The 288,358-nt window shown below is 40.4% G+C and overlaps 10 protein-coding genes and 1 long non-coding RNA gene across 16 annotated transcripts; 8 read left to right on the top strand and 3 right to left on the bottom strand.

The window, feature by feature from the left end:
- Positions 1 to 2,495: 2,495 nt before the first annotated feature.
- Positions 2,496 to 3,081, bottom strand: LOC134214166 (uncharacterized). Its single transcript, XM_062693584.1, has 3 exons — positions 2,961 to 3,081; positions 2,748 to 2,898; positions 2,496 to 2,681 (listed from the first exon to the last, which is right to left on the bottom strand). Exons 1-3 carry the CDS (start codon positions 3,061 to 3,063, stop codon positions 2,549 to 2,551), a joined length of 387 nt encoding a protein of 128 aa, XP_062549568.1. The 5' UTR covers positions 3,064 to 3,081; the 3' UTR covers positions 2,496 to 2,548.
- Positions 3,082 to 21,252: 18,171 nt separating this feature from the next.
- Positions 21,253 to 22,351, bottom strand: LOC134218320 (uncharacterized). Its single transcript, XM_062697263.1, has 2 exons — positions 22,204 to 22,351; positions 21,253 to 22,124 (listed from the first exon to the last, which is right to left on the bottom strand). Exons 1-2 carry the CDS (start codon positions 22,349 to 22,351, stop codon positions 21,397 to 21,399), a joined length of 876 nt encoding a protein of 291 aa, XP_062553247.1. The 3' UTR covers positions 21,253 to 21,396.
- Positions 22,352 to 23,196, top strand: LOC134218318 (uncharacterized). Of its 2 annotated transcripts, none has more exons than XM_062697261.1 (3): positions 22,352 to 22,769; positions 22,835 to 23,015; positions 23,080 to 23,196. In XM_062697261.1, the coding sequence occupies exons 1-3, from the start codon at positions 22,586 to 22,588 to the stop codon at positions 23,114 to 23,116; spliced, it is 402 nt and encodes a 133-aa protein (XP_062553245.1). In that variant the 5' UTR covers positions 22,352 to 22,585; the 3' UTR covers positions 23,117 to 23,196. The 2 variants fall into 2 exon arrangements, with proteins under 2 accessions (XP_062553245.1, XP_062553246.1); XM_062697262.1 differs by having other exon boundaries at positions 23,083 to 23,138.
- An 8,688-nt stretch (positions 23,197 to 31,884) lies between these two features.
- LOC134214165 (uncharacterized) lies at positions 31,885 to 32,629 on the top strand. The gene is made up of 3 exons (XM_062693583.1): positions 31,885 to 32,120; positions 32,260 to 32,437; positions 32,511 to 32,629. The coding sequence occupies exons 1-3, from the start codon at positions 31,967 to 31,969 to the stop codon at positions 32,536 to 32,538; spliced, it is 360 nt and encodes a 119-aa protein (XP_062549567.1). The 5' UTR covers positions 31,885 to 31,966; the 3' UTR covers positions 32,539 to 32,629.
- Positions 32,630 to 42,473: 9,844 nt separating this feature from the next.
- Positions 42,474 to 43,230, top strand: LOC134208877 (uncharacterized). The gene is made up of 2 exons (XM_062684824.1): positions 42,474 to 42,630; positions 42,698 to 43,230. Exons 1-2 carry the CDS (start codon positions 42,474 to 42,476, stop codon positions 43,228 to 43,230), a joined length of 690 nt encoding a protein of 229 aa, XP_062540808.1.
- Positions 43,231 to 58,261: 15,031 nt separating this feature from the next.
- On the top strand, positions 58,262 to 76,770 carry LOC134214164 (uncharacterized). Its single transcript, XM_062693582.1, has 4 exons — positions 58,262 to 58,474; positions 58,537 to 58,975; positions 59,041 to 59,184; positions 76,233 to 76,770. Exons 1-4 carry the CDS (start codon positions 58,306 to 58,308, stop codon positions 76,606 to 76,608), a joined length of 1,128 nt encoding a protein of 375 aa, XP_062549566.1. The 5' UTR covers positions 58,262 to 58,305; the 3' UTR covers positions 76,609 to 76,770.
- A 19,174-nt stretch (positions 76,771 to 95,944) lies between these two features.
- LOC134218313 (uncharacterized) lies at positions 95,945 to 96,683 on the top strand. Its single transcript, XR_009981304.1, has 2 exons — positions 95,945 to 96,417; positions 96,478 to 96,683. It is a non-coding gene; the product is annotated as an uncharacterized LOC134218313 (long non-coding RNA).
- LOC134218312 (BOS complex subunit NOMO1) lies at positions 96,675 to 100,837 on the bottom strand. The gene is made up of 3 exons (XM_062697253.1): positions 100,559 to 100,837; positions 99,437 to 100,496; positions 96,675 to 99,236 (listed from the first exon to the last, which is right to left on the bottom strand). The coding sequence occupies exons 1-3, from the start codon at positions 100,702 to 100,704 to the stop codon at positions 96,846 to 96,848; spliced, it is 3,597 nt and encodes a 1,198-aa protein (XP_062553237.1). The 5' UTR covers positions 100,705 to 100,837; the 3' UTR covers positions 96,675 to 96,845.
- Positions 100,838 to 113,952: 13,115 nt separating this feature from the next.
- LOC134218310 (dolichyl-diphosphooligosaccharide--protein glycosyltransferase subunit 2) lies at positions 113,953 to 119,051 on the top strand. The gene is made up of 3 exons (XM_062697252.1): positions 113,953 to 114,114; positions 115,269 to 116,777; positions 118,288 to 119,051. Exons 1-3 carry the CDS (start codon positions 114,102 to 114,104, stop codon positions 118,641 to 118,643), a joined length of 1,878 nt encoding a protein of 625 aa, XP_062553236.1. The 5' UTR covers positions 113,953 to 114,101; the 3' UTR covers positions 118,644 to 119,051.
- Positions 119,052 to 129,991: 10,940 nt separating this feature from the next.
- On the top strand, positions 129,992 to 261,866 carry LOC134218309 (uncharacterized). 5 transcript variants are annotated; one of them, XM_062697248.1, is made up of 9 exons: positions 129,992 to 130,036; positions 142,852 to 143,639; positions 202,742 to 202,807; positions 242,378 to 243,689; positions 251,818 to 251,935; positions 252,002 to 252,283; positions 252,347 to 255,513; positions 255,587 to 255,819; positions 256,790 to 261,866. In XM_062697248.1, the coding sequence occupies exons 2-9, from the start codon at positions 143,609 to 143,611 to the stop codon at positions 259,135 to 259,137; spliced, it is 7,557 nt and encodes a 2,518-aa protein (XP_062553232.1). In that variant the 5' UTR covers positions 129,992 to 130,036; positions 142,852 to 143,608; the 3' UTR covers positions 259,138 to 261,866. The 5 variants fall into 5 exon arrangements, with proteins under 5 accessions (XP_062553232.1, XP_062553231.1, XP_062553233.1 ...); XM_062697247.1 differs by having other exon boundaries at positions 129,995 to 130,920; XM_062697249.1 differs by lacking the exons at positions 129,992 to 130,036; positions 142,852 to 143,639; positions 202,742 to 202,807 and adding an exon at positions 213,853 to 214,067.
- Positions 261,867 to 272,236: 10,370 nt separating this feature from the next.
- On the top strand, positions 272,237 to 273,439 carry LOC134214163 (uncharacterized). Its single transcript, XM_062693581.1, has 3 exons — positions 272,237 to 272,569; positions 272,631 to 272,757; positions 272,819 to 273,439. Exons 1-3 carry the CDS (start codon positions 272,469 to 272,471, stop codon positions 273,182 to 273,184), a joined length of 594 nt encoding a protein of 197 aa, XP_062549565.1. The 5' UTR covers positions 272,237 to 272,468; the 3' UTR covers positions 273,185 to 273,439.
- The last annotated feature ends 14,919 nt before the right edge of the window (positions 273,440 to 288,358 follow it).

The raw sequence follows: 288,358 nt of genomic DNA, 5'->3' as shown, positions 1-288,358 counted from the left end.
ATTTGATATGTTCCATTTGTTTCCGTGATTTATAATGGAGAAATGATAAAACAAGTTGAAATATTTTTTCGGGATGTACTAGAGCATCCAAACTGTTCTTGAGTCCAGAAAATGCGATCACCAGTTAAAATGTAACCTTTTTTCGTCACTCTAAGCTTGGATATGTATTCAACCATGTCCATAGTTTTGGGATATCCTGGATCATCCAATCCTGTCCTTGAGTATAGAATTTTGCGATATACACCCATGAAACTAGATTTTTTCGACACTAGAATTTTGGATATGTATTCAACCATGTCCAAAACATACTCCAGAAGATCATGAGACATGGTCAGATGGTTTTGGGATGTCCCGGGTCATCCAAACAGTTCATGAGTTCAGAGCTTGCGATCTACAGCCACCAAGCTTGTCGCTTCAAGCTTGGATATGTATTCAACTATATCCATAATATATTTGTGAAGATCAAGAGACATGGTTAGATGGTTTTAAGATATCCTGGGTCATCCAAACTATCCTTGAAGTCAGAACTTGCGATCTACAACCACCACTCTAACTTTTTTCGTCGCTCCAAGCTTGGATATATATTCAACTATATCCATAACATATTCCAGAAGAAGTTACTCTATGTATATGATTATTACAGTTGAATATATCAGCTCCAGCATTTCAAATAAAGTTTTGGCAGCTGTAGACCTCAAAGACAGTTTGGATTGTCCAGAATATCTCAAAATTGTTTTACGATGTTCGTTGACCTCCCGGGAAGTGTAAAGGATGTAATGGAATCCATATTGAGGCTTTAAATAACGAAAAGAACTTCTAAACAGCTGTAGATCTGAAATCCCGAACTCAAGGACAGTTGGATTGCCCAGAATATCTCAAAACTATCTTACGATATCCGTTGACCTCCCGGAAGGTGTAATGGATATAATTGAACGAATATTGAAGCTTTGAGTACCGAGAAGAGCTTCTAAGCAGCTGTAGATCTCAAGTCCCGAACTCAATGACAGTTTGGATTGCCCAGAATATCTCATAACTATCTTACCATATCCGTTGACCTCCCGGGAGGTGTAATGGATATAATTGAACGGATATTGAAGCTTTGAGTACCGAAAAGAGCTTCTAAGCAGCTGTAGATCTCAAGTCCCGAACTCAAGGATAGTTTGGATTGCCCAAAATATCTTAAAATTATCTTACGATATCCGTTGACCTCCCGGGAGGTGTAATGGATATAATTGAACGGATATTGAAGTTTTGCGTACGAATGAATGAAAAAATGAAATGAATGAACAGATATTGAAGTTTTGCGAACCGAAAATAGCTTCTAAGCTGTTGTAGATCTCAAGTCCCGAACTCTATGACGTTTTGGGTTGCCCAGAATATCTCAAAACCATCCTACGATATCCACTGTCCTTCCGGGAGGTGTAATGGATGTATTTGAATGCATATTGAACCTTTCAGTAATGAAAAGCGATTTTTTTTGGCAGCTGTAGATTTCAAGTCCTAAACTCAAGGAATGTTTGGATGGCCTAGGACGTTCAAGGAAGTTAAAAAATAGTTTATTGTACATCGCAGTAACTCTACGGATACTTGTCTTAAGACGAGTTTGTACAATCCCATTGAATTCCACCACTTAATTGTATCTTGACAGATACGGACCTCAACAGTAAGGCCGTCTTCAGTGTCTCGTACTTGTACAAAGTCGAGTCAAGTACGAGACACTGAAGACGGCCTTACTGTTGAGGTCGAAATACGTATCTGTCAAGATACAATTAAGTGGTGGAATTCAATGGGATTGTACAAACTCGTCTTAAGACAAGTGAAGACATTCCACTAAAAAGCTCAAAATAATTTTCTTAATCTACGGATACGTTTGAATAAAAATTTTATTTAGAAAACAATACAATCCGCTGCCAATATACCTAAAATTTTCTCTTTCGTAACTTCACCGTGTATATGACGTTCTAGGTTGTCGTAGCGCCTTGATCGCCCAAGCCTGATAATATAATTTGATAGGGGAGTTAATTTCAACCAATTTTGCTGAAGAGAGTGTTCATTTTTATCCATGGTGCGATTTTATACATCTATTTTTCTGTTGGGGTCATATATGATATGATATATATATATTACCCCGTGGGTCTGAAAGGGTTAATTTTTTTTTTTCAAAAAGAAAATCTGGAGCTCTGAAAGAATTGTTGATAGTTGAGAAAATTTTAATTAGGTTGAGATTTTTTTTATCCACAATATTTCTCCAACTTTTTACATAGAAAATACAGAATAAGTATATGGAATCTTTGAAAATTCTAATATTGCAATATTGAATGAAAATTTTCAAACTTAAAATGTGGTGAAAAATCGGCATAGAAAACAATCTTCCAAAACAAAATTCCAAAAAAAAAGGTAGAGCGGAAATGTTCATAATTGTGAATGTGAACTGATGGAATCTTTATCCTATTTCGTCCTCTGTTCCATTGTTATAATAGACAAATAACACAACATTGTATTTATGTCATTTATTAAAAATATTTACAGTCTTGAATTCAGCATTAACCTAATCGTTTGTCCGAATAAGATTATGAATGTCACGTATCCGATCGTCCCAGAATAATTGATAGCTTCTACCTTCGGTTTGTACGCTCGAATGATCGAATATGCCGTTTTCTGCTCCAAATGCTCTTTGATAGCTAAAAGATAATAAAATAACATTACATATCTATATTATAGGCAGATAAACAGTTCTTCATACTTACTCCAATGAACGCCGATTAAAAAATCCATCGTAATACGCTCCAGAGGTACCCCATCCTTTGCTAAAATAGAGCAAAACCAGAGCACCCAATATTAATCCCAGCATCGAGATGTACCAGACGTAACCTCCGACAGTCCATCCAACAGGGGCAACTAAAAATAAAGATTAGGCAATAATTATACGAAAATACACAGCTTTTGTACGTTCAACTTACAAATTCCATAGCTGTACTTGACATTATCAATTGTCACGTGTTTATCATGACCGTGACCAACCACGGAGTAAACGAGACTAATGAAAACCAGAATAGAAATCATTTCCAACTAAGAAAGTACGACACCCACAGCTGAACGTTCCGATGGATTGCCTCCAAATGTCCACCGATGTGTTGATCCGATTTTCTGATGCCCGAATGAAATTACATCATGGCCCAGGAAGACGCATTGTGTTGTGATACACTAAGTGGTGCTAATGAGATGGCGTCGTCGGCTGTTCCGTTACCGCATACCACGTTGTTGTGCTGGCGAATGACCTCGGATGTGACTCGTTACTTCCAGAAAATGGTAAACGTTTACCAAAGGAAAGTAAAAGTTGTCACTCGGAGGATACAAATGTGGTTCGGTAATATTCCAATAGATTACAAATCATTATTGTGTTGTAATACGGAAGCACGAATCAGTCGTATGTAGAGCATGGATCAAATAGAAATCGGAATCTGTTTGATTTTACGGTGAAAACTGACCTTACCCATTAAAAAGTCTTTTGACTCAATATATACCTACCCAGGTCAACACTTTTTAGAATAGTGCTGCAATCCAATTTAATTATAACGATTTTGGACCAGTTTTCTTTTTTCAGCAAATCTTCAGACCAAACTTAAGGAACCAATTGAATGGAACTTGGGTTTTAGCTATCATTCTCAATGTGCGAATTTCGTAAATTCATTGCATTTCACTAAGTCAATCGCGACGCCGGCCACGTCCTTACAATCATCAAAAAAATAAGGATTATTAGTTCAACTCTCGTTGTTACTAGAGACCGAGTATACCTCTGTATCTCCACGATCGTCTCAGGATAGGATAACTTGTTAGTATGAAGGGCTACATTATCTAGATCCACTTTGGTAAAAGTGATGCGATCTATGGGATGGGAATATGAATGAGAATTAGAAGTACTAGAGCAATGAGAAAGTATTACAGCAAACTCTAATGGGATGAAATTTTTACAATTAGAATTTGAATGCTATTAGATTCTAATACTAAACACACGTCTGCCACGCTACCCCACACTGGTTCAGAAGCCCCCAAAACGTGCGTTTTTTAGTTTTCGACCTGAAAACTACTTTTTAGAGTCATGATGTCTTCAGAAGAGTTGAAGAATATTTCTTGGGCTTTCTTTTGATAAGAAAATATCAATGATCTATCCACCTTGAAGGGCGGTATGGAATAAAAAATTTACGCAGATGTACAAAAGCAGTGGTTGTTCTCTGCAATGTTATAAAGAATGTGAATTGGAACATCTTTTCTGAAGACACAATATTGGACAAACGGTTTTGTAAGGAATTAGAGCACGTTTTGTATGAATGACCCCCAAAAATCATATTTTGAGCATAACTTTTTTGGAAATGATTTTAGCATTATGGTTTGTTCTAGAAAGTTGTGCATAATGACAAAAAACATGTTTATCTAGAAGACTACATTGATCTATCTTGAAACCTGTCAAAGTTATTAAGGAATCATTAGAAAAAATAGTCAATTTTCACATCAATACACCATGAAAAGCGGCAAGAGGCGGCAAGCCAAACAGTCACCATCTGATAGATTCGGTTTTAAGCTACCGAATGCACAATGTTTTGTTTTGTTCCGTCGTGTTCCACTATTGTTTTGAATCAACTTAAAATAGTCCTTAAGGCAACGCACAACTGTCATTTTTACCTTTTCACGCATGCTGCGACGCAGCAAAGCTGAATCAACAAAAATGACAGTTGTCCGCCGCCTCCGTATCGAGTGGTGTGCCCCCGAAAACGCGAACACTTTGAAACTTGGATTCTGTCAGGAGTGACCTTAATGTACGTTTTTCAGTACAACTGTTACGTAAACAATTAAAAAGTGGCTAACATGATTAGTTATTTATTGCATGGTTACAATTTCGACAAATGACAGCCATTCGTCTTAAATGTGGCTGTTTCGTCTTGATGGAGATTGTTACTATGCAATAAATAACCAATCATGTTAGCCACTTTCTAATTGTTTACATAACAGTTGTACTGAAAAACGTACATTAAGGACTATTTTAAGTTGATTCAAAACAATAGTGGAACACGATGGAACAAAACAAAACATTGTGCATTCGGTAGCTTAAAACCGAATCTATCAGATAGTGGCTGTTTGGCTTGCCGCCTCTTGCCGCTTTTCATGGTGTGTTGATGTGAAAATTGACTATTTTTTCTAAAGATTCCCTAATAACGTTGACAGGTTTCAAGATAGATCAAAGTAGTCTTCTAGACAAACATGTTTTTTGTCATTATGCACAACTTTCTAGAACAAACCATAGTGCTTAAATCATTTCCGAAAAAGTTAAGCTCAAAATATGATTTTTGGGGGTCATTCATACAAAACGTGCTCTCATTCCTTACAAAACCGTTTGTCCAATATTGTGTCTTCAGAAAAGATGTTCCAATTCACATTCTTTATAACACTGCAGAGAACAACCACTGCTTTTGTACATCTGCGTAAATTTTTTATTCCATACCGCCCTTCAAGGTGGATAGATCATTGATATTTTCTTATCAAAAGAAAGCCCAAGAAATATTCTTCAACTCTTCTGAAGACATCATGACTCTAAAATGTAGTTTTCAGGTCGAAAACTAAAAAACGCACGTTTTGGGGGCTTCTGAACCAGTGTGTACCCGTGCTACAACCTCAAACATTCATACTTGTATGAGACCTGCATGTGAATAGTGGCGGTATGTAGCATCCGTTATTTTTACATTTAATTTTAATGCTACTAAGTTACAAGGCAGCTTGTTATAGCAATTCTTATTGTAGAATTCTGCTTGCTAGCAATGGGAATTTGATTTGCAAAGAGATTGAGCAATATGATTAATGAAATTATCCAATATGAGATGGGAAAGAGCCAAGGATCGAAACCTTGATCTCCTTGACAGACTTATCTTATAAAGCAGAAGAAGTAACACAAGGCCATCAAGCACCTTATAGGGACATCAACAAACTTTCACCCCAAAAACCCAAGTAGCGGTGGTGAAGCCTGAAGATCATTTCATAAAAGTATTGAAAATACTTATTATGTCGAAAATATGGGAAGACGAGGAAATGCCTGCTAGCTGGTTGGACGGCCTCATTTGCCCTTTCTTTAAGAAAGGGCACAGACTGGAGTGCGCCAATTACCGAGGAATAACCCTCCTTAATTCGGCGTACAAAATTATGTCCTGTATTCTGTTGAACAGATTGAGACCGCTTGAAGAGTCCTTCGTCAGCGAATACCAAGCAGGTTTTCGTGAGGGCCGATCAACGACGGATCAAATGTTTACCCTGAGACAAATCCTTGATAAATTCCGGGAGTACAACTTGCAGACACATCAGACACATCATCTGTTTATTGATTTCAAATATGGCAAATTATGATTGAACATGGTTTTCCGGCGAAACTGATACGACTGATTCGTATAACTTCAAATCAAGCGTAAGGGTTGAGGGATGAAATATCGACGTCATTTGTTACCTTAGATGGATTAAAGCAGGGTGATGCACTCTCGAATCTACTGTTCAATATAGCGCTCGAGGGAGCGATTAGGAGAGCTGGTGTGCAAAGAAGCAGTACCATTATCACAAGATCGCATATGCTCCTGGGATTTGCGGACGATATCGATATTATCGGGATTGATCGCCGTGCCGTGGAAGAAGCTTTTGTGCCTTTCAAAAGGGAGACAGTGAGGATTGGACTTACGATCAATACCAGCAAAACGAAGTACATGGTCGCTGGCAATCAACGTGGGTTCATTAGTAGTGGTGGTAGCGAAATGGTACTGGATGGTGAAAAATTTGAAGTAATAGAAGAATTTGTGTATCTTGGAACATTAGTGACGTGCGATAATGATGTTACCCGCGAGGTGAAAAGGCGTATTGCAGCTGCAAATAGGGCTTATTACGGACTTCCCGTCCCGTAGTCCCGCAGTCTGCAAACGAAAACAAAACTCGCGCTGTATACTACTCTGAATCTTCCGGTGGCTTTATACGGCCATGAAACATGGACGTTAAGAAGGCTGATCGGAGAGCTTTCGGAGTGATTGAGCGTAAGGTGCTGCAGAAAATACTCGGCGGTAAACAGGAGTACGGTATCTGGCGGTGTCGCATGAGCCACGAATTGTATCAGGTGTATAAAGCAGGCTTGACAAAACTCCTCACACTCGCTAGAGTCAAATAAAATCATCATCAGCAAAATGGTGCCTTCGCATCCTCACAATTGAGTGGAAGCGTAAAGAAGCAGAGGTACAAAAAAGCAGAGTGAGGAAGTGCAAAATAAAAACACATGTGAGTGAGGCGTCGGGCGAAAGAGCACTCATTGACCCTCCGGAGCGACGCTTTGTGTGTGGAAAAAATCTTAGAGCCTGTTTTGAGTGTGAGTGTAAGTGAGTGACGCACCACAAGAACAAGATGAACAGACTCGCTCTTGTTTTGCGACGCACAAGCTCGGGTTTAATGATGCACAATGTTGTGAGTTTTGATGCTTATTTCTGCTCTTCAAATAAAACGCTTGCTCTTGCTCATTTTCTACTCGGCGAGGAGTTTTTGGCAAGCCTGGTATAAAGGGCTGAAGATTATTAAGCTTATACAACACGGCAGACTACGGTGGGCTGGTAACGTTGTTCGTATGCCGGCGAAGATAATATTTAGTAGACAACCCGGAAGAGGCCACAGGCTTCGGTGAAGGCCACGTACACGATGGCTTTTTGCAGTTGAAGAGGGCCTGAGGGCGCTTAATGTTCAGGGCGACTGGAAGCGATTGGCCCAGGATCGAGTCCAGCGAAGAAGGATACTCCATTCGGCGTAGGTTCATTGAAGAGCTGTAGCCCATCAAGTATCAAGTATCAAGTAAGTATTATTATTTATTTATTTAATCAGACTAAGGCCGAAGTGGCCTGTGCGGTATATAAGAGTCTTCTCCATTCGGCTCGGTCCATGGCTACACGTCGCCAACCACGCAGTCTACGGAGGGTCCGCAAGTCATCTTCCACCTGATCGATCCACCTTGCCCACTGCGCACCTCGCCTTCTTGTGCCCGTCGGATCGTTGTCGAGAACCATTTTCACCGGGTTACTGTCCGGCATTCTGGCTACGTGCCCGGCCCATCGCAGTCGTCCGATTTTCGCGGTGTGAACGATGGATGGTTCTCCCAACAGCTGATGCAATTCGTGGTTCATTCGCCTTCTCCACGTACCGTCCGCCATCTGCACCCCACCATAGATGGTACGCAGCACTTTCCTTTCGAAAACTCCAAGTGCGCGTTGGTCCTCCACAAGCATCGTCCAGGTCTCGTGTCCGTAGAGGACTACCGGTCTAATTAGCGTTTTGTAGATTGTCAGTTTGGTACGGCGGCGAACTCTATTCGATCGGAGCGTCTTGCGGAGTCCAAAGTACGTACGATTTCCAGCCACTATGCGTCTCCGAATTTCTCTGCTGGTGTCATTTTCGGCAGTCACCAGTGAGCCCAAGTACACAAATTCTTCTACCACCTCGATGCAAACTCGCGGTGGGTGGCTCACATTGTCTTCTCTTGAACCTCTTCCTATCATGTACTTCGTCTTCGACGTGTTGATGACTAGTCCGATCCGCTTAGCTTCCCTCTTCAGTCTGATGTAGGCTTCCTCCATCTTCTCAAAGTTACGTGCCATAATATCTATGTCGTCGGCGAAACCAAATAGCTGGACGGACTTATTGAAAATTGTACCACTCGTGTTAATCCCTGCTCTTCGTATTACCCCTTCCAAAGCGATGTTGAATAGCAAACACGAAAGATCATCACCTTGCCGTAACCCTCTGCGGGTTTCGAAGGGACTCGAGAATGCCCCTGAAACTCGAACTACGCACATCACCCGATCCATCGTCGCTTTGATCAACCGTGTCAGTTTATCCGGAAAACCGTGTTCGTGCATTAGCTGCCATAGCTGGTCCCGATCGATTGTATCATATGCGGCTTTGAAGTCGATGAATAGATGATGTGTGGGCACGTTGTATTCGCTGCATTTCTGCAGTACTTGGCGAATGGCGAACACCTGGTCCGTGGTGGAGCGTTCGCCCATAAAACCCGCCTGGTACTGCCCCACGAACTCCCTTGCAGTTGGTGCTAGTCGACGGCATATGTAAAATTTGGGAGAGTACCTTGTAGGCGGCGTTCAGCAATGTGATAGGGTAGTTGCTACAATCCAGCTTATCGCCCTTTTTGAAGATGGGATACACAACACCTTCCATCCACTCCTGCGGCATAACTTCCTCCTCCCAAATGATGGTAATGACCCAGTGCAGCGCTCTAGCCAGTGCCTCACCACCGTGTTTAAATAGCTCTCCTGGTAGTTGGTCAACCCCAGTGTTGTTCTTCAGCCGGCCAATCTCCTCCTGGATTTTCTGAAGATCCGGAGCCGGTAGAATTATGTCCTGCGCGCGTTCTCCCAAGTCCATCACCATACCGCCATCTTCGTCTGCCACATCGCCATTCAGGTGTTCTTCGTAGTGCTGCCGCCACCTTTGGATCACCTCACGCTCGTTTGTAAGAAGGTTCCCGTTTATGTCCTTACACATATCAGGCTGTGGCACGTGGCCCTTACGTGAACGGTTTAACTTCTCATAGAACTTTCGTGTATTATTAGCGCGGTACAGTTGCTCCGTTTCTTCACGGTCTCGATCTTCCTGCTGGCGCTTTTTCCTCCGGAAAATCGAGTTTTGTCTGTTCCGCGCCTGTTTATATCGTGCCTCGTTCGCCCTCGTGCGGTGTTGCAGCAATCTCGCCCATGCTGCATTCTTCTCTTCCACTAACTGCTCACATTCGCCGTCATACCAGTCGTTTCTCTGATCCGGGGCACCGTGCCAAGTGCAGCGGTTGCGGTGCTACCAATGGCGGATCGAATATCTCCAGCCATCTTCAAGAGACGCTGCGCCTAGCTGCTCTTCCGTTGGAAGTGCCACTTCCAGCTGCTGCGCGTATTCTTGGGCTAGTCTACCATCTTGTAGCCGCCCAATGTTAAGCCGCGGCGTCCGACTTCGACGCGTGTTGTACACCGTCGAGAGTTTTGAGCGCAGGCATACTGCAACGAGGTAGTGGTCGGATTCAATATTCGCACTGCGGTAAGTGCGGACGTTCGTGATGTCGGAGAAGAATTTACCGTCAATTAGAACGTGGTCGATTTGGTTTTCCGTTTCTTGGTTAGGTGATCTCCATGTGGCCTTGTGGATATTTTTGCGGGGAAAGAAGGTGCTTCGGACTACCATTCCGCGGGAGGCTGCGAAGTTTATGCATCGTTGGCCGTTGTCATTCGATACGGTGTGCAGACTATCCGGTCCGATGACCGGTCTATACATTCCTCCCTTCCTACCTGTGCGTTCATGTCACCGATGACGATTTTAACGTCCCGCAGTGGGCATCCATCGTATGTCTGCTCCAGCTGTGCGTAGAACGCTTCTTTCTCGTCGTCGGGTCTCCCTTCGTGTGGGCAGTGCACGTTGATGATGCTATAGTTGAAGAAACGGCCTTTAATCCTCAGCTTGCACATCCTTGCGTTGATTGGCTGCCACCCAATCACGCGTTGGCGCATCTTACCCAGCACTATGAAGCCGGTTCCCAGCTCGTTGGTGGTGCCACAGCTTTGGTAGAAGGTAGCCGCTCGATGCCCGCATTTCCACACTTTCTGTCCTGTCCAGCAAATCTCCTGCAGCGCCACGACGTCGAAGTTGCGGGGATGTAATTCATCGTAGATCATCCTGTCGCAACCTGCGAAACCTAGCGACTTGCAATTCCATGTTCCAAGCTTCCAATCGTGATCCTGTATTCGTTGCCTAGGTCTTTGCCGATTATATCGAGTCGCATTATCTCTTATATTGTTCGTAATGATTGGTTTTCTAGGCGGCTTATTGGGCCAGCGCAAACCTCCTGTCTCGTCGGAGGGCCGTCGTGTCAGGGCTGTTTAGCGTCCCACCTAACACCAGGACTTGGGCTTGTGCGCTTTGAGCGGCACACGGTCGCTTTGGTGGGGCCTACTTGCGGATACATGCAGCTTTTTATAGAGGTTTAACAGGGCCCACTGTCAAACCCCACCACATCCTAGGCAAGCCCCACAACTCGCAGATGGCCAAGTAAGTATACGCACAGCAATTAGAAAATTTCGCGTATTTTGAAGGAAAAATATTGAAAAATCTGAGGGCACCTTCCTAATTTTATCAAAGCAAGTTCTTGGAGAGGGATCAATTTCCCCCGAATATTTTAAAAGTCGATTTCTGACAGCACTCCAAAAAATCGATTGTGTATCAATAACAACAATAATTTAAGGACTGTCATACATCAGTAAAGTTAATTACTAGATTTCTCAGAGAGTCTGTGTGGAAATCGCGTATGTTTATTTATTTTTAGCTGTGATACATCGGAGATCAAAAAAGGGGATCAAGTCTCTCCAGTCTCCCCAGTTAAGTGTCTTCGAAGAGATCACTAAATCGTTTTGGCCATTACTGTTGATCCCATAGTCCGATATGGACAATTTTCAATAGAAAAAAAAGAGACAGGATTCCATCGGTTTAAGATAAGTGCCTGAAAATGGGCACATACACACACATCAGCTCAATTTGTCGAACTGAGTCGATTGCTATATAAGACTAGGGGTCTCATTGTCTGATTATTATAGACTCTCATGGCTTCCTATAAAAAAAAAGTGTGTTTTTGGGGCGAATAGTCTTTAGGGGAAGGGGGGGCAATATGCCCTAGCTAAGCAAACACTGCTCTATTGTCTTACTTGTAACGCTATTCATGGGTATTTTTACATTATGCATCAGTTAAACAAGATAGCTAGTTGATGCCATTCAAAAATTGTCAAAAATCTCAATCATATTGATAATATTCACATTTCAAAAAAGTGGTGATATTTTGTTGCCGGAAAACTCATGAGGCAAAACGCCTTTCAGCTGGCGGCTCCCAGGGAACAAAGTACCACGCGTCGGCGAATCAGCATTCTAGTATGGATAGTCCGTGGAGACGCAAGTACTTTGTAGGTTATTGCCACTAGGGCGTTTTGCCTCGCCAAAATGTTAGATGTTTCTTTAAAATGTGGAAATTTTCGGTTTTTCCGACCTTCCCATGCACTATTTTGAAACTTTCTTCGCCTATCCTACATAATTTTAGATCTAGTTTTGTTACGGACATATTAATGACGGTAAATATGAGGGAAACCACAAAAGGCGTTTTGCATCGGGGGGGCGTTTTGGGGCCTCTTCCCCTACTCGTACGTACGAGAATGGCAAAACAATGATTTCTAAATCATTCCGGCATGCAATTTTCAATATCGAATAATGGGACCAAAATATACATCGAATGCAACTTGCGGAAAAACGGCATGATAAGTTCCAACAAGTGCGCCCAACGAGCGAATTTTAATACAGTTCTGCAAAAGAACCTTACAGAAACTGTATCATGTTTTGGCATGAACAATTCTTTAGAATTTCATTACAACCATTGTATTGACATTTCACAATTTTGTATTATTTTAATACAGTGTCTGTATAAAAAGAGTTTTCAATTTTTAAATTAAAATCTTGCAGAATTGTATAATCCCAAGATTTTATACAATAAATAGTCGAACCTGCCCGATCTCGCTTGTGCTTTTTTCTATCTAACTGTTACTCGTTTGTTTAATTGCAACGTCGCACTCTAGATCGCTTTTTGAGGATTTGTTTTTTGGGTGTGTCAAAAAGTTTATACATTAATGTAGGCCACACTTTTACACATGCAAAAAATAAAAATATTTTTTTCGACGCTGATTCCCCCTGAAATTTTGAACTTTTTCTCCCACAAGCTAATGTGAAAATTTCAGCCAGATCCGTCAAGCCCAAGTGGCTGCTCAACGTGCATAAAATGTATATGAAAAAATCAACTAAATATATGGTAAAACAAAACCTAATCACTCTATGAGTATTCATCCCGAAGATCCTATAGAAATTCCGTCGGAAATTCTTTTAGTAATGTATGGTTTTACTAAAGGAATTTTCGTGGGGTTTCCAGGAGGAGCCTCTGAAGGATTTTTCGAAGAGATCACTAAATTGCCGCTAACCGTAAGTCAAGCACCAGGCTTCGGAATTCTCACTCATATGAATAAAAACCTGCGATTATTCCATTTAGAGGAGTGTGATTTTTCATGGTCCCCCTGTGAGGAAGTATTCTCACACAACATTTTCGCGAAACATGGGAAGAAGGATAACAATTTTACGAACCATCGCTTGTGCCGGAGTTTATCGCATTGTAATTTATCCGGATAAAATGCATGGTGGAGTGATCTGTTGTCGGGTGAGTGAGTGAGAAATCCGAACCCTGTCAAGCACATTTGTATATGGATGACAAAGAATTTTTTTCCTGGAGAAGATTCCCAGATGAGTTCCCGAACGAATTTCTGGATTTTTGAAATAAACTTCGAAGGCGATTGCAAGATAAATTCTCGAATAAAATCATTTCTTTGAAAAAATGTGAAGGGTTCGCTTACAAAATTTCCGAAAGAATTCGTTTAAAAAAAAAATCAGAAAAAAATCCTAGAGCAGCGGTTCTCAACCTGGGGTACATGTACCCCTAGGGGTACCTTCACTGGCCCCAGGTGGTACCTCTAACAAAAATGCGTAATGGCGGATACATTACAATTCCAATTAAAACTTAATAATAAATTAGTAATAAGCATGACGATTAGTAACTTGAAACCTAGTTAAGCCTACCAACCACAACCAGCACAATGTATGAAAAGCAGTGGGACAAAAGGCGAGAAGAACAAATCAACGAAGGAGCAAATTTTAAAAATCTAATGAAATATATCTGATTGAGACAAAAAATGTTGAATAATATGACTTTCAACTAAAATCTAAAGGTTTGCAAGACCCAAAAGGTTCGGAAGCCTCTTTTCAAGAAACTCGGAAACATCCTTTCAAGAAGCTCAGAGACCACTTTTCATACGGCTCGGAAGCATTCATGCAACAGGTTTGGAAGGCTAATTTCAAGAGGCTTCGATTCCTTCGTTCAAAAGGCTCGGAAGTCTCCTTTCAAGAAACTCAGAGACCACCATTCAAACTGCTCGGAAGCAGCCTTCCAACAGGCTCGGAATCCTTCTTTCAAAAGGCACGGAAGCCTTCATTCAAGAGGATCGGAAGCTTATGAAAATCCATAAAGTCTTGTAGGAAGCTTGACGTATAAACTGAATATGTAAGTATTGAATTGGAAAGCTTCCCGGAATAACAAAAATTTTAGACAATTTTTGGATAAAAACCATGTGAATAATGGAGAGCCATATATCCTGTTAGTCCTAAGGTCAGTTTTGAGTTACGCTTCGATGATAAAAATAGGGGGTACCTAAATTAATGCAAAAGTTGGAAGGGGCACCTCACAAGAAAAAGGTTGAGAACCCTGTCCTAAAGGAGTTTTCAAAGGATTTTCCAAATGGGTTTCCAACAAATTTCTTGAAGAAATTTTCAAAACAAATTCTAAGAAATTTTCAACAAACAAATTCTTTAAGCAATATTTGAAGAATTCTTCAACCCTCTTCCACTCATAGTATCTCTAGAGCGCTATCAAATTTTGCACCTTCTAACCTTCATCGAAATGTTTCAACAACAAAAAGCAATATTTGGAACATTTTTCTGGTTCCATAAGACTGCAAATATAATCAATTTTGAGAACGAATAGTTAAACTTAATAGGCACGGCAAATGCTGGGTAAAGCGTACCATTGGTACTTCGCGTACCTGAAGGAATAAAATAGACCCCATCTCGCGGTCCTTAGCCTCTTACCCAGCAACTCCTATCCCTACCTCCCCGCGGTGCTGGCCGGGATACGAGCAACCTTAGGGAAGATCGGGTAACCAACCCCGGTGGGAACTATGGTCGTATGCTGACAGGGAAGGGGGGGTTTGCTCCTCTCCGGAGGTGCAAATCTTATTGAGCGTCTGTTCTCCATGTCAGGATCGGCTCACAACAGCGTCTGTTCTCCATGTTAGGGGCGGCTGATCATCGTCCGAGTGCCAGCGAGGGACTCTAAGTGAAACTGTGCACCATGGTCCACCGGAAATAAGGAGGAATGGTCCTCCGGAAATGTAGGGGGTTTGGTGTCAGGCCCTGCAAGCCAGCCTTTAAAAAATCATAAGCAACGAACAATCAACAAGAGAGTACGGACCGGAACCATCGGCGAAGACCACTGCGACGAAAAGGGACTAGCGATTGGAAACTCGGTTCGTGGAACTGCAAATCTCTCAACTTCATCGGGAGCACACGCATACTCGCCGATGTGCTCAAGGACCGTGGATTCGGCATCGTAGCGCTGCAGGAGGTTTGTTGGAAGGGATCAATGGTGCGAACGTTTAGAGGTAATCATACCATCTACCAGAGCTGCGGCAGCACACACGAGCTGGGAACAGCTTTCATAGTGATGGGCGACATGCAAAGGCGCGTGATCGGGTGGTGGCCGATCAACGAGAGAATGTGCAGGTTGAGGATCAAAGGCCGGTTCTTCAACTTCAGCATAATCAACGTCCATAGCCCACACTCCGGAAGCACTGATGATGATAAGGACGCATTCTACGCGCAGCTGGAACGTGAGTACGACAGCTGCCCAAGCCACGACGTCAAAATCATCATAGGAGTTTTGAACGCTCAGGTTGGCCAAGAGGAGGAGTTTAGACCGACTATTGGAAAGTTCAGCGCTCACCGGCTGACGAACGAAAACGGCCTACGACTAATTGATTTCGCCGCCTCCAAGAATATGGTCATTCGCAGCACCTACTTCCAACACAGCCTCCCGTATCGGTACACCTGGAGATCGCCACTGCAGACAGAATCACAAATCGACCACGTTCTGATTGATGGACGGCACTTCTCCGACATTATCGACGTCAGGACATATCGTGGCGCTAACATCGACTCTGACCACTATCTGGTGATGGTTAAACTGCGCCCAAAACTATCCGTCATCAACAATGTTCGGTACCGACGACCGCCGCGGTACGACCTAGAGGGACTGAAGCAACCTGATGTCGCCACTGCATACGCGCAGCATCTCGAGGCAGCGTTGCCGGAAGAGGGTGAGCTCGATGGGGCCCCTCTTGAGGACTGCTGGAATACAGTCAAAGCGGAGAACAACGTCGGGTATATGGGTCGAAGTCGACGGAACGATTGGTTCGACGAAGAGTGCAGACAGATTCTGGAGGAGAAGGACGCAGCGCGGGCGGTCGCGCTGCAGCAAGGTACCCGGCAGAACGTGGAACGTTATAGACGGAAGCGGAGACAGCAGACCCGCCTTTTTCAGGAGAAGAAACGCCACCTGGAAGAAGCGGAGTGCGAGGAGATGGAACAGCTGTGCCGTTCTCAAGATACACGCAAGTTCTATCAGAAGCTCAACGCATCCCGCAAAGGCTTCGTGCCGCGAGCCGAAATGTGCCGGGATAAGGATGGGAGCATCTTGACGGACGAACGTGTGGTGATCGAAAGGTGGAAGCAGCACTACGAGGAACATCTGAATGGCACTGAGAGTACAGGCAATGAAAGTCAAGGCAGCGGAGGAGATGACTACGTCAGTTCAGCGGACGATGGAAGCCAACCAGCCCCCATCTTGAGCGAAGTTAAGAATGTCATTCAACAGCTAAAGACCAATAAAGCAGCTGGTAAGGATGGTATCGGAGCTGAGCTCATCAAGATAGCTCCGGAAAAGCTGGCCACTTGCCTGCACAAACTGATAGTCAGAATCTGGGAAACTGAACAGCTACCAGTCACCATTAGTGAACGAGTTCGTGGGAAGCTATCAAGCCGGCTTCGTTGACGGCCGCTCGACAACGGACCAGATCTTTACTGTACGGCAAATCCTTAAAAAATGCCGTGAATACCAGGTACCATCTGTTCGTTGATTTCAAGGCGGCATACGACAGTATAGACCGCGTAGAGCTATGGAAAATTATGGACGAGAACAGCTTCCCTGGGAAGCTTACCAGACTGATCAAAGCAACGGTGGATGGTGTGCAAAACTGTTTGAAGATTTCGGGCGAACACTCCAGTTCGTTCGAATCGCGCCGGCGACTAAGACAAGGCGATGGACTTTCGTGCCTGTTGTTCAGCATTGCGCTAGAAGGTGTCATGCGGAGAGCCGGGTGTAACAGCCGGGGTACGATTTTCAACAGATCCAGTCAATTTATTTGCTTCGCGGATGACATGGAACGAGCATAAAATGTATATGGAAAAATCAACTAAATATATGGGAAAACAAAACCCAATCACTCTATGAGTATTCATCCCGAAGGTCCTATAGAAATTCCGTTGGAAGTTCTTTTAGGAATGTATGGTTTTACTAAAGGAATTTTCGTGGGGTTTCCAGGAGGAGCCTCTGAAGGATTTTTCGAAGGGATCACTAAATTGCTGCTAACCGTAAGTCAAGCACAAACAAATGACAAAGAAATTCTTGGTGGAATCATCCAACTTTTTCCTGAAGAAGTTTTCCAGATGAGTTACCGAACGAATTTCTGGATTTTTTAAATAAATTTCGAAAACAATTGCAAGATAAATTCTCGAATAAACTCATTTCTTTGAATAAATGTGAAGGGTTCGCTTACGAAATTTCCGAAAGAATTCCTTTAAAAAAATCAGAAAGAATTCCTAGAGCAGCGGTTATCAACCTGGGGTACATGTTTCCTTAGGGGTACCTTCACTGGCCCCAGGGGGTACCTCTAACAAAAATGCGTAATGGCGGATACATTACAATTCCAATTAAAACTTATTTATAAATTAGTAATAAGCATGACGATTAGTAACTTGAAACCTAGTTAATCCTACCAACAACAACCAGCACAATGTATGAAAAGCAGTGGGACAAAAGGCGAGAAGAACAAATCAACGAAGGAGCAAATTTTGAAAATCTAATGAAATATATCAGATTGAGACAAAAAATGTTGAATAATATGATTTTCAACTAAAATCTAAAGGTCTGCAAGACCCAAAAGGTTCGGGAGCCTCTTTTCAAGAAACTCGAAAACATCCTTTCAAGAAGCTCAGAGACCACTTTTCATACGGCTCGGAAGCATATTTTCAACAGGCTCATTTCAAGAGACTCGGAAGCCTTCTTTGAAGCGGCTCGAATGCTTCCTTTCAAGAAGCTCAGAGACCACTTTTCATACGGCTCGGAAGCATTCATGCAACAGGTTTGGAAGGCTAATTTCAAGAGGCTCCGATTCCTTCGTTCAAAAGGCTCGGAAGTCTCCTTTCAAGAAGCTCAGAGACCACCATGCAAACTGCTCGGAAGCAGCCTTCCAACAGGCTCGGAATCCTTCTTTCAAAAGGCACGGAAGCCTTCATTCAAGAGGATCGGAAGCTTATGAAAATCCACAAAGTCTTGTAGGAAGCTTGACGTATAAACTGAATTGGTAAGTATTGAATTTGAAAGCTTCCGGAATAACAAAAAATTTAAACAATTTTTGGATAAAAACCATGTGAATAATGGAGAGCCACATATCCTGTTAGTCTTCGCTTCTGTGATAGTTACGCTTCTGTGATAAAAAAAATAGGGGCACCTAAATTAATGCAAAAGTTGGAAGGGGCACCTCACAAGAAAAAGTTTGAGAACCCTGTCCTAAAAGAGTTTTCAAAGGATTTTACAAATGGGTTTTCACCAAATTTCTTGAAGGATTTTTCAAAACAAATACTGAAGAAATTCTTGAACAAATTCTTTAAGCAATATTTGAAGAATTCTTCAACCCTCTTCCACCCATGATATCTGTAACCTTCTAACCTTCATCGAAATGTTTCAACAAAAAGCAATATTTGGCACATTTTTATGGTTCCATAAGACTGCAAATATAATCAATTTTGAGAACGAATAGTTAAACTATTGAAAACAATCAATTAACTATTGATAAACAATTCTTAAAGATTATTCCTTCCTATTGAAATCCTTGAAGTCGTGGGAGGGAAAGGGTTAAGGACATTTATGAAGAAATTTTCGAAAGAATCTCTGAATAGCTTCCCGAAAGAATTCATGAAGGAATTTTTTATGAAAATTTAAAAAAAAGAATTCCAAAGAAACTCCGAGAGGAATTTTTTGGAAGAATTACTAAACGAAATTCCCAAGGAAAGTATCAAGGAACTTCCATAGAAATGACTGGAGCAATTTCGTTAAGGAATACCCGAAATTATTTCCGAAGAAATTTCTGGAAGAATTCTATTTCCGATGGATTTTCCGAAGCAATAGGTAAAGGAATCCCTAAAGAAATGTTCAAATGAGTTCATAAAACACTCGAAGAAATTCTAAAATAAACTTCCTAGTAATTTCTAAAAGAATTTTTGATGGAGTGCCAATGGAAATTTACGGAGGATTTTCGAACGTATTTCCCAAGAAATCCCTATTGGTATTTCTGAACGAAAATCCCAAATAAATTTTCGGGACAATGTCTTAAGGAGCTGTAGAGTAATTTCTGGGAGAAATTTTCTAGAAATACTTGAGGGCAGGGTCAGCAGGATCCATGTCCAGAGGCTTGATGATCCCTCCCCAGTAGACCTATTCATGTTTTCAAAAAGTATCGAAAATTCAACCGGTCAGCCCAGAATAAACAGGAAGGTCAAGTTTACCCACCTTTTCCTAAATTCCCATCAACTGAAGTCTGTTTAAAAAAGTCGTTGATCAAAATATAGCTCAGAATACCACGAACAGGAGCTCAAATATCAAAAAGAAGGTCTACCGAAATGTGTATGATATTGCCTAGTCAAGTACGAGACACTGAAGACGGCCTTACTGTTGAGGTAGAAATACATATCTGTCAAAAGCACAATAAATAAGTGGAATTAAACGGAATAGCACACACTCGTCTTATGACAAGGTGATATTTCAATTTTCTCATTACAATTTCAACCTAAATCCATTTTTGTAATTTAGAAACTTCTTCAGTTAGAACAGCCATGTTTTGAGTTCCATAGAAAAGTTAACAATATGATATAGGATTTATGGCATATTTGGATCTGTTTCATCTGGGCTACCATGCGTCTCCATGGAAAACCAATTTACAGCTTTGACGAAGCTAGGCGCAATGCAAGGTTGGTTTTCACCATAAAGCAGACTTTATCACATGATACCAGATCTTTCCGAATGCATATTTGTTTTGGAGAAGCTTCGCATTTTTAGCTACAATTTGAAATTGAATACATGTATGTCGAATTGTTCTGTTTTTTCAGTCTGTGAGACCTAAAAAAAATGTTTAAAATAAAGTGGCCGGGCCACTGCTGCTGCATCTTCGTTGCGCTAAAACATATAATATATTATGCGATAAAAACGAGGTGACCAAAACATCCATTGAAATCACTTGTCATAAGACGAGTTTGTACAATCCAATTGAATTCCACCACTTAATTGTATCTTGACAGATACTCGACTAAGTCGAGTCAAGTACGAGACACTGAAGACGGCCTTACTGTTGAGGTCGAAATACGTATCTGTCAAGATACAATTAAGCGGTGGAATTCAATGGGATTGTACAAACTCGTCTTATGACAAGTGAAGACATTACACTAAAAAGCGCAAAATTATTTTTCTTAATCCATTGAAATGATTTTGACGACACACTACTCATTGAGTTACATATATACTTAAAAGTTTTTTTTATCGAATTTCTCAAAACAAAATAAAGACAAGTCAGCTAAAGCAAATACATTTTTTACCGATCTGCTAAAGCAAATACATTTTTTTCTTCTTCTTCTTATTGGCATTGCATCCCCACATTGGGACAGAGCCGCCTCGCAGCTTAGTGTTCATTAAGCACTTCCACAGTTATTAACTGCGAGGTTTCTAAGCCAGGTTACCATTTTTGCATTCGTATTATCATGAGGCTAGTACGATGATGCTTTTATGCCCAGGGAAGTCGAGACAATTTCCAATCCGAAAATTGCCTAGACCGGCACCGGGAATCGAACCCAGCCACCCTCAGCATGGTCTTGCTTTGTAGCCGTGCGTCTTAACGCAAGGCTAAGGAGGGCCCCTCCTTTTTTACAAGTCTGCAAATACATTTTTTACAAGTCTGCAAATGATGGAAACATGCAATCATGAGTTGTGTTGGTATCAAATAATTCATTATTTATTTTGTTATACACATAGTTGACCAATAAAAAAATAAACGAAGACTTTATATGAGAAATGAAATTTAAAAAATAGTCTCAATACTGGTGGCATGATTTTCGGATAAAAAAAATAGTTATTTCAAATATCATTCAGGTTTTTTAAATAAATAAGTTTATTTCATTTGTGTTTTTTACAAATCATTCACACGGTCATTCTTTAACCACACGTATCGATGCTTATACAGTAACAATTTCTTCGGAATCGCCACCTTTGGCATCAGTCTTTGGTACAACAACTTCTCTCTGCGTAGAAGCGACTGATTAGGCAGATTTGAAATACCGTTTTCGTTTATTGAAGCTTTTCCTTTTTGGTGGCTCTGTTGTGGTAGTTGTAGGTTCTTCAGTTGCTTCATCCAAGTCGTCCACATCGTGAGACGTTTCTTCGCTGGTCGGAGAATAATCGATCTGATCTCCGTCACCGGTGTCGAGGTCTTGTAGTAAATTTATCGGTTGGGTCAGAACGTTGAAAGAAATAGAAGGACCCCCGAGCTTACACTTCGAGTATAAATTGGAACAATCTTCAAACGTGGTGGCATTATTATTGTCGTTGGAACGATATCTTCTAAAGATATCCACTCCAAATACCGACGTTGCAAATTTCAGTATCGGATCATGTTTCTCCCGCACACTTACTTCACAAACAAATCGTTTTCTACAATCTTTTGAATGCACTCCCAGAAAACTCAATCCCATATCTGTGACCAAATCGGTCCAGTACAGTTCCGAGTCCATATAGTCCGGCGAGCGTTTGGATCTTGAGTACACAACCGAGTTGCGGTCCCAGGGATGATGGTGATGTTCATAGCTTGGCGGTGGCGATTCACGAATGATGATCGGAGCACAGCCTCCTCCATGTTTCTTTCCTCCGAATCCCTTGAAAAAGGCCCAGATGACGAACAAACCCAACAGGATGGAACCTTTGACGATCGCCAGCACATACGCTGCAATACCCCAACCCCATCCCCAGCCCCATCCACCATGTAACCAATCTGTAAAAGTAAAACAAATGATCATCAAGAAAAATATTTTAATTTATTCCAGCATAAACCAATTCATCGGACCACTCACATTTACTACCATCAACCTGACGACTTTGCTCCCGATCCGGCGATTCAGCTATCCGTGGTGACTCCACTGCAGTATCGGCCGTCACTACCGTGCACAATGCCACCATCACAACCACCAGCAGCGCAATCACTGTCCTTCGGTTAGCCATGCTGGCTGCTCCCTCCTGAATATTACACATCAACAAGCTGAACTGCACTAAATCGACAGGAAATAAACATTGGCAGTATTTATAGGTGGAAGTGGCGCAAAGGTTGACCCACGATTCCGCCATGCTAATTGGTACTAATCAACGAAACCATTTGACCAGTTGGTCGCATTATAAAACCAAATCTTGTGGTCAAAATTTGCTTTTAGTATAATTTCGTGATTCAGAGCAGTGACAATGATCAGGACCGTTAGGCTGTGCGTCGAGGTGAAGGCTATTCTGACCATTCTCGTTGTGTGCTACGTTACAGGTGTTGCCTACGGTTTCAGCAGGAAGGGAGACCGTGATCTATCTTCGGCCGATTTGAAGGAAGTAAGTGCTCGAGCTTCACAGGCTGTGGAAGCTTACTACGGGCAAATGTGTAAGTTGGCAAATTTCCACATAAAGTAAAGAAATGAACAGAATTATGTATCACTGGTACTGCAGGGTTTCGCTTGTGGCAAGGTCCGATGATAATGGTGCTTAAATATACAGCCATCTTGGGACTCTTGATGTTCACCTTCGGTACCACAGCAATTCAGGGAGCAGTTGTGTACAACAAGCAAACAAGCGAAAATGCCGCGAACCAAAAACCTGTTGTAATTGATGGTTATGTGGAAAGTTATGGGTAAGTTCATGGAAGTACAAAACAAGGGTATGTTTTTTTTTAATGTTTAATCTTTCAATTGCAGAAGTCCTTCACAACCACACAAACATTTCTGGGGATAGGAAAACTTGCGTCTAAAGCGAACTAATTTTAAAAATAAGACTGAATAAATATGTAACATAAATTATTTATTTATTAAACGAACAAATTGTTGAAATTTTAAAATAATTGTTTTATTTTCGTTTTAATATTGGCAAGCATTTTGATCAGTTATATTTGTTTAGTAGAGCGAACTATAATCGTGTTAATTAAATTAATGAAATTAAAGTAAATAATTGGAACGTGCTCATCAGATTAGTTCTTCAACAGATCCAGGTTTGAACAGAGCGTGGCAAGTATATCCAATAAGACATCAAAGTTACTTCTCATCCTGCTTTACTTCCATCGAAACTGTGGCCGCAATGCCCAACTGTTGCCATTTTGGGGACTGTGAAGATTCTCGTCGGATTCGTATCTGCGGTAGCTGTTATTGGCTGCTGCTCTTGCAGTTTAATTGGTACATCTATTAGCATTAGCATTAGCATTGAACATTTCGCACAAATTAGTAGGTGGTACAAGCCAAGACTATTGTATGAGATAGGATCACTTTCATCCGTTACCACAGATATTGATTTGGGACTAATCACTTATCTCTTAGATACAAGCAATGCACTCTCCAATAGTCAAGATTTGTCCTGGCCACGTCCTTGCGAATGCTGGGAAGGGGAAGGATGGTTAGTTGGACACCTACTTAAGAAAGATGCAAAGAACTCTATGACCTTTCATAGGTGCCACGGGAGGTTTTGGGATTGTGTGGGGGAGGTTATAACAGTAGGAAATTGTTTTGGTAGAACGTAAAAAACAGAAAAAAACTAAGACAGAAATACAAAGTAAGAAAAGGACGAGCCTGGAATTGAACTCACAACCTCCTGCTTATGAGGCAGAAGCGGTAGCCACTAGACCACCGAGCTCGTCTTGCAGTTTAATTGGTACATCGCAGCAAAAATTCCAGTGCGTTCACATTGAGTCCGGTATTATTATTTTACTAGGAAATGGTGTATAGTGTCTAAGGCAATTAAATTGAAAAAATGAAAAAATAATAAATATATTTTAACTAATAAATAAAAGTGTTCATCAAAAACAAAGCACACTGAGGCAAATGGACATAAGAATTATTCAAAAACTTTATGGAAATGTGCCACAATGCCCATCGACGCTTGAGAACTTCAGAGGCGTATTCACGTTCCGAGTCGTGGGTAGGACAATTAGGAACGGGCAATTTGGGCAAAAACTCTGATGATAACGTTAGCATTAAGCGATTCACATAAATTTGAAGGTGTTACAACCCTAGACTGTTGTAAGAGAGTAGCATCTCCACAGGAATCCGTTACCACAGTGGCACCAACAGTCCAACAGTCGAGATCTTGGCCACGTACTTGCGAATATTTTAGGAGAAAGACAACTATTGAAGAAATTCGCCGAAGAGAACTCTACGACGCCCCATAGGTGCTATTCACACCGCTGGGCGACAGTAGCCGGTGTCAGCATAATGGCCAAACCCTTCCTATTTAAGGAGTGTTTTAGGAAGAGGTCAAAGCATATCACGAGGAACATGTATGAAAGAAAAAGAAACAAAAAAAATCTCGATACTGTTGTATATTGCGCAACAATTATTATCAATCTTCGTGAAATTTAGTAGTGTTAGCAAAGCAAAAATTGTAGTTTAGTGAACTTAACTTTCAAAACAAATTGAATTACCTTTAAGTAAAAAATATATATAAAATAAGATGATGAATGACCTAGATTACATCTATCTAGTTTGTACCACACTCAACGCAAAGGCAGAACATAACAGTGCACTCAACCGTATACTGACGGTAGTTTATACGGCATAGTTGTAAGTACCTGAAATGAAAAATAGTAAAATCTTAATTAAAGAGTTGAATAAAATAGCAGGAGTAAAAAAATAGCGATGGAACGAACGGAAATAGGATCAGCAAGGATTCGGATTCGTAAGGAAGTGAGAAACTATTTGAGTGAGTAGGAATAATCATGTAACTTTAAAAACTGTGTAAAAAATGTAATTACTTCTTATAGTTTTTGAGCTACTCCGAAAAGTTGCTGCGAAATAAATAGCGTATCCAAACAGGTGCCACAAGGGTTTTACAATAAATTGTTAGGAAGGCATAGCAGTAGGAATCGTTTTGGTGGAATACGAAACACATGCAGAATAGGAAAGAGACGAACCTGCGATCGAGCCCACAACCTCCTGCTTATAGTGGGCTTCGTTGCCGTGCGGTTAGCGACCACCGAGCTTGTCTCCGATTTGGGCAACTGTTCTGGTGATGAGAAATCGATGCACATTCTACCTATACTGCCGATGAAAGCATAACCGTCCCATGTTGATAATAAATCCATTCCAATGTGGACCAGTTTGCTTGCGGTGGCATATAATCAATTCTAAAATATTTAATCAGGACTTGAAAAGTTCTTGTGGAGAATACTCACATAATATGAGATTTTTTTTCACTTTTCAGGACAAACATTACTTTTCCAAGATTATTAAGGCCTTCCAAGAAACTGACATTTGACAAATTTGTAAAAATTTCTCAATGGTTTCAATCAATTATTGCTAACTACTTGGATTTTATATCAACTTTCAGAAATGGTTATGCATCTATCGATTGAATGCAAACTGCCAAGAAATCACATGATTGTCAAATAATCTTTTTGGGAGCTCAGAATTCTCTATCGATCAGGTTTCAAGTGGGTTTTTGGATTTTTGTGGTTCCTCAGATTTCAATAAATCTTCTGAGGCTTGTATAAAACTTTTTTTCGTGGGCTTAATGGCTTCTAACATTCAAACAGCAACATGCGCTTAAACTCCGTTCTTAGTGAAATTCAAACAACTGGATCAAAGTAATTTTTCAAAGAGACATCGAGCTGGATGTGGATGAATTCGAAATATTCTGAATTATTCAGAAAGACTTTGAATGATTCTTAATGTTTCGAAATAATCAAACGATTGAAAAATATGTGGTAAAGCAGAATTAAAAAAATAGAATTAACCTTCTTTGCAAGATTTAAAAAAAATCGGAAAATGAACTAAATCGGGAAATTAGAATGTCTGTCCCTGCGCTTCGTTTTATTGAAGCGTAACCTGATTTTCAGATCATACTTATTTACCGAGTTACCGGTTTCGTTCAATTCACTAATGAAATTGGCCAAATTTTAATTCCATTTTGCAGCTCTTTGGCAGAATCAATGAAAAAATGGGACAAATTGAGGATTTTTTAGATTACGACGGGACAGCCCAATAAGGTCTAAAAAACGGGACTGTCCCGTTAAATACGGTACGTATGGTCAGCCTACCAGGTACCCATATAAGGTGTAAAGTATTAACTGAATTCAGTTCCTCAATTTGAGTTCGACATGCGATTACTAACTTCGACCTTAACCCAAGCAGCACGCGCAACATCTTTCAAATAGGTGTTTGTTCCTAATAAATTGCATTGAAGGCACTGGCAATACATCGAGTCACATTAAAGCCACTTCCCTGTTTCAGAAAATCACAATGTTTCATTTCCGTTAAGGTGGCGTCGCAATATTCTACCCATCTGACTTCTTGGGTGGTTTAAAATTCGATGTGTTTCATATCAGAAACAAAACAGATAAGTTGCAGAAAAAATAACACTTCGGTTTATTGCTGTTACGACAATGTTTCTGATATGTTGCAAAACACTTTGAGCTCAGCTGAGCAGTATTTTATTTTTGACAGTCCTCTGCATGTTCCGTATAAGGTACAATGAAGTTACAAATGACTTTGTTGTTTATGTAGCGCACTTGTAGCAGAATCTCCAAATAGAATTGTTGGTGTGATGGTTATAGTAGAAGGTTGCAAATCTCAAGGTCCATGGTTCGATTCCCGGTTGGTTTTTGTGTTTTTATTTTCATTGTAGCCGCAAGATGTTGCAAATAGACTCCACCTCTTGCGCTTTTTGCGTCACAAAGGAGTTCCAAATACGACGCGTTGTGCATAAGTCAGACCTTTAGTAAGTCACACCACAGTTGTTGTTACTCACTGAGAAACAAGAGGTGTTGCTTGGTTGACCGAGACGAGAGCTTTAATAGCTGCTTGGCTATCTGAACAGAAGTATATTACTTTGCCCATAATGCGTTGCTGCAGTACACACATGATGGCAAATATTTCTGCTTGAAAGACAGTGCAGTGTGTACCCAGTGAGTGTGACTGTTCCAATCTCAGCTCACGCGAATAGACGCCTGCACCTGCTCTGTTTTCGAGGAGGGAGCCGTCAGTGTAACAAACAATGCTGACCGACATACTTCTCTCCATATAGCCAGATGTCCACTCATCCCGCGAGGGGAATTGTGTTGAAAATATTGAAGGAATTGAAGGAAAACTACTAACGTGTGTGAGATCACTTGGAGCAAGGAAAATTTTGTCCCAATTAACCATAAGCGGTAACAACGAAGTGTGTGTTGAACTGCGGTTTACAGGATTCTCTTCCATAAAACCGAGACGGTAAGTACAAGAAAATACTCCTTGTTTGAGATGTATGTATAGTGGGGTCACGTCGAAGAGAACTTCGAGAGTAGCCGTGGGAGTTGAAGAGAACGCACCAGTCATTGCCATTAGGCACATCCTTTGAAGATGGCCTAATTTAGACTGAATTGTCCTCACTTCCCCCTTTTGCCACCACACAAGACATCCATAAGCCAAAATTGGTCGTAAAACTGTTATGTAAATCCATTTGATATATTTGGGTTTAAGACCCCAAGTTTTACCAAAGGTTCGTCGGCATTGGCCGAAAGCCATACACGCCTTTTTGATTCTGAACTCAATGTTAGGAGTCCAGGAATCCAAAATTAGACCCACATACTTTACTTGGTCAGTTACATTGATTTCAGAACCAAAAAGATGTAATGGACGAATACCATTACGGTTACGTTTTTCCGTGAAAAGAACAATAGATGTTTTATTCGGATTGACCGAAAGGCCATATTGGCGACACCAACTTTCAACTACCTGACGAGCGTTTTGCATCAGATCGAATAAGGTAGTAATGCACAAACCCACTATCAATGTTAGATAATCGTTGGCAAATCCATAGGTAGGAAAACCGCTATTATTGAGTAATCTCAATAGCTTATCTGCAACGATATTCCACAAAAGTGGAGATAATACTCCACCTTGAGGGCATCCGCAGACACTTAATTTCCTAATCGCTGCTTGACGTCATGTCGAGTAGAGATGTCGGTTTTTAAGAACCTGGTGAATTCATTTGGTAATTATATTAGGTAGCCCATGACAACGTACGGGTTATAATATTGCATCGAAAGACACGTTGTCGAAAGCACCTTCAATATCTAAGAAAGCACCCAAGCACGATTGCTTTTGAGCGAATGCTTTCTCGATATCGTACACAACCTTGTGTAGAAGAGTCACGGTGGACTTTCCAGATTGGTAAGCATGTTGATTAACATGAAGAGGCATGTTTGCCAAACAGTCATCACGAATGTGATGATCGATAATACGTTCTAAGCATTTCAGAAGAAATGAGGTCAGACTGATGGGTCTAAAACTCTTCGCTTCTTCATACGAAGCACGTCCTCCTTTTGGGATAAACTTTACAGTGACATCCCGCCAGGATATGGGAATATACTAAAAACTTTTTCAAAACATGTTTGATATGCTCAAAACCTCTCTGAAGTAGAACGGGATAAATCCCATCCTCCCCTGCAGATTTGTAGGGAGCAAAACTGTTAAGTGCCCATTGAATCGATTCAGTAGTTATGATTCTACGTGCTTGAGCCCAAGACCCATAGCTACATGAAAAGACATCAGGAACATCCGAAGATGTTAAATCGACACATCCAGGGAAGTGCGTATCAAATAAGTGCTCTAACGATTCTTCATCAGAAGAAGTGTAGTCGCCAATTGGCTTGCGAATTTCGCAAACTTGGAAATCTTTTTACCTCGCAAGAATTTTATTCAATCGACTGGCTTCACTCAAATTGGAAACATTTACACAAAGGTTTTTCCAGCCGGATCGTAGAGCCTTCTTGTAAGCTTTGCGAGCCAACTTGAAAGAATCCGTCCCTGCTGAATGGCGTCTGTTCCAACTCCTTCTGCACTGCTTCCTTAGCTTAGTCAAATCGGAACTCCACCAAGGGGTTCCTCTTGAGGTTTTTACAGAACGTAAAGGGCAAGCTTCTTCGAAAGCTTCCACGATGTGCAACGTTGTAGTATCAACTGCATCTGCGTCCAAGTCGGTAGGAGTTTCCATAGAAGGTAGATATCCATGAAATTTGGTAGAGAGCAACTCTGTGTAAAGATCCCAGTTTGTTGAACGAGGATTTCTAAAACGCAAGGTCTGCGAAGCACCATTCAAATGATCAAAGTAGATGTAGCGATGGTCAAAATTCAATACTGTAAAAAAAATATTTTTTTTATTTCAGAAAGCTTGTAATCTATAAAATAATAAATTCACAACCAAATTCAATCCAAACCTAATCAAAATCTCATTCAATTCCAATCAAAATTCACAAAAAAAAAACAATCCTATTCCTAATCCAATCGAAATCGAATCAAAATAAAATCTATATCCAGTAGGAATCCAAATATAATCGAAATTCAATTAAAATCGAACCGAAATGCAATACAAATCGAATCTCAATCAAATCCAAATCAAATGGAAATCAAATCCAAATCTAATCGGAATGCACTCCAAATCCAAAACCAATACAAATCAAATCCACATACAATCCGAACCCAATCCAAATTCAATTAAAATCCAATTCAAATTCAATCTAAATATAATTCAAATCCAAACAATTCAAATCCCATCGAAAAAACAATCCAAATCTAACCGAAATCCAATACAAATCAAATCAAAAACAAATGAATAAGTGTGCGATTGAACGTGTGCCTACATGAATACACATTTGTTAAAAAAAAAATTAAAAGAAAATTTGAAAAAAATCGTTCTGTGCATAATCTGTCCTGTGTTGTTGAAGCCTTAAAAATCTCCGTTTTTTAAGGGAACCGAGGGACAATTTTCTTCCCGATTTGTTGCGCGTACTTAAAGAACTTGATTGAATTTTCTCAATTCTTTCGATCCAGACGTTATGAACAAGAACCCATAGAGTATAGATCGAACTAAGCTAAAGTAGAGTGACCTCAGGCAGTATGAATCACGGAGCTCCGAAGAAATTCGGAAGATGAATCCTAAATTCCTCCTTAGCCGTGCGGTAAGACGCGCGGCTGCAAAGCAAGACCATGCTGAGGGTAGCTGGGTTCGATTCCCGGTGCCGGTCTAGGCAATTTTTGGATTGGAAATTGTCTCGACTTCCCTGGGCATAAAAGTATCATCGTGTTAGCCTCATGATATACGAATGCAAAAATGGTAACTTGGCTTAGAAACCTCGCAGTTAATAACTGTGGAAGTGCTTAATGAACACTAAGCTGCGAGGCGGCTCTGTCCCAGTGTGGGGATGTAATGCCAGTAAGAAGAAGAAGAAGATCCTAAATTCCAATTAGCTTTGTTGATGACGTGGCTGTAATGTTCACGAAAGTTTAATTTCAAATCTAGCATAGTTTTGTATATGATGCGAAACATTTGCAAAATTAGGGTTACTTTGTTCTGCTTTGGACGGTACGGAAGTAAAATAATGAATATATTTTAATAATGTTTCAGCATCTACTATTATTGACAAACGCTCTATATTGTCGAATGGAGTTCCCTATTATTCACCTTACCCACTAACACAAATTCCTTCCCGAGACATCTATGAAGGTAGTATGGGTTCCCTGCATCTTCACTAGTAGATGTTGAACTAACATTCCATTCCTAGGAAAAGATACTAATCCCAAGTACCAATTTGTTCGTCAAAAGACGAGTTCAAAATTGGCTTGTCATAAGACGAGTTTGTACTATTCCATTTAATTCCACCATTTTATTGTACCTTTGATAGATACGTATTTCGACCTCAACATGTCGAGGTCCTTCTTGAAGTCGAGTCAAGTATGAGACAATAAAAACAATAAAGTAGTGCAATCAAATGAAATAGTACAAACTCGTCTTATGACAAGTAAAAACATTCCACTAAAAGCTTAAAATAATTTTCGTTTCAAAATTGGTTTTCTTTTATTCAATTTCTGCTATAACATACAACTGAGGGCATATTTCAAAAATAATTTATTTCGTAGTAATTATCACAGCTCATATCATAAAAACAAAAACCAATTTTCTCACTTAAACTTCAATCCAAAATTCATTATTATGTCATCCAAATTAATATCATCCGACCGAAATTTCATTTTATATTGATAATTTTGTTTAGTACTGAAATGAAATAAAATGTCAAATATGTATATATTTGTTGCATTTTTGAACAACTTACTAATAACTTCCACTATCAAAATCTGACTCGTTTGTCCAGTGCCGATATACATATAGAGCGAGCAGTCCGGCAAAAATGTAACCAAGCTTGATGAACCCCCATACGTATGTGCTCCAACTCCACCAAAGGGGAACTATGATGTGCATAATCAAAATTAAGCTGCCAACTTGGTTGAATTTTAATAAATATCTTTTATGAAACACTTACAAAGTCCGTCACCGGTGTGGATTATCGTGCTCTGAGCGAGAGATTTTTCGGCTAACGCCAACAGTATTCCAGCTACTAAAATCGATTCAACAAGCTTCATCATGATGATGCTTCTCCCTCAAGTACCTCAAATGAACTGATCAAATGTTATGGCCCACTTTTGACCCGGCTTCTCACGTGCCATCATAACACAATTAACACCTGCACGATGTAGCAGCCACCTACTTTTATACGAAGGATGTTTCAGTTTGGCCAGTTTCCGATCAGTTCACATTCATCCCGGACCCGAGGACAGTTTAACAATGAATATCATCCATGTGGCTGTGGTCGTCTTTCTACTCCTAGTGAGCAGTGAAAATGCAGTGCTGGCGATAGTGGGCCACCGTGCCACTCCATCGAGTCCAACACAGGCCAGGGCCATAGGTGAACCACGCGGCGATTGGTACAATGAAATCGGTAAGTTTTTCAGCACGTTACAAATTTTGAGAAGAACGATGCTTCCTTCAATGGCATGTTTGTCTCAAATCTCAATATTCATATGAGACAAAAATACCATTGTTGGCAGAATATCAGGTAACTCCTTTTTTTTAAACAGGATACCCACAGCAGTTTTTCAGAGCACAATTGACATGGTTTAAAATAGGGTTTTACTACATGTTGGTGTTTCTGAAAATTTTCCTCCTGATGGGAATATGGCCAGAGTTCAGGGACAAGGAAGAAGATGTATCACCGTACAATTGCGAAGGATGTGGTCAAAATAAAGTTTATTACAGGTAAAATTGAATGGTAGTTCGATGATGCATAGACCAGAAAATGATGAGATAATTTGCTTTTCTTTCATTTCAGTTCTGGATCTTGGCCGAGCTATGGTTGACTAATGAATAATACATCTGCTATGATATACTGTGATACGAAATTAAACCATGTAGTTTATACTGATATAAAATATAAAATATTTATTTTTTGCATTTCTCGGGCATCAAAAAAGTGTATCAAAAAACTAAAATATCACTACCAAATCGTACTCCATTTCATTTCATCCGAACTATCTTTATTTTGCAATCATATACTAGAAACAAGTATTCGTTAATGCGGAATGGTAACAAAAATAGAGTGCAATCAAAATAGTTTCTCTCCTTATACCACCTGTGAGTTAGATGAAAACAGGTGAATATGATGCAAAATATTCAATGTCATCTTAAATAATTTCTGTTTCTGCTTATTATTTATGTGGCTTTCTGATATTAAAATAAGCTGCCGGGTTCCGGAATTTGACAAATTCCGGAATTCGCCGCCGTACCAAAACTAACTATCTACAAAACCCTTATTAGACCGGTAGTCCTCTACGGACACGAGACCTGGACGATGCTCGTGGAGGACCAACGCGCTCTGGTATATAAAATAAATATAACGTCACCACTTTCTTCGGTGCGGTTTGATCCCACGAAAAAAGTACGCTAGACAGATGCTTTCCCTACTAAGCTACGAAGGACCTCCGTCGTTCGCAGCTTCGCAGGTACTGATGAAACCAAATTCTCAGCACCTGGCACGTAACCGAACTCTCGGAATCTATTCTTCAGAACTAACTCAACTCTCTCACATGTATTTTTGTACAAATGCCAACCAAGTAGGACGAGTGTTTAGTATTGTCTGGCTCCTACACACTTGCTTCATCAGCAACTGCGCTCAATGAAGTAGGGTTGTGAGAGGTTGTGCCAGTTGGTCGTCAGTGGGAAAACAGTGAGCAGGTCTAGTACTTCTTCTTCTTCTTCTTATTGGCAATCCATCCCCACACTGGGACAGAGCCGCCTCGCAGCTTAGTGTTCATTAAGCACTTCCACAGTTATTAACTGCGAGGTTTCTAAGCCAAGTTACCATTTTTGCATTCGTATATCATGAGGCTAACACGATGATACTTTTATGCCCAGGGAAGTCGAGACAATTTCCACTCCGAAAATTGCCTAGACCGGCACCGGGAATCGAACCCAGCCACCCTCAGCATGGTCTTGCTTTGTAGCCGCGCGTCTTACCGCACGGCTAAGGAGGGCCCCTTTAGGTCTAGTACCCCATGCTTAAAAACCTACCCTTACCACAAAATCCTATTTCCAGATTTACCCACAAAGTCAAATGATCTGACCAAAACTTCCCGAAGAAGTGGCGGCGAAATCTCTCCATCCCAATCCAGAAAAACAGCGCCTTTTCCCGGGACGTTTCGAAATATCGGCCCATCGTGTCCAAGGTCGTTGAGAGCTTGGTGAACCGCCAACTACGGGTGAAACTCGAAACATACGGCAGGAGCCATCCTACAGGGCGTCTGCGTGGTGGGCAAACACGCTTATCTTCTTGAGGACTTTTAACTGGACATGGATGCCTTTTGTTCTCCAGCAGGTTAGTATGTAGGGATTTTCCGGTAACATTCTAGTTTTCGTCCGGAGTGTTCTTAGGGCTCGTCCCAAATGCTCACTGGAAATCAGGCTTCGAGAGCTTTTTTTGTATTTGAGTGACCCTCCGCTCTCCCCCACACCAAAAAGCTCGAATTGAGCCCCCTGGTAATGGACACTCAATTCTCAGCCACTGGCAACACATAAAAAAATAAAGAGGATACTTAACAAACTACTACGTGGCTAAGAATAAATAAGTAAATAAACAACAAATAAGGAGAAATACGAACAAGAAAAAATATCCTAGAAATGCTTCTAGTGGATAAAGCAGCATTTTTACTACTATTAATAATTAATAAATATGACTATAAAATCAAATTTAAATTAGGAACAAAAATATCTATTTGTTTGATGACGCTTTACGAAAAAGGAAGACAAAAAACATGCTGAAGATTAGATTAATGAATTTGAAATTTGGTGTTTTAAATAAGTTTTTGCTTTAGTTTTGAAAGAAGAACTGTGACGAAGTCGACGCAGTCGTCACTGGAGTTTCGGGTGTAAGAGCTACTTATTTCTCCGTGTGAGGAGACGTTTTTCGCAAATGCACGCCGGCTTGGTGATTCCTCGAAACTACTTGTTTCTCCTGTTAGGGAGACCTTTTCGATCCAAGGAACCGGGTTGTGACGACCTCGCTGGACTGTCACTAATTTTCTGGGTACAGGAGCTTCTTCTTTCTCCGGTTAGGGAGATGTCCTTTCACAAATAAACACCACGAAGTTACTTTTCCTAGGAACTACTTGTTACTCCTGTTACAGAGCAACTTGTTTCGATCCAAGGAACCAAACCATCTAAGACTTGTTTCTCCTTTACGGAGAGACGTTTTCGAGTCAAGCAGGGAAGTTGAAGACCGGAGTTTCGAAATTCTAATTAAAGAATCAGGAGTAAAACATCGAACTTAATTTTATTTGAAACATTCACAGGGGTAAGGGTCTTACTTCTACATGATACATTAGTGATTTACAATTTAGAAATATTTGGGTCACATTTTTGCTCTCTTTTGGGCATTAGTGATTAATCTACGAATATTTTCTATTTCACTCATTACAACTATTCTTCAATGTGTGGTGATCTTCCACGTTGCGCCTAATGTAACTCTTGAATGTGTGGTGATCTACCACTTGTATAATAGTATTGAGCTTATTAACTAACGCTCATCCAGATCTGGTAATTATCCTTAATCGATTCTATTTCGCTTGCTCTTACGGCCAGATCGGGAAGGGCTCACAATTTAAGGCGCGGCTTATCTTCTTTGATTGCATAACATTAGCTTCTTAGGATTGAAAAACATTTGTATCGTTCCTGCCAAAGGACTGCATTCTGGCAGGACGAAAGAGAAAGGAAAAATGTTTATTGCCACATGCGCCTACGCGTGGGCGTGTTTATCGCCTAATCTGTGTGCGATATTCGTTCCTAGTTGTCCTTATGTAAATTAGTTATGCCTTTTTCCGTTCTACTTATCACTTACAGTTTCTTAATATGACATCAACATCGGTATGGCTTAGACCAACGCGTTGCAATGCTGGGTGCAACGGCGTGATTGATTTTATGATGAACTAATTTTGTTCGCGCAGCGACATGAACAGTTTGTTACTTCCTGAAGATTTCTAGGGAGAATATTAAATCTGGCAGGTTTAATGAAGGAAAAACGTTTTTGCCCAAAATTAGAATACGCACGAGGTTGTGTGAGATGAAAAGCCTGTCTAGTGATATAAGACCTAGGTTCTGTACTAAGAATGATATTATGTAGTGCAGTAGGATTATGTAAGATATTGTGAACCATGTGCAAGGTTTGCTGTTCACACAACCCTAATATTGGTAACACAATATCAGGAGGAAACTGGCGTACACCAAAGTTGATAGTTACGATCTTCCCTGTCACTATTAATGGTATGTTTGGCCTCCTATGACCATGACCGCCACTAAATATGACCGCGGGCATGTTTGCAGGGGGAGACATCAACTATCTAGTTCGAGCATAAAGTTGGAGTCCGAGTTTTTTGCCGCATTTTCGTAGAGTCAAGGTGAGCTGCAAAACTAGACTGAATCATGTCCAAACCACACAGGGCCAACAACAGAGCGCTCTGGCTACGAATTGGTCAGGCTACATTGATAGTTGCCTTCTATACAGCCTGGAACTCACCCACCGTAACTTCTTCGATGCTCTGTCGTCAACGTCCAGTCTGTTTGTGCCGAGACAGGCATCTTGCCATTACTTGCTGGTGCTGGTGGCTATCTACAGCAAAGCCGTCTCATTCGCCACAACAACATCCGGAGGTCATAGTTCAAAGGGATTGGATGCTACGCACGATGGGCAGTGTCGGTCTCCCCTTAGTGGCACGAGTCCACTGTTATGGAGCGAGGAACTGGCACTCATCTACAGCCACAATATACAGCTCCATAGCTCACAATTTCCGCAGAGGGCCGCAGAGAGAACGTCAGTGGCCGAGCTTTTACACGGAGAATTCAGAAACTACGAACCACGAATATATGGATGGGTTGGTTTCAGGTCATGAACTTGGTATCGGGGTCATAGGGAGAAACCTGATGATTTCGGATAGCCTCCCGGACATCTCAGCATTTTTCCTGCCGGAGCAACTACGGTCTTCAACGCTGCTACTTATCCATCAAGAAAAACGATCTTTCTTGACCGATTCAGTCAGATGATGCACAGCATTGTTGCAAATATGCAGCAGAACACGACATTTGGTAAAGAAACCCGGGCCACTGTGGAATGTCTGGCAACGCCACGACGGATCTGCTTGCTGATACCACGGCCAGCGTTTTGCATCGTCTGTCTTACTGGCGTATAGTAAAACGTCCATAAGGAAAACATTGGAACCGCAACATTAGGGTGCGGCTTATTTTTCGAATGTTTCCGAAACCTAGAATTCGTGTACTTAAACGCTTTTTTATGGCAAAAAAAAAAGTAGCCTCAGAATTTCAGGCCAAAAAATTGATGTTTAGATGTCGCGCAAAGGCCTTTAAGTTGATTTTTTGTTGATGGTCACTGGCAGTGTTGTGCTGAATCATTCTCAGGCGATAATGATTGCAGTTGTCACGTGAAAAATTTTCAGATGAAAACAGTAGGCGAGTTGTCGCCGGTGATATCTTCTCAAATGAGGGTATCAAACGATAATAAACATAGAATTATCATTCAAATTTAAACCTTATTAATACTAGATAAATGTCAACAGTCTCGTTAAATCTTCTGTTTGGCTTTGTGGTTTAGTGTTAGAAAGAAAAATGCGTTCAAAAAGTAACGGTAAATGTTTCAAATTAAGATACGATTTTCAAACGATTCACACTCGCTGGCGAGTTTTTATCAACTGATAATTTAAATGTGTTATCGCGTGTGAGTGCTCATCACCCTCGATTTTTTGAAAATTTGATTTTTCCCTTCTCTGGTCACTGGTCGATGGTCATGGTCATGGATGGTCATGGTTGAGGCTTCCATAAAAATAATCATAACTTTGGCAATTTTCATCCGATTTACAATTTTTGTAATTAATCTCTTCAGTATTAAATTTATGAAAACTTCGTGGAACATCATATTTCTTGAAATCAGCTCCAAATATTGGTAATATGCAGATTTTGATGAAAATTTCTTCTTTTTTAGTGAAAATCAGTTTTATGAACGTTCTAACTTTGTCAAATATCAGCCGAATCCGGATATTTTTATATGAAATCAAAGAGAAATTTGTATTCTAATTTTCCATAGAACAAGCTGAGTTTCTAAAAACATTATTTGGCAATGTTTTAGACCAAATACTGCAAACCAATTTTTTTATTGAACACTGACGCCCCATAGTAGGTCATAATTTTATTGTTTTTATAGCACATTTTAGTTTCAGCAAATTTTATAGTTTCTTTTCATATGAAATTATACCATTGTCGTATAAAACTGTTTTAGCATAGTAAATTTACTAGAAAACTGCATTACCTGTAAGAATTTCATTATGTTTTATTGTTTGACGTATTAACAATGTTATGCCATAATGAAAGCTTTTTTAGAAAGAGAGCTTACCCGCATAATAATTTACCGTTCTTCAATCAGTTAAAAATTAGTAGACCTGTGTAATATTTTCAAGTATTCCAGATTCGAAGTGTCACCCCTACATTTTAATGGGCAGCTTGAAAGAAATCTCGGGGACAATTTTAGCCAATTCCATGAAGATTTAAAGGTGCATTAAATGAGATTTGTGGTTTCTTAGACTTTTAAGTTCTTCGAACACCTACATGTTTCAGCGATTACATTTACATTATTAAATGAGGATAACTCATTATTAACGGTCTACGTACCACAATCAATTTTAAATTGATAGAATTCTTCCTATAAAATATATGTCAAAATTACTTTTTCAAACGGAGAACATTCTTAACAAACCGTTGCTCATAATAGTCTATTAAAATCGTAGTCACTGATCAAAACATTGCCGAACTACATTGTAGATCAGTAAAATTTTTTGATTAAGGTACAACTATTATGAATCTACTGTCCCGAATTTACCATGAGTAAATCGAGCCTTCCAGCATAATTATTTACTGTTCTTCGTACAGCTACAAATAGAACGTGGATATGATTGATACCGTTACCTATTAACACTAAGTTCTTCAAACAAAACAAATTTATGGAAAACTCATGCATTAATCTAAACCAATGACGTTTACGGTCTTCGCAACATAATCAATATGATACTAAAATCCATCTTCCAAAAATGTATAAAGAAAATCAGACTACAGCGTGATTATAATTCAAATATTTATAATTACAATTAACCCGTTTCAAAATTACACTCGTGCTATAATCATCATTGTAAACAACATTTCATTATATCATATAACATTGTAAAAACTTCAAAACAGTAAAGCATATTGAAATTCCTACAGAAAATCCAGTTTTCTGCTAATTTACTGTACTTAATCAGTTTTTTTTTGTCTTTATTATCGAGACTTTCAGATTTACTTAATCAGTTCTATACGACTACGGTATAATTCCATATGAGAAGGAACTATTATATTCAAATTGTACTATAAAAATAATAAAATTATGAAGAAATAATTAATATTGAGCGTCTTAGGAGAAAATGTTTACAAGGTTAAAATACTTCGAATTTCCATTTACTTCCGCTATATTCACTTATGTATCATCAGATACGTATTTCGTTTTTATTTGAAAGAAGTTTTCAAGTAGAAAACGAAATACGTATCTGATGATACATAAGTGAATATATAGCGGAAGTAAATTGAAATTCGAAGCATTTTAACTTTATAATAAAATTATGGCCTACTATGTGACGTCCTTGTTTAATAGAAAAATTGGTCTAAAACATTGACAAATAATGGTTTTAAAAACTTGTTTGTTCCAAGAAAATTTTAGAAATTATAATACAAATTTCTCTTTGATTCTATATAAAAATATCCGGATTCGGCTGATATTTGACAAAGTTAGAGCGTTTGTAAAACTGATTTTCCTGAAAAAAGAAGAATTTTTTATCAAAATTATATTACCAACATTTTGAGCTGATTTCAAGGAATATCATATTCCACAAAGTTTTCATAAATTTAATACTGAAGAGATTAATCATAATAGATTGTAAATCGGATGAAAATTGCCAAAGTTATGATTATTTTTATGAAAGTCTAAACTTGATGGTCAAAAAATCACCTTAAAGGCCTTTGCGCGACCTCTAAACTTCAATATTTTGGCCTGAAATTCTGAGGCTACTCTTTTTTGCCATAAAAAAGCGTTTGGGCACACGAATTCCAGGTTTCGGAAACATTCGAAAAGTTAGCCGCACCCTACGCAACATACATGGCTTTCACACAAACTTGGTGGTAGCCAGTTCCGGGCACTTTGCGAAGTATGTAGTGTTTACAACTCGGTTGAACTATGAACACTTCTGTGCCAGTGTCCCAGGGAAACGTATGAGATCCGATAAGAAAATTATTTTGAGCTTTTTAGTGGAATGTTTTCACCTGTCATAAGACGAGTTTAAACAATCCCATTGAATTCCACCACTTAATTGTATCTTGACAGATACGTATTTCGACCTCAACAGTAAGGCCGTCTCCAGTGTCTCGTACTTGACTCGACTTGAAGAAAATGATCGCAACTTACACTATTTATACTATGCGTAGGTATAATAATTTATCTAGGTACTTATCTAGTTACATTTCGTACGGTGCTTACTTCTACTCGCTTGTTGCGCTTAATGCTTAGGTATAAACTTGAAGAGCCAGGAGCTACCATTTCCTTGATCTTTATTCAACAACCGCGTTTGTACCTGTCGGTAGATTTTCAAGCTCTCAGCAACATCAAGTTTCCACGGAGAAGAGACATTTCTTAAAATTTTAATGTTTGATGTCGTAATTGAATGATTTCCCTGATATACATGTTCAGCTACCTTAGACCTAAACTCATAATTTAATCCCTTATCAGTTTCCCTCTTAGCCTTACTTACTTCTGCAATATGTTCTTTGAACCTTACATCTAACGATCCACTGGTGGGGAGATGCCTTACGGATGATACCCCTACCATTACCGCTTTCATCTGTTTAAAGGATTCGTCGCATCTAAATACAACTCCGAGAATAAGGCCCACAATCCGAGGTACTCGGATTTTCCATGCTTTCATCCAAGATTGTAATTCCTAACCCCCCCTACCTCCATTCCCTCCACTGACCCGGCAGCCTGGGTACACCAACTCGGGATTCGGGTCTCTTTCCTCTGCTCAAACACTATAGAATTTAAAAAAATCAGCTGAGGGGTTCTTATCCTTCCTATTTTACTACCGTTACTACTATCAATCCCTTTTCTAACGATTTCAAAGCCCAGTAGTCTAGCAAAACCTGTTAAGGTCACTCCTGACAGAATCCAAGTTTCAAAGTGCTCGCGTTTTCGGGGGCACACCACTCGATACGGAAGCAACGCACAACTGTCATGCTGCGACGCATGAGAGTTGTCCGCCGCCTCCGTATCGAGTGGTGTGCCCCCGAAAACGTGAGCACTTTGAAACTTGGATTCTATCAGGAGTGACCTTAAGCACTGGAATAATTAAAAAGCTTTGTCGCTAATCATCTGTCGCTAAACAGCTTTTAAATAGCTGCTTGTTCATGTGTATTGCATTAAAAGCTCTGGCAATAGTCTTGTTAAAGCCACTCTCCAGTTTCAGAAACACAGAATGTTTCATTTCCGGTCCACTGACGTCGCAAACTGACTCGCAACTGATTTCTTGATTGATCATGAGTTAAATAAGTTGCATATCAAAAACAAAACAGATAATTTGTACAAATAATAACTCTTTGGTTCATCGTTACACACAAATTTATTGTTTATGTAATGCACTTGTAGGCAGAATCTCCAAAAACAATAAGACTTATACACTTAGTGTTGTGTTCGATGTACTAGAAAAGGCTGCCAATATTAAGAGAGAAGGATTTATGCATGACTCCAAACCATACAAAATTCACGCAGTCCATTTTTTGATGTTTTTTTCAACTCTATGTTCGTCCAGTGGTATGAAACCAGCTGGATGCAGCTGATTCATTATGTATGAATTTTAAATGTTTTCCCAACTTTTGCAGAAATATGTTACCCGTTTAGTATCGCGTAACGATGATTTGCCTATATTACGTTATTTTATATCAACAGACGTAAGATGATGTTATATTTCATCAGCATCATACAATAAAAAAGCTGCTTGTAATGATTCACATAACCGACGCTTGCTGTGAATTTTTCATCTCAAATCCACATCCGTAACAAACATCACACTTCCTTCCGCCCTGATTCGGAAGGTATCATCGGTAGCATATGATGCAAGTCAACAACCTCTAATTGACTTCGCTAATACCCCAGAGCATCTTCTCGTCTTAGGCCATACCACCGCACGACCTGCCAATCAAAAAAATCATGTCATACCTATCGATAGACTATAGACGAGTTATGCAAAGAAAACGAAAGTGTTATCGTTCACGCAACGGAAGAACGGAAGTGTTAATTGCTGTCGTAGCCAGTCGTGTAGGTCGTCATCGTTGTCGGATGTCCGAGGACCGCAAGATGCTCGCCTTGCCCAAGCGTTGAGACATAAATAAAATGACGACGTAAACAACAACCGAGTTGGGGATTTAAAGCCCATTTCCGCTCCAGTGAGATATTGTGTCATATCTCGAAAGATCGAAATCGGAGCAGTTCGCCGGGTGTTGATGAAGCATTCCGCATATTACGTGAACTGGCATTTGTTTATGTGCGCTGTTGATTAACACATTTCAGGAAGAGGAAGCAAACGAGGTGACTAAAATGTTAGTTCAACGTGCTTTTACCGGCGAAGCATCGGCGGAGATTCAGTTTAGCTGCACCTTGCCCAAGATGACCACCTACAGAAAATTGGCAGCAGCGTTGATAGCTTTTGTTCTGATTAGCACCGGAAGTGCGAAGAATCTAACGAAAAATGCTAATGAACTGGTGCAATTTGAAGGCAGACTACAGTCAGCAGAATCCTATTGGTACAACGACGTCTATTACTGTGAGTTAGCGCATATGTTTATCCTGAGTCGTATAGATTTTAATCTCTTCCATTCATCAACTTCCAGGGTGGCCTTGGTTCAGCGACGTTGCAACGGTGATCATGATAAAGCTCAAAATCGCCATTGGAATGGCAGCTGTTTACGCGTTCGGAGATGGCTACTATTGGAAGAAGAAGAAAGATGCAGGTAAAGAAGTTGCACCCGATTATCTAGAGCAGAAATACGATTACGACTGCCACGATTCTAAGCCTTGGTACAAGTTTTGGGATCGTCACAAACGAGACTTGAGCGGAAACTACGAACACAAAGAACACGACCGAAGCTACGTTGAGTTTGCTTTTGATTTGTTCGACGTCAAGAACGAAGATTGTCGGCGATTGGTAATTTGCGAGATGGATTTCGATACTGCAGCGAGAACTAAAACGAAAATCGGAACAAACTACAAACACGACTTGTTCAGGAAATATCGTGGAAAGGTTCCCAAGCGAAGAAGTGAATGCAAGAAAATGTACAGCAAATGTACGCTGCCTTCGAGTGGAGCCGATAGCGAGACTGTGATAAAAGCAAGCAAGCTGATTCCAACAGACCCCAAGCGATAATAATTGATTATTGTTTTTGTTTAACTAAGAAAATCATAATTCATCAAGCTGTAAATATAATTTTTTAAATAAATTATTTATTATTTCCTAATTATCTTGTCCATCATAATATTACTATGCATAAATGTTTAACCTTCTGTCTGTGCTCAAAAAAAACTTACGTTGTCTGGGGTCATCTTATTCTTCTTCTTCATTGGCATTACATCCCCCACTGGGACTTTGCCGCCTCGCAGCTTAGTGTTCATAAGCACTTCCACAGTTATTAACTGCGAGGTTTCTAAGCCAAGTTACCATTTCTGCATTCGTATATCATGAGGCTAACACGATGATACTGTTCTGCCCAGGGAAGTCGAGACAATTTCCAATCCGAAAATTGTCTAGACCGGCACCGGGAATCGAACCCAGCCACCCTCAGCATGGTCTTGCTTTGTAGCCACGCGTCTTACCGCACGGCTAAGGAGGGCCTCTGGGCTCTGAGGTCATATTGAACTCAAATTGAAATTGCTATAAGTTTTTTATTGTTTGGCCAACAACAACATTCATGTTTGCCAAAAATACTACGCATCAAAATTCATCAGATCTCACATGGAACAATATACTCAAATATAACTGCTCACTAGCGTCACCTATTGGAAGAGATGCTTATTGCACTGAGTCCTTTGTAGTCCTAGACATTCTGAAAAATTTTGCCGAATTTTTTGAAAAATATGACCCCAGAGCACAGACAACGTAAGTTTTTTAATAAAAGTAAACTCCTGCACTTATTTTGGAGATTTTTCGAGAACCTAGAGGACACCTAGGGAACAGATCTTGGCGAGTTTTACCAATCTACCAAAAATTAGGAGAATCGGTTGAAAACTAAAAAAATGGCAGCCTCTCAAAACTAAAAAAATGGCAGCCACGTTAGGCATAAGTACGTTAGGCATAATCGACTTTAGACATAAAATAACCTAAAGAACAGCCCATGACATAAAGAAGGCAGGATTATGCCTAGCGTCCATTATGCCTAACGTACTTATGCCTAACGTCGCGGACCCACCCCAGAGCGCAGACAAAAGGTTAAGTAAAAGCACAGATAACAGATATTTAAGCTAGAACAAATTTTATTGAAAATCCTGTGTAAACTTTTGAATTGATATACGTTGGCCCACTACTGCCATCTATTCAACTGATTGCAGCAGTACATACGAACGCAGCTGATTAACAACCGTCGAACGCAGCCAATGGATTTGACAGCCGCATTCGGGCTGCGTATTCAATAACAACGATCCTTGCGCCATCTCCAATCGATTGCTAAACGCGGTCCAAATTTAAAATACATTTGAATTAACGGTTGCCGATGTTTACACACGTTTCGGATGCCAGCCTCAATATCTGTTATCTGTGGTAAAAGGTTTTGGGTTTGTTTTGGCTTTTCGTTTTAGCATGATTAAACAACGATATTTACAATGATATGGAAATGCTAATATCATCTTCCAAACTTGGACGTACATGTTCATGATAGCATTAGAGGCGAAAGTATAGAATTGATAGTTCCGTTAGGATACGGCAGGCATGAAGAATGTTTTTATAGAAGTCGATTTGAAAGCGAGCGGAGGCAATATTTGTGATGGCACATATCCGACCTTCCTTCATGCCTCCCGTATCCTAAGGCGGAGGAAGAATATCAATTTATACCGCCTCTAATGCTATCATGAACATGTACGTCCAAGTTTGGAAGATGATATTAGCATTTCCATATCATTGTAAATCGTTTAACTTCACGTAGAAGTAACACACACGAAATCATTAATTTAACGATATTTACTTTTGTAAAGTCGTTCAAAAATATACAGAAATACAGGATTAATATCTTTAGAAAAAAGACAAAAAGTAATTAAAAGAATACAGGAAACATAAAGCGATAAGATTTAAAAGAGTTGGTAAGGGGAGGTTAAATTTTAAAATTTATTTATTTATTTATTACCAGACTAAGGCCGGACTGGCCTGTGCTGTACATAAAAGTATTCTCCATTCAGCTCGGCTGCACGTTGCCAACCACGCAGTCTGCGGTCCGTCATCTGCACCCCACCATAGATGGTACGCAGCACTTCCCTTTCGAAAATTTCCAGTGCGCGTTAGTCTTCCACGAGCATCGTCCAGGTCTCGTGACCGTAGAGGACTACCGGTCTAATAATCGTTTTGTAGATAGTCAGTTTGGTACGGCGGCGAACTCTATTCGATCGGAGCGTTTTGCGGAGTCCAAAGAACGTACGATTCCCTGCCATGATGCGTCTCCGAATTTCTGGTATCGTTATCGAAGGTCACCAGTGAGCCCAAGTACACGAATTCTTCAACCACCTCGATTTCGTTACCACCAATACAAACTCGTGGTGGGTGGCTTACGTTGTCCTCTCTCGAGCGTCTTCCTATCATGTACTTCGTCTTCAACATGTTGATGACTAGTCCAATCCGTTTAGCTTCGCTTTTCAGTCAGATGTAGGCTTCTTCCATCCTCTCAAAGTTACCTGCCATAATATCAATGTCGTCGGCGAAACCAAATAACTGGACAGACTTCGTGAAAATCGTACCACTCGTGTCAATCCCTGCCCTCCGTATTACTCCCTCCAAAGCGATGTTGAATAGCAGATACGAAAGACCATCACCTTGCCGTAACCCTCTGCGCGTTTCGAAGGGACTCGAGAATGCCTCTGAAACTCGAACTACGCACATCACCCGATCCATCCGTTCCGAAATCCGTTTTCGTGCATTAGCTGCCATAGCTGGTCCCGATCGATTGTATCATATACGGCTTCAAAGTCGATAAATAGATTATGTGCAGGCAGAGAGTAGTTCAAATTTCAAAATCCCATATTCCAACTCCCATATGTCTATCAGCTTCTTTTTGATGATTTTGGAGTCCTGGCAAATTTCAGGCAATTTGGAGGTGATTTAGGGGTGGCGGCAAGACAATTTTTTTATTCCATTCTTTATTTGTTAGGCACTCTGTGTTACTTAACCGCTACTGTGCCGAGATTTACTGTGATATTCTGCTGTACAGAATTCACACAGAATCTATTTTTAGATTTCCATTACTCATTATTGTTGTCAATGCCAGTCCATCCTCATCGTGAGTCCATTGTTGCATTGTTCGGTTGCCTTTATCCGGGTAACGTTGAAGGAATGCCTCCGAGAAGAACAAGTTCTCAGTCGTCATCAGGCAGCCCTGACGGTAAGACGTGTATCCCAGAACGCCACCGTATGGGCTGCGGATCCGGCGACTGACGAGGGTTTGGTGAAGGGAATCGAACCCATGACCGTCCGCTTGTAAGGTGAACGTGTAACCAACTACGCTACGGGACCCCCCTAATGGAAATTGGAATTTTCAATCATTTCTGAAAAGTGAAGCGCGGCATTTCTGCAATACCTGACGTACGGCGAACACCTGATCTGTGGTAGAGCGTTGACCCATAAATCCCGCCAGGTACTGCCCCACGAACACTCTTGCCATTGGTGTTAGTCGGCGACATAATGTGATTGCGCGGTAGTTGCTACAATTCAGCTTATCGCTCTTTTTGTAGATGGGACACACGACACCTTCCATCCTCCATCCATCCTCATCCTCCATCCATCCTCATCCTCCCAAACCTTGGTAATTACTATAGATAGTAGAATCTATAGATGAGTGAAAGCATGGCTGAGTCGATTTTTTTGCCCGTGCACACGCGCATATGACGTCACAGCCCTTAACGTTTCCATTGAAATCGTGACGTCATGCTCGTTTGGAGACACGTTTGACAGTTCGTTTGGAGACAGGGGATTTATCTTCGCTCATCTATATATTCCACTATCTATAGTAATTACCCAGTGCAGCGCTCTAGTCAGTGCCTCGCCACCATGTTCAAACAGATCTCCTGGTAGTTGGTCAACTCCAGGGGCTTTGTTATTTTTCAGCCGGCCGATCTCCTTCTGGATTTCCTGGAGTTTCGGAGCCGGAAGTCGTATGTCCTGCGTGCGTGCTCCCAGCTTCATTACCATACTGCCACCGTTGTCTACAACATCGCCATTCAGGTGCTCTTCGTAGTGCTGCTGTCACTATTGGATTACCTCACGCTCGTTCGTAAGAAGGTTCCCATTTGTGTCCTAAGACATATTGGGCTGTGGCACGTGGCCCTTACGTGAACAGTCTAACTTCTCATAGAACATTCGTGCGTTATTAGCGCGAAACAGTTGCACCGTCTCATCACGGTCTCGATCTTCCTGCTGGCGCTTTTTCCTCCGAAAAATCGAGTTTTGTCTGTTCCGCGCCCGTTTATATCGTGCCTCGTTCACCCTCATGCGGTATTGCAGCAATCTCTGCTCACATTCGCCGTCATACCAGTCGTTTCCCATGGCGGATCGAATATCTCTCCAGCCATCTTCAAGAGACGCTGCGCCTAGCTGCTCTTCCGTTGGGAGTGCCACTTTCATCTGCTGCGCGTACTCTTGGGCTAGTCTACCGTCTTGTAGCCGCATCTTGTACACCACCGACTCCGACGCATCTTGTACACCGTCGAGAGTTTTGAGCGCAGACATACTGCAACGAGGTAGTGGTCGGATTCAATATTCGCACTGCGGTAAGTGCGGACGTTCGTGATGTCGGAGAAGAATTTACCGTCGATTAGAACGTGGTCGATTTGGTTTTCCGTTTCTTAGTTAGGTGGTCTCCATGTGGCCTTGTGGATATTTTTGCGGGGATAGAAGGCGCTTCGGACTACCATTCCGCGGGAGGCTGCAAAGTTTATGCGTCATTGGCCGTTGTAGTTTGATGCGATATGCAGACTATCCGGTCCTATGACCGGTCTATACATTTCCTCCCTTCCTACCTGAGCGTTCATGTCGCCGATGACGATTTTGACGTCCCGCAATGGAGTATGTTTGCTCCAGCTCACATTGGAACAACTCAGAAAAAAGACGGTCAAAACCTCATTGTGGCGTTTAATACAGATTTAGATCCATGATTTTTCCATAGAATGTGTTCAAAAAGCTGCCCGACAAAATCTAGAGCGTGAAATCCACTATTATGTTTTAATGCGATACCCGAGCAAAAAAAGAATTTTTTTCTACTATTGTTTTTTGTTCAGGTTTTTGACAATATTTTAGAATATTGTGTTCTGAGAAATTTTGCTAAAGATACTGTATGTTTTCTTTCTAATTTTAAAGGTTGAATCGTTGTTTTTCGATACTGCTGTCCAAAACTCCTATTAAAATTAGATTTTCAGTATTTTTAAAATAAATATACAACATATCAATACGTTTTATATCACAAAATCAAAAATGGCACTAATATACGATCGTTTTCAGATAATATGGTCTTTCTGTTTGGAATTTCAGTCAAATAGAACGGTTTTATCGAAAAAATAGGCTAATTTCTTGATTAAATATCAGCCTTATAGTCACATTTTTGCAGCTAGAATTCCGTTATTCTAAAAGCTGATTTTGTATAAAAGAAGCCAGTGGCCAAAGCTCAGTTGGGTCTGATGAGGCTCACTGATTTTAGTTCTAATTTTTATAGTGTAGTTTTCGATAAATATTTCTCTTTCTCATTATATACTCATTTCATCGGCCTAATTGTGGATCTATTTATTATTTCTATAAGTAGGGTGAGCGTACTCTTTGTTAATAATTCAGTGCCTAATTTAGCCAACTTTTAAAAAACATTGTTTTCAAACAAAATCGATCGGTTTTAGAAGTAAATTTGGCTAAATAATAAGTGTATCTTTATGAGAGCTAAAACCTCGCCAAAACTTCGAAAATATTTTTAATAAATGCTCGAATATAGAGATATAGCCGAAATTCGGTACTGTGTCCGTATAATACCTTATTGGTTTAGATACTTGCACCTTACCGTTAATCGATAATGCGGAAATAACTGCTTAATAATCAATTAAAGTCAAATTAAATTGAAACAAGAAAATCAGTTTACTTATATTTTACTTACTTATCATGTTTGAGCGCATATTTCTATCTAACATATCTTAAGGGAAGGAGAATGCTCTTTGTGAGCGGGAGCTATAGCATTTTTAGTACTAATTTTAGTACAAACTGGATACAGGTGAAACACAGCCTATTTTTTTTTCGAAAATAACACTTTAAAAAATTGGTACAAAAATCAATGAGCATTCAGACCCAACTGAGCTTTAGCCACTGGCTTCTTCTATATAAAATTAGCTTTCTGAATAACGTAAATCTAGCTGCCAAAATGTGCCAATAAGGGTGATATTTTTTTCATGAAATTGACCTATTTTTCCGATAAATGTGTTCCATTTGATAGAAATGTCAACAAAAAAGGCCATATTATCTTGAGATTAGCGTTTGTCAGTTCTGTTTAATGTTTTGTGATACAAAACGCGTTAAAACGTTGTATATTTAGTTTCGAAATATTGAAACCCGATTTTTATATTAGTTTAAGACTGCAATATCGAAGAAAACGATTCAACACTTCAGACCGCATCGTGCTTTCGTGCTGTGCGGTTCTTTCTCTCTTTGCGGAAGGAAGTTTTTAATACTACCCGAAGCTATTTTAATTTCAACGGTGCTTCTTAGCGCTATTTGTACCCACTGATCCCGTTACGATCTTTGCAAGGACCCGTGCCTTCGTTTTACGTTGGACCCGTTTGCGGAAGTAAAATTCCGTCAAGCGGTGGTAATCCTGCAGGGACACCGTTCTGGGAAAAAACCTCTTAGAAGGTCACGTCTCCACGCTCAGCAATGAGTATTAACAAAAACAAGAGGAAGGGGGAGTCTCTGAATTCTCCACTTCCTTCAAAGAAACAAGGTTTCAAGACCGTCCTGCCCAAGCGCGGAAAAAATAGAAGGAAGCTGGAGAATTCAGATATTCCTTCTAACTCTAATATCGGAAATAATTCTTCTCCAATCGAACTGAGCAATCAGTTCGATTTGATTAATGAAAATTATGAAATTGAGCAAATCGAATCTACCTCTAGCCCAGGTGATTCGATTCATGCGAAAAAGCAAAGGATTCCGCCAATTGTGGTATCTGTTGCCGAGTTTTCTGGCTTCCGGAATGAGATTTTGAGTAACCTTCAGGGGATCAAGGTTTCATTTCAGATTGCTAGGAAGGGTGACTGCCGCGTTTTGCCGGGATCCTTTGACGATCGCAAACGTCTTCTTCACTATTTAACTGAGAAGCGCCATAAATTCTTCACATACGACGACAAAACTGAGCGATTGTTCAAAGTCGTCTTGAAAGGTCTCCCCAGTGATGACAAATCACTGGATGAGATTAAAATTGAAATTTCTCAATTACTTGGATTTTCACCAGTCCAAGTAATTAAGATGAAAAAGAAATCCCACTCTGGTACTTCCCACTATTTCTCATGAATTTTATTGTTAATGTTAACTAAATAATATGAAAAGTTTGGAAAAGGCCTGTATTATGTCCCATGTCCGTGTTACATGGGAACATTTCCGCAGGCCTGGGGGAAATTTCCAAAACCCCACCCAGTGCCGTAAGTGCCAAAAGTGGGGTCATGGAACCAAACATTGTCACATGGATGCTAAATGCATGATTTGTGGTGGAACCTCTCACGCCAAGGACGCATGTCCTGTGAGAGAAGATTCCAATAAATTTAAGTGCGCAAACTGTGGGGGCAATCATAAATCCAATTTCTGGGAATGCCCTTCACGCAAAAGTTTTGAATTCCCGTGCAAAATTGATGACGGGAAATTCCAATCGGATCCCAGATTCGACGGGTAGAAATTTTTCAAACGCTCAAATTTCTAAACCGGTTACCGGTCGAGCAATTCATACCCACCACAATTCACAAACAAATTTTGCCGCTCGTCAACGGGTAGCAAGCACTTCAGTAAATTCCAATTTTTCCAATGTACCTACGTATGCAAACATCGCTGCTGGTAGACCAAATTTCTCTTCTCAAAATGAGGTTTATACCCATGTCCCAACGCAAAATAACGGTAATGTTGCCGATTCAGGTAGCATGACTGCTTCCGATTTTGATTTTTTAACTGAACAATTGCATCACATGATTGATGCAATGTTCAAAGCAAATACCATTCCTGAAGCTGTTCAGGTTGGTATAAAGTACACACAAAAATTGTTATCGGACTCCGTTTCAATGGATCCAAATAATTGTGTGAAAGTTCTAAATTGGAATGCCCGCTCTCTAAAGGGTAAGGAAGATGAATTATTCAACTTCCTTTCAGTTCATAATGTGCATATTGCCATTATAACTGAAACGTATTTAAAACCAGGACTCTCCATTAAAAGAGATCCAAACTATTTTATCTACAGAAATGATCGTCTTGACAGCGCCTGTGGTGGGGTCGCCATTGTCATTAATAGACGTATCAAACATAAATTATTTTCTTCGTTTGAAACCAAAGTTTTTGAAACCTTGGGAGTTTCTGTTGAAATAAATTTTGGAAAATTTTCCCTCATTGCAGCCTACTTGCCTTTTCAATGCAATGGGCAGCAAAAGAATTTGTTGAAAGCTGATCTTCAAATTCTGACTCGCAACAAATCAAAATTCTTCGTAATTGGTGACTTCAATGCCAAACACCGTTCATGGAATAATGCTCAAAGCAATTCCAATGGTAAAATTTTATTTGAAGATTGTTCTGCGGGATATTATACTATTCAATATCCCAATGGACCAACTTGTTTTTCTTCCAGTCGAAATCCTTCTACAATTGATTTAGTTTTAACGGATTCAAGTCAGCTGTGTGGCCAATTGGTAACTCATGCTGACTTTGACTCTGATCACCTTCCTGTGACATTTGAAATCTCACAAGAAGCCATTTATAATCCAATCAGCTCTACTTTTAATTATCATAGAGCTGATTGGGATTTATATAAAACGTATATCGATAGGAATTTTGATGTTGATATTCCTCTCGATACCAAAAGTGATATTGATAATGCTCTCGTATCTTTGACAAATTTAATTGTCGAAGCCAGAGGCATTGCAATTCCTAAATGTGAAATTAAATTCAACTCCATTATTATTGACGACGATCTTCAGCTACTGATCCGTCTTAAAAATGTGAGAAGAAGGCAATACCAAAGAACTCGCGATCCCGCGTTGAAAGTTATTTGGCGAGATTTGCAAAATGAAATTAAAAAACGTTTCGCTATTCTGAGAAATACCAACTTTGAGAATAATGTCTCGAAGTTGGATCCCAGTTCGAAACCCTTTTGGAAATTAACAAAATTCTTAAAAACCTCAAAAGCCAATTCCAGCGCTTAAAGAGGGAAATAAAATTTTATTAACAAATGGCGAAAAGGCTCAAAAACTTGCTCAGCAGTTCGAGAGTGCCCATAATTTTAGTCTAGGTCTCACTAGTCCAATTGAGGATCAGGTTACACGGAGCTTCGAAGACATTCTCAATCAAGAGATTGTTTTTGACCCTTCGTTGGGAACCAATTTGGATGAAGTGAGATCTATTACTAGAAAATTTAAAAATATGAAAGCCCCGGGTGATGATGGTATTTTCTACATACTTATCAAAAAACTTCCTGAGAGCTCTTTATCATTTTGGTTAATTTATTTAACAAATGTTTTCAATTGGCATATTTCCCAGATAAATGGAAAAACGCCAAAGTTGTTCAAATTTTGAAGCCGGACAAAATCCAGCTGAGGCTTCTAGTTATTGCCCAATCAGTTTGCTTTCTTCAATAAGCAAACTGTTTGAAAAGATTATTTTAAATAGAATGATGGTTCATATTAATGACAATTCTATTTTTGCTGATGAGCAATTTGGTTTTCGCCATGGGCATTCAACCACTCATCAGTTATTAAGAGTTACGAACTTAATTCGGCTCAACAAATCTGAAGGATATTCGACTGGAGTTGCTCTTCTTGATATAGAGAAAGCATTTGACAGTGTTTGGCATGAAGGTTTGATTGTAAAATTGATGAATTTTAATTTTCCTCTGTACATCATTAAACTGATCCAAAATTATTTATCAGATCGCTCACTGCAGGTAAACTATCAGAATACTAAATCTGATAGATTACCTGTAAGGGCTAGTGTCCCCAAGGCAGCATACTGGGGCCCATATTGTATAACATTTTTACTTCTGACTTACCTGATTTACCACCAGGGTGTCAAAAATCTTTGTTTGCAGATGACACGGGCCTTTCAGCCAAAGGGCGAAGCCTTCGTGTCATTTGTAGTAGATTGCAAAAAAGTTTGGATATTTTCTCCACTTACTTGCAAAAATGGAAAATTTCCCCGAATGCTTCCAAAACTCAGCTTATAATTTTCCCACATAAGCCGAGAGCTTCGTATTTGAAACCTTCTAGCAGACATATTGTCACTATGAATGGTGTTCCAATTAATTGGTCCAGCGAAGCTAAATATTTAGGACTTCTGCTAGATCAAAAATTAACTTTTAAAATCACATTGAAGGCCTTCAAGCCAAATGTAACAAATATATTAAGTGCCTATATCCACTTATAAACAGAAAATCAAAACTTTGTCTTAAGAACAAACTTTTGATTTACAAACAAATTTTAGACCTGCCATGTTGTATGCTGTGCCAATATGGACTAGTTGCTGCAATACCAGAAAGAAGGCACTCCAGAGGATTCAAAATAAAATTTTGAAAATGATTCTGAAGTTGCCTCCGTGGTATAGTACCAATGAACTTCATAGAATTTCTAATATTGAGACATTGCAACAAATGTCCAACAAAATAATTTCCAATTTTAGACAAAAATCGTTGCAATCTTCTATTGCAACGATTAACTCCTTGTACCCTTAGTATAAAATAGGTTAAGTCTAAAACTTGATTATGCATATGTACAACATGTGATAGATTTAGTTCGGAAAAGGTATTGGAGGGTAACCGCCCCTTCGGTGGGGTTTGATCCCACGACCCCAGTTCGCATGACAGGTGCTTTCCCTACTAAGCTACGAAGGACCTCCGTCGTCCACCGCAGCTTAGCGGGTACTGATGAAACCAAATTCCCAGCACCAGGTACCAGCCGATCTCTCGCAATACATTTTCAGAACTAACTCTCTCAAATGTATTTTTGTACACATCATGTCAACCAAGTAGGATGAGTATTTAATATTGTCCGGCTCCTACACACTTGCTTCATCAGCAACGGCGCTCAATGAAGTAGGGTTGTGTGAGGTTGTGCCAGTTTGGTCGTCAGATCCCAACACGACCACACAAGCGAAGAGAGATCGCCACTCGAGATCAGTACATTCAAAGTTAATTGCCTATATGCCGGGTATTAAGCCACCGGAGTGGAAATTAATTACTATGTCTGAAACTTGATTATGCATATGTACAACATGTGATAGATTTAGTTCGGAAAAGGTATTGGAGGGTAACCGCCCCTTCGGTGGGGTTTGATCCCACGACCCCAGTTCGCATGACAGGTGCTTTCCCTACTAAGCTACGAAGGACCTCCGTCGTCCACCGCAGCTTAGCGGGTACTGATGAAACCAAATTCCCAGCACCAGGTACCAGCCGATCTCTCACATTTTCAGAACTAACTCTCTCAAATGTATTTTTGTACACATCATGTCAACCAAGTAGGATGAGTATTTAATATTGTCCGGCTCCTACACACTTGCTTCATCATCCAATACCTTTTCCGAACTAAATCTATCACATGTTGTACATATGCATAATCAAGTTTCAGACATAGTAATTAATTTCCACTCCGGGTGGCTTAATACCCGGCATATAGGCAATTAACTTTGAATGTACTGATCTCGAGTGGCGATCTCTCTTCGCTTGTGTGGTCGTGTTGGGATCTGACGACCAAACTGGCACAACCTCACACAACCCTACTTCATTGAGCGCCGTTGCTGATGAAGCAAGTGTGTAGGAGCCGGACAATATTAAATACTCATCCTACTTGGTTGACATGATGTGTACAAAAATACATTTGAGAGAGTTAGTTCTGAAAAATGTATTGCGAGAGATCGGCTGGTACCTGGTGCTGGGAATTTGGTTTCATCAGTACCCGCTAAGCTGCGGTGGACGACGGAGGTCCTTCGTAGCTTAGTAGGGAAAGCACCTGTCATGCGAACTGGGGTCGTGGGATCAAACCCCACCGAAGGGGCGGTTACCCTCCAATACCTTTTCCGAACTAAATCTATCACATGTTGTACATATGCATAATCAAGTTTCAGACATAGTAATTAATTTCCACTCCGGGTGGCTTAATACCCGGCATATAGGCAATTAACTTTGAATGTACTGAGGTTAAGTTTAGTTTAAGTAGAAAACATTGTAATTCCTACATGGTTCAATTCAACCAGAGGAACTGCTAGAGGCAATTGAAATGTATTAATAATAACTAAAAGCGTAACATAGCAAATAAGGATGATAGTGTTAAGAAAACACGGAACACCTAGTCTAAGAGATGAATGCATGTATTAGATAATTAGCAAATAAAATTAGTCAAAAAAAAAAAAAAAAAAACGGGTCAACACTTAAAATTAGGAGAAAAACATACAGTATCTTCAACAAAATATCTCAAAACACAATATTCTAAAACATTATCAAAAACCCGAACAAAGACAATATTGTAGAAAAAATTTGTTTTGCTCGGGTATCGCATTAAAACATAATAGTGGATTTCACGCTCTAGATTTTGTCGGTCAGCTTTTTGAACACATTCTTTGAAAAAATCATGGATCTAAATCTGTATTAAACGCCACAATGAGGTTTTGACCGTCTTTTTTCTGAGTTGTTCCAATGTGAGCTGTGCGTAGAACGCTTCTTTCTTGTTGTCGATTCTCCCTTCGTGTGGGCAGTGCACGTTAATGATGCTATAGTTGAAGAAACGGCCTTTTTTCCTCAGCTTGCACATCCTTGCATTGATTGGCTGCCACCCAATCACGCGTTGGCGCATCTTGCCCAGCAATATGAAGCCGGTTCCCAGCTTGTTGGTGCCACAGCTTTGGTAGAAGGTAGTCGTTCGATGCCTGCTTTCCACACTTTCTTTCCACACTATCAGAAATCAAGAAGTGGAGTGGTCCTTGATTCCAATCTTAAACAATAAAAACAAAAGCATGAGGATTACTACTCCTGACCACGCCCATCTTCACCGTAACTAGGGAGAGGAAGGAAGTGTTGAAGTGGTACTTACTTAACGAGAGGCCATCGACTTAGCGACACCCTCATAAGTACCACGAAGTGCGATAATAAGGAAGGTATTCGTTGGGTCAGGATTTGCCTGTAGCTGGCAATGTAACCGTGGTAGATCATACCCCGTAATACACCACCTCAAGGTGTCTACCCAGCGTTACGGGTCAGCATAAAATCAAAATGTTACTAGGGCAGGAGCTCTGAGGACTTCCCTTCAGGAATTATGGATATTTCTTCCTCAAAAAATTCTAGAGAACCCAACCTAACATCCCCCCTCTCTTCTAAGGAATTCTTTGTACTGAACTTCTGCGGCGTTCCATTGTCAAAAATTTCAATGAAACTTTTATTCGAGAATTCTGAGGAGATTCTTCTTCCACATTTTCGGGGAATTTTTGGAATTTCCTAATCCAGGAGTTCTGAGAAATGAATAAGACATTTCCCGAAATTTCTGGATGAGAAATTCCGTTGAGTTAGTTTCACAGTTATTGACTACGAGATTTTTCAGCTTATTCACCAGTTTTGCATTCCTTTGTCATAAGACTAGCTCGATGATGCCCAGATGCATAGGAAAGTCCAAAAACTTCCAAGTGCTATAAATTGAACCCACAGTATGATTTTGCTTTAAGACCCGATTTTTATTTCCATACTGAGGAAGGCATAATGCAGCCTTTTGTGCTAAGTATTTTTACTAGGAATTACACAGGACTTCCCGGACAAAATATTAATTTCTGAATAAAATTAATTTCTGAATAAAATCAAGAATAGACGTTTGGTGACATTTATCATGGTAGTCCTGAAGGAAATCTTGGAGAAATTAATTAGATATTCTAGAAGAAGTTTCTGGAGAATTCTTGGAGCAATTTTTGAAAAGAGTCCTACAGAATTCCTGGAATAAATATCAAGAATTTGCAAAGAAGTTATAGACGATTTTCGAAGTAGTGGTATAGAAAATCTAGAGAAATCAACCCAAGATTTACAAATTTTGCTGAATTCCCAGATTTTTTTAGAATTCCCAGAGTGATTCTTCTTTCCAAAGTAATGTAGGATCTCCAGATAATCTTCTTGATCAATCAACTTAAACCCGAAATTTGCGAGGCAACGAGGAAAGAAAAGAAATGTTAGGCGGGTTACGATACCACATATATTTCATCCGTTACCACTATTATTGATTTGGGACTAATCACTGTCGCTTAGATGGAAGCAATGCACCCTCCAATAGTCGAGTTCTGTCCTGGCCACGTCCTTGCGAATGCTGAGGAAGGTAACGGATGGTTAGTTGGACACCTACTTAAGAGAGATGCAGAGAACTTTACAACCTCTCATAGATTCCACGGGAGGTTTTTTGGAATAGTTAGTGTGAGGTTATAACAATAGGAATCGATTCTGTAGAACGTGAAACACAGAAGATAGAAATACAAAGTAGGAAAGGGATGAGCCTCGAATTGAACCCACGACCACCTCCTCCTGGTAGAAGTGGTAGCCACTAGACCACCCAGCTCGTAGGTGCATAGGACAAATGGTAGATTAAGCAGTTTTACAACAAATCTAGTGGCCGCAATTGAGCGCAATAGGTTGCAAATAATATAATCATCCAAAGCTTCCATTTTCCATTACGTAAATCTTTCGATCGTAGTCGATTTGCGAATGTTCTAAAGAACATACTTTGAGGTCGCTCACCCAGATTTATGCCCGATGTATTCGAACCGCTCAATTCCGCTTTCGTTGCCACAATGACCAGCAAATCGTCATGGTCACCACAATCGGCGTCTACGTTATGTCTGATAATATCTGGTTATCACCCTGAATTAGCACCTCTCCTTCCTCGGGTTTTGTCAACGGTTAGGAGACCAGTCAACATATAAAACGATATACCCAGCGAGAGCTCCCATTCAGTGCTGTGTTTTGTGCTTTTTCCGAAAGAGGTGTGTCAAGGACTGTGTGTAACAGTTATAGTGAAAATGATTCCCACGTGGAAGAGGGTGACGCTGATTCTAATGTTGAGTGCGATGGTGGTGACTGCCGAAGTGGCACAAGAAGAAAATGCTACACTAAATGAAAAGGCTTTAACTGCTGATGTGGAAGAGGGCCGTACTCGAAAACGTTTTTATAAATTCCTAATCAAAGCATGTGAGAAATTATCAAACATTTTCAGAAAAGAACTGTGCTAAACATATTTGTTTCTTTTTTAGTGGCTCCCTTGCTTTCTAACGTTTTGTCCACAATAGTAATGTTTAACACCAAGGTTGTGGTGTTGGCAATTTTTTTAGCTGGAATTTACTTCTTTGGACACAAAATCTGGCCCGGTGGCTTTTGTGGGCACTCGATCGTATCTGATAGCCCACCGCCGTTCTTTGGTGATTATTCCGGTGATATTACCGATTACCACGGATCAGGACCAGACATAATCTCCAGCTATCCCGGACCGGAACCAATTAGTTACTCGTCTCCGTCCTTCTCGTATCCACCAATCGAGAGCATTTCAAACTCGTATCTTCCACCAAGCATATCCTCTTCGTCATCGGGCTCTGCGCCTCCACCCGCTCCGTCGTCCAATGCATACCTTCCACCAAATCGACGAGGAAAGCGTGACGTCGGCGTACCGGATGATGAAGAATTGCTGAACAATGAGTAAGAGTTGAAATTCATTCGTTCTAATCAACACATTAACAGTGGCCATTTCACCCCTCCGATAGAGTTTACTGGACCGATCAGCTCACCGATATGGCATTCCGCTTCCTCGGAGTGACATCCAGAGCATGCCGTAAGCGATTCGTTTGCGAGTTTGATTTCCACGCCCGCAAAAATCCGTTCATTCTGTTCGCCACCCGAGCGATGGGGTAAGTAACTTCAATGCCACAATAAGACTCGAACCTTGCGAACGATTGTTTTTAACGATTAGATCCCCCTGCGTAGCGTAGCTTTTTCGATTCAGAAAGTTAAGTCTTGTGATTTGGCAGTAAACTAGACTGCTTAAAATCGCGATTGTTCTTAAGGCAAAAGGCGATTTTATGTTTTCAACGTATTTAGTACTGCTCATGATTCCATAGTTGACGTAACAACCATTGCACTTTCGCGTGCATTTTGGATGATTGAGCGACAAACAGCGCAAATCTGCAACATTTTAACCCGTAGACACTTAAATGAGGTTTGAAACATGCATTGTATCGATATTACAGCAGTTGAATTACCCAAGTAAACGTCAAGTCAAGTCAAATTCGCTGAAATTTTGAATGGTTATTACGTCAACTATGAGATCATGGGCAGAGTAGCCTAATTCTCAATAAGTTCAAATAGAACTAAAATAAAATTTTCTCCTTTCTTATGTGTTTTGAAAAACTTTTATCAAAACATTAAAAAGAATCACTTTAAGGCTTCCCCAAACCTAAGCGATTTCATCGCCGTGACGGCGACAACTAGTCGCAGCAATTTTATCGTTTGGTCGCTGCAGGCAAAGTTCTATTTACGCTTCCATACCAACGGCGACAGAATCGCAGTCGTCCAGCAATAGATTCGTATCGCGATTGTCGCATCGCGTGTGTTTGGAGGAACCTTTAAACTTTAAACAGAATTCAAACATTTTGAAGTTGTTTATAATTCTAGCTTCAATGAAAATTAGTAGAGACAAGGAGGACAGGGGAACTGGTCTCGTTTTCATCTCACGGTAACATTTTTTTTGTTAACATGCATGCTCAATGCTAAAAAATAGCAAAATTTTTAAAAATCTTTGCTTTGTTTTTGATAAGATGAATGTAGGGGCGAAGAGATAAAAAACAGTTACTCTACATATCCCGGAAATATATCAACAACATCCATATTTCTAATCTAAATGTTTTGAGAAATTACAATCAGGTTTATGATAATTACCAATTGAATTATAAATCATGGCTTCTTGTGAGAATTCTAAAATTTACACATTAATCTCCAAAAGTAAGCTACAGACAACAGCGAAAAGTAATTTTTCAAATTTGCTTCGCTGTAACGTTTCCTGAAAAAATAATTTTCAGATTTTCAAAATTGACTTTGGTACTATTAAAAACGCAACATGAATGCTAAGATAACTATTCTGACCGCATTTTTAGACTCACGGCACAGATTTGATTGAGATGGATAAATCGATTCCTTTAGAAACGTCTACTGGAATCCATGTTTAATCTTAATTTTGTTCACATTGAAGGATTTCAAAACGTGTGTAAAAAAAATCATTAAAATACAATTTTGGATTAGCTGTTGAGGAAAACAAAACAAACAAACGGAAATTGATGTAGAGTGCGGGCAAAGCTGGGTTTCTTTCGCAAGTTTTCGAATTAAAATATTCAAAAAAATCCAAATTGAGTCCTAAGATGAAAAAAATCGATTTTTTAAATTAAAAGTCAATAAAAAAAAAACGCTAATTAAGCTAATTAAGTCAATTAAAAAAAACGCTACTTAAGTTCCCGATCAACCGTCCATACATCGCAAGCTGGGCAAAAAAAAATTTTCTTTTCATCCAAAATTAGACCAGGGAAAGCAATAATCATCTCAGAACCCAGAAAAATTAAATTTGTTATGAAATTTTACCTAATTTGGCAAATCTATGTACCTTTTCAATCAAGAGAAACAATTGAAAAGGGTAAACTTTAAAAAATATATATTACTCCTTAAATAACCTTTATTCGTTTCGAGCAAACATGCAATATCCATGAAAATGTTAATGCAATAATAAGAGTTCCAAAATTGTGTAACAAAAGCACAAAGTAACAGAAAATACTCTTTGTACCTAGTAGAATTAATAGAACAACTGATTGCTTTTTCAATGTTTGTGCAAATTGTGCTTTATATATAAACATAGCGAAAACAAACTCGTAATACTAATACAAAGATAAAGATACAAAGACGATGACTGTTAAAGTACACTAATCGCTGTAATTTGAAAATCATTATTTAGCCTGTTGATAAATTTGTTCCGTAATTCGTCGTTGACAAACTTATAACTAAGAGGAGTTTAATACTCAACTTTCGTAGCATAGTACTGAAATACAGTCAAACTCCAATGAGTCGATATTGTAGGGGCCATCGACTCCTGGAAATTTTGAGAAACCCCTTGGAAAGCTGTTTGAAAGAACCATCACAGTAACCCAGAAAATATGTTGTAATATGGCATAATTTGCTTCCATGAGTCGATATCGAGTCATAGAACATCCACTCATGGAGGTTTGACTGTAATATTAAGCTCGCAGTATGACACCTGAAGACATTCTACTAAAAGAGCCTACTTTTTTAACTCATGACTTTATTTGTATAGAATAGTAATCCTTTCGCAGTGATAAACTTAATATTAAATTTTAAAAAAAGCATTAGAGGAGGACAAAATTCTTACAATTTGTGTTTTTTTCTGAAAATTATTCATTTTTTATTCAAAACACAATGCTCAACTACACTATAAGAAAGACAATAGAATTGCAAATGATAGCTTCATTATCATATCAGTAGTAAGGACTTACGAAACAGTTGCAGTTCAGCTGGTCATCTAAGAACTCATGTTTTTTATGATATTTCCTATGCCCTGTACAAAAGCTAATTTTGCTACAGCTTATGAAAATGCCTTAAAAACCCTTGAAAGTAATTTAACAGAGAAAAAATATCACGGAATTACATTTGTGATACATATCCATTGAACTGTCTTGCTAAATGTCAGTAAAAAGAAAAACTCGAAGAACTATATAGAGCAGTGGTTCTCAACCTGGAGTACATGTACCCCTGGGGGTACCTTCGCTGGCCCTAGTGGGTACCTCGGATAAAAATGCATAATGGCGGACGTACAGGGGTTAGACAAAAAGGTTGAGGTAGGCAAAATTTAATCAAAGTTCAAATCAGCATAACTTCCATCGGACGCGGAAACACTTCAAGTATACTATCCTCATCTCCTCAAAATCTGAGATAGGTCCTTGGCCACCGGAGATGTTCTGGGTTTTCCGAGAGTATGTTACAAATGCATTTTTTTCTTCTGTTTGTCATTTTATTGGACGTTTACTGCCATCTTGTTTTATATTTTCCCAGAAACTAGAACTAATATGCTGACCAATGCTGGCTGCAGATTCAAAATCCTTTACGCAGAGATATGACCATTTTCGTGAAAACGGTACCGGATTGGCCATACACCCTGAATAAATGTCACTTTCGCAGAACATCCGGAACCTGTTACAAATTGGCCAGAGAGTCTAATAGTCCTCAAAATATATCTTTAGTGAAGATCCTATATTCATCGTCTTGGGAAAACATGTATTTTGAAACCCATATATGCATGGTTCCAGATGATGCCAAAACCAGCTCCTCCTGAAAGGCCCTTGGAACCTGCTATAAGGGTGGCAGTGGACACTATCATTTTGGAAATGTTTCTGTAATCATCGTCTCGCAAAGCCATGAAATTAGATACTCATATTTGCATTATTCCGATCTGTTATCATTTCTTCATGTTACCGGGACCTTTTTTACGGAAATGGCCATATCTCTGCGTAGTTTTCATGGATTATCGATCTACAGCCACCATTGGTCGGCATATAAGTTCTAGTCTGGACAAAGCATAAAACATGATGAAAATAAACGTCCAATAAAATAACAAGCAGTGGAAAAATGCATCTTAAACGTACCTTAAGAAACCCCGAAACATCTGCGGTGGCCAAGAACCAATCTCAGGTTTTGCAAAGGGATAGTATACTAGAAGAGTTTCCGCGTCCGATGGTCTAAATTTTATCAAAATCGGATCATTCTACGCAAAGTTGTGCTGACTTGAACTTCGAGAAAATTTTGCCTATCTCAACCTTTTTGTCTAACCCCTGTATTACAATTCTAATCGGAGCTTATTGATAAAGTTTTGATAATTGTGATTTTTTTATTTCAAAATTTTGTCTCCTCAACTAGAACAGAATAGGAAGGGCTGCGGAACAATACATCAAATGGATAAATGTTGAACGAGAAAATTTAAAAAATCTTTTATGTAATCTATCTGATCTAAACAAAATGTTGAATAATATGTTAGAAACATGTTTTTAAACAGAAATTTAGAATCTAAAGGTTTGGGAGCCTCCGTTTGAGAGGCATGTAGGCTTTTTTTTTCAAAAAAGTTTAGTTGCTTCGTTGCATGAGGTTTAGAAGCATCTTTCTACGCTTAACGGAAGTTGTGTTCAAAGCAGCACGAATGCCTCCTTTCAAGATGTTCAGAAGCCTTCTTTCGAAAGGTTCGAAAGCTTCCTTTCAAGAGACCTGTGTCTCCTTGCAAGAGGCCCGGATGCCTCGTTTTAAGAGGCTCGGAAGCCTTCTTTCAAGATGCTTGGAAGCCTCCTTTCAAGAGGCTCGGAAGCCTCCTTTCAAGAGACCCGGAGGCCTCCTTTCAAGAGGCTCGGAAGTCTCCTTTCAAGAGGCACGGAAGCCTCCTTTCAAGAGGCTCGGAAGCCTCCTTTCAAGAGGCTCGGAAGCCTCCTTTCAAGAGGCTCGCAAGCCTCCTTTCAAGAGGCTTGGAAGCCTCCTTTCAAGAGGCTCGGAAACCTCCTTCCAAGAGGTTCAGAAGCACCCTTTAAAGATGCAAAGGAAGCCTTCTTTTAAGTAGCTCCAAAGCCACCGTTCAAGAGGCTCGGAAGCCTCTCTACAAGAGGCTCAGAAGCCTTTCATCAAAAGGTGTGGAAGCATATTTTCGAGAGATTCAGAAGCTTCTTTCAAGAGGCTCAGAAGCCTCCTTTTAAGAGGAGCAGCAGCCTTCTTTCAAAATGCTCGGGAAACTCATTTAATAAGGCTCGAAAGCCTTCTTTCAAGAAGATCTCAATTCTTCTTTAACCTTCTGTCTGTGCTCAAAAAAACTTACGTTGTCTGTGCTCTGGGGTCAAATTGACCCCAAATTGAAATTGCTATAACTTTTTTATTGTTTGGGCGATTTTGGATTTTTGGGGCTGTTTCGAAAGATAATTTAATCATCTTTCAGGTCGTAACTAAAGATTGACTATTGGTGGGCGGGTACATTGCGGGGACGGGAGTTAGTGAACAAGGGTACAAAACAGTGATTTTTCATGATTGTTTTACTTATATCTGAAAATCCTACCCATTTTTAACTGCACCTTTTTTAAAAAAGGTTATGCAGGAAGGCGTGTACTTTGGCATGAGCCGTTGATAAGTTTAAAACTTGGCCGCCAGGTGGCGGTATATTTGAATTCATTATTTTAGACTACTCAAGATATTCCGATATATAGAATTCTCCTCAGTGTAAATATCCTTATCCCACAAATTTAAAATTTGTTAAAATGGCGTCAAACATTAAAAAAGTTATAGCAATTTCAATTTGGGGTCAATTTGTCCCCAGAGCACAGACAACGTAAGTTTTTTGAAAAAAGTACACTGTAGCGCAAATTTTCAAGATTTTTCAAGCGAATTTGCACCTAAGAGACAGATCTCGGCGAGTTTTACCAAACTACCAAAAATTAGGAGAATCGGTTGAAAACTAAAAAAATGGCACCCACTCAAAGTGGCCTGGGGTCATATTGACCCCAGAGCACAGACAAAAGGTTAAAAAGGCTCAGTAGCATCCTCATCCTCAGAAGCAAGAGATTCAGAAGCTTCTTTTAAGAGGCTCGGAAGCCTCCCTTGTAAGGGCTCGGAATTATTCCTTCAAAAGACTTGAAGCCTACTTTCAAGAGGGGGTACCTCAATTAATGCAAAAGTTTGAAGGGGTACCTCTCTAGAAAACGGTTGAGAACCGCTGATATAGAGCAACATTAACAGAGCATTATGGCTCATACTCATTAAAAAAATATTCCATACAAAAAACGGTACGAGAAGAGTGGATATTGAAAATTTTCAATTTTAGCATTACGAAATTTTCGAGTGAACCATAATAACATCACAAGAAAATCGTACACTCATAAGTTCCTCAGTTGCATTTTCCTGATGATTAAGTTGAGGCAAAATAGAATTCCTATTCAAGAACTAAACCAATTTTTTTTATATTGATCGGACAAAATATAAATTAGAATGGGGGGGGTGGCTTAACCCTTCCTAGAAAAAAAAGAGCCCCCTAGGATTGAAAAGTTATTTAGGAGTGATATCAATTTTTTACATATAGCATAATGAATTACTGAAAAAGTTTGAAGACAAAAGTGTTATCTCCCATACCCTATCATAATGAAATGAGTGGAAGGCAAATGAGCTTGTTTTATTATTTGGTCGGGGTGCTGTCAAAACACACCAATCGCCAACAAAAAATCACCTATCTTTCTGCCGAAGCTTTCGTTTAGTGGGTTTAATTGATCGCAAATCGTATCAAATATCCCCCAACCCCATAACTGAGGATATCATACATCAAGTATACGTATGAATTGATATGAAAGGATTCCCGTGTTTCTTGTGCGAACAAAATATTACAAGTCAGTCAAAAAGTCGCTTGGTGCGGTTTGGCTGAACCACGACCATTTATGACGATGAATATGAAAAGGCAATATCTAATTGATATGAAAGCATCAAAGTAAGCTTGACACGAACAACAACAGTCGTGGTACTTCGCCAGCAGTCAAAGACATGTGGTGACGATTGGTTTCAGACGGCTGGCTCGTTGAATTGCTTCGGAACCATTCGACGATTCGCTTCGGAATACATCGACGGTTAGCTTCGGAATCCCTCAACGATTTGCTTCAACATCCCTGGAAGATTGATTCAAAGTCCCTCCCAACGATTTACTTGTGGTTCATCCTATGCCGTCACACACCGTTTTCTTGCACACCACTAAATATGTCCTAAACACCCGTCTCTCGAATACTCCGATGCTAGTCCTTCTCAAGCCTGGTCCAAGTTTCATATCCGTAGAGGACTACCGGTTTTATGCGCGTTTTTCCTGGAATATTCCCGTCGAAATTCCTGGAAGATTTCCGTCGACATCCCGGGAGGATTTGGAATCCCTGGAATATTTCCTTCGGACTCCCTGGAACATTCCTGCGGAATCCGTGGTGGATTGCCTTCAGAATCCCTGGTGATTCCCTTCGGTATGCTTAGAGGATTCCTTAGAGGAACATTTCCGTGGGAATCACAAAAGGATACTCATTGGAATCCTTGGAGGAATGTTACATTTTTTTCATTCGAGATAGATAGAATGTTTATGGAATATGCAAAAATATCCACTTATTACCGGTGGGAACCTAACGGGGCGATCCGTCACATATTGTCCTCTGAGTGTTCGGGACAAAGCCGAGTGCTACTACACTACACGCAATAGCCAACACACTCCGACCCTGAGGGCTATAAGAGAAAAGAGAATAAATATGGATCAGTGTGATTGATCCGCAATTGCCTTAGGTGGCTGGAGTGTATTTATCATATTATAACTAAAATAACTCAATGAGGTGGTAGAATGTTCGAGAATTTTTGATAGGAAGCTCAAAATAAAGCTGCTATAGCCAAACCCCCAACCCCCCCCAGCCCCAACCCAAGGCATCAGGGCTAGTTACGCCAATGTTAGAATGTGCCGAATTAGCGATTTAATCGCCACAACAGGGCTTTTATTTATTAAACAATAAAAAAAAAATGCTGTTCTTGAAAAAAAATGACATTTTTTACTTGATTTTCGGCAAATTAGTCGATGATTTTCAGCAACTTTGACAGAAATCTTGGCAAAAAACATGTTTGAACGCTGAAATAAACTGCGCACACTTGCCCCAGCAGAATTTTTTGTATTAAATCAATATTTACAAAAATTTATTGATTTTGTCAAAAATCGATACCCGAGCAGGAGAATAACTCAATAATCTTCTTCTTCTATTTTCTTCAATGGCTCTATATTCCAACTGGAACTGGGCCTGCTTTTCAACTTAGTATTCTATTAGCGTTTCCTCAAGCTTTTCTATGCCTGCCATTGCATGATTATGTATCTTGTGTGGCAAGTACAATGGATACACTATGTCGATAATGTTTCCAACCTGAAAACATCCTAGACCGGACAGAGAACCGAACTCGCCATCTCCGGATTGGCAATCCTACGCCTTTGCTCGCAAGGCTACTGGAGACCCCAACTCAATAATACCTATACCAAAAGTTAATATGTCAAATACTTCAGGCATAACATACTCAGTTATACGAAATGCATAACATTATTATTCAGTTGATATTAAAATGCATACCTAAGCATGTTATGCCGACAGTATGTTGCATACTAGTTTTTGGTATTATACTTTTTATGCAAGCCAAGTTCATACTTACTTCTGTTATCGAGGACGGCTTTCCTGCTCAGGTACTAGTATTTTAATTATTATTTAAAGAATCAGCAATAGTTTTCAAAACGGCGATTCTTTAAAGTAATTAAATCGTAACAACAATGTATACAATGTATATACAAAAGCTACATCCAAACTGCTAAAAATACAATACAATACTCATAGGGACACGGCAGGTATTTTCGTCCATCGTTGTAGGGACCAAAACGAACGAAAGCAACGTCCATTAGCTAGAACTCCACTATAGCAGAACGTTTTTCCTGAGCTTACGATTTGGTACGGATGAGTTTGGGAAAAAGTGTCTCTTATATTGGTTTTCAAGCCCAAGTCCTGGTGTTAGGTGGGACGCTAAACAGCCCTGACACGATGGCCCTCCGGTGAGACAGGAGGTTTGCGCAGGCCCAATAAGCCGCCTTTAAAAACAACTATTACGAACGACATAGAAGATAATACGACTCGATACAATCGGCAACGACCTAGGCGACGAATAAAGGATCACGATTGGAAGCTTGGAACATGGAACTGCAAGTCGCTAGGCTTCGCCGGTTGCGATAGGATAATCTACGATGAATTACATCCCCGCAACTTCGATGTCGTAGCGCTGCAGGAAATCTGCTGGACAGGACAGAAAGTGTGGAAAAGCGGGCATCGAGCGGCTACCTTCTACCAAAGCTGTGGCACCACCAACGAGCTGGGAACCGGCTTCATAGTGCTGGGAAAGATGCGCCAACGCGTGATTGGGTGGCAGCCAATCAACGCAAGGATGTGCAAGCTGAGGATAAAAGGCCGTTTCTTCAACTATAGCATCATCAACGTGCACTGCCCACACGAAGGGAGATCCGACGACGAGAAAGAAGCGTTCTATGCGCAGCTGGAGCAGACATACGATGGATGCCCACTGCGGGACGTCAAAATCGTCATCGGTGACATGAACGCTCAGGTAGGAAGGAGGAAATGTATAGACCGGTCATCGGACCGGATAGTCTGCATACCGTATCGAACGACAACGGCCAACGATGCATAAACTTTGCAGCCTCCCGCGGAATGGTAGTCCGAAGCACTTTCTTCCCCGTAAGAATATCCACAAGGCCACATGGAAATCACCTAATCAAGTAACGGAAAACCAAATCGACCACGTTCTAATCGACGGTAAATTCTTCTCCGACATCACGAACGTACGCACTTACCGCAGTGCGAATATTGAATCCGACCACTACCTCGTCGCAGTATGTCTGCGCTCAAAACTCTCGACGGTGATCAACACGCGTCGGAGTCGTCCGCCGCGGCTTAACATTGGGCGGCTACAAGACGGTAGACTAGCCCAAGACTACGCGCAGCAGCTGGAAGTGGCACTCCCAACGGAAGAGCAGCTAGGCGCAGCATCTCTTGAAGATGGCTGGAGAGATATTCGATCCGCCATTGAAGCACCGCAACCGCTGCACTAGGCACGGTGGCTCCGGATCAGAGAAACGACTGGTATGACGGCGAATGTGAGCAGTTAGTTGAGGAGAAGAATGCAGCATGGGCGAGATTGCTGCAACACCGCACGAGGGCGAACGAGGCACGATACAAACGGGCGCGGAACAGACAAAACTCGATTTTCCGGAGGAAAAAGCGCCAGCAGGAAGATCGAGACCGTGAAGAGACGGAGGAACTGTACCGCGCTAATAACGCACGAAAGTTCTATGAGAAGTTGAACCGTTCACGTAAGGGCCACGTGCCACAGCCCGATATGTGTAAGGACATAAACGGGAACCTTCTTACGAACGAGCGTGAGGTGATTCAAAGGTGGCAGCAGCACTACGAAGAGCACCTGAATGGCGATATGGCAGACAACGGTGGCGGTATGGTAATGAACCTAGGAGCACGCGCGCAGGACATGCGACTTCCGGCTCCGAATCTCCAGGAAATCCAGGAGGAGATCGGCCGGCTGAAAAACAACAAAGCCCCTGGAGTTGACCAACTACCAGGAGAGCTGTTTAAACACGGTGGTGAAGCACTGGCTAGAGCGCTGCATTGGGTGATTACAAAGGTTTGGGAGGATGAGGTTCTGCCGCAGGAGTGGATGGAAGGTGTCGTGTGTCCCATCTACAAAAAGGGCGATAAGCTGGATTGTAGCAACTACCGCGCAATCACATTGCTGAACGCCGCCTACAAGGTACTCTCCCAAATTTTATGCCCTCGACTAACACCAATTGCAAGAGAGTTCGTGGGGCAGTACCAGGCGGGATTTATGGGTGAACGCTCTACCACAGACCAGGTGTTCGCCATACGTCAGGTATTGCAGAAATGCCGCGAATACAACGTGCCCACACATCATCTATTTATCGACTTCAAAGCCGCATATGATACAATCGATCGGGACCAGCTATGGCAGCTAATGCACGAAAACGGATTTCCGGATAAACTGATACGGTTGATCAAGGCGACGATGGATCGGGTGATGTGCGTAGTTCGAGTTTCAGGGGCATTCTCGAGTCCCTTCGAAACCCGTAGAGGGTTACGGCAAGGTGATGGTCTTTCGTGTCTGCTATTCAACATCGCTTTGGAGGAGTAATACGAAGGGCAGGGATTGACACGAGTGGTACGATTTTCACGAAGTCCGTCCAGTTATTTGGTTTCGCCGACGACATTGATATCATGGCACGTAACTTTGAGAGGATGGAGGAAGCCTACATCAGACTGAAAAGCGAAGCTAAACGGATTGGACTAGTCATCAACACGTCGAAGACGAAGTACATGATAGGAAGAGGCTCAAGAGAGGTCAATCAGAGCCACCCACCACGAGTTTCTATCGGTGGTGACGAAATCGAGGTGGTTGAAGAATTCGTGTACTTGGGCTCACTGGTGACCGCCGATAACGATACCAGCAGAGAAATTCGGAGACGCATAGTGGCTGGAAATCGTACGTACTTTGGACTCCGCAAGACGCTTCGATCGAATAGAGTTCGCCGCCGTACCAAACTGACAATCTACAAAACGCTTATAAGACCGGTAGTTCTCTACGGACACGAGACCTGGACGATGCTCGTGGAGGACCAACGCGCACTGGGAGTTTTCGAAAGGAAAGTGTTGCGTACCATCTATGGTGGGTTGCAGATGGCGGACGGTACGTGGAGGAGGCGAATGAACCACGAGTTGCATCAGCTGTTGGGAGAACCATCCATCGTTCACACCGCGAAAATCGGAAGACTGCGGTGGGCCGGGCACGTAGCCAGAATGTCGGACAGTAATCCGGTGAAAATGGTTCTCGACAACGATCCGACGGGAACAAGAAGGCGAGGTGCACAGCGGGCAAGGTGGATCGATCAGGTGGAGGACGACTTGCGGACCCTCCGCAGACTGCGTGGTTGGCGAAGTGCAGCCATGAACCGAGCTGAATGGAGAAGTCTTTTATGTGCAGCACAGGCCACTCCGGCCTTAGTCTGATGATAAATAAATATTGGTTTTCAAGACTATGACGAAAAGACGAAAATGCCTGCATTAAACCTATCTCTACGAAACAACAACGAACATGTTTATGTTTCATATACGCTCCGGTGGCCCAATGATATGTCGAAAACAACTCTGAAGACGGCCTCTGCTGAAGAAAAGCATTTGTATTTAAAAAAATAAATTGATCCTTCCAGCTGTGGTGATACTTTTCTCGTGCTTTATAGAATGATTGAAAAAAAAAACACTAGATAGGTCAAAACAGCACTTTAGCTAATGCTAAAGGAAAGTCGAGACAGTTTCCAATCCGAAAATTGTCTAGACTGGCACCATAAATCGAACCCAGCCACCCTCAGCATGGTTTTGCTTTGAAGCCGTGCATCTTACCACACGGCTAAGGAGGGCCCCTTTAAGCATTAAAAGCTGCGAAAAAAATGATAAAATAATGGACTAAATCAACCTCCTGAATCGAAATCTGCAAATGGCACTTGAAACTCTGCGTTTCCTCTCATTTTAATATGCAAAAAGCTTAACCCTCTACAACCCAAATTTTTGTTTTCGCTCAAAATCACTATTTTGCTTTCTAAAATCGATCTAAATACGGTTTGGGCAATAAAAAATGTTAATTCTCGATTTCATCAATTTTACACTTTCAGAATTTTGTTTTTCAAGTTTTTCATCGAATCAAATGGTTTCTTGAATCTATTGATCTTTTTTGATTTTGCAACATATTTAGAGTTTGAAAATTCCTATCCAATGCTGACTTATTGCAATTTTTAAATTCTCAGAGTTAATTTTTTATTTTCCGTTTTATATTTTAGAGCGTAACATTCACCACTATAACCTTCTATTGAATGAGGTTGATTGTCGAAAAATACTAAACTACAAATATTTCACTCTTCAAAGGTACACGAGCGAAAACACTGAAGAACAAAGTATTACTCAATTTTCAATATTTTTTTATAAATGTGTAGAACTTTGAAAATTGACTTTAAACCACATTCAAACATGCATTGAAGTTTAAATTATTGATCAACACCAACAACGTTTGAAATCTGATCAATTGAAATTTACAAAAAAAAATAATCAAAATACCCCGTCTAAAGGCGGTCTTAGGCACTAGAGGGTTAATGACAAGCATATGAACAGAATAAGATAAAATATTTATAAATGAACTACCCTAAGCTCCCTTCAATGTAGGTATTGATATCTCATACACTGCCCATGATCGCATATTTGTAACACTCGCATTTTTGTTCATTTTGTAAAAAGCCTGTGAATCGTTCAGAAAGCTCAATTTACTGCATCTAATTCCACAACAGTAAAATAGGCTTTACTATCTTGCTTATCTGTGGTAAGCTGGAATTGGAAATGATTGAGTTTGTGGGGAGGATTGAATAACGATTTACAAAATCAACCAAAATGCAAATGTTACAAATATGCGAACATGGGCAGTACAGTGGATGGACTTCGGTGCTGTACGGATTTCGGTCCCCCACGGTAATATATTTCAAGTCATGCCCCATAAAAACCTCCGAAGTGAAAAATATGCTTGTAGGCTCGCATGAACTTCAAACATGCTTGTACGCTTCAAGCAACTTCAAACTCTAATCTTCTCGCGGTTTTCAGCATAACATTCTGTATTTAATTCTACAAGAACTGAATTAGTACCATAGTTCTTCATCGTAAATTGTATCGTCCAACTGCAAATCACTGTTTTTCGATTTTTCTGCATACATTTTCCCATATAAACTTCCAACGAGTTTAGCACCGTCAAAACGTTGGCCGATTTGGTTGAAATTTGGTCCAGAGCATCAGGACATCAAATAGAACCGAATAAGAGGTCGGCCCATCAAAAAATTTGAAAAAGTGTTTTTTGAGCCACCTTAATGCACATTCATATCCAGACCATCTCAAGCCCCAATATGGAAAGCAATGAGGCTTATGTAATTTGAGCACGAAACACGTATAATATTACTATAATTAAAACATATGTGTGTATGTGTGTGTGTGTGTGTGTGTGTACAAACTAACCCCCACTGTCTGGCAGTGATGTTATGGAGGAAAGCTGTCTGTTAAAACAGTCAGATTTAATCCGGGAGTTAGAAAGTGTTAGCTCTACTGCAGCTCCAGTGACCCATTTCAGAGTGCCTGGTATTTCATGTCCACTCCGAGGTCACTATCACTAACAATAAGCCCCGCCTGATTATGCTACCGTTTATCAAATGGATGAAGGTATCATAATCAAACTTCCGAATTCAAAACATATATAATATAGTTTGAATCCAGCGCGCATTTAGTTGAATTCATTATACATATATTTTTGAATAGATATGCAACGTATTTACGCTTCCTGGATTTAAAATGTATATCAATGATATTCATCGTGGATATATATCTTTGATCCTAGCGCGTATTTAGTAAAATCAGTTTCATGTAATACTATTATGGAACGGACTCACCAGATCCGCAGCTTGAACGATTGGCCATTCCGCCCCGCAAATGCCGTCTATCAGTAATTCCATCGTATACAAGGGTTCCAACCTCTTACAAATCCAACAGAATGCAGTGCACGTGTTTTACTGTTGATACCGCTGCAATTCTATAGAATTCTTGAGAATACATCCTAGAAATTCTTGAAATCGAGTCTTCATTATATCCTGAGCTGTAACTTTCCCGAAAATCTTTTCACATTTAGATTTCTGTAAAAATATTTGGAAAAGAAAATTTTAACACGACACTGCTACGATTAATAACAGTATGTAAATACGATTAATGTCTAAGCATTTGATTTGACAAAAACAGATTTGTAGCATTTATTTGAACTAATAAAACAAACACTGAAATATGAAAATATTTGGAATTCCTTCTGGAGAAATTTTTAATAGTTTTATATTCGAAAATACATAAGAATTATGTAATTCAGATTACATTCGAAAAGATTTTCATGTATATATGGTCTGATGTTCAGGAGAACATAAAAAGTGTAATCAATAAAATCCATTTGAACTTATCGTATTCAAATCATCCTGAGTGCATGAGTTAGGATTATAGGAATTATTATTAAAATTTTATGATCTATGGGAACAGGGGAACCTCAAAAAAAAAATTCATTGCAAATCGGAAAAAAAATAATATGGCAATTATGAAGAATTTTCCATCGATATTGATAAGATCTTCTCGTAACAATTCAGAACAAATATCCGTGGAAATTCAGAAGGGTTGCGCATAGTGTTTCGGAAGAATTTCCCGTGAAAGTGCGGATGAATAATGAAAATTTGGACGAAATTTTAAAAATATCCTCTTACAAATAATTTAAGCTACCTTAGCTAAATTTTTAGCTGAAGAAGACTTTTTTTTATGAACAATCGATACACTTGCTGACAACAGTTTTCCCGATTAGTATAACGAAACACTGCTGGTTACATGTCAATTCCATATTGGCGTAGAGTCTCGGCAGAACACCCATTGTGTTCCAAGCCATCGTAAAATAAAAATATTGTTGTATGGAAAATGTAAAATGAATTAAAGGAAATTATCATCTGAGCCGAGGAAAAAGTCGAAAAACATCTTCACTGCTGGTTATAAAATGAGTCAGAACCATCCCATTCTATTCCATCAGTCGATTGCAGCCCTCCAGATACAAACCCTGATCTCAACAATAACGCCATCTGCAGTGCTTTGCAAGTACGAGACATTGAAGGCGACCTCGTCGCTAAGGCCAAAGCACGCATATACAAAGACGCAATCATATTTTGAAAACAAATCAGATGATATGAACTCATCTTATGACCAGGACTATTTAGAAGAAGCTCTGCCTTTCGAATCTTTGAATCACTGTAAACCAAATAGTTGACCAGGACTCAAAACTTTTGATTACAATTGCATCTGAACTGTATACTACCATCCCTACAAAAGTATGTGCAAAAAGTACAAATAAAATTATACTTAAGGATTTGAGCGAAAGTCCGAACACTTGAACAAACACAACGGAAAGCCTCAGAAGATACATCAACTGCAACTGCACGAGTCTTGATTCCAATCTTGAGAATACTTGTTGAATTGGCTTCATATCTACAGGTCCACACGCAAGCTTGGGAGGCATTTTTTCATCGGAAAGCTGGCAATGATTCCGAAAATCTTCTTCCAGGATAGTGCTTGTGAAATTTCTTATTGCTTGATTAGGTTTGCATACGCAAAAGACAAATTTCCCCAGAGCATTTTCTTCGTATGAAAAACTATCATAAATCACACTAAACGAAAAATTAAAAGAGAAGAGAAACATCTTTGACAGAAAAAATGCGTCCACTTTCGATCACAGCCAACTTCGCTTCTTCTACTTTAATTAAAACATATGATGACCAAAATTCGTCCCAATATCATCGCAAGGAGAGAGACAATCTGGGGATTTTTTTTACTCATCAAAAACAGGTTTCAAAAAAATGAAAAAATGAAAGAAACAAAATATATTTTGCTATTAGCAGTAATTCGTAAAGCTCATCAGAATCTCAAAATCCTTAAGATGTCCTAATAAGCCAGATCTGAATTGCGAGGTTTTCTTACTTAACCGTAAATTATTTAGAATACTAAAAAATAAATAGGGGAAATGACGGCTTTAGCAGGTTTTGTTCTATTATTGTCAGGGGGGTTTTTGTTGACCAAATTTCATGAAATTTGGCCACAATATTCTTTGATATGCAAAGATTATTAATTTTATCATTATTCTTAATTTCGGTTCAAATTATTATAGATCCATCGCAGATCAGAGTTATAGCACACACAACTTGTTATTTGTGGTTTGTCACCTCAAAATGTTTACGGCGATAAAATATCTCTTTGTTGTAAGAATCATTTCGCCTTACGCCTATAGAGCGATAGGTACATGATTTTTAGCGATTCACACGTGAATAATATATTGTCCAACAGTACGCTCTAAATTTCAGTCACGTGTTATTTGACATGCATTTTGCCTAAACTTGCCGATTCAAAGCTATGGCCTATCAAACAATGTTATAGGATCATGTCCACTAGAAGTATGTCAGAAGAAGTATGTCACTAGAAGTACATGAATTAAAATTTATCTTCTGAAAAAGTTCGCGGAAAACTTGTTAAATGAATGCGAATGACATTTTGCAATATTGATCCCCAGTATAACAATTCCAAAGACAATTCACCTAATCACGTACTATCAAACTATGTTTCTTCCATGCGCCTTCCCCCTCTTGTTTCAGACGCGACGTTTTCCACAACTATCGAGAGGAAAACGATGAACATCCCAAGAGCTATCAGGACTGCGGTCGTATCTACGCACAATGCGGTGTCCCGAAGGTAACTTCTTCCAACAATGTACACCGTCGACGTCGCCCGCTGCCCACAACAACCACCGCCGCTCCTACTACTGCGGAACTTCCGAACGAGGACGATGAGCTGTCGAACGACATCGATAGTGAAATTGAGCACAGTGCCGAAACCGGGAGTGAAACTGCGGAAGACAACACCGAGCGCAGCTTCGACACGGGACCGCAGAACGACTGGCAGCCAATGAGGATGGATCCGTTGAAGAGGTTGTTCATTCCTCTGCTCTCGCCGGGCCGGCAGACGAATTAAGTCTAAGCGTGCGTGCGAAGTGTGAACGGTGCGACAGTCAATGAGATTAACAGTGCGTGTATATATTGAATGGATGTCTATTTAAATTAGATTAATAAGGTCTATTTATTGAAAACCGACTTGTGTGTACTTCCTCGTTATTGTTAGGAAAGGTCATCTCAAACCGGAATAAAAATGAATGTGCGAAATGGATATGTTTTTATTACTCGTCAGCCAGTCGGGATGGGAGTTCGTTTAATTGTTTTATTTCTATGGTGCAATCTTTGGTCGTGCTTTGCTTATCGAGTTTTGTGTAAGAATCATAGTTTTGCACAATTAGATGTGCTGAATCCGAACTTTGACCTTGCATTTAAGATTTGTAAGTATTTGAGACAGAATTTGTATCAATCGTATTATAATATTTCAACCCTTTCCCGCGCACTGTATCTATAGTAGAGTATGTACTATCGAATTTGATGCCTTCCAACCTTCGTCGAAATATTCCATTATTACGGAAATTGCAAATTTATTTTCAAATGAGTCGCAACAGGAACAATGCACCAAACCAGCGGAGTTAAGATTTTCTTAATCATAAAGAAAAGCTTGCAAAATTGTGAGGCCTCAGGTACTCACTTGATACTTGATGGGCTACAGCTCTTCGATGAACCTACGCCGAATGAAGTATCCTTCTCCACTGGACTCGATCCTGGGCCAATTGCTTCCAGTCGGCCTGAACGTTGAGCGCCCTCAGGTCCTCTTCAACTGCAAAAAGCCATAGTGTACGCGGCCTTCTACGAACCAATTCCGGGTTCTCTACTAAATATTATCTTCGCTTGACGTTCTTCCGGCATACTGCCATGTTGTACAAGCTTAACAATATCCATCTCTTTATACACCTTGATCGTGTGGAGTCATTCATGTGACACTCGTGATTAATCCGACGCCGCCAGATACCGTTCTCTTGTTTACCGCCGAGTATTGTCCGCAGCACCTTACGCTCAAACACTCCGAAAGCTCTCCGATCAGCCTCCTTTAACATCTATGTTTCATTGCCGTATAAAGCCACCGGAAAAATCAGAGTAGGGGTACCTGGGCACCCTCCTCATTAATTGTCCCTTACCGCGTCATGCTGGGCTCTGGGGTGGTGGACCTCTTTTCCCGAGCAACTCGTGGGATCAAAATGGAAAACCAAGTCAATTCTTCTTCAATTAGTGGTAGTAGTGTAGGCGACAACCCCTTCGCAAGAGGTGGGTTTTTCAGGTCTCCGCCTAGGAGGCCAAAGGCAATAGTCGGCAGCTCAGTGCGCAGCGCCAGCGTGGGTCACTTAACCTTCTCCTTCTTATGGGCGGCCCATGGCTTGTGAGGGCGAAGAACCGCAAACGCGATGGGATTTCGGCCTTCGAGGTGGCGACGGAACAGCTGAACGCTATCATCGACTTTGCGTCATCGAAGCATAATATCAGCAAGGACTTCAAGGGGAGCTTGCTGAAACTTCGAAAGTCGATTGTTGGACGCCAAGCTGGAGAAGGCGGTCGGGACGGCCAAGTGCAAATCCGTAAATTCCGTGGAGTCGAAGTCTACCTAGACTGAGGCTCAAGGATTCGCGGACTCGGGCAAGGTCGAATCGACCGAGGGCGTGCCAGTGAAGACTGTTGTGCCAAAGTCTACCCAGATTGAGGCTCAGACCTGTGCGCCGGTCATATAATCGGCGGCGGCGGCGTAGTGGTCACTTTTGCCCCGGCGGCGGCGGCGTCACGGCTTTTATCGGCGGCGGCGGCGGCGGCGTGAACCGGCGTGAATGAAAAAATCATTGGCTAAAATTTTTTTGGATTTTTGAATTCACGTGGATTTGATTCACACGGTAGGAATCGCCCGTATAAAAGTCGACTTCAGTGGATTAAATTTGTAATATTCTATGTTTGTCAATCATCAGACAGCACATTCCATAGTAAATTACCAGCGAAACTAATAAGTACCTGATCTCAAAATGTTATTTAAATTAAAACTATTTTATTTTTCTCTGATTTTGATGAATCAAAATTTAAAAACGAATCCTGCTTCACTTTTCGTAACCCTTGAGCAGTATTGAAAATGAGACTTCGGTGGCTACGGTTCTAACTACACTGGGGTCTCTTTTTACTCGTTTTTTTTACGCGACTTTTTTTACGCGGATTTTGGTATTTACGCGTTTTTTTTACGCGGTTTTTGGGATTTACGCGATTTTTCGAAAAAGTCTTGAAATCACGTGAAAATTGTAAAAAGTTGATTTTTTATCGATTTTTGCAAAAGTCGTTTTTCCGCGGATTTCGGATTTTACGAGGTTTTCATAAAAATATTCTTTCAAGGGAAAATACTTAGAATATTTAATGGAGGTACGATGCTGGGTCATTAGAGCGAAGGCCGTCAGTCCCGAAGGTCATTTGGCCACAGCCGTTAGGCCGAATAAGAAGTGAGAAGGGAGAAGTGAGAAGTGAGAAATGAGAAAAAAAGGTGTAATATGTGAGAAGTGAGTAACAACTCCCTTCTTGTGAGAAGTAAGATGTAAGAAGCGAGAAGTGTGAAGTGTGAAGTGAGAAGGGAGAAGGGAGAAGTGAGAATTGAGGAAGTGAGAAGTTAGAAGTAATAAGTGAGAAGCGAGAAGTGAATAGTGAGACGTGAGATGTGACAGGTGACAAATAAGAATTGAGAAGTGATATGTGAGAAATGAGAAGTGAGAAATAATTTGTGAGATGTGAGAAGTGATAAGTGAGAAATGAGAAATAATTTGTGAGAAATGAGAATCAAGGAGGGAGAAGTTAGAAGAGTGAAGTGAGAAAGCGAGAAGTGAGAAATAAGAAGGAAGAAATGAGTAGTGACAAGTGAGAGAAGAGAAGTGAATAGTGAGAAGTGAGTAATGAGATAAATATGTGAGATGTGAGAAGGGAAAACTGAGAAGCGGTAAGTAAAAAGAGGAGAGTGAGAAGTGACAAGTGAGAAGTGACAAATGAGAAATTAGATACGATAAGTGAGATTTAGGATAGAAAAAGTGAGAAGCGAGAAGAGAGAATTAGGAAGTACGTAGTGAAAAATGAGAAGTGCGAAGAAAGTAGTGTAAAGTGAGAAGTGAGGAGTAAGAAGTGAATAGTGAGAAGTAAGAAACGAGTGGTGTGACGCGAGAAGCAAAAAATGAGAAGCGAGAAGGAATAAGTAAAAACTGCATGAGAAGTGAGATGTGCGAAGTGAGAAGTGAGAAATAGGAAGGGAGAAATGATAAGTAAGAAAACGGTAGCGAGTAGTGAAATGTGAGATTTGGAAAGTGTGAAGTAATGATATGCGAGTAGTGAGAAGTAAAAGGTGAGCAGTGGAAAATTATTTTTTAAAAGTGAGAAGTATATAGTGAGAAGTGAGATGTGGGAAATCAGAAGTGAGAAAGGAGAAGTGAGAAGTAATATGTAAGATGTAAGAAGTGAGAAACAAGAAGGGAGAAGTGGGAAGGCAGAAATGAGAAATTAGAAGTGAGAAGTAAGAAGTGGGGAGCGAGAAGTGAGAAGTGAAAAGTGAGACGCGGGAAGTCAGAAGTGAGAGGCGAGAAGTGAATAGTGTGAAGTGAGAAATGAGATGAATATGTGATATTTGAAAAATAAGATAGGCCATTGTCACCCCCGATGGCGGTATTTGATTTCAGTTGAGCCATGCGCGACGTGACTGTCGCACTCTATGAGCAACTGTCTTCGCAATGTCGCTGCATGCAGTGTTTCACACACTATTCCAATTTGAAACGGAGCGATTTTGTAACGCTTAGAGCACCAATACCACCTAACAAAAAAACTACTACTACTAAAAGTACTATTCTTTCAGTTACATATACAATTGGGCAATGTTTAAGCGGCTGCATATCTAGTATATTTAGAGAATTTGCAGTTTGTTCACCTGCTATGACTCTTGGATCCTGGAAGGACATTCACGATGGAATCCACTTATTACAACCACAATGAACAGTTTACTCCCCACCTTGTGTTCTTGTATGCACAAATCTCAATAGATAAACATAAATAAAATGAGTGAGGGTGCGGCACGATAACCAACCAAATTGAATATTTTTCTCAAAAGTTGGTAAAATATGACAAAAAAGTTCTTGGTGGGATTTCCTGAAGGGATTGACGTTTCTTTAGAAATTCTTTTGTAAAACCCTATGGAAACTGCGGGAACTCATATAGGCATTTTTCCAAAAACCATTAAGATGCTCTTTGGGAAATTCTTCTAGTAAAACCACAGGTAAAACCATACAATATTCTTTTAGGATTTCATTAGGAAATTTATTAAGGAATGAAATAGTTTCCGAAAGAATTCCTAAAACAATTTCCGGAAAAAAATGCTTAAAATATCTTTGAAAGGGTTCAGAAAGGACTCTCCGAGGAAATAACAAAAAGAGTTTATTGAGACATTTCTTTCAAAATTTTTGAAGGATTTTTTGAAAGAACTTAGTGTAAAAATACTTCGTCCGAACTTGACCAACTTCACTATTGATTCCACAACTGACTTCCCACAAATCACACCAAGGAAATACATAACCAAACTGGCTTGTTTGCTTGCATGCTAAATGTAGACTCGTTTATTCGTCTTAATGAACAAAGATTTGGGCACACAGGCCTTGCTTATTATGTGTATAGGTATTTTATAATTTTTCCCGGTAGCACCGACTTCAAAAATAGTTTAGGGAACCGAAGGAATTCCCGCAGAAAAATTAAAAAGAATCTTTTCAGTAAATTTCGAAAAAAAATCCGTAGAAATTCCTAAGCAAACTACCAAAGACTAAACATATTTTCAAAGGAATCTATAAATGAATTGCTGAAGGATTTTATGAAGCAATTCCTAAAGCAATTTCCTACGAAATTTCCAAAACAACGGACCTTAACGAATTTCCTAAGGTTTTTTTTAAACAAAGGAATACGTGGAGGAAATTCTGACGTAATTCCTGAGGTAAATTTTAAGGAATATCCAAAAGAATTTCCGAAGAACTTTCTGGAATTCGTTTTTGTAGAACTTTTTGAAACAATTTCCTAAGGAATACCTTAACGAATCTTCAAAGGAATCTCTGGAGGAAATTGCGAATAAATTACTGGGAAAAAATCCAAAGAAACCTAGGAATTACATCAGAAATACCAATAGGCATTTTCTTTAAAATCCTATCAGGAATTTCTTCGTAATTTTCTTTGAGAATTCATTGGGGAATTCTATCATAAAATCCTTCAAAAATACCTTTGTGGATTCCTCTGGAAATTCCTTAAAGAATTCTTTAGGGAGGTATTTAACCTTCAAAAACTCTTTTAGAAGTTCCTTTAGAATTATTTTCGAAAATGCATTCAGGAAATTCCTGCACTAAACCCAAATTTCTTCAAAATCGCCTCCAAAAATGTATTTGGGAATCAAAAAAATACCGCCCGGAATTCCATCGGATATTCTTCCAGGGACTTCTTTAAAAGATTATTCGAAAAACCTCCGAGATTTCCTTTGAAGATTTCTCCAGTTTTTTTTTTCGAGAGATCTTCCAGGAAATTTATTGAAAATGAAGTTGTTTGCGATGTAGTTACTTATTGAATGTTCGAAATAAAAAAATTCACAAATAAAAGCAACCACTAAAACTCTTTCGGAAAGATGGAGGCATTTTTAAAGAAATTCCTGCAAGAAGTTCCGGAAGAATTTCCGGAGAATGTTTTGAAGTAATTGCTATTTTGCGAGTCACCTACAAATTTAGGTACCCGACTGAATGAGGCCATGACTTAACGCATTCTAAAGATCAGTTTTACATTTTTTTGTATTATTATGCTAGATAAAGCCTCATTCAAACTCTCAAACTTATCAACCAACCTATTAATTAACCAATGTATTACACTACACCGACTTACAGACACCATCGCTTGAGGTAGATTTGAAATTGAATTTTGACGAGATCCACCTTAACAACATTTATGAACTGTCATAAGACTAGTTTAGTACTATTCCAATTAACTCCACCACGCTGTATTTCTACACAGATAAGTATTTCGACTTTAATTATTAGGTTGTTTTCAGTGTCTCGTGCTTAAGTTAATTGATTTTTTTTATTGCGATTAGTCATCGGCGTGGCAAAATTATGATTGGCGGCGCGCCGACCCAAAATCGTCGGCGGCGGCGGCGCGAGTAAAACCACCGGCGGCGGCGGCGTGGCGCGGCGGCGCACAGGTCTAGGCTCAAGGCTAGGCTTGTGACTGCTCCAACGGAGCAGACACAAAAACGGGGGAGACAGTCTCCAGGGGATGAGCTCCCTGGGGGCTGCTCCAAAACGCGGAGGGTGACTACCCCGAACAAGCGTAGTGGGGCTGGGAAGCTGAACCCCGGTCAGGTACATCCATAACCGGAGGAGGAAGGACCTGGAAATGTCCGTCCACCCAGGAAAGACGATGGTAAGGGGTTACGGCAGGCTGAGAGCTCTCAGCCGCCCCAGACCAGGGAAATAGAGGGGGATGACGGCTCCTGGACCCTGGTCAAGAACCAGAGGAAACCGAAGACGTCAAGGGCCGAAAAGAAGGCCCAGGCGAATGCGGGTAGCAAGAAGTCTAGGGTAGGCGCCAATCGCTCCAAGGGCGATGCCCTAGTCATCAAGACGGCCGAGGCTAAGTACTCGGACGTCTTGAAGGCGATGAGGAGTGACGTCAAGCTCGGTGAACTCGGCGCCGACGTACGTCGAATAAGACGTACCCGAACGGGCAAGATGATCCTCGAGCTAAAAACCATACGATTATGAAGTTTTGTACTCGGGTTTCCTGTTACTTGATTGCACCATACCGGAAAAAAATGTGAGTTGTCAAAACGTTGAACGATGCTAAATTAAACATGAGGACACACTCAACTTATCTGCAACCTAATTTAAACAAACACATAAATTTTGAAAGACACATTGAAGTTACATGGTAACAAATATGCAACTTGATGATTTTGTTTCGTGTTTGCAACATAAAGTGCAGTATTCTTTGGTTGTTTGTTTCCAAATGTCAAACACGTACTGCATGGCAATGTTAATGAAACATTGATCACAACTCGAACGTTTTTGACATCTTGATGCAACTTTTTTGTGCTTTAATGTTTATCCAATGCCTTTAATGAAACTGAATAGAAACATGGTGCTTTTTGGAAGATGTTGCGTGTGCTACTTGGGCGGAGGTGAATCTAAGGGTTAAAGACCTGGACGAGATCACCGAAGTCTGCGGCACTGCGGCGACAGTGTGAAGTGGAGACGCTCACCCGCGGATTGGAGGAACATAAGGCACAATGCTGCACGAACCCTCCCAATTGTGTGATTTGTTCCAGCAAAGCTGCGAACAGCAAGCACCCCATAGGGGGTTCGTAGTGCCCGACGTTAAAGCGTGCTGCAAAATCACAGTGCAGGTAACGCAGCTAAACCTGAACCACTGTGATGCAGCCCAGCAACTGCTGTGGCAGATAGTTGCTGAATGGGGGACGGATATCGCCATCATAACGGATCCTTACCGGGTACCCTCCAGGAACGCTAATTGGGTCACCAATGGCTCTAAAATGGCGGCGATATGGACAACGGGGAAATACCCAGTCCAAGAGTTGGTGTCTTCGACACACGAGGGCTTCGTCATTGCCAAAGTCAACGGGGTCTTTTTCTGCAGCTGCTATACGCCTCCTCGATGGTCGATCGAGCAGTTCAGTCGTATGCTGGATTGTTTGACGACTAACTTGATGGGGCGTAGGCCGGTGGTGATAGCGGGGGACTTCAACGCTTGAACCGTGGAATGGGGAAGCCGTTCCACGAATCAACGGAGACAGATCCTGCTGGAATCACTGGCCATGTTGGATGTGGACTTGGCCAATGTGGGTACCAAAAGTACCTACAGCTGGAACGGGGCCGAGTCGATTATCAACGTTACGTTCTGGAGCCCTGGCCAAACGAGTAGTTCGAACTGGAGGGTAGATGATGACTACACTCACAGCGACCATCTGGTGGTTCGCTACAGTATCGACTATACGACCAGCATTCAGCGGGCGGAAGAAGGGGCGAGGCCTAGCCCTCGTATGTGGAAGACATCGTACTTCGACGACGAGGTGTTTGAGGAAGCGCTCCGCCGCGAGCACAATACTCTCGGTCTGCGCGGCGAGCAGCTGGTAACAGTACTCTCGCGTGCATGCGATGCCACCATGCCTAGGAAAGTCCACCCTAGGAATGGGAGGCCACCGGCTTACTGGTGGACTCAAGCAATTGCGAACCTGCGCCGCGCCTGCCTACGGGCACGGAGGCGGATGCAACAAGCACGCACAGAAGAGGAGCGTGTTGAACGACGGGTTGCGTTCGTGGCTGCTAGAGCCGCTCTGAAGACTGAGATTAGATCAAGCAAAAAAAGCCTGCTTCGAGGGCCTGTGTCAAAGTGCCAACGTGAATTCATGGGGTGACGGCTATAGGGTCGTAATGGCCAAGACACGTGGGGCGATGGCCCCTACAGAGCGGTCTCCAGAGATGCTGGAGAGGATCATCGCGGGGCTCTTCCCACGTCATGACCCAAGTCCCTGGCCTCACTTTGTGGAGCTGCCAGGGGCCAGGGTGGCCGACGAGGGAAGAGTAACTGTGGCGGAACTTGCGGGGATTGCACAGTCCCTTAGTGTAGGTAAGGCGCCAGGACCGGATGGTATTCCGAACCTGGCCATCAAAGCGGCCATTGCTGAGGCTCCCGAGATGTTCAGATCTGTCATGCAGAGATGCCTGGACGAGGGAGTCTTCCCTGAAGCATGGAAAAGGCAGAGCTTGGTCCTATTGCCAAAGGCGGGAAAACCACCGGGGGATCCGTCGGCATATAGACCAATATGTCTGCTTGATACGGCGGGGAAGGTGCTCGAGAAGATCATCCTCAACAGGTTGTTGATACGCACGGAGGGTGCGGATGATCTATCGAGTAACCAGTTTGGCTACCGAAAGTGTAAGTCGACCGTAGACGCTATCTTGTCGGTTACCAAATCCGCGGAGATAGCTATCCAGCGTAAGAGGAGGGGAGTTCGCTATTGTGCAGTAGTGACTCTCGACGTGAACAATGCTTTCAATAGTGCCAGTTGGGCAGCTATTGCAGATGCGCTCCTGCGTCTTGAAATTCCCGAGTACCTGTACAAGATTCTCGGAAGCTACTTCCAGAATAGAGTACTGGTATACGACACGGAGGCGGGTCGGAAGTGCGTTGACATAACCTCAGGGGTTCCGCAAGGTTCCATACTGGGTCCAGTGTCATGTACGACGGTGTCTTGAGGTTGAAGTTCCCGGTGGGCGTGGTAATCGTCGGCTTCGCTGACGATATTACGCTGGAGGTCTACGGCGAATCGATCGAAGAGGTGGAGTTGACTGCAGCCCACTCGATCGCAATTGTGGAGGAGTGGATGAGTTCCAGGAAGTTAGAACTGGCTCACCCCAAGACTGAGGTGGTTGTTGTTAACAACCGAAAGTCGGAGCAACAAGCGGTGATAAGGGCAGGCAACTGCACGGTCACCTCTGAACGCTCCATCAAACTCTTGGGGGTAATGATCGACGATAAGCTCACCTTTGGTAGCCACGTCAATTACGCCTGCAAGTGTGCCTCCACAGCTATAGTGGCGTTGTCCCGGATGATGTGAAATAGCTCTGCAGTTTATGCCAGCAAGCGTAAGCTTCTGGCTAGCGTCGCTCTGTCCATACTGAGGTATGGGGGGCCTGCGTATTAACTGCTACAGAACGAAGTTAGAAAGTACATATAGGCTCATGTGCCTAAGAGTTGCGAGCGCGTACCGTACCGTGTCGCACGATGCACTTTGCGTCATCACCGGTATGATGCCTATTAGGGTGACTCAAATTAGTACGGGAAAAACTTTTTTCAATTTTTTTATTGGGCCGCCCTCTTATTCGATTCTATTTGATGCCTTGATGCTCTGAACAAAATTTCAGCCAAATCGGTCAACGTTTGGGCGGTGCTAAGCTCGCTGGAAGTTTATATGCAAAAATGTATGCAGAAACATCCAAAAGCAGTGAATTGCAATTAATTGCATATTATTCGGCAACTCGGCCGTACGAAAACCATTTTTTTGTTAAATATCTTGGCTGTGCATATGCACAGCATATGTTTCGAAATGGACAAATTGATATGAAATTTGCGAAAAGAATCCACGTGTCTTGGAGGACTCGAACCCTCAACCTCCTACTCTCTAGATAGGCGTGATAACCCCTACACAACAAGACCACTTAAAGGTCACGTTTGCGGAAAAGCCATCAGAATCCGAGTACCAACCTCCACCGCGGTTAGCTCTCTTTTTGCAAATTGAATATCTTTCGGATGCTTGATTTGCCCAATCTCCACATTTGCTTTACTGTTGTATATCCACAGCCAAGCGAGTGCACATTGTTTATTAAACGAGAGGATCGCACTCCATGCCCCCAGCAACGGACTGGGCGGGACGGTATAGAATGCGAATTCAATCGCACTCTGCTGTGCCAAAGGCTTGCTTGGCTAAAGCATTTGATGAGTTTGATTGCCTTTACGTAAACGGTCGCGTGTACTCAGACGACTAATGACGGTGAAAGACCGACACTTGATTACAATTAATTGCATATTATTCGGCAACTCGGCCGTACGAGCTAACCGCGGTGGAGGTTGGTACTCGGATTCTGATGGCTTTTCCGCAAACGTGACCTTTAAGTGGTCTTGTTGTGTAGGGGTTATCACGCCTATCTAGAGAGTAGGAGGTTGAGGGTTCGAGTCCCTCCAAGACACGTGGATTCTTTTTCGCAAATTTCATATCAATTTGTCCATTTCGAAACATATGCTGTGCATATGCACAGCCAAGATATTTAACAAAAAAATGGTTTTCGTACGGCCGAGTTGCCGAATAATATGCAATTAATTGTAATCAAGTGTCGGTCTTTCACCGTCATTAGTCGTCTGAGTACACGCGACCGTTTACGTAAAGGCAATCAAACTCATCAAATGCTTTAGCCAAGCAAGCCTTTGGCACAGCAGAGTGCGATTGAATTCGCATTCTATACCGTCCCGCCCAGTCCGTTGCTGGGGGCATGGAGTGCGATCCTCTCGTTTAATAAACAATGTGCACTCGCTTGGCTGTGGATATACAACAGTAAAGCAAATGTGGAGATTGGGCAAATCAAGCATCCGAAAGATATTCAATTTGCAAAAAGAGAGCTAACCGCGGTGGAGGTTGGTACTCGGATTCTGATGGCTTTTCCGCAAACGTGACCTTTAAGTGGTCTTGTTGTGTAGGGGTTATCACGCCTATCTAGAGAGTAGGAGGTTGAGGTTCTGAGTCCCTCCAAGACACGTGGATTCTTTTTCGCAAATTTCATATCAATTTGTCCATTTCGAAACATATGCTGTGCATATGCACAGCCAAGATATTTAACAAAAAAAGTGAATTGCAGTTGGATGGCACAACTTACAGTGAAGAACTATGATACTCATTCATATCTTGAAGAATTTAATACAGAATGTTATGCAGAAAACCGCGAGAAGGGCGGTTCCTAAAAGCCAGACTGAGGGTTGTTCGGTTGCATCTTGCGTACATGAAAGACCAGCCCCCAAATGTATGCATCGATGGAATGTCGCCAACCAGCATCAAGATGCTTCTTGCATCTGAAGGACTACTATCGTCTCCTGAACACCTTTATCGCATATTCGCCGAAGTACATCGGGAATATGGAGTTGGGCCAGTTGAAGCCGCAGCAGACCTGCAGTCTTATCGCCAATACCTTTCGAGTGCACGGACCAGGGCTGACAATAGTCATTCTCGTCGCATGAAGAAAGCGAAAAAAAATTAGTCTTCGTCATAACATTGCACGACGCAACACCTATTCGTTTTCTTCGCGCCGCATGCGTACCACGACGATAGTCGCGCACCCAAAAGTTATGACGATTTTCGTCGTCACTTCTTCACACAATTGATTGCACGTCATTATAGACGGACTGGTTAAAAACATAATAACGTCTCAAATAAACAAATAGTAGGAACTTTGGTAACATAAATGTATCGATAACATCCATAACGCTGTCAAACGTTGCTTCAAATTAATTATTACAAAGGATTAGTAAAAATCTTCGCATGGCAGCTGCCGCTTGAAGAATAACGGTATGAAGACTTCGTTCTTCGATTTCGTCATGACGATTTGGTTACACGACGAAAGCTAACGTCGTGCGCGTCATTGACGATGTGTAGAGTAGTAATGAAGGCACTGCAACTCGTCGCTACTGTGGCATTTCGTGCTATGACGATGACGATTGTCAGCCCTGGCACGGACACATCGCTTGCAACAGCTAAGAGAGAGCTCAACCAGGTTCCACACTCCTTCCCCCAGAAATTTTCGCAAGTAAGGACGCCTTCTTCGCCTGAAGTAAGTAGCACTATTTCTTTCACCGACGGGCAGCCAAAAACTTCTTCAGAATTTAAACAGAATGTGACTGAAGTTTCGATTCGAAGTCAAAATTTCAATCGCATGAAAAGTCCAGCTAAAATGAAGGAAATTTATAAAAACATTTTGAGCACGTCTTTTTCGGCCATTTTGGCTACCGAAACTAGCTGGGACGAAAGCGTAAAAAGTGAAGAAGTTTTTGGAAGCGGCTTTAATGTATTTCGAAACGACAGAAATTTTTATGAGTCCAATAGAAAATCAGGTGGGGGAGTTCTTGTAGCTATTTCGACTACCTTTAATTCAGAAAGATTCCTACATCTAAATTTAAAGAATTTGAGCATGTTTGAGTGAAATCATACATCGCAGGTGAAACAGACGTGTTTGCCTCTCATCTATGGTGACTTTAACCAACGCAATGCCGATTTCATTCTGGACTCTGAAAATGAAAGTATTCTACTCCCAGTCTTTGGGGACAATGAAACATTGCAATTTATTTTCGATTCAACCTCTAAATTTGGGCTTAATCAAATTAACCATATAAAAAACAGACAGCAATGCTATTTGGACGGATGCTATTTGGATTTATATACGTTTTATTAACTAACGTATATGAAGATTTCTGTGTGACTGAATCATTAAATCCATTGTGAAAAACAGCAATCGAATATTCTTTAATAAATAATTCTTTAATCATTCACGCCCACCAAAGACCCAACGACTATGGGTACGAGGAAGTCTTCGAATACCATTCAGCAGACTATGAAAGAATTAAACAAAAATTAAATAGTATTAATTGGCAGTCAATTATAAGGAATGAGGGAAACATCAATACTGCTGCATACACTTTTAACGAAATTTTGCAGCAAATAATTAAACAAGAAATTCCACTTAAGAAAAAACGACGACAAAGAAATACAAAAAGTCCAATCTGGTACAACAGTCAAATAAAAAATTTGGAAAATCGCAAACAAGAAGCACATAAAATCTACAAGAAAGAAGAGAGTGATCGAAACTTAGCGAAATATTTGGAAATCTGCAACCAACTGAATCTAGCCATCAGTAATGCACTTGAAAAATATAATTCAAAAACTGAGCTTGAAATAAAGTCCTGTCCAAAGAACTTTTTTGATTACGTAAAAACAAAATTAAAATCAGACAATTTTCCATCTGTAATGCACCTCGACGAAAATGTTGGCGATAGCTCGAAAAAAAAACTGTAATTTATTTGCCAATTTTTTCCAAGACATCTATACTACATTTTCGGAAGAAGATCGTGATCGCGATTATTTTGCGTTTTATCCAGAATTTTTCAGAGATGTTGGTGTAAATCAAATTCAAGTCCAGGAAATTTTTGACGCTCTAATGAACTTGGATGCTTCGAAGGGACCTGGCCCGGAAACGATTCCACCAGTATTTATTAAAAAATTAGCCATCAATTAGCGATCGCATTGAACCACGACTTCTGAAATGGCTTGAATCATACCTGACTGACCGCCAACAAATTATCAAATTTAATGGACACAAATCAAAACCAATTCAAGTCACTTCGGGAGTCCCTCAAGGCTCTCATTTGGGCCCTCTTCTTTTTATCTTGTATGTAAACGACATTTCCTTCATTCAGAAAAACATTCATGAAATGAAGTCGACATCAATGTATTCCGCAATGAAATAGACAAATTCTACATATGGTGCAAGAAAACCCAATTAGAACTGAATGTAAAGAAATGCAACTTAATATCACTATTTAATCTCTAGTTAATTTTTATTATAAATATATGTTAAACATTTCACAATTTATGTATATTAGCATTAAGAAATGAAAAATTATGTATATTTCTATGTACTAATCTACGACGGTTGACGAAATTAAAAAAATAAACTAAGGGTAGATGGACACATAGGTTGATACCGGAGATAGGTACGTGGGTCAAGAGACGCCATGGGGAAATCACTTTCCACCTGACCCAGGTCCTTACAGGCCATGGTTGCTTCAGACAGTATCTACACCGGTTCGGACACTCGGTCTCGCCCGAGTGTCCGGTGTGCGCAGGTTTAGAGGAAACGGCGGAGCATGTGTTGTTCGTGTGTCCACCTTTTCGCACAATCCGTGACCACATGCTTGCCACATGTGGTCTGGACACTACCCCGGACAACCTAGTCCAGAGGATGTGTAAAGATGAAGTTGGCTGGAACGCCGTTTTATCGGCTATCGTCCAAATCGTCTCGGAGCTACACAGAAGGTGGCGCGTGGACTCGAGGAACGGCCAATTTTAGGCGCAAATAAGAAGTGGTCCAAGAGTTCGGAACTCGAAACCTTTTATCGAACAAGTGGTCGCGCGAAGAACAACATGATATCGTCCTCGGAGACGAGCGAGCCTCGGGCTGCAAGTCTCTTAAATAAAGACAAAAAAAACATGATATCGTCGCTTTCGCGGCGTCGGTCAACCGGGCGGATTCCGAGGACGGAAAGAGGTCCTCGTCAAGGCTGAGGCAGGCGTAGATACCGCGTCGGCAAGTCTCTCTTTGTGTTGGCGAACAAGCCCTATCGCAGAGAGGTCAATTTGGGGTGCACGCGGCATCATTTCATTTCATTTATTCAGACTAAAGCCGAAGTGGCCTGTGCGGTATATAAGAGTCTTCTCCATTCGGCTCGGTCCATGGCTACACGTCGCCAACCACGCAGTCTACGGAGGGTCTGCAAGTCATCTACCACCTTGCGATCAACCGTGCCCGCTGGGCACCTCGCCTACTTGTGCCCGTCGGATCGTTGTCGAGAACCATTTTCACCGGTTTACTGTCCGAAATTCTGGCTACGTGCCCGGCCCACCGCAGTCGTCCGATTTTCGCAGTGTGAACGATGGATGGTTCTCCCAACAGCTGATGCAACTCGTGGTTCATTCGCCTCCTCCACGTACCGTCCGCCATCTGCATCCCACCATAGATGGTACGCAGCACTTTTCTTTCGAAAATTCCAAGTGCGCGTTGGTCCTCCACGAGCATCGTCCAGGTCTCGTGTCCGTAGAGGACTACCGGTCTAATGAGCGTTTTGTAAATTGTCAGTTTGGTACGGCGGCGAACTCTTTTCGATCGAAGCGTCTTGTGGAGTCCAAAGTATGTACGATTTCCAGCCACTAAGCGTCTCCGAATTTCTCTGCTGGTATCATTTTCGGCGGTCACCAGTGAGCCCAAGTACACTAATTCTTCTACCACCTCGATTTCGTCACCACCGATGCAAACTCGCGGTGGGTGGCTCACATTGTCTTCTCTTGAACCTCTTCCTATCATGTACTTCGTCTTCGACGTGTTGATGACTAGTCCGATCATCATTCTTGATACCAGTCGTGCAGAGGGAAGCAGGGGCGAAGTCGACCCTTCCCACCTTCCGAGGACATAGGCGTGGTGAGGCCAACTGGAAAGCCGGCAATGCGCTGGCACGATACCATGGTGTTCTTTTAAAAAGCGAGTCACGATGTTCGATGCTGCAAGCAGGCTTGTAAAATGTCATCTGCATGTCATTTGACTAATTTGTTAATAATTTTCTTCAGAAGTAAAATTCACATCATAATTTTAGATGTACTCATAAAGCTTGAGTAGGGCTATTTTTTTGTTCAAGGGTACATTGCTCTAAATATAACATCTAAGGCTGGAGAGTGAAAAATGTCACGTGTCATTTGACATAATGTCTTTTGAATGACATTTTGCCTCCCACGCCCCAGATTACATATTTACAGCAATGTCTTGTTAGACAAAGTTTTAGCCACATTTAAGCGCTACAAGTTCGTCATACATCAAGAATTAATAGCTAACTTCTGAAAAAAAAGTTCTGAAAAAATTATACAAACGAATGCAAATGACATTTTACAACACTGGCTGCAAGGACACGCAGCTAACCTCGAGGGTGCGTTGTGCACTGGCCCCCCTTTGAAACATTACTTTCTGATTGTACCGAAGGGACGATGGGCTTGGCGGAAATGGAAAACGGTTTAGCGGGTCGGGGATGTAGTCCTGCCTCCCTCATTTGCTATTGGAGGTGGTCCCAAATCCCGCACTTTCTTGACAACCCAGGATGTCTGTTGATGAGATTCCCCCTCCATTGCTTAGGAAGAAAAAAAAATAACACACACACACAGTCTGAGTCGACTGGTATATAACACTATGGCGGAGACCCTCCTATAGGCCTCCTATAAAAAGTTCGTTTTTGGAACGAACATATAGCCTTTACGTATACTTTTTTTTATTCATTCTGTTTATTTAAGGCTCACTCGTCGCATCCAGCTTTACCGCGCCGATAACACTTAATTCTACTTAGTACTAAACCCCTTTCCATTTTTATTTCCAAAATTTGTTTTCACTTTCACGACTATTTCAATTTGATCCACGTTGAGGAAACACTGATCCGTACACGTTTTTGACGTAGAACTACGTCTGTCTTTTCTATATTGGGGTACACTTTACGATTGCAAAACATCGAAAAACGTCACGAAAATATGATAGACTTTGACCGATAATATCTCAGCCGTTTCTTGATGGATTTTCAATTTTCTTGGACCATTCGATCAAGGAAGAGTCAACGCTTCATACCTGAAGTACACTGAAGTCTTTTTTCACGCGTTTTTTTACACGAATTGATATTCGTGCGGTTTTTTTTCCCTCGAATTTCGGGATTTCCGCGGTTTAATCAGATATATTTTGGGATTTACGAGTTTTTTACGTTATTTTAATTCACGCGGCCTTTATCCTTCGCGTAAAAACTGACTCTAGTGTGTTATAATACTGTATGATAATATTTACCATTGCAAACTTGCGAACAGTTGAGCAATCGGTTTCGGTGAATCAGTCATTCTCGTATGTGCATCGCAAGATTTTTCGTCCAAAGCACTACATTCCAACTGGAACTTGGCCTGCTTTTCAACTTAGTAATCTATTAAATTTTCTTTGGTTATCAATTGAAAGCTTTCTAAACACATTGCATTAGTATGTATCTTGTGTCGAGTTTTCCACCCGAAAACATCCTAAATCGGATTGATAATTGATCTTGCCATCTCCGGATTCTGCGCATTTGTTCGAAAGGCTAACTGGAGACCTCAATCCAGCATAGACGTCAAATTAGTGCAACTTACAGGCATTTTGCTGGTGCAGTTCGTTTCTCCTAATTAAGATCGTTGCTGCAGTGGATGTGTTCTGGGAAACTTTGTTCGGCTCGTTTTTTGCTGATTCCTGATTACTCTGTCGGAGTAAACGCAAAGTCTGGCGTAACTCACGTGAAGGAATAATAATTATTATCAATAAACTGTCAAACTTTTTTGTCGCGTCTACTCTGACTTCCTCCAAAGGATGTCCACCAAACTCCGTTGACAGCCCAGCTTTCACGATGGGCTTTTCTCTAATAAGCCACCGGTGGCTTAGACTGACTTAGTGGCGGGTGCTAAGTCTCTGTTCCAGTTTGCGTCGGTGATGGTTGCAGCGGTACACTATCAGCCAGGATTGTACTGAATCATTCTCATGCGATAATTATTGAAATTATCATTTGATAACTTCTCAAGTGTGGAAAGTGCGCGAGTTGTGATTGGCGATAGCTTTTAAAATTTTGGAATCGAATAATAATAAACGCAAGATTATTATTTAAATGTAAACCTAAATGATACCAATTTAATTAAGAAAATTATTTTGAGCTTTTTAGTTGAATGTCTTCACTTGTCATAAGACGAGTTTGTACAATCCCATTGAATTCCACCACTTAATTGTATCTTGACAGATACGTATTTCGACCTCAACAGTAGACTTAAGTCGAGTCAAGTACGAGACACTGAAGACGGACTTACTGTTGAGGTCGAAATACGTATCTGTCAAGATACAATTAAGTGGTGGAATTCAATGGGATTGTACAAACTCGTCTTATGACAAGTGACCAATTTAATGTCAATAATGAAGTTCAATCGTATTTTTGGCATTGTGTTTTGGTATTATGTGGGAAAATAATTTCAAAAGTAGTTTTTACCAATGCTTTAAATCGAGCTACAATTAACGAACAATTCTCACTCTCTCGCGAGTGTTTATCAATGATAATTTGGATATGTGGTCGCTTGAAAGTGTTGTTCATCCTCGATTAGGTATTATGTAAATTTTATTTTTATCATCCTTTTCAAATGTTGTTCTAAAAATTATATATACATCACCAGGGTTCGTAATGATCACTCAATCTCAGGAGCACATGATAAACAATGAAAACAGATTCACCCTGGGCTTGAAAAACTCTTGTTTTGGTCTCATTGAACAGAAAAGTCGAACACCTGTACATTACATACAGCTACGTAGTTCAACGTCTCCTTTGCGTACAACCCGATTGGGCTGCACTTTTGAGTTTTTTCGCTTCCATCGTTCTACTTCGCTTTGATCGCCGGCGTTTGTGCGTTACCTCATTGAACTCGGACGATGAATAGAATGCGTTGTCTTCGACGTCGGTCCACTCGTCATCATTTTGTGATCGTTGTTCTCCTGAGGTTTCATTTGTAGCTGGAGGCGATGATACTTTTCATTATTGTTTATCGGTGGGAAGTCGGCCTGACTGAACAACTCGTCCGACTGAACAACTTCTCCGTACTTGAGCATATACTCATGTACGGCACTGTGGCTCACCGTCGGGGGTAGATCGTGAACCCTAACGACTACCGCCTCGCTATCCACGTAAACCGGAATCTGATATTGCTTTTCTTTGCACACGATAGTGCGCTTGCAATTATGCTCTGATTGCTAGCGCAAAGCGACTTCTTTGTCTATCAGCCCTATCAGATCACAATTGCGGGTGTTATGCAACTGAATGCTTTTAACATTCGCATACTTGATATTTATTTGATCATCCAAGAAATGCTTGACTTTCCCAACATCGGGACGAATTGGGAAGAAACTAAAATCGACCACAAGTGTAGTTTCCCGCGCATTTCCCATTGTGTTTAATGGTTGTGAATTGTGTTTAACAAAAGCGCGAGAGAGAACAAGAACGCGTCCGCCGTTTGCGATGGCAAAATATGAACTGTTTACGTATACTTTGTATAATACGAGAAAGGCAAAAAAGAAAAACTATTTTTCTATTCCAATTAAACTTGTTTCCGATTTCAATTGCAGGGACCCATATTACGGCCGCATTTGCTCCCGTCATCACTATTAAGGTCACAACTTTCGCCTTTGGATTGGCTTTTGTTGGAATCTATCTCTATCTGAACCGAATCGTTCCCGGACTAGGGGAAGGGCTGGCCGATCCAGCACCTTATGCCGCTCCTAATACTAAGCAGCCAGCAGAGGCGTCATGATAGTGGAATCGTTTCCTTTGTTTACAGGATTATTTGTACTCATCCATGGCGTAGTAATGATTGAAGGAATGGAAAAAGAATCGAAAGCAATCTCGCGATATTCACTAACTGGTAAGAGATACATATTTTTCGATATTTTGTCGCACTTATTTGAGCTTTTATATATTTCAGCAACATCGATCCTTTCAACTTTGTCGGGTTTCCAGCTACTACAACTGAAGATAGCAATAGTGAGTTTAATCCTTGCTGGAGTGTATGTATTCTGGTACAAACTTTTTCCAGAGGAGTTGATCAGAATGGAGGACCCTAACTACGATTACAACAATTCCACATTTCAAGGACTTCTCTGAAATAAACCACATTAAGAATTTTCTCGACTGGATCTTCGATTTATTTTGTATCGAATTCATTCACCACATCTCTTATAAATTACGGCTTTCTAACTCAACCTTCGATACTCGTACCAAATAAAAATAAACCACTTACCTTTTCTACGGTTCTACTACCTCAACTTGACTAATGTGAGCTGCACACGTTTACTAGTTCGCTTTCTTCACCTTCTTCTTCTTGATTGCATTGATGCTGGAAGCGAGCTTGTCAATCTCCCTCTCGTCGAACGTCGCCGGTTCGTACTTCGGTTCCTTTGGTTTGGATTTAGTTATCAGATCCCCGACGGCGCTACCCAGTTTATTCCACGCTAAGCCGAGTAGCTCCAGCGCCAGGTCCTGCTTGAAGAAGACGAATCCAACGAGTAGAATCAGCACGATGGCTGACAGCGAGTTTTGGTTGAGATCACTTTCGGCGGTCCGCAACTCCGGTTCGAAGTGCAACTCGCTGAAGAAGGTGCTGCGGTTGGCCGTGAATTCGACCATTGGGAGGGAGAATTTGTAGTTTTTCTCCGAGAGGGTGGAGGTCAGTTCGATGTAGTAGGATTTGCCATCGAACGGAATTCGCGGGAAGAACACCATAATTCCGGGGTTGATCTTGCTTTTGGGGTTCAGTGGGGATTCGACACGCTGCGAATGAACTGGCGAATCGCTACCTTTTTTGTAGAGGAATACCTTGAGGGACTTGTAGTAGTCGTTCTCCGAGGCTAGCACTCGGATGGTGACATCGACGAAGGAAATAGGACTAATGGCGATCATGTTGACATCACGAACGTCGCCCTTCGCGATGTTGATGATCTTTTCTGTGGGAATCGAACGGTCGACATTTGAGGAAGGACCATCCGTTCGAACACGAATAGTGTATTGACAGCCCGGGTGGAGACCTCGAATGCGGTATTGGCCGTTGGGTTCGCTGGTACTCTCTTCAAGATGGTTTCCACATCGCTCATCTGTTACCGCTTCGACAGTAACCTTCGGGAATGGCTCTCCGTTTAGGGAGGTAATGGAACCAAATATCGAGAAAGCGGTACGCGTACCTCGTAGTTCCTCGTTCACCGTGGCACCATCCTTCACTTGAATCAACTTAGAATTTGGCTTAAATTCGTACTCTTTCATCATCGCTCGAAGATAATATTCGCTGGGTGAAAGCGAATGGAACTTGATTGTACCATCTTCACCGGTGACTAGATTTTTGCGATAGCTCTCTGCACCGGATAAGGACAGCAAAACTCCGGGCAATCTATTTCCTGCGTCATCTTTCACGGTTACGATAATCTCACACAGCTTGTGTCCGCTGAACGAATTGGTGGCCTTATCGAATGTCGAGAACACATATGATTCCTTTTCAGCGGATAGCTCCACTGCCACGCTGGAATCAATGGGACCGAAGCGGAACCCACCGTTGTCATTAGTCAGAGCTACTAGCGGAGACAGTTCCGGATTGTTTGGGAAGAGCAGAGTAATTTTTGCATCTTTGATCGGTGGTGAGGTTTTTCCATTGATTAGTAAACCCTTCCGAGCTATTATCTTAGTGGGAACTTCGGTGCAATCCGACGCTCCGACGACTTCCAGTGCAGTCGGAGTGAATAACATAATTTCGCTAACTGGGACTAAAGTGATTTGTTCTCCTTGTTTCAGGAAGAAATCATGTTCATAAACATTGGAATTCTCAAATCGTTTGTCGCTTGCTTTGAATTCGATTGTTTCCGTTCCGGATTTGGAAGTGACTAAAGTCTTGTAGGTGTCTTTCTCTTCAGCCAGAATTTTAACAGTGTGACGATGGCTCAAAGCAGAAATACTAACTGGCGCTACATCGGAAGTTGAAAAAACTTTTGGCACATCTGCACCATATCGATGACATCCCGAGAGATTGATTTCATAGCTTCCCGCTTTCTGTACGCAGAACATGTTCATTCCGGAAGTGAGTAACATTTCTTCCTGTTTGGCACCTTCGACACCTTTTAGTTTGTAGGTCATCTTAACAGCGTGACTTGATACAATTGAAACCATGTATCCACTTTGAACCAGCGTAGGAACAGTTTCCTGGGCGGTCTTCACATTGAACTTGACCGTGTTCGATTGCCAGCAAAGTTTACCTTTCGGGACGCTCACTTCGTAACTACCAGGAAGGACATTTGCAAACGAATATTTGCCACCTTGTAGTTCAGCGTTGGACACCTGGCCAGTTGGGTTGCCATTGACATCTAACGGAGTCAGTGTGACAGAGACATCTTTCAAGCAAGCATTTCCAGCATCCGGCAGGCAACGAACCTCTCCAGTAACAGTGGCTCTCAACTGAGAGAAGATAATACCACTTTGAGGCGATCGGTCGACATGAATCGACTGTGTCAAAGGGAAGAACTGGATTCCAGCGGAGTGTTCTTGTTCGCTAGTTAGAACTTTGACGGTGTAATGACCATTTTCCAAAAATGTGCACCACTCGCCTGCGGTGTTTTCCTTCGTTGTCACTTCAACTGTAGTCGAGGATGCTTTTTTCGTAATGGCCACTCGGTAGGACTTTTTGGAGATCACTTGACCGCATACCTGAAAAAAATGTCATAATACTGTAAGGTAATCGCTAATTCATTTCAACAAACATCTCATTATATTTGTTGAAGGAAAAATCGAACAAAATATGATGTTTATCCTTTGCAGGTAGGAACAAGGACAATATCGCTAGCCGCTTTTTTGAATTTTAGGCGAAATTGGTGATTGAAAACAAATATAATCAAAAGTTTACTCACTTTAAATCCAGATACAATAACATCTGGAAGCGCTGGATCACTTAACGAGATTTTTACAATCCGGTCCTTGAAATGCAAATCGTCAGCGGTAACTTGTATGGTATAAGTGCCTGCCTGAATATTATTCAACGTGTACTTTCCTTCGTTATCAGTCGTGGCCACTTCCTTTCCGTTCAGTTTAACTTTGGCACTACGTACGCCTGATCCATTCTCAACTTGCAACACCTTTCCACTGACGCTGAATCCGGTTACCTCGAAGCTCTCCGACAAGCGCAAACCATCGCGCCCCACTGAGAATTCGATTGCTTCCGGTCGAAGGTGGAACTTGATAGCCTTGTTGTTGAACACCGGTACCACGCGATACTTCCCGGATGACACTCCCGCAAACGTGAACGTTCCTGTTGCCTTGTTTGCTTCTACAAAGCAATGTGCAGTTTCACTGTAGTTAGGATTCGTTCCGCTCACAGCTGGGACATTATCCGAGGCGCACTTCAACAACACCTCGGCTCCCTTCTCTGGATACAGCACAAATCCTACATTGACAAAAGGCTGCCCATCGCTATGAATCCGTCCTTCCACGTCGAAACCCGACACGACCAGTGATTTTGCAGGAATCTCCGTATTTCCAGTTGTCACCGTTACCGTGTATTCCGCCTTCACAAAGTGCCACTTATCGTGTTTTACTTTAATTACGTATCTACCTGACTTGATGGGTGTGAACGAAAAAATCCCATTACTATCCGTAAAAGTTTGTCCGATTTTTGTGTTGCTCTCCGAGCGCAGCTCCACTTGCACGCCTTTCGCTCCTACATCGTGTCCATAGATCTCCACCTTTCCAGTAATACCAAATCCCTTAAAAAGGAAATTTACGTCCTTTCCTTGGCTGCACACATCCGTTGCACCATCAAACTTGATTGGAACCTGCTCCGGTTCGAAGCTCCAACCGGGTGGAGGAATAACCTTTAAAACGTACTCTCCCTTATCGTACAGCGGTATGAAGTAGTACCCATTTGACGGCGAACAGTCTGTCTTGATCTTCAAACTGCCCTGTGGATTGTACCTGGAATCAATAGCAAATAGTTACAAATCTTCTCCTTTCCCATTAATTCAATTAACACTTACAGGCCGACCTCCACCTTGCTGAAATCCAGATCGGAGTTCGCATTTTTGATGAAACCGCCGCAACCAAAAACATCGTTTGCCACGGCAAATCTTGATGCCAGAAGGAAGCACGCCGTCAATAGTACCGTAAAACCGGCACGGGTCATTTTTCTATCGGAAATTTCGGACAAAAAGTGTCCAACTTTTCAATTGTGGACCGAATCACGAGAAAAATTAATTTACATGCGAACAAATCCGTGCCGAAACGAGAAAAAAGTGAGCCCACTGAATCTAATGACGGTGATGACTGAGCATGACATTTCTCAGCTGTCAGATATTATGCAGGGGTGTTTTATAGGCCAGTACAAAAAGTAAAAATGAAACGCGATGCAGGCAAGCAACAGACTGCTCGAATTGTCGCCAACACTATAACTTTAAATTCGGAAGTCGGGACTTCCGTACTGAACTTTCTTCCGAAGTTTTATCTGTCAAACTAACTGATGCGTTGTTTAGTGCATCTTTAGGCGTATCCAGCGCACAACTTCCGAAATTGGGAAAATTGCTTGTATATGGAGAAAAATCCAACCTCGGTATAAAAGCCGTTCTAGCTCTGTTCCGGATAGGCAATATGCACAGGGGACTTAAGAGTAAACTCGTTTACTCATCATTTATTCAATAAGCCATTTTATAGAAAGCTCAAATGACAGGAGACCTAACACTAATATTTACATTTTACAAGGAACATTTGCGAAAATGGAATGAAATGATGATGATGATGACGAAATGATGCACTACTAAAAATCCACACATATTTATTGGCAAAAATCCATAGATTTAACTTATGATGTATATCAGCGCACACATAACCATTCTCCACGCGAACTACTAATAAAATATATATCCAAATAAACTTTATGTGTGGTCTCGAATTAGCAATTATTTAATTTATGTGTGGTTCTATATCGATTATATTAGGGTGGACCCGGATAAAAATGTACTATTGGTTCAATAGTGTAAACAATTGAATTACCATAAAATGTACGGTATACAATAGGATACATTGTTTCTTGATGGTTGCACAGATTGTATCAACACTGAGGATACAATACATCAACATATTTCTCTAATGTAACTATACTTGCAATTGTTTTTGGAACGTTTTCGTACATAAGTTTCATACATTGATAGTTTTCGAAACGTTTCTTTACATTGGATATAAACTATATAACAATATTTGCCTCATAGCGCCAAATATGCATTTTTTCCCTTTAAATTGCATTGTTGAACAGTAAACCTGCCACAACTGAGAAATTTAAAATCGTATTGTTTTACTATATAAATACAATACAATCCATTGTATTTTGAACAGTTTTGTTCGGATATTTCAACAATATATTAACCATACACTCTATTGTGTGACGAAAAAAATGTATGGAAAAATCTCAGATTTTGTATAGTTACGATACTTAACAACCCGTACATTCTATTGCGAAAACTTCATTTACATTTCAGTAAATGGTTCATAACAATGCATTCTAATGTATTTCTATGGTTTCATTTACAATATAATCTATTGCCAATTTAATGTTATGAATAGTACACTGAACCAACGAGCCACGTTAAATTTACCTGAAAAATCACGTAGATCCTGGAGAATATAAATACAATAAGATTCATGTTACCCACATACAATTGACCAATATGGTGGTGAAATTCACTAAGAAGTCAGGTACTATCTACGTGAATTTCAAGTAACTTTCACCGAACAGTGTGGTAAGAAAATTTGAGCAAATTCAACATGGCGCAACCGGTGGACGCACAACTGTTGTTCCGTGAATGTAGTTTTATTTTAACCTCGATTTTAACTTGGAATATTAGTAATTCTTTTCTGTTTTAGTCTGAATTGTTGTTCCATGATATTAAATACGCCTAAGGTAAGTTCGAATAATGAATTATTCAAGTGGGCATTATAAGCACAAGCTTAGTAATAAATACCAATTAATGTGTGGTGTATTATTTTCTAATGTCTAATTACAGATTGACAATATATGGAAAATCCCGAGGAAAATCCGCCCCCTCGTATGAAAAGTTGCTTTTCAGGCTATTGCGAGCACGAATCCAACAAACCCACAATCTGGATTTCACCCCTTCGAACCACTACAGGTGCCTAAAATAACACAAATCTTCAGAGCAGCGCAAGCAATTAAGTGTATTTCTTTTTTTACGTTGATCAAATAAAGATTATGTTATATACAGAACGGCATGATTTTTTTCTAAGAAAATCTGATACTGGATAAAGAGAAATTAATTATAACTCTCTTGTAAGACAGTGATTTAGAGATCCATTTATATTCACCTGAATATCACGTAACTTCTATGTGAATGGCTAACCTAAACATCCAGTAAAAGTTACGTGAATTTCAGGTGACTTTTACATGCCACACATGGATCAAAATTGTCAATCCGATTCACGTAGATTTCACCTGAAAAGTATGGTGGAAAAAATCTACGTACATTTTCAGGTAAACATTAAGTGAATTATTTTTGCAGTGTAGTGTTACAATAAATTGTATTGTTATTCTAATGTATTTTTTATTCGGGGAGCTATTGCAAAAATCTATAACGGCGACACATATATCTTATATAGATATTTTTGGCAGTGTGATGGTTTGCATGCAGATTTACCAAAACAAAGACCGGGCCCTCCACTCAAACTTTCGATCAGCTGTTCGAATCTGTCTCATAAAATGGCTTATACTGGCATATACAGTATCCCCCCGCTTATCCGGACTTCGCTAATCCGACGACTCGTTAGTCCGGATCTCGCTAATTCGGAATTTTCCGGATCAAAAAGTACACAGAAAGAACAAATACTATTTTATCAAATATATTGTACTTTACTTCTAAGAAGTGATATTTTTTCCTTAAAATAAAAGTGAAAACTTTAGAATTGAAAGTCATGTATTTAATTCAATCATATTTTTCGTCAGGTCTGAGTATCAATTTTGAAATTCATGTTATGAACATAAAAGTGTTTGAACTTTTATTTTCAAAACACTCAATGTGAAAAAAATCACCGTGACAGATGACTCGAAAAAAAGTGTGTTCTGAAGTGCTCGCACGCTTGAGAAATATGTGTATATTTTCTTCCAATAAAATGTAGAATAGAAACCGCAAACTCCCTAAAAACGTTTGGAGTTCCAGTAACTTAGATGTGTACCACAGAAAAACAGACATAACACATTGAACATTTACTTATCAAATTCATCGTCATTCAAACAGTAACGACATCTGTTGATTTCAGTTAGCTGGGCAAATCACGAACCAGATGGCGGTAGTGAGCAAACGTCAAACTCGAGCAAAAACGATGCGCGCGCCACGAGTGATCGATTGGCCAACTAATGATTATTTGAATTGACCAGTAAATCAGCAAACGATGGAAATTTGACGAGTGTTATGTCTGTTTGTCTGTGTGTGTACATAATTGGTATATGATGGTGAGGTAAGTAACACTTGTAAATATCATTTAACGTTCGCAAAGTCAATTGTTATTTCTTCGTCAAATTTAGTATGCTTTATTCTTTATTGCAACTTTTTTATTTCAGTTCCCCAGATGTCGAGCCGGAACATAACCAAGCATGGAGCTATTAAAACCACACGGTTCTGATGTCGACAAACTAATCGAAACTACAGCAAAGATGACAACTCGGTAGACTCGCCCATGTTGTTGGCCGCACAAATCTTCGAATCAACACAATATTTATTATAGGCAATTTATGTGGCCGACGCAAGTCATAGATAACATTGGGCATGAGTACTCTGAGAAATTAGTAAGAAAATCATTTGCATTAAGAAAAAAATATAAAAATAAAGTGTAGTGAAACAATATTACCCAAATTTGATTGTCAAAATAATTGAGACATAATTTTTGTAAAGATCGTAAGGCATACAAAAAGATGGAGAAATTGCCGGTTTGGACTTACGATCATTCCAAAATTTGTGCTTGATTGAATTATTTTTATGCGAAAACTTTCTCCAAAAACATCAATAGAAGCACCATTCAATATAAAATCATTTACTTTCACTTCCCACAGTAAATACAATCTGATTAATCTGACAGTTGTACAATATATTATCAAAAGTTCAAACTTTCGATTCTAGAGCAGCAAATAACAATTAATCTCTTGATTAAATAAAAAGTTTACGAACTTTTATTCCGAAAATGCACGACTCTCTACGAAAAAGAACCAATGAAACTTTTTATTTTAAGCAACGGTTTTTCATTATTATTAATGGATTTTCTTTCTGTGTATCAACACCCATTTAAACACATTATGCTGTCAGTTATCAAATTTGTGCCGTAATTTTATTTTGATTCATTTGTATGGATTTGACAGTCGGTTTAATGAGAGGAACCCCGATAGTCCGGCCATACATTTGTCGGATCAGCGGGGGTATACTTTACTTGATTTGCTTGTCAAACTGAAGCCAAAACGGCCTTTTGTGCCACCCATATTTATTGGAAAAAATCCGTAGATTTAACTTATGATGTGTATCAGCGCACACATAACCATTCTCCACGCGAACTACTAATAAAATGTATATCCAAATAAACTTTATGTGTGGAAATACATAAAAATCAGGTAGCAATGCGGCCCATTTCCTCAAACATTTGCACTCCTATGGAAAAAATACAGCTTAGTTGGTGGACGAATTGAGGAAATACCCGATAACTCAAGGTTTAAGCGTTAAAAATTCCGTAGAGCTAGTAGAAAAGCTGAAGAATATCGAAATGCAATGAGGGGAAATAATGGTTTCGTTTGATGTCACTGGGCTGTTCCCAACCGTACCAACCGTAAGTTTTATAAACAAACATTTGGTCTCAGTATGGGCAGCAAGCTTTCACCACTTTTGCCTGATGCGTTCATGAGCAATTTTGAAATAGAACTGGAAAGAGAACAATTTGCCCCCCTCCCCTTTCTGAATCTGGAGACGTTATGTGGATAACATCTTCGCAATAGTAAAAGGGCGCTACCAGGGGCGCTACCTCCACAGACACTCGATTTGTTGAATTGCAAACACACAACAATCAAGTTCACTGTTGAGAAGAAACATGAACGAAATCTTCCTTTTCTGGATCTTTTAATAAACCATAACCCACATCTACCGATCGGAAGATCGTATCGGAATCAAACCTTTTTGATGCACGAAAACAAGCCGCTTTTCACTCGATGACGCACTGGTTGTTCAGCATACCAATGGAGAAGATGGATTTCGAAGCGGGGAAAAAGAAGATCCACGAAACAGCTAGGTTGAATGCACGCAAAAAAATATTGCAGTCGAAACTACCATTCCGAGGGTTATTTGAAGAATATGCACCGACTATTTTCAGCAGATAACAAACCCGTTTGATTTTACCACAGACAAACAGACATAACACTCGACAAATCTCCATCGTTCACTGATTTACTGGTCAATTCAAACTATCATTAGTTGGCCAATCGATCACTCGTGGCGCGCGCATCGGATTTGTTCGAGTTTGACGTTTGCACACTACCACCATCTGGTTCGTGGTTTGCCAAACTAACTAAAATCAACAGATGTCGTTAGTGTTTGAACAGCGATGAATTTGATGAGTGACTGTTCAATGTGTTATGTCTGTTTGTCTGTGACTTTACCATGCGCGCATTAAAAATCAACTGTTGCCCATACGGAATGTTATCACATGAACTGAAACAGTGGTGAATTTCTCTGAGACCATGGTAAAATTTACTGAAATTTCATGGTTGTTTTAAAAACAGAGCGTAGTCTACAAAATAGTAGTTTTTACCACGGATTTTTTTTCTGTTTGTACGATGACGAATTCGTTTGTAAAATCCTCAAAAAAAAAACGAAAGGAAAAAGCACCGACAGAACGCCACTTAACTTCAGCCCGGAAAGGTTAGAAGAATTAGCTTACCCTTCTACCCGAAGGTGGCAAACGCTGTTCAGGCTACCCTAAGGCAGCATGGTTTCCAGGCAGTCTATAAAAGTGGGAACACTTTGAAGGAACGTTTATGTGCTTTAAAAGATACGATTCCGAGGGAAGAAATGTTTGGCATATACGAAATCCCATGCCAAGACTACCCTGCAGTAGAGGCCTGAATAAGAGAAACGCGGATAGAAAATATGACTCTGCCAACACTGCATTCAATCTTCTCCATCAAAGAACAACACATGAAAAGGAAGAAATGGTTTATGATGATAAAATCTCACAATCCGCTATTTTATGTGTCCACATCACATAACAATAGAATCCAATAAACAATGGTATTTCATTTCATAATCTATAAATGACTTGCATATATTATTGCAAACTAATGTAAAATACATTAAATTTTATTTATTTAAAAATGGCATTTAGCCGTTTTTAGTATTTGAGCCAACATTTTGGCTGCTTGACAGGTCTCCTGCTCGATTGGCTGCTGTTTTTTGACGGTTCGATTGGCGGCACATACCTATCCGCGTTTCTCTTATTCAGGCCTCTACCCTGCAGTGTATATTGGTCAAACAGGACGAAAACTGAAGGTTCGTTTAAAAGAACATAAAAACGCAGTTCAATCAACGGTAATTGCCTATTTCCGGGGATTAAACCACCCGACTTGGACGTTAATTTACAATGTTATGAAAACTCATATGTGAATATGTACGTTATGTGCAGTGGCGCCGGGAGTGGGTGGGACAAGTAGGACATGTCCTACGCATGAATTTTCATGGGTAGGACAGTCAAAGCATTGTCCTACCCATGAAAATGGTAAGATGAAGTCATTGGCTGGCAGGAATCTGTGGAGATTTCAAAGAGATTTCTTGGATCAAGAATGTTTTCGTTCATTTAGTAATTTGGGCTCGATCATTTTGTAGTATGTCAATAACTCACTTCAGAGGTTAAATTTTAAAATGTGTTGAATGGTGGACTTCTAGAGTAAAGGTTTTTTCTACAACTCCGCCAAACAAACCGTTGTTTGAAGTGGTGAACTTTATGTCTCTTTGAAAAATCACTTTGATCAAGTTGTTTGAATTTCACTAAAAAATGAGTTTAAGCGCATGTTGCTGTTTGAATGTTAGAAGCCATTAAGCCCACGTAAAAAAGTTTTATACAAGCCTCAGAAGATTTATTGAAATCTGAGGAACCACAAAAATCCAAAAACCCACTTGAAACCTGATCGGTAGAGAATTCTGAGCTCCCAAAAAGATTATTTGACAATCATGTGATTTCTTGGCAGTTTGCATTCAATCGATAGATGCATAACCATTTCTGAAAGTTGATATAAAATCCAAGTAGTTAGCAATAATTGATTGAAACCATTGAGAAATTTTTACAAATTTGTCAAATGTCAGTTCAGTCAGTGGAAGCCCTTAATAATCTTGGAAAAGCGATGTTTGTCCTGAAAATTGGAAAAAAAAATCCCAAATTATGGGAATATTCTCCGCAAGCACTTTTCAAGTCCTGATTCAATATTTAAGAATTGATTATATGCCACCGCAAGCAAACTGGTCCACATTGAAATGGATTTCATATCATCATGGGACGGTTATGCTTTCCTCGGCAGTATAGGTAGAATGTGCATTAATTTCTCATCACCAAAACAGTTGCCCAAATTGGAGACAAGCTCGGTGGTCGCTAACCGCACGGTCACGAAGCCCACTATAAGCAGGAGGTTGTGGGCTCGATCGCAGGTTCGTCTCTTTCCTATTCTGCATGTGTTACGGCAAAACGATTCCTACTGCTATGCCTTCCTAACAATTGTAAAACCCTTGTGGCACCTGTTTGGATACACTATTTATTTCGCAGCAACTATTCGGAGTAGCTCAAAAACTATAAGAAGTAATTACATTTTTTACACAGTTTTTAAAGTTACATGATTATTCCTACTCACTCAAATAGTTTCTCACTTCCTTACGAATCCGAATTCTTGCTGATCCTATTTCCGTTCGTTCCATCGCTATTTCTTTACTCCTGCTATTTTATTCAACTCTTTAATTAAGATTTTACTATTTTTCATTTCAGGTACTTGCAACTATGCCGTATAAACTACCGTCAGTATACGGTTGAGTGCACTGTTATGTTCTGCCTTCGCGTTGAGTATGGTACAAACTAGATAGATGTAATCTAGGTCATTCATCATCTTGATTTATATATATTTTTTACTTACAGGTAATTCAACTTGATTTGAAAGTAAAGTTCACTAAACTACAACTTTTGCTTTGCTAACACTACTAAATTTCACGAAGATTGATAATAAACTTTAGAGCAATATACAACAGTATCGAGATTTGTTTTTGTTTCTTTTTCTTTCATACATGTTCCTCGTGGTATGCTTTGACCTCTTCCTAAAACACTCCTTAAATAGAAAGGGTTTGGCCATTATGCCGACACCGGCTACTGTCGCCCAGCGGTGTGAACAGCACCTATGGGGCGTCGTAGAGTTCTCTTCGGCGAATTTCTTCAATAGTTGTCTTTCTCCTAAAATATTCGCAAGTACGTGGCCAAGATCTCGACTGTTGGACTGTTGGTGCCTCTGTGGTAACGGATTCCTGTGGAGATGCTACTCTCTTACAACACTCTACACTGAAAGAAGCGGCATGGTAATATTGACCAAATCGAGGGTAAAATTAAAAACATTTTACCACTTGATTTGTGCAGACTACACATAACGTTTGAATCAACCATAACTGCAGTTGATTTTACTATGAAGCCTTTTTTGACATTCCGTCGGGTTGACTGCATATTGTTGTTAAATATACGATGTGCAGCTGTAAACATTGTAGTAGATGTTACTATGCGCATTGAATGACCGTGGTAATATTAACAACAAATATTTTTATTTCGGCTCAGAGTAAATGATTTATGGGGATTTATGTTTGTTTTATTTTATTTTTTCATTCTCTCTGGTTGAATATTTTATATTTCACATTAAATTTGAATATTTCATTGCTATGGAGGAAAGGCTATAGAGTACATTTAAAATCTACATAATCACAGAATTTAATTTCTATTTGATGCGGATCTTTTCAAAATTGCTGCTCCTCTGCGGGAAAGTTTCTCGAACCAGAAGAAGATATCGCAAAGATTAAAGCATCCGCCAGGTCATTTCCGAGCATGAATTCCAAATGGCCATTCCGATGCTCGTTGAAATCGAGGTGGAGATTGCAGGTACAAAATCTTTCTGTAGACGTCTGCTTCCAAATGCTGAGGGAACCTTTGAAAATGTTATAAAAATTCGCTTGTCTTTTTAGAAGTACACAATCTACTTACCTTGCAAACCAGGAAGACGTTTTCATGTTTCACAAATTAATTGAAAATCTCTCTGAAAACCGAATCAAACAAGTTTAAAATGGAGACATTTCTACAGAATGATCCAAAGAGTTAACTACCGTACCGAGGACTGTCGAAAATACTATTTTATTTTTGACATTTCATAGTAAAATCAAAAATTTTTTAGTTAAAATAAGAATCACTATAGTTAATATAACTATGTTCTGATATAGTAGAATTAAACATATTTGCGCTGTTAATTTTACTACAAGATTATTTTCAGTGTAGGGTTGTAACACCTTCAAATTTATGTAAATCGCTTAATGCTAACGTTATCATCAGAGTTTTTGCCCAAATTGGCCGTTCCTAATTGTCCTACCCACGACTCGGAACGTGAATACGCCTCTGGTTATGTGGAAGATATTGATTTGGAAAATGTATTGGAGGTAACCACTTTCCCTTCGATTCTCGAACCCATGACCCTACTTTCGGACTCGAACCCATGACCCTACAGTACTGACGAAGATGAAGCGCCAATATAATCAACAATCAATATGAAACTGGCGAATATTTTATGGTGCCAGTTTCATAGACTATGGGCAATCCTCGGTACCCAATACGTAATTTATTGATACCCCCTTAGTACACGGTTTAGAACTGTTGTCATAGCAACGAATTTTTCACCAAACAAAAACAATATTTTAAAATGAAAACCTTTAGAAGTGGTTGTTAGTTAAAATCTACGCCGTTTATAAATATTTCCCAATTACTTTTATTAAACCATTATTATTTTTTTCAGCTCAACTTCGACCTGAAAAATTGTACTCAAGCATGATATAAGAAACCAAATGATAATGAAACTTTAATTTTATGGCCCCGGGACTGCACAGATCTAGCCGCAGCCGCCCGGGGCGGACGCAGAAGGCCTCTTTTGCTCCGTATCTCCGGATGTTAGGTATGGGGAGGTTTCGTGGATGATCAAATTTTGTAGATTTCCAGTGAATTTAGGAGTTTAATTTTGAAACACTTACAGGGAGATGCGATAGCTGGCCATTCGTTAGTCTGGCCGATGGGTGGTTGTGCAATGTTGCTGCCGACGAGTATGTTACGAGTAGGAAACGGTTAGCAACCGACGGGTGGTCAAACGGTGAATCGGCTAGCGAACTATGGAGCGAAAAGGTCGGCGTCGGTCTAATGGCGGCTGGATGGTAAAGCGGTCGGTGTTTAGCCGGTCAGTGATGCAGCTAACGGGTTACGGTGCAAACAGTCGATCGGAGATATGCCGGATGATAATGTGGACAGCGGCCAAGCGTCAGCGACAGCGGCGAAAACTGGGATCGGGGCTTCACGCTTCAATTTATTTAATTGGATAAACATAATTCACAAGAGTTTTTCTTAATCTTTTTACAGGAACTCCCCCGTAGATTCTTCCAGAAAAATAATTCAGAAATACCAATAATTCTTTCGAAAAAATCCGGATATTTCCATCAAAATTCTCTAAAATTCCGAGGGGAATGAAACACTTTTTTCCAGTCCACAAAGTTTCTCGAAGGCGGCATTTCCCGCAAAACAGGCGAAATCGGATGTGCGGTCTTTTTCGGGATATTTTGGCTTGGATAAACCTTTTTCATTACGGACTTATTTTTTTCACTGAGATCTCAGCATTTTTTGTTAATTTTCCCGAGGTGGGCACCGCCGATTTCCAGCAAACATGGTTTTTGCCGAGATCTCAGTAAAAGTGACGTTACAGTTGCTGAGATACGGTAAATATGTTGTTGAAAATCAGTAATAAACCAATTTTTCTGCCGAATTTCACTTTTGAAGTTTACTGAAGTACTACAGTGATGCCCGATTTTACCGAGCTCGAGAAAGAAAAACTCGTACCCTCGGAAAATTTACCCATGAAATTTCCTGACAGAAATTCCTCCAGAAAATCCAAACTCGTCCGGAAATTACCCCAGGAATTAATCGGTTAACTCCTCCATGAATACTTCCCAATTCCTCTGGAAATTCTTTTGGTTATATCTCCGATGTTCTACCATGAATTGCACAATAAATTCCCTTCAGAAATCCCCAGAACTCCCCCTAAAAAATCCACCGAGAATTCCTCCCGATATTTTGACCAAAGATTCGAGAAATATGCGAATCAGTCTGTAATCTTCGGGATTAATCTGAACTTTAGAAGTCTGAACGATCCGTAACACCAATTTGTATAGCAATTTTGCCCCATATTGTGAGATATGGTTTGCGGCTGGTTAGATAAAACTATGTAGAAACGTGGTAAAATATACAGCTTGTTCTGAGGGAACTCTTAGACAAACTGTTTTTATGAGAAGTTTTAGTCACAAGACTCCCAGGCATCGAGGTTATCAGCTATTATGCTTATAAAGCATTCTCAATGAATGCTGTCAGCGGGTACCTTTTGTTTATTCTTATCTAATAAAATCAAGCGTGAAGACAAGTGGCTGAATTTTTCAAAGGGCGAATTTGAATCTATGCTTTACACATGGATTAAACGCAAACCAGACAATGAGCGAACTCAGCCACTGCGAATAAATGTTAAAAGGAAAAAATATCGAACGCTCGCTTTCCCTGAGAAGATGAGTGCCGAAACCATGAGTTTAGTGAACGAAGCAATACAATCTGTGCACATCGTGTCTTGTATTCGGCAACCCGGAAGCGCTATCTTGCTTCGACAGCCGTGGGCACTAGCCCAGCCAAACGATCGACCACGCTGTTTTACCGTAGACCGTTGGCTGCGTCGTGGTCCACCCTCCAGTCGGGAGTAAAAAGTCACGCGGCTTTTTAGCCGTACCACCATCCGCCTCTGGCCGGTTACGATCTGCAATGTCCGATTGTCCTTTTCGTGCGGCATTGCGTTTGATTTCAATCCACCTTGGCGCAGGTTGGCTGCCCGTCACCCGACCAGCCGTCAACCACCCGTTTGTAGCTCGTTTTCGTGAATGAATTTTGAATAAAAGGGCATTCAAAATTAAATTCCATGCTCAAGCCCTTCACGTCTTTTAAAACCTACACACCAACATCCTAAGAATCGAGGCAGAAAAAGACTTTCCGTTCTTGCCTAAAAAGCTGTCGTGACTAGACCACTTGCTAGTTGTTTGCTAGGATGTTGTTTGGACCTATATCGGAATTAAGCGGTACCGGGGACATAAAATTTGAGTCATTTAAACCTAAAATAATAGAAAATATACAATTATTACATTACAAATGAAACTAATAAACAGATGATTTCACGAATTCACCGACTCCCTGAGGAAAATCATAAACAAACAAGTATCATGATACCAATGGCGACGGTGAACAATTAGAACAAATTCAAATTTACATCAAAGTTTGCTTAGTTTCACTGGGTACCGCTGGGTACCAGAGAGCTTAGTACACTGGAACCATGAAATGAGTACTAATTTGCTCTGACCCCAACATCTTGATAATTATATCTATGATATAATCTTCACATATCCACTTGACGAAGCAAAAAATAATGTGAATGCCATCTTTTTTTGACGTTTATGTACTGTGCCGAGTACAAAAGTGTAATCGTCGTCATTTGTAACCAGTTGGACCACGTCCTGTAGATGGGCAACATCGAGCCTTGGCCCATGAAATTTAAAAAAATCCTTTTTCGTTTGTAAGAACCATAAGTGTTGTGTCCAGCGTCGCGTCGCGTTTTGTGTGTGATAAACAAAATATGGCTTAAGGTAGCCTCACACCTCGGGAATTTGGTCCGCGGATTTTTTCCCCATGTATTTTTGCATATGCGATGTTTTCGGGATTTGAGCACGGAAAATCAAAATCCCGGCCCCATTTAAAATGCACGGGGACCAAAATCCGGCGGAAAATTTTCCCGAGGTGTAAAGTAGCCTTTAAGAATGAATTTCAATCTATTTAGCTTTTTTTATTTCTATCTGTGTACAGAGTACATAACATGTTATTCAAATTATCGACAGGAGGAATTTCATCAAGATAGACCGAATTATTTTGAAGTTTGTCGTCTGAACAAAGTATAAAACTGCTCGAAAGTTGTAAGCCCACCCCTGTGAAGGTAAACAATATCCTCTGCCACTGCCACAGCTTCAAAATGTCATCATCATCGATCGACGTTCGGGGATCGTCACCGATTTGCTTCTGACGTGGTAACCCGTCTCCTTGTTTTGCGGTTTGTTCACACCGGGGACAAACTATTTTCCGTGGAAAAAGTGATTTTTCTGGTGGATTTGAGTGAAAATTCGAATCGGTTTCGGTGTGAAAATGAAGTTATTCGGTAAGTACTTAAGAAATTATCAGAATGGATAGATTTCGTGGGTGGGAAATGATGGAAATTCAGTGCCGGTCGTGGAACGCTTCTCTATGGCTGCTGGCATCCGATGTAGGAAAATCGAAAATTAGTAAATGTTTTTCAGCAAAAATATGCATGAAAATAATATTTTTGGCTTTTTGCCTTTCTCGTATTTTAGTTCGAAATCAAATCAGCTCGAACCCCGACTCAGCACATTAAATTTCTTTATTTTTCCATAATTTCATGCAAGACTAGCGCATCAACAGGGCTGTTATCGATCCTTGAATTCAACATTAATTGTAATTGGTTTTATAGATCAACATCAACGGTAGCCTGCCAATTATTAAACTTTAGATCAGGTCAAATAAATACGCGTTGTGGGGTTTATTGTTGTATATATTAACTCAAATTGATACGTTTGTGTGTTCTAATATTACTGGTATTATAGAAATCGTCAGTTTTCAAAAATCACGGTGATTAATATGAATTGTTAAGAGATCCTCTACGCAACGGATTTGGAATTGTTTGATGCAAATTGAGATCCTCATTGTTTTATATTTTAAAAAATCGGTAAATATTTAGGCAATAACTAAAAAGTCATTAATAAATAAAATGCGAAGCCATCTAATCATTTAAACATCAACCAGCAAAATATTATTTAATACTGAATTAATAATTTACATATCAGTTAGTTCTGTAGTCAACAAAAAAATGATTTACGTTTGCTGGTCTGTTAGACCTTTGTAAACAATGACTCGCCTGCATTGAGCGAGCTTACAGCGGCATGTCGGCCCTATCAATTATTAAATGTTAACCTGTCATATGAATTAAAAAATGATCGGGGTTAACCATTCCAACTGGAATTTAGTCTGCTTTTGAACTTGTGTCATAAATATGCATCTCCACCAATTTTATTTTGCATGTATGGTTATAAGTTACTTACATACCTACTCAGCAAATAGTTTAGTTGCAGTAATTAAAATTGTATTTGCTACCAACCCTGTTTAATATTCTTGGCATCATAATGATGGCATGAATGCCAATATTGTTAATCTGGAGTAACTTCTAATTATTTATAAAAACGTGCTTTTGCTGAAACTAAATACATATTACATACATATATTTTTTCCAATTATTAGGTTTGCTGATACTGCTGGGCAGTTGCCTGGTGTCGTCGGTTTGGACTTCGCGAACTGTGTCGAAATTTATCACTCCAGTGGATCAGGACCGCTATCAAAAAATATTTGTCGAAGGTCTCGCGTCATCGGACTTGCAGTCGGTATACTTTTCATCGGTGAACGTGGCTGAAAAATCCCCGGACGCATGTACCCGGCTGGAGAAGGTGTATGCCGAGTCCAAGTACAATGACTTTGAGAAAAACTATTACTTTGCGGGCGCATGGAAGAATTTCGGATGTAAAACAAATCCAGGCAAGGTTAAACAGTCTGTGGAAGCAGCCCTGCAGAAAGATTCCAATTCTGCACAGGAAGTGTACTTCAACTTAAATTCGGCGAGCTTCTTAGGTGCAACAGTAGAACAGACCACGAAGGCACGCGTGGCCAAAAATTTGCAAGCGATTCTGAAGAAAGATGATTCTCTGAACAGTCTGGGACATGCGTTCGCTGTGGCAGCCGAGTTAGGCACTAGCGGTGCCTTTGCCTATGACCGCGTAGAAGAAGCTTTCGTTCAAGCCGATGAAGTGGACGGAAAAATGCTACAGTTTGAGGGTGGTTTGAGCATCACTGCTCTGATTGTGAACAGCGCTTTCAAGTTGTCCACCAGTCTGAACAAACCAGTTCCGATCAACGCTGAGCAGGCTGTCAAGTTCGCCGCTTATTTCTTGTCACGTTCTTCAGTACAAACTCCAAAGGGGGTGAGCATTCTGTTGGAGGCATTGAACACTCTTTCGGCTCAAAAAACTATTGCACCGATTTGCGTGAAGTTGTCAGGAAATGGTCAGCTACTGCCAGAATCCCCTGTGCTGCAGGTTAAAGTAAGTGATCTGCTGGGTAAACCATTAAGTCCCGCTCTGGCCGTTGTCAGCACTACGGTCACTTCTAAGACAACGAATCAAGCAATCGTTAGCAAGGTTAATCTTGTCCCAAGTAATAGCGACGCGAGTGTCTTCACCTATAACTTGAAATCTGCTAACCCTCCCCGCGGACAGTACAAAGTAGATGTCGAAGCTGGTGGCTATAAGCAAACACTGAAAATCAATGTCCTCGGCAAAGTTAAAGTTAGTTCTTTGGAAATTGGAGTAGGAGACTCGGACAGCACATCGGCGGTCAAGAAGCACACTGTCAGCTATGCCAACAAACTGGATACCGAACTTGCGGCTGATTCCCAGCAGAAAATTGTGCTGAAGGCAGTCCTTGTTGATGAGTCCAGTGGAAAGCCGATCAACGTGCATCAGGCCTTTGTCCTACTTCGCAATAAGGCTACTAAGGAGGAAATTGTTTTCGTTGCCGAGGCGGACTCGAGCAAGGCGTACAAGTTCGAAATGGACGTTGGAGCCAGAAGCAATGATTTCGGACACAAGAGTGGATTGTACTCGGTCGAATTGATTGTCGGTGATTCGTTGATTTCCAACTCTTTCAAGTGGTTGGTGGCCGATGTGAGCCTCAAGTTCTCAGCGGATATTTCTAAAGGTAAGCAATGGGGAATTCTATAATTGATATTTCATTCGAGTAATTATTTGGCAAATGTTTTACAGTTTATACAGCAATACTACAGTCCCTTCCTGTTTTTGGCAACCCTTGATTTTATCCTATTTCTATTTTCTAAAAATTCAAGACTCTTACTATGTTTGGAAAACTCGATAAACATGTGCACAGTTTGTGAAACATGTACTACCGTCCCAAGCATAGTCGTCCCATGTCGATTTTAGTTCATGGCCTTTTTGCTGCCCTGGTGGCCAACAAAAGATTCCATCAAAGGATTTAAGAACTAGAAAGGATTGCTGGCAAGCCTAGCCAATAGCCATGATGTCTGATAGAGAAAAAACTTGTCTAGGAAAATACGACACCGCCAGCTCAGTGGTAATGGCATCGTAAAAAACGGCATAGGATAACTATGCTTGGCACGGCAATGTATTGTTTCTGGTTTGAACAGGTCTGGTCCTGCGATATTCAAAACACTAGACCTCCGACGGCCTTCGCAACCCATATTCATAACATCGGACACATGATCCAATACTCAATCTATTTTCTAAATTAACTTCCCTTTACGTAATATTTGTAAACATCCAAATCGAGTGAGAGTGGGTTTTTATTTTTGTCTGTTAGATCGTATGTTCGTTGTTGAGAATTTGGGATTTGGGCTAAGCGAAGTAAAGTGGTTACTTCCGACTCGATAAATTTTACATGCTGTGCATTGCACATGCACATTAAGTTATCGAACATTGTAATTAATGTCCGTTACTTTTTTTTAAGAAATTAAAGTCAGTAAAACCATATATTGCTAAAAGCTGGCTAACTAAGCCTAATCCCTTACTAAAATCCCTAAATTGTATATTTTTGTTTTTTCCATGTTAAGAGTGAAATCAGCAGTGATTCAAATTGTTCGGGGCTGTCAGTTTGAAGATGAATCTGAATCATTCATTTTCCCAGCAGTGGCTCAAGATTCATTTTTTATAACAGTCCAGATTCAAAAGCTTGAAACTGTTATACCGCTCAGTTCTATTTTCTGCAGATTTGAACCACGAATGAATCACGAGATTCAAATATTTTTCAATTGTTTTGGTGCATGAAAGCGTCATTTTATGTAAGGATCAATCCACTTTACATTTACGGCGCCTTCCTCAGTAGCAACATAATCATTTCATCTAATGAAAAAAAAATCAAACATGAATAGAACACTGCTAAGGAAGAGTGTGAGTTTGTTCTATTTTGGCTCATATTCAAACTAGAATAGTGTTCGAAAATTTGCAACCAAACTGAATCACTACTGATTTCACTCTAAACACCATAATGTTTCGCGAATCTTAAATCGATTGTCACTCAGACCTGTTGAAGAGCGGCATTCGTCTAGGCTGCTGTCTCAGTCATGTTAGCAAATGGTTGCTGTGTACCTTCTTTTAATGTTTTATTGTGTTTAATTGTCCGTCAAATTATTCACAGTGCTTATAAAGCTAATAAAATATTTATTTTTATCTTCCAGACAACGCCCATGCTGCCCGTCAACCCTTGCCAGAGATCATCCATCAATTCCGCGCTCCGGAGAAGCGCCCTCCCCGAGTGGTGTCGGATCTGTTCACTGGTCTGTGCATCGCGCCACTCGTTCTGTTGTTCCTTCTGTGGGGCAAGCTTCGGGTGAATATCAGCAATTTCCCCTTCTCGCTCGGCGCCATCGGATTCCATTTGGGTCTGGGGGCCATCCTTGCCCTGTTCGGCGTGTTCTGGCTGAAGCTGAACATGTTCGATACCATCCGGTATCTCATTCCGCTGGCACTGTTTACCTTCCTGTGCGGTCATCGACTGCTCAGGTCTATTGCCGGTCGAAGCTCGGAGAAGTGAGCGTGTGATCTCCTCCAATCTCTCTTTTTTCTAATACATTCGTCAACTGTCTTAACCCTAACTGCGATGCACCACTAACCTTACCCTAATTGAACGCTTACCGAGTTCAAACCATTCCCTTGAATAAGGCAGGTCCAACCAAATGGGACGAGCAGCACTTCACATTCGTTCGAAGGGTATTTTCAGTTTTAGTGGAAATATGTCGCGTGCATTCGTGGAATTAGTCTGATAACAAAAAGAAGAAAGCAGTAAAAAATAACTAATCTAAGTTGATCCGTCGAGAAACAGTATCTTGTTCCTGGTCGCACTAGTCTCTAAAGCGGGAAACTAATTTACGAATGACAAGATGTACCAATCTGATAGAAGTGCGAATGAGTAAAAAGTAAAATAAAAAGCGACAAACAATAATCCTGAGCATGTTTACTAGATGACAAATCCGCTCAATAACGTAGTTGATGACGATGTCACATTCTTATTACCGTGGAAGCACCATATTTGACGCAGTTAAGAAAATTTTAAAAACAATCATTATTTAAAAAAATAATTCCAATATGGATTCGCTTAATATTCTGCATAACGAGCTTACTACTATTATAGAATGTGTAGAAATAATGAAACTTCGAAATATAAGTTTATTTCTTAGTTTTTTAATCTGTTTTTATGTAGTACTTGAGGTGCCCAACTTGACGCACTAATTTTACTATGTTCCTTATTTGACGCAAAGTTGTTCCTAATTTGACGCACTTTAAAACTATGTTAAAACTCAATCAATTCAATGCCTTATTTTTTATTATATAAAGACAGTAACAGACAGTGTAATACAACTTGGTACGATATAAAATAAAAAGTTTATTAATTATACAAAGAGGCATTTTTTTTAATTGTTCAGTTGTTCTGCAAGTTATATGCTCTGTGGCATGTAAGTGTTTTGTTAGTTTCATGAACCCTGCACATCATTCAAAATGCTTCTTATTTAGGTGTCAGAATCATGTCAAAATATATATTTACGGGAAAATTAACTTTAACATTTCATTACATAACCAGCCTACCATGGTCTGTTGTATTTGTAATAAAAACATAACTTTCTTTGGTAATCTGCAATTTTGAATCAATAAACTATTAACATAAACTGAAGCTTATATGAGAAAGGCAGCCATATTTTTGTTTGATTTCATATTCAGGGTTGCACGACTAGTAGCGACAGGAAAGCGACAGAGTAACAAATTGAAAATGTGTTCATTGTTTTGGTTTGTTAGAATTTCGTACAAAGAAAGTAAATTGAATTATATGATACTAATTTATATTAAAATATTGTTTTCTCGCAAGAATTCTAGCACTAGCATATAAAAACAGCATAATTACCAAATACCTGTAAGAAACGCGTCAAATAAACGCATCAAAATCGAAGGCAGCATAAGGCATACTATCATGGGCTGGACACTTAGTGGAATGATCCAATGTTGACTAATATTTAAAGTAGTTGAGAGTTAGTTAAAACTTAATGAATACATATTGCTTTTCCTAATACTATTATTGAGGTTTATTAGCACTGCCTTGTCTATTCGTATGATAAGATTAATTAGGAACACCACAATGCATTGTGAGCCTAATTTGACGCAGAACATTTTGGGTTGAAAAATGCGTTCGAATGTTGCAATGTTCAACGTAAAAGGTAAAGCTTACTCATAATGCTCAGCTGTTTGTAGGTAGGGGTAAAAGATTCTCACAAAAGTTATTTTGCGTGAAAAAAATGATCATTCGATCCTTAGCATTGTGGCTAAGAAAGAAAAAAAAGTGACGCATTATGAGTATGACTTCCATATATTTCATTCGGGTACGTTGATTCTTCATCAATAATATGCTTTTTATGCCATATATGCAAAGAAGAAGAGCAAATAAAGCCATCTAGCTTGATTCGTTGATATATTTTTGGCGAAAATAGGTTTTCTGCATCATTTGATTTGAGAGTGCGCCAAGTTTGGACCTGCGTCAAATATGGTGCTTCCACGGTACTGCGAAAAATGAAACTCCTAGACTTACTTACAGTTTACAATTTCATGGATCCCGGTGGACGCAACTCTCTACATCTCGATGTTCTATATCTCGATATCTCTCCCTATGTCAGTGGTTTCCTCGGTCTCGTCTATCTACATACATTTGGGCTTTCCAAATTTCGATAACCTTCCTATCTCGATGTGTTCTGGTCATATTTTGATCAGGATTCTCTCTTCAAACCATTTTTGGACAATAACAAACACATCAACAACAATAGATGACATTTGTTTTGTTGTCGTTTTTCATAGCAACGAGCTTTTTTCGAGCTAGTAGGTACCCATTTCAATTTTGCTTCCATTACTTGATCTCTTCTTATCTCGATGGTCCCTCCAATATCCAGATGTGGAGAGGCGACTATTATTTATTTATTCAGTCTAAGTCCTGTGCATTTATTTATTCAGACTAAGGCCGGATCGTTGTCGAGAACCATTTTCACCGGGTTACTGTCCGACATTCTGGCTACGTGCTCGGCCCACCGCAGTCGTCCGATTCTCGCGGTGTGATCGTTTGATGGTTCTCCAGCACATGCAATTCCTTCTAAAGCGATGTTCAATAGCAGACACAAAAGACCATCACCTTGCCGTAACCCTCTGCGCATTTCAAAGGGACCCTGAAACTCGAACTACGCACATCACCCGATCCATCGTCGACTGATCAACCGTGTCAGTTTATCCGAAAATCTGTTTTCGTGCATTAGCTGCCATAGCTGGTCCCGATCGATTGTATCATATGTGGCTTTGAAGTTGATAAATAGATGATGTACACGTTGTATTCGCGGCATTTCTGAAATACCTGACGTACGGCGAACACCTGGTCCGTGGCAGAGCATTCGCTCATGAATCCCGCTTGGTACTGCTCCACGAACTCTTTTGCGATTGGTGTCAGTCGGTGGCATAAAATTTGGGAGAGTACCTGTCGGCGGCGTTCAGCAATGTGATTGCGCGGTCGCACTTTTTGTAGATGGGACAGACGACGCCTTCCATCCACTCCTGCAGCAAAACTTCCTCCTCCCAAATGTTGGTAATGACCCAGTGCTCTTGCCAGTGCCTCACCACCGTGTTTAAATAGCTCTCCTGGTAGTTGGTCAACCCCAGGAGCTTTGTTGTTCTTCAGCCGGCCAATCTCCTCCTGCATTTCCTGGAGATCCGGTGCCGGTAAAATTATGTCCTGCGCGCATTCTCCCAGGTCCATTACCATACCGCCATCTTCGTCTGCCACATCGCCATTCAGGTGTTCTTCGTAGGATCACCTCACGCTCGTTCGTAAGAAGGTTCCCGTTTATGTCCTTACACATATCAGGCTGTGGCACGTGCCCCTTACGTGAACGGTTTAACTTCTCATAGAACTTTCGTGTGTTATTAGCGCGGTACAGTTGCTCCATCTCTTCACGGTCTCGATCTTCCTGCTGGCGCTTTTTCCTCCGGAAAATCGAGTTTTGTCTGTTCCGCGCCCGTTTATATCGTGCCTCGTTCGCCCTCGTGCGGTGTTGCAGCAATCTCGCCCATGCTGCATTCTTCTCTTCAACTAATTGCTCACATTCGCCATCATACCAGTCGTTTCTCTGATTCGGGGCCATCGTGCCTAGTGCAGCGGTTGCGGTGCTTCCAATGGCGGATAGAATATCTCTCCAGCCATCTTTAAGAGACGCTGCGCCTAGCTGCTCTTCCGTTGGGAGTGCCACTTCCAGTTGCTACGCGTATTCTTGAGCTAGTCTCCCGTCTTGTAGCCGCCCAATGCAATGTTAAGCCGGGGCGTCCGACTTCGACGCGTGTTGTACACCGTCGAGAGTTTTGAGCGCAGGCATACTGCAACGAGGTAGTGGTCGGATTCAATATTCGCACTGCGGTAAGTGCGGACGTTCGTGATGTCGGAGAAGAATTTACCGTCGATTAGAACATGGTCGATATGGTTTTCCGTTTCTTGGTTAGGTGATCTCCATGTGGCCTTGTGGATATTTTTAACTGGGAAAGAAGGTGCTTCGAACTACCATTCCGCGGGAGGCTGCGAAGTTTATGCATCGTTGGCCGTTGTCATTTGATACGGTGTGCAGACTATCCGGTCCGATGACCGGTCTATACATTTCCTCCTTTCCTACAAGTGCGTTCATGTCACCGATGACGATTTTGATGTCCCGCAATGGGCATCCATCGTATGTCTGCTCCAGCTGTGCGTAGAACGCTTCTTTCTCGTCGTCGGGTCTCCCTTCGTGTGGGCAGTGCACGTTGATGATGCTATAGTTGAAGAAACTGCCTTTTATCCTCAGCTTGCACATCCTTGCGTTGATTGGCTGCCACCCAATCACGCGTTGGCGCATCTTGCCCAGCACTATGAAGCCGGTTCCCAGCTTGTTGGTGGTGTTACTGCTTTGGAAGGTAGGTAGAAGGTAGCCGCTCGATGCCCGCTTTTCCACACTTTCTGTTCTGTCCAGCAAATCTTCTGCAGCGCTACGACGTCGAAGTTGCGTGGATGTTTTTTTCATCGTAGATTATCCTGTCGCAACCTGCGAAGCCTAGCGACTTGCAGTTCCATGTCCCAAGCTTTCAATCGTGATCCTTTAGGTCGTCGCCTAGGTCGTTGTCGATTGTATCGAGTCGTATTATCTTCTATGTCGTTCGTAATGGTTGTTTTTAAAGGCGGCTTATTGAGCCTGCGCAAGCCTCCTGTCTCGTCGGAGGGCCGTCTTGTCAGGTCCGTTCAGCGTTTAACCTAACATCAGGACTTGGGCTTGTGCACTTTGAGCGGCACACGGTCGCTTTGGCGGAGCCTACTTGCGGATGCATCCAGCTTTTTATAGAAGTTTAACAGAGCCCACTGTCAAACCCCACCACACCTTAGACAGGCACCACAACTCGTATATTTCCTGGAGAGGGATCGTCAAGCCCTTGGACAAAGTCCCTGCTGCCTACAACGCAATGCCTTAAATTGACAGAGTATGACTATTACATCTAAGTGTAGTAGCGATCGGCTTTCTCCCACACACTCAAAGGACAATATGTGACGGATTGTCGTCAGGTACCCGCCGGTAGGCAGTGGATATTTTTCCATCTTCTATCTATATAATAAAAATTAGTTGAGATTTCCTTCCTGACGATTTAACTCGCGAACGGGTTGACTTATTTACAATGTTTTTTCCTAATAGATTCGTTTTGGGACCCGCAAGGTTTGTATATACAAAAAATGGGTGAATTTAACGAGGACATGTAAAAAATCATTAGAATACAGTTTTGGGTCAACTGTTGAGGAAAACAAAGCAAACGCACGGAAATAGATCTAGAGTGCGGTGCTGCAAATAGTTCATTGTGACATTTGCTACACCCGGGCAAAGCTGGGTTTCTTTCGCTAGTATTTTATAAATATTCTATTTTCTTCTTCTTCTTCTTCTTATTGGCATTACATCCCCACACTGGGACAGAGCCGCCTCGCAGCTTAGTGTTCACTTAAGCACTTCCACAGTTACTAACTGCGAGGTCACTAAGTCAAGTCACAATTTTTGCATTCGTATATCATGAGGCTAACACGATGATACTTTTATGCCCAGGGAAATCGAAACAATTTCCAAACCTAAAATTGCCTAGACCGGCACCGGGAATTGAACCCAGCCACCCTCAGCATGGTCTTGCTTTTTAGCCACGCGTCTTACCGCACGGCTAAGGAGGGCCCACAAATATTCTATCTATCTCTAATAAAAAATACAACATTCCTTTAGGGATTCCAAAGAGAATTTTCTATAGGGATCCTCCATACTCCACGAATTCCTAGACGAATATTCCAGGAATTTGGACGAGAATGTTCCAGGGATTCCAGGGAGTTATTGTCTATTGGACATTTGCATACATGTAATGGTTACTAAGTCTTCATCTTCGTACGGTGTAGGCGGCGACGTCATAGAACCATGCGGGAAAAGACCGTCCACGATGATCTTCAACTTATGCGGACACATTTCCGCTGGCTTCACTGAACCGCTGATCTTCGATATTACTACTCGATAAGCGCTGCCCCAAGGATTAGCGTCAGCTTCTCGGCACAATTTCTTTGAGCAGTTGGAATTTCTGACTTTAATCGTTGATTCGAAACACGCTCTAGCATCACGGAAAATTATCTAACCTAATTTCAGACCCGCTAGAAGCGTCTTCTTGTTCTGAGACAGGCAATAATTTGGCCGCTGGCTGTTCATTGGCTCCAATTTTTCGACATCGTCGCATCGCAAGCCCTAGTTAGCGTTTCAATCAGTTACGGCGGGTAATGTATGACAAGGTGCTAACACTGAATTTGCTCAAAAGCGTAAAAATCTTCGGATTTGTGGATTATGTTGTCCTTAGGATAATCGGTGTGTTACTGAAAGAAATGCTGGTGGTGGAGACGATCGACGCAGTTGGAACCTGGATGAATGGATTCAAGCTGTAGCTGGCTCACTACAAAGCGAAAGCAACTGCAAAATAATCCTTGATACTAACATCATTGAGACTAAGGTAAGGAGTACCAACCTGGAGAGTTGCGCCCAAGATGAAACGTAACCGCAGGGGGTTGAACAGCGTATTTCGTATAATGGCCATTTATGAGTCGCGAGTGGGTACAGAACCATTTCGTTGAAGGCAGCTTGCGTTATCGCCGGGATGATTCCAATCTGCATAACCCCGGCAGAAAATATTTAGAGCTACCAATGGAAAGGAACCAAATGGCAGCAGGAGTGGGACTATGCGGAGAATGGAAGGTGGACCCACCGACTCACCCATTCCGTCTGGCGTGTGTTCACGTAGAGGAGGCTTCAGAGCAAGTAATATTCGAGGAAGACACGTAGAATGCGATAAGCAGAAGCGTGACCCAAATAATGTCGGAGCTGCAGCGTAGACGGAGGACGGATTAGAGAATAAGTGTCAATGCGAGGGAATATTCTGTGGAGTGAGGAGTGTTTGGCTTCGGGTCGTCAAGGTGCCAATGAACCGACAGTATTCTGCCAACCGGACCGGCCTCGGCACTCGAACAACCAACCTTCTGAAGAAAGAAGAAGGAAGCGCTTCGGATATGTGGGGCATCGCCAGTGCGGACATCAACCAGCACCGAATCTTTCGGACCACCACTGGTGACTGTTATTAAGCAGTCATTTATTACGTAACAGAATGTAATTTTACTTAATTGGAAAGAAGTCGATAAAGTGAGTGGTCCGATGAAGAGTGCAGAAAGATGGGCGGTCGAGCTGCAGCAAAAAAAGGCAGAACGTGGACACTGTTACGTCGTGGTATCGAATTACTAGCTTACTTTCGGGTGAATATTCAGATAACGCGGATTTGGGAATAAAAAAAAATTATTGGAACAAGGAAAAGCACGGTATACAACTCCAGAATTTTAATATCACAGAATGAGAGTGGCCAGTCTAGACTGCTACCTGGAAAAGTTCAAAGAAGAGATCAAAGGGATCTCTGACGAAAAAGCTGATAACGCAATAATTTGCTAACAACCAAATATTGGAAATTGCGTTCTTATCCGTGGTTTTCAAACGAGTAGGAGATAGATTCTAATTCATGATATTCTAACAAAAGTATTTGCTGAATTACAATAGACATCATATGCATAGACGAAAACAGAGACAGCAGATGCGCTTCTTTCACGAGAAAAAATGCCGCCTGAAAGACGCGGAGTTACAGAAGACGAAACAACTGTGCCATAAGCAAAAAACACGCGGGTTTTATCAGAAACTCAACACATCCCGCAAAGGTTTCGCGACGTGAGCCGAGACTCTACGATCTATTAAGTGTCACGAGAGGTTTTGATGTTGGTACTATGAAAGGTATTACAAAATGATGCAAAATAGTGAGTTGACATCAAGGAAGGAGCGCCCAACAGAGCTCTGGTCGCCACAAGTTCCTATCTGACGCTTCCACGGGTCGTCCGATGATAAAATACCGCCAGCTAAGGGTTGTGTACTTAGCTGGCAGTGCAGCCTGGGCACTGTTGTCCTTCTGACATCAGCTAGAGTGAGAAGATACACCTCGAGAGCCTGTTCACCAAAAGGTGCGGCTCAAACAGCGTCTGCCTGGTAACCAGCGGCTGATGCGTTACAATATCCAGCGATTGTCGGCGGAAGGAGTATCGGCTGAGTACCGCCAGAAGCTCGACGAACGGATAAGTGCAATCAACGTTAGTGACAACATCAACGATCTATGGGAGTCGATCCATGGAGCGGTGAGCACAACAGCACGAGAAGTGGTAGGCAATGCACAGAAGCGACCGAGGGCGGATTGGTTCGATGTGGAGTGTCAGAGAGTGACAGACGAGAAAACCGTTGCCAGATGCCGGATGTTGGTGTCGGGTACCCGATCGAATAGAGATTGGTACAAGAAAGCAAGTGCAGCCGAAAAACGAATCCACCGCATGAAGAAGAAATAATATGAAGAACAAGTGATTAGCGAGGCGCAGGAAAAAAATGGAGCAGAATGATAAGCGTAGGGATCCTACATTCAGAGATATGCAAAAGCGGCCATCTTGAGCTAATCGAGCATTGAGAACTGTCAGAATCTGAGCCAAATGAACATTGTTATTGTTGCGGATTTAGAGGTATTGCGATTGTAATGAAAAAAAAAAATACGAAAAGTTTTGTCGAATAAACAATTTGTTTTACATTGGCAAGTCAAAGTAGTCTAGTTTGTGCATGGTACTTTGTTCATTTGTATTGCAATATTATTTTAGTGATAATGCACTGTTGGACGTTAGACAACGAAATCTGAAAATGCCATTATGCGCAAAGTCATGTTCGAGCTCCAACATTTTGCGCCACGGCAAGTGCTGGCAGCGTTTGTTTACGAAAGTAACAGCGTTGCTAAATCGTCTGGAAGAGTATTCGCACATCTCTTAATATAGGATCCCTAGATAAGCGGAGGTTTTATGAGTCTGTCAATGGCGTGCGGAGAAAGACAGCGCCATCTCCCGTCATGTGCAAAGACCTACAATGGAATTTGCTGACAGATAAAACCGAAGTGGCTGCCAGATGGAAGTAACACTTCGAGACATTGTTGAATAGTGGAAGTGACGGTGCATCGGTGAACAGAATAAATATTAGCGACGATGGACAAGCTGTGCCTATACTAGACGAGGTTAGAAAAAAAAAAATGAAAAACAGTAAGGCTGCAGGGAAGGATCAGCTCCTGGCTGAACTTCTCAAACATGGCAGTGAGCGGCGTACAAAATTAAGTCCCGTATTCTGTTCAACAGATTGAGACCCCTTGAAGAGTCCTTCATCGGCAAATACCAAGCAGGTATTCGTGAGGGCCGATCAACGATGGATCAAATGTTTACCCTGAGACAAATACTTGATAAATTCCGGGAGTACAACTTGCAGACACATCATCTGTTTATTGATTTCAAGGCGGCGTACGATTCAGTCAAACGGAATGAATTATGGCAATTTATGCTAGAACATGGTTTTCAGGCGAAGCTTATACGGCTGATTCGTACAACATTGGACGGGTCGAAATCAAGCGTAAGAGTTGTGGATGAAATATCGACATCAATTGTTACCTTCGATGGATTGAAGCACGGTGATGCACTCTCGAATCTACTGTTCAATATAGCGCTCGAGGGAGCGATTAGGAGAGCTGGTGTGCAAAGAAGCGGTACCATTATCACAAGATCGCATATGCTCCTGGGATTTGCGGACGATATCGATATTATCGGTATTGATCGCTGTACCGTGGAAGAGGCTCCCTTTTTAAAAGGGAGACAGCGAGGATTGAACTCACGATCAATACCAGCAAAACGAAGTACACTGGCAATCAACGTGGGTTCATTAGAGGTGGTGGTACTAAAATGGTGCTGGATGGTGAAAAATTTGAAGTGATAGAAGAATTTGTGTATCTTGGAACATTAGTGACGTGCGATAATGATGTTACCCGCGAGGTGAAAAGGCGTATTGCAGCTGAAAATAGGGCTTATTACGGACTTCGTAACCAGCTTAACTTCCGTAGTCTGCAAACGAAGACAAAATTCGCTCTGTATACTACTCTGATTCTTCCGGTGGCTTTATACGGCCATGAAACATGGACCTTAAAGGAGGCTGATCGGAGAGCTTTCGGAGTGTTTGAGCGTAAGATGCTGCGGATACTCGGCGGTAAACAGGAGAACGGTATCTGGCGGCGTCGCATGAATCACGAGTTGTACCAGGTGTATAAAGGGCTGGATATTATTAAGCGTATACATCACGGCAGACTACGGTGGGCTGGACACGTTGTTCGTATGCCGGAAGAACGTCAAGCGAAGATAATATATAGTAGAGAACCAGGAAGAGGCCGCAGGCTTCGTGGAAGGTGGCGTACACGATGGCTTTTTGCAGTTGAAGAGGACCTAAGGGCGCTCAATGTTCAGGGCGACTGGAAGCTATTAACCCAGGTTCGAGTCCAGTGGAGAAGGATACTTCATTCGGCGTAGGTTCATCGAAGAAGTGTATCCCATCAAGTATCAAGTAAGTATTATGAAAGGTATTACAAAGCAGGAAGGGAACGAGCCTAGCATTGAACCTATGACTTCTTGTTCATACGGCAGATGCAGTAGTAATTAACCCACCGATTATGTTAGCCCCTTTAAAAATACATGGGACCAAAACCCATTAGAAAAGATTGGAGGTATGAGGCTACCTTTACCATGGTGATTTTCTGGTTCCATTCCGTAGGCGTGAGGATGAGTTTACATACGTTTTGATCACTTTGAACTAGGCGCTGTCTTATTTCATGAAAGAATCTAGAATTGCAGTGCTCGATGGCTTACGACGCTTGAACAGTGTGATAAAATTCTTATCTAAGAACCATTTCTCACCTCGAGCATGGGTCTGCATGCAAATCGCTTGCATGATTGATAAATAATGTTTATGTTGGTCTTCCGTACTTCGCTCGGTCAGCATAAGTCGTGCTTCTACGCCCCGCTCTGCAACACTTCAGTGGATTATCATCACCGTCGCCGTCGTGGCCGTCCAGTTCGGTGCATACCGCTACTCGCAGCGTCGCTGGTCTACATGGCATCGCCTTCCGCTCTCTCATCAACTTAGGACCAGGAGATAGCTGGAGGTAGCGCTTTGAATGTGTTTTCAGTATTATTCGATGGTCTTTTCGTTATTTTCTTTTGAATAGTGATGACGATGACCGAAGACGATGAGCAGAAGAGAGAGAGTGATTCATTCAAGCATTCGCTCTTACACTTGCGCTGCGGCGGCTTTCCTCGTCCTCCGGTGAGTTTTGGGTGTTTGGCTCGTTTCGTCCGCTCGGTGCAATCCAACCAAGCGTCGTCGTTCGCTCGACTCATTCAAGGTTTGCCATTCGAAGAGAGCGGTCCGGATTTTTTGCAGCGCGCGACAGGTCCATAGTATTTTCCTTTTTCTGTGTACATTCACAACCACAACAGTCATCAATTTATTATTATCATCATTATCGTTCGACGGTTGTTGATGTTGTTTTCACGCTCATTCAATCATCATCAGCATCAGTAGTAGCAGCAGGCAGTGTGTAGCGGCAATAGCAACAATCCAGTCGCCAACCAGCTAATAGCGCTTTGCTCTTGTTGCATACTCACAGACTGCCTGAATGAGGAGGCACTTGTGCATGAGGCCGCCCCGCTTGGCTATAGTTTTGATTCCGCGGCGGCGGAGCTCACTTGATATCAACGCGCGAGAGAGATAGAAACAACGGAGGGAATTCCGTGAGTGTCGTCCTTTGCTGCTTCGCGTAATTTTCTCCCGTCGTGTCAATTGTGCTTGCGTGCGTGTCCCAAAGTTTTTTCTTCTTTGAGTTGCCGCTTCCTCTTTGTGTGATTCCGGTAGCGGGTGGGTGGTGAAGTTAGTGGTGTGGGACACTCCTCCAGGAAGGACCTAGTAGGAAAAAGTTGATTACAGAGACAAAGGACATTGAGTGCTTGAGCAGTGTGAAGGGATGCGTCGCTTATGCAAATGGGAGCAAGGAATTTCTGCTCGAGCGTGAAAATCCAAATTTATATGAAGTGTAAAAACAAGTGAGTTGGCGCGCAGTTTGGGGAGGTTGTGCAGAAGGTGAAAGGCGAAGCAGAATCATTTAGCTGAAGCATTCGCAGCCGTCGCCGTCTTGGTCGTCATCGCAACAACATCGAGCTGACTTTGTCGTCAGTCAGTGGGGCGGGCGGTGTGCGAATTTGGGTGACGACGAAGAGCAACAGAGCGCCAACCAAGTGGAGAAGAATGGTGACCGTCTGCTGCCGCCGCTGCCTTTCTGTAAGTGTTGTGTCCACCGCAGCGTAAACGGTGCGTGTATGTGTGCTGGGGGTGAGGGGTGGTGGTCTTTCGAAAGCTACGGGCAGCGTAGCCACCGCCAAAGTCATCATCAAGCTGCATGCTTAATCTGCCAACGACTAGACTTGACCACCTTCGATAACTTTGCACATGTCTTTGATTTACATGATTATGTATTTTTGCTTGATGATTTCTTATGCTTTAGATTGCATTCATTGCCGTGATTTGCTGTTTGAATTTGGATTTTTTTTTCCGTTTTTAGTTAAGTTTGTTGTTTCTGATATAAAAATAACTCCATAACTGTTAAATATATTTCACAATAACCTATGATATTACTTTAAAAGATACCTAACTATAGTCACCCGTCATCTTCATCAAGAACGAATACAAAACAAAACGACTTTTCATTAATCATTATCGATTATTTCTTATTTTGTTTTGAAATATCTAATTAACATAAAAAGTCTATCGAAACTTTATTGGTAGAATGTTTTACCAAAAATATCAAAGAAGAATAAGTATTAACTGATCGTCTTCAGTATTTCGAATTTAGAAACATGAAAAGTCAAGCGCGAGTCAAATCGAAACAAGAACATTTTCATGTTTTAGATTCGTAAGAATGTCAATGGATTGATCATTTGAGCAAATAATCCTCAGCATTTTGGGCGTTTTTTACTCTAATATGCTTTTTACTCCATAAAAATAAGCTTTCATCCTAACGGTTAGTACTTGGACGAAAGCTTATAAATATTTCTATCAGCTAAGGGTGTTAAAACTCTTATTGCATCTCATTGCAAAACAAAGAAATACAGCACCAATTTTGGCAATTTTGTCGCTTCTTTTTGTAAACAAGCTGGAAAAAATCACAAAAATAAGAAACTAATCAAATTGCTTTCCATTGCTTTGTTTTTGATGGGATGAACATCGGAGCCGTGAGGTGAATTCCAGGAGCAGTTCCTCTATTAGCTTTCGTGCAAATACTAACTTGTACGATGAAAGCTTATTTTTATTAAGTGAGAAAAGGAAAAAAAGTCACCCAAAATGCTGGGAATTACTTATTTACGCAGTTGTTTAAACTGTGATAAGCTTTTGTTACAACCTGTAAGCCTTTATTAAGGCATTTATAAGAGCTCTACTTATTATTTCCCATGTAGTGTCTATATTTGCTACCTAGTAACACCTCAGACGAATTTGAGTAATAAAAAATTGAAATATCAATTTGAGAACAGTTTTTTATGAACAGATCGTTTCAAACAGTTTCGAGTGGAAGAAGAATTTTCAGTTATGATTCGTTAAAAAACGACAAAGATATGTTATTTTTCCGTTGGTATTAATTATTTTGAATCTCTCTTAGATTATGGCGTGATTAGCGTGAAAAAGGCATTGCCTTTTTGTATATTTGTTTTTTGGATTTTTGACGAAATTGTGTTTTTTTTTCCAAGGCTCCCCCTTGGGTAGAGGTGTGCGCCGGTCCAATATTCGTCGGCGGCGGCGTTTGTCAGAATTTTGGTCGGCGGCGGCGGCGTTTTCGGCGTCACGCCGAAAGCCATTTTACCCGGCGGCGGCGGCGGCGTGAATCGGCGTGGCGATTTTTTCATTACGTTTTTCTAAGATTTTTTTTGCATTTTTTCGGCATATTTTCAAGACATTAAAAGAAGATTTTTTTGATTTTCGCATGAAAAATCTTATGAACTTCTCCAGAAATATCTGGAGAAAAACCAAAATTTGAAAAATATTTTAGGATTGTTTGAAGTTTTGAGAAATTTTTGGAATTACCAAGAGAAGCTCTTTTGAATTCCCAAATAAAATTGTTTGAAATTTCAGCAGAAAATTTGTCGCAATTTACATAAGAAATTTCAGAATTTTCACAAAAAAATGTTCTTAACTTCTACAGGAAAAACTTCGGAAATTTATGAAAAGTTCTTGTTGAGTTTCTGTTGAGTATTCTCCCAAATTTGCACAGAACCTTATTGATAATTGTAGGCTAGTTGGCTAGGCTAGTCGAGTCAAGTACGAGACACTGAAGACGACCACACAGTTGTTGTCGAAATACGTATATGCAAAGATATCGAAATAATTGGTGGAATCAAATGGAATTACTTAACTCGTCTTAGACGGTTGAATACATTCCACTAAAAAGAGCTTAAAATATGTTTTCTTGTTGAATGGTTTTTTTACCGTTGGCTTTCGCAGTCTATAATAAAAGAGGCGGCTAGTTTGGCGTGGCCAACAATAAAACAGTAAATTCTTAAGAATTTCCGCGGGAGACTCTAAGGAGTTTTCGAGAAGAATTCTCTGGATTGTGAAAATTCTCCATAAGTTTAACGGAAACTTCTTTAGAATTTCCGCGGCGGATTGTTCAAAATGATTCAACTTCAACGAAAAATTGTTCGAAATTATTGGAATTCTACGGGAAATTCTTTGTACAGTAGACGTTCGATAGCTGAAAGTCATTTAACTACAATGCTTTCAACTGCATTTCGAAAGTTACATCAGTTTTGAAGTTATCGAACAGCTGAGCTACAAAATTATGTCAAAGTCGATGATAGCTGCATAGCGGTGAACAATCAGATGCACTTCTATTTTGACGACGTCTGACAATTGTTTGACGTCTAGAGTGCGTCATGTTGCAGTTATCGAACGACTAGTGTATTGTCCGTAAGAAATTCTTGGGAAATTCCATTGGCTGAAAGCCGTATGTCCGAACTGGTAATTTGGCTGAAAAAGTCGTTTTCCCTAACAGGTCGTTTGGCCGTTTGGTCCAAAAATGCCGTTTGGCCGATATGGTCGTTTGGCAGAATGGGTCATTTGTCCGAAAATATCGTTTAGACCAACAAGTCATACGGCCAAATGTCAACAACTGAATGGATAATTTAGTCCAAAATATCCATCCGTTTGGCCTAATGACATTTACGATGAAAACCTTTGGAGGACCTTTAAGGGCCAAATGGCTCTTTCTGTCAAATGCATTTTTTTACCAAACGTCATTTTTGGTATGATGATGATGTGTATTCGGTCAAACGACTTTTTCACCCGAACGGCATTTTCAGCCAAATGACTTGTTAGGGTAAACAACTTTTTGCAAGTCGGTCCAAATTTTCCTTTTGGCTGTACATCGCTTTCGGCCAACCTACATTTTCGTTCAAACCAGTTTTGATCTGATAACAGTTTCCGTGAATCGTTTTGGTACCTGGCTAGATGTCTTTTAGCCTAAAGTCCAGTATCGACTTAAAAATACAGAGGCCACGGAATTTTGTTCAATGGTCAATTGACAAAAATACCATTTCGCCAAACAAGTGGCCATTTCTGACCATATTACCCGTTCAGTACGAGGTTCAGTCATTGAAATTTGGCCGTATGACCCCGTTAGACCAAATGACATTTTTGGCCAAATGGCCCATTCTATCAAAAACTATTTCTGCTAAATTGGCATTTTTAGGCAACGATGGTTTCGGCCAGACAACCTGTTAGGGCAAACGGCTTTTTCGGCTAAATTACCAGCTTGGCCGTCTTTCTTATTGGAATGGGATGGAATTTACCAATCAGAATTTTCTGAAGAAATCCAAAAACAATCCTCAAAAATTCCGAGCATTTTTCCGATGTTTTAAAGTTGGCTATGCCAAACTAGCCGTTTAATGATGAACTTCTCCCTGCGAAAAAAATCACTCTAATAAAGGATAAAAAACTAACCGTCTTGATTAATTTAGATTGGGGAAGTCAACGTTAAAGCATCTCTTTCACTAGTCATAATTTTTTGTGTGAATTTTAAAGAATACTCAAAATAGACTCAATAGGAACTTTCCGTGAATATTTCGAATATTTTCCTGTAGAAATTTGGAACAACTTCCCGTAAAAACTCTGTAGAGATTGTCATTATCTGCGAGGTTTCTAAGCCAGGTTACCATTTTTGCATTCGTATTATCAGGAGGATTGCACGATGATACTTTTATGCCCAGAGAAGTCGAGACAATTTCCAATCCGAAAATTGCCTAGACCGGCATCGGAAATCGAACCCAGCCACATGATGATTTATACAGATTACCCTCAGCATGGTCTTGCTTTGTAGTTGCGCGTCTTACCGCCTGGCTAAGGATTCTCCCGTTATTGTCGTGAAAATATCAAAAATGACCAATTCAGCCGAACGACACTTTCGACCGAATGTCCTTTCGATTAAATTGTCCATTCGACCAAACGACTATTTCGGCCGAAGGACGAGTTCACGATTTTTTGAACCAAAGTAACTGTTCGACCAAATGACATTCTCGGCCAAATATCTGTAGGCTAGATATCCTACCAAAGTCTGAAAACATAATAAGAGCATATAGAATATTTTGATTTTGACTTGATTCATAATTGTTTTCAAATATGTATAAATCATCATGATTGATTACAAATTTTGATCTCTAAATTACTAAATTGAATGATATGACATCACACTGTGTGCTTATTTTGCTATCGGAAACCAATATCAAATTTAGTTTTCGATTTGCTCTCATCGACAGCAGAAATAGTTTTTGATTTTATGTCACAGTACGATAGCAAGATGAACCGTTTAAACAATCGAAAAGATATCAAATTAAGTAAACATAATCGATGATTTCACAACATTAAAACAAGTTATCGATTTGCTCTTAAGATTTGCTCGGTTAGGCTACTACCAAATAGTCTTTTCGGTTAAACCAGAGGTTCCCAAACTGTGGGTTGCGACCCCCAGGGGGGTCGTGAGCTGTTCAGTGGTGGGTCGCGAAAGACAAATCTTAATTCATAATTTTGTTACTATTTTGTCCCACAAATCCATTCCATATTTTTAATTAGGATCTAAGTAATGATTGGATGAAGAAAGAACAACAAACCTGACGAGGTCAACGGCCTTTTTTTGTTATACGATATTTGGGCACGGAGTGGCAACCATTGATATGTACAGTCAGTCTAAGCTAAGCTAAGCTACGATATTTGGGCAAGTAGAAAGAATTCCTATACAATTTTAATCTAAGCCCCGACCCAATCCAAAACCAATCCTAATCTAATTCGAGTCCAATCTAAATCAAATCCAAATCTATTTAAATTCCAATCCAAATCTAATTCAAATCCAATCCTAATTAATTGAATTGGATTTCGACCAATTCAAATCCAATCTGAATAAATTTCAAATCCAATCCAAATCCAACCCAAATCTAATTCAAATCCCATCCAAATCCAATCTACATTCAATCTAAAAAATTGACGAAATTTTGACAAATACAACGATGGGATAAAAAGCAATTTATTATGATTTGTTCAATCTAACGCGAACTCATTTTTATCTAATTTCACAAAATCAATGCATTTGGTACCTGGTGGGTCGCAAGCAATATGGGATTCTGCTAGGTGGGTCGCATATCCAAAAGTTTGGGAACCTCTGGGTTAAACGATTCGGCCAAACAACTTTCAACCTTGTGACTTTCTGCCGAACAACACTTTTCTGTTCAAAAATTAAATTTCAAACAGATTTTTTTTATTTCAACTGGAACTCCTTCGCAATTTTCACGCTCAGCTTTTACGGAGAGCTCTTCGAAATTTTAACAAGATGTTGTATGGATTTTTAATGGAAATAATTGTTATCTTCACGAAAAATTCTCTGGAGTTTCAACGTAATGTTGTAGAGATCTATCAGGAAATTATACGGAAAATCCAATGAATCTTAGGAGTTTCCACTGAAAATTTTTAACGGCGTGGAAAATTATAGATCAGCGGCGTGACAAATTTTAAACGGCGGCGCGCCGATGCAAAAATGTCGGCGGCGGCGGCGTGCCAAAAACTGTCGGCGGCGGCGGCGTGGCGCGGCGGCGCACACCTCTACCCTTGGGAACAAAAGCACATTTTTTTTTTCACTTATAATACGGTTTCCGACTAGGATTCTTCACTAAAAAATGTAACGTGCCTTGATTTGACTGGTTTTACCTAAAACCTATTTTTTAAAAATCTTTTATTTATTTTTGTTGTTGCCTGTTTTTCCGCTTGCAATGCAGTGGCAAATATATTGCCACGAATGTAATTCGTTCGAATCGTTTCCTCATTTGATTTTGCTCGTGTAAACTAGAATGCGCATCGGCTTTCGTTCGAAAGCGCGTTCGTACGTAAACAAGAATAAGGGTGATTGCCACCAATGTTGTCCCGCTTGCCGGGCAGTGGCAGGCAACTATATTGCCACCAATTTTTCAATGTTTCTGAACTGTTTAATGTATAACAAACATACATTTGAGTTTAATACCATGTCAACATTGTGTCCTATTTTGTTTTTGTCAATTTATTGTTTAGATTCGTCTGCCATATGAAGGGGTAATAATATGACACTACATATTACCTACAGTAGATATTAGGGTGCCAATGGAATGTATGGGAAAAATTGCCATCGAATTTCAAAAAACGACATTGCTCACAAGTTTCATTACCCCAAAATAAGATCCCATGAGTTCAATCGGACATGATTTAGGGGTGCTTAAAATTCATCAAAGTTTTGAAATTATTGCCCATGAAAATTTTCCCAAGGAAGGACCAAAGGAAAAGTAGAAAATCAAATTTTTGTTTTTGATGCCAAATTACTTAAAAATGCATGAAACGTCGAAATTTGATGTTATTTAAAAAAAAAAAATTTTTTTGATTTAAATTGATTTTCTTTCTTATAACATTTTTGGGAAATTTTTTCAGATGATGAAAATTTTTTCGTCGAATTTAAACGTTTCTTAGTTAAAAATATCCTCCTATGCAAAATTTGAGCTAAATCGGGCATGATTTAGGGGTGCTCAAAATTAATAAAAAAAACAAAACTTTCTCTCACAAGAAGAATTTTTGACGTAGGACTTACGTCTCTCTTTACTATACCGGGTGTCATTCCAAAATGTTCAAATCGACCGCGTTACGCTGTGTTGAAAGATTTTAAACGGTAACAGCTTTTACCCTAGTGAACAGATTTCTGCAGTTAACCCCTCAATCGACAGCTTTCAAATATGCCTTTCATATTAATGCTTGATAATATCCGAAAACTTGTTTCAATAGGCCTAAAACTGTTTTCAAAGCAAAACATTGAATTCACGAAAACCTATAAATATGGGTACCGCATTATTCTTGCATCATTCCATTACCACGTTCTGATTGGTGCAGACGTCAACGAATGAGCTCACGCTAGGTCTGCTAAGAAGGCATAAAATAGCACAGCGCGAATTTTTCCTCTCAATCTGACCGAAACAGGCAAAGCAATAACAGCATCGCATCGTCGGAATTTTTGAACGGTTGCATCATCGTGTCGCCACGCATTCGCAAACCTAAAGCCTTTTTAAGAGCAAGGCAGAATCGTCACACGACAGAATCGTCACGACAACACTACTGATCAAGTTTTCTCGGCCGATGGCAGCAGCGGTTAAGCGTTTGGTATTCCTGCAGACATCGATTCATAATGTTTTAAACAATCATAAACTCCCAGTTGAACCGCTCAAGAGGAAATTTACATCTAACATTGTGAATGGATCTTTTCAGAACCACTAATATACTTACTAAAGTGTTTTTCGCAATAGAATCATTTTGAAAATGTAGTACAATCAACTAATTAGAGAGCGTTTGCGTGACAATTTTATTAATTTGCGTTCCTGGCGATGAATTGTTACAAAATTCTGTCTTCCTCGCTCACGACAAAAGAAAATGCGTTTCTTATTCTAAGATTTCAACGAAAATTTTTGAAATTTCTCCATTAGGATTCCAAAAATTGTCACTGTTTTGAGTCTAAATATTTCAATTTAAAATTTGATTTATTTGTTGATGTGAATAGGCAAATAGCAACTGAATTTTGTGTAACTTTCAAACGTTGGTATAAAGCTTTTGAATATTCTTGGTTAACGTGATTTTGTATTTCAGCAAGTATACTCTATTACCACTATTACCAATGTCCCATATATAATTATTTTGATAGTGAATTCTTTTATTCATTAGTTATTATTTAGAAAATAATAATTTTGAAATGTTTTGTCACTTTAATTACCCACGACTAGCAGTGAGCAAACGATGTCTTATGGTCTTATTCATCAAAGGGGCGGAGCTTCGGCTAGAGTTCTGATATAATGATAAAATCATGGCTCACGCGAGTTTAGTTCCTGCTCAAATTTTATCTTGAGCGGTCGGTAGAGAACCAACATCCAGCGACAGGGACAGGCCTGACAATAGTCATCGTCGCAGCAAGAAAAACCGCAGTAGCGACGAGATTTATCATGATCAAGCCAAGTCCTACGTCCGCTTCGCGGTTATGTCACAGACATTACCCACTGTTAGTTTTTTAAATCGACTGTTTTGGGACTTCGAAATAATTTCTTATGTAGCTCAAATTTTGCATAGGCGCATATTATAGGCCTTAGGAAATGTTTGGGTAACGTCTGGTTTTTAAATTCGATGAAAAATTGTTTTCGCCATAATAATTTATAAAAAAAAGTCCCAAAACAGTCGATTTTTTTCTAAAAATTAATTCTCAAAATTTCATGCATTTTGAGGCATTAAAAAAAACAAAAACAAATTTCCCCCTTGTGAGAAAAAAAGAAGAAGTTTTGGTTTATTTTGAGCACCTCTAAATAATGTCAGATTTAGCCCAAATTTTACAAAGGGGGATATTTTTGGATACGAAAACGTTTACGTAGAGAGTGAGTGCTAGTAATGGACCCCTTAAGGACGGAAATTTATTCAATCGCTTCGCTAGAGTCAGACTCATGACATACATTGCCGTTCTGTAGCACCAGATGACAAGTAAAAGTTAACAGCAATGCGTTTCGTACATAAAACATGCTAAAACATTAATTTTTACTACTAAAATAAGTATTTTAAAATAATGTTGCCAGATTGCCTATTATTGTCACCCCCGGGACCATAATACGCATCATAGAGTTTGTTTACATACGTATGGTGGTCCCCCCCATTTGATTTTCATGTTCCATTTCCACATGTTCCTGTTGCCCATTATGGACCCCCCCCTTGTGTACTAGTAATGGACCCTCTGACGTATTTACTTTTACAAATTAGTTAATATAACTTAATTTTAGTATCCCAAGTCAAAACAATTGCATGGAACAACTACCCTGATAGGTGAAGCAACTTTATCCAATGGAAATTTGCAGGAAATCATTGATTCCAGCGTTAACTTTTGGGTTTTTTTCAGGGGGTCCATTATACGCACGGGGTTCATTACTAGCACTCACTCCCTATCCTTCGGTTTTAAAATTCGATGAAAAAAATGTTCATCATCTGAAAAAAATTCCAAGCTCCAAAAATGTTTTAAAATTATTTTTTTTATTTTGAATGACATCAAATCTCGACGTTTCATGCATTTTAAAGTCATTTGGCATCAAAAACAAAAATTCGATTTTCGACTTTTCCTTTTAAAACTTTGATGAATTTTAGGCACTCTTAAATCATGTCTGATTGAGCTCAAATTTTGCATGGGGCCATATTTTGATGTAATGAAACTTGTGAGCAATCATTTTCATTGGCACCCTAGTAGATATGTTATAAAAAGCTGAAATCTCGCTTAACTTTTCAAAAGGACCTAAGTAACATTATTTTCATGATTTAAATTGAATAGTACAATCAACAGACTAATATGGAAGTTTTTGATTCCGGTACTCAAATTAATTCATGAAAAAAATGTTACTTAGGTCCTTTTGAAAAGTTAAGCGAGAAATCCTTTCTTTTTTAGTTACCGAAATAATTTGTTTTGTGTAGGACTTTCATTTTCGTAACTACAAATGCTATATGTGGCTACGAGATTACTTCTTCGTTTTCTCTTGTAAGAGATTACTAGAGAGGCTAATTTACAATTGTAGAGACTCAGAAATTTGAGAGTAAAAAGTAATTACGATTGTCGCGTTTATCGCGAATTTGTAGCGGATTGTCTCTTCCAGTAGCGGTTCCTTAAAATGATGTCGTCAAAATCGCGGATTTACATTCACGCACTTACATCGAGAATTTCTTTAACAATTCTTTGAGAAATTCTTCCTAAGAAATTGCCGAACGAATTATTAAAATGATTGACGGAGGAATTCCTGAATGAATTTGCGATGAAACTCCTGAAGAAATTTCCGACTTTCTTAAACTTCTCCAAGAATTCCTTTGGACATTCCTCAAAATTTCTTCAGGGATTCTTTTGGGAATTCCTTCACGAGATCCTTTGGAAATCCCTTTGTTTACTAAAATATTTCTGCAGTATTAATTGCTTCGGAAATTCCTTTGCAAATTCATTCAGGGACTACTTCGAAAATTTCTTTGGAAATTCCTTCGAAAATATCTTTAGGAACTCCTTCGAAAATTCAATATATTCGGAAATTTCTTTGAGAAATCCTTTGGGATTTTTTTTGGGAATTCTTTTGGATTTTTTTTTTCAGATGTTCCTTTGGAATTTATTTCAAGACATCCTAAAGAAGATTCCTCCAGGTATTCCTTTGCAAATTTCTTCTGTACGTAAATTCCTTCAGGCATTTCATCAAAAATTTCTTTACAACGTTTATATAAATTTCTTTCGGAATTCCTTGGGGATTCAAATAAGAAATTCATTCGAAAATGCCTTTTGGAACACCTTCGGGCAGGGTGTGAATCCAAAGGAGAATGAGAAAATCTCTCACTTGTCATTTGAAAAAATTATGGTCCCCAACATAAAATTTTATCAAACGCGTTGTTCTCGCTCATTTTATGTTGGGGACCAACAACTTGTATACAAGTCCGATAGTTTTGTTCTCATGGCTTGTTATGATTCGAAGAGGTTTTTGCCTCTCTTTTGTCGTTGTTCGTTATCTATTGAGAGCGATTTCTGCAAACCCTGCCTTCGGGAATTAGATATTCCTTTAGAAATTATTGTAGGAATTCTCTTAATAATTTCTAAAAAATATCTTTAGAAATCCCTTGGAAATTCCATCAAGAGTTCTTCTTCAAAAATGCATTAACGAGTTCTTTCGAAAATTCCTTCAGGAATTTCAATCGGAAATGCTTTCCGTAATTCCGTAAGAAATTTTTACGGCAATTACTCCAGCAATTCTTACGGGAAGTCCTTTACGATTTTCCCCAGAAACTATTTTATTCTTTAAAATCATAAAATTTTGAGAGAACTGCCTCAGCAATTTTAGAAAGAATTCCTTTAAACAATGCGTATGGTTTAAATAAGGTAACTTCTGAAGCAATTCCTGCAGAGGTTTTCTAAAAATTGCCAGAGAATTTTTCGAATGATTTTCCGAAGAAATCTCTGAAGAAATATCCGATGAAAATCTTCCCAATTTGTTGTTACGATTGGGTCCGAAATATCTCGTTTTTTCGTTTGCTTATGCCTATTAAGTCACTACAGCAGTTGGGACTCCATGAGAAACCACTGTTGGTGGCACATTCAATAATGTACTGCTCTTGATGTGATAGATGGGTTTGTTCATTAGGCCACGGAATCACGCAGCGCTTGCATACTTTTCTGCTCTAATATTGCCCAATTTGCCCAAAATTACATTATAGACCTTTCAGTCAACACAGTTTTAGATTACAGATGTTGGCGACTAGGATTGGGATTGGGATTGGCGCGTTTTATTACCAATACGTCAACTATGCCATTGTGTATAGTACAGCAGTTTTTCTATAATCTATTCAATATGTCGTTAATGTCGATAGATTAAAAGTAAATGTATTGAAGTTTCGGATTGAAATGTGTTTTTAAGTAATTTGGCCACTAATCATGCTGGTTGCGGTTTTGTTTTTGCAGTCGCGGATTTCGCGTATTGAAATTTGCTCAGTTTGTAACAGCTCCGTAAAATGCCTATTGTATAAAATATAAAATCTACTCTGTACTGAAACTGATGACATGTGCAAAGATTCTGCTAGATTCCAAAATTCGTAAGGGTCATGTTTGATTTTGGTTGTATTTTTCAGATCTACCCTGGAAGTGTTCATCAGCAACAGCCCCACAGACTGGCCCGGCAGTGCTGTAATTTAAAACCAGTGCAAAAAAGGCTCAGTTTGTGCAAACGAAGGGGAGATACGGCCAAGTAGGAAGGTGGACGAGGCAACGCTAAGCAGCAGTACGTGAGGTGGATTTTCTTGCCTTCGCTCCGGCAGCAGTGCTTCCAATATCAACAGACAACACGCATCGCTTGCGCTTCGTCATAATTCAGAGTAGTGCTTGCACGCGCGTATGTTTTGAAGGAACTCTCGTTCGGTGCTGTTATGTGCCGCGCGGCGGACGGAGGTGGTTGGGGGGCCACACACTTGTTTACTAGCTGGGTTCCTGCCAACGAACGCCTGACGTAGTCGTCGTGGTAGCGCAGCCCCAAAGAAGAGCCAAAAGAATGTTTCATTTTGTTGGTTGGCTGAAGAGTGTTCGGTGGGCATAGACCGTAGACTACGAGCTGTGAAGAAGGCCATATGTGTCGATTTAACAGAAGGGGCAAGGCGTAGTGGGTAAACGAAAGAGAGTGCGACGGTTGAGCAGATTACTGGAAATTGCGCACCTACCGGCAAACGGATAGAAAAAAAATTAACCGGAAGAAGAAAAACATATCGTTTTGTGAGTGTGTGATTAGCGTTGTTATATCGGTAGATCGGCAGAAAACGCAGTGAGAGATTGATCTAAAATACTTTGGACGACCAACGGATGTGGGAGCAGAGCAAAGAATAGATTTCAACAAGCATGGCGCGCAAGAAGGGAGCTACCAAAACAAGTAAGTGTTTCGTTGTTTATATTATTTATTATCATTCTCAAAAGTGCTAACAAATTTTGATAGTGCGATTTTGAATTTATATTGTTTTGAGAGTAGGTCAAACGCTTGTTAGATATTTTTCGGCTCGAATGAAAATCATTTATTTTCTGGCTTCATTATGACAATTCTCAAGACCATTGGACACATAATGTTCAAAGCACGCAACATATTTCTTAGCAACCAGTATCCAACGATTCGTCTAAAAAAACTTTTAATTTAATGTTTTTAGTTCAATCCCAGTTTGCATATAATATATTGCGTACTTTTATACAGAATAGTTGACCCGGCAGACGTTGTCCTGCATAGTAGGCGAAAATGAAAGTTGAGAACTGCCTATGCGAGATTCCCATACCAATCTTTATTTTAGTATTTCCTGATTTACTCAACTTTACTAATGATTTTAGACTGAGGAAATATCATATAAACCCGTTGGAAACTATAACGAATATTTCTGCTGAAGAAATGAAAAAAAATCCATCCAGCCATTTTCGAGTTATGCGGATACGAACACAGACCATTTCATTTTTATATATAAGATTTGTTAAAAAATAACTGGCATTCGTTCTAAGTGCGCAGAAATGTACTTGTCCAACATTATTCGGTCAGATCCCTTTTCATGAACCATCTACACTTTCACTATTACGATTCGCAAGGATAAAAGCAAACGAAATAACGCCTCGTAAATCCGAAAAGGAGGGTCAAATGACTTTTACCTTCGCTCTTGTTCTGTTCGATTCAGGCATAGATACTCGCAGCACAGCTCCCCGTAGGCATTCTCCCTCCCGTTGATGACTACGGGATTCTAACTTCCCCCTGCATACCCCAACCAGTTTATTCCAGGTACCAGACCGTAGTCCTACAGTAATTTTAATTCCAGGGTGCCATGCATCCACCATAAAAGATCGAGCGTTTGGCCCACTCTTCTCGGTGGTTTGGTTTTGTTCGGTCTCAATCCAGGGTAGAAAAAGCGATGATGCTTCTCCTCCCTTTATTCCTGACATCGTAAAATTCCGCCTCACTCCCGGTTCAACCTGCTTCCCCCGTGACCATACTTTCGGTCTCTGGGTGTTGGGAATCCCCTTACGTAATGAAAGAAAAGCGGTTATTCTCTTTTTATATTCTGTGTAGCACAAGCGGCTCTTCATTGCCTTCGTCGTCGTCGGTTCGTTCGCCCGTGCAGCTTTCTGCAAGTGTAGGTCGTTCGTTCGCGGTGGCGGTATCTACCAGCGAGCAAGTTTTCAGCAAATTTTCATACGACACAGTCACGTTCCGTTGTATTGCTGTTGCCGTTGTCGCGACTGCCTTATAGATACGAGTTTCGCCAATTCGTTCGTCCGTGTGCGACGGAATTCCTCATGTATTCAGCAGCAGATGTAGGGTGCCTTTGCCAACACATTCGTATACTCCCACATGTGCCGGGCATGCATACACGACACGACACATGAACTTGCGCTAACCACTGGGTGCGCTGGCAGAACAGATGATGGCATTTTGTTTTTATGCTGCGGTGCAGTGCGTTTGTGTTATTGACTGACATTTCGATTGGATTCATAACTTTGAAATCTTGGCCTTGGTTTACTAGCGTCGTCAGACTTGGGGGAAAATTCTGATTTTTCGACAATTATACGTAAGTTTAATTCGATTGATATTTCGAAAATTACATTTTTTCGAGTCGTTATTGAGAATGCTGATTCATTCGACTTAATTCAGCAAATCTCTATCTTGAAGAAAAATGCCCGGTTAACAGCACCATTTTGTTTTTGATTCATAATTTTGATTAATAGTTTTGCAAAAAAAAATGGGGATAATTGCATACAATTGGATATCTAGATATCTTAGCTAATAGCTTGGGAAGCTTTTACTAAATATTCGGTGATATGCTGTTTTTATACTTGCCATTAAAAAAGTGAATTCGGTTGTCGACTACCTTTTGTTTAAAGTCGTAGCTCATTTATTTAGTTTACATCTAAACAGATAACACTGAATCAACAATTTGACGCCATAATACACGGTTTGAGGCCACATCTCTCCATCCTCGGATACGCCCCACGCTCGCCAAGTCGTTTTGCACCTGGTCTGCCCATCTCGCTCGCTGCGCTCCACGCCGTCTCGTACCTTCCGGATCGGAAGCGAACACCATCTTTGCAGGGTTGCTGTCCGGCATTCTTGCAACATGTCCTGCACATCGTACCCTTCCGGCTTTTGCTACCTTCTGGATACTGGGTTCGCCGTAGAGTTGGGCGAGCTCATGGTTCATACTTCGCCGCCACATACCGCCTTCTTGCACACCGCCAAAGATGGTCCTAAGCATCCGTCTCTCGAATACTCCGAGTGCTTGCAAGTCCTCCTCGAGCATTCTCCATGTTTCATGTCCGTAGAGGACAACCGGTCTTATAAGCGTCTTGTACATGACACATTTGGTGCGGTGGCGAATCTTTTCGACCGCAGTTTCTTCTGGAGCCCGCGGTAGGCCCGACTTCCAGAGATGATGCGCCTTCGTATTCCACGACTAACGTTGTTGTCAGCCGTTAGCAAGGATCCGAGGTAGACGAATTCCTCGACCACCTCGAAGGTATCCCCGTCTATCGTAACACTGCTTCCCAGGCGGGCCCTGTTGCGCTCGGTTCCGCCCACAACATGTACTTTGTCTTTGGCGCATTCACCACCAGTCCAACTTTTGTTGCTTCACGTTTCAGGCGGGTGTACAGTTCTGCCACCTTTGCAAATGTTCGGCCGACGATGTCCATGTCATTCGCGAAGCAAATAAATTGACTGGATCTGTTGAAAATCGTACCCCGGCTGTTACACCTGGCTCTCCGCATGACACCTTCTAGCGCAATGTTGAACAACAGGCACGAAAGACCATCACCTTGTTTTAGTCCCCCGCGCGATTCGAACGAACTGGAGTGTTCGCCCGAAATCTTCACACAGTTTTGCACACCATCCACCGTTGCTTTGATCAGTCTGGTAAGCTGTTCAGGATGCTGCTCTCGTCCATAATTTTCCATAGCTCTACGCGGTCTATACTGTCGTATGCCGCCTTGAAATCAACGAACAAATGGTGCGTTGGGACCTGGTATTCACGGCATTTTTTAAGGATTTGCCGTACAGTAAAGATCTGATCCGTTGTCGAGTGGCCGGCTTGATAACTTCCTACGAACTCATTCACTAATGGTGACAGACGACAGATGATCTGGGATATCACTTTGTAGGCGGCATTAAGGATGGTGATCGCTCGAAAGTTCTCACACTCCAGCTTGTCGCCTTTCTTGTAGATGGGGCATATAACCCCTTCCTTCCACTCCTCCGGTAGCTGTTCAGTTTCCCAGATTCTGACTATCAATTTGTACAGGCAAGTGGCCAGCTTTTCCGGGCCCATCTTGATGAGCTCAGCTCCGATACCATCCTTACCAGCTGCTTTATTGGTCTTTAGCTGTTGAATGGCATCCTTAACTTCCCTCAAGGTGGGGGCTGGTTGGCTTCCATCGTCCGCTGAACTGACGTAGTCATGCCTTGACTTTCACTGCCTGTACTCTCAGTGCCATTCAAATGTTCCTCGTAGTGCTGCTTCCACCTTTCGATCACCACACGTTCGTCCGTCAAGATGCATCCCGGCATATTTCGGCTCGCGGCACGAAGCCTTTGCGGGATGCATTGAGCTTCTGATAGAACTTGCGTGTTTCTTGAGAATGGCACAGCTGTCCCATCTCTTCGCACTCCGCTTCTTCCAGGCGGCGTTTCTTCTCCTGAAAAAGGCGGGTCTGCTTTTTCCGCTTCCGTCTATAAAGGGGGAAACGCAATGGAGTGCGGCAGCTGTCACTTTTGAATACACGGCAGTATATGGAACGGTACGCAATGGTGCGGAACGGCAGATGCGGAATGTATTAAAACCGCATATTTTTTGAAAATTTTCAAAAAATGCGGCAGCGGTATTGCGGAAAGATTTGTTTACTTTTAGCATGAAGTGATTTTATTCAAATTTGTATTATTTCCAGTAGCAGAGAACTGCAGAGAAAACACAAAGAAAGCATAATCAGGACCACTTGATTAAACTGGGTTGCTGAAAACAAATAAAATTATTTAAAACTTTGAAGAAACATTAATGAATAATGATTATATTATTAATCATAAAATCGTTGTTCTACTTGTCTTTGTCCAACAAGTAAATCCAATTTCAAGAGAACATCCACTGTTCATCCAAATAAAAACCCAAGAATTTTGAAGTAATATTTCTTGAATTTCCAAGGGAAAATAAACTGAATTTTCAAAGCACATTTCCAAGAATTTGAAAGGGAAATTCATCTGAATTTTCAAAATAAAAATAAACATTGAGGTCCCAGACCTCTTGTAGGTATTTCCGAGAAAAATTCCATGTAAAATTTTCTCTAAATTTACCATGAAAATTAACTTGATTTTGTTAGATACATATTCTGAATTTGCAAAGGAATTCCACTCATTTTTAATGAAAAATTCCTATGAAATTTCAAACAAAATACCAAGAGAATTCCTCGCAAATATCAAGAGAAAACCTCCTGAAACTCCGAAGGAAATTCCTCTGCATGGAAATGAAAATCCAAAATTAAAACAAAAAAATCGGAAAAAAAAGTTTCTAATAAATTAGGTAGTTCCACTATGAATTCCCACTTCCTTCGAGAGCTCCTCCAGGAATTCCTTCGGAAATTCCTACAGAATTTCTTTCGAAAGTTCCCCCAGGAATTCCTTCGTAAGTTCCTCCAGGAATTCCTCCGGAAGTTCCTCCAGGAATTCCTCCGGAAGTTCCTCCAGGAATTCCTCCGGAAGTTCCTCCAGGAATTCCTCCGGAAGTTCCTCCAGGAATTCCTCCGGAAGTTCCTCCAGGAATTCCTCCGGAAGTTCCTCCAGGAATTCCTCCGGAAGTTCCTCCAGGAATTCCTCCGGAAGTTCCTCCAGGAATTCCTCCGGAAGTTCCTCCAGGAATTCCTCCGGAAGTTCCTCCAGGAATTCCTCCGGAAGTTCCTCCAGGAATTCCTCCGGAAGTTCCTCCAGGAATTCCTCCGGAAGTTCCTCCAGGAATTCCTCCGGAAGTTCCTCCAGGAATTCCTCCGGAAGTTCCTCCAGGAATTCCTCCGGAAGTTCCTCCAGGAATTCCTCCGGAAGTTCCTCCAGGAATTCCTCCGGAAGTTCCTCCAGGAATTCCTCCGGAAGTTCCTCCAGGAATTCCTCCGGGAGTCCCTCCAGGAATTCCTCCGGAAGTTTCTCCGGAAGTTCCTCCAGGGTTTTATCCGGAAGTTCCTCCAGGAATTCTTCTCGAAGTTCCTCCATTAATTCCAAGCAGAACTTCCGTTCCAAAGACATACAGGAGGAGTTTCCGGGGGAATATCGAGAGGTCCTTCCAGGTTAAATCCTGGAGGAACTTTCGGAGGAATTCCTGGAGGAACTTCCAGGAGAATTCCTGGAGGAACTTCCGGGGGAATTCTTGGAGGAACTTCCGTGGGATTTCCTGAAGGAACTTCCGAGGGATTTCCTGAAGGAACTTCCGGGGGAATTCCTGGAGCGACTTCTGGAGGAATTCCTGGAGGAACTTCCGGAGGAATTCCTGGAGGAACTTCCGGAGGAATTCCTGGAGGAACTTCCGGAGGAATCCCTGGAGGGACTTCCAGAGGAATTCCTGGAGGAACTTTCGGTGGAAATCCAGGAGGAAATTCCGGGGGAATTCGTGGAGGAACTTCCGGGGGAATACCTGGAGGAACTTCCGGTGGAATTCCTGGAGGAACTTCCGGAGGAATTCCAGGAGGAACTTCCGGAGGAATTCCTGGAGGAACTTCCGGAGGAATTCCTGGAGGAACTTCCGGAGGAATTCCTGGAGGAACTTCCGGAGGAATTCCTGGAGGAACTTCCGGAGGAATTCCTGGAGGAACTTCCGGAGGAATTCCTGGAGGAACTTCCGGAGGAATTCCTGGAGGAACTTCCGGAGGAATTCCTGGAGGAACTTCCGGAGGAATTCCTGGAGGAACTTCCGAAGGAATTCCTGGAGGAACTTCCGAAGGAATTCCAGGAGAACCTTTCGGAAGAATACCTGGAGGAACATTCGGAGGAACTCTTGGGGGAACTTACCGAGGAACCCCCGAAAAAAAATTCGCAGGAACTTCTGAAAAATTTCCTGAAGGAACTTCTTAAGGAACTCTTGAACTTCCGATAGAATCTAGAGGAACTTCCGGAGGAATTTCTGGAGGATTTTTTGGAAGAACTTGTGTAGGAATTTCCGGAGGAACTCTTGGAGGAATTACTGCAGGAACTTCCGAAGAAATCTTGAGGAACTTGCGGAGAAATTTATATAGGATTTGTATAGGAGTATTCGGAAGAATTTCTGATGGAACTCCATTAGGAATTTCTTTAGGAACTTTTGAAGGAACATCCAGAGGAACTCTTGGAACAATTTTCGAAGGAACTCTTGGGGAAACTTACGAAGGAACTTCCGAATGAATTTTCGCAGGAACTTCTGAAGGAACTTCTTAAGGAACTCCTGAAGGAACTTCCGAAGAAATTACTGGAGGAACTTCCGAAGAAATTACTGGAGGAACTTCCGAAGAATTTACTCGAGGAACTTTCGAATGAATGTCCGATGGAATTACTGATGGAACTTCCGAAGGAATCTTGAGGAGCTTGCGGAGGAATTCCTGGAGGAATTCGTGGAGAATCATTGGGAGGAATTGTTAGAGGAACTTTCGGAGGATCTTTTGGAGGAACTTTCTAAGGAAGTCTTGGAAAAACTTGCGGAACTTTCGAAGGAATTTTTGCAGGAATTTTCGGAGAAATTCCTGGAGGAATTTCCGGATGAACTGCTGGAGGAACTTCCGGAAGAACTTTTGTAGGAATTTCCGGAGGAACTCTTGGAGGAATTTCCGAAGGAATTAGAGGAGAAACTTTCGAAAGAATCTTGAGGAACATCCGGTGGAATTCCTGGAGGAATTCGTGGAGAAGCTTTTGGAGGAATTCCTGGTGGAACTCCATGCGGAATTTCTTGATTCGTGGAGGAACTTCCTGGATTCTAAAGGAATTTGTAAAGGAACTTCTTAATGAATTCCTGGAGGATTTTCCGAAGGAAGAAACTTCCGAAGGAATCTTGAAGAACTTCTGGAGGAATTCGTGGAGGATCTTCCGGAAAAATTCAGAGGAATTTTTGGAAGAACTTACGGAGGAATTTCTGGAGGAACTTCCGCAGGAATTCCTGGAACAATTTCAGGAGCCACTTCCGAAGAAACTTCCGAAAGAAGCGCTGGAGGAACTTCGAAGGAATTTGTGAAGGAACTTTCGAAGGAATTGCTGGAGAAACTTTCAAATTATTCCTGGAGGAACCTTCTGTAGAATATGGAGTACCTTCCGGAGTACTTTAATTAGTGTTTTATCATCGCAATTAAGTACAACAAAACGGAGCTTCCTGAGAACTTTTTGGAGGATTTTCCGGAGGAATTCCTAGACAAATTTCCTGGGGAATTCTTAAAGGAACTTCCGAAGAAATTTCTGGAGAATCTTCATGTAGGAACTTCCGAAGGAATTCCTGGAGGTTTCTCCAGATGAACATCCGGAGAGATTTCAGCAAAACCCGAAACAATTTCTTGATGAACTTCTGGTGCAATTCCTGAAGGAACTTTTGAAGGGATTTGTGGTGGATCTTCTGGAGTAATTGGTGATGGAGCTTCCTGGAATTATGTACAACACTTCTGAGCCTCTGCATTTCCTGCAGTAACTTCCGGCAGACATCAAAAAATAGTATTCCTACTGTTGTGATTGAGGCTCTGATATATTTAAAGCAGTCACTGAATCAACTAGAATTAATTTATAAGTTTATTTAAATAATTGAAATTAAATCGTCTCTAGAAATAATCAAAATCATCTTTTAAAAAATAAGAATTTCTTCAAAACTTGAAACGTCATATGAAACCTGTCCGGCAAATCCGCATGCATTGCGTTTTGCAACTGCGGCAATGATGCGGAATTTTTTAGTACAAACCGTCGACAAACCGCTTGTCGTTGCCGTTCCGTTGCCGCACTCCATTGCGTTTCCCCCTTAACATTCCACGTTCTGCCGGGTACCTTACTGTAGCGCGACCGCCCGCGTTGGGTCCTTCTCCTCCAGAATCTGTCTGCACTCTTCGTCGAACCAATCGTTCCGTCGACTGCGCCCCATATACCCGACGTTGTTTCCCCCTTAACATTCCACGTTCTGTCGGGTACCTTACTGTAGCGCGACCGCCCGCGTTGGGTCCTTCTCCTCCAGAATCTGTCTGCACTCTTCGTCGAACCAATCGTTCCGTCGACTGCGCCCCATATACCCGACGTTGTTCTCCGCTGCGTCGTTAATGGCTGCTTTGACTGTATTCCAGTAGTCCTCAAGAGGTGATCAGTCGCCCCTAACATGGAGAACAGACGCTGTTGTGAGCCGATCTTGACATGGAGACAGACGCTCAGTAAGATTTGCACCTCCGGAGAGGAGCAATCACCTCTTCCCTGTCAGCATACGAACATAGTTCCCACCGGGGTTGGTTACCCAATCTTCCTTAAGGTCACTCCTGACAGAATCCAAGTTTCAAAGTGCTCGCGTTTTCGGGGGTACACCACTCGATACGGAAGCAACGCACAACTGTCATTTTTATTTTTTCACGCATGCTGCGACGCAGCAAAGCTGAATCAACAAAATGACAGTTGTCCGCCGCCCCCGTATCGAGTGGTGTGCCCTAAAACGCGAGCACTTTGAAACAGATTCTGTCAGAGTGACCTTAAATTTCTCGTATCCCAGCCAGCACCACGGGTAGGTATGGATAGGAGTTGCTGGGTAAGATGCTAAGGACCGCAAGATGGGGTCTATTTAATTCCTTCAGGTACGCGAAGTACCAATTGTACGGGTAGGTATGTACGGGTGGTACGGCTTTACCCAGCATTTGCCGTCACTCAATTGAAAAGCTGCCCAATATACAGCTGGAATGTAGGGCCATTGAAGAAGAAGATAAATTCTTAGGAATATCCTTTGTTTTTTTTTCCAATTTCCGGTAAAAATTCTTTTTTTCTAAACTCTGTTAGAAATTCTTCGAAATTCTGGAATTTTCACCAGATTTTCCGTTGGAATTTCTTTTCAATTTCCACCTCAAATTCTTCAAAGTTCTCACTGCAAATTCTTCGGAATTTTGACGCATTTTTTTCTCTTTATTTATACGAGCAATTCTTCGAAAATTCTACGTGAATTTGTTTAGAATTTTCAACATTTTTTTTTGCGAATTCCCATGTGGATTTCTTGGGAATTTGTTCGGAAAATTCTTTCAAATAATTCAAATAGATTCGTGAGATTTCTGCTATTGGTTACAGGTTGATAATTAATACAAAGTATTACGTACCTGTTCCGTTGAACAGCCACCCACACAGCCCTTTGATGGGCTCTAATAGTAAACAAAAACAATACTGATTATTCCCCATGGTTTATGGGTCACCCTGTACCATCAACCAGACATGCCTCACACATGCATATTGCATATCAGCCAGAAACCAAAGACTGACTTTGGTCGTCCTAACCGTAGACAGCCTGCTATTGACGAGGAAAAACGATGAGTCTTCATCGCAGCCATAGTCTCATATCTCACAAACTGCACACGGACTGCGCTGCATCTAAATAAATACACCCGTGCACGTATCTCTGTAGACCGAACTCTATAGTCGGGTAGGTAGATAAAGCTACAAATAGCGATCACTCGCGCCATCCGCCGTTCGACTTGTTACACCCACAAGCGCATACCTACCAATGGTTCTCGATAAAAATAAATCATGACACGCCGATTCGGTGGTGGGTACCGAGTATTCTGATTTGCTTTCCCTGTAAAGCATAGACAGATAGGTGGGTACGGCATGCACTCCACATACCGAGCCGAGTCAACCTACCTACATATCTACCAGTGCCAGAGTGCTGGTACTTTGGTAGGTCGTGTTGCTGAAGCTCTATAGGTGGGAAGGAGGGGACATTGGGGCTACGGGAAGGTAAATTGCGCTATTTGCAAAAAAATATATTACGAGCGCAAGTGCGATGTGTTGGGGGCTACGATGAGGATACAACAGACGGAGCGAGTACCAAGGAAAGCATGCTTTGGGGAATTGCAGCTTGACGGAATTCCTGGTAGACATTGTCAATGGGTGCAAAAATTGAGTTGGCGAGGTGTTGTTTGGTTGCTGCTGGTACCATTTGCAGGAATTTGAATAAGTTCTCGTTTAAGGGGAAACATCCAGCGGCGTCGTTCATTGATATGATAAGGTTGTTGTCACTGGGGTTGCTTTTCAACCGAATGGATTTTATTAATTTCCACAACTTTTAAATACCACTGGACTTTTTGTGAATTTTAGCAGAAGGTCAAAAATAAACCACGTAATAAACAACCCCAGTTTATACGATTATGTATTTCTATCCTTGTTAGAGGGTTTTGTTATGTTTCTGTTTTATCGTGACTACAGAAACCTCCACTTGGTTTTCTCGTAAGCATTTTCTCGGTTATTAATTGATGGCTTGCCTACGATTGCATAAATTAATATCTTGTGTGGGCAGCACAATATTTAGGATATAATCGAATAATCTCATCCGAATAGATTCTACATCGATAATCGGGCTCGTATCTCCTAATTTTCAATGGAAACATATTGGTTTTGATTGTGGCAAAATATTACTTCTTTGTCTATAATAAGAAAACTGTGATTTGCGTCGCTTCATGTGGCGTTCTTGTGAAGCGTGTGAAATGCATTACACATTGCACAAACTTATAAAAGTTGTGCATGGAACTCTTTTGTTATTCACAAAAACTTCATTTGCTTATTCAAATTTTTCATCTTTCAACGAGCTAATATCTCCCATGCCATGTTGAGAACAGCCGTCCCAAATGACGTGCTTTTTTTAGGCGCTTACAAGAGTACTTTCTTTGTCCTCTCATCGATACCTGCTGCGTTCGGGTGTTCCTTTCGACACCCTATTCGTGTACAGGCCGGTGCCTCTTAGCGCATGGGATATCCCAAGTTTCTTCCTCACATTTCATATCAAGTGCATTTTCGGCCATTGTACCCATAGAGGATCTATCCTCGGCGTTACACACTCACCGAAAACCTTTTTCACAGTTTATTTACCACTATTTATAGCCTGACGATGCTGTGTCGCTTTCGAGTTATTGTCTTATTCTCGTTCGTTACATTCCGAGAAGGCAAATCGGACAAGTGCTCCGACGACTCAGCATTATCCTCACTTGTTCTTCTGTGGGATCCAGTTTTCTTCCCTTCTCAATTCCAGCCTCCAAGTGCGGAAGAGTGTTAACCCGTTAATAACCCCCGTAGGAGTGGAGGTACCTGCATTTCTCTACACTCATGGTTTCAATTTTGTTGTCAAAAGAGGGTGGAAAATCACCCGGCAGAATCGTAATCTACCCGACACATTCCGCTCCGGAGGAGAACGGAACGGAACAAAGAAAATCAAAACACAACCTACGCTTCTGCGCTTGGCTTTCGGTGGCCTCCCTGTCTGTTCGTTTACTCACATCAAGTCGCAGTCGGACTTTAGAACGGCCCTGCGAAGCGACGCGGCGCGGCATTACACGAGCAGTGGGTGGTATTGGCATTGAACGAGGGGAGAAAATATGCAAACAACACCCGCGCGTCATCCCGGTCGGTGTGTGGTTCAGAGCAGAGATGTTGAGGCAAAGCCCCGGGGCAGCACCGCTCCGCAACGAAGAAATATTGCGCAATTAGGTATTTCTGATCGGACCAAAGAGAGAGGAAGTTTTGGTTCGTCGTGGATCCTGGATGTGTCTAAGTGGGTTTAATGGTTTTGATTTAAGACATAGAACAACTGAACAACATTCCTCATTGAGCGCTTTTATTTAAAACGATAATAGAACTAGCACTTTTCCATATAACGTATAGCCAATTGCTTTCAATAACCAATGGAAAATATTCGAGTTCACGTGTTTCTGAATCATAAACAAGCAAACGTTTTCTTGGGGAACAATATTCTCCAATCGATTTATCAAAAGAAGTCCAACAAAGTTTGTTTAGTGTTTATTAATACATTTCATTTGTCTTTGACAGTCAGGATTTTTTTCTGGTTGAATTGAACCATGTAGGAACTACCTCATTTCATTCATTTATTTAGTTAACATCTAAACAGATAACACTGAATCAACAATTTGACGCCACAATGCACGGTTCGAGGCCGCATCTCTCCATCCTCGGATACGCCCCACGCTCGCCAAGTCGTTCTGCACCTGGTCTGCCCATCTCGCTCGCTGCGCTCCACGCCGTCTCGTACCTGCCGGATCGGAAGCGAACACCATCTTTGCAGGGTTGCTGTCCGGCATTCTTGCAACATGTCCTGCCCATCGTACCCTTCCGGCTTTAGCTACCTTCTGGATACTGGGTTCGCCGTAGAGTTGGGCGAGCTCATGGTTCATTCTTCGCCGCCACACACCGTCTTCTTGCACACCGCCAAAGATGGTCCTAAGCACCCGTCTCTCGAATACTCCGAGTGCTTGCAAGTCCTCCTCGAGCATTGTCCATGTTTCATGTCCGTAGAGGACTACCGGTCTTATTAACGTCTTGTACATGACACATTTGGTGCGGTGGCGAATCTTTTTCGACCGCAGTTTCTTCTGGAGCCCGTAGTAGGCCCGACTTCCACAGATGATGCGCCTTCGTATTTCACGACTAACGTTGTTGTCAGCCGTTAGCAAGGATCCGAGGTAGACGAATTCCTCGACCACCTCGAAGGTATCCCCGTCTATCGTAACACTGCTTCCCAGGCGGGCCCTGTCGCGCTCGGTTCCGCCCACAAGCATGTACTTTGTCTTTGACGCATTCACCACCAGTCCAACTTTTGTTGCTTCACGTTTCAGGCGGGTGTATAGTTCTGCCACCTTTGCAAATGTTCGGCCGACAATGTCCATGTCATCCGCGAAGCAAATAAATTGACTGGATCTGTTGAAAATCGTCCCCGGCTGTTACACCCGGCTCTCCACGTGACACCTTCTAGCGCAATGTTGAACAACAGGCACGAAAGTCCATCACCTTGTCTTAGTCCCCGGCGCGATTCGAACGAACTGGAGTGTTCGCCCGAAATCTTCACACAGTTTTGCACACCATCCACCGTTGCTTTGATCAGTCTGGTAAGCTTCCCAGGGAAGCTGTTCTCGTCCATAATTTTCCATAGCTCTACGCGGTCTATACTGTCGTATGCCGCCTTGAAATCAACGAACAGATGGTGCGTTGGGACCTGGTATTCACGGCATTTTGAAGGATTTGCCGTACAGTAAAGATCTGGTCCGTTGTCGAGCGGCCGTCAACGAAGCCGGCTTGATAACTTCCCACGAACTCGTTCACTAATGGTGACAGACGACGGAAGATGATCTGGGATATCACTTTGTAGGCGGCATTAAGGATGGTGATCGCTCGAAAGTTCTCACACTCCAGTTTGTCGCCTTTCTTGTAGATGGGGCATATAACCCCTTCCTTCCACTCCTCCGGTAGCTGTTCGGTTTCCCAGATTCTGACTATCAGTTTGTGCAGGCAAGTGGCCAGCTTTTCCGGGCCCATCTTGATGAGCTCAGCTCCGATACCATCCTTACCAGCTGCTTTATTGGTCTTTAGCTGTTGAATGGCATCCTTAACTTCTCTCAAGGTGGGGGCTGGTTGGCTTCCATCGTCCGCTGAACTGACGTAGTCATCTCCTCCGCTGCCTTGACTTTCACTGCCTGTACTCTCAGCGCCATTCAGATGTTCCTCGTAGTGCTGCTTCCACCTTTCGATCACCACACGTTCGTCCGTCAAGATGCTCCCATCCTTATCCCGGCACATTTCGGCTCGCGGCACGAAGCCTTTGCGGGATGCGTTGAGCTTCTGATAGAACTTGCGTGTATCTTGAGAACGGCACAGCTGTTCCATCTCCTCGCACTCCGCTTCTTCCAGGCGGCGTTTCTTCTCCTGAAAAAGGCGGGTCTGCTGTCTCCGCTTCCGTCTATAACGTTCCACGTTCTGCCGGGTACCTTGCTGCAGCGCGACCGCCCGCGCTGCGTCCTTCTCCTCCAGAATCTGTCTGCACTCTTCGTCGAACCAATCGTTCCGTCGACTTCGACCCATATACCCGACGTTGTTCTCCGCTGCGTCGTTAATGGCTGCTTTGACTGTACTCCAGCAGCCTTCAAGAGGGGCCCTATCGAGCTCACCCTCTTCCGGCAACGCTGCCTCGAGATGCTGCGCGTATGCAGTGGCGACATCAGGTTGCTTCAGTCGCTCTAGGTCGTACCGCGGCGGTCGTCGGTACCGAACATTGTTGATGACGGATAGTTTTGGGCGCAGTTTAACCATCACCAGATAGTGGTCAGAGTCGATGTTAGCGCCACGATATGTCCTGACGTCGATAATGTCGGAGAAGTGCCGTCCATCAATCAGAACGTGGTCGATTTGTGATTCTGTCTGCAGTGGTGATCTCCAGGTGTACCGATACGGGAGGCTGTGTTGGAAGTAGGTGCTACGAATGGCCATATTCTTGGAGGCGGCGAAATCAATTAGGAACAATTAGGAACTACCTACAATGTTTTAAACTTAAGTGTACTTTTCATTTTCAAAATTTTATTTTGAATCCTCTGAAGTGCCTTCTTTCTGGTATTGCAGCAACTAGTCCATATTGGCACAGCATACAACATGGCTGGTCTAAAAATTTGTTTGGAGATTAAAACTTTGTTCTTAGGACAACATTTGGCTTGATTTGTTGAGTCGAATGAAATTCGTAACTCTTAATAACTGATGAGTGGTTGAATGCCCATGACAAAAACCAAATTACTCATCAGCAAAAATAGAATTGTCATTAAAAGGGACCATCATTCTCTTTCAAATAATCGTTTTCAAACAGTTTGCTTACTGAAGAGAGCAAAATGATTGGGCGATGACTAGAAGCCTCAGCTTGATTTTTGTCTGACTTCAAAATTGGAACAACTTTGGCGTTTTTCCATTTATCAGGGAAGTATGCCAATTGAAAACATTTTAATCAAATTAATCAAAAAGGATAGGAAGTTTTTTGATAAGTATGTAGAAAATACCATCATCATGGGCTTTCATGTTTTTAAATTTTCTAGTAATAGACCTCACTTCATCCAAATTAGTTCCCAACGAAGGGTTAAAAACAATCTCTTGATTGAGAATGATTTCGAACCTCTGCGTGATCTGATCCTCAATAGAAATAGTGACGCCTAGCCTAAAGTTATGGGCACCCTTAAACTGCTGAGCAAGTTTTTGATCTTTTGAACCATGTTTAATAACATTTTATTTCTTTCTTTAAGCGCTGGAATTAGCTTTTGAGTTTTTTAAAAGAATTTTCGTTAATTTCCAAAAGGGTTTCGAACTGGGATCTTACTTTGAAACATTATTCTCAAAGTTGGTATCTCTCAGAATAGCGAAACGTTTTTAAATTTTATTTTGAAAATCTCACCAATTAACTTTCAAAGCGGTATCGCGAGTTCTTCGCCTCACATTTTTAATACGGATCAGAATTGATTGTGGTGGGTATGAATTACTCGTCCGGCAAATGATAGCGTATTTTAAGCGTTTGTAATATTTTTAGGACAGGCGACCTTAGCGTGAGAGGCTCCACCACAAATCATGCATTTAGCATCCATGTGGCAATGTTTAGTTCCATGACCCACATTTGGCACTTACGGCACTGAGTGGAGTTTTGGAAGTCTCCCCCAGGCTTGCGGAAATGGGACATAATACAGGCCTTTTCCAAACTTTTCATATTATTTAATTCACTTTTGTTGAAGTGAACTAATTAAATTTCTTGAAAAATACCCCTCTGAGAAGTACCAGAGTCAAGAATGAGACTGAAAAGGAAAAAACTGAAAAAGGAAAGGTATTTTCGGTAAATGTTATTTGCGAATAAATATCACTTCTAAGAAATGTAATTTTCGGGCAAATATTGTTTTCCAGGAAATATTAGAAAAATCCGATTTTTTGAGGAAACGTTATTTTTGCGAAATGAAAATTTCAAGGAAATGTTGTTTTTGGGGTAATTTTCAATCCCAAAGGACCTCGTATGATGTAAAAAATGGGGAAACTCAATAATGCCTGATTTATCGTACTTATGCCTAAAGAGTTGCCACAATACGGCGTCATAGTCGACATCAACTTTAGCGTCTGGCGGTACCATACACATTGGAATCGAAGCTGGCAATGACGGAAAGAAGGGAAAGAATGAACCTGGGATTGAACCCACGACCTCCTTCTTATAAGGCAGAAGAGACAGAAGCGATTGGCAAAAATTAGGCTGATGTCAAGAGAAATTAGTATTGCAGCACTTTTTAAATTTATGGGTCTCGTCAAAAGATAAGAGTTCTTCGAGAATCAGTATACTGAAGCTAAATAAGTGAAAGGTTGACAGAAATAGCGCTACTAATTGAGTTCAGTAGCGCCTGTAGATGTTGTGAGGGTGAGATATATTAGAAATTGGGCAATCCGCTCGCAGCGTGCATTGTTGACAGATATGCAAATATTGACTAGTGAATAGCAGGCCATGACTTTGTCTATTTTCCTCGTCGGGCACGTACGGCTCGTTTTGCGGAATTGAGCCGCACATTTGACGATCCTGCCAGGTTGTTCCAGGTTGGAAATTATTGTTTTGTAAGTATCCTGTGGGCCTGATTGGGATATTTTTTCTTCGGTTTTAACTCATGATTTCGAAGCGGAGAGCTCCGGAATAAATGATTTGTTTTCTCAACGGTTTTGACTGGTGATATCGAAGACGCTCTGGAGGAGCGTTGGATTGAATGATTTTCTCATCGGTTTCGACATGGGATGTCGAAGACGCTCTGGAAAAGTGTCGGATTGAATGATTTGCTCATGGTTTTCGACTTGTAGTATCGAAGATGCTCTGAAAGAGCGTCGCATTGAATGATTTGTCCATCGGTTTCGACATCTGATTTCGAAGACGATCTGGAAAAGCGTCGGATAAAATGGTTTGCCAATCGGTTTCGACTTGAGATGTCGATGACGCTTTGGAAAAGCGTCGGATTGAATGATTTTTTCATCGGTTTCTACTTGTGATGTCGGAAATGCTCTGGAAGAGCGTCGGAAATAAATGATTTGCTCATCTGTTTCGACTGGTGATGTCGAAGACGCTCTGGAAGAGCGTTGGATTTTGGATTGAATGATTTTCTCATCGGTTTAGACTTGGGATGTCAAAGACGCTCTGGAAAAGCGTCGAATTGAATGATTTTCTTATCGGTTTCGACTTGGGATGTTGAAGACGCTCTGGAAAAGCGTCAGATTGAAGGATTTGCTCATCGGTTTTGGTTTGTGATGTCGAAGGCAATCTGGAAGAGTGCTGAAGAGACGCTCTGAAAGAGCGTCGCATTGAATGATCGGTTTCGACTTGTGATGTCGAAGACGCTCTGGAGGAGCGTTGGATTGAATGATTTTCTCATCGGTTTCGACATGGGATGTCGAAGACGCTCTGGAAAAGTGTCGGATTGAAGAGACGCTCTGAAAGAGCGTCGCACTGAATGATCGGTTTCGACTTGTAGTATCGAAGATGCTCTGAAAGAGTGTCGGATTGAATGATTTGTCTATCGGTTTCGACTTCTGATTTCGAAGACGCTCTGGAAAAGCGTCGGATAAAATGGTTTGCCAATCGGTTTCGACTTGGGAGGCTCTGGAAAAGCGTAATATTGAATGATTTTCTCATCGGTCTTGACTTGGGATGTCGAAGACGCTCTGGAAAAGCGTCGAATTGGATGATTTTCTTATCGGTTTCGACTTGGGATGTTGAAGACGCTCTGGAAAAGCGTCAGATTGAATGATTTGCTCATCGGTTTTGGTTTGTGATGTCGAAGGCAATCTGGAAGAGTGCTGGATTGGAAAATGTGTCGTTTCTCAACGGTTGCGACTTAAAAAGTTGTCATAGGGTAATCGGTTTCTCCTCGAAGGTGCTCTGGAAGAGTATCGGATTGTTGCAGCTTTTGATGGTGAAGGTTGTGTAGAAGAGGGGCAGATTGTTCGCGTCTAAAAAACGTTTATGCAATGAACCAGCAGAACGCAACGATTCAAATTTGAATTTCAAAGGTGTTGTGTGAGAGTACCGGACTGATCGGCTAAGGCTCGAAGGACCAATACAGAGTATGTTTGGAGAGCCACTGATATTGTTTTGACTTTTCCCGTTGGAAGGCCATCAAATTGTATTGGATACGGTCTGCCGGATCGAATTCTATTGCTTTTGGATTGCAATGCTGCAATATTTGCAAAACAAAAAAAAAATAAAAAGGAATACAGCTGGAGGATCATGAACATAAGACAGTTCAGAAGGCTCAGAAAAAAAGCTGGATGATTTATTTAGTAAATATGCGCTTGCGTATTTGTATGCGGATTTTGAATTGAAAAATTTAATTTGGATTGTTTTTTATATTTTGGGATTAAATGAAACATTTGATTTTGATAATGGGTGAAGTAACAAGATTATTAGATTTTAAAATTGGAATATGCTTGGTTGCAAATATTGAAATCAATACAAGATTAGAATAGACTTTTGGTTACAAGCTAGAGATTGTATTTGAAAGATGGACTTGGATTAGAATATTAGAAAATTGAACATAAAAAAAACTGATTCAAGATACACAATCATACAATGGCAGGCATGAATAAAACTTTGAATTAATTACTGTGAAAATTCTATACAACACGTAAATAGTAGACCAAAAACCAGTTGCAATACAGAGCCGTTGAAGACGAAGAGATTGTAGAAAAACTTGAGTATTTTATATGAATGTTTGATTTTGGTATTCCATTATGAAAACGTTCCAATGTTGGTTTGGGATTAAAACTTTGTTCATAAAATAGGAATATTGGATTTATATTTCGGGCTCATACATTGGATTTGAGTATCGGATTGGAAAATCGTATTAATCGTAGGATTGAAATATTTGAATTAGGATGATTTTGAATATGGGGATTGAAACTGAATTGTGAATATGGATATTGGATACTGAATTGTTAAATTAGACTTGGCTGTAATTTAAAAAATGCGTGGATAAATGATGTAAATAGTTGCTTAAGAAAATCCCAAGCCAATGTTTTTTTTCCCTTTTTCAGTTAGAGAAGAAGGGGAATGTGAGGGTGAGATATATTAGAAATTGGGCAATCCGCTTCCAGCGTGCATTGATGACAGATATGCAAATACCATTCGTTTAACGGTTCGGTTGCCAGCATTGACTAGTGAATAGCAGGCCATGACTTCGCCTCTTTTCCTCGTCGGGCACGTACGGAGTTGCACACTCGACAAGACAGTACACAATCGATCAAATCAAGGGATAGCTCGTTCTGTGGAATTAAGCTGCACAGATGTCGTGATCATTGTATTGCTTGTATGTATGAGTGTATGAAAATAAGCAATAAATGTGGCAATTGATATTGAATTTGTCTCTATCTGAAGAGGACAAAGACAATATTGCATTTATTTATATTCACAACAATTGAATGATCCCGTCAACAATTTGATCTCGTTTTATTGTCTCAGTCAATTCTTTTACTTATTTCAAGCCAACTTTTCCTTAAGAACCTATATTCTTCGAAGCTCGGAAATACTTCATAAATCAAAAACAAATACTGAAAAAATGGCCTAATGATGGTTAAAAATTGGACAAACTTTAAAAAACAACACTATCGATTTCTTGTTTTTTTTTAATGGTAGTAGGGGACAATCGACATGGGTTTTATGGAACTATTGGCTTCAATTAAATTAAAGAATCGATTAAGCAAATAAAAAGTGACATAAAATAGTAGTTTGTGCAACAAGTTGCAAAAAGATGATTTTTTCAGCACGAGTTGTACATTTATCCAACGAGGCTTGCCGAGTTGGATAAATACTACGAGTGCTGAAAAAATCGAGTTTTGCAACGAGTTGCACACGCTATTTTTTGCAATGACGAAAAATAGACTTTAATTTTATAAATCTGTTCCAAAATTGTAGTCTAATTTTCTCCACATGATTATTCTTGCCAATAAATTATGTTGCTGCGGAGAAGAATCAGATTCCATGTTACCGTGCCACATTGCAAAGTTCAATGAGCCGTGAAGCGATAGATGTACTTGCCTTTGGAAATTTTGGATGTCATGACCGCCAAACTATTTAATTTATTACGGGGCGCATCTTCTTCTTCTTCTTATTGGCATTACATCCCACACTGGGACAGAGCCGCCTTGCAGCTTAGTGTTCATTAAGCACTTCTTCCACAGTTATTAACTGCGAGGTTTCTAAGCCAAGTTACCATTTTTGCATTTGTATATCATGAGGCTAATACGATGATATTTTTATGCCCAGGGAAGTCGAGACAATTTCCAACTCGAAAATTGCTTAGACCGGCACCGGGAATCGAACCCAGCCACCCTCAGCATGGTCTTGCTTTGTAGCCGCGCGTCTTACCGCACGGCTAAGGAGGGCCCCTCCGCACGGGGCGCATAGAATACACTATTTGAGCACTTACCCAAGCTAATTTAGGAAAATGTAGTCACATAACGACTGTTCTGGTGCTGGTTTTTCATTATAGCACCCAAATGAGTATTATAATGAATATTATGCAACCCATTTGAGTTGCATAATATTCATTAAAGCATCCATTTCGTTGGTATGGAAAAGTAGGCCGTTTTATCACTCCAAGACGAACTGTAAACCAGATATTATGATCAGGAATTGCAAAAAAGAATTAAAATGAACGGCTAAACTGAAATCATCACAACAGATATCTGATTTTTTAACTAAACTTTGCCAGCTAGTTGATTTTTATCGATAAACACTTAGCAGATAATCATTATCCTTTTTTTCCCCAAGATTGATACACTCCCTTGTCATAAATTGAATTATGCTGACATCAACAACAGATATCAAACGAGTTGTCATTGACATTAGTTCAGTTTCCAATTCACTGTTCGTGATAAGTGAGACCTAAGAATTTCATCGAAACCTCGAGTGCTCAATTAGATTCGAAATGCCTTATGAAATTTTAAAATATCGATTCTGATGGCAATCGAAAGATTTTTTTCTGATCTAAACTTTTTATATATTTAATATAATAAATTGTTAGAAAAACTGCACATTTTTAAGCTAACAGCATATTTAATGCTACATGCTACTGTAATTTGAGCAGAGGTGCTGCGTAGGCACTACACGAGCAGTTTGCATTTTGCAAACCTAAGAAAACCCCTGTTATGAAAGCAGCTCATATTTTCAATCCAAAAAGATACATCATCAAAGTAGCACAAATCGCAAAACGGCTCTAATTGACTTCATTTTCCTCGCATCATCTCGGCCAGCATCTCCTTCGTACGCAGATTTATATACCTTCTGCTATGTATGCAAATTTTGAGGAATGTTACACACCGGCAAACAGTTGGAGCGTTGGCGCGCTCTTGTTTGTATACACTCGAATTTCTGTTGATATTTTTGTTCGAGAATCTAATTATAGCCCCCCCCCTGTCTCCCTTTAGCTGTTGTTGCCTTTCGATCGGGAAGCGCGCAATGAGAGTGGAAAACTTTTGGCACTTTTCGACGCTGCTGGTGACGGTGGTGGACCGGCTCCTCTTCGGTCGACCCATAGCCATCGGCGCGGCGGTGTTGCTATTTTGCTTTTCCCAGCAAGCGGCGAAAGCGGGAAAGTTGCGAGTTGCGATTGCGAATACCGAACTCGGGCGGGGTGAGATGGAGGTGTGAGTGGGGTGGGTTTGGGGTGTTTATTTTTGGCGCCGGAAATAGCTCGGGGTCGATGGTGTGGTCAATCGGTCAAGTGATTTGCATTGCGGCTGCCATCATTGGGAGTGAATGGTTTCAAAATGAGGGATTCGGCGGTTAGACCAATCGTCTCGGGTTTCTTTGTCTCAGCCGGAATGTTGCTCCTGTCGAGATAATTCGGTGATGATGAACAACTAACAATCGTGTTGCTGATAGGGGAGAATTATTTGCAAAAAATAACTCGGCTTATCAAGAAGATGACTCATGTAGTCAATTGTTATCAATAAAGCTACGCCAAGTAATGGATTACAAAAAAATCTCAGGTTGTCATCTGTATCAGTTAGATTGAGTTGAAAAAGTAGAATAAATTACTTCACTCTGATTGGTCTTGAATTTTAATTTTGATAGAGTATTATTTGAAGAAAATACTGATCGCTGTATTGTCTTTTGATTAAACTGTAGAGTTAACTGCTATTAATCAGCCCAACGCGAGTATTGTAATCTCACTGATTTGGTTGCAGGAACCAATTTATAACACTGTTATGGAAACTCATCTATGGTAGTAGGGTGGTTCAAAAATCGATTTTGTTCACAGCGCTCATCTGATTCCATGTTCTGAGTGTTCTCTGAAAATTTGAGCTTCATTTGATTAAAATTGATTTAGCACAGTTGTTTCAAGTTTGCATGCAAATTGGTATGGGAGATTTATTTTTTCATTATACTGACGCTTAATAGCGCAGGTTAAAAGAAAACCTACATAGCTAAAAGGAATACTCAAGAGCTTTCACTCAGCAAAAACCGCATCTTAATTAATCGTTCCAATAATTAGTAAACGAATTTAATCTATACCGTGACAACAGGCAACATTGCTGCTCGTGGCGCGAAAGATAGCACACACACAAATTCAGGCTACTATGTTGCACTGCACATTTCAGTGATGCCCTCAAAGAAGCTTAACAATCTTGACTAAAGATTCGCAACCTGTCTTGAAATCGATTACTAATTATTGGGGCAATTAATCAACATGCGGTTTTCGTTAGGTGAAAGCTGTTGAGTATTCCTTCTAGCTATGTAGGTTTTCTTTTAACCTGCGCTTAATGAGGAAGGGTCATTAACAGTATAATGAAAAAATAAATTTCCTCATACTAATTTGCATGCAAACTTGAAACGGCTTGTGCTAAATCAGTATTAATCCAAATGAGCTCAAATTTTCAGAGGACACTCAGAACATGATAAAGAATCAGATGGGCGCTGTGGAGCAAAATCGATTTTTTGAACCACCCTAATGAGTAGTGTACTGATTGATAAACATTCGATAAAGATAGGTTTAATAAAAAAACAAAGCATTTGGTTTTCCCAATTCGTTTCAAATCTTTACTGAGGAAAGTTCATACATTGTACTATATCAAATATTATTTTATTGTGTCTGAAGAACGATTAATTTAATTCATAATATTACGATGAATACTTCAAATTTATTTTTGAGTGGGTAGGTATAATCAAATCTATCAGAATCATTGATTACTTTATCATCCAATAGGAAATTAAATGTCCTTACGAACGAGACTCCTAATTATAGATCAGCTGACAACATTAGATACTGCAGATATGCAATGAATACTAATTTTTACCAATGTTTCATTTTGTTGAGCAAAGTCGGTGTCGATCTGACAGCTCTTAATATAATATGAAAATATGCAGAATGATGTATTTGATAGGATGATCAGGATCACTTATGAAACCACTCTTTGAATATGTGCAAGAGCATTAGTTTTAACATTAGGGCCTTAAGAACAAAAGGCCCCACGCATGCTGTGACGCAGCAAAGCTGGAATAATAAAAATGACAGTTGTGCGTGGCTTCCGTTTTGAATGGGGTGCCCTTGAAAACGCGAGTACATTTAGTTTTGAATTCCGTGAGGATTGTCCTTAATGCTCTACTTGATTTATTTTAAATGTAATGAACATTTGCAATGAATAAAAAGTAGTACATTTCAGCTAAAGTCTGATGTTTCAAAGGTTACACAGAAATTCTTCCCAACAACATTTTGATTGCAATCTTTGATGCATATAATGCATTGAAGTGCATCAAAAAGAAAACGATCCAAACGGAGTCACTGCTCGAAGAACAACTAGTTGCTGCTTTGAACCTTTTTCGGAGATTTTCAATCTCGCAAGCCAAACACGCGCTCGAAAAAAGTTCTTAAACGTCGAACAACACCAGCAAAAACCCGTTGCTTATGCACGGCCGAAGTACGAACGAACGATGGCTGGCTGACTGGCTGGCACCGGAAAGGTGGCGACGTCCACATCCAAAGCGCAGACACACCGTGGCGTGGAGTGATGATGGCGGCTGGTGGTTTGCCGCGCGCGGGGTTGGGAGGGAATCTCCCAACCGAAACGACCGAGAAAAGAATACAAACGAGATCAGAAACAAGAAATGTTTAACAACAACAGCAGCAGCAAACGCAGTAGGCAGTTAGGCACGTTGAGATTGAGGGGCCAGCAGGAAAGACTGATTTGCCTCTCTGCTGCTTCGTTGAGAAATGAACCCCAGGCTAGACTGGGGCAAACCGGCCTGGCCACTTCAAAGCGCGTTCGAACGTGGTTGTCGGCTTGGGGCAACCGGCACCGACGACGAACGGTGGACCCAGACCCAGTGTTGTTATTCGAAGAGGGGGAAAATATGTTGAATCCTCCGCTCTCTAACCTCTCTGGTGGATACGAAGCCGTGTGTCGGTCGGTGATGGTGATTCCGTCCTACTGAGCCATAAGAAGGTGGCGGCGGCGGCGACCGTCCAAAACGGCGACGACGATGATGATCATCATGGCGACGACGAGAATGATTTCAGACGCTGTCGGTGTGCTCGCGCTGTGGAGTGTCGACGATAATTATGTGGAGACGCAGCGAGCCACAAGGAAAAGACAGGAATTGGACCTTTTAGCATGGGAGCAGCGCACGAACCCGACACGCAACGCTCGGAAGAAAGACCGCCATGCATCATCAGGGAGGAGTCCCTCCTCAGGAGAGTGAGATGGACGTGATTCTCCATTTGAATTAATAACAACAGAAACAGGTTATGGGACTTGGATGACCGAATCAATGGGCTTCGGCGGCAGTACCCGTTGGAGCAGTGGCAGAACGAATCAAATGCAACGATTGAACCGATTATGCAGTCGAAGTTTGCAAATAACTCATTTCAAGGAATTTCAGTAGCAGAATCATTTATTGAACATTCCTTGTCCTATCTATCCTTAATAACGTATCTACTCAGTGGTTGAGTAAAGACGTATTGCCCTCTCTTCATTTTCCATGGAAATATTACTCAATTTCCGTCAAAAGCAGGACTACTCAAAACTATGAGTAATCCTGCTTTTGACGGGAATCGAGTAAAATTTCCGAGAGAAAAAAAAACGGCTATACAATTTTACTCAGTCACTGAGTAGATGAAAGTTAGAGTGTACTTCGTAACTCATTAAAATATTAAACTGAATTTGTCGCTTGACTCAGTTCGGTTACAAACAGGTCATATTGACGCAGGCTTTTTCTTCAGCTGCTTCTTACTTAGCTTCCTCGTGTACGAAACTCTTCGGGCTTGCCTCAGCGGTCATTCTCGGTATCGGAACACACCGGAATAATAACAACAGAATCAACAAGAAAAGAGCATGGGTGTTACTGACTCATGCTTATGGGTGCTCGAGAGGGAGCTGAGCTGTTATTTTTCCTCTATAAGTTTGCCTTTTTGCCATCGTCGTCGTCGTTCGGTCGGTCGGTCGGTCGTTTGGTTCTCTCCAGTTCGTCCATCACGATATTATACGCGCCTTTTGACTGACCGAATAAAAAAATAAATATTGAAACTCGTTTTCCCTGCCCCGTAATTCCTTCCACTTCGTCTGTGAGGTCCAGCACTGTTTTAGACTGACCCAGCTATGATGATGCTAATTGATATTTGTCACGGGGTTTCCCTCCGATTTATGATCGTAGGTGATAAAAGATAAGAATTAAGATAATTTTTAATGCTGTTGACACATTTGAGCTTGAAACTTTTAAATCAATCAATATATTCTGATTGTCTATGAGGGGTTTCCCCATGAAAATATCAGTTCTCATTTTTGCGTCCGTCTACTGGGCATCCTGCCTTCTTTCTTCTATTCCCTTCCGGGCGGTAATCCACCGCCAACCAAAGTACCGAAGGAAACCTGATGGCGCGCCTGCTGGTGGCAAAATATGCGAGTCTGTGTCATGATCTAAAACACTTTACCCCCCCTGAGCAATGCGCCCAACGGATGATTCACGGATGTAAAAAGACTCTATGTCGTTTTTTTTACTGCTTAATGTGTTCGACGAATTGAGCAAGGGGAATTTCTCCGGATCATCATCACCACCACCATCAGTATAGTATTGTGGGTGCCGGTAATGGTAAACAAGTTGCGTCGACGAATTGTTGGACAGAATCTGCGCTGCTGTTTTGTAACTGTTGATTAGTGGCAATTGGCTGGGAAGTGGCAAATTGGGGAGCTGCCCTTCGCCGAGTTTCCGTGTGGACGCGTTGTTTATGGTTCTGTTGCGATAAAGTGTATATTTTTGAAGCGAATCTAATCACTCTGGATGTAACGATGTACACAATACAGCAGCACGTTCTTTTGTGGGCTGTGGGTTGATTAGGTACACCCAACCAGCGGATGGCAGATTTTAATACAGTTCTGCATAAGAACCTTACAGATAATAATTTGGCATTTACAGTTTGGGAAGATTTTATTACAATCAACTATTGAAATCTTACAATTTTGTATTATGCCAAGATCTTATACAATTATTGTTAGTTTTATTTTATTGTTAGTACCATGTGACATACCATTACCATGTGAAGGAGACGTAACTACATAGACTGAATTCAAGTAATCACTGTTGGTTTCTGTTGATCACATAATAGGATCAACCAGGCGTTACTTAGTCAACTATTGAAAGCATCATAACTAAAAGTTATCGTTTGTTCATAAATTCTTAGGGATTTTTATCCACTTGTTCCAAGCGAATTACAGTAAAATTGTTTTGTTCATTCATATGGCAGTCTATGATAATTTTACTGGTAGTAAAAGTAAAACTGGTAGTAAAAATGTCCGGATGGTCATGCGTTGCAATGGCAGAAAACAACCAAAAGGTTCATCTGGTGACTGTCGTTTGTTGAACTGATAAAATTTCGAGATTATTTGGTCAAATTTTTCCCATTAACGTACTTCAATTGCATTTTATGTGATGTAGAATGCAAATTGGTTGCGATAAACTGATATCTTCTTCTATCTATATAATAAAAATGAAATGGTCTGTGTTTGTATCCGCATAACTCAAAAACGGCTGGATGGATTTTCTTCATTCCTTCAGCAGTTACGTTCAATATAGTTTTCGACGGGTTTATATCATATTTCCTTATGTAAAAATTACGAGTAAGGTTAAGTAAATCATGAATAACTAAAATTCAGATTCATATGGGAATTTCGCATAGGCAGTTCACAACGCACATTTTCGCCTACTATGCAGGACAACGTCTGCTGGGTCAACTAGTGTTTTTATATTTCCAGCGAAGCAGAGGACTCAGGAGCAGGATAAGTAGGGTTTAGAGGTGTGCGTCGGTCTAAAAATCATCGGCGAAGGCGTTTGTTTTTTTTTTGCACGACAACGGCGAAGTGAATCGACGTGGTTGTCTAGAATTTAAAAAAAAGATTTTACAAAAATTTCAGGAAGATTATCTTTGGTAAATTATCGGCATTTTTTTACGTAATTTCATCGGTAAAAGATTTGGATTTTCCTTGGAATATTTATTGGAAGCTCCTCAGCAATCGGAATTTAATCAATAAATTCTTGAGGATTTCCTGTTTCTATGAATTTACTCATTTTTTTTTGGAATTCACCTGAAAATTCTTAATAAAAGTTAATCGGGATTTCCTCAGCAAATTCTTCGTAATTTCATCGGCAAATGCTTCGGAGTTTTGGGAAGTTTCGGAATTTCCTCGGAAAACTCCTCGGGACTAGTTTTTAAGGATTTACTCGGCAAATTTTTTGATATTTGCTCGGAAAATTCTTCTATATTTCCCCGGAAAATTCTTTCGGCAAAATGTCATCGACAATTAGTTTGGCAAATTTTTCGGGATTTCCTCGGATTGTTCACTAAAATTTCGTCGGCAATTGCTTCAGAAGAGCTTTCTCAGTAAATTCTTTAAAATTTCATTGAGAAATTATTCAGAAACTCTTCAAAACTTTTTCCGGAAATTGTTCGAGATATCCTCGGAATATCCTTCAGAAATTCTTTGAAATCTGGTTGAGACATTTTTCGAAATTTCCTCGACAAATTATTGAGTTTCCTCAAAAAAATGTTCGGAATTTCCTAGGTGAATTTTTTTTTCAATATTTCCCCAAAAATTGTATGCAATTTATTCGGAATTTTCTTCTATATTTTGTCAGGAAATTCTTTGAAATTTCCTTGGAAAAATTTTCCGAAACATCCTCGGTAGATTCCTACGAAATTTTCTCTGATATTTCCTCGGGAAATTCCTTAAAAATCACTCATTGTTCTATTTTTTGAGAAATTTTGTGGTGAAATATTCTTTGGATTTATTTTTTCGTTTTCTTCGAAATTTCCACGCATGATTCTTCGTTTTTTCTCTGACATAAGGTTTTTTTAAATGTACACTTCAAAAAAACTTCAACCGGTATTGGAGATCAACGTCCTTACAAATTTTGAGCAGCGAAATGAAGGAATTAGGTATTTAAGGAATAAGGGAGTTGAGGAATAAGGGCTTTAAGGAACTTGGGAATGCTTTGGAATTTTGGAATTTTGGAAAATCAAAATTTTAGGGGGAAAGACAGCTTTGGCAGGTTTTGTTCTATTATTGGCAGGGGGGTTTTTGTCAACCAAATTTTATGAAATTTGGCCACAATATTCTTTGATATGCAAAGAATGTTTAGGCCAAATTTGAGCCTAGCCAGTCATAAAAAACCCCCCTGCCAATAATAGAACAAAACCTGCCAAAGCCGTCATTACCCCTATTTTTTTGTAATTAAAAAGTTTTATCACACTTAATTTGTTTTACCGGGATCTCAGCAAAACGCTGAACTTTTACCGAGATTCGCACAGCCGTGCCCCAGCAAACATGATTTTTGCCGAGATTTCTGTCAAAATTGCTGAAAATCAGCAAATATTTTGCCGAAAATCAGCTAACAAACGCCATTTTTGCTGAAATATCAGTTTTTTGTTTTGCTGGCGCACGGCTGTGCGGATTTTTGCCGAGCTGCAGAAATAAAAACTAAGTGTGATACTTCTAAAATTCTGAATTTTAAAGTTTTTAAAGTTACGAATTTTAATTTTTGGTACTTTAAAGCATTGAGTTTTTAGGATTTCGTTTATAGTTCCGTTTTTTTTAAGATTGAAAATTGAAATGTTCTAAAAAATTTTTAACTGCATTTTTTTTCAAAATTGTGTTGTTTGAGATTCCAAGATCTTAAAATTTTAAAATATTCAAATTACAAAATTCCAGATTTAAAAAAAAAATCCAAAGAAAATAGAAAAATTTCAATATTTTCAGATTTCAATTTTTTTAATTTTTATTTTCAAAGTATAAAAATAATAAAATCTCAAAAAATTTAAATTTTGAAGGTTCAAAAAGTTTAAAATTCCATAGTTTTGAAATTGCCCATAATTTCTGAGCCTATAGTCCGATCCGTCCAATTTTCAACAGGAAACGATGGGACTGGATTCTGCATCGAATGCAACTTCTTGCGAAGGGTTCATATGTGACTAAAATGAGTGAGATTTTGAAAAATGTATTTTGGCCATAACTCCGAATCCCATAGTCCGATTCCGCCAATTTTCAATACGAAACAATGGGACAAGATTCCGCGTCGAATGCAACTTGTTGCGAAAAAATCCGTTAAAGATAAGTGCCTGAAAAATGAGTGAGAATTTTGCACGTGTTTCTTATGTAAAAAAATGAATTTTAGCCATAACTTCGAGACCCACAGACCGATCTGTCCAATTTTCAATACGAAATAGTTGGGCAAGATTTTACGTCGAATGAATGTTGTTGCGAGTAAATCAGCTAATAGTAAGTGCCTAAAAAGTGAGTGAGAATTTTTCTTATAAAAAATATATTTTGGCCATAATTCCGAAGCCCATAGTCCGATTGGGCCAATTTCCAATACGAAATAATGGGACAAGATTCCGTGTCGAATGCAACTTGTTGCGAGCAAATCGGTTGAGGATAAGTGCCTGAAAAATGAGTGAGATTATTTTGCGCACACACATACACACACACACACATACACACACACGCACACACAGACATCACCTCAATTCGTCGAGCTGAGTCGATCGGTATATAACACTATGGGTCTCCGGGACTCCTATCAAAAGTTCGTTTTTAGAGCGAACATATAGCCTTTACGTATACTTTGTATACGAGAAAGGCAAAAATTCCCAAAATTTAAAAAAATTGAAATTTTTAAAGTTCAAGGTTTCCTAATTTATTTATTTTTTAATTATAATAATCAACTTTTGACAAAAAAAAATAAAGATTTATTTTGAAGGAGTCAAAATTTTCAAATTTATGATTTCAAAATTTTAAAACATTCAAAGCTCAAGAAACTTTGGGCGATGTGAAGAGCTTTCTGAATGAAAAATTGTGATTTTTGTAGCGCAACAAGGAGAAATACCACAAACAGCGGATTTATGTAGTGGTGTGATGCCAAGCTGTCAATCCTTAAATTTCTAAATTTTCAATATCAAGATTTCATAATTTTAAAACATTAGAATTTGAAAATTTCAAATCTGAAATTTGAATATTTCAAAACATCGGGACTTTTAAATTTCAATGTTTTTAAAGTTTAAAATTACATAATTTTCAAAATTCAAAAGTTTAAAAAAATGTATTAAAACTTTAAAATATTCCTAAATTTCTTAATTTCCTAATTCCTGAATCTCCAATTCCTAAATTCTGAAACCTTGATTTTTTTTAATTCGAAATTTCGAAATCTATCGGTTTTGATGTTGAGAATTTAGATTTTGTAAATTGAAAATTTTGGCTGAGGAGGCCCATTACACTATAAGCAAATAAAATATATTAACCAATTCAATGTATTCAATATAAATTCATGGACAACGACAACCGTAAAATTTCACATTTGTGATAAAATTATCTAGAAATTTGTTCAATCGTACAACAAATGTCTGTTACCGGTCGAATTCTGTGATCGTGAACTTCCATTGCAACACATGAATACCCCGACATTATGTTTTTTTTTTAATCATTTATTAGCTGATTTTAAAAACAATATTCGATTTTTTTAGCATCAACGAATTGTTCAATTGACTTAAATAAAGAATTCCAAAATTTAGCATCAGTTAATTTGTAAATTTATTCTTGTTTCTTATTCTTGTATACAACATAAACGTAGAAATAGAGCTGTTTGCAAAAAGTATGAGGATTATGTGCGAAATGAAACACACATTTGACATTGGTCATTGGTTTCCTTGAATCACAGCTATTTATTTTGAAAAACCTCCAATATCCGCATTTGAAAAATCCTTCCAAACTTGTCGTCACAGCGCCTGCAAAAAAAATAAAGTGAATAAAATCTCCAACTCAAGCCCCACAAAAAAGAGACCCAAACAGGTTTCGAAAGGTGTTCGCCAACCGGGCGGTAAGGTGATCAATCCGGTCCATACATCTTTTACTGGTGCTGTTGGTGTTGTTGTTGCTCTATTCATATGTTTTCCATTCCATTCGCCAAACTCATTGTGTGCGCCCGATCGCGATCACTACCTGATGCGTACGAGGCCAAGATACCGCAGATATGGGGCGGGGAGAGCCTCCAACCGAGCGGCCAAAGAGGAGGCAATCGACCGGCTGCTGAACGGTTCTTTTTTTTTCGCATTGACCCCTCACCGCCGCGCCGGTTTCGCGCACCGCCTTTCCCTATACCCATCCATCCGGCATAATTTGGCACTTCTTATGCCTGGCTCATTTTTCGCAAGCCAAGCTTTCCGGTTCGCCGAAATGAAATAAGTGCGCTCGCATAATAATCGACTCCAATCCAATCGGCCGAAAGTTGAAATCAATCGCACTCGTTGCGGTACGATAGCAGCAGCGGCAGAAAGCTCCCCGCCTGCAGCTCCCATCATCGCCTCGCTTCAACCTGTCTTACTTTCATTGGCGTAGCTGGGTGTAGTCCATGTGTATTAACAAAGTATTTCTATCTCTAGCTGTGGGATTCCCGAAAAATAGAGAAAAAAACTTCTTATTTGTGCTTTATTTCTTTTCACTCAATAAATTATCTTAGTTAATCTACGAATAACCTATCAACGAAACAGACATACTGTCTAATGTTTTCGCTCATGACTAAAGGTAGTCCTTCTACAGGATTACAGAAGTCAGATTCCAAAATATTTGGGAAATTTTTCCCCGTTGAAATATTGTAGGAGATAAAACAAATGTTACTTCTTGACAATTTTCCTAACTACTTCAATGTTTATTTCCAGCCAATACACGAGTTTGGCTCCGCAAGCGCGCCGCCGATGGCTCATATGTTTACTTTTTCAGTCTCCAATCATACTTTTTCGTCGTCGTCGTCGTTTCATCGTTGTCGTGGCCGCGACGTCGCCATCAGTCCTAGGGGTTCGCCTTACAACAGTTAGCTATCGTATATACATGCGGGGCCATACACCCCAGCCCTGCAACGCTGCCCGAGCCCCGAGCGCACACCAACTCAACAGGTTCCAGTGATTTCTGTGGACTTTATTATGCATTATTGGCCCTGCTCCGTCTGCTGTACGGTTCGCTCACTCACGCGCGCCGAAAAACGACAACGAAATACACATCGCACAACACACTGAACCACAGCTTTACAACTTGCTTGCTTTACTCGGTCGGTTGCTCAGCAGGTTCACGTTCAACGGCAGGCTGCTGGCTGGCTCGAGCGAGAGAGATCAATTTCAACGGCGGAACGCGACGATGACGGCGACTACTGGCGACGACGACGTAAGCAGCAGTATAACATCATACACAACACTTAATTGACTATTGGTGGGTGACGGACGATAGCGGATTGCGGCACTGCTGCGGTGGAGCACGCTGACGGCCTTCGGTTTCAGAACCCCAAACACGTCACCACTACTCCGGTTGTTGAATCGAATCGGTTTCCGTTTATTAGTTTTTTTTTCGAGCGGTTATTAATTTGATGTTGTGAATTTCTTTGGCTACTCAATGCGACGTCAAAGCGAGAGTCGCCCACGGTCCTGTCCAGAAAATTTGCATTTCCGAAGAATCATGGGTTTCTAGTGAAAATATGGCGTTTTTATGTAATTCTTTCAATTTAATACTTTTCTTTATTTAAAAACTTTTTCCAACCAATTTCTTATTTCAATACTTTTTCTATTTCGATTTTCCAATTCTACATTTCCAATGATAACAGCTTATATAACATTCGAACATAGATTTCAGAAATGTTCAGTTCGTATCTAAAGTGCAACAACAATGACGTTAGCTAGCTGAACCTCATTTAAATATTTTTTGTACCAGCTTTACGAAAAATGCCAGAAAAATGAAGAAAAAAAAATCTTCAATATTTTTTTACAATTTTAAAGCTTAATTTGAAGTTTAAGCTTAAGAAATACTTAGCGGAGACTAGGGAGACTTGAACCCCTTTTCTTTTTTCCGATGTAACACAGCCAAAAAAGAAAAAATTTACGAGGTTTTCTCACAGATAAAAAAAACATATAATTTAACTCTACTAATGTGCGACAGTGGGGTCTCTAGTAGCCTTGAGAGCAAAGGCGTAGGATTGCCAATCAGGAGGTGGTGAGTTCGATTCTCGGTCCGGTCTAGGATGTTTTCGGGTTGGAAACATTCTCGACTCCCTGGGCATAGGGTATCCATTGTACTTGCCACACAAAATACATAATCATGGAATGGCGGGCATAGAAAAGCTTTCAATTAATAACTGAGGAAATTAAATTGAATACTAAGTTGAAAAGCAGGCCAGGTTCCAGTTGGAATGTAGAGCCATTGACGAAAAAGAAGATGTGCGACAGTCTGTAAATTGTTGTTGTTATTGATACACAATCGATTTTTTGGAGTGCTGTCAAAAATAGGGGGGAATTGATTCCTCTACAAAAACTTGCTTTGATAAACGGAGAAAGGTGCTCTCAGATGTTCTAAATATTTCTCCTCCAAAATACGTATTCTGACTTGCTGTGCGTATTCATGAACAAGTTTTGATATGAAATTCGACAGCGCATGCAATCTTACAATATGGCTAAAATTGTGATCGAATGTTGACATTTTTACCAGTACAGATAATTTAGCATTTTCAGAAAATTATATTAAGCTCTTTTAATGGAATGTATTCAACCGTCTAAGACGAATTAAGTACCCTCCATTTAATTCCACCAATTATTCCAAATAATTGGTGGAGTTAAATGGAGAGTACTTAATTCGTCTTAGACGGTTTAATCTTCTCTTATATATAAAAATGAAATGGTCTGTGTTCGTATCCGCATAACTCGAAAACGGCTGAATGGATTTTCAGTTTCAGTTTCAGGCAGTTCACAACCCGCATTTTCGCCTACTATGCAGGACAACTGCCGGGTTGACTAGTTTAGCATATTTATGGCTTTGTGCTGTGAAAAAAATATAGCATTTGGTCATTGTTAGGAGAAGTTGTTTAAATTTTGCGTGGCCTCTAAAAAGTTCTCTAGGGAGTGTAGTGTATAAGATCAAGATTATAAGCTATCCCTTTTTTTTGCTGTCGGAATATCGATGTCATTAGAATCAGGTGAAGTAGGTGATAGCAAATAATTGGAAGAGTGCAAAAAAGGAGGCACGATGAGAACTGAAAAAGAATGCTAGCGTCCCCCGGTAGGCTCCCTGACGGAAGGGCAGAGGAGTAGGCCGGGTGACAGAATAAAAGTAGTACCGTTTCGACTCAATAGTCCTTTTTATGACTCATAGCCCGTACACTCGTTTTTGAATTGTCATTTTGGCTTTATTCGTTTATTCTACATAGATGGACCGATGGAATTTTTGATTTAAGGGTGCCAAAACGCCAGTGTTCGGAATATGAGTCATGTTCGGGATTTAAGCCAAAACGGTACAAAACAAAAAAAAACTCGAGAAAAAAAATTGCAAAGGTGCCCGTGAGATTGAATATATTTGGAATTGCTTAAAATAATACATCGATTTGGAAACTGATTTGGATGATTTAGCTTAATTTGGAAGCTTGATACATAAAAAAATGGTGGGTAGTAGTTTCTCCACATCTCGATATTAAAGGGACCATCGAGATAGGGAGAGATCGAGGAATGGAAGGAAACTTAAAATGGGTACTAGATCCAAAAAAGATCGTTGCTATGAAAAACTACAACAAAACAAATGTCAATTCCTGTTGTTGATGTGTTCGTTTTTGTCCAAAGATGGTCTAGTAGCCTAAAAATTTTAATATATCGACATAAGGAGAGTGATTCCTGAACAAAATATGATCAGAACCCATCGAGATAGGGAGGTTATCGAGATGTAGAAAGCCCAAATGTATTTAGATTGAAGGGACTAAGGAAACCATCGACATAGGGAGAGATATCGAGATATAGAACATCGAGATGTAGAGAGTCGACTGCAATAGATGTGCAGATTGGTGTGGTTTTTTGAAAATAATTGGAGTTGAGAAATAACTTTGAAGATTGCATTTGGATATTGGAAGAAATTATCGGAAAAGATATTGAATTTAAAAATTGTTTGAAGATTGAGTAAGAGGTAATTGAATTTTAAAATTTGTTTAAAAAGGAAGGACATGTAAAATGTTTCTGGATGTTTGATTATAACGGGTGGTCACTAAAAAACGGTAATTTCAATACTTCAATACTTTTCTATGAGAACATTAATGCTTTCAGAGAAATATTTCCTTATGTGAATCAGTCCTAAGAATATTCTGAAAATGTTGCCCACTCACTTTTACTCCAACATGTTCACGATGTCTCTATGGGGAAATATTATTTTCCCAAAACCAGTATCTCTGAAACACACACTACACGAAGGTATATGCTCTCCTCTTCCATATAGTGGATAAATTAAAATGTTCTATCGGGGGATCTAGAACAATTTTATTTTTTTCAATATTCTGGTATAAAATCCAAAGAAATCTCAAAATTTATTTTACCCCCCACCCCCCCTCGAAACTGCATGGAAAAATGCACCTATGTGAAAGAGGAAAACCCATACTTTAGTGTAGTGGGTGTTTAGAGATACTTATTTATTTTTTTTGAAAATTAGCCTCTTTGGACAAAGACACCGTGTGTTCTGTTGTGTAAAATATGTTGTCAAAACATGAAGTACTGTGGCCCGCATTGTACAATAATTCCAAGCGAACAAAGATCATGGTAATAGTACACGGTGGACAATTTTAAGCGTGAAAATGAAAATTTCTAGATAAGGTTTATGAATTCAATTTGAAATATTAATTTGGATATTGGCTGGATTTAATTTGAATTTGGATTGTATTTGAATCAGATTTGGTTTTGATTCAGATTTGATTTGAATTGAATTTTGATTAGGATTCAGATTGGATTTAGATTAGATTTGGATTGTTTTTATATTGGACTTGAATTGGATTTGGATTGGATTGCATTTAGATTAGACTTGGATTTGAATTAGATTCTTAACTCTGGATAAATTTGGATTGTTTTTATATTGTACTAGGATTGGATGAATTTTGATTGAATTCGACCTAGAATTTAACTGCTTTTTTGTTGGATTTGGATTGAGTTTAGATTAGGCTTCTGATGGATTTGGATAGTATTGGAGATTGTTTTTATATTGGATTTGGATTTTGGATGGATTTTGATTGGATTCGCCTTAGATTTGAACTGCATTTGTCTTGGATTTGGATTGGATTCTGAATTCTGATTAATTTTGGATTGTATTTGGGTTAAATTAGAGTTGAGTTTGATCTGGATTTGGATTGGATTTATATTAGACTTGGTTGGGATTTGGACTTCTGATGGATTTGGATTGAATTCGGATTAGATTCGTATTAGATTTGAAATGGATTTTTGTTGGAATCGGATTAGATTTAGAAAAACTCGTCTATGACAAGCATGTTGCTAGGAATATGTGTTCAGATTAAGGACAATCATGGCGGAGTCCAAAAATGGCTGTCCCAGCCCTCGAGTCGCGATTTTCCTCTCACGAATGTAAATTTAGAGGCGATTAAATCATCTTAAAACGATTTTTTCGTGATTTAGAATGTATTTGATTTGGATTCGAATCGGATTCAGATTTTATTTGTGTTGTATTTTATTGGATTCACATTCCGGATTTCTCTAGCAGCAGTTTACATTGATTCGGTTGCAGTTACTCATATATGACCAAATTTGGTCCCATATGAGTATCAGAAACTGATTTACAACAATTATTTGGATTAGATTTAGATTGAATTTGGATTGGATTTGAATCGAATTTTGATTAAATTTGGATTAGGCCAATACAAATATTTTGAAACTATTTTGTCTCCCCCCCCCGGCTAAAAAATAATATTTTGAGGGGACAACAAAATAATATTCGGATAATTTTGTTTGAGGATTTTCAAAACATTCTTTGACAAATCCGAGGAGTTTATTTTTTATTTTTTTTCATTTTAATATTTATTTTTTATTCTCCCTCTCTCCTCCCTTGACCTTTCCGAGATCAGTGTTAATTAAATATTTGTAACGGCCTTAGGTTTAAATAACATTTTGATTGGATTCGAATGAGATTTGAATTGTATTCAGAATGGATTAGAATTTTATTTAAATTTGTATTGCATTTGATTTGATTTGTTTGAATTGGATTTGATATAGTAATAGTAGTAGTGGGACTCTACTATCTATCTATCTACTCATCTGTAGAAACGAAATTCCCTGATTGAAGTTTTTTTCAGGTGCTCTACATTTATTTTTAAATTTAAAAAAAAGTTCAGATTTTTGCAGCAAAATAATCAATTCAAACAAGTAAACATTGCGAAAGACGTTTCTCAAAAAAAAAATATTGGCGGTCTTACAACATTTTTCCTCGTCCTCTTTTTCTTCTTATTGGCAACATTACATCTCCCACATAGGACATTGCCGCCTCGCAGCTTAGTGTTCATTAAGAACTTCCACAGTTGTTAACTCCGAGGTTACCATTTTTGCATTCGTATATCATGAAGCTAACACGATGATACATTCATATGCCCAGGGAAGTCCAAAATAATTTCCAACATTCCCCAAAAAAATTCCTAGACCTGATCGGGAATCGAACCCAGCCACCTTCTGCATGGTCTTGCTTTATAGCCCTGACTCGTAAATTACTTAAAACCTTCTTTAGGAAATCCCTCCAAGAATTCTATCGCAAGTTCATCCAGAAATTGCTTCAATCAAAAATTCCTTCAGGTATTCCTTCTAAAATTCCTCCAGGAAATGAATTCGGAAATACCTTCAAAGGTATTCTGAGAATTGCTCCGTAATTTCCCTTAGGAATTCCTTCGGAACTTCCTCCAGAATTTCATTAAGGAATTCCTGTCGGGTCTTCTTCGTAAAGTACTATGGAGATTTCTTCAGATATTCCTTTAAAATTTCTTCAAAAATTCGACGATTTTAATTCCTTATTTTCTTTAAAAAATAACTTTAGAAAACTTTTTAAAGAATTGTTCTGGATTTTTTTTGGACTTTCTTTGGGAATTCCTTCAGAACTTCGTACGAATATTTCTTCAGAAAATCATTTCACGATTCCTTTGTAAAAGTTTCTTTAGAACATTCCTCGAAGTGTTTTAAGGAATTCTTTTAGAAAGTCGTTGGGAGTATTTCCCAACATATTTCCCAAGTTGATGCAAAAGTATGAAACTGATGTCGCTCCAGTTTGTGTGACCAACATCTAGTGTCATCAAACGTAGCAGTGATCATTGAAGCAAAATAGTTTTAAATGGCAAAATAATTGTAATGGTTACAGCACCAATAGCGTTTTAGTACTTATGCTCTACTGGAAATACATTCAGAAAATGCTTCGGATTTCTTTTAATTCCTTAGGGATTTTTCAGAAATTCATTCGAAAATTTATTTACGAAAACTTTAGAAAACACTATTGTTCTGGATATTCCTACGAAAATTCCTGAGATTCCTTTACGATCTTTTGGAAATTTTAAAAATTTCTTCGTGAATTCATATGGAAATCAATGCTGGAATTCCTAGAGGAGATTATTTCCAGTATTTGTTGGGGAAATTCTTCCAGAAACTTCTCCGAATTTTTTTTCGGACATTTCTAGTGAGTTTCTTTTAGCATCTCTTCTACAAATTCCTTTGAACCTTTGGAAAATTGTTCAAAATTTCCATAGTAATTGATTTCGAAATTCGTTCGGGAGTCTATTCATAAATTCATTTTGGAATCCTTCTTTGAAAATTTAGATTCTTTGAAAATTCTTTTAGGAATTCGTTCGAGAATACCTTTAAAAATTCCTTTGAAAAATCCATTCGAAATTCAATCGAATATTCCTTGAACAAAAATCCTTCACAATTTCCGTAAGTTTTTTTTTTTTTGAAAATCCCTTCATGTTTTCCTGCGGGAATTCCTTAAAGAATCATTTCGGAAACTCCTCCTGGATTACCTTTAGAAATTCCTCCATGAATTCTTTCGGGACTCATCTAGAAAATTCCCCCAGAAATAATTTAGAAAATTACGCTAATGATTCTTATGAACACGCCTTGAGTGATTCTTTTGGAAAACAAATTCATCTGAAAAATGATCCAGAAATTTCTCCGAAAAGAACTGGAACTGCCTTGAAATCCCTAATTATTTTGTATTTTTTTAATACATTTCTGAAAAATTTCCGAGGGAATTCTCAAAAGAGTCCACAAAGCAATTCCTAATTGATTTCCCGAATAAATTCTTTGCTTTATTTAGGAATTGCTTCGGGAATTATTCAGGAATTCCTTGGAAGCTGGTTAAACTTTTTTTATTGGTCCATGGTTCTGAACAACGACGTGTTCAATTATTAAATTGTTTGATTTTTTCATGTTTTCATTTCCCTGATTGTGTCAGAAATTATCTGATAATTCCAGAATTTTTCCATGTTTTCCAGGTAGTAGTCACCCTGTGGAAATTCCGGAAAATTCTTTTTAAAAATTCCGAAGAATTTTCCTTGGTATTAAAAAAAATCCGGTGCCAATTAGAATGAATTTCCTATGGAAACTACTAATAATTTCCATTGAAATCCAAAAAAAGGTCCTTATTTGAAAAATCTAGCGCGGAAAATTTCTGGTGAAAATTCCAGCGAGTTTCCCGTAAAAACTCCTCAGAGTCTTCCGCGGATATTCCGAAAAATGTTCAGTGTAAATTTCACAATGCTCAACAAAAACTCAACAGGAACATTCCGATAATTTGCTAAACAATTTCCTGTACAAAATTTGGAACAATTCTGAAAAGTTTCTCATGTAAATTCCGAATAATTTTCCGCTGAAATTCCAAACAATTTGTCATGGGAATTACAAAAAGCTTCAAAGTAGTTCCTGTGGAAAATTCGAAAACAGTTTTCAATAAGGCCGATACAAATATTAAAAATCTATTTTGTCTCCCTCCCCCTCGGTTTTTTTTTTTAAATAATATTTTGAGGGGGCAACAAATTTTCAAATCATTCTTTAACAAATCCGAGGAGTTTTTTGATTTTTTTCATTTTAATATTTATTTATTATTATCGGTGCACGGTAGATCTACCGCTATCGGTTTCTTGTTACAACATTACACATTTTAATTGCATAATTTACTTTTCAATCCCGAGAAAAGCCGGGTACATAAAGCTAGTATAATATATTATAGCTATCTTGTCATTCTATGTTCATAACAAACCTTTATAGATGAGGAGGGGAAGAATGTAGTGTATAAGATCAAGATTATAAACTACTTTCGTTCTCGGTAAAACAGGTGGATCAAGTTTCCCCACCTTTCCCTAAAGTCTGGACTAAATTATTGGGAAGTGACAGTGGCGTAGCCAGAAAATTGGTCTGGGGGGGGTTTTCCGAACATTTTTTTTTTCTCGGAAAAAAAATTTCTTCTAAAAATGATGTCTCTGGGGGGGGTTTTATGCCCAAAACCACCCCCCTGGCTACGCCACTGGGAAGTGAATAAGGCTTACCAAAACAGTTTTTTTTTGTGTCTTTATTAAGGAGACTTTCAGCCCTAGGCAATCACAACTTGTAAGTGGCTAGACGCGTGGTCTATCGGTTATCGCGCAGCTACAAACCAAGAAGACCATTCTAAGGGTGTCTGCTTTTGATTGCGATTTGCGATTTTTTTTTGTAGAAAATTGTCACGATTTCCCTGGACCTGAAAGTATCATCGTGCTAGCCCCATGTAGATATACGATTGCAAAAATGGTAACCTTGACTTAGAAAATCTGCAGTTAATAATTGTGGCAGTGCTGCTGCGAGGCCGTATTGTTGCTGTGGGGAATGTAATGCCTACAAAGAAAAAAACTCAAAGGTGCAGCCCAATCGGGTTGTACGCAAAGGTGACGTAGGACTACGTATCTATTTGAAATTGATGGTATTTGCCATAATAATTTGTGTCGTTTTATTTACATTGAGCAAACTGCTCCGAGGCCAACTGAACCAAGAAGTCGAATAGTTGTTCCCAGATGGATGGACTTTGAGTCTCTAACCGTGGAATTAACATGACTCATCGGCCGCTGAAGCCACTCGACTGGCTTTCAGTCGGGGACATCACAATCCTTACTCTGCCACGTACGCTTACATCGCGGGCGAAAACCAAACGTTGCAAATAAATATATTTGCGTTTGGTTTCACGCCACTTCTGATTCTGCTTATTTATCCTTTATTTCGGCCATTTTTGAGGGTGGCGTCTTCCAAAAAGGTCTTTATACAAAAGAAGGTTGATCCGATAATCCGATATAAACTTTCTTCAAAGTGCAAAACTCAATCGTAACTAGCAAATTTGATAGCGCGGCGGTGGGAGAAACAATCCATTTTCGCAATTAACTCTTTCTTACTATAAAATGCTGGTCCTGAGAAGAACCAATTTTCTTTTCCCAATGCGTCTTTCCAATAACTAACTGTATCCAAACGTTTGTCAGCACCTTACATTGAAATTGTCCGACCGCCACTTGATGGTTTTTCGCTAAGTTTCCATAATTTTGAAATTTAATTTTCAGCATTGCCACTGCTATCCACGCCTTCGTGTTGCTGTGTCCGCTCCGCTGCATCAAATTTTGTCGAACCGCTCATTCCGCTCTTTCCGCGGAATCCCGAACAAAATGGCTCGCGCGCGCCGGAAAGCAGCTTTCTTGTATTCAATAAATTAAGCCCGTTAGCCCCGCCCTTTTGTGAGCTGATATGGGTGTGAATATAATGTGCACTCATAACGATTAATGAAGGGGCGGTGCTAATGGAATTACTTCATTAGATATAAGAAAACTGCTGCTCAATCGTAAATAGCGAATTTGATAGCGCGTCGGAGGGAGATGATGAAGTGAATTTGAATGGATGGAATCACTAACAGCATCCAAGCTACCACACCAAAACCGATGCCACCGAAACAGTCCATTTTCGCAATTAACTCTTTCTTTTCATAAAATGTTGGACCTGAGAAGAACCAGTTTTCTTTTCCCAATGCTCCTTTCCAACTGACTGACACCACAATTTGTAATGAATTTTCAGCATCGGTACTGGCGGTGCGGGATCGCCACAGTGCTATTTCTATGGTCAACCCTTTCTTCATATGAAATGCTGGTTCGTTGAGGTTGAATGATCTGCAGCAACACATCGAGCACCACCACCAATGCGATGGATTTTCTTTAAAAATGTTATTAGCGCCTCCGTGATGCTATGTCCGCTCTGCAGCGATCGCTTTGATGCGTCTGCTCTGCGTGAAATCTTGTTCTAACTGAAGATTAGATCCAAACCCGCAAGTGATTGATTTTTGATGTCTGTGCTAGTGATGCATGTTCGTGATTGGTTAGTTTACCTATTTCTAAACTTTTTATCAATTATCTATACTAAATAGTTAAAAATAGTATTTTCATATAAATGCAAAGAAGCGTTGACTCATCCTTGATCGAATGGTCCAAAAAATTGAAAATCCATCGAGAAACAGCTGAGATATTAAAGTTTAAAGTCTATCATATTTTCGTGACGGTCCCCGATTTTCGCAATCGTAAAGTGTACCCCAATATAGAAAACACAGACGTAGTCTTACGTCAAAAAATAGCCAAACATTTTCCTAGTCTCAAGTGTCTACCACGGCCAATCACATTCAACGCATCATCAGGTTACAGTTCATCAATTGTGTGGCATTTAAAAACAAGCCCACTGAACTGGAACCGTATCCTCGCCGTATACGAATAACGGACCAAAAAGAGGATGCCCAAATACAAAATCCCACGAGAAGGAATCCCGCGAATTGGCGACCAACGGCGACCACGGCAGCGTGTAGCGCGCATTCGGAATCATCAACAAGAGCAATTTATTTTGATATGCTGGCTGGCTACTTTTGGTTGTTCGTTCACTAACAACTGGTCATGTATTTTTAATCAACCGAAGTCATTTTCCTCGGACGGAAGACTATGCGTTCGGCCAAAAATGTGATGAAGCGAAACGTTCGAAGAAAACAAAAAAGAATCTCTTCAGAATTCAGATGCTAAACGCTTTGTGCCGATGTGATGCGATGGTGGGCTCCGAAAAACAAAAAAAATACAACGGGCAAGGTGTCCAAAAGCTCGTGAGCAGACGAGGCAGCATATGCTCGAGGGCAACGTCGTCGTCGCAGCAGGCATGTAATCAACGTACGCGCGAGTACGAATGAATGTGACTGATACGAGGCAGCCACTGATGATGATAATGATAATGATGATGATGAAAATGATGGTTGGAAATGATGATGACGGAAGCCCCCGAATCGGTTGTGTGTAGGTGTGAAACGAGCGCTAGACAGCGAGAAAGATACTACGCAACAAACTGTGAGATATTTTATCTGCGTTTTGTCATGTCGTCTAGCTCTCTTCTGGGATTGTTCGGTTGACGTGGTAAGGCCTTATCAGACAGGGGGTTAAATGCTTTGAGGAAGATGCATTACCATGCATTACCTGATGAGTCATATAAATTTCACAGAGTGTGCTTTTCAAACTAGAGTACATAAAATTTTTAGTATATATTTTTCTATGTTAAAATTAAATGAAGATAAGTCTTCAAACGCCTCTGTCATCGAGTAACTTGGAGCTGTTGCTTTCCTATCTTAAGTCTGCAGCTTCGCACACTGAGAAAGAACGAACGGTGGCGGGACATGCAGTGCTGCAGACTCTCTCTTGCTCAATCTGTGTGGAAGTCGAGTCGCAGGCCAGCTGTAGTTGGTAGCACTATATGACTGACTGCCTGCCTACCTCCACTCTGTCACGGTGGACCATGCTGTTATTAAGCCTGTGCTGCGAGCGTTAATGTGTGTATAAGAGTCCCATCGAGTTTTACGGCCCCAGCCAGCCAGCCAGAGGAGATCCCTTCTCGCTCGCTCGAGTCGACTGATTGCGAATGAAGCTGATCGTCAGGTTGGCGCCAAACAAATAATCTCAAATTCTCAAACCGCTGCTGAACTGAACTCACTCGCTCATGAAACTCGAGCTCGAAGGCGAGGAATCAAACAAATACCGGACTACAGCTACCAACGCGTTGCCTCCCCGCTGCTGTTGCTTGTTGCTTTTTGCAAGCTTGGTTTATGTGATAATGGATAAAATACAAGGATGACGAAAATTGGGCAAGTCTTTTAAAATTTAGCAATTCGGGCTTTGCTCGTTCAGTCTCTATATAATATCAATGGTTGTTGTTTTACGAAATTGTTTATTATTTTAACTTGCAGATTTAAACTTGTCTTGCATTACGTTCGTGTACGCTGAAGCATTTAAACTTGTCTCCGTAAAGAGCGAATTTGATCAAGTTTTTAAATTAATTCAGAACATATAGATCAAAGAATTTGAAATTCAGACAAAGACGTCTAATTTCCAAAACGACAAGTTCAATTCTTTCCGATTTTATTTGTGAGAAAATAAACGAATCCTTACGACGCTAGACGTAAAGAATCTCTTGATAACTATAAAATAGAAACCAGGTTTTATTTAGAAAGTAGTTCTATAAAACGAGGGAATCAAAGGAATGTTCGTCGCTGTTAGAACCAGATGTAAAAATTTGTTGAATCCGAAAATTAACATTTTTGATAGAAAATTAGCGCCTTGGACATAATATTTTCAACAAACTGCCCCTGCATGTAGCTTTGTTTTCTTTTTGCCATTTATTATAGAATAAATGAACAGATTCGTTTATAATATCATTTAGATAAATGGTCGTAATCGCAGCATTACATTCAATATTATTATTATCTATGATGTAATTTATCTCGCATCATTCATTTCGAATAGATACAACTACATATTCTGTAAACGTTCTGCTATGGTATCAAAATCAAGATTGCAACAACGGTTGATAAAGAGTTAACAGCTGTTGGTAGTTATGCCCTCACCTCTGCCCATAACATCCGATCCACTGAACCCTGCTGAATAGACAAAGTCCGCGAGCAAAAACTTTCCAGAAGCAGATTATAACAACACCAGAATCCAACAAGTGGCTTATAGCTCGCGCCTTATCGCGACGCCAAACATTGATCCGTGGTGCAAACATTCACAGCAAGCGACGGAGACGCACAGTGGGACAAATTCGTATAATGAGAACCGAAACCCATTTTCCAGCTGTTGTATTAGTTTGTCAATTTTTTACTCTCATCAGACTAATCAACTTAAAAACCGCATTTGTCGGTGCTTTGCATAGTGCTTGTATAATTGATCTTTTCCGTTTTTTTAATTCGCCCCTCTGTGCGACGTTGAAAAAATACAATCAATACATGACTAATTCGAGAAATCGTGAAACAAGTTTATCAGCTAGCTTCCCCACACTGCTACGCTGATACGACAAACCGCGACAAAGGCGAGATGGTGCTCGTCAGCAAAAAATATGTATATTGCTCCGGTGAAATAATAAAAGCTGACGACGACACGAGCGCTTGATTAACTATTCTTCTATTTTAACTTTTAATTAATATTTTTCCACAATCACTGTGTGATAGTGATAACTAAGTTTTAATGAGCATAGGCATCATGGGCGTTCCATTTGTATTTGCTACTTCGTAATTGACTAGAACTAAATAAATTGTACAGAGAATAAAATGAATGGGGGTTGGGATTGACTATCCATTCACAATATGTATACACAATTGGAAAGCACCGGCAATGGTACCGGCGTGCCAGTCACGTTCTTACGGTGGTATACTGCCGTTATACGCATAACTGTCCCATGTATATAGGGAATCCCAGCAAACACTAATATGCGTATGACGGCAGTATAGGAAGTGAAGGATTGCTAAAGGTTGACTCACTCAAAATCTAGACGTACTGCGTTTTTACAAAGATTCTAGTGATTGATTCTCAATTTTTTTGACAGCAAATTGTTTAGAAAGCTCTCCTCTTTCAGTGGTGAACATTTTGATACGATCTGTTAAAGTTCAATCTATTATGGAAGCGGAAAGATAGTATAAAAGTATGGACATCCGCGTAAGAAAAACGCAAGTATTGAATTTGCCATGAATTTGGTAGAAGATTGTGTGCCCATGTCACCGGAAAATGTTTCTGAAAGATTGAAATTTGTGATTGCTGATAAATTTGCCAAAAAACGATGATTTGGACAGCTGCAGACAAAAACGGCTAATTTGCTTGACAAATATACTTAAAGTTCTGTATAGAAAAGTAGCTGAAAATGTAATCTACCCTTCCTCAAAGTATAAAGTGGCCATCAAAGTTTTGACCAATCGATCTCCGAATAGGGTCCTCCAGTCAGCCTTGCGAGCAAAGGCGTATGATGTTTTTGAGTGGGAAACATTATCGACACCCTGCACTCATTAAATGGCGGCCATGTACAAGCTTTCAATCAATAATTGAGGAAATGCTAGTAGAATAGTTGGAAAGTTGAAAAGCAGGCCAAGTTCCAGTTGGAATGTAGAATCATAGAAGAAGAAGACGATGAAGAAGTCCAACCGAGAGACGTCTTAGTGGTACCGTTACAATAGGGTGGAATTAATCGAAAAAGACCTTAACCCAATGAGCTAGACTTTACCACGCTGATCTGCGCCACCTTAGTAAAGTCTAGCTCCTTGACCTTAACTCACCACAGTGCCAGTGTCTTAAAATTCTTCCGATCTGGAAATATTGGCAATTGGGCGCGCGGTAGACTGGAAAAGTAATCGTGCTGAAATGAAGAAATGGTCGTATTAAATGAGATCACCTTTACGTATAAATGATTGCCTTAGTTGTTTTAGTTATAGTTTTATTTTTCCTATTTTCAAATTTTAAATCATTAATTTTGTCTTGATGTGAATCAGCTGAGGTGAACCCAGGAGGGTGAAACGCCTGTCATCCGCGGTACAATGGCACTCTACCCAACATTGTTTTTGGTACTGCTGTTTTTGGTACCCAGTTTCTGGGTGGTATACCCGAATTCAGCTGCTCATTTTGGGTGATTGGTTCGTACGCAGCTAGTGCTAATTATCGGCAATTAACTTTTCCTGGCGAAAACTTGCAATTAGTTGAGGTTTATCGAACCTTTTGTGTTTGTATGGCTTTATTATGTCGAAAAATAGCCCGTCGATACTTCCGTAGCTTTGTTATCATGAATTAAACGAGATTAAAACAAAAACATTGTACGCCATATTGAACGAATGGTGGGTAGGCGTATTAGCCTTCTCTTCAGTCCCCTGGGTGAACCAGCCCAGGGCTAAAAACCTCATAAAGAAATAAAGAAAAAAAAATCACTAATTTGATTAATGTCTAAATTTTTAAATCTCCAAATTTATGAATTTTCAAATTCCTAAATTTATTTTTTTTTCAATATAAAAATTTTTTAGTTTCTAAATTTTCAAGTATTTCAGTTTTTAAATTTTTGTTTTTTAACTCCTAAATTTTTAGATTTTCACATTTTTTAAATATTTTAATTTGAAATGTAGGGGGAAGACGGCTTTGGCAGGTTTTGTTCTATTATTGGCAGGGGGTTTTTGTCGACCAAATTTTATAAAATTTGGTCACAATATTCTTTGATATGCAAAGAATGTTTGGGCCAAATTTGAGCCTAGTCAGTCATAAAAAACCCCCCTGCCAATAATAAAACAAAATCTGCCAAAGCCGTCATTCCCCCTATTTGATTTTTTTTAAGTTTTCAAAGCTTAAATTTTTAAATTTTGGAATCTTCAAATTATTTTTTTGCATATTCAGGTATAAATCTTTAAATTTTTAAATCTTAAAATTTTCCAATTTCTCAATTTTATATTTTTTTATTTTTAAACCCCATTTTTTTATTTAAATTTTCAAAAATGTAGTCAAAATACAAAAATAAATAATTTTCAAAGTTTTTATTTTGAAATTTTTTAGCTTTAAGTTTTAAAATTTTGGAATTCTTAAGTATGGAATTTTTTAAATTTCCACGTTCTCGAAAATTGAATTTATTTTCAATTTAAAATTTAAGAAATAAATTTTTGGGTGTTAAAAAAATATATATTATTTTAAAAATTTAATAAAATGTGTAGGAATTTATATTATTTTATATTGAAATGTTTTAATTTTTAAATCTTTTGAAAATTGACGTTTGGAATTTCATTTTTCCTCTTTGAAATATTTAAATCTGGGGATTTTTAATTTTAATTTTTTATTTTTGTTTTCAAATTCCAAAAACTTAAGCTTAGCTTCTCTTAGACTAAGCTTAAACTGACTGTACATATTAATGGTTGCTACTCCGTGATGTTTTCGAATTCCAGAAACTTAAAAGTAAAAAAAAAATCATTTAATTTTTTATTTTTTGATAAATCTTTGAATTTTTTAGTTGAGGTCAATTTTTGTTTATGTTTTGTAGTTTGCAATTTGTTAAAATTTTCAAATAAAAAAAATCATATTTGTTTCAATTTAAAAAAGTTTTAAACAATTAGCCAGGCTAGGGTTGCAAGTCTCTTTGAAAATGATTTAATTTTTTTTTGGGTAGTTGAATTTTGAATTCTCTAATTCGTTAATTTTTTTTTCAATTCGAATATTTTTTTAAGTTTTCCGTTATTTTTTTTTTGTTTCCCCAAATTTGTGTTTTTTTTTAATTTTTTCATTTTTTTAATGAATAATAAAACACGCTTTGGCAGGTTTTGTTCTATTATTGTCAGGGGGGTTTTTCCAAAAATAAATTGTGCTCAAATTTGGCCTAAACATAAAACCCCCTGACAATAATAGAAAAAAACTGCCAAAGCCGTCATTTCCCCTATATAAAATATTATTTGATATCTGTATTTTATTAGTTTTTGAAATCATTGATTTTTTTAATTTTTACGTTCTTGTATTTCTTTTTTTTAATCTATTGTTTATTTGAAAGGCTCATTTGCCGTGAAGCGTTGCGGAGCCGGAATCATGTTTTTAAAAATACAGTTTATTATGATTCTTATACACTAATGTTAGTTTTGGGGAACCGTAAGACTCGCGGTTTGGTCGAGGTTAGGGAATACAATAATATTGAAGGAAAGGAAGGGAATTTAGGGTGCTTAAATTCTTGTATTTCTTGTAGAAAAAACTTTAATTCACCAAGTTTTGAAAAAGGATCATTTTTTTTCATTTTTCAAATGTTGCAATTTTTTATGAAATCCTTAAATGCAATGTTGAAATCTTGATTTTTTTTTTAGTTTTTATAATTTCTAAATTTATAATTACTTTTTAAAAAAATTTCAAATACATTATTTTAAATTTTGAGCCTTTAAATTTTTAGTTTTTTTAAATTTTTTTTCCAATTTCCGAATTTTTAGAATTTAATTTTTTTAATTTTTCAACTTTATTATTTGTTTAATATGGGGAATGACGGCTTTGGCAGGTTTTGTTCTATTATTGGCAGGGGGGTTTTTATGACTGACTATGCTCAAATTTGGCCTAAACATTCTTTGCATATCAAATAATATTGTGGCCAAATTTCATAAAATTTGGTCGACGAAAACCCCCCTGACGATAATAGAACAAAACCTGCCAAAGCCGTCTTTCCCCTTAATAAAATTCTTAAGTTTTTTATTTTAAAATTTTTATTCTTTTTTTAAGTTTTAATTTTTTTAATTCTAAATTTTCAAATATATTTACCTTAATTTTTTAAATATTTTTAATTGTTTTAAATTTTTAATTTTTTTAAATTTTTAATTTTTTTTATTTTTTTTTTTAATTTTTAATTTTTTTGTTAAATTGGTAAATTTTAAAAGTTTTACATTTTTAAATATTTATTTTAGTTTTTTTTTCATTTTTAAATTTGGACATTTGTTTTTAAATTCCTAATTCAAAATTAATTTCTAAAAATTCTTAAATTTTTAAATTGTCATATATTAAATTTTTCATTTAAACTTTTAAAAATTTTGATTTTTTTTTATTTTAACCAACATTTTTTTTATTTAAATTTTTTTCAATCCGCAAAAAAATAAATTTTTGGGTTTTCAAGAAATAAGTTTTTTTATTTTTAGACCTGAAATTAAAAAAAAAAAAAATCAATAGTAATTTATATTATTTTAAATTCAAGAATTCTTATTATCAATGCATATTTTTCAAATCCTTTGAAAACTATTAAATTTTAATATTGTAAATTTGTAAATTTCTAATTTTAGTTTTTTTTAAACGCAAAATTTAATATTTTCAAATTTTTGGATTTATTTTTATCTAATTTTAAGGTTTTATATTTGTATGTTTTTTATTCCAAAACTTCCTTCGAACATTTTAATTTTTAAGTTGCAATCCAGCTTTCCACGCTCGCCATAATGGCGGATGCTATAAAAAGTTTGACATTAACTGCTTCCAGACACTGAACTGAAATCATCGTCTAAGCAGGCGTTGATGCTCTTCGTCGTCAACGACAACCCAACATTTGTTATTTTTTCGACAACAATCTACTCGAGTATCCAACTTCAACATTTTTACATTTTTTCATATGAGTACATTTAATTTTTAATTCTTTATTTCAGAAATCTTAGTTTGGACATGAAAGCAATAGCAGTTCGAGGTTATTCTTAAAATTACTTACGGATTCCCTTGCCCGTCAAGCTCGCCTATAAGTGGTGGTCAGAAAAAGTTTTCTACATCCGTTCTCACTATCGCACGACCAAGATGAATACACAGCTAGGTGTTGCAGTCTGCCCAATTTATGGACGAGAAGAAGGCGGGGGTGAAAAATTCATTTTCGGTGCAAAACATAAACAAACCGGCTGGCTCTCCCATACTAAAATCCAAGATGGCTGAATCGTGAATTTGGCAGATTGGAACACCTAGTGGTGTATTCATCTTGCGCACGACAGCTTACCATTGAAGTAAAGAACCTTAAATTTACGGGAGAACGATTTTGTTGCTTTGCTTTGAGTCTTCTTTCGACCCCGGGAGATCTGTTCAGACCCAGAAGGTGAACTACCTAAGTCTCAAGCACAAAAGTCAGTATCCAACAGCTGGTGATCTTCGGTGGTTTGATTTTGTGGAGTTAAAATCACTGCAAACTTGAAGAGCTCTCCATCTTTGGAAACGTATTAGCCTTGTCGCTACACCGGCTCATAAACATCATGAACACTATCGGCTTACATAGAAGCTCGTATGTAACATTGTGTTCATGCGGCTTTAGACCGGCTGTTGCGACTCCAGATCCAGGGTTTCGACAATTACTGCTTTCGCATGTTGTATCGATGGAAAGGGGGGCATTCTTTTTCAGCGAGGAATTGTGCTTGGGCTTCATCCGACAAGTACGACGTTTTTCGGAATACGTCGGAATAATAAATTCTATACAAAGCAGTACTTTGGATAATATTCTTATGATAAACTGGACGGCAACGGTGTGTGTTATTAAGCTCCATGCCGATTGTTGTTTTTAGAAGTTGAGTGTATATTGAGGTGGAAGAGGTAGTAACTCACCAGCTACGGAAGCTGAAAAACGAGAAGACAGACAACATACGACTGCAGGAAAGTGGGTGTTCTGCTGGAAAGACGAGCGGTCGTAAAGACTCACGATGCGAGAAGTTTTTAGAAATCTGAGTGGCGTGGAGTGAAATGTGGTTTGCCCTAAATTAAGTCCGGGTCCCAATTTTTAGTAAGTCTTATCCCGAAAGACGTCGTACTTGTCTTGTCGGATGAAGCCCTAGCACAATTCCTCGCTGACATACAGCATGCTGAGACAGGAATGATCGAAGCCCCGAGTCTGCTGCGGCGTTTCCTGCGATACCAATCAACTACACGCAACAGCCGGTCTAAAGCCGCATACGAACATACGAACTTCTGTTTATGACGATAGTGTTCATGTTGTTTATATGCCGGTGTTGCTGCGAGGCTAATACGTTTCCGAAGATGGAGAACTCTTCAAGTTTTCAGCGATTCGATGTTGACAAAATTAAACCGCCAAAGGTCGCCAGCTGTTAGAGAATTACTTTCACGCCCACCCCGGGAGCTGGCGTTGGCTTAAAACCAGCAGCTTGGGGCTTAGGTAGTTCTCCTTTTGGGTCTGAGTAGATCTCCCGGGGTCGAAAGTAGTTTCAAAGCAAAGCAACAAAAACATTCTTCCGTAAATAAATATAATGTAGGTTCTTTACTTCAATGCGATAGTGAGAACGAATCCAGAAAACCTTTTCTGACCATAACTTGAAGGCGGGCTTAACGGGCAAGGGAATCCGTAAGCATTTTTAAGAATAACCTCGAACGGCTATTGCTGTTAGACATGGCTAAGATTTCTGAAATAAAGAATTAAAAATTAAAATGTACTCATACTTATGATAATGTAAAAATGTTGAAGTTGGATACTCGTGTCGATTGTTGTCGAAAAAATAACAAATGCTGGGGTGTCGTTGGCGACGAAGAGCATTAACGCATGCTTAGACGATAATTTCAGTTCAGTGTCGGGAAGCAGTTAATGTCAAACTTTTTATAGCATCCGCCATTATGGCGAGCGTGGAAAGCTGGATAATAGATTAATTTCTCCTCAATTTTTATTTTTAATATTTTAATTAATTATAATAATCTCAATTTATAGATCTATAAAATTGAAAATTTTAAAGTTTTAAATATAAGTTTTATTTTAAAATTTTTAAATAAATAATTTAAGATTAGATCCCTTTGAACGAAAAAAAAATAAAATAATAGAAGATAAAATAAAATAATAATAATAAAATTACAGTTTGAGATTTAAAAATAATAAATGTGAAAAATGTTAAAATCCCCTTAATTTAGAAATTTCTTAATCTTTTAAATTATTTAATTAAGGTTTACATTTGCAGTCAGATTTTTTAATTTTTAAATCGTAAAAGTTTCAAATTCTTGTATTTTTGCCTTTTTTGTACAACAAAGTTGTACCGAAAGGCTATATGATTGCTCCAAAAAATAACTTTTGATAGAAGGCCCGGAGACCCATAGTGTTATATAGCGATCGACTCAGCTCGACGAATTGAGGCGATGTTTGTTTGTGCGTATGTATGTGTCTGTATTTGTGTATGGGAACAAATTTTGTAGACACACTTTTTGGAACTTATCATTATCCAATTTACTCACAATAAGTGGCCCGGATGAGCGGCTGATATTCCCTGATTTAAAATCCTAAGCACGAGACGAGCCAGCCTTGGGCTGAAAGTCTCGATAATAAAGACAAAAAAAAATCCTAAGCCTCATCCATCCTAAAGCATTGTAAATCTATCTTCGAGTCACCACGAGTACTTTGGCTTCTACCCCTTTCTCACAAACAGTAAATAAAAAATTGATTTCGATTGTACATATCACAAAGAATCGTGGCTCCGTAAAGTGTTATACATGACTGAGGCTATCAAATAAACGAATTTGGAAAAATAAACTTTGTACCTTTTTTTCATTTTTTTAATTAGGGAGTGAGTGCTAGTAGTGGACCCCGTGCGTATAATGGACCCCCTGAACAAAATCTCAAATTAAACGCTGGAATCGACAATTTTCTGCAAGCTTCCGTCGGGTGAAGTTGCTTCATGTAACAGGACAGCAGTTCCATACATTTGATATGGACAGGAAAACAGAAATTCAGTTATATTAACTAATTTGTTAACGTAAATATGCTAAAGGGTCCATTACTAGCACATAAGGGGGGGTCCATTATAGGCAAAAGGAACATGTGGGAATGGAACATGTAAATCAAATGGGGGGACCATAATACGTATATAAACAAACTCGACGTTGCGTATTATGGACCCGGGGATGGCCATAATAGCTAGCTACAAAATTTTAAAATCCCTTTTTATTGGTAAAAATGAATGTTTTGGCTAGTTTTATGTACGAAACACGATGCTGGTACCTGTTGCTTGTCATCGAGTGCAACAGAACTACAGTTTGTCAAGAGGATCGCTCTATCGAAGCGACTGAAGTAAATTTTAGTCGTTAAGGGGTCCATTACTAGCACTCACTCCCTACTATATTTAAAAAAAATCAATCTTTAAACTTTCCAATTTCAAAACTCAAGAAAATTAAAAAAAAAATGAGCCCTTTTTTTGAACAATAAAGCCTCATTTTTTTATTTTTTTTATATTTTTTTAATAAAAAAAATATTTTTCATAATTTAGGGGCCTCTTCTTCTTCAATGGCTCTATATTCCAACTGGAACTTGGCCTGCTTTCAACTTTCCCACCCGAAAACATCTTAGGGCGAACCGATAATAAAACTCGCCATCTCCTGATTGGCAATCCTACGCCTTTACTCACAAGGCTACCTTAATCTTTTACATTTATAATTTGTAATTGTAATATTGTTGATTCTATGTAATTAAGCATTTTTTTGCCATCTGTGTTTCAAATGAATAAAATCTACTCAAGCTAAACACAACACCTACAGGATTTTAGTGTTAGTCATGTTCGCGGAATCACCCTTCCTCGATCAACACACAGCACCATCGGTTACCACCAGTCAGTCAGTGCCTTATCAGTGAAAAATAACTTTAAAAATAGAGCTTGCCCTCGGTGCAATCGTCGTCGTCGCGACCGCAAGGAAACCCCACTTTCCTTACACTCTATTCAGTGACATATCTCAGCGACTAGAAAATGGTACTGAAAGTTTGTGCCGTGGTGTAGTACTAAACACCAGAACAGTTGTGATTAATGTTCAATATACTTACACTCGGGTAGAGCACTTACGTCATCATCCACTCGACCGAGCGTGACTTCAAGCAGATGGGCAAACAGGGACTAAACAAATTGAGAATACTTTGTCGGCGCCCAATTATTTGAAGTGACATACACTTCTCATTGTTAAACTTTCTAAATTTACGTGGACAGTTTTGTAGTCCTAAATACGCACTGTCTGGCAACACATTAATACTTTTTTTACAAATTGAACTCTCTTCCCACCGTGTATCATCGTTAGAAATCAACCGCCAGAATCTCGAACAGGGCGACAGAACCGATTAGTAAGTGCATCGCCGCCCGACTCGATCGTCCACGACGACGGGCGTATTTGCATTGATATTCGATCGTCTGTCGCACGGGCTGGTGAAAATTCACCAGTCCTCGTCTCCTGTTGCTCTGCTGTACCTACAGCCACATCAGTACCTAATTCAAATTCCTGAAGCTTTGGCGTGTCGTTTCGCTCGTCGTCGCCTCGTTGGCTGATGATCGCGCGATTTATAAATAATCCCTGCTGCAGCTGTGCAGCGTGTGTCGTTGCTCGCAGTGGAATCGAACCCAGCAGCAATAATCTTGATCTCATCTTCCTTCTTTGACTCAGCTAAGGAAGCGAGTGGTTTTGCATTTCCACGAAGCAGTTAAAAAAGGCGAATGTCCAACGCCCACATGCCAAACCGCTGTCGATCGAAACCGCAAAAATGTGAGCTGCCATGGAGGATAAACAGCTAATATCATTGTTTGTTCAGATTAATACGAAATGGTCATTCGATGTGGTCAGCCGTGTATGTTGTTGGATGATATTTTAGTCTTCAAAAGCTGTTTGACACAATACTACTCTGTCTGGGTAAATTCTAAATTCTGGTGAGACTCATCTGCTTCAGGAAAATAGACCTTTTATTACAGTTAGTATAAACACTATATGTTTTGTTGTAAGGCGAGTACCGCTCTTTATTGTAAGTTTCTTCTTCTTCTTATTGGAATTACATCCCCACACAGGGACAGAGCCGCCTCGCAGCTTAGTGTTCATTAAGCACTTTCACCAGTTATTAACTGCGAGGTTTCTAAGCCAAGTTACCATTTTTGCATTCGTATATCATGAGGCTAACACGATTATACCATTATACCCAGAATTTTATGCCCAGGGAAGTCGAGACAATTTCCAATCCGAAAATTGCCTAGACCAGCACCGGGAATCGAACCCAGCCACTCTCAGCATGGTCGTGCTTTGTAACCGCGCGTCTGACCGCACGCTTATTACCGCTGATTGTAAGTTTACAGAATGTGAATTCGTTTTGTGTATCAGTCTGAAATAAATTATAAACTAAGCCTAATATTAGCAACACTTGCACAAAAAAGTCACTTGTTGCGCACTACATAAAAATGACAATAACTGAATGCTGCTATACGCACCACGCAAGTATATAATATATTCCCTAAAGGTGCCATGAAAGGACCCTATCAAGCCAAACCCCCAAAGTAGCGAAAATTATTGACTGCCATCGAGCCCTCAAGAAGATCCTATCCCTGAATTGAAACGTTGGCTGTGAAGAAAAATTGTCAACGCTATTAGCCGTGACTGAAAGCCAATCCGAAAGTTAAGTTACTTGAAAAAGGTACAGAGATCCATCCTTTACACGAAAATGATTGGATTAGTCCATTTAAAAAGTGATCAAAATTTGATGATCCTCCTCTTGCTCCGACAATGGCAAGGGATTCCCATTTGTCTGTATCAGTAAACCGAAAATGATGATCGTCCTGATAGAATGCGCTGCACACGCTTACCTCACTCATTCGCACTAGTGATTCAAGTGCGTCCCTCCCAACAAAAACAAAAGAAAAGAATCACAAAAGCATCAATTCGTTCCACCCGAAATGGCCTCTCTTCGCTTTTATTTCTGAAACCAGTCGAGGGGATTTCGTTCCAAGAATTGCCGGTCACCACACCACAACAACAAGATCGGTCTGGTTGGTTTGGTTCGGGCTGGATCGGAGTGGCGACGGACTGGCGACGATCGAGAAAGCCAAACGAAGAAAACAACATGCACATTTTTCTTAGACCAGAAGACGGGTGAGAGAATTCCCTCCCTGTAGCGTTTGTCAGACAGCCAACGATCCGAGTGGCGGCACCTTGTCGGCGGCGGTGACGACGACGACGATCAAGACGGCAATCCCTGAGAGTTATATTTTTACACGCACATAAAAAATGAGAGAAGAGGACTTGTGTGTTTATATACTTTCATCTTTCTTTATTTTTCTACGGTTGTTTTTTTGCCTCCTGCCTCTTTTTTTTGCTTCAGATTTTCCACTTGATCTTCCCGGTGAATACCCTCTTCCCAAGTCCTGATCCCACCTCGTTTGCCGATCACCCACGTTTCGAGTGATCCCAAATCATGTTTGCCGACCTTCCTCGGTTTTCCTCTCTGTCCATGCGAGGATGACGATCTCATGATGATGATGATCATCGCGCACGTTCTCCCGTTGTTCCTTCGTCACAATTTGCAGCACCACCACCGCCCGATCGTCGTCGTCTTACCTATTCGTGGTTCTTCATGTGAGATTTTCAGCAGTCACTGGCCCGATGATGTTCGTTCTTCGACTGCCGGGGATGTTTCGTTGGTCTTCTTTTCGTTTGCCAACCCCGTTCGTCCATCGTCGAGGGGATCGTCTCGCTGAGACGGCAGCGGGGTTCGCTGCCTGATGGGAAGCATAGAGCGAGCGCGTATTTTGCTGATACGATCGTTTCGTTTGGTCTTGTTACGGTGTCTTGCTCTTTCTCCTTTAGCTGTTTTGTTCTTGGCTCTTGATTGCTCGTTTTGAAATCTCAAGTGAATCAGCCGATTCTACAGCGCTCCCGGAGGCTTAATTCCGCGATTGATTTTTTTAATTTTAACGCAAAATCAGGATGAAGGCGGCGCGGTTCGAAACAAGCAGCTTTATAAAAATGAGCAAAAAGGTAATTATGGAAATTATCATTGAGGAATGTTTCAATTTCTAATAATAAGGCCGATACAAATAAAAAAAAAGACGACGGATTTTTTTTTGCTCAAAAATAATAATTTGATGGGGCAACACCTTTTTTTTCATTATAATATTTGTTTTTTATTATTCCCCTCGCCCTAATATGTAATAGCAATTTTTTTATTAGATATTTGTAACACCCTAAATGTGGCTATGGTGTCCAGTATTCAAAGAAAAGTTTTGTAAGCTAAAGTTTTGAATAAAATCATGAAACAGGTGTTAATGGGACTTATAATGTTTAGTAGAATTTGTTCTTTTAGATGTCGATCGCGTTTCCTGCTAATATAGGTTCAATCGATCACTTCAACCCATTTTCCGCCAACAATAGTGGTGTTGGTGTATTTTTCAATGCATTTTGGATGAGAACCTCAATCAATTTTTGAAATGACCGACTTAGCTGAAATTTTCAGAGAATATATCCTTTTCCAAAGCTAAATGTGTGGGGGTGCTAATATTTTCTGTCATATTCTCTCGACTGAGAAAGTCTAGCGAATACTACACCTATGTTTACGTTTAAATGTGGTTTCGCATTGACATGCGCATTTAGTTCACACTCCCCAAAATAAATTGGGAAACAATTTTAAACGAATTTGATTCGTTCGGAAGTTTTGGTCGTCCGTAAACAAACACATACTATTCGGTTCAGCGATGTTCCATGATGCATCACATCACCGGTGAACAAAGTCACTGTGTACAAGTGCTCGTTCGTTGCATGCTTCACCCCGGTGTGAGGCCAAGGCATGGGGACGAAGTCGTGCGTCACTGGTACTTACTTATGTATTTGCGTTGTGATAAGAAGACATCGTGCGAGCTTGCGACTTGATCAACGGTTATCACTCGAACCGGTGGACGCTCGATGGCTTGCATGGTGCACCGCACCGCCTGCCGCGGCCGCTGGGAATGAAGATGGGCTCGGACATGCATACGGTGGCGCGGGTATAGGGGCCAAATGTTAAGCTATGCCTAATCTCGTATCAAGATATATCAGCTGGTTTAGTGCTAATCGAGCTTTGTTTGTTTTTCCTTTATCTCCCCATTTCCAGAACCGAATGGCAGGAAGTCGGCGTCTGAGGCCAAACAAACGGATAAGAAAGATGCCAAAGTTAAAGGTGAGTGTGTGATAAAAGCGACAATTAGAGAAGTATATCCTAGTGAACCGAAATGTGTTATAAAGATATTGATTGACAACATATAGATTCCATGAGTTTTAAGAACCATTATTCATTATCTCTCTCCTTTGGTGTTGAACTTAATTTTAAGATTAAAAAAACATCTAAAAAAAAAGATTAAAAAACATTATCTCTCTCATCAAATGGCAAACTTTGTTTTAAACAAATAAATAATTAATGCAACAAAACAGTAAATATTAAACTTATGTGCATTCCATTTACTTTATATTAAATGCATTGGAAAGTTTTTGGGAATAATTTGAATAATTTGTTTGTAAACAAAACTTCTGATTAGCATTCGTGTTATTATCTTTAATGGAACATCGCATGGGACAATTAGAATGTAGACATATCTGTTATTAACTTTCTGAATGTTTCGAATATTTGTCCCGTCCGAAATTATTTCGTCAAATTTCAATTAGTTTTGTGTAGACATGAAGAATTTTAATCAATTATGATTCATATGTATTTATAAAAAGTGTGTCCTTTACACATTTTCCTTCTCGTTTTGTTAAAAAAATATAAATAAAAAGGACTATTTTAACTTTTTTGATTCTAAGATAGTCAGAGAGGTTTTTATCGATCAAACATAGTAAAACAGAGTAGACAATAGTAGACTAAATTTGAACGTCACAAAACGGACCTCTGACAATAATAGATCAAACCTACCCAGGGGCCGTCATTCCCCTATGACGGTATTTACCAGTTAATCACCGAATGGCTCTGCCTAGACAATACCCAGCAGATAACTGTGTAGCGTACCTAGTAGATAACATCCAAATTGCGACGAGCTGCTCTACCGTTCACCACAGAACGAGTGCTCGCGCTTGGCGGTGCTTTATTGGCGCTATTATATCATCTGTTTGTTTGCCTTTATCTCGTTGTGGGTTTGTTGTCACCCGAAGCTCTTGCGGTTTGCAAAAATTCACACCTCCGCTCGCGCTCGGTGTACAATCGGTCAAATTAAGTCATCACCCAATAATACGCATGTGATGTGGAGAATCTCTTCTTTTCCGATGTAGGTATTTGAGTTTTGTGATTGAATAGGAGGGAGTAGCCAACACTGAGACAGCATGAATATGTTTATATGATTCAAATGGCTTAAATTTTCATCCTTATGTCTTTGGGGTAGTTGATGATCTGGGTTTATCTTTAACATCAGCATAATAAACGTCTATAGCACTCATTCCGGAAGCACTGATGATGATAAGGACGCATTCTACATGCAGCTGGAACGTGAGAACGTTTTGGAATGTTCAGCGCTCATTAGCTGACGAACAAAAGCGACTGAAGCAACCTGATGTTGCCACTGCATACGCGCAGCATCTCGAGGCAGCGTTGCAGGAAGAGGGTGAGCTAGGGTACAGTTAATGCAGCCATCAACGACGCAGCGGAAAACAACGTCGGGTATGTAGGACGAAGTCGACGAAACGATTGGTTCGACGAAGAGTGCAGACAGATTCTGGAGGAGAAGGACGCAGCGCGGGCGGTCGCGCTGCAGCAAGGTACCCGGCAGAACGTGGAACGTTATAGACGGAAGTGGAGACAGCAGACCCGCATTTTTCAGGAGATGAAACGCCGCCTGGAAGAAGCGGAGTGCGAGGACATGGAACAGCTATGCCGTTCTCAAGAAACACGCAAGATCTATCAGAAGCTCAACGCATCCCGCAAAGGCTTCGTGTCGGGAGCCGAAATGTGACGGACGAACGTGTAGTGATTGATAGGTGAAAGCAGCACTACGAGGAACATTTGAATGGCGCTGATACTACAGGCAGTGAAAGTTAAGGCAGCGGAGGTGATGACTAGGTCAGTTCAGCGGTCGGTGGAAGCTAACCAGTCGCCAGCTTGAGGAAAGTTAAGGATGCCATCCAAAAGCTAAAGACCAATAAAGCAGCTGGTAAGCACAAACTGATAGTCAGAATCTGGGAAACTGAACAGCTACCAAAGGACCGGAAGGAAAGGGTTATATGTCCCATCTACAAGAAAGGTGACAAGCTGAAGTGTGAGAACTTTCGAGCAATTACTATCCCAAATGCCGCCTAAAAAGTGATATCCCAGATAATCTTCCGTATTCTGTCACCATTAGTGAATGAGTTCGTGGGAAGTTATCAAGCCGGCTTCGTTGACGGCCGCTCGACAACGGACCAGATCTTTACTGTACGGCAAATCCTTCGAAAATGCCGTGAATACCCGGTTCTAACGCACCATCTGTTCATTGATTTCAAGGCGGCATATGACAGTAAAGACCGCATGGAAAATTATGGACGAGAACAGCTTCCCTTTGAAGCTTACCAGACTGATCAAAGCAATGGTAGATGGTGTGCAAAACTGTGTCAATATTTCGGGCGAATACTCCAACAACACACTTTCGTGTCTGTTGTTCAACATTGCGCTAGAAGGTGTCATGCGGAGAGCCGGGTGTAGCAGCCAGGGTACGATTTTCAACACATCCAGTCAATTTATTTGTTGCGCGAATGACATGGACATTGTCGGCCGAACATTTGCAAAGGTGGCAGAACTGCAAACCCGCCTGAAACAATAAAAGTTGGACTGGAAGCAATAAAGGTTGGACTGGTGGTGAATGCGTTGAAGACATAGTTCATGCTTGTGGGCGGAACCGAGCGCGACAGGGAAGCAGTGTTACGATAGACGGGTATACCTTCGAGGTGGTCGACGAATTCGTCTACACTGGATCCTTGCTTTCGGCTGACAATAATGTTAGTCGTAAAATACGAAGGCGCATCATCTGTCGAAATCAGGCCTACTACGGGCTCCAGAAGAAACTGTGGTCAAAAAAGATTCGCCACCGCACCAAATGTGTCATGTACAAGCCGCTAATAAGACCGGTAGTCCTCTACGGACATGAAACATGGACAATGCTCGAGGAGGACTTGCAAGCACTCGGAGTATTCGAGAGACTGGTGCTTAGAACCATCTTTGGCGGTGTGCAAAGATAACGGTGTGTGGCGGCGAACGATGAACCACGAGCTCGCTCAGCTCTATGGCGAATCCACCGTCCAGAAGGTAGCTAAAGCCGGAAGAGTACGATGGGCTTCCGATCAGGAAGGTACAAGACGACGTGGAGCACATTCGAGGATGGAGAGATGCGGCCTCAAACCGTGTATTGTGGCGTCAAATTGTTGTTATCTGTTTAGATCAGCGGTTCTCAACCTTTTTCATATGAGGTACACTTTCAATCTTTTGCCTTTTACCTTTTTCATAAGAGGTAACCCCTATTTTATCGTCGTAATAAAAATAAGCGTAACTAATAAGATATATCAAAAACGCACCTGAGAGCTAAAGTGATATATGGATCTTAATTATTCACATGGTTTCTTTCCATAACATTTTCGTTGTTCCGTGAAATTTTCCAATTTAAATTAAGTTTATACATCCATCTACCAAGCCTATTGAAAGGAGCTTTTCGAACATCTTGAAAGGAAGGCTTCTGAGAACCTTGAAAAGAGGCTTTCAAGACTTAAAAATAGGCTTACGAGTCACTTGAAATGAGGCTTCCGTGATTCTTGAAAGAGGGTTCCGAGACTTCTGAAAGAACTCTAAACCATTCGGAAAGAGGCCTCTAAGGCGCTTGAAACCCTAGCAGCACAAATGTTCCACATAGGCCATTGCAACTCATATGTGACCAGATTTAGTCACAATCAAGATGCTGCAACCATTTTTGTCCAACTAATGCTGCTTGGAAAGGAGGCTTTCAAACCTCTTGAAATAAGGCTTTCGACCCTCTTGAAAAAATGCTTTCGAGCCTCTCGAAATAAGGCCTCTAAGAATCTTGAAAGGAGGCTCCCAAGCCTTTTAAGTCTTGGTTAAATAAGTTACGCGAAGTAATAACAATTAAAATAACGTCTGTATTTCGTAATGGCTTGTTAGAGAATGAGAGCAATTGTTATTTTTCACGAACAAGTAAATTGCTAAGGTGTTCGCCTCTATCTTCGATCGTATCGTTGTTTCCTATAGCTCAATATTAAGAAGAGACCTACGAGTCTCTTAAAATGAGGCTTCATAGCTTCTCGAAAGGGGCTCGCAAGTTTTTTGAAAGGAAGCTTCTTACACTCTTGAAATAAGGCTTCCAAGCCTTTTGGAAGGAGGCCTCTGAACGATCTGGAATGGGCCTCTAAGGCTCTTGCAGAAGGCTTCCGAGTCTCTTAAAAGGAGGCTTTCGACCATCTTGAAGGATGCTTCCGAGCTTCTTGAAAGGGACTAACGAGCCTATTGAAAGAAGGCATCTGAGACTATTTATAGAAGGCTTCCGAGCCTCTTGAAAGGAGGTTTCTGAACCATTAAGAAGGGGCATCTAAAGCTAGACCTCTGATCCTCATTGAAGAGAAGCATCCAAGCCTCTTGAAAGAAGGCTCTTGATATTCTTCAAAAAAGGCTTTTTAGCTTTTGATCATCTTGAAGAAAGCTTCAGAGAATCTTGAATGAAGGCTTCCAAGCCTTTTATGAAAAGGCGTACGAGACCCTTAAAATGAGGCTTCCGAGCTTTTTGAAATGGGTTCCCCAGCCTCTTGAAAAAATGCCTTCTGAAACTAGGGAGGAGCTTTAGAGCCGCTTTAAAGAGGACTTTTAAGCCTCTTGCAACGAAGCTATTTTCCTTTTTTGAAAAAAAAAGTACTTTATATCTTTGAAAAGGTGGTTTCCAAACCTTTTGATTCTAGATTTTAGTTTGGAGGCACATATACATTTTCTTTTCTAGATCAAATAAATTACTTTAAAGATTTTAAAATTTTATGCCTTCGTCATTTTGTTCTTTTGTTCTACAGTCCTTCATACACTGTGCTGGTTGTGGTAGGCAAGATTAACTAGTCTTTGATTTACTGATCGTCATGCACATTATGTACAATATAAAGTTTCAGAATCAAAATTAAAACAATTACAAAACTTTAAAAAATAGCTTTTTTTGGAATTTTCATACATCCGCCATACGAATTTTTCGTATGTACCCCAGGTTAAGAATCGCTGCTTTAAAAAATCCTTTAAACTTCCATCAGAAAGTTTTCTTTGCAAGTTCGTTCCAAAATTCCTTTAATAACTCTTCGGAAATTTATTCACAATTTTCCTTCGAAAATTACTCCTGAAATAAGTTTCGAAGGAATTCCTAAAACAATTTCTAAAGGAACTCTTGAAGAAGTTTTAAAAATAATCCGAAGGAATTCCCGAAAGAATCCATCAAAAAAAATATTAGAATTTCCCAGTTTTTGAGAAAATTTCTAAGAATTTCCGAAGGAACTATTAAATGCATTTTTGAAGGTATTTTTTTTTGACGTCCTAGGGGAAGACTTGAATATATAGGGTAGGGTGGCGCAAATTAGTACAGGAAAAACTTTTTCAATTTTTTGATGGACCGCCCTCTTATTCGATTCTATTTGATGCCCTGATGATCTGGACAAAATTTCAGCCAAATCGGTCAACGTATGGGGGGTGCTAAACTCGTTGGAAGTTTATATGCAAAAAGGTATGCAGAAACATCCAAAAACAGTGAATTGCAGTTGGACGGCACAACTTACGATGAAGAACTATGATACTCATTCAGATCTTGAAGAATTTAATACAGAACGTTATGCAGAAAACCGCGAGAAGATTAGAGTTTGCCCGGCTAAGTTATTAGCATTTCTATGATGTGGGGTTTGAGCAAATTTCGTTTCTTTTACCTTTGAAAAGAAATAAATTCACCCCTACAACACTCCAGTAAAATGCTAATATCTTTGCCTATTAAACTCTAATCTTCTCGCGGTTTTCAGCATAACATTCTGTATTTAATTCTACAAGAACTGAATGAGTATCATGGTTCTTGATCGTAAATTGTGCCGTCCAACTGCAATTCACTGTTTTAGGATGTTTCTGCATACATTTTTCCATATAAACTTCCAACGAGTTTAGCATCGCCCAAACGTTGACCGATTTGGCTGAAATTTTGTCCAGAGCATCAGGGCACCAAATAGAACCGAATAAGAGGGCGGCCCATCAAAAAAATTGAAAAAGTGTTTTTTGAGCCACCCTAATATAGGGTGTAAAACGGAAATTTCGAAATTGAGGACCGCCACGAAATAATGTAAGATTTTAAACATTCATAGCGCCTTTATCTTATTCGAATTATATATCAATCGACGAAGAAACTTTCCATGAATGTGCCAGTTGTATTGATTTTATTGAAACTTTTGATTTATCTACGTTAAACTATTGAAAATTTGCATGAACCGCTTCGCCAAAAGGATTGCACAAAGTCGAATCCAACAGATGGAATCGAGAATCAAGGTTTTCCATTTTCATTTTTTGAGTTACGCCAATTTTGTTCGAAACCAGTGACCAGTTTCACATAGTTTACGTCGGGCGATCGTGTCTTGTGCAGATGTGTAGATCTTAATACCCATACTTCAGGGAATTCTCAGATAACTTAGAACGAAACAGTCATTGAAGGCGTATTCAGTTCTATCTTACGGATTGAGAAAGGCATTAACCATTTTCAAAAAAGAGATATCAGAACTTTGGTGGTGTGTGTAAACCTGAAGGCTATACTTCAAAGGAATTCTTGGATGACCTGAAACGGAACAGTTATTTAAGGTGCATCCAATTTGATTCTTCTTCTTCATTGGCATTACATCCCCCACTGGGACATTGTCGCCTCGCAGCTTAGTGTTCATCAAGCACCTACACAGTTTTTAACTTCGAAGTTTCTAAGCCAAGTTACCATTTCTGCATTCGTATTTCATGGGGCTGGGTTCGATTCCCGGTGCTGGTCTAAGCAATTTTCGCATTTGAAGTTGTCTGGACTTCTCTAGGCATAAAAGTATAATCGTGTTAGCCTCATGATATCTTCTTCCAGTACCAGCCACCCTCAGCATGGTCTTGCTTTGTAGGCATATACAATTTGGTTTAATGGATCCAATAGATCATGAACCAGTTTTTAAAAGAAATATCAGCTCTTTGGTTATGTGTGCAGATCTTAAGGTTTTGGTTACGCGTGTAGACTCCAGGAATGAAACACTTGTTGAAGACAAATGATGAAGATGCAAAACAGCTACCTTCGGAGCCTTCTTATAGGTTTACTGACTGAATGAAAAAAGGCTTAAAATTCTTTTTTTGCAATTCCTGATCATAATACCTGGTTTACAGTTGACATTTGAGTGATGAAACGGCCTACTTTTCCATACCAATGAAATGGGTGCTTTAATGAACATTATGCAACTCAAATGGGTTGCATAAAATCCATTATAGCACTCATTTGGGTGCTTTAATGAAAAACCATCATTAGAACAGTAGTTACATGACCACATTTAGCTCAATTAGCTTGGGTGAGTGTTCAAATAGTGTATTCTCCGTGTCACATAATAAATTAAATAATTTGATGGGCATGACATCAAATTCTTCAAAGGCAGGTTTTTCTATCGCTTCATGGTCTGTCGAGCATACAATGTGACACGATAATATGGAATATGTTTGTTTCCTGCAGCAGCATGATATTTTCGCAAGATTGATCATGTAAATTGTACCATTTTGGTACGGATTTATCATATTAAAGCCTATTTTTCGTCATTGCAAAAAATAGCGTGTGCAACTCGTTGCAAAACTCGATTTTTTCAGCGCTCTTTGTATTTATCCAACTCGGCAAGCCTCGTTGGATAAACGTACAACTCGTGCTGAAAAAAACATCTTTTTGCATCTAGTTGCACAAACTACTATTACGTCAAGTACCGTAAAAGAAGACCAAAATAAAATATTCATTTCAAATTAAAGTTAAATCATAAGCAACCTAAAATAAAATATTTACAGAGCTGCAATTGACTGGCTGAAGAATATGGTCCACGTTTTATATTTAGTTAAGCAATGTTCTGTGAGAGAACGTTTAGCGTTACATCTTCAATAAAATTGAAAATGACTTATGTAAAAATCTTTCGATATGTTAGGCTAATTAATGGCATTTTACAGCCCTGACCATGAGTTATTTGTATCAAATGCTAAAGCTGTCCAAAAAGTCAATATCCCTAAGTGTGAATTGAAAGTTGAAAAACCATTCGACTATCAGTTCAGAGCCTCTGAGAAGCATAAGTGAACCGTATTGACGGTGATGGCATGGCTGTCGCCACCGCACGGCACGGTCACTCGGCTAGTATATGCAGATTGGTTTCGTTTAACTTTCGGTGTCATAATAATAGAGTGTGTAGAGCAGCCAATAGTCCAATAGTGAACAGAACGACCGCGATCGCGATATGTAACGGCTCTGTGAACGTTGTAGAAATTGCGCTGGTTTCGCGAGGAAAAAAAACGTGTTGTTGCCGCTTTTTTTTCCTCGCGGCTCGCTACTATCGCATATTTGATTTCTCGTGTCGCCAGCGAAGTAGACGACGACGACGACAACGATGATGATGGCGACTACGGCCGCGGCGGTCTGCTAAATGAGAAATAAAAAGTGAAGAAAATTAAATTAGCGATAACGATTCTCTGCTCCATCTGCTTCCCTCCCTCGCACTAGTGCGCTTACGTCTGGCCCGGTTTGACGAGTCTTCTCAAGTGGGAAAGCACTAACGACCGATGACGATAAGTCAGAATTGATGAATTGACTGCGGAGACGATGACGACGAAAACAGCCGGCACGGTAAACTCATTGTTCAATCGAAATAATCAGGGCGGTTCGCATTCATATAGGACGGCATTTTATTGGTGGTCATGTGAGGGGACCCAAAACTGACAGTTCGACACGATTTTAACTTTGTTAGCGTGTTTATCACAGTTAGTGATGTATTTCAGGGGAGTATTAAGGTGGGGTGTCTTGAATAACAGCTCATTTTTTTTATCAGAAATTCTGTCACATTTATGTATTGGGATACTAACAAAAAATAGCTTGGTGTCTAAAATGATAACGAGAAAGACAATATCACTACAAGACGATTTAATTTAAGGTTCTATTTTGTGGTTTTATCATAATCCTGATCATAATAGTTTGACTTGCTTTTATACAACTTTTTAACTGCGCGTAATATTCGTTCGTATCAACACCAGTGCTTCCGAAGTGTTGGCTGTGTATACGTTGATTAGGCTGACGTCGAAGAACTGACCCTTGATCCTCAAACTGCATAGTCTTCAGTTGATAAGTCGCCTCCTGATCACGCGCTTATGCATATAATCTGTCACGCAGAAGAATGCTGGTCCCAGCTTCCATGTTGCCGCTATTTTGGTAGATGAATGATTAGCTTTAAGACTTCTTATATTGTTTTCATTACAATGTTTCGCAACACATTCCCCAATACAATCGCGCATCACTACACCCAACCAGCAGATGGCAGATTTGAGCACAATTCTGCATAAGAAACTTACAGAAACTGTATAAAATTTTGGCATTTACAATTTCGGAAGATTTTAATACAACCTGTTTGGGAGCTGGTCCTCCACCTTCGTTGTGGACTGTATGTTTGGATTGCTCTGTGAGGGATCCTTGAGGTGCTGAGGTGGACATAACACCTTTTGCACTTGGGTGAGCAGTTGAAGCTTTCTCCTGTGGCTTTGGATTGTTTTCCTTGGGCTTTGAAACCACAACAACACATCTTCCACATTTACTACTCATTTATTTACTCCATTAGCACACTATACATCATTGACTTTTCCACTCTTTTTTTTTTACGAAAACTAAATATCGAATCTTCTTAATTAGGATCGCGCCGTCGCAGCACCAAAAACCCTTTCTTGATGGATGGTTACGCACACCGCCTAGTGCATGCTCCAATGAGGGGTGCGTCGGTCGATCTGAACACAACCATTGTATTAAAACCCTACAGTTTTGTATTATTTTTATACAGTATCTGTATAAAAAGCTTACATTTCTTGTATTAAAGCCTTGCAGAATTGTATATGCCAAGATTTTTAACAATAATTTTCAGATTTGTTTTTTTGCCTGTAAATATTTTCCGCTATGCTATTCTTTACTTATTTTCAGTTACAGTAACACCACATAAAAGGATGACAGCTTTTCCCACAATTTTTTTGGAAGAACCTTGAAAAATCTTTTTTAAATCTTGGCAAGTAGGGTAACGGTACCAATAGTAGAGGTATTAGTAGATCCACAAAAGAAAATATTTTTTTAAAATTGATAATTATGGGAAATTTACTGCTTTATTATCTTAGTCAATAGATAAACTAATAAATTTGCTAACAAAAATGAGATAGATGTCATTTAACATCAACAATTACCAAATATTGCTTGCACCACTATGGGTACACTGTTCCTTTAGTAATGGTAAAATTAATTTTGGTTCCTATAGTGGTGCTATCCATTGGTTTCTTATGAGACTCGCCACTATTGGTACAGTTGCACCACTATAGGTGCAAGGGAGTCAATTTTGTTAAGGAAAATCATTGTTTTCAATAGTTTTTCAAGCAAAATCTTAAAGTAAGTTGCATTTAACAGGATATTTAAAGCACGACGCATCAACTGAAACCATCGTAAAGTCTATAAATATAATAAATCTCATTAAAACCCCACTACCTCCACTATTGGTGCTACCTCCACTAAGGGTACGGTTACCCTACAAGATTTTATACAAAATTGTAAAAAAATCGTTTAGTGTACGAAAAACTTGTTTCCTTTCAAACCCCGTGAAATCCTCCCACTTATTAAACTAAATAGCTGTATGTTACCAGAACTGCCTGCGTACGCTTATGTGACCGATCAAATTGTCGCATCACTTCACACGTTTCTTGCCGTTGTTGTCTAAAATGCCTCCAGTAGTGCTGCGTTGCCATCATCCATCACTCATCATTTGGCGGCACTGCTGCTCGCAAAATCTCACACAGCACTGTAGGCCAGGTATTGACATTGCAATATCGGCTAGCGAAAAAAAAAACCAAGCTCGTAACCCATCTCCGCTCGTTTCCCAATCCCTGCCTGGCCGAATTAGAGAAACTGATATTCTTATCAAAACAGACGAAAACACCAGCCAGTACCACTGCCGTTCGAATATTTCGAGCTCAGTCCAGTGCGAGCGGTTTCCTCGTCCGGCCGTTTGCTTGCGTTTGATCGTACCGAGTCGTGTGTCGCGCGGGCGATTTTTCGAAGAGTTGCGGTTGAATAATCACCGTCGGTGCAGATTCTGTTTCAGTTCATAGACTGACTAATAGTGTGCCAATCAACGGTGCGCGGTGGAATTTGGAAAAGTGCCTTCCATCTGTTTCATCGGGGCAAGTAATTCAAGTGCGTACCCGGTGTGCTATTTTCGTAAACTAAATAGACTTTGGGGTGTGGGGGATTTGGTGAACGGAAATGCGATGGAATTTCCATTCTCGGGAATGTTTTGGCAGTTTCGCACAAGATAGGGCTTTGTTATCAGCGGGTTTCGGTATTATCAAATTGTGTGGCGCGATGGGCTTAGGCAGGTATTAATCATCGAAACTGGAAGACACGGCAGTGTCACTGGAACAGTGTGCTTTGAATCAACAAACGGCAGCGGTGCTGTTGGTGGCGGCAGGAAGACTTGTACTCATCGTTGGGGTGGAGAACGAAGTGGGTCGTTGGTAACGTGGGACGGGCTTGTGTGTTGATAATGTTATCAGCGAGCGACAAAAGCCACAAATTGTGGAAACTAACACATCTGCAAGTGTGTGATTCAAACACAACCAATGCGACGTATGGCAGGCTGAGTATATATTTTAAACTACAAATAGATAATCCTGAAAGTTGTTCTTCAATGAAGCACATAATTGCAATGTAAAGAAAAAAATATCTACGTAGAATTGATACATTCTTTCCAGTGATAAGACAAGTCATATAAACACCTTTTACGTCATATTTTTTTAACTGCTTGAGGAACAATGTTATTTATTTAATTTAATATTGAATTTTATTATTCACAATTAAACTGAAAATTCGGGCTCTTAAACATTGAAGACTTGATTTCTCGGGCTTAGTTTCATAGGGGCGTAACTGTATTGATCGATTTCTCTTAATCGATTTTATATTTTGTTAATAACTCAATTGTTTCAAAAGCTCCAACCGTGATTATTGATTCTGGTACAAGATACAATCGGGGGCCCTCCTTAGCCGTGCGGTAAGATGCGCGACTACAAAGCAAGACCATGCTGAGGGTGGCTGGGTTCGATTCCCGGTGCCAGTCTAGACAATTTTCGGATTGGAAATTGTCTCGACTTCCCTGGGCATAAAAGTATCGTCGTGTTAGCCTCATGATATACGAATGCAGAAATGGTAACTTGGCTTAGAAACCTCGCAGTTAATAACTGTGGAAGTGTTTAATAATCACTAAGCTGCGAGGCGGCAATGTTCCAGTGGGGATGTAATGCCAATGAAGAAGAAGAAGAAGATACAATCATCCTTTATCACACCAAACCATTAAATCATCGACAAACTAGCGCAATTCGGTACTATAATAAAAAGAAAACATCGACGAAGAGAAATCGATCAATACAGTTACGCCCCTATGAAACTAAACGCGAGATTTGGTTTCTTCTTCTTATTGGCATTACATCCTCCACTGGAACATTGCCGCCTCGATGCTTAGTGTTCATTCAGCACTTCCACAGTTATTAACCGCGAGGTTTCAAAGCAAAGCTACCATTTTTACATTCGTATATCATGAGGCTAACACGATGATACTTTTATGCCCAAGGTGATCGAGACAATTTCCAAGCCGAAAATTGCTTAGACCGGCACCGGTAATCGAACCCAGCCACCCATGGCATGGTCTTGCTTTATAGCCGCGCATCTTAATGCTAGGCTAGTTAGGGCCTCGATTTGGTTTACTTGATTGAAAATAATGCTTACGGATGGAACGATCTCGCTCCGCATCTAAAGTGAGCAAACATTTCAAATAATTACTATCGACAATAGCTACCATATTTATCATATGCGTTAAAATTATTTTCGGGGGTGTATATTCTAACGCATTCTTAAGTAATTTTAGAAATCCCTTGGGTTTTCATAAATGTTATCTCAGACATATCCTCCTAATACTTCTGATACTTTCTTTGTTAATCCACTGAGATATTTGTAATAGATTTTTTCTTCAAATTCTTCTACCCTTCTACCCTTCATACTTTTACATTGCTTATGATGCCCCTCAGTTTTCAAATAGGAAATGTAAACAGTTGAAAAAAAGAAGCGTAATCCAGAGGATACATAAAAAATAATCTGAAAAAAGGGGCTACACCTTATTTGTTTGGCTTTTGTTCAAAATTATATGTGAGCTGTTCGTTATTCATTGAAACTAACTAACCAATAAAAAATAAATAAACTCGATTTCAGGTCATTAAGGCCACTTTTTCTCATAGAAAGTCACTATGTGAATGTATGTTCAATTATTTTGATCAGGCTTGTAAAATGTCATCTGCATGTCATTTGACTAATTTGTTCTTAACTTTTTTCGGAAGCCAAATTTACTTCAAAATTTTAGATGCACGCATAACGCTTGAGTAGTGCTATATTTTTGTCCAAAGGTACATTACTCTAAATATAACATCTGAGGCTAGAGAGTGAAATCTCTCCAAAATGTCACGTGTCATTTGACATAATGTCATTTGAATGACATTTTGCCTCCCACGCCCCAGATTACATATTTACAGCAATTTCTTGTTAGACAAAGTTGTAGTCACATTTAAGCGCTATAAGTTCGCCATACTTGATAGTTGATAGCTAACTACTGAAAAAAGTTCTGGGAAAATTATGAAAAAGAATGCAAATGACATGACAACACTGATTTTGATCAAAATATAGTGTTTCGTAAGGTACATCGTTCTAGAATCTAAACCATATTTTAAAGAAATGTGATGCATATGTATCAGTCAAGTGATATTTTGCACAATAGTGCACAGGCAGATTTAGCAAAAATAACCGCTTAGCTGTTGGTTCAAAAGTTGTTCTAAGCTTCTCATGGCTTCGCATTTTAACTGAAACTTTGCAAGCCTTTTCAGTTGATGTCCTTGTTAGCTTTTCAACAGTGCTTAATTGGGTGAGTTTGGTTTACTATTTATGAAAAAAGAATATTGGCAAACATATAGAGCAAAGGAAATCTATAATCCACATACCTACATACGCAAGGTTAACTACAGACTTTGCTAATTCTATAACGTTTTTCACAAACAACCAATCTCTATAGTACCAATTTAACAATTGAAGGTTCAGAATTATCTTTTCAATAGATTATCATTCAAAAAACAGTTAGTATCATGATAAGTTTTAGTTTCAGTATATATGATTATAAACGTCTTTAAGGACCAACTAAACAAATATTTGGCGGCGTAATTAAATTATTTTAAGGCTTCTCGACATGTCATTGAGGATGGCTGCCTTACGGTTCACAGAAACATTCTCACAATTACCTTCCCCACTCCGATAAGCACAAAAATAATTCAATTCCTAAATTGACTTCATACCTGACTGTCCTCTTACTAACAAGTATAACAAGGTCTCTCTCTATCTATAACCACAACCATGTACTATGTCTTGGTAGAGTTTATTATTAAGGGGCCGTACACTAATTACGTAAGCAATTTTTCTAGGTTTTTCAATCCCCCCTCCCCCCATGTAAGATTTTTCCCATACAAATCAATTTTTATTTATATGGAGCGTAAGAAAATGGCCAACCCCCCCTCCCCCCATAAGTGCTTACGTAATTAGTGTACGGCCCCTAAGCCTATACTCATCTCCCTGAATGGAACAAAAGCTTTTAATACTGCCCTGCGATCGATTCCAAGAAGGTCGATGTCGTCAGTAAGGCCCGGAAACATATGCGACCGTGTAATGGTAGTGCCGTACCTCAGCACGCCAGATCTCTCAATCGCGCCATTGAACAATGAATCCGAAAGTACATCACCCTGCTTCAGGTCACAAAAGAGGTTGACACTTCGTCTGCAATCCGAATACTTGACATCCGGCCATCAAGCTATGCACCTAGCTGTCTAATTTGTCAAGAATATCCACGGAAAATGAGAAATTCAATTAAAACAATCTTTAGATTTCGGAATTTGCGTAGAATTTTATGAGAAATTTGCACGAGATTTTTCATAAATCTCGCTTAATTAGGGCCTACAATGAAAAGTAAACAAATTCAATTTTAACACCCTTCGATAGCATCTTCTAATAGCTACTAATAGTATAAAAATGTTCCGCATCTTCAATTAAATTACTTAGAAAAAACAAATTTTTAATTGGGCCTACAACGTGTTATTTTCAAAATATGTGTAGGTCCACCCTAAAAAACGGCCAAGCCACTCATTTTTTTTTCTGGGATAAGCCTTCTCCAACTTCGGGCCGATAACGGGATTTTTTTTCCGAACCGTCATCGGCCCGACCTCGGAGAGAGAAAATTTCCCCTCCCGAAAAGCCTTATCCCGTGTTTACTTTCGAAAAATGCCATAAACAAAGGGTCTATGAATCAGGGATGCCAGTGGATATTTTCAAATGTCTTCACAGTCGAGTAAAAATGTCTTCAAATGTCTTTAATATCAAAATTATGATTATCAGTGAAAAATTTTCAAAACCCAATAGGTTTATAATTTCAATCATCTCCTTGTTTTATGTATCGTTTATTTTTGAACACTCAAATTGTTAGAATTCAAAAGAATATTCTTTAAATCTTCATGAGTAAGGGCAATCACTTTTCCTTGGATTTTTTAATGAGTCTTTAAATATAATTCCAACGGATTTTTCTAACTGAATTTCTTTGTGGAATTCTTCTGAATTTACTTTTCAAGAATTGCCTGTTGGGATTCGGAATACCTGAAGAAGCTTCCACAAAATTTTTTGAAGAATCTGGAGAAGCTTTAGGATAAATTCATGATGAATTTTTCGGAGACTTCCTAATGGAACTCCTGAAGGAATTTCTGGAGGAATTGCTGTTGGAACATCCAAAAGATTTTCTGAAGGAACTTCCAGATAAATTTCTGGAGGAACTTCCAGGTGAAATGCTAATGGAACTTCCGGAGGAATTACAGGAGGAATTCCTGAGGGATTTTCTGAAGGATTTTCCTGAAGAATTCCTGGAGGGTTTTCCTGAGCAATTACTGAAAGAGTTTGCAGTGAAGTTCCGGAAGAAATTTCGGAAGAAACTTCTGAAGGATCTTTTGGATCTTTTTGGAGGAATTTCCTGAGGTATTGCTGCAGGAATTTCCGAAAGAATTTCTGGAGGAAATAACAGAGAAATTCCAGAGTATTCCAGAGGTATTATTGGAGAATCTTTCGGCAACATTCTTGGAGCATCATCAAGAGGAATTCCTGGAGAAACTTCTGAAGGAATTCTTGGAGGAAATTCCGAACGAATTCCTGCAGGAGCTTCGAGAGGAATTCCTGGAAGAACTACTGGAGAAAGTCGTGAAAGAAACAAACTAAGGAATTTCTGAAGGAACGACTGGAGGACTTTCCGACGGAATTCTTGAAGGATCCTACGGAGAAATTTCTGGACGAGGATTTATGGATTTAATTTATGGATTTATGGAGGAGCTCCTAGATGTACTTCCAAAGGAAATTCTGGAGAAATTATCTGAAAAATCGCTGAGGAAATTGCTGAACGAATCCCTGGAGGAACTTTAAGGGGAATTTCAAAAAGAATTCCAGAGATGGATTTACTGGAGAAATTCATAGAGGGATTTCCAGTTAAAATACTGGAATAGTGCCCAAAGATATTTCTTGAAAAAATACCAAAGGAATTCAAGGAAAAAATCAACAAGAAAGTGTAACGAGTTTCTTTAATAAAAACTCTGGAGGATTTGTTTATGAAATTACTTTAATTTTTTTTTCAAAAGATTTTCCTGTATAAATTAATTATTAATTAAAAATTTACCGTGGCTATTCTGAGAAATATTCATTTAAAACCAGAACAATTTCAATTTCTTGTCGACATTCGTAAGAATTTTCTATGGAAATTAAAGAAAATTTTCCGAAAAAGTTCAAAATAATTTCCTATGGAAATTTAGAACTTTCCGTAAAATGTGGTACATGAAAAATCCGAAGAGACATCCCAAAAAATTCAAATACAAATCCAGAGTACATCTCACGAAAAATTCAAGATAAATTTCTTGTGGAAATGAAAATGAATTCTTTGTGGGAGTTCAGATGATTTTCCCGCAAGAACTTTGTTTGTGGAAATAAAGATGAATTTCCCGTTTCAATTTTGGGGGAATCCCTTTATTTGGCCATACTGAAATTGTTATTAATTTAGAATTTTCATTTCCAATTCTCTTGAATTTTCATGAAAAATTCCTCAAAATTTTCAAGGTTAATTCTCCCTATTTTACACGAATTAATTTTTTAAAACGAATTTCTACTGAAAATTAGGGGGAAAGACGGCTTTGGCAGGTTTTGTTCTATTATTGGCAAGGGGGGTTTTTGTCGACCAAATTTTATGAAATTTGGCCACAATATTCTTTTATATGCAAAGAATGTTTAGGCCAAATTTGAGCCTAGTCAGTCATAAAAAACCCCCCTGCCAATAATAGAACAAAACCTGCCAAAGCCGTCATTCCCCCTATTTCTAAAATCCACGGAAAATTCATCGAGTTCTTCAAAATTTATTCTTATTCTCGACGGGTATTCTGGAAATACCGAAATAATCAGATGAATTATAAAGAAATTAAAAAAAAAATGGTTTCAGCCAAAAATTTATGAATTTATTCTATTCTTTGTTTGCCGTTTGAAATAAATTAGATCGATCATTACGTTCTGATCGAAATACCTTTTAACCATACACTTTGAAAACGTCATGCTACCAAGGAAAATTCAAACGAATGCTGCCATCGGGGATTTTTCAACCAGCATATAACTAAAAAATGTCAACCGGTAAATATGTTTTTACGTTTGAAATTTTAAGCCCGAAACATTATTCTATTATGTATAACTTTTGTAATATTTATATTATTTGCATTTAGAAGCACAATTTATAAGTTAGTAATCAAATTATATTTTCTATTAGCTGGCTTATTGATTGTCTTCAAGTAAATAAGAAGATAAGTCTTCAAATATTTTGAAAAGTCTTCAAAATGTCTTCATGAAATAAATGTCTTCACAGAAATTCAAATGTCTTCAAATTGAAGACATGTCTTCAAATCTGGCATCTCTGCTATGAATGACAAGCAATTGCAGAATGACTTATCAAGAAGGCCTATTCCGGAGAAAAAAATGAAAATAACTTAAACTTTTATTTTAACGATTTCGACACATTTTTGCATGTTTTCGATGCAATTAAGATTATGGATGGATAGATAGTGCTGATTATGTGCTTTTAGGAGTTCTTGCTGCTTAAAATATCATAAACCTGGGAAATACGAATGGTGATGCATTTTTTTCGAACGGCATTTACTCAGTGTTTACGTTTTGACTGTAGGCCCTTTTCAAATGTTACGCGAGAAATGTGGAATATTAATGTAATATAAATGGAAAATTCTTCGAAATGTTCACGGAGAATTTTCTGGAATTCCTCCTAACGAGACACTTTTAGCTTTCCTTAAATACTTCGGTTTATCGGCGTTTTCGTTTTTTGAAGGAGTTTTTTGTACTGCCCATAAATAATTCATTGAAAAATCCACGAAAATTTTTAAAAAGGAGAGGGTCGTTTGGTGGTCAATCATTCACCTGATAATTATTTTTCTGAATTAAACGTCAAACGTGAAAGTCATCTAGCCGAATTTCCAGGAAATCAATTTTTCTTCGATGCGCATACGAAACAAGCGACAAAAGAGAACCAACGACAAAGCTTTGTTTTTGTCGGAGATAATAATGACAAAGATCCGAAAATTTTTGTCCGTAACAAAAAAGAAAACAATTTTGTTGCTAGCTTTTCATTCCGTTATTTTGCATTTCCTCTACAGCAAATTTCGGTTTTATGCTATCGTAGTTTCTGCTTTCATGGAAATATTCGAGAATCTAACTGTGATTACAAAAAAAGCGTCGTATTCTCGGAAATATCAGAGCATGCAAGGCAAATGATTCTTGTCATATTATGTTCAGGTTCTGACAAAGGCTTGTTGCAAAGTGCGTTTGTCAGTAACAAGTTCTGTTGATGACAAAGGGTATGTTGTTAGGCGTTGATCGAATATTGATTCCCTGTGAATTTCGTTTGGCCAAAATGAAAGTTCGGGTGAAATGGTTAAAAGATCGAAAATTTCATTTGGCCAAAGCAAAATACGGTCAAACTGGCAAATTGGTTGAAAAAGACGTTTGCTCTGATAGGTCATTTGGCCAAAATAATCGTTTAACAGAAAAGGGCCATTTAGCCGAAAATGTCATTTGATGAATGGGTAATGTGGTCAAAATGTGAACCCGTTTGGTCAAGTTACATTTTCGGCCAAATGGCCTTTCTTCCAAAAGACCAGCTCGGCAAACTGTATTTTCGGTCAAAAGGCCTATTTGGCCAAACGACTTTTTCGGTCAAATGACCAGTTTGGCCGAATAACATTTTCGGTCAGATTGGTTTTGATTTATTAGGGTTGTTCGTCAAAATGACATATTCGGCAGAACATCTTTTGGCCTTGTAAAAAAAGCAAAAAGGACATTCGGCCGAACTGCTAATTTGCCTGAAAACATTGTTTGCCTAAATAGGTCTTCTTCTCATTGGCATTGCATCCCCCTCACTGGAATATTGCCACCTGACCACTAAATGTTCATTCAGCACTTTAACAGTTATACACGATGATTCTTTTATGCCCAGACGAGACAAAATCCGACCCGAAAATCGACTAGACTGGCCCAATGGCCCTCTGCATACTTTTCAACTTTTATACGACCTCATAATTGTCACTTGCTTGTGATAACTTTCGATTTTGTGCTTCGTCGTGCTTTGTAAAAATGCTCCTTCTCACTTAGAGCTTGGGTAGTTAGTCTCACCGATAAAAAAACAATGAACAACCAATCAATATGGTCTTGTTTTGTAGCCACGCATTTTGACACACGGCTGAGGAAGGTCCTAATAGAGATAGGCAAAACGGATCACTTCGTTGAACGGATCAGATCTGGATCATTTAGTCTAATGATCCGGATCTTTCATACGGATCGGATCTTGGGAACAAAATGTAAGAAGATAGCAAATTAGTGAAATGGCTCACACTATTGATCCGTACATAGAATAATTAGTAGACGATCTCTTTGATTTGGGGAAAAATTGTAGATTGTTCATCAGAAGGGTAGAAAGATCTGGAAGACGAAATTAGTTATCTAAGACATTCATGTAGATTGCTATCAGATGAATTAAATCTATCTATCTATCTATCTATATATATAAAACTCAATGTTTGTATGTATGTTCCAGCATAACTTCTGAATGCATTGACCGATTTCAACCAAATTTGGAACACTCATTCTTTATCTTAAGGAGACGACGATAGGGGGGTTATGGATGTTGTTTGGAAAAGGGGGAGGGTGTGGGGGAGGGGTATTGCTTAGTAATCGATCAACTCAGTGAACCTTCTGAACCCCTTCGCCGATCTCAACCAAATTTAAAAAACACATTCTTTACCTTAAGGAGACGACGATAGGTCGGTTATGGATGCTGTTTGGGAAGGGGGGAGGGTGTGGGGGGAGTGTATTGCTTAGTCATCGATCAACTCAGTGTACTTTCTAAACCCCTTGGCCGTTCTCAACCAAATTTGGAACACACATTCCTTATCTTAAGGAGACGACGATGGTGGAGTTACGGATGCTTTTCGGAAAAGGGGGTGGGTGTGAAGGGAGGGGTATTGCTTAGTAATCGATCAACTCAGTGTACTTTCTGAACCCCTTGGCCGTTCTCAACCAAATTTGGTACACACATTCTTTATCTTAAGGAGACGACGATAGGGGGGTTATGAATGTTGTTCGGAAAAGGGGGAGGGTGTGGGGGGAGGTGTATTGCTTAGTCATCGATCAACTCAGTGTACTTTCTGAACCCCTTGGCCGATCTCAACCAAATTTGAAACACACATTCTTTACCTTAAGGAGACGACGATAGGGGGTTAGGGATGCTGTTCGGAAAAGGGGGAGGGGGTGGCTGAAGGAGTATTGCTTAGTCATCGATCAACTCAGTGTACCTTCTGAACATCTTGGTCGATCTCTACCAAATTTGGAAAACACATTCTTTATCTTAAGAAGACGACGATAGGAGGGTTAGGGATGCTTTTTGGAAAAGGGGAATGGTAAGGGGGGTGGGTTATTGAATTTGGGATAATACTGAACATCATCAGAAATTTTTTTTATATATTTCATATAAAGCATGCATTTGCTGGGTATAAAGCAATGATAATTGTTACCCTTCATCGGAATCATAGTTTGCCCAGTGAAAAGCAATGAATATGTGTTTCCTTCTGGATGGTGGATGTGATTGCTCCTTTAAAAGTAGGCATTTTCTCTGAATAAGGCAATGGTGGATGTGATCCCTTCTTTAAAAATATGCGTTTGCCCGGAATAAGACATTGGTGGATGTTTTCCCTTCTTTAGAAATAGACGTTTGCCTAGAATAATGCTATTCAAACCCACAATCCCTTCTTCAAAATCAGGCAATATTTCCAAAAGCCTTCTTTTAATCAAATGATGAAGTATCAACAAGTAAACTTAATTACCCTGTTAACCAATTGGTTTTATTATTTTCCGATTGTGAAAAAGAACTGCAAACCAAACTGGCAACTCCGAGCAAGGCCGGGTACATAAAGCTAGTAAATAAATAAATATATAAACAAACTCACAAACTAACTCACAAGTATTGTATAACATTTATGGAATACTTTTCATTTTGTCATTTTCTTACAAATGGTTCGACAATTTGCTGATCGGGTGAACCGAATCTTTTGAAAAGTGAGTCATTAATCATTCGCTCACATCAAAGATCCGGATCTTAACGCCCATCTCTAGTCCTAATAGGTCATTTGGCTGAAAACGCCGTTTATCAGAAATAGTCTTTTGGCCAAAAATGTCGTTTGACCTGAATTCGGTCTGAAAATGTCCTTTCTGCCAAACAACCAACAGCCACACGGTATTTTCGGCAAACTGACCTTTTCAGCCAAATGAACTGTTCGGTCGTACGGAGTAGCAACTACGGGCGGTTAATTAAGCTAAGCTAAGCAAAAAAACTGTTCGGTCGTACGAAATTTTCAGCCGTAAGTTTCTTTTGACCAAATGACATTTTCGGCCAAATAACTTTTTCAAAACTTCATGGACTCGGTCAAATGGATTACTAGGTCAAATAACATACTTGATCAAACAATTTTCAGACCCTTCAGCCCTAAGACCTTCAGCCAGGAAGTCATTTTTCTGCCGCCGATGCAAAAATGTCGACAGCGGCGGCGGCATCGTGTCAAAAACTGTCGGCGGCGGCGGCGCTCACCTCTACGCATTGTTTTTCCGATCAAGTGTCATTTGACTAAATGTCTTTTAACCAGGTGTTATAGATTCATTATAGTCAGTTAGAGGGGCTCGTCAAAGTAAATATCCTGTCAGGAATATTTACCGTTTTCTATTATATATTATTTTTATCAACCAATTATTCTTTGGTCAATGTTGGAGCAATAAATAGGTGACTTTTCGGCACACCGTAATAAATCAATTAGTTTTCAATTATTATTGACTAAAGTTTCTTTCTTTCAAATATCCATTCGAACCACGGAAAATCATTCGACAAAATGTATCAAGATTCTTCATTCGACCAAATGTCCTTTCGACAAAATATACGAAGATCCTTCATACGAAGATCCAGTCATTTGACCAAATGTACGAATCGCTTTCGACTAAATGTCTATTCCACCAGATGTTCATTCGACGTAATATCATTTCGATCAAATGTCTAAATGTCGACTAAATGTCATTCGACGAAATGTCTTTCGTCATAAAAAAGAATAAATAATAGGAAAACGGCAAATATTCCCTACAGGCTATTCTTAACGTTTTTTCTTATTCTTTGAAAATATTTACAAATGTGCTCAACACATATATGTTAATGACAGCGAAAACCGTTTTTCGAAAAGTCTAACTAGAATGTGTGCCATTGTATTTATAAAAGTTGTAAAGTCTGAATTAATTAATCAACTCAGTATGTTTCGTAAACTTGTATATTTGAGTAAAATAAAGCATTTCAAGGAGACTCCTGCAATATACAATGAGTATTTAATAAACGGGGTCGTGCGGTAAGAAGCGCGGCTACAAAGCAAGACCATGCTGAGGGTGGCTGGGTTCGATTCCCGGTGCCGGTCTAGGCAATTTTCGGATTGGAAATTGTCTCGACTTCCCTGGGCATAAAAGTATCATCGTGTTTGCCTCGTGAATGCAAAAATGGTAACCTGGCTTAGAAACCTCGCAGTTAATAACTGTGGAAGTGCTTAATGAACACTAAGCTGTGAGGCGGCTCTGTCTCAGTGTGGGGATGTTATGCCAATAAGAAGAAGAAGAAGATTTAATGATTATTACTATTTTATTTATTGTTTTTTTTAATGGCACTTCTTGGCACCTACATCTTTAATAATTTGTTTGTCTATTATATCTAGAATGAGGCTAGGGTAGGGAGAAATAATTATCGGGTCCAATTAAGCACATTTCATCAAATTGCTATTTTTGAATGTCTTAAAGGTCAAGTAAAACAAACTGTTTCTTGATTTTATTCATGTATTTTTTTTTTTCGATGTCAAACTCTTTTGATTCAAGGAAAGATCAGATTGTTTTGAATTTTCAAATACCTATCTGGTATTAAATTATGTAGACTACAAAATCGATCCGGCGATGTGTCGATGTCTGCGGCGGTGAAATGGCAAAAATTGTCGCCGTCTCTACCTTTATATGACAATGTACATACCTGGATAAGAAACAACCATAAAATGGATTAGAAACTCTGTATTTTTTCAATTGGAATGGAGATTCTACTTTTACTTGATAAAGAACCAGTCTTCACTAATCGAAAAGAAATAAAACCGCATCTCATGTCCTAAAAATCATATGATATTCCGATACGACGATATTTTTATTCGATAATCGGTGATATCGATAAGTATTTTGAGATATAGGAACGTCCGTCGAATGAAACTTCTCTTATGAGGGAAACACTATGATTAAGTGTCGGATCCAACATCGTGTTTCAAACCGCCATCATTGATGATGATCGTGTAGCGGCAATAAAGAGTTGACGGTGAGCTTCCCGTTTTTTTCACAATGCATATATGTAGGTATGAACGCACATGTTATCTGCCTTAACGAAGATAGCGGTACAGTAGGCACATATCGTACTGGCAAATTATTCGCTGACCGAGCGAGGAAATGATTCTATGCGATAAAAATTCGCATTCAACTGCGGTGTTGAGAGCCACCTCTGCTAATTTAGGACTGGCTTGATGCATTCTGGAAGGGTGGATGACGTAAGAAATTCCGGTTTGGAATGGCGACGACGTTCAGTTGCTTGTTTGTTTGTTTGTTTTGCTTGATGTGTGATGGGTGAGACGCGGTTGACCACCGTAAACAGCTGGTGATTTCATGCAATTTAAAGGTATCGGGTCGCGTCACGAAGTTCTTACGCGGTGTGCGACTGTGAACAATTGATGCTATACGGTTTGAGAGACGCGGGTTGGGAATCAATTATTTCGTCGTAGCGAATATGGAAATGCAATATAGAAGAACCTGCCAAATGTGTTAGAATCTCTGTTAAAGCATGAAGTACGTGCTTTAGGTAATCACGTGATATGAATTTTCTTCAGACAAAGCTATCAAATAAGATCTTACATCAAAAGAATAAACAACGCAATTATTCGCCAGGTGCTTTAAATAATGTTCAAGATATATTTGATCGCAACCAATTCCCTTGGAGGCACTACAGAGAGGTTCTCCCCAGTTTAGTTTGCTTATGCCACTATAATCAATATTGAGACACCTTCAAGTAAAGGCCCCTATGACGCACTCTCTACGTGGATGACTCGGTTTGTTTACGTATCTCTCGACATTCAGTTTGCTTTAACTCTGATTACGAACGCAAAAAGTGCTTACTTCGTCTAACAAGTTGTAAATCCTGTTTCGTCTCAACCATCGCCCTCTCCCAGTTTTCGGATTCCGCCACCCCTTCACTTCGTTCCAGTGCTCATAAAATTCTGTCCATCATCATCACATGGATCTCCATTCCACGGGGGCACAGAGACACCACAAGAGCAGCTGGGTAGCTTCTGCGTAGCATGTTGTTTAGGAATTAGATTCGAAATATTTACATCACTCAATTTAGCCAAGCTGCTTCGTTGCCTGCGGATGGAAACTAGACTGACTCAACTGGTGTGTGCTCCGTCCCCCCGTCCCGTCATCACCGCCACCATTGCCAATATGCCTTCATCCGTCCGAGGGTGTGGTGGTAGGAATCTCCTCTACATACGCTAAACTAAACGAGAGAACCGGATTGAATGTGCGGGGGTGGCCCCACTGAGCGAACTGGTTAGGGACGACCATGGATGGAGAGCGCGGGCCGCCAGAGTGAGTGAGACATGCTGGCGTTCCCACCCGCTGGGGCTGCTGCCCTTGTTACTGACTGACTGCTAAATAGCTCTGCAAAAGCAGCTGGCGACATTGCGGTGCACGCTCTGCTCGCGCCTCGGTCTCTCTCTCTGCCGTGCCGACTTACTTGCGTTCTCCAAGCAGCCCTTCACTACTGTGTATGTACTTCTGAGTGCGGGTGCGGTGGATGGCGGAAGCGCAGAAGCACGTCGTGGAAGCGGGTGGAAAATGTTTCGCCCACTAAGAGTGTCGTTTCCTACGAATATGCGACGCGATACCGAGAAAAGCGATTTACTCGGGGACTTTGGCTGTGGTGTCCACCACCATCCACGGACGTCGTTGTCTTAGTTGCCTCCATCGATGGCGTTCTGCTGTTGCCTTCGGAGTGTAACGTGATCGGTCAGCTGCTTCGGTTGGTTATTTTTTGTTTCGTTTTTGATTTTCATGGCTCAGGAGTGTTGCAAGGGTTTTTAAGAGGGTTATAGTTTTTTAAATTCATTTTTACTTTTGACTGCAATTTGGCTCACTGAATCATATTGAATTAAATAATGGAACAGATGGTGTTTTCTGTTTAGAGAAGAAATTATGAAAAAATATGATTATAACGCAAATGATCAAGCAACTCAATTTTGATCTTTAAGTTAAACAGTATTTGAAGCTAAAACAGATTTCCAATCTTTGATTATCTCTTTATGCAGAAGAGTACAGTGCCGTAGATCTTTCTTCGAAACATACTACGAAAAATAATCTACTCAGCGATATGGTTTGTTATGTTATGTTACTGTATCCTAAAACTTCAAGAATTCTGACAAAAAAATAATCAATAGAAACAAAATTATGCCATATCAGCCCATATGGAAAGATAATCCGTATAAATATAGTCCCAGATTTCAATTCCAAATCTTTACTCTAAATTGAAAACTGCTATCTACTCCAATAATCGTGAATCCAGTTTAATAATTAAAATTGCGAACAGAAATCTGTAGCTGTGAACCGCGGCCAGTTTCAAGCAAAAAGTAATGTGAAAAGTGATACGCAAAATTGAGAAAACATTTGGCGCTGTAGAAAAGAATGCCTTCGACGTACACCACAACAACTAGTGCTACGACACTCTGCATTTGAAGGAAAGCCAAAACGGTTCATGTTACGTGTGAGCAAGCTTTGAACGCATACGGTTTCCATCGACGACCTCAACGCCAAGGTCGATAACTTGTTGGCAGGCCTTTCGAACATTGTAAGTCTCCATACTCGGCTTCTGTCCGGAGGTCAAGGCCACCGAAGCCTCGGATATCTCGCCAAAGGCCACCCATCGCGCAATTCTTACGAGTGGCAGTTAATCGGGACAATCTGCCGGAATCGTCATCTGGAGTTCAGAATTCGGTTGCCAATCCGGAATCGGATGGTTTGTGAATGTACTGATGACATATATAAAAAACGGGTTATAGGCAATCCAAAAAGCCGTCTGAAGGCTTCCGAGCCTCTTAAAATGAGGCTTCCGAGCTTCTTGAAAGAAGGCTTCCGAGCTTCTTGAAAGGTGGCTTCCGAGCCTCTTGGAAGGAAGCTTATGAGCCTCTTGAAAGGAATCTTGAGAGCCTCTTGAAAGGAGGCTTCCGAGCCTCTTGAAAGGAGGCTTCCGAGCCTCTTGAAAGGAGGCTTCCGAGCCTCTTGAAAGGAGGCTTCCGAGCCTCTTGAAAGGAGGCTTCCGAGCCTCTTGAAAGAAGGCTTCCGAGCCTCTTGAAAGGAGGCTTCCGAGCCTCTTGAAAGGAGGCTTCCGAGCCTCTTGAAAGGAGGCTTCCGAGCCTCTTGAAAGGAGGCTTCCGAGCCTCTTGAAAGGAGGCTTCCGAGCCTCTTGAAAGGAGGCTTCCAAGCCTCTTGAAAGAAGGCTTCCAGGCCTCTTGAAAGGAAGCGTTCAGGCCTCTTAAAATGAGGCTTCCGAGCCGAGGAGGCGAGGAGGCTTCCGAGCCTCTTGAAAGGAGGCTTCCGAGCCTCTTGAAAGGAGGCTTCCGAGCCTCTTGGAAGGAGGCTTCCGAGCCTCTTGAAAGGAGGCTTCCGAAACTCTTGAAAGGAGGCTTCCGAGCCTCTTGAAAGGAGGCTTCCGAGCCTTTTGAAAGAAGGCTTCCGAGCTTCTTGAAAGGAGGCTTCCGAGCCTCTTGAAAGGAGACTTCCAAGCCTCTTGAAAGGAGGCTTCCGAGCCTCTTGAAAGGAGGCTTCCGAGCCTCTTGAAAGGAGGCTTCCGAGCTTCTTGATAGGAGTCTTTGGAGCTTCTTGATAGGAGGCTTCCGAGCCTCTTGAAAGGAAACTTTTGAGCATCTGAAAACAACACTTTTGAACCTGTTGAAAGGAGACTTCGGAGCCTCTCGCAAGAAAGTTTACGAGCTGATTCGAATCCTCTTGCAACGAAGCTACGGAGCTTTTTCGGAAAAGCCTTCATGTCACTAATATGGAGGCTCCCGAAACATTAGATTCTAGATTATACTAACAAGACGTTTTGTCGTTTTGACCTTTTGTCCCACAGCTCTTTATATACTGTGCTGGTTGTGGAAGGTAGGATTCAATAGGCTTGATAAACTGATCGTCATGCATAATATGTACAATGCAAAGCTTAAAAATAAAAGATTACATAATTATCAAAAGTTTATCAATACGTTTTTATTTCAATTGTAATACATCCGCCATTACGCATTTTCAACCGAGGTACCCCCTGACGCCATCGAAGGTACCCCTAGGGGTACATGTACCGCAGGTTGAGAACCAATGCAAAAAAAAACCTTTGAAAATCCCTCCAGGAAATCCTTTGGAAACTCTGGCAGAAGTTCCTTCATGAATTATGTCAGGAATGCCATCATGAGTTCTTTTCATAATGACTTCAGTGATTGGAATTGTTTCGGAAAATCCTTCGGGAAGTCCTTAGGAAATTCTTTCATGAGCTCCGCTGGATATTCGCTGTAATTATTTCATCGGAAACTATTTCATTCTTAAATAAATTTTCGGAAGAATTCCTTAAGAAAGCAATATATTTTTGATTTTTTGGGAAAATGTTCGATTTGGTGGTTCACGTACTCTATCGTGCCTCAACTTAAATTCGCCAGCGATTATAAAAATTGGTGAAAACCATTTTTTTTGTCATTACAATCCCTAAATAAGTGTTGATGAATTTTATGCAACTCATTTGGGTGCTATAATGATCATTAAAGCATTTATTTCTTTGGTATGGTGAAGTAGGAAAACTTGAAGAGTGCGATTCCAAATAAGTATAATATGTTTTTCTTTTTCCACATCTTAAAAGTAAATAATACAAGTTGGTCTTATCTTTTTGCTAAGTGAGCACACGTTCAATGCTAAAAAAGACATAAACATTATTAGGAATCCCCTTTTCCATGAGCTTTTCGGGCCTTTATATTGGCTAAATGTATTTAAAAGTTATGAATTGGGTTGTTTAGCAAAGAAAACTATGAGGTTTTTTGTAGTTTACCATAAAGAGCATGCTTTTCTGATCTCCAATTATTTTGTTTGTAAACCTTTTATTTACATTTTTGTACAGCGAAAAATAAGCCATTCCAATCGATAGAATGACACTAACATTCATAGAATGACAGTTGGCCCATGCAGCATAAGAACACATTTTTAGTCCCATATAAATTTAAAATGCAAATAAAAAATAGTTCCGGGGCTCCAAAAATTCTGAAAAATTGAAGTTCGGCTCAGTTTTTCCTGCAGATTTACATTGAAGTACCGGTACAGTTACCCTATAACCAAAAAATAGTGCACGTCTTCCGAAGGCATACGTGCTGTGTGTACATACTTTTCCAATCAATCATCGCAACCCAAAACGTTTGGCATCGTTTCGGAGTTTGCTACCCTTAACCGCACCATTACCTCGCTACATCAGCGGCAGTTGATCCACTCACATTCACCGCCAAGTGGAGAACACACCCTGCATATTTGGGGGTAGTCCCCACAAACAAATGCCGACGAGCGGAAGAAGGAGGTCGTTTCGATTGGCTACCTGCCACCACCCGTCAGTTATAGTCGGACCGTGAGTGAAAATTAGCAAGAAAGCAAAAAATGTGTAAAATTTGCACTGCCAGTCGCTACTATTGACTCGTTCGCATATTCCTACGCGACCAATCTGCACACACATGTGCGCGCGATAGCGGCTTTAGTTCCTTCAATTTTGTTTTATTTTTTTCGTTCGTTCGCCCAATCGCGAACGCAGAGAACTTCTATTTGTGCAAATGTTACGACGATGGCGACGGCGACAACACCAGCAAGGCAAAACGGCACTCGATCGCGCTAACGCTAATGTAAGCATGATGCCGTCATTCTAGTTTGGTGCCTGCCGTCTGCCGTTTTAGACGAGTTTTCGAACGTTCCGCTCCGCAGTGCTTCTCGCGGCGGATTTGGTTGCGCTATCCGTAGTTACGGCGCGGTGCAAGCGGGAACTGAATAACTGTGAGGAGCGAGCGAGCGAGTGTCCCAACAAACTAAATAGTGCTTCATCGATCACAGTCAATCAGAAGTGTAACTCGTCCACATTTCCAGCCCTGATTCTCGTAGCAGGTACGTGCGCAAATGAGTCCAGTGGAATTTGAACTGCCCTTTGGCCCGGCCAAGTTCGCTTCGCACACACTACGGCCGCAGCGAAGCGACTTCGTGATTATTTAGTGGGAAGGAGCAGTGCTTTGCACTCGATTAGCATGTAAACACGCAGTATGTAGCGTACGGGGTATAATTATCATCTGGCGTTTGTTTTTTTCCTCTGTCCGTCAATCCACATCATCATAGTCGTTATCATGCCGCGCACATTGATTGGCCCGACAGTATAATGAGTAAAAAGCTGCTAAACTCTCTTGAATGAATGTGCTGCGCATCGCAAACGATCGCAACTCTCGATGCTGACACCGACGACGACGACTACGGCTGCTTGAACTGATTGCTCATGCTGACGTCGTTGTCAGGGGGCGAATCGCGGATTCCAGTTTTTGCCTTTCTCGTAAATTAAGGTTTGGAGATAGGCTATATGTTCGTTCAGGGAACGATTTTTGGATAATGATTCTGAGGTTTAGATCCTGAAGACTTGTAGCCGGATGTTTCTAACGAAGCGAACATTCCAGTTTCAGAACGCTCGTTTTGTGCTTTGTTCTGCGACCAAATAGCTCTGGGCGATAAAAATCAACAAAACATTTGCATCTAAGTCCCGAATTCTGGAAAGAGATCGATGTGTAATTTTATTCCTTTATAATGTGCTCTCGTACTCATGAACACACCACGTTCAAAGTATGCAAAGAGATCATTCTAACCGTAGGAGGATCGATGAGAATTTTTCATATCATTAGGTAGAATTTTCAACAAGAGGATATTGACTTTGACCTTGACTTTTGAAACGGTGATTCCCCGCTGTAGTCAAGCCATTCCATTCACCTTTTTCCTCACAAAACGGAGGCTAATCAATCAGATAGTTTTTTTTTCTGTCATACTCTAGGTGATTCGATTACAGCGCGTAATCTCCGGTTCAAAATTCTCCCTATTAGGATTTTTACTTATTGGATTTGAAACCAGGAGAGAACGAATGCGCGGGACCACATGACTGACGGCAAAAGGAGACAACGTTGCTGTAAGCCAAGCCATAGACGCAGGGTTGTTTTCGTTTTATGAATCCTCATTCCTCGCGGTCGGGCAGTTTGTGTACCTACCTCCGAATGTCCACTGTGTGAAGCGCAGACGACTTCGACGAAGACGTCGTCGTCGTTGGCGGCGATGATGGCGATGGTGAAAGATGAGTATGATGAGTATGTAGTCGATTGTTGATCTCCTGATGATGATGATGGGGCTACTCCTGCCAGTCAGAGTGCTCCGGTCGTTCGTAGCGTGGTGTAGTGCCAGTCGCAGTGTTTTCCTTTCCTCGGGCTAGTTTGCTGTTGTTAGTGTAGTTGTTGTTGTTGACATTCGGACCGAGCGGATTACGTAAGTGTGCGCTAGAATGATATCAGCTGGTGCGACTTGATCGGCGCACTTTGAATAAACGACCAAGTGGTGAGGCGGTGGGTGGTGTATTAATAGACGGTATTTGATAGTCGGTCGATCGTAGCGATAATCGTTCCGGTGGTCCATTTCTGAGTCGTTAGTACTTTGTAGTGCAAACTTGAACTTCAGGTTCAAGCGTCGAAACAGAGAAATTGAAAATCAAGGCCAAAGTTTGTTCATATGTCGCGCAGCGCGTTGTGTTTAATATACTCGGGCGGCGCTACTGCACATTTATTTGTCAACGATCATTTGTATGTAGGCTGTATGGTTATTGCTTCAGTGTGATTATTTCATAATGCCTCGTTACGAGTAGTGGAATACGTAGTACTTAATATGATGGGTGCGCTTCCTTATTACGACAATCTGTATTAGAATGAAGGTGTTTTTGTTCCACAGAAACTTCAATAATATTTTCCGCACAAGACCTTACGGACATCCACAACTGTACTTGTATGAACGCTAAAAAGCTGATTGCATTGTAAAAATCTATTTTTTGCCAAACCTGAATACCTAAGTATATTTGACAGTTGCTTAATTATTGAAGGAAACGTTGCAAGAACCAGTTGGCGCTCCATTTAGCTTATTACTGTTAATAAATTTGCCAGCTACGTACTGCTCAAGAATTTCCATCGAAGGAAACATTCACGACCATTATTGTCTAGTCCTATTCATTAGCACAGTCTTATAATACATTGAAGGCATTGAAGGATTTGAATGTTAAAGACAACAAAATATGCTGAAACAGGTTCACACCTCATTATGTTTTTATGCAAAATTTGCTACTTTCTATTTGCTCATTTTAATCCTGATCGATTACCCAATTAGCCTCGATTGATTTGAGCTGTTGATTATTTTTTGTCGGCACCTTTAGATCCTTGCGAAAGCTGAACTGACTTGTGCCCTCACGCCTAGTTGTGGTGTCCTGCTGGGCTCAAATCTAAAAGTTTTTTTTTGTAGATTTCGCTTCTACTCATTTACAAAGTATGCTCAACCCACTTCCACTTTTGCTATTAAAGTTTTAGGCGTGTCGTAATACAGATGCGAAGTCTTTCCTCTTCTAATTCACACTTTATTTAGATTGGATTTTAAGATTCTTTTCGCTCCTAAATGATAATGAGAGCGTGATTTTCGCGAAAATCGCTATTTCCGTGGATTTGGCGCTTTTGAGATCAGGCTGATGTGGATTTTGCGGAATTTTAATTTACGAAACTAACATGACTCTCACGGATTCCAAAAACATATGAAAATCATGTCACCATTTTGCAATCTATTTTATCTCTTATGTTGAGAACATTAAACAGTTTTATACACTTGTGGACAGCAATGCTTGGATGTATCGGACATTGAACTGAACTCTTTATGAGATTCATGCGTCAGTGCAAAAACAAAAATACATGTGTAAAAGTGGATCATATCATTTTGATATTTTTCCCTTCGTAAACATGCACATTAATTATTGGTGTAGCGTCGAGAAAGTCATGTACAAATTTGCGAACAGTATGCAAATCACTGTAAAAACTGGAAAGCAATCCTCTAGAAGAGGTAGCAATACTTGTTATTTTTGGAGATTTTAAAGGAGACTAGAGTGAACAATTGCATTTGAAAACCTGCTCAGTTTCTTTGAAGAACTGATGTACAATATGATCCAAATGTTAGGGGCCTTACACAAATTATGTAACGCTAAAGGGCGAGGGAGGGGGTCAAGCCGAGCGTTACGATCCACACAAAAATATAAAACCTTCCATACAAAAAGTGTTACAAGGGGGAGGGTGGTGGTCCAAAATCATCAAATTCAGCGTTACGTAATTTTAGAAAGAATTTAGAATTGATAATCCCGCTATCCATCCTAAACTAGTCAGTTCCAAACTAAATTGGTCTAACAGATAATGTATTTGAAAAACTATACAGCATATGAAAACTGTTCCAATCTCTCGAATTTCGTTATTTCTAGCTCAATTGTTTGGTATCATCTATTCTAACGCCGCCGTACTCATAAAAAAAAAAACTAAACTTATGTTTACCATAATTATTGCGCAGAATACTCACCGTAGGAATCTTCAGATCGTAAACCATTTTCCGGTAGTCTTCCATACGTATCTTGTAGTTTTACAAACTGCAAACCATACTCCGGTCGTCTTTCAAACACGCCGTAAGGCTTTCCAAACTACAAACCATATTGCTGTGATCTTCCAGACGCACCTTCCAAACAATGTTTTTGACAGTTTTTCAGACACGTCTTGTGGTTTTCGAAATCACGAACCATTCAAGACGCGGTTGATGATTATCCAAATCAAAAAATATTTTATTCTTTCACATTGAGTAGTCTGAAATTCAATTCACCTTATGAAATCAGCGTCAGAATTGCGCTGTGTCCTGATAATCCAAAAAATTACCGGGTAGGATCGTTAAAATGTGCGAAGTGCTGCCCCAAATGGCCGGAGCGAAATAGGGTAGTAGCAGCTCACTTTGGATGCGTGTGCACGCCACGTAGATCTGACAAGAAGAGGTCGAGTCATGGCTTGCTGTTCACCGATTGAAACGTTGAGGGGTAAATCTATGATTACACGCTGTAGTTAACTTACTCAATTCCCACAATATCTATTTTAAGTACAAATAACCTTTGAAGCTCTGATTCCAATTTTAGTTAATGGACTTGTAAAAAAAAGTACGCTAATCATATATGTGAAACATTTCTTTGTTCCTCGCACTGGATTTTTGCACACAATCTCATAACTTGTACACAAAAGTTTGACTCATTTACCAATATGTAACTCATTCCAGAGATGGAATTTTTAAATGTGTTGTATGGCGAAACATACCTTTTCAAAGTTCAGCATCTGCAATAAATTATAAGCAAATGTATTGATTTACTCGTTTATTCATTGCTGAATTTTTATCTGAATTGAGAAATCAAAAATATCCTCAGCTACCATGAATGTCCGAATCATCGACGACAGCGATTCATTGTAGTCAAACACTTTTCGGTGGATCCGATCTTGTAGCAATGACCATTGTCAGATAGGAGGTTCAATGGCGGATAGGAGACGCAGAAGTCCACTAAAGCAAGCAACTGTGAAGAGTCAATTTTGATGTTCAGTACTTTGGCAACGAATGTGGCCCGCTGCAATTTCTTCTTCTATTGAAAGTGTCCATATTTAGCTTTTTTTTGTGTCTTTATTAAGGAGACTTTCAGCCCGAGGCTGAAAGCCATATTTAGCTGTTTACAACGATCTGGGTAAGATTTGTTGGATCACGCCTGAGCAAATTACATAATGCCAACCGTATGGACCTCCGCAGAACACGTTCAATCCTTAGCTACCAGGATACATCGTTTGGCGTCTAGATAACAGAACCGGTTGCAATGATAAGGGGAACTTCTTCACAGATTATATCGGAACGCTGATAATGAGCCGGGTCCGATGACAGCAAGCTGTAACGCGATAACGATCGTCAGTCGATCCATTCATCAAATGAATTTTCAGATCATCTGCATAAATGATTTTGCAATACAGTCCTAGTTCTGTAGCGACATCGTTGAACAACAATCAATTTTTAATCGTGGTGTCCTCCCAGTTAGGTAAAAGCTTGACCATGATGCAAACTTAGTGGAGTTACCGATATGAAACAGTTTTGTCAATATCATGCTGTAATCGATCGGTTCAAAGGCTGTTTTCATGCCGATAAATTATCTACTTGATCCTTGCTTTTTTTATCATTCATGCAGGTGTTAGTAAAGATTAACAAGTTCGTAGTGACAGTCTTTGGACGCAGGTGATAAAATAGTTATCCCCCCGGAAAAACAGGAAAGCAGGAAGCAGGCAGTTTCTAACTTCCATTCTGTCACCATTTTCAAGGACGAAAACATATAGGATTGCTCCCAAATTTCCGGAAATACGCCTCGCCAAATCATCACGAACAGTGATGAACTCTAAAGTGAAAGAAAAATCATTTGAATCAAGTAATACAAAAAGAAATACGCCATCATCGAGTAAACGAGACCGGGAGAAAATAAAAGCGATTGCCTCGGCAAAGGCAGAAGCACTGCTGCAGAATAAAACCGATGGAATCCAATTTGAACTCGGAGGCCGAGAACTTCTCAACTTTTCAGGGACTGCAATGACCACAAATGTTGTTAGGCTAATCAAGTCCAAAGCAGCTTCGGCTTCGCTGGCAGAGTTTTGGTTGAATATGGGTTCAAAAAGTCTAGCAAAGACTTCACATCATTCCACAGGTGTTTAACATTTTTTTTTGAAGATATGGATTTTTCCTTCTATTGTTGATAAATTTCCAAAAGCTTTTGGAGTTCTGTGCGTGATCTCTCATGTTTCGGACAGCAGAACGATCGCGTGGTCGGCCGAATTATTGTGTTCTGCATTGCGCGGCCGGTAATAAAATTAATCAGTTCAGTGCGTGATCTCTCATGTTTCGGACAGCAGAACGATCGCGCGGTCGGCCGAATTATTGTGTTCTGCGTTGCGCGGCCTGCAATAAAATTAATCAGTTCAGTGCGTGATCTCTCTTGTTTCGAGGCGGGCTTGGTAGTCATATGGCTACTGCTTCTGCCTCATACGCAGGAGGTCATGGTTTCAATCCCAGGTCCGTTCCATTCTCCTACTTTTTATCTTTCTCTATATTTCTTATGTTCTAGCAATCGCTAGAACTGGAAATGGACTTCCATACCGTTTCCATTACTATTCCTATACCTTCAACTTGAGTATTCTAACAGTAATCTGCTAGAATTGGAAATGAACTATAGAGCTCGTTTCCTACATCCAATTAGAAATTCCATCAGTTACCTTCTCCTATCTATGCTAGTCCCAAGCAAACATCTGTTGGTTCCCTGTGCAAGAATAGCTGATCTGGTCATAATGGAGTAGCAACTACGAGCAGTCAATCAAGCTCAAGCTCAAGCTCAAGCTATTGTTGATAAATTTCCAAAAGCTTTTGCGTTTATGCTAGGGATTTGTTCACACTCTCAGGTCGTGTGCTTTATACAATTACGAATTAAAGCTGCGCTAAGCCTTTTTCGTTGGAATCGACGTTCGCTCTCGAGAGACCATTACGTACGAAGCCGTTTTGTTCGCGTTTCAGTTTCCTAAGTAACGGAGTACCTATTCCATTACCTAGATGATCAATCGGGAGTTCACGTCGCGATTGGAAAGATATTTCAAACAAAGGGTGATGCGTATGCACGGGCATCAAAGCATCAAAGCAAAGCAACGGGCATCAACGTATCGTCCGGTGTTAAAATTTCATGGAAAAAAAATCATCATCTGAAAGTCCCAAAAATGTTCTAAGACAAAAAAATCGATTATTTTCATTTTTTTAAATAACGTTAGATCTCGACGTTTCATGCCTTTTTAAGTCATTTGGCATCAATCACAAAAAATCGATTTTCGACTTTTCCTTTCACAGCCCCCCCCCCTTGGGAAAATGTTCATGGGTAAAAATTTCAAAACTTTGATGAATTTTAGGCACACCTAAATCATGTCCGATTGAGCTCAAAAACCTTCGTAGGACCGAAGGAAGTGTAGAGGACGTTTCTGAAGGCGTTCCATTATATGTTAGACCGTTGATAATGTCAGTCGTTAGGTACGGCTTTCTGAATTTGCCACACCCATAGATCACTTACCACATCAATTACTTATTGGCAAATTTGTCTTTTTTTCTCCGAAAAGTTCTCCGGAACATCGAGGCGGGAGATGCCGACGAGAAACTCCAGCCCGGGGTCTGCTTGGCGTCCGCTTTAATGTTCGTCTCATCGTTCATTACAACGTCTACGCTGCGCCAATCACTCGCGGTACAGTTGCCTGGTGCGGTATTTGGCCACCGTATTTTGTTTATCGGTTTGATTAGGTGCCTTCTTTACCTTGAAGACATAAGGTTCTGCCAACGTCATTGTCTGTGAACCAGACTGGAGAATAAATTGTGTTCCCGGCCACGTTCCGAAACGAATAGTTCGGATTGCGTTTGAAGTAATCGCTCGCCTTTCTTGCGTTCACGAAGTCGGTCGTCTTCAAATTTCGGCACATTATGTCTTCAAATTTCGGTGGGACGGCACAGTATTCCCTACGGCAATTTTTCCATACTGACATAACTTTTTTGGAAAATATAAACAGTTGGAGACTCATTATATTAAGATAAAAAGATAAAATTAAGATAAAAAAAGTGTGCTTTGTTGTGCTATGGCTTATACGAGTACCAATCGGGAACATGCTGGCACTTTGTAGACTCTTTGTCCGTGCGGCTTGCGGTGTCAGTCATCTAGCCGCATTTGTGTTCTATTAATTGTGGATTCAGTTCCCCAAGCAGTTAACAATATGGGAAACGTTTCATAAGTTTCAAATAACACACAACAAGACTTAAAAGTACAGTGGTTGTGTCATGTGTAGTCATGTCCTGACCGTTATCTACTGTAAGTGTTAGATTTTTAATCTGTACGACCTTTGCCCGACTACAGCGATTCTGAATGAAAAATCTCACTTTTGTTTATCTCTGTAAACACTCACGATAGCTGTCATATCGTGAATGATTACTAATGTTATCAGTTTGAAGACCTACACTTCATTACAAATCTATAAATATTGTTCCAATTGTGGGATTTCTTGTGCTGATGATGCTTTCAACTCGTATTTTTCAGCTGTGCATAAATAATCTGATGTTTAACTATTTACCGTTACGATAACGAGACGCTTATCAATGCTCATGTGGTGGGACCACTTTATTGATTGTTTTAGATGATTATGCATTCCGATTATTTTCGACGATTATGGGAAAAAAGTACTAGGGGAAAAGACGGCTTTGGCTGGTTTTGTTCTATTATTGTCAGGGGGGTTTTTGTCGACCAAATTTTATGAAATGAAATTTGGCCACAATATTTTTTGATATGCAAAGAATGTTTAGGCCAAATTTGAGCATAGTCCGTCATAAAAAAAAGCCCTGCCAATAATAGAACAAAACCTGCCAAAGCCGTCATTCCCCCTATGTTTTTTTGATACAAGTGAAAACTGCCATAAATAAAATAAAAGCAGCGGAAATAGCAATACAATGACAAACAAAATTTCTGTGGAAAATTTTAAAATATTATTTGTATATTAGCGTCGTTCAACACCTAAGGATATATAACTACACCTCTTCAACATTTGTACATCTCATCTGTCTACGCGGGTGTATCGAGTTAACTGCCAAGCCAAGCGCTTCAAATCTTCAAATTTCCCTTCGCACGTTATAACCATATTGGCATTGATATATGTATCACACCGACGACCGACCGACCACAACAGCATGTGTCTCCTGGTGCCAGTTGCCATCTTTATTGACACAAACTATTCACAGAGAGCATTGCGCCGCGCAACTCTTCCTACTTCGGCGTTCCAACCTACCGCGACATTCCCGTACGTATAATCGGGATTACCCCGCTAGTCATACATAGCCCGTCAAACGTTGTCGGTGCGGTGCGCTGCGCAAGCGAACTGGTCCGAGGTTCGATTCGAATGTTTGTTTTCGTCATGCGATCGCCTCCGCCTCGAAGTGCTGCACAGTGGGCGATTGTCATACAAAATCTCATATGTTTTTTAAATGTGACAAAAGATGTACTATTAACATTATAAATGTATGGCCATATACGTGTCATTTTGAGGCTTATTACTTCTTATTTTTTATGGCTCGAAGCGAATATATGGCAGAATATTAATTATAATGCTTAGTATTATCGGGTTTAGAAGCGCAATTAAAATCTTCAGTCTATAAGTGTTCCAAGCGTTTCAATTCTTTCGAATTACGTTCTATAAATTTCCTCGAATAAGTAAAGTGCCGTCACTATGCGACGTGGACCGCCAAGAAGAGAGAATCCAATCTTATTCGCATACCCCGATGTATTCGTCAATCGTGCGCGCAAATACATAATCCGTGGGCGAGCACCACCTCGCGACTTTTGCGCGCTCACTCATTCAGTCGTCGCCCATAGATCAAAGGCCGAGTGTGTATTTATCGCCCGTGCCCACAGTTCGGACCAAGCAGTTATTCTATAATCGTTCTCTTTTCGCCATTATTTGCAGATGATCCGGGTGGAGGACTTCCGCCCGCTATGGAAAAATCGAACAGCTGTAGCGAAGGCAAACCTACGTCAGTGAGTCAACAGCACCCAAACAGCCTGTCGAATTCGACGGCGGAAAATAGAGGACTGCATCATCATCAGAAAACGCAGCAGCACCACCAGCCGCAGCAAGCACCCACCTCGAACCAGTCCCCTGCTGCCGCCAGCGCGAATTCCTCCGATCTTAAGTACCTGCATAAGAAGTTTAAGCGAATTGCCAGTGCCACACTGAGCACTTTCGACGACAGTGGCAGTGAATCGAAGAAGCTCGTTACGCTCGCAGCGCCGAGTCTTAGCGGTACGACCACATCGACGCCAACGGCGATAGCAAGTGCAATCAGCGATTCAGGCCGTGTCGTCGCCTATTCCGCCGTGAGTTTGCCAAACTCAGCGACGACAACTGCGACGGTGAACTCGGCCGTCGTTGAACCTCCCGTTCAGCAGCAGCTGCAACCATGTGCCAACAGCAACAACAACAACAACATCCAAAAGAAGGAAAGTGATTTGGTCAACCCGTACGAAGCGAGTGCGGCGGTGCGTTTTCGACCAGCAGTAGAACACTCGCGGACTGTGATCGATGGGGACGGCTATCAAAGTCGACTCCAATTAACCTTTCCTAGCGGTACCGGTCGGGTACATCAACGGCCGCAGCAGCAACAGATACAACAGCAGAGTAACGGTGCTTCCTTGAATTGCGCCAACCACATCGGTGGTGGCAGCAGTAATAGTTTTATTATCAGCAACAACCATATTCCTGTGAGAAATGTAGAGTGTGGTGACGATACGACTAAACCCTACTATCCCAGTGTAAATAATAACAGTGTTATCAATACAAGTTGTGATCTAAACGAGAAGAATCAGTGTAGTGACGGTGACGGCAGCAGTGGACGAAGTAGTAGTAGTGGCAGTGCGTTATCAGCGCATGAGTTGGCAAACCAGCAACCCGAACAAAAGTACGTAGTCGTCCTTCAGCATCCGCCGCAACCGTCTCCAGTGTACGATCCCTGTGGTAATAACAGTGCCAGTACGACGTCTATGGTTCCGTCGGTGGAGGGGTCCGTCGCGTCACCACCGGTGGTAACGAGCAGTAGTAGTGCTAGCGCTAGCGGGACCACCATCCCCGGAAAGTATGTGTGTCCGTACTGTCGGTTGAACTGCAACAAACCATCGGTACTTGAGAAGCATATCCGGCGGCACACCAACGAGCGGCCCTTTCGATGCGATCCCTGTGGGATGGCATTCAAGACCAAAAGTAACCTGTACAAGCATTGCCGGTGAGTACACATTGGTTTAAGCATTTTTTTTGTTCAAACTCGTATTTCTCGAGAACTAGGCTTCATGACTTCGGGGGCCCTCCTTAGCCGTGCGGTGAGATGCGCGGTTACAAAGCACGAATATGTTGAGGGTGGCTGGGTTCGATTCCCGGTGCCGGTCTAGGCAATTTTCGGTTTGGAAATTGTCTCGACTTCCCTGGGCATAAAAGTATCATCGTGTAAGCTCCATGATATACGAATGCAGAAAATTTCTGCATTTAATTAAATTTAATAAATTATTTAATAAAAACCAAAGTGCTTAATGAACACGAGGCAGCAATGTCCCAGTGGGGGATGTAATGCCAATGAAGAAGAAGAGAAGAGAAAGGCTTTATGAATCGTTTCTCTTCGTGTTTCGAGAATCTTTTCGCTTTCCAATATTTTATCTAGAGAAGAAAACAATTATTTTTCTTCCCATTTACATTTAACGTTGTAATAAAACAAATAATTGGATGAACTTTATAAATCATTCTTTTTTATTCAAAATGTATTTTAAATCAAGCGGTTGAGGCTAAACGCCACACAATTAAGAATTAAATAGGTAGTCATTATTAGTCTTTCTTTCAATATTGTTCTGTTTTTCTCTTACACTAAGACTTAGGATCTGTCTCATTTGGAGAATTAAACTGGAATTAAAATTAAAAGTGACATTTCAATAATTATAGAATAACCCTGCTCGCAGAGCAAGATTACTTTTGACAGATATCGAATCATTTTGCATCGATGTCTTATTGGAATTTCTGGGTAGCACCAGCCATTCTTTTGGCCGGGTTAATCGCTAATTTTCGAACTGTCACTTTTAAGTTTAATTATCCAATTGAGACAGACCCTTAGTGTTCGTAATAGAATAAGATTACTTCAAAAACAATCTTTTATAAGATGCCCGGTTACCCCTAAAATTTTTCGTTCCATATTGAGAATTTCGTCAAGACGATTTGGATTGAGTTTGGATTTGGATTTGAAATGAATTGGAATTGGATTTAAATTGGATTTGGACTTGGATTTTGATTGAATTGAATTTGGATTTGGATTGGATTTGGATTAGATATGGATTGGATTTGGAATGAATTTGTATTGCATTTGATTGGATTTGGATTGGATTAGGATGGAATTAAATTCGATTTGGACTGAATTTCGATATGGATTAGATTGGATTGGATTAGATTCTCATTGAATTTGGATTTTATTGGAAATGGATTTGAATTGGATTTGGATTGAATTTAGATTGGATTTGAATTAGATTTGGATTTGGATTGGATTTGGATATGGATTGGATTGAATTTGAATTGGATTTTCGATTGGATTTTAATTGAATTTTAATTGAATTTGGATTGGGTTTGGATTGTATTTGGATTGGGTTTGGATTTGGATTTACGGGCAGCAGGGACTATGTCCAAGGGCTTGACGACCCCTCCCCAGGCCATCTGCGAGTTGTGGGGCTTGCCTAGGATGTGGTGGGGTTTGACAGTGGGCCCTGTTAAACCTCTATAAAAAGATGCATGTATCCGCAAGTAGGCCCCACCAAAGCGACCGTGTGCCGCTCAAAGCGCACAAGCCCAAGTCCTGGTGTTAGGTGGGACGCTAAACAGCCCTGACACGACGGCCCTCCGACGAGACAGGAGGTTTGCGCAGGCCCAATAAGCCGCCTAGAAAACCAATCATTACGAACAATATAAGAGATAATGCGACTCGATATAATCGGCAAAGACCTAGGCGACGAATACAGGATCACGATTGGAAGCTTGGAACATGGAATTGCAAGTCGCTAGGTTTCGCAGGTTGCGACAGGATGATCTACGATGAATTACATCCCCGCAACTTCGACGTCGTGGCGCTGCAGGAGATTTGCTGGACAGGACAGAAAGTGTGGAAAAGCGGGCATCGACCGGCTACCTTCTACCAAAGCTGTGGCACCACCAACGAGCTGGGAACCGGCTTCATAGTGCTGGGTAAGATGCGCCAACGCGTGATTGGGTGGCAGCCAATCAACGCAAGGATGTGCAAGCTGAGGATTAAAGGCCGTTTCTTCAACTATAGCATCATCAACGTGCACTGCCCACACGAAGGGAGACCCGACGACGAGAAAGAAGCGTTCTACGCACAGCTGGAGCAGACATACGATGGATGCCCACTGCGGGACGTTAAAATCGTCATCGGTGACATGAACGCACAGGTAGGAAGGGAGGAAATGTATAGACCGGTCATCGGACCGGATAGTCTGCACACTGTATCGAATGACAACGGCCAACGATGCATAAACTTCGCAGCCTCCCGCGGAATGGTAGTCCGAAGCACCTTCTTTCCCCGCAAAAATATCCACAAGGCCACATGGAGATCACCTAACCAAGAAACGGAAAACCAAATCGATCACGTTCTAATCGACGGTAAATTCTTCTCCGACATCACGAATGTCCGCACTTACCGCAGTGCGAATATTGAATCCGACCACTACCTCGTTGCAGTATGCCTGCGCTCAAAACTCTCGACGGTGTACAACACGCGTCGAAGTCGGATGCCGCGGGTTAACATTGGGCGGCTACAAGACGGTAGACTAGCCCAAGAATACGCGCAGCAGCTGGAAGTGGCACTTCCAACGGAAGAGCAGCTAGGCGCAGCATCTCTTGAAGATGGCTGGAGAGATATTCGATCCGCCATTGGTAGCACCGCAACCGCTGCACTAGGCACGGTGCCCCGGATCAGAGAAACGACTGGTATGACGGCGAATGTGAGCAGTTAGTGGAAGAGAAGAATGCAGCATGGGCGAGATTGCTGCAACACCGCACGAGGGCGAACGAGGCACGATATAAACAGGCGCGGAACAGACAAAACTCGATTTTCCGGAGGAAAAAGCGCCAGCAGGAAGATCGAGACCGTGAAGAAACGGAGCAACTGTACCGCGCTAATAACACACGAAAGTTCTATGAGAAGTTAAACCGTTCACGTAAGGGCCACGTGCCACAGCCTGATATGTGTAAGGACATAAACGGGAACCTTCTTACGAACGAGCGTGAGGTGATCCAAAGGTGGCGGCAGCACTACGAAGAGCACCTGAATGGCGATGTGGCAGACGAAGATGGCGGTATGGTGATGGACCTGGGAGAACGCGCGCAGGACATAATTCTACCGGCTCCGGATCTCCAGGAAATCCAGGAGGAGATTGGCCGGCTGAAGAACAACAAAGCCCCTGGGGTTGACCAACTACCAGGAGAGCTATTTAAACACGGTGGTGAGGCACTGGCTAGAGCGCTGCACTGGGTCATTACCAAGATTTGGGAGGAGGAAGTTTTGCCGCAGGAGTGGATGGAAGGTGTCGTGTGTCCCATCTACAAAGGGCGATAAGCTGGATTGTAGCAACTACCGCGCAATCACATTGCTGAACGCCGCCTACAAGGTACTCTCCCAAATTTTATGCCGTCGACTAGCACCAACTGCAAGGGAGTTCGTGGGGCAGTACCAGGCGGGTTTTATGGGCGAACGCTCCACCACGGACCAGGTGTTCGCCATTCGCCAAGTACTGCAGAAATGCCGCGAATACAACGTGCCCACACATCATCTATTCATCGACTTCAAAGCCGCATATGATACAATCGATCGGGACCAGCTATGGCAGCTAATGCACGAACACGGCTTTCCGGATAAACTGACACGATTGATCAAAGCGACGATGGATCGGGTGATGTGCGTAGTTCGAGTTTCAGGGGCATTCTCGAGTCCCTTCGAAACCCGCAGAGGGTTACGGCAAGGTGATGGTCTTTCGTGTTTGCTATTCAACATCGCTTTGGAAGGGGTAATACGAAGAGCAGGGATTAACACGAGTGGTACAATTTTCAATAAGTCCGTCCAGCTATTTGGTTTCGCCGACGACATAGATATTATGGCACGTAACTTTGAGAAGATGGAGGAAGCCTACATCAGACTGAAGAGGAAGCTAAGCGGATCGGACTAGTCATCAATACGTCGAAGACGAAGTACATGATAGGCAGAGGTTCAAGAGAAGACAATATGAGCCACCCACCGCGAGTTTGCATCGGTGGTGACGAAATCGAGGTGGTAGAAGAATTTGTGTACTTGGGCTCACTGGTGACTGCCGAAAATGACACCAGCAGAGAAATTCGGAGACGCATAGTGGCTGGAAATCGTACGTACTTTGGACTCCGCAAGACGCTCCGATCGAATAGAGTTCGCCGCCGTACCAAACTGACAATCTACAAAACGCTAATTAGACCGGTAGTCCTCTACGGACACGAGACCTGGACGATGCTCGTGGAGGACCAACGCGCACTTGGAGTTTTCGAAAGGAAAGTGCTGCGTACCATCTATGGTGGGGTGCAGATGGCGAACGGTACGTGGAGGAGGCGAATGAACCACGAATTGCATCAGCTGTTGGGAGAACCATCCATCGTTCACACCGCGAAAATCGGACGACTGCGATGGGCCGGGCACGTAGCCAGAATGTCGGACAGTAACCCGGTGAAAATGGTTCTCGACAACGATCCGACGGGCACAAGAAGGCGAGGTGCGCAGCGGGCAAGGTGGATCGATCAGGTGGAAGATGACTTGCGGACCCTCCGTAGACTGCGTGGTTGGCGACGTGTAGCCATGGACCGAGCCGAATGGAGAAGACTCTTATATACCGCACAGGCCACTTCGGCCTTAGTCTGAATAAATAAATAAATAAATTGGATTTGGATTTCAAATGAATTTGAACTGGATTTGGATTGAATTTGGTATAGATTTGGATTGGAATAGATTGTAATTGGATTGGATTCGGAATTGGATTTTAATTGAATTGTATTCTTATTTGAATTGGATTTGGATTGCATTAGGATTGGATTTGAGATGGATTTGAATTGGATTTGGATTTGATTTGAATGGAATTTGGATTGGATTGGGTTTGGATTTGGATTGGACTTAGATTGGGTTGGGAAAGGATTTGGAATGCATTAGGATTGGATTTGAATTGGATTTGGATTTGATTTTGATTGAATTTGGATTGGATTGGGCTTGAATTTGGATTTTATTTGGATTGGACTTAGATTGGGTTTAGAAAGGATTTGGATTTGATCTGAAATGACTTCGGAATGATATTTGGAACGGTATTGGTTTGGAATTGGATTTGGAATGAATTTGTATTGCTTTGGATTGGATTTGGATTGGATTAGGATGGAATTAAATTCGATTTGGATTGGATTCGGATTGAATTTCGATATGGATTAGATTGGATTGGATTATATTCTAATTGGATTTGGATTGGATTTGGTATAAATTTGGATAGGATTTGGATTGTATTTAGATTGTACTTGGATTGGATTTGTATTGGTTTTGGTTTAGATTTGGATTGGATTTGAAATGGATTTGAATTGGATTTAGATTGAATTTTGAATGGATTTGGAATGAATTTGTATTGCATTGGATTGGATTGGGGTGGAACTAAATTCGATTTGGATTGAATTTCGATTCGGATTGGATTTGGATTGAATTTAGATTGGATTTAAGTTGGATTTAGATTGGATATGATTTGTATTGAATTTGGATTGAATTTTGGATTGGATTTTAATTGAATTTAGATTGGATTGGATTGGGTTTGGATTAGATTTGGATTTGGACTTGAAATTAATTCGAATTGAATTTGGATTGGATTTAGATCAGATTTGAATTGGAATAGATTGTATTTGGATTGGATTAGAAATGGATTTGGATTGGATTTGGATTAAATTTGGATTGGGTTTGGATTTGGATTGGGTTTGAATTGGAAAGGATTTTGATTGGATCTGGAATGGCTTCGGAATGATATTTGGATTAGATTTGGTTCAGATTTGGATTGGTTTTGGATTTGGATTGAATTTGAATTAGATTTGGAATGAATTTGTATTGCATTGAATTGGATTAGGATGGAATTAAATTCGATTTGGATTGAATTTCGATATGGATTAGATTGGATTGGATTATATTCTAATTGGATTTGGATTGGATTTGAGATGGATTTGCATTGGATTTGAAATGGATTTGGATTGGATTTGGATTGTATTTAGATTGTATTTGGATTGGATCGGATTTTGAATGGGATTTGGATTGGATTTGGAATGAATTTGTATTGCATTGGATTGGATTTGGATTGGATTAGATTGGATTGGGGTGGTAAATTCGAATTGGATTGAATTTCGATTTGGTTGGATTGAATTTAGATTGGATTTGGATTAGATTTGGATTGCATTTAGATTGGATTGGATTTGTATTGAATTTGGATTGGATTGGATACGTATTTGAATGTGGATTGGATTTGGATTGAATTTGGATTAGTATTTGAAATGAATTTGAATTCGATTTGGATTGGATTTGGATTGGATTTGGATTGAATTTAGATTGGATTTGGATTAGATTTGGTTGGATTTAGATTGGATATGATTTGTATTGAATTTGGATTGAATTTTGGATTGGATTTTAATTGAATTTAGATTGGATTGGATTGGGTTTGGATTAGATTTGGATTTGGATTTGAAATTAATTCGAATTGAATTTGGATTGGATTTAGATCAGGTTTGAATTGGAATAGATTGTATTTGGATTGGATTAGAAATGGATTTGGATTGGATTTGGATTAAATTTGGATTGGGTTTGGATTTGGATTGGGTTTGAATTGGACTTAGATTGGGTTTGGACAGGATTTTGATTGGATCTGGAATGGCTTCGGAATGATATTTGGATTAGATTTGGTTCAGATTTGGATTGGTTTTGGATTTGGATTGAATTTGAATTAGATTTGGAATGAATTTGTATTGCATTGGATTGGATTAGGATGGAATTAAATTCGATTTGGATTGAATTTCGATATGGATTAGATTGGATTGGATTATATACTAATTGGATTTGAGATGGATTTGCATTGGATTTGGATTGGATTTGGATTAGATTTGGAATGTATTTAGATTGGATTTGGATTGGATCGGATTTTGAATAGGATTTGGAATGGATTTGGAATGAATTTGTATTGCATTGGATTGGATTTGGATTGGATTAGATTGGATTGGGGTGGAATTAAATTCGAATTGGATTGAATTTCGATTTGGTTGGATTGAATTTAGATTGGATTTGGATTAGATTTGGATTGCATTTAGATTGGATTGGATTTGTATTGAATTTGGATTGGGTTTCGGATTGGATTTGAATTGAATTTGGATTGGATTGGATTTGGATTTGATTTTGGATTTGATTTGGAATGAATTTGTATTCGATTTGGATTGGATTTGGATTGGGTTTGGATTGGACTTTGATTGGGTTTGGAAAGTATTTGGATTGGATCTGGAATGGCTTCGGAATGATATTTTGAATGATATTGGTTTGGATTTGGAATGAATTTGTATTGCATTGGATAAGATTTGGATTGGATTAGGATGGAATTAAATCCGATTTGGATCGAATTTCGATTTGGATTAGATTTCGATTTGGATTAAATTGGATTCGGATTGAATTGGGAATGGATTCCGATTAGATTTGGATTGGATTTGGTTTAGATTTGGATTATTTGTTTGTTGGATTTGGTTTGCTTATGGAATTGACTATTTTTTTGGGGTTTGAATAAAATATTGACCAAATTTATTATATATGTAGGGAGAGATCCCCCAGTGCCGGGGACCGTCTCGAAATCATGTAAGATTTGTAACATTAATAGGTCCTTTATCTTTCTATGGATTTTAAAGATTTATATATCAATCGATTCGCAAACTCTCCACAAATTTGCCAGTAGTATTTTGAGTATCAACGCTAACTATTGAAAATCTTATGCAGCGCGTTCCAATCCTTAGTAAATGCCTACTTTTAGGGTATTATAAATTATTGAACTGGGGTGCATGAATGGAGTGGCCCAGCTGCTAGACAGTGGGGACCTAACTCCCTCACCGAGTGGGACATGCTGCTAAAGCTGGGTAGTTGTGTCGGTTGGATAGTTTCTTCTCTTCTATATAGAGCGGTTCAGTGTACTATATTTGGTTTTACGCAGTTTACGTCGAGCGGTCGTGTCTTGTATACAACCCAATTTTTTCATAATTATAACGAAAGTAACCTAACATATCAAATATGCATTTTTTCTCAGATCTCGAGCCCACCGATCGAAATTCCCAGACAAGGACATTGTATCCACATTGGACGAGGACGGTTCCCTAGGTTCCGATATCGAAGACAAAGAACTGAGCAACAGCGGATCTGATATCGTAAGTAGCCTCAGACCACCGCCAATAATATGCCTCATAAGCTACCCCCTTTCTTTTTTCCTCCAGATCAATCGAGGATCGCCGATGATGGATGACCGTGTGCACTCGCCCCAGCTCCTGGTGGAGAAACCCTACAAACCCAAGTTCCACAACGCAGCCCTGTACGCCAAGTTCGATGGAAACAAGCTTGGGGCTGCGGGAAAAACGGTTCCTACGTCGATTTTCGTTAACAACAACCACCAACAGCATTACATCAGTAGTACTGTCAGCAGTGGCAGTAATTACAATAGTAACAATACAACGATGAACATGGTTAGTCATTCTGTTCCTTCAACGCCGCATTATCTGGTAATTTGTTTGCAATTCTGAAAGCAAATATAGATGATTGACTCCTAACGCTTTACCTTACAGAACGGTCAAAATGTGGAATCCCTGGAGCAGCACATCTCAAAGCTGATCTCCGACAACGAAGCCATCGTGGAGGTGGTGGAGCTGCCTCTGCAGAAAAAGTATCACAAAATAACCGGCATCACGCGAGGTATTTCGACTAGCAATAGCGCTAGTGCGACCGGCAGCTCAGCTGGTCAGGATTCTGCGAGCTCGAAATTGGCGAATGCTTTGCTGCAGAAGCGAAACAGTGAAGAACTGCAACAGCAGCAATTATTGATGCTACAGCAACAGCATCAGATGCAGCACCAACAACTTCAATCCTATCCCCCGAGTGAATCTGCCAAGCCAAAGACGATGGTAGCACAAAATGCCTACGTACAAAACCACCATCCGCCGGTGGAAACGATGGAAGTGATGCATCAACTACCAGCACAACAGCAACAGCCTCAGATGGTGGTTCGTCCCATGAGTGCCAACGAACTGCAACCGCAACAAGTACAATATCATCAACCTTTAAATTTAAGTAAGCCCGTTCCAAGTGAACAACCATCTAGGCTAGTTAGCGAGATTCCAGTAGTGGCAGAACCATCTCGAAAGCGACCTCCAAGTGAAACTCCCCGATACAGTCGAGAACAATCACCAGCTTCGTCTTCCGCGGTGCAATATCCATCGACGTCCGTCGTGTATCCCCAACAGCAAGTTCCACAGCCGAGTCAACCAGCTCCTCCATCTACGCAATCAGTTACTGTTAGCGATCATCCCCAAAACCCGGAAAGATCTATTATCAAGGATCTTCTGTTGAACTCGCGCGAATTTGGTGTAGTTCAGAATCCGGAAAACGAGAACATCGAAAAACTATTTACTTGCAAGTCATGCAATACTAGCTTTCGGGAAGCTGAAATTCTCAAATACCATACCATTTGCTTTTGCAAAGGTAACAGCAGCAACCTGAACAGCCCGGACAGTAGTGCTTCGATGAGCCCGGTGGGATCGCCTTCATCGCACTACATGCGAAGTAATCGATTCAATCCAAGCACTTTGAAAAATATTGCGCGTGGATTGTTGGTTCCTCCGCAGAGGAACCCAGCCCCACTTTCTAAATTAGCGAAATCACAGCTAAGACTGCCTCGGTCCCGGCCGGAAAACATCTCCGTGCCAGCGAAGGAAAGCAGCAGTAGATCGAGTTCTGCTACCAGCACCACGACGAATCCCGCACCGGAAATTCAGGTCACACCACCGATCGTTACAAAAATCGTAGACGTAGTACAAAATCCTCTGCCATCGCCGGGACCTCTGCTGGGCAATACTCGACTAGTGGATTTTCAGACCAGTAAAAACGAGTCCTATAGCACTAAGTGTGCCGCAGAACCGAATCTTATCGTATCTCATGTGCCAAATGAAGCAACTCCACCTCCCAAGAGACAGATTATGGTTCAAGACGTTGAGCCAAGGCGATCGCAGCATCCCAGTTTGCAATTATTTGGAGGAGACCTGGAAGTGATAGAGCGACAGGATCAAATCATACCGCATCGGTATTCGTCCGGGGGTACTATTACTAGGTTTTCACCAGATGGGGACAGCGAGATGAACGACTCATCGTTGAGAAATAGATCAAGCATGCACTCTGGTGGGACTGTTGTCCAACTTTCGAAGGCGAATCATAGTTTGTCTCCCATTTCAATAAACCCCTCCACGCCGAAGTTGGTCGTGACAATCACTCCGTCTTTGACACCAGCTCTTACGACACCAAACTTTTTCCACAATAGTCAACAGCAAACGCCTTCCGAGAGACCTAGCAGCAATCCGAATTCCTCCAGCGTTCACCCTATTAGTCACTTTCAGTTCCCGCCAATTAACTCAATTACTGCTTATAACCCATTGACACTGCCGCAGGTGTCACCAGGTCAAGCATCGCAAATCATGCATGCCGGCAAAATGATTCCTTACGTGCAGGGAATACCCGGTCCCAATTCGATGATGGCTTCAAATGAAGCACCATTGAGAGGACGGCCTAGACTGGCGGCAAGCCCAATTAGCATCAAAACACCACCCATCACTTCGATCCCGACGGGATACAAAGGCTTCGACCCGGATGACGTCGTTCGAAATAAGAAACCCATTTTGGTTGTTCCTCCCGTTAAGAACGGCATGTTTAAGGAAATCTGGTCGCCAGCCAAGCAGGAGTTCAGCTCAACCCCGAAGAAGAGTTTCAACTTTACTCGAATCGCTGACAATATCAGTCCTCGCAAAAAAGAGATAACCGAACCGATGAAAAAAGAAGAGATTAGATATTTTAACTTCGAGAATTTTATTTCGAAATCGGAAATCATTATCAAACCGAGCACTCCCTCTGAAAATGTAAAACCAGAACTCGCTGAAATGAAACCTTTGGATATACCACCACCTCAGACGGTGGTCCAGAAACCGAAATTCCTGCGGCCAAACTCACTGCCACTGAAGCCTGGAACCTTTACCCCCAAGCGCCACCACGGCATTACACCAACGCACAACACAATGCCATTGATCTCGCCGGAAACCCCGCGGCCTTCCAAGTCCTGCCGTGAGCTATACTTCAACGGCCACGCGTACACCAATATTGGGCTCAAGTCAAGCACCAAGCCCTTCTACTGCACCGTTAACAAGACTCAGCCATTCTACGTCCAAACGCAGAAGCAACTGTCGATGTACAGCAACTGGCAGGTGCATCCGGAAAACGACCCGCATCCGCTCGGGTTCAAGCCGATCCAGGTAATGGCTCTTTACCAAAGCAACCAACAGGGTGACCTCAGCTACTCGACAGCTAGCAAGCCGCTTGCTTTAACGGTGGTCAGTTCCAGTTCGGCCAACCAGCCCATAATGAACGCCGTTGAAGTGAAAAGTAACTTCCCCAGCTATTCAGTACCACGACTTGCTTCACCTGCCCCTAAATCGGGCGGATTCTATCCCTACAATCCGGAAAAGAGTGCCGCCTCCAACGACAGTATTCCACCGAGAAGTAATTCAACCGAACGGACGTTGTCTGGAGGCTTCGAAAGTACCGAAGAGTATACGTACGTGCGTGGTCGAGGCCGAGGGAAGTTCGTCTGCGAAGAGTGTGGAATTCGCTGCAAGAAACCTTCAATGCTGAAGAAACACATCCGCACCCACACGGACGTCCGGCCGTACTCCTGTCAACATTGTAGTTTTCAGTAAGTTCCCTCGTACCTAGTCGTCTTGAATCCTGCGATGAAACTAATTCTTTTGTATTGTATCTTCCTATAGCTTCAAAACGAAGGGGAATCTGACTAAGCATATGAAGTCGAAGAGTCATTTCAAGAAGTGCACGGAGCTGGGCCTGAATCCGATTCCGACCAGTGTGGACGACGATAGCGGCGACATCGACATCGAGAACGATCAGCAGTCGATTTCGAGCGAGCAGACGTCGACGATTCCGTTTGATTCGGACAGTGAACCGGATAGCGATGGGGATGAGAGCGACGACAGTGCAGACGATGGTGAGTATTAGACGAATTTGTTCATTTTTTTAGAAGTCTGGCGAACAACGCTTATTATAGAAGTAGGAAAATGTCAAATTAATTTACTGTTAAATATTTAGAATTTTGGTTATTTTATATTTAAAAATGATACTTTTTTAATGTTTAATATTGAGTCAATCCAAATATTATGACCAAATATGTAGGGGAATGACGGCTTTGGCAGGTTTTGTTCTATTATTGGCAGGGGGTTTTTTATGACTGACTAGGCTCAAATTTGGCCTAAACATTCTTTGCATATCAAAGAATATTGTGGCCAAATTTCATAAAATTTGGTCGACAAAAACCCCCTGCCAGCCGGAGACGAGCCAGCCTCGGGCTGAAAGTCTCCTTAATAAAGTCAAAAAAAAACCCCTGCCAATAATAGAACAAAACCTGCCAAAGCCGTCCTTTCTCCTAGTCCATAATTAAAAAAATATTTTAAATTATTTGCTGTAACGTTTCCTAATTCCTATCAATAAAAAGTGTCGCCTAGTTGCGCTCATGCCATTCATTTTCAGCGGCGTGAGAAGAATTAGACACAGCCTCTGCTGATTGGCTTATGTATATTTTATGAATTATTAGGCCGATACAAATATAAAAAAATATGACTCTACTTCCCCCTTCTTCGTCAAAAAAAAAAACAAAATTGGGGGGCAACAATAATTCTTTAGGAAGATATCGTGAGATTTTCAATTACTCTACAATGATTCCGTGAAGGTTTTTGAATTTTATTTATATAAACATTTATTTTTTATTCAAACATACCCCCCCCCTTTCTTTTGATCTCTTGAAGACCACTAAAACATATTTTTAATTCAATAATTGTAACGTCATTAAATAAATCACAATATATTACATAATATATTAGGCACAGTATGAGTAAAAGATTAAATAAAAAGTTACACATTTCCAATTACCTATTTAATAAATATTATTTTTTAAATTCCAGGTGGATCGAAAGGAGGACGGCTACCAGAGCATGAAGCAGCCCACTGCTTGTTGTCACTATCGATGACACCACCTACTGCTTCTCAGGTTACTAAGAGCTACCCCAGTCCAGTATCGTTCGGAGGTGGGAATCAAACCATGGAACGCAGTCGGCTTCCTTACGCACCCACTGTTTCTCCTGGTCTGGCACTATCTCCACCACAGTTGCCCTCACATCAACATTTACCACAGCAATCACAACCTACCCAAAAACAACTGCTCGTGCAAGCTCAGCCAGATCCATCGAACCAGTCACATCGACGAATAATCACATTCGGAAACACCCCTAAAGTGGAGTTTAACCTGCTGAAGCATGAACAGTACTATTCTGATCCAAACATCAATAAGAAAAAGCGCGAGTACAATCCTTCCTTCGATGAAGATGATGGAGCGAAGCCAATGGATTTGACTAAAAAACCCAGAGAACAACTTCCGTCTGATCAATCGGCCTACCGCGTGTATAGTCAAATCCCTGGACATCAATCACCTAATCCAGCACCAAAGCTGCCTCAGTGTGAATACCCGCCATCTAATCTCAGATCACAAGTCATCGTTCGTGTATCAGACGTGGTTACTCCCATAACTGGCGCTGCCAATCTCTTAACTACGCTGGTCTCCAACACAGACAAGATTCCGTTCCCGATGATGTCAAACGGTAATAAAGAACTGGCCGATGACAACGTACATTTCCAGGAGTACATTAAACAGCGGGCTCTGTTCGATAGTAAAATGAAGTTGAGTCAGATGAAGAGCATTAACAACAACCAGTACGAAACAGAAGAAATCCGACCTACGGTGGAAATCGTCATTCCTGTAGAACAACCAACCTTGCCAACAACTAAGCCCGTTCCGTCTAAGATCACAGAGAAACCCTATCGGATATACAACGGAAAAAATGAAACACTACCTAAGCTCGTTGTTGAATCGGCCAATCGAATTGAATTACTGCCAATTGTGAATGAACCTAGCAGGGAGTCGTCGGTCCCCATTGAAACAATGAGAGTAGAAAATGCGGAACCTAAAGTGGAATTAGCTCACAGTTCTCGAATGGAAACACTGGCGGAAGTAGCGGCCGGCAGTGTAAAATTGGACGCTACTGCGGATCCGATGCGGCCTCGAAGTAACAGTTCAATCTCCACCGATCAACTATCCGCTCATCAATCGTCTTCCACACCTGCCGCGGCTCCAATCATCAAAGAAAGCGCGAAGAGTGTTGTGTCCGAGTACCTGAAATTGACCAAATCGGTCCCAATTCGTAAGCGGGAAGACAGCGAAAGTGGTACGGCCTCAGATCAGGAGACAATAGTTGAGAGCAACAAAACCGCACCACCGATAGTGGCACCAATCGTTCCTCCGGTGGTTGTTGTTCCACCAACGGCTGCTCCTGCTACCGGAGAAATGGGGGGTATCCTAGCGCGAACGGTGGTTGTTGGAGAAGACGGTTTCACGACGTCCGCCAGTACTTCGTCTCTGAGTCCCTTCCAAGAAGACGGTGGACGACCAGTTTGCGAAGTATGCCACAAAAAGTTCCACAAAATATCTCAGCTAAAAATGCACATGAATATTCACTACATGGAGCGGAAGTTCCGGTGCGAGCCTTGTGGAACCAGTTTTCGATCTCAGGGCTTGTTTCAAAAACACGAAAGATCTGCCACCCATCGAAATAAGGTTTCGATGACGACCACGTTCGGTATCGCTACCGACTCCAACCCACGGCCGTTTTTCTGCAAGGACTGTGGCGTCGGCTTCCGGATACATGGACATCTGGCGAAACACTTACGTTCAAAGCTGCACGTTCTCAAATTGGAATGTCTCGGTAAGCTACCGTTCGAAACGTACGCAGCTATCGAACAGTCCGGTACGAACCTGACGGAAATCGACACGACTGATTGCGAGAATTCGCTGTCGAGTTTGAAGAGATTGGCGATGCGTTTGAACGTGAAGGATCCCAACAATATTCTACTCGGGGGTGGGGGCTCGGATGCGGCACCGAGTGGGAACGAAACCGACAGCTGTGATGATAATCCGTACGAGAATGACAACGAATCGAACGGGGAGGACGACAGTCCGGAACTGATTGCTAGCAACCATCGAGGCACCGAAGAGGAAGACGACGACGATGATGGAGAGACTAGCGGAGGGGACCAGCAGGGCGGAAATAATAACTTCCTGAAACGGAAGCCGGACAGCGAGTCCGAGGGAGGTGAAATCAAGCGGCCTCGGTTTCAGGGTCCGGCGCCGATGGAACAACAACCGCAACTGCATGAGAACATGATTTCGGTGGCCGGCGGTGCGATGGGAGAGACGTAGCGAAATGTTTTGTCCCATAAGTAATTTAGTAGAGTGTGCCAATCTGGTGAGTATGCCGGAGTCTGTGAGGTAGTTCGCGGTTGAAAATCTCGTAAAATGCCGAAACGGAAGTGATAATTATTTAGTGAGAGGTTTGATCAAAACGGAAGGTGATAGAGAGCTGTTAAAAATGCAAGAGTGCATAGCATACACAAGTTATAATTTTTAGAAGAGTATTATAGAGGATTCTACGAAGATCGAGTTCTATGGATGGTATTTGTTTTCCAACCGGGGTACACTTTATCGCAGTTGATATTTCAAATAGATCAATAACAGTGCTGATCACTTTCATTTTTCTTTAGACTTAGATTTTGCAATCGTCACGAGGAAAGCATTGATTTTTTTTTTCAGAAAATATTTAAAAGATTTGAGATACACTTTTAAATTTGATAAGATTGATAAAAAGAAATTTAGGAATCAAATATTCTTTTTCTGGTGATCAGCTTCTTTGAAATTCAAACTTAATTAACTATACCTTGTTAACACTACATTCTATCCCACGTCAAGCTCAATTCTTATGGTTTTTTTTTCACATTAGTAAAGAATAAAAACATAGTTTCCTTACGGTTTAAGTTACCTACAAAGAATCCAAATGAACTCTCAAAACCTCTGTCTTCCAAAATAAGGCTGTTCACTAAAATTACCAAACGAATGACCTATTCACACCATTATTTCGTCATTTAGAATGTTAGTATGTACTCCATATGAGATGTGTTCTTTTATCACTTGTGTGGAAACTCTTCGAAAAAATAAATTCAAATTGAAGGACATTTTGTGCAAAGCGTTGTTAAAGATTGACCAATATTATCACGTGTCTTTACGTCAACCATTTCTCCCCACATGGCGTACAGTCTATGCACTCAACAGCATTCAGAACACGACTTTCTTTCCAACGATCGGCCTATAGGGTAACCAAATCAAGATTCACTACGAAACCATTGTATTGTACCGAATCAATCAACAATATTAACTAAGAGTAAAAAGTGCCAATTCTAAAACAATAACAACTGAATATAAAAGGGCAACGTCTATCGTTTAGTTCGAGACCCAGGTTGTATCGTATGCAACAATTGCATGGAGCTCAGCCCAGCTAAAATGCATCGTATCCTATATAGTGAGAGAGTAGTTTTATATGGCTTTCTATTTTTAATTTTAAACACATAGTTAGTTATTGTATCTATAGCGAGAAGAATCTAATTTTGTTTCCAAGCGTTTTTAGTTCTGTAAGAGCCTACTATCAGATAATGAGATGAGGAATTAGTTGAACGCATTAGTGATATTTTAAATTCGTTTCAATAACATCAACAGCCAATAGCTTTAATATTGTTTTACTTTTAGGAAAACCTTTTCGTTGTTTTCACTGGCTTCCGCATCTTTGTGTAGCTTATGTTGCAATTTATTACAGAAAACGAAATATCTTCTGGTATTGAACGGTGAATCGCCAGTAGACACAACCAACCGTAATGTGATCATTTATTTGTTAGTAACGTGCAAGTAGAATTTATGGGACGTAATACTCTTGTGTGAGTGGTAGAATCAATTGCATAGGAGTGGGTATGATTCGTACATCAGTTCGATAAGACGCTTAGTTTTGATACTTTCACATTAGCGATTTTCAGTTAATCTTCTGCTTTTGAATCGCACGAATTGATTGGATAACATTACCACCTATTACAACTATTCTACGAAATTTTGTAAACATAACTTTTGGGTTACACTTTGTATGAAAAGAAAAACGGCAATTGAGGATCGCCGGAAGGAAGTTCTTCAAAATATTTGTATATTTTCTTTTTTAGCGTGATTTCCGATTGTAGATAACCCCCAGTATGTGTATTACATAAAATATATATTTTTATATACGGAAGCATTGGAGTTGCTTGAAAACTATCCATATATTCGTGAACATACTTTTCTATTGGGATATGCAACGAGAATTCCATTCAACGGAAATAACATTTATAGGAATGTGTATGATATTGTAACAATATTCTTCACTCTGACATCGATATTCGTACTAAAAGCCGAAAGTGACAGTATGTACTTTTGCATATCATTTTAAAAAACGTAATGAAAAACAGAATCAAAGACCATACGCGAAAGAGAAGAAGAAAAATTTATCTACCGAATCACTTACTTTCTGAGCAAATATTTTTGATGGATTTACAATTCGAGTGAAAATCACCACATAAATTCTTATTAAAAAGGGAAAAAACATCATTCGAAGCAGCTTGAGTTCTTCCTCCATGAAACCAAAATAAGTAACCAATATATCTGTATTCCCATCGGAAAGTTGAATCGAGGGAAGCATTGCAACATACCTGAGATTCATCTGATAATCCCCACCCCTTCCCTCCCTGTACTTGTTTAACACTGAAAGGGCCAAACTTTGTGCATATATTATATTTCATTCAATTGATGACGAGAGGGTCATTATTAAAGATAACTAAATGATACAGATGCAGATGAGACCTACAAATATATTTATTATATATTTTTTGTACAATTGTATAGTCTAGCGGGAGTGAGTGTATGAGGAATGAGAGTATGACAGCGTGTTCGAGACATATGGGATAGAAGTTTAGAGTAAATTAACTAACATTGTAAAAATCGTCGTGATCGGCTAGCCGTAAGTAAAACAAAACAGTGAAAATAAAAATGGAAACAATGCATGTGAAATATTCAAATGTGAATGAAGTAGAATTATTTCAGTGAATCCGAACGTATCCCCGAACCAAAGATATCACGCACAATTTATCGGTCAATAATGTTTTATGGAAATCATTACCCTGAAGAAAGCACTAGATCTTCAACTAGAAGTTCTATGACATCAAAATATGAACTTAACCGATATCACTCCCAGCGCATTATAGGATTTCAGGCGGTCATTAATCGAAAATGTCATGTCTCCCAAACCATTTTTAAAATTTTTCCATAAATTGCCAATACCTCTGTGCCAATACTCTGATTAAGAAAAATCCATAACGTGAGGTCTCTACGTCTTTTACTCTGGACTTAGTGTCAAAGTTAAAAAGTAGGCAAATGTTTCTTAAAATACTTGTTTCATATTTTATTTATTCCATGATGTTAATCATGATAATACATAATTGCAAAGGTTATTGTTCAAGCTTTCAAATGGTGTATATTTTCAGGCACCACTGTGAAAAACATAAAATAAAAAAAATACAGATACAGTAAAATTTCTTAAAATAATCTGCACGAATTTCTCTTTACGAACATAAAACCAATAGAATTGATTGGTAGTGGTAGTTATTTGCATCGCACGGTTACGGACAAAGACTTTGAGCTGACTGGGTGATTTTTTAAACCAGAACAATTTGGCTGTCGGACCACAGACAGACGCGATTGACTTTAATTTTCAGCGGAGCAATGCTCAATGCACTTAGGGATTAACCTTGGCAACAACACGGCGGTACACAATTCCATTTTAGGAATAGTCAAGGGTTTTAGGGGAGCGATCCTTGACTTACTACAAAGCAGTGAATCCTTAATATCTGTAGCGGAAACGGTTCTCAGGTAAACTGCTTCGTAAGTACGATTAGAAGCGTCAGCAAATCCGTGTATTTCATAGAAATCGATGCTCGTTAATCCGACGAAGCGTGGTCTCTTAACGTAATCCAGGACTGCAGAATATCACATTCCGAAGCATCATGCCACCCCACTCCATCCTTCCACAAAGGTTGCATTATCTCCTTGGCCAAAACTATTACCGGAACAACTAATCCCAACGGATCAAACAATCGTGCTATCTCGGCGAGGACGATGCGTTTTGTTGACTTTGCCAATGATTGGAATTTCAATTGACAATGAACACGAAAATTATTTTCTGCAATTATCTTCTGATAGTAGACCTGAGGTCTTAATAGTCTTATTTGTATTTTTCTTTTCTGTATTATTGAGGTTTTCAGTCCTGGGTTGATTCACCTCAGAACTCTTATTGATTTTCAAAGTTTTTGAATTCTAAATATTTCTCACGGTCTACATCAGGAACGGTTTCAAGAATGGCTTGACCATTATGAACTGGAAATCCACCAGAATTTAATAGATTTATCAAATCAGAAACAAGATGAATGACTTGCTCAATCGTATCAGCTAAAAGATATTTTAGTTGCCAGATAGAGATTGTCGCTTCGGTTCCCTTTGTTCTGCTGTCCGAAACATGTGTGGTATCTAACTGTCAAATCGTATGTATTTTTCCTTCATTGACATTTAGCTCCCCTATCCTCGCCAGCAAAAGATGTTCCGGACAGCGACAACCTTTATCTAGTAAATAAAATATCTTTTTATCAGCTCCAGATACCACATCATCTACATAGACGTCCTCTTCTACCACATTTTAGACGCTGTTGGAAAACGCTGTGCGAGTAGCCAAGAATGGGGGACCTGGCTGTCCCATAGGTAACAGTTGTTAGTTCCAATATTTGTAGCGGATCGGAAGGGTTGTTTCTCCAGAATATCCGCTGGAGGCCGGAGTGATTTGCAACAACATGGAGTCTCCTGTACATTTTAGAAAAGTCAGCCGTGATCGCAAAACGATTCTTTCGAAATTGAAGAATAATGGAAAAAATATTATCTTGAACAGTAGGACCAGTCGTCAAGATTTCGTTCAGCGAGGGACCAGATGCTCATGCTGAGGCATCTAAAATATTTCTTAGACGGGTAGTGGCGCTTCTTGGTTTCAAAACTGCGTAATGGGTTAAATAATGGTCCAAATTCCCCGGTCTTTCATCGGATTCTGATACATGTTTACAATGAGACAGTAGCTTAATAATAATACTCATTAATAAAATCAACGCGAGCCATCTTCTAATCGGCATTTTATAGTAGACGCTGCTCAAGGATGTGGAATCGCTGGATTAAAGATCGATTCAATTCACTTACAGATTCCGTTAATGGTAAATGAACAGTATACAGACCGTCTGGGTCTCTACCGTTGAGCTATAAATCTGTTCACAAATTTGCTTTTCCTTAAATGCGGGATCATGAGACTTAATCGATTCTATAGACCAAAACTTTTCTAGGCATTTTGAAAGCGGACGTAGACTGGCAGTATAGAAATGCTGATTCTCGTCAACATTATCAATTCCACCTGCAACAACCCACCACAAGCGGATTTCTTTGAGAATTGGTAAATAGCTGCCTACAACCAATTGTCCGGGGAACTTTAGATGGAAAAACAATTTGATTCCCATTATCAATTGAACTTCTCCTGGAATACAGAAGGTCGGATCGGCAAGTGATATGCCGGAGGGAATATTCCAAAATCGAGGATCCAATTTACGACCGGGAAGGCGACCGGTCACCATATCGGTGACCGAACATTCAATTTGGGCATGATAATCCGTACAACGGGATCGAAACGAAAGCGTAGTCTTTCTGTTGAGCACCGATCCTTTACCGGTTGCTCCCACAACTTCAACGTGGGTTGGTACCTGATCGATTCCCAAACTCTCAACAAGTAAGCTTGAAACCAAATGTGGCTGGAATTACAATCAAGGAATGCACGGCATGGGTGATAATTTCCATATTTATCTACTGATCTGATGTACTGAGTCTTCCCGTTCGTCTACTGTTCAATTTGTTGCTCACGCAGGGTGTCGTCCCTCAGGCTTGTAAGTTATCCGCAGTCACCCGAATGCACAAATCGGGTAGAATTTATAATATTGAAAACTACCGCCACCTACTGTCCTATTTCAATACTGTCCTAGATCACGATAGACTGTATTCGGCTGCCGAACCTATCATTTCCAAATATCAACATGGCTTCGTTAAAAGACGATGGACGGTGACAAATGTTATGGCATACACCAGCATGTTAAACACTAGCCTTGAAAAACGATGCCAAGCTTTCGACAGAGTACCGTACTCCTAAGTGCCAAGTAAATTTGACCGCTTCGAATTTCCTGATTGGATTATCAACTGGCGCTACTCTTACTTGACCGAAAAATCCGCCTTTGTCAAATTTGGTGCTGCAAGGTCTGACACTCATACAACGCCATCCGGAGTACCGCAGGGTATCCACCTAGTTCCTTCAATCTTCATACTCTTCATTAACGACTTAATTCCCGACGCTTGATGTACGCTGACGATCTGAATTTCCGCATGGTATTGCAGCAAGATCTCGACACCATAGCTCGCTGGTGTGTGGTAAATGGAATGGATTTGAACGCAAACAAATGTAAAATAATTAGCTTCAACAGATCAAGGACGCAAATCGACTTCAGCTATTCAACAGATGGGACTTCACTGGACTTGCTAATAAGTTTGGAAACTCTCCGCCAAAGACGTGAATATCTGCAGAGGTTGTTTGTCCACCACCAGGACTGTCCAGAGCTGCTGGAGTGTGTCAGTATGTATGTTTCTGCCGCCGCTCCCGTCAACTACAACTTTTTTAGGGCTCAAGACACAAATCTGTATTTGATGGAATCCATCCTTTAGAAAGATGGCTAACAGGTGCGCACTAAATAACGAGAATGGAAATACAATAAAACTACGAAGAAGTACAGTTCAATCTGATATACGTTATATTAAGGGTTCCTAAACTGGGTCGCGACCCCAAGGGGGTTGTGGGCTGTTCAAAGGTCCAATCCAAATCCAATCCAAATCCAATCCAAATTCAATCCAAATCCAATCCAAATCCAATCCAAACCAACCAAACCAACCAAACCAATTCAAACCAATCCAAACCAATCCAAACCAATCCAAACCAATCCAAACCAACCAATCCAATCCAAACCAATCTAAACCAATCCAAATCCAAATCAAATCCAATTCAAACAAACCAAACCAATCCAACCCAATCCAAACCAATCAGAATCCAATCAAACCAATCCAAATCCAATCCAAACCAATCCAAACCAAAACAAACCAATCCAAACCAATCCAAACCAATCCAAACCAATCCAAACCAATCCAAACCAATTCAAACCAATCCAAACCAATCCAAACCAACCAAACCAACCAAACCAATCCAAACCAATCCAATCCAATCCAAATCCAATCCAATCCAAATCCAATCCAAATCCAATCAAAATTCAATCCAAATCCAATCCAAATCCAAACCAAATCCAATCCAATCCAAATCGAATCCAAATCCAATCCAAATCCAGTCCAAATCCAATCCAAATCCAAATCCAATCCAAATCCAAATCCAATCCAAATCGAATCCAAATCCAATCCAAATCTAATCCAAATCCAATCCAATCCAAAGCCAATCCAAATCCAATTCAAGTCCAATACAAATCCAATCCAAATTCAATCCGATCAAAATCCAATCCAAATCCAATTCAAATCCAATTCAAATCCATTCAAAATCCAATCCAAATCCAATCCAAATCCAATCCAAATCCAATCCAATCCAATCCAAATCCAATCCAAATCCAATCCAAATCCAATCCAAATCCAATCCAAATCCAATCCAAATCCAATTAAAATCCAATCCAAATCCAATATAAATCCAATCCAAATCCAATCCAAATCCAATCCAAATCCAATCCAATCCAAATCCAATTCATATTTAATTCAAATTTAATCCAAAACAAATCCAATTCAAATTCAATCTAAAACCAATCCGATCCAAATCCAATCCAAATCCAAATCCAATACAAATCCAATCCAAATCCAATCAAAATCCAAATCCAATCTGAATCCAATCTAAATCCAATCCAAATCCAATCCAAGTCCAATCCAAATACAATCCGAATCCAAATCCAATGTAAATCCAATCCAAATCCTATCCAAGTCCAATCTTAATCCAATCCAAATCAAATCCAAATCCAATCCAAATCCAATCCAAATCCAATCCAAATCCAATCCAAATCCAATCCAAATCCAATCCAATCCAAATCCAATCCGAATCCAAATCCAATCTAAATCCAATCCAAATCCAATCCAAGTCCAATCTTAATCCAATCCGAATCAAATCCAAATCCAATCCAAATCCAATCCAAATCCAATCCAGATCCAAATCCAAATTCAATCAAAACCAAATCCAATCCAAATCCATTCCAAATCCAATCCAAATCCAATCCAAATCCAATCCAAACCCAATCCAAATCCAATCCAAATCAAATCCAATCTAATTCCAATCCAAATACAATCCAAATCCAATCCAAATCCAAATCCATTCCAGATCTAAATCCAAATTCAATCAAAACCAAATCCAATCCAAATCCAATCCAAATCCAATCCAAATCCAATCCAAATCCAATCCCAATCCAAATCCAATCCAAATCCAATCCAAACCAACCAAACCAACCAAACCAATCCAAACCAATCCAAACCAATCCAAACCAATCCAAACCAATCCAAACCAACCAAACCAATCCAAACCAATCCAAACCAATCCAAACCAATCCAAACCAACCAAACCAATCCAAACCAATCCAAACCAATCCAAACCAATCCAAACCAATCCAAACCAATCCAAACCAATCCAAACCAACCAAACCAATCCAAACCAATCCAAACCAACCAAACCAACCAAACCAATCCAAACCAATCCAAACCAACCAAACCAATCCAAACCAATCCAAACCAATCCAAACCAATCCAAACCAACCAAACCAATCCAAACCAACCAAACCAACCGAACCAACCAAACCAATCCAAACCAACCAAACCAATCCAAACCAATCCAAACCAACCCAAACCAATCCAAACCAATCCAAACCAATCCAAATGCAATCCAAATCCAATTCAAATCCAATCAAAATCCAAATGCAATCTAAATCCAATCCAAATCCAATCCAAGTCCAATCCAAGTCCAATCCAAATACAATCCGAATCCAAATCCAATGTAAATCCAATCCAAATCCTATCCAAGTCCAATCTTAATCCAATCCAAATCAAACCAAACCAATCCAAACCAATCCAAACCAATCCAAACACAATCCAAACCAATCCAAACCAATCCAAACCAATCCAACCAAACCAATCCAAACCAATCCGAATCCAACCCAATCTAAACCAATCCAAACCAATCCAAGTCCAATCTTAATCCAATCCGAATCAAACCAAACCAATCCAAACCAATCCAAACCAATCCAGATCCAAACCAAACCAATCAAACCAAATCCAATCCAAACCATCCAAACCAATCCAAACCAAACCAATCCAAACCAATCCAAACCCAACCAATCCCAATCCAAACCAATCCAAACCAATCCAAACCAACCAACCAAATCCAAACCAAACCCAGATCCAAACCAAACCAAACCAAACCAATCCAACCAATCCAAACCAATCCAAATCCAAACCAACCAAACCAATCCAAACCAATCCAAACCAATCCAAACCAACCAAACCAATCCAAACCAATCCAACCAACCAATCCAAACCAACCAATCCAACCAATCCAAACCAACCAAACCAATCCAAACCAACCCAAACCAATCCAAACCAACCAAACCAACCAATCCAAACCAATCCAAACCAATCCAAACCAATCCAAACCAATCCAAACCAATCCAAACCAATCCAAACCAATCCAAACCAATCCAAACCAATCCAAACCAACCAAACCAACCAAACCAATCCAAACCAACCAAACCAATCCAAACCAATCCCAAATCCAATCCAAACCAATCCAAACCAATCCAAACCAATCCAAACCAATCCAAACCAACCAAACCAATCCAAACCAATCCAAACCAACCAAACCAATCCAAACCAATCCAAACCAAACCAATCCAAACCAACCAAACCAATCCAAACCAATCCCAAACCAACCAAACCAATCCAAACCAACCAAACCAACCAAACCAATCCAAACCAACCAAACCAATCCAAACCAATCCAATCCAAACCAACCAAACCAATCCAAACCAATCCAAACCAACCCAAACCAATCCAAACCAATCCAAACCAATCCAAACCAATCCAAACCAACCAAACCAATCCAAACCAATCCAAACCAACCAAACCAACCAAACCAATCCAAACCAATCCAACCAATCCAAACCAATCCAAACCAATCCAAACCAATCCAAACCAAACCAAACCAACCAAACCAACCAAATCCAAACCAATCCAAACCAAACCAATCCAAACCAATCCAACCAATCCAAACCAATCCAAACCAATCCAAACCCAACCAAACCAATCCAAACCAATCCAAACCGAAGTCCAATCTAATTCCAATCCAAACACAACCAAACCAATCCAAACCAATCCAAACCAACCAAACCAATCCAAACCAACCAAACCAACCAAACCAATCCAAACCAATCCAACCAATCCAAATCCAACCAAACCAACCAAACCAACCAAACCAATCCAAACCAATCCAAACCAACCAAACCAATCCAAACCAATCCAAACCAATCCAAACCAATCCAAACCAATCCAAACCAATCCAAACCAATCCAAACCAATCCAAACCAACCAAACCAATCCAAACCAATCCAAACCAACCAAACCAAAACCAACCAATCCAAACCAATCCAAACCAATCCAAACCAATCCAAACCAACCAAACCAATCCAAACCAATCCAAACCAATCCAAACCAATCCAAACCAATCCAACCAATCCAAACCAATCCAACCAAACCAATCCAAACCAATCCAAACCAATCCAAACCAATCCAAACCAACCAAACCAATCCAAACCAATCCAAACCAATCCAAACCAATCCAAACCAATCCAAACCAATCCAAACCAACCAAACCAACCAAACCAACCAAACCAATCCAAACCAATCCAAACCAACCAAACCAATCCAAACCAATCCAAACCAATCCAAACCAATCCAAACCAATCCAAACCAATCCAACCAATCCAAACCAATCCAAAACCAATCCAACCAATCCAAACCAAAACAAATCCAATCCAAAGCCAATCCAAACCAATCCAAACCAATCCAGATCCAAACCAACCAATCAAAACCAAACCAATCCAAACCATCCAAACCAATCCAATCCAAACCAATCCAAACCAATCCAAACCAATCCAAACCAATCCAAACCAATCCAAACCAACCAAACCAATCCAAACCAACCAAACCAATCCAAACCAATCCAACCAATCCAAACCAACCAGATCCAAACCAAACCAATCAAACCAAACCAATCCAAACCATTCCAAACCAATCCAATCCAAACCAATCCAAAACCCCAATCCAAACCAATCCAAATCAAATCCAATCTAATTCCAATCCAAACCAATCCAAACCAATCCAAACCAATCCAAACCAATCCAACCCAAATCAATCCAAACCAATCCAAACCAATCCAAACCAATCCAAACCAATCCAAACCAATCCAAACCAATCCAAACCAATCCAACCAATCCAAACCAATCCAAACCAATCCAAACCAATCCAGATCCAAACCAAATCAATCAAACCAAACCAATCCAAACCATTCCAAATCCAATCCAAACCAACCAAACCCAATCCAAACCAATCCAATCTAATTCCAACCAAATACAATCCAAACCAATCCAAACCAATCCAAACCAATCCAAACCAATCCAAACCATTCCAGATCCAAACCAAACCAACCAAACCAAATCCAACCAATCCAAACCAACCAAACCAAACCAAACCAAACCAATCCAAACCAATCCAAACCAATCCAAACCAATCCAAACCAACCCAAACCAAATCAAACCAATCCAAACCAATCCAAACCAACCAAACCAATCCAAACCAACCAAACCAATCCAAATCAACCAAACCAATCCAAATCCAATCCAAATCCAATCCAAATCCAATCCAAACCAATCCAAACCAATCCAAATCCAATCCAAATCCAATCCAAATCCAATCCAAATCCAATCCAAATCCAATCCAAATCCAATCCAAATCCAATCCAAATCCAATCCAAATCCAATCCAAATCCAATCCAAATCCAATCCAAATCCAATCCAGATCCAAATCCAAATTCAATCAAAACCAAATCCAATCCAAATCCAATCCAATCCAAATCCAATCCAACCCAATCCAAATCCAAATCAAATCCAATCTAATTCCAATCCAAATACAATCCAAATCCAATCCACGATCTTTGTTCGTTTGAAAGAATTGTACAATGCGCGCCGTAGTATTTCCTGTTTTTACGACATGAAACGCCTACACAGTCAAAGGGATCAATGCATGTAATCGATCATTGACAAATAAAATTATATAGTTGAAAATAATTAACATTAGACAAGGTATATTAAATTTCCATCTCGAGCATCTATGAATTGTCGAAATCGGATGATAATTGACGGAATTGCAGCATATTAAAGCCCAAAATTTTCAGATCTCAGTTGATTTGTTCATTCCCTGCAATTTCTGACGTTGTAGTCTATTTGTATTTCTTAATCCATACTTAATAATTTTCCTCCCATATGTGCATAATTCTTGATTTTGGTGCCCTCTAAATGCTGGCGTCCTTGGCGGCCAATCGGACGCTTCGGCGCCTAATTCTTCTGTTTCTTTTGCTATGATTAACCCAGCCACACAATATCCTAGGATCTGCACACGTGATTATAATCATTTCAAATTTACAATATCGAAACCTGAGAAACAAGTAGCCTGATGACTCACAGTGATAAGGATATCACATATGACTATACGAGTCATAGGTACACCGACTGAATTCACAAAAAACGAACGATAACAGGTACGTTCTCAAACATAACTGATCGATATAGTGTTGGGCACATTCTTTTTTATTATATACCTCTCCGAATAAGATTGAAGCAGCATCTTCACGGTTAGATGACTTTACCCATTAATGGGTACTATGTTATTGTTGATATTATTCCCACCGTGAAAAATTCACCCATTTTCTTGAAAAAGCGCCACTACCCATTAAAATGAGTAGTGGCGCTTTTTCAAGAAAATGGGTGAATTTTTCACGGTGGGAATAATATCAACAATAACATAGTACCCATTAATGGGTAAAGTCATCTAACAGTGTTTAGCTCTATTGTGCGGCAGGTAGCCAAAAGCCAGACCAAAGTGCAACCGTTGAACGTTATCGCCATCATACCTCAGCTCGAAAATCGAGCAATATGTTTTTCTGCTTCGTTCTTCATTCTGCGATCGTTACCCATTAGGTACGCAAGTGTGGGTACGATCCACTGTTAAATATTTGTATAAAACCAGACTTGCAATGCTTACAAATCAGACGTTTCAGTTCAGCAATCGGCAGTATTATTCGGACCACAACAGCTAACAATTCCATCCTAAAGAATTGTAACTAGTTGAGCCGATCGTGGCCATAGTGAGTTACTTTGTCTTTGATTTTATCTTCAATTATAGAAGTAACACAAGTTATAAATATGCCACAAACCTTAGAGCATAGCAATTCATTTATGGCCCTCGGCGACCAGCGGGTCATTCCCAGGGTTGATGTCGTTTACTTGACATACAATACCAAAAAGTAAGTTACCGCCAGTTTTGATTTTGTGTTTAGAGAATAATAAATGATTCCTTTCTTCCAGGTCGGAACCGACGATTTCGCTAGATAGCGTATGTACTATTAGTTTATATGAGCTGAAGAAGGATCGACTGGCGAAGAAGAATTATCGGCTTTCGATGAGTGTCGAGGCCTACAAGCATTATGTTTGGGTGAGTATTCCACGATGGTTCGCATTATTCCAATGTTTCTAACCAAAATCGCATTTTCCAGTATAATACGGTTCTCTCTAACCAGCTAAAAAAGGACGGTGGTCCAATGTTGCTGCAGACCTTCCACTGGTACATCGAAACGCCCCATGCCGACGCGTTCCTAGTCGATGGTGAACTCTACGAAGCCGTATCACTAATCATGGAAACGGACGTGGAGCACTGGTACTGTGCGCGGCCAGGGTGGAGCATTTCCGGAAGCCGAGTTCGGCTGCGGAACGGTAAGACGGAGCTCGACAACGCCGAAAAGGCCAAAGCTCGGATAGCAAACTGCTTGGCCGCGGCAAGTCCTCCGCCGAAAATGAGACAACAAAACCGTCGCGTTTGTCAGAAACGTTTGTCACTTTGCACGATCAGTGAAGAATTATGACACACGGTGTGACTAATTTTGTGTTTTTCTGTGTGATATTTTTTTTCTCTTTGTCCATATGTTCATATGGCTACAGTTTTAAGAACCTTTAAAATACAGCGCGATTAAGTTGAAAATTTGTAGGACTATGCTAACTGATAGCATTTACCAGTGTTTCCTGTCAATTTTGCATAGAACAAATGAAAAATATGTAAAAAATCAAGACAAATGTAAAAATGTGAGCTTTTTATATTAAAATTGGTAAATCTGAAAAAATATAGTTCAATAATTGTTTTACATTCCTTCGATGCAATACAATGTTTGCATGCATGCTCCTTATGCAGATTAGAAGGAGATCAAGAAATCGTCAGCTAGATGACTAACCTTTCTGTATATTTAATAACGCGTTGCGCATGATGCTCGACTTATTGAATAATGGAGAGTATGATTTTCATCGTTAAACAATACACAATTTCTAATGAGTTCTGTTTTAAAGTGTTCTAATGAACAAATAATGTACTCATATGATCTTCAATTTATGTTCAGTACAAATATATTTGGAATCCAAAACATCAGTATTTGATTTTTTGAAATAGGTCTATGTCAGTGGTTCTCCGCAGGCTTACTATCAAGAAGAAGTTTTGAGCTGTTCAAGCGAGCCGTAGTATATTTGCAACATTTGATTTTCAGTTCATTATATATTTGAATAAAATATTTGTTTCTGTGAATCTGTTTTCAAATTAAATATATACTTGTAAGGACATTTCATTCTACAGGTTTTATGACCGTAGCTGACTTTTAGACTGGTACCATTTTTGCAGTAGTGGACTCGAACCAAGAAATAGTTTTTTTCGCCATAGATACTTTTTGGATCAGTAGACAGAAAATACCTATTCTAAACTGTTTTGCCAAATGATCATAGGTAGACCGATTCCGAAATTTCGATCCTATGTTTATGATATTCGAAGTTTGTGGTTCACTATAACTTGTCGTGGCAAAAAACAAAGAGGATCTGAGAAAAACTTTATTGGGATTCTGAGCAGTATCCGCTCGAGATTCTGAGCTAAAATTGTTGGAGATTCTAAACAGAATCCGTCTGGAATTCTGAACAGAATCCGAATGGAATTCTAAACGGAAACCGTTTGAGATTCTGAAAATAATTTATTAAGAACTCTGAACACAATCTGTTCAGAATTTCAAACAGAATCCGTTTGTAATTCTAAAGGAGCAGACTCCCAATTGAGATTCGGAGTAGAACCCTTTCGGGATTCGTTTGAAATTTGAAAAGAGTCCATTTAGGCTTCTATTTTAGATTCTGAACAGAATCCGTTTGAAGAATCTGAACAGAATCTGTTTGCGATTCTGAAAAGAATTCGAATGGTATTCGGTACAGAATCCATTGTTGATGGTGAACGTATTTTCTGTTGGTAGTACTCCAGCAACATTTCAGTTCAATTTCGCCTAAACCAGGATATGACAACATTATTTCTACCTGGAGTCCAACCTTAAGTTTCTTTAAATCTGCGATTAAATACAAATTTGCTATTACTCGGGGCGATAACTTGCTTTACAGGCCTACATAACATCTATGTATGAAGTTATGAATTACATGAATCATAATGATAAAACTATTAACGAAGAACTCCAATTCTCAAATCTCATCCACGATTCAAATCAAGCACGAGTCAAATTACACCGGACTCATGGTCCAGAGAATCGTTCATGATTCGACTCGCGGTTAACATCATTGCATGTTGGTTGTTAGTTGGGAGATAAGTTTGTTGATTTGTAACTAATGTGATTGATCTAGAACTACAGGCGGGTAGCAGGGACTATGTCCAAGGGCTTGACGATTCCTCCCTGGCTATTTGAAAGTTGTGGTGCCAGCCTAGGATGTGGTGGGGTTTGACAGTGGGCTCTGTTAGCGACAAGCTCAAGTCCTGGTGTTCGGTAGGATGCTGAACAGACTTGACACGACGGCCCTCCCAAGTAACATTTTAAGTTTTATAACACTCTTGAAGACCATAATTTGCTCTCCAAAAGTGTTATAAAACCAGCATAAAACCAAAATGTTACTAGGGCTCCGACGAGACAGGAGGTTTGCGTAGGCTCAATAAGCCGCTTCTAAAAACAACAATTTCGGACGACATAGAAGATAATACGACTCGATACAATCGGCAACGACCTAGGCGACGAATAAAGGATTGGAAGCTTGGAACATGGAACTGCAAGTTGCTAGGCTTAGCAGGTTGCGACAGGATAATCTACGATGAATTACATCTCCGCAACTTCGACGACGTAGCGCTGCAGGAAATCTGCTGGACAGGATAGAAAGTGTGGATATGCGGGCATCGAGTGGCTACCTCCTACCAAAGCTGTGGCACCACTAACGAGATGGGAACCGGCTTAATAGTGCTGGGCAAGATGCGCCAACGCGTGATTGGGTGGCAGTCAATCAACGCAAGGATGTGTAAGATGAGGATAAAAGGCTGTTTCTTCATCTATAGCATCATCAGCGTGCATTGCCCACACGAAGAGAGACCGACGACGAGAAAGAAGCGTTCTAGGCACAGCTGGAGCTCCAGAGTTTTCTTGGATCACCGTGAACCTATGCAATGGACGCATTCTATTCTATGTACAGTAATACCTCGATATATCATAACCTCGATATAACGTAACTCGATATAACGTAATTTTTACCTCGATATAACGTAACTTTTTTTTGCTCCTATTTTTAACAGTTTACATTATAAACGTGATTCATTAAGTATAAAAATATTATTTCAATTCTAGGTCACTATAGGACCATCCTCGACATACATAGGGTGGAGGGAAGAATCTCAGATTTTGAATCGTCACATTCCAAATATTCACGTTCTGACATATCCTCTCTATGAGGCTGTCTGGATTCATTCATTTTCATTTATTTAGCTTACATCTTAACAGAAAATACTGAATCAGCAATTTGACGCTTCAATACACGGTTCGAGGCCGCATCTCTCCAACCTTGAATGCACCCGACGCTCGCCAAGTCGTTCTGTACCTGGTCAGCCCACCTCGCTTGCTGCGCTCCACGACTTCTTGTACTTGCCGAATCTGGAGCAAATACCATCTTTGCAGGGTTGCTATTCGGCATTCTTGCCACATGTCCTGCCCATCGTACTCTTCCGGCTTTAGCTACCTTCTCAATACTGGGTTCATCGTAGAGCTGGGCATGCTCGTGGTTCATCCTTCGCCGCCACACACCGTCTTCTTGCACACCGGCAAAGATGGTCCTAAGCACCCGTCTCTCGAATACTCCGAGTGCTTGCAAGTCCTCCTCGAGCATTGTCCATGTGTCATGTCCGTAGAGGTCTACCGGTCTTATCACCGTCTTGTACATGACCACAGTTTCTTCTGGAGCCCATAGTAGGCCCGACTCCCACAGATGATGCGCCTTCGTATTTCACGACTAACATTGTTAGTCAGGATCAGTATCAGGATCCAAAGTATACGAATCCCTAGACCACCTCGAAGGTATCCCCGTCTATCGTAAAACTGCTTCCCAATATTTGTTACTTCACTTTCCAGGCGGGTGTACACTGCGTAATCTGAAAAAGTGACGTATGCGCCAAATTACAAAATACATGTTCTCTATTTTTCTGTTAAAGAGCTCGATGATTACTACTCGTTAACGCCATTTTTGGAAAATGGCGTATACGTTACTTTGTTAGATTACGACAGTACAGTTCTGCACCATACATTGACTGGATTTCGCCCGAAATCTTCGCACAATTTTTTCGGCAATAATATTCCATAGCTCTACGCAGGCTATACTGTCGTATGCCGCCTTATAATCGATATACAGATGGTGCGTTGGGACCTGGTATTCTCGGCGTTTGTACAGTAAATATCTGATCTGTTGTCGTTAGGCCATCAACGAAGCCGGCTTGACAATTTCCCATCCATCCAAGCCCATCTTGATGAGTTCAGCTCCGATACCATCCGTACCAGCTGCTTTATTGGCCTTTAGGTGTTAGATGGCATCCCTAACTTTCCTCAAGGCTGACTGGCCTCCATCGTCCGTGGAACTGACGTAGTAATTTCCTCCGCTGCCTTGACTTCCAGTGCCTGTACTCTCAGCACCATTCAATTGTTCCTCGTAGTGCTGCTTCCATTTTTCGATCACCACACGTTCGTCCGTCAAGATGCTCCCATCATTATCCCTGTACATCTCGACTCGCGGCACGAAACCATTGCGGGATGCGTTGAGCTTCTGATAGAACTTGCGTGTTTCTTGAGAACGTCACAGCTGTTCCATCTCCTCGCACCGCGCTGTGCCCTTCTCCTCCAGAATCTGTCTGCATTCTTTGTCAAATAAATCGTTCCGGCGACTTCGTTTCACATACCCAACGTTGTTCTCCCATCAAGCTCACCCTCTTCCAGCAGCGCTGCTTCGAGATACTACACGTATGCAGTGGCGACATCAGGTTGCTCAGTCGCTCTAGGTCGTACCGCGGTGGTCGTCGGTACCAAACATTGTTGATGACGAATAGGTTTGGGCGCAGTTTAACTATCACCATATAGTGATCAGAGTCGATGTAGGCGCCACGATATGTCCTGATGCCGATAATGTCGAACAAGTGCCGTCCATCAATCAGGACGATCGATTTGTGATTCTGTCTGCAGTGGTGATTTCCAAGTGTACCGATATGGAAGGCTGTGTTGACCGTTTTTGTTCGTCAGCCGGTGGGCACTGAACTTTCCAAAAGTCGGTCTAAACTTATCCTTTTGGTCAACCTGAGCGTTCAAATCTCCTATAATGATTTTGAAGTCGTGGCTTGGGCAGAAGTCGTACTCACGTTTCAGCTGGCTTAGAATGCGTCCTTATCATCATCAGTGGTTCCGGAGTATGGGCTATGGATGTTGATTATGCTAAATTTGTAGAACCGGGCTTTGAACCTCAACTTTGAACCCTTACATTGGATGACTTCAACTGGGCATAGGGCTCCGACATGAATCCCATCAACCAGCCCCTCTACAGTCAAGTTTTTGTACGCCGAGCTCTTCTGAGCAGGATCCCAAAAACCATCTCGCCCTTCTGCATCTCATGGATGCAGTTGACATCGTCTACTTGACTTCTTGACTTCTTCTCTGCCGCTAAAATTCACTTCGTTTTCATTTTCGGCTTTTTATGATTGGCAATTTTCCACCAGGGACGGTTGTCCTACCGATGAAATTCAGTCGGTGGGATTACTACACTTAACGTTTTGAGGTGGCATCCTGCACAACCTTACTCACTTTAAGAGTCGCACCACCAACTCCTTCTAACCAATAAGGAGGCGTATCTCACGTTCCGCCTCCTGACTAGACATTAGCAGAGACTTTCACTGCTGCCTAGCCATTGTAACTAGGTCGCAGAGAATCAGCACGACGAGTTTGAAATTCTTTTTGAAGGTCTGGAGGCCTCCCATAAACGACATGATTATGTCAGTAATTTCCGTTACCGCGTCAAGTTTTGGGTCCTCCCCCTCTACATGGTTGGTCAACATGTTTTTAGAGATTCATCAGAGTCGCTTCGTCTATTTTCGAGTCCGCGGGCACCTCCTCTGACCAACCTACCATAGCCCATCAACATAGAAGATCTTTTGGTCGCCAAAGCGTGGGAGGTTGTTCCAGCTGACTCGATTCGCAAATCTTACAATATTCTTTACAATGCTCCAACACAAGGCAGTCAATGTCAACGCAGGAAAAAGCCACAATCTGCGAGTTTTGGGAATGATAACGAATATGTAAACGAGTTGGAACAAGCAGCCCTCAATGGGTTCATTATGGTAATCAGATACGCGGAATAGAACAATTGGCCACTGACTAATCAGCTCTCGCTGCGTCAGATGCGTACTAATATCATGGACATCGTAATTAAAAAACAGCACTAAAAAGGCTCCAGTGCAGAAATGTTGTTTTGCTATTTCGAAATGGTTTGTGAATTGTTATGAACTTGAGTTCTACTTTCATGAATAAAGAATGGTAATCTAGAATAATATTAAATTTAGGTTTATTCTTATTAATAAATTATTAAACGAATACTGATTTAAATAATATTCTATTCTATATACCACAAAGGGGTTGTACCATTTTTGAAACAAGCTGAAAGAGCTCTGGTTACGCGTGTAGATTTTAAGGCCTATTCCAGGGTTTTCTTGGATGACCATGGACCTATGCAATGAACGCATTCTATTCTACGTACCACAAAGGGCATGTATCACTTTTGAAACAATCCAAAAGATCTCTAGTTACGCGTGTAGATCTTAAGGCCTATTCCAGAGTTTTCTTTGATCACCGTGAACCTATGCAATGGACGCATTCTATTCTATATACCACAAAGGGGTTGTACCATTTTTGAAACAAGCCGAAAGAGCTCTGGTTACGCGTGTAGATCTTAAGGCCTATTCCAGGGTTTTCTTGGATGACCATGGACCTATACCACAAACCACCACAAAGGGCATGTACCACTTTTGAAACAATCCAAAAGATCTCTAGTTACGCGTGTAGATCTTAAGGCCTATTCCAGAATTTTCTTGGATCACCGTGAACCTATGCAATGGACGCATTCTATTCTATATACCACAAAGGGGTTGTACCACTTTTGAAACAAGCTGAAAGAGCTCTGGTTACGTGTGTAAATCTTAAGGCCTATTCCAGGATTTTCTTGGATGACCATGAACCTATGCAATGGACGAATTCCATTCTATGTACCACTTTTGAAACAAGACGAAAGATCTCTGGTTACGCGTGTAGATCTTAAGGCCTTTTCCAGAGTTTTCTTGGATCACCGTGAACCTAAGCAATGGACGCATTCTGTTCTATGTACCACAAAGGGGTTGTACCACTTTTGAAACAAGCCGAAAAATCTCTAGTTACGCGTGTAGATCTTAAGGCCTATTCCAGAGTTTTCTTGGATCACCGTGAACCTATGCAATATACCACAAAGGGGTTGTACCACTTTTGGAACAAGCCGAAAGAGCTCTGGTTACGCGTGTAGATCTTAAGGCCTATTCCAGGGTTTTCTTGGATGACCATGGACCTATGCAATGAACGTATTCTATTCTACGTACCACAAAGGGCATGTACCACTTTTAAACAATCCAAAAGATCTCTAGTTACGCGTGTAGATCTTAAGGCCTTTTCCAGAGTTTTCTTGGATGACCATGAACATATGCAATGGTTGCATTCTATCCAATGTGTCACAAAACGTGGGACTAAAAAAACTTTAAAGCATTGAAAATGATGATGAACGTCTTACTGTGCGTCATCAAGGATCTTTACCACTTATGACTTTTTGGCGTACCAAGAACATCTTAAGGCCTCAGCACTAAATCAATGGGACGACCATGATAATGAAAACAATTTGGACGACCCTAATACCGAAATAGGTAAAAGACACATCTTAAGACTAAAACTACGTTAAATATCAAACTTTGCTTACCTAAAAGATTGCAAACTTTTTTTACGCCTCAAATTCCAAATAGCGCTCCCTCCTTTTACGCTCAAAATTCCAAATAACGCTCCCTAAATTCTAAATAACGCTCCCTCTTTTTATGCTCTGATTCCATTTACGCTCCCCCGTTTTGGGCGCAAAAAGAGGTTTTGCACTACCATATTTTGCTTTTCCCCGTTGACGTTTTCCGTGTCATTCTCCCGTTATGTCATTAGTTCGCTCCTCTTGTTTCGCTCCACATTCGCCCCGGCGAGGTTGCCAGATTCGCAACATTCTCCTATGATAGCCTTTCGGTACAACTTTGTTGTACGAGAAAGGCAAAAATGATTTGGTGTTAAGGACTCCTGCTCAATAGAGTCCAAAGACAGGTATGTAAGCGATCTGCAATTGGCAATACCTTCAGCTTCCGCTAAAAAGGTTAATAAAGCCTCATCGTCTAACTTCTGTCCACCATTCTGAATTGCGGTCAAAGCAACTTTTACCGATCTCACAAGTCTCTCCCAAGCACCCCCCATATGTGGGGTGCCTGGGGGGATAAATTTCCACGCTGTTTGTGTACTAGTGAATTCTGCAGCTAGTCCCTTGTTAATTTGCTCTCGAAGAAGCCGGTCAGCACCTTGGAAACAAGTGGCGTTATCGCTGTAGATTTCAGCAGGACTTCCTCGACGACAAATGAATCGGCGTACTCCTTTTATGCAGGATTCAGTTGTGAGTGTGTGGATAACTTCCACATGAATCGCACGTACTGTCAGACATGTAAATATGGCCACCCAGCGCTTGACGTGACTGCGGTTTACCTTCACCAATAGGGGGCCAAAGTAGTCTAAGCCGCAGTAAGTGAAGGGTCGTACATAAGAAGACAACCTAGCCCTAGGTAGAGGCGCCATTCGTGGTACTGATGGTTGCGCTCTACGTATCTTACAGAATTGACATTGCTTAGACACGTGTCGAACTTGAGTGCGCAAGAACTCAAGTACCAGCAAGGTCAGACGGTGTCCTTTCGGAAGAATGATCGGGAATTTCATGTCGTGCGGAACGTTTTGAACCGCGCCGATTCTGCCATCTACCCGCAATATCCCTGCAGTATCTCACATCGGCGAAGTCTTATAGAGTCTTATAGAACATCGATAAAACTACAAAATCAACACGAAAACTATCAGTTGTCAGTTATTAATGCCATGATTTCATGATATCCGACCACAGTGCGTCGACAGGGTTCATCGTTCAGCTGGAGTCGCGATGCAACCAGAGCTTCGCAACTTTCCCGTAACACTCGGTCCCACACCACAAGAACTCGCCGCACGACAAATTCTGCCACGAGATTTGCCAAACTTTGCCGGAAACCCGGCAGATTGGACGGTGTTTATAAGCCAGTATACCTATACCACGGAAGCATGCGGCTATAGTGATGGCGAAAATATGATTCGCCTGCAGCGATGTCTTAAGGGTGCTGCCTGGGAGGCTACCCGAAGTCGCCTTATTCTGCCTGCATCTGTACCCCATGTTATTGAGGCGCTTCGCATGAGATATGGGCGATCAGAGCTTCTGATTGAATCATTGATCGAGAGAGTTAGGAACACACCGTGTCCCAAGGCAGACAAACTGGACACCATCATCGAGTACGGAACGAAAATTCAAACCTTGTGTGATCATATCACAGCTGCAAATCTTTTGGATCATCTCGACCCCATCACCTACCTTACTGAAGGATTTGGTCGAGAAGCTGCCAGCTTAGTATAAAATGCGATGGGCGTCGGAATATTCTTAGGAATTCCAAGGTACAATTTTTCAGATTTTTTTATGAGAAACACGAAAGAATTATCTGAAGGATTCCCTGCAGAACTTATAAAGGAATTCGTGGAGGATTTCTTGGAGTAGATAATGGTGGAATTTTTGGTCAATTCCCGGTGAAATTGATGGTGGAATTCCTGAAGACATTGCCGAAGAAATTGCTGGAGACATTCCTGAAGAATCGGGGCGTGAATGCGTCACGTTTATTGGCATTACGTTTTAGAACAAAACGCTGACTTCAACGCTGGCACGCAACGCGCTCTTGTGATTCAGCCTTTACTGTTGGTTGTGAATTTGGTTTCAAAGTGTTTGGAGCTTAGAAGGAAAAAGTACCAAGCACTAATATTCATGTGTTTTTATAAAACTACTATAAAACTACGATTCAGAAGACCTGAAAAATTTGCCCCCCCCCCCCCTAATCGAAATCCTGGCTACGCCCATGCATGTAGCGTTTCATCCTACGGAGGAAGTGAACATGAGAGGTCCACGAAGCGCGAGAAAGGCAAGGCATACGACAAAAGATATTTTAGTTACCAGATAAAGATTGTCGCTTCGGTTCGCTTTGTTATGCTGTCCAAAACATGTGTGGTACCTAACTGTCAAATCGTATGTATTTTTCTTTCATTGACATTATCCTCGCCAGCAAAAGATGTTCCGGACAACGACGACAGTGACAATCTTTATCTAGTAACTAAAATATCTTTTCATACGACCGAACTTTTCTGCATTCCGACAATGGGGTGAGTAGCAACATGTTAGCGAGGAGTAGCACGATTCAGTCTACAGATTTAGGCAACAATTTTTCATGCTTGATCTGAAAAAAGGTTGGACAACTGTACGACATTCAAAACACTGTCCACCGATGACCGTTGGAAGAGGGTTCAAAGTCTCGGATTATGCTGAACTTGTTTGTACAATCATAGCCGCCGGTCCTGTCTAATCACTAACTGATGTGGAGTCAATGGTCGTCTAACTCGTCACCACTTCTTCACTCCAATGCTATTTGTTTCGAATAATTCCCGTCGTCTTATACAGTGAATCTATCAAATCTATCTAATCTACATGGAATCTAATCCCCTAACAAGGTAGCTACGTACGCGTTCCTCGATGAGGGGTCCAATATCTCGATGATCGAACGACAGTTAGCAGCGAAGCTTGATGTGACTGGCTGCCGGCAACCGCTGTGTCTAAAATGGACTGGCAACGTGACGAGGGAAGAAAATGATTCACACCGGATAGTTGTAGAGATTTCTGGAACTAATCATCGAAAGCCGAAGTATATTATGTCCGATGTAAGAACCGTTGATTCACTTGACCTGCCCAAGCAAAGTTTGTCAATCAAGAAGTTAGCTGAAAGGTTCAAACATCTGCCAAATCTATCAATTAAGGAATACTACGACATTACACCTCAGTTATTGATTGGGGTTGACAATCTGAAGCTGGCTGTACCACTCAAGGTAAGAGAAGGTAGTGGAGGTGGTCCGATAGCCGTGAAAACAAGGCTTGGGTGGTGCGTATACGGAGGTCACCGTGATGCAAGGCAGTTGTCCGTCAGCTACCACGTCTGCGAATGTTCGGAAGGGGAGTCTATGGACAGAATCTTGAAGGCATACTTTTCATTGGAAGAAGTGGGAATTCAACCGGCCGACGCCGGAATCACCGCGGAAGATGAGCGCGCCTTACGGATCCTTGAACAAACAACCAAACGGGTCGATCAACGCTATGAATCAGGTCTGTTGTGGAAATACGACGATTTTGAATTTCCTGACAGCTATCCCATGGCAGTTAAGCGGCTACAATGTCTGGAGCGTAGGTTAGCCAAAGATCCGATGCTCAAGAAGAATGTCCAGAAGCAGATCTATGAATATGAGCAAAAGGGTTATGCACACCGTGCGTCACCTGAGGAATTGAATAGCGGGGATCGTGACCAATCCTAGAAATCCAGGTGAACAGCATGCTACTAAAAGGGCCGGATCAGATGACTCTACTGCCTGCGGTACTCTTTCGTTTCCGGCAAAAACCAGTCGCCTTGAGTGCCGGCATAAAAGAAATGTTCCATCAGGTACGTATTCGTCCAGAGGACCGTCACTCGCAGCGGTTTGTGTACCGAACGGACCCAACATCGCCCCCGGAAACATATCTAATGAATGTGGCCACCTTTGGCTCAACTTGCTCCCGACCACCGCACAATTTGTAAAAAATAAGAATGCCAACTAGTTCATCCATGAGTACCCTAGGGCGGTGCAAGGAGTCATCCACAATCATTATGTAGATGGTTACCTTGACAGCTTTGCCACCATAGAAGAAGCAGTTCAAGTTGCGTCACAGGTCAAGAAAATTCACAAACACTGTGGTTTCGAAATTAGGAATTGGTGCAGTAACTATCGAGTCGTCCTAGAGCAAATTGGAGTGAATGTTGAACAAAGAATCATTGATCTGAATTCCGATACCAAGCCAACGAAGCGTCAGCTGGCACGATGTGTTATGTCGTTTTTTGATCCTCAAGGATTTTTGGCACCATACTTGATATTCGGGAAAGTACTGTTGCAGGACACCTGGAGCGATGGAACTGGCTGGGATCAACAGATCTGCGACGGAACGTTCAAACGATGGAAGGAATGGATAAGTATGTTGGACAATATCAACCATGTGAGCATTCCAAGGTGCTACTTTTCCAAGGGCGATCTTTCAACATTGGTGTCAGCATATTCATGTGTCTCGTACTTCCGAATTGCGAATCCCTACGGACCAGCAGAGGTGGCATTTGTAGCAGCGAAGACCAAGGTAGCCCCGTTAAAACCAACAACCATTCCTCGTCATGGCATGTGTGCTGGGAGTACGGCTTGCCAAATACGTGGTCGATGGGCATTCACTAGCCGTTCAAGAACACTTTTTTTGGAGCTATTCCGAGGTTTCAATGAGCTGGATTAACGCGGATCCCCGAAAGTATCGTCCATTTGTCGCTTTTCGAATGGGGGAGATTTAGGAAAAATCAAATCGTGAAAAATGGCGCTGGATCTCGTCCAAGCTGAACCCAGCAGACGAGGCAACGAAGTGGGGATCAGGACCTACTTTGACAAGGGTACCAATTGTTACAATGGACCCGTAGAATTTCTTCGCTATCATGCACCTCGGTGGCCACCAAGGAACCACCTATGAGGTGATGACGGACGAAAAACGGGCCTGCTATGCTCATCTTGAATTACAAACGCCGGTGCAATTGTTGAACGTCGAAAAGTTTTCCTCTTGGAAAAAGATGCTACTCGTGATGGCATATGTTTGGCGGTTCGTGGACAACTGTCGAACGCCAGCCATGGGTCAAGACCGGAGAAACGGTCATCTAACACAGGTCGAGTTCCAGAAGGCGGAGGAATGTCTGTTTCGAGCAGTACAATGAGAGTCATACACCGAAGAAATGGCTACTTTGACCAGTAATCAACTACTCCCAGTACAGGATCGCCAATCACTGGAAAAATCCAGCCTTCTTTTAGCTTCGGAGTTGGTGATAGAGGGCGACCATCAAAACGCTCTGATGCTTTCACTTTCGGGATAGCTCCCTTGCTTCTACTGAGATACGGTACCGATGGTTCCCGCTGGTTTTTCTCTTTTTCTGCTATATACAACATCTTGTACTGTTCGAGCATTCGACGTAGATCCTCTATCACTAACTCCGAAGCTAAAAGAAGGCTGGATTTTTCCGATCCTGTCCCTCATGAAATTGCATCACGGTTATTAGTAAGTTTTAGACATTTTTATTTCATTCATCTTCATTGTGAGGGTTAGATATATTAGGAGTTGGGCAATCCATTTTTAGAGTGCATTGATGACAGATATGCAAATATCGTATAACGGTTTGGTTACCAACAATCGCTAGTAAATAGCAGGCCATGACTTTGCCCCTTTCCTCGTGGAACAACAAAACGAAGTCGCACGCGCGATTAGACAGCACACCCCGTGATAGCTCGTTCGGCAGAACTAGGCCGCACATTTGGCGATCCTACCAGGTTGTTCCTGATTGGAAATAATTGTAAGTATCCTGTGGGCGTGATTGGGACATTTTTTAATCGGTTTCGACTTGTAATGTCGAAGACGCTCTGGAAGAGCGTCGGATTAATAAATTTGCTCATCGGTTTCGACTTGTAGTGTCGAAGACGCTCTGGATTAAATTATTTGCACATCGGTTTCGACTTGTGATGTCGAAGACGCTCTGGAAGAGCGTCGGATTGAATGATTTACACATCGGTTTCGACTTGTGATGTCGAAGACGCTCTGGAAGAGCGTCGGATTGAATGATTTGCACATCGGTTTCGACTTGTGATGTCGAAGACGCTATGGAAGAGTGTCGGATTGATAAATTTGCTCATCGGTTTCGACTTGTAGTGTCGAAGACGCTCTGGAAGAGCGTCGGATTAAATTATTTGCACATCGGTTTCGACTTGTGATGTCGAAGACGCTCTGGAAGAGCGTCGGATTGAATGATTTACACATCGGTTTCGACTTGTGATGTCGAAGACGCTCTGGAAGAGCGTCGGATTGAATGATTTGCCCATCGGTTTCGGCTTGTGATGTCGAAGACGCTCTGGAAGAGCGTCGGATTGATAAATTTGCTCATCGGTTTCGACTTGTAGTGTCGAAGACGCTCTGGAAGAGCGTCGGATTAAATGATTTGTACATCGGTTTCGACTTGTAATGTCGAAGACGCTCTGGAAGAGTGTCGAATTGAATGTTTTGCTCATCGGTTTCGACTTGTGATGTCGAAGACGCTCTGGAAGAACGTCGGATTGATAAATTTGCACATCGGATTCGACTTGTGATGTCGAAGACGTTCTATAAAGGCGGCGGATTGAATGTTTTGTCTATCGGATTCGACTTGTGATGTCGAAGACGCTGTGGGAAGCGTCGGAATGAATGATTTGCTCATCGGTTTGGACTTGTAGTCCTTGGACTCTGGAAGAGCGACGGATAAAATGATTTGCACATAGGTTTCGATTTCTAATGTCGAAGACGCTGGATTGACAAATGTGTTGTTTCTCAACGGTTTCTACTTAAAAAAAGTTGAAGGCGCTCTGGAAGAGCGCCAGCATAAATGATTTGTTTTCTCATCGGTTTCGACATGTGATGAATTGAATGTTTTGGCTTGTGACGTCGCAGACACAGACACAGACACACGTCAATAATTTCCTTTGTTATTTACATATGTCAAAGTGACGGTGATGACAGAGCAGCGACCATTGAATCAGGAGATCAGGAGTTCGAATCTAGGTAGCAACAAAATTGATATTTGAGTTTTCACAAAAAAAAAACATTAAATAAACTCCGAAATTTACTCTCCTCTCAAATAATATTTAATAAAATTGAATTCAGTGGCTGTATAAAACTTATTTAACAGATTCAAAAAATCTGAATGAGCGCCATTGAAGCGAATTATATTACTAAATGGTTTAGTAAGGATTGAGAAAAAATTGTGTAACATGCTGTAAAGTAGTTGTGCAGGCACGTCAAAAACAGCTGAATAGATTCGCCAGATTTGCTGGTAAAAGCATTGAATAGAAGTTCTTGATCATTTGTATAGCGCACATAATCAGCTTGAAGCCATATAAACGAGTTGAAATAACATTTACATTGACATTAAATGTTAGTTGGGTTACCAGGGTTCCGCTACCTACATCGCGTTGAAGGAGCTGCCTTCTCGAAGCTGCCACGATGCAGCATGATGTGCACAGTTTAGTTTAGAGGCCATCGCTGGCACTCAGACGATGATCAGCCGCTCCTAACATGGAGAACAGACGCTCGATCAGATTTGCACCTCCGGAGAGGAGCAAATCCCCTCTTCCATGTCAGCATACGACCATAGTTCCCACCGGGGTTGGCTACCCGACCTTCCCTAAGGTTGCTCGTATCCCCGCCAGCGCCACGAGGAGGTA

Source organism: Armigeres subalbatus, chromosome 2, assembly GCF_024139115.2.
Source record: "Armigeres subalbatus isolate Guangzhou_Male chromosome 2, GZ_Asu_2, whole genome shotgun sequence".
Taxonomy (NCBI): Eukaryota; Metazoa; Arthropoda; class Insecta; order Diptera; family Culicidae; genus Armigeres; species Armigeres subalbatus.
This window is presented reverse-complemented; position numbering and strand designations above follow the sequence as displayed.

Bases quoted from the DNA above. Each gene is read 5' to 3' on its own strand.
- LOC134218318 (XM_062697261.1), top strand. From the start codon at position 22,586: ATGATCAGGACCGTTAGGCTGTGCGTCGAGGTGAAGGCTATTCTGACC. The intron at 22,770-22,834 runs GTAAGTTGGCAA...CTGGTACTGCAG, and splicing joins AGCTTACTACGGGCAAATGT to GGTTTCGCTTGTGGCAAGGT. The intron at 23,016-23,079 runs GTAAGTTCATGG...TTTCAATTGCAG, and splicing joins GGTTATGTGGAAAGTTATGG to AAGTCCTTCACAACCACACA.
- LOC134214165 (XM_062693583.1), top strand. From the start codon at position 31,967: ATGAATATCATCCATGTGGCTGTGGTCGTCTTTCTACTCCTAGTGAGC. The intron at 32,121-32,259 runs GTAAGTTTTTCA...TTTTTTAAACAG, and splicing joins CGATTGGTACAATGAAATCG to GATACCCACAGCAGTTTTTC. The intron at 32,438-32,510 runs GTAAAATTGAAT...CTTTCATTTCAG, and splicing joins CAAAATAAAGTTTATTACAG to TTCTGGATCTTGGCCGAGCT.
- LOC134214163 (XM_062693581.1), top strand. From the start codon at position 272,469: ATGCCACAAACCTTAGAGCATAGCAATTCATTTATGGCCCTCGGCGAC. The intron at 272,570-272,630 runs GTAAGTTACCGC...CCTTTCTTCCAG, and splicing joins TTGACATACAATACCAAAAA to GTCGGAACCGACGATTTCGC. The intron at 272,758-272,818 runs GTGAGTATTCCA...CGCATTTTCCAG, and splicing joins CCTACAAGCATTATGTTTGG to TATAATACGGTTCTCTCTAA.
- LOC134218312 (XM_062697253.1), bottom strand. From the start codon at position 100,704: ATGACCCGTGCCGGTTTTACGGTACTATTGACGGCGTGCTTCCTTCTG. The intron at 100,497-100,558 runs GTAAGTGTTAAT...TATTGATTCCAG, and splicing joins AGCAAGGTGGAGGTCGGCCT to GTACAATCCACAGGGCAGTT. The intron at 99,237-99,436 runs GTGAGTAAACTT...CATTTTTTTCAG, and splicing joins TTATTGTATCTGGATTTAAA to GTATGCGGTCAAGTGATCTC.
- LOC134214166 (XM_062693584.1), bottom strand. From the start codon at position 3,063: ATGATTTCTATTCTGGTTTTCATTAGTCTCGTTTACTCCGTGGTTGGT. The intron at 2,899-2,960 runs GTAAGTTGAACG...CTTTATTTTTAG, and splicing joins CAAGTACAGCTATGGAATTT to TTGCCCCTGTTGGATGGACT. The intron at 2,682-2,747 runs GTAAGTATGAAG...ATTATCTTTTAG, and splicing joins TTTAATCGGCGTTCATTGGA to CTATCAAAGAGCATTTGGAG.
- LOC134208877 (XM_062684824.1), top strand. From the start codon at position 42,474: ATGACCACCTACAGAAAATTGGCAGCAGCGTTGATAGCTTTTGTTCTG. The intron at 42,631-42,697 runs GTGAGTTAGCGC...ATCAACTTCCAG, and splicing joins GTACAACGACGTCTATTACT to GGTGGCCTTGGTTCAGCGAC.
- LOC134218309 (XM_062697248.1), top strand. From the start codon at position 143,609: ATGGCGCGCAAGAAGGGAGCTACCAAAACAA. The intron at 143,640-202,741 runs GTAAGTGTTTCG...CCCCATTTCCAG, and splicing joins GAAGGGAGCTACCAAAACAA to AACCGAATGGCAGGAAGTCG. The intron at 255,820-256,789 runs GTGAGTATTAGA...TTTAAATTCCAG, and splicing joins CGACGACAGTGCAGACGATG to GTGGATCGAAAGGAGGACGG.
- LOC134214164 (XM_062693582.1), top strand. From the start codon at position 58,306: ATGATTCCCACGTGGAAGAGGGTGACGCTGATTCTAATGTTGAGTGCG. The intron at 58,976-59,040 runs GTAAGAGTTGAA...CCCCTCCGATAG, and splicing joins GAAGAATTGCTGAACAATGA to AGTTTACTGGACCGATCAGC. The intron at 59,185-76,232 runs GTAAGTAACTTC...CTCTTGTTTCAG, and splicing joins TTCGCCACCCGAGCGATGGG to ACGCGACGTTTTCCACAACT.
- LOC134218320 (XM_062697263.1), bottom strand. From the start codon at position 22,351: ATGGCTAACCGAAGGACAGTGATTGCGCTGCTGGTGGTTGTGATGGTG. The intron at 22,125-22,203 runs GTGAGTGGTCCG...TTACTTTTACAG, and splicing joins TCAGGTTGATGGTAGTAAAT to ATTGGTTACATGGTGGATGG.
- LOC134218310 (XM_062697252.1), top strand. The intron at 116,778-118,287 runs GTAAGCAATGGG...TTTATCTTCCAG, and splicing joins CTCAGCGGATATTTCTAAAG to ACAACGCCCATGCTGCCCGT.